Source organism: Schistocerca cancellata, chromosome 4 (assembly GCF_023864275.1).
Source record: "Schistocerca cancellata isolate TAMUIC-IGC-003103 chromosome 4, iqSchCanc2.1, whole genome shotgun sequence".
Lineage (NCBI taxonomy): Eukaryota > Metazoa > Arthropoda > Insecta > Orthoptera > Acrididae > Schistocerca > Schistocerca cancellata.
In genome coordinates, this window is record NC_064629.1 from 873,506,964 (window position 1) to 873,765,256 (window position 258,293).

Consider the following 258,293-nt stretch of genomic DNA (forward strand, 5'->3'; position numbering starts at 1 on the left):
GTTGTTGTTGGTGGTGGTGGTGGTTGTGTTGGTGATGGTGGTGGAGGGGGTGAGACCATTGGTAGTAAAAAAGAGGGGGCATCAGTTTTCAATTCTCCACCCAGCGACGGCCCTGATGGAGCTGATATGTTTGCTGTGAAAACCTAGGCTGTAGGGAAAGGATCATTAAATATGGAAAGGAGTAGCAGCTGTCAAAGTATAGGTACTGTTATTAGGAAGTTTGTCTCCTCTTCAGTTCTGTTCTGGAACCTCGCGGCAGTCAGACACTTACAACTGGAAAAAATGGGATAAGGCACTTCTTTACACTTTCAATGTAAAATTTGAATAGTTTTGATTGAGTGAACCTAAATCTATTTAAAATTTAGATCAACACCATGGCGGAACTGGCGGCTATGTGGTTCCAATATCCTCCTTGATCTCTATGTCTTTGGTTTTGTGTGTCTGTAATCTGTGGATTGCCAAAAAAGAAAATATTGGAATGGTGTAAAAGTAAGCAGCAGGTCTAATAGGGTAGAAGTTCACAGTGTAAAAGTTTATGATATCCAGAAACCATTTAGGAACTTTTACCCCTTAATCTGTACTTTGACATGTGTAGCCCCTCTAGCATATTTATGCATTTTTATTGATGTTTATTTACCTTAGAGAAATAAAATAAAATTTTCTTTTCTGTAGTTTTTCTTTCACTGGGTACTGTCATTTTAGCCAGATGACGAAGTGCAAGAATGGGCATGGTTACGGATCTGTCAGGGGCCAACTTTTACGAAACAGGAATTGATCACCTCTCCTACCGGGATAAATATTTTAACGCATTTGGTGATTACTTTTGAATGGAACCATTCCATAGTGGGTGTTTGGTTTTCATTTGACTGCCCCTTGTAAGACATAATTATAAAATAATTTAGTTCATGTGATATTTTAAAAAATAAAGAGTTCCTAATTTGTTTTTCCATGTATTTATTTGTACTCCTTTATATTTTATTCATCTAGGGTAAAAATATACAAAAAGTACACTTGATCCAGGTCGGCATACTCTTACCCCACAGCATAGGGTAAGAGTATGCAAAATCATTTTTTAGGAAAACTCTATTGCTCCTCCAAAAATAATTGAATGAGAATGAAACTTTTACACATTGTTACCAACATGTCAACTACATATTGCATATATAACTGATATAATATCGCTGCACATTTTTCTTTAAATATTTAGTAAAACCAAAAAACGAAATGTGTACTTTTACCCCCCACCCACCTACCATACCTCCTGAAGGTTGTACTGACAAGCAGTACCATCTCCTAATTTACATACAAAATCTGTTCATAAAATAATGAAAACATTTTTTGAAAGAATTTTCTTTATTTGGCTATATCAATGTTTTTCCCTTCAAAATAGAACCCAGAACACATCAGATAATATTCACACATTTCAGAGCTTTTTCTAGTCCTAGAAACACTTTCGAAATTCTGTCTTTGGGATAGGTGCTAGCTCTCTGTGATTGGTTTTTAATCTTATCTATGCTTCTGAAACAACAACAACTGCCGCTACTACTACTACTACTACTACTACTACTACTACTAAAAAAAGGTAAAGTCACATGGGGTCATTTCTAGCAAATAAAGAGGCTGGGCCATCATCACAGTATTGCCTTTGGCCAAAAATTCATGAAGAAGCAAAGAGTGGCAAGAACTTGGGGCGCACTATGCTGTTAAAATCAAAGAGTGGAGTGAGAATCATCTGAATGTTTGACTGTGTACGTCGAGCTTTTTTCATTCTTGACAATACAGAATGGTTCCAAGGTGACTACTGAGCTTTAGTTTTGATATCATATCCATAAACCAATGTTTCATCACCTGTAGACATATTTCACTGATTTGGTATCATTTCTTAATCCCATATCAATGTTTTTCCCTTCAAAATAGAACCCAGAACACATCAGATAATATTCACACATTTCAGAGCTTTTTCTAGTCCTAGAAACACTTGCGACTGTTTTTGTTTGAAATTCAACAACTTTGCAACAAATTTTGTTGTCACGTGTCTCATAAGCAAACCACCCAAAAAAATTTCTTGGCATGAGCCTACTGATACGTCAGCATCCTCAGTGATGTCTCTAATTACGAATTGGCAATAGTTCATTGTCTTCTCTCTCACTCTTTCCATAACTGCATTGGTTGGTTACATGCCATGGCATCCAGGGCACTCCTCGTCTTCAACATCTGCACGACCTCCTTCAAAATGCTTGTTCACTCGTAAACCCTTGTTTTACTCATAGCAGACTCACCAAAAAAATTATTTAGATTCTGATCAGAGCTGCTGGTGATAGCAGTCGCGTACATGTGATGTGCTTGCTTGTGTGAATGTGTTTTTGTTTTCTTTGCTGAAGGCAGCTTTGGCCAAAAACTATAACACGTAACAGGCTTTTCGTTGTGCCTGTCTGCATCTTAGCAGCTCATCTTTATGATGAGTAGCAGTACATCCTTTTTATCATGTTGTCAAAAGCATTACTTAACATTTACAAAAATTTGCTGCACTCAATTCTGTTCTTATACCAAAATATAATACAAATGTTCTCATCCATTTCTACAGAAAATATATAATCGCTGATACTAACAAGGCACATGTAACCTTTTTGACAGCTAACACCAGGCTAAATATCTGATATTCCTAATATTGTACAGATACTTTTAAGACTAATACAACACACCAAATTACCTTACGTTCACTTCTTGTTCAGTGTTATAGCTTCTCAGGGGATCTTACAAGGCATAGCTTCTCAGACGATCTTGCAAGGCCAGCTAGGCATGGTCTCAGGACTTTCCACTACTGAAAAACCATTAGTGGCGATTACGAATCAAATTTCGCACCTCCATTGCTTACTGTGAGTGATGCTAACCATTGTTCCAAGGGAGTATTAACATATCTATGGAATCATCGAACATTTCCCTGAAATGAATGGAAAAAAATTACATACAATTCAGGGAAGTGTTCAATGATTCTGTAGCTATGTTAGCACTTTCAAGACATAATGGTTAATATTGCTTACAAAAAGCATTGGAGAGGCCATGTGTGATTCATGATGATCACCAACAATTTATCTATGGTGGGAACAAATGACACCATGCCCAGTCTGCCTCGCAAGGTCCCCTGAGAAGCTACATAATAAAGCAAGAGGTGAAACTAAGATGCAAGTTGTGACTTTGCAAGAAGCAAATAACTTAAACTGTTGATCGAGAGGCTTGCACACTGCTAACAGCCACTTGTCACTTACATATTTAGTGGTCTTTTGGAAAATCAGTTAGAGGAAAAACAACTTAAATTTACTTTTAAAAATATTTTATTTTCCTGTGTGGATTAACAAGGAACATTATGTACATGCACTTGTTCATATAAAGTAGAGTAATTTTTTTGCCCTTCTTTCTTCCTTTGCGGTACTATACATGTGAACGTCACAATTATATACATGAAAAAAATTATCTACAGACCAAAATCATATTGTGACTTGTCTAACACTGTAATTTTGCATTCAGTCTTTATGATGTAGTACTTCTCGTTGTATTCTTTAGCCACATGCATTTTTGTGGTGTCTCATGAAAGAAATAACATCCCTTCCATGTTTTGTACTTAATATTATTTAGCATCTGCATGATGAGTTTGTAAAGGGAGCAGTAATGATGTGGTAATTTGCATGAAAATAGCCTGTAGTGTAATGAATGTATGTGTATTACAGACAGATGCTGATGATAAAAGCACATTTATATGAATGTTCTTTCGGATACATTCATGTAACTGATTCGCCTCGATGGACAATGAATCCACAATCTTCAGTGCAGTTGCACATTTCATTCGACCTCTGACACGAATCTAAAATTGGCAAGCATGGAGGACATTGACAGGGACTGTGGATAGGTGCAGCTAGATGGGAATGCGAGTTGGCTGGGGAGTCTGTCAAAACAGTTCACACATTTGGGATAAGCACTGTATCTGGATGGTGCAGTGATTAATGCAACTGCCTAACAAGCAGGAGATTCTGGATTTGAGTCCCAGTCTGGCACACATTTTCAATCATTGCTACTGATTCCACATGAAATCCTGAAGCAGCTTATATCAATAGTTCCTCCCTTTCATTTCCTTCCCCCACCTCCTCACATTAAATTTACATGATAAAAACATGTTTCTCTCCTCTCATGGCACAGGTGCATTGAAAGTGAGCCACACTAAGCAGGAGTATTTATGTCTTTGGCTACATTTTCCATGACGGTTCTGTTTTTATTTATTGCTACGAACTTACCTAGTAGAAAAGACTTGTTGTTGATGGCATCTAAGGACCAAAAGACCTTTTCTGTTTAAATCCTACTACCTAATGCACCTTTCAAACCTTTTCTGCACACACTGTTACTGGCAAAAATTGCTTATGTGAAGTGAGTTATCTCTCAATGTATTTCAGCTACCAATTATAATGTACATGATTGAATTACATTACTATGACCACTTCCTACATTTAATGAAGTAGTGTGCATCTTTAAAAGCATAAGAGTTGAGAGTTAGTGTGGCATTTATATACATTGTATCTTCCCTACATGTTTCCCATTGTTTTGCATATAAAAGGAGCTACCTAAGTTGCGAAGTGGGGTAATTTTCAACATTTTGGGCCAACAGTGATATATTTTTAAAGCAATGCAGTTTGCAAATTGTCACATACTTTTGCAGTGAAAATGTGATTGTTAATGGTCAAACAGCATCTCCATAAATATCTCATGTGGAAACTATGGTCAGGCACGGGCTGTCATTAGAATTATAGCAGAGTTTTTTTCCATGAATATATGTGAGAGATACACAAGAGTCTACCAATAAAGTACTCATTGTCTAAGTAATCAGAAGCTGCCAAATGCATGTCTAAATTGTAGTTCAGTGAACACTGCTGCTTATGTAACTTCAAAGCAAATAGTGGGCATTGTATTTCCACTAAGTGGTTCAGAGTCCACATCGTACCATTATAAATGGGTTTAACTCACTTCAAAGGCTAGAGTGAAGTAAGGGACTACCACCTCCAATAGGACCAAGCCCACTAAAGTAACGCACTGTTAACTGTAAATAGCTTTACCTTATTGGATTTTATTCCTTTTAACGAAATAACTAGTAGTTGGTGAAGTATTATCCTTTTTCATGAATTTCACATTTTACTTTGTCACACACCAATACTGGGAGTGATTTCACACCATTCTACCAAATTATGTATTCACACAGAAAGTACTTTTAACTAATTTAGTAATAAACTAGCAGACAATGTAAACCTATAAATACTGACTTTTCTCCATACAACATCTTGGGGTCTTCCAACAGAATTATGATAATTAAGAATGTCTGGTGGTTACTGGATGCAAACATGTACTCCTTTGCTCACAGAGTTCTAAAAGCTCAGACCTTACTGCATTCTTGAGAAATTGCCGTGGGCACGTTTTGGAACTCAGACTGCCAACAACCACCTTTAAGAGTCTTCCGCCAACTTTAATTTCCATATGAAATGCACATTGTGTTTGTTTTGAATATTAGGTGCTGTTTGTAATAATGCATATTGCAATTTGCAACAGCATGGGGATGCAGTTTCTTAATGATGTGAGTAGTCCAATTTCTTTTATGTGGAGGTAGGGTTTTTGCTAAGTGGACTCCAGGATTGACACAGTATATGAACAGAAATTATTCATAAACAGTACAACACATGGAATACACATGTACAACACATGGAGTACACTCACACTGACAACATTTAACCAACCATCACTCAGTGTGGGCAAAAAAAATTTGACAGCATTTATCATGGCTCACAAACAAATGGAAAAACAAAACATTAGTTATCTACTAAAGAATTATTATACAAATTAAATGAAAGGTCACAAGTTCTTTCATAACTTTTCCTGCAAAGCAAGGCAACATGTATATCCAAAACCTGTTATATCTTTCACAAAATGACAGTAAACAGGAACCACAACATTACTCTGACTAAAACAAAATAGCAGAAAATATTTGCATATAGGACACCACGCACACACTTCTTTCTCATCTGTGAATGAAGTGCCAAACATTCCACTACAACACATGAAGTGTGAAATGTCACTGGTGGCCAAGTCCACATGAACTGTTTAGCATACTATGATGTGATAATATGAGTGCTTGATAAAAAGTGATTCCTCTGAATCATTTGTGAAAATTCTTAAAGCTTTAAAAATGAAACAAACATTATTAAAATTCTACATGTTTATTCTTTATGTTTCTTTGGTGTCTAACTTAACTATGTGGGTACAGGAGAAACAGTGTGCTGTAATCGAGTTTTGAATTCAAAGTGTTCGTCCACACATGGATCACCCTATGTTTCGGCATGACAGTGCCAGATCACACACAATCAATGTGACATCTGCAACAACCTGATGCCTTTGATTCACTGTCATCCATCATTCTCCATAGAGTTCCAGCTTACACCCATCTGATTTTCACCTGTTTTTAAAACTTAAAGGATACCTTCGAGGCCTTCACTTTAATAGTGATGAAGTGCTGCAAGCAGAGGTGAGGTTGCGGCTCCAACAACAAAGTCAAGCATTCTCCAGTGGCGGTATAAACTAACTGGTCTCTCATTGGGAGAAATGTGGTCATTGCCAGGGTGACTATGCTGAGAAATAAATATGTAAACATGAAGAATAAAGGTGTAGAATATCAATAATATTTGTTTTACTAACAAAGCTTTAAGAGTTTTCATATAAAAAAAAAATTGGAGGCATTACTTTTCAGCGCACCCTCGTCCATTTAGACAGTAAAGTTAGCACAGAAATTACACAGTATGTCCATTAGAAAATATACAATCACTGACACAAAAAAGTTAACCACAATAAATGTCAGCAAATACAGGAATATGTAACATCTTTCATTACTGTCAGAATTAAATTATCACATTTTGTTGTGATTACAAAAAAAATTATAACTTATTCTGAACTGAGTATTCTGTTGACCAAAACTGAGTAGAAGTTCTCTGAGGCAAAATTTTTCAACCTATGATACTCGGTGTAAGACTACAAACCATGCTGAGATTGACTATAACAGTTTCATATGTGAATCAACACACAGTTAATGTGTGCTTTGCTTTACTTTGAATGTGAATATCACTTGCAATGATGACCGAAGTCACCTCTCACATTCTGTCAAACCTCCTTCAGAATCATAGTATCTACAAGTAGATAACAACAGATTGACAATATTTTTATACATAACATCTATCCTTTGTATAGTAAATAGTTCATTTCTTTTTATATCGGTAACAAACATTAAACATCATCAAATAATCCTCTTGGAGGAAGACCATGTCTATCTCTTGATGTCTGGTACCCAAAAGCAGGTTCGATAACACTTTCAGAGCCATTCTGATACAGTAACGTGTCATCAGTGTGTGTATGCACACTATTTTCATTTGATTCTAACTCAACATTGGTGTAATACTGATTACGTCCTTGGGTAAATCTTCTTGCTGGCACAGTCTCTACATAATCGACAGGTTCCACATCACGCAGAAGTACCGCACGAGCTGATTCTCCTGAATCTTCTCGATGAAGAGGTTGCACTGAAACAAAGAAATAAATAATTATGTATACTATTTATTTTGATAAAAGAAAGAGCTCCACATATGAATATCCCATGAACTGAAAGCTTCTCCTTGATTTTTTTTAGATACAACACATTTTTAACTTTCATAATGGCCGTGCTTTTTGCACAAAATATGCTAATTTAAGATATAGTACAAGGAGATTACAGCATTCTGTCAAGACCTGTCAGTTACGTTTATAGTTATCATTCTTCACAGTTATATAATAACTAACATCAATCTTTAAATTAACATCCTTTGTTTATGCATACCCATCTTGCTGATCAATGAACACCTAAGTTATTCAGTTTATGTAAATTATTGTACTGTTATTAACCTACAATATCCAACTGTTGGATCATTCTCTCAAATCAGTTTATTCAAAAGTATCTGCCAGCAGTACTGATTGATTGGGAGTTAACGGATTAAACAGTGATGTCATCAGTCCCTTGCTTAAGAGAGAGTTCATCTGGAGTAGTAACATCAGCCAAAAATTTGGTTGAATTATGAAAGTACGTAGGAGTGGTAAAACCAAGGCCTCAAAAGCAGTATATGCCAGAGATGAGAAATAATTTAAAGACAAACAAAAGGATATGGGTCAGACTGGAATGTAGGTCACAGCAGATGAGAGCTCTCCAAGGGCCCAAATGCGGCCAGACAAATTCCACCCACATCCGACCCCCGCCCTACCTGACTAAGGATGAAAGTTACAGAGTAAAGAATTACTTCTAGCTGGGAGATTCATGAAAGTGAGTAGGCTAAAAATGTAAAAGATATCAGCTTGACTGACAATTCAATAAGGAGAGAGAGACAATTAGGCCAGGAGGTGGGTGGGGCCAGGTGAGTGTAACCTGGGGCTCTGCATGTGATGGGGTCTCACCCCTGAATCGTTACAGTTGAAGTGTTAAAGACGGAAGCAGCACCCAAAATCAATCACAGTGCTATCCCTAAAACAAAAAGAGGGGCGTGGCAGAAAAAAGTGGGCAATTGCATCTAAAAGCAATTGAAACAGAGTAAAAGAGGGATGACCAAGACAATTGGCTAAGGAGGTAGTGTCGAGTGTCCTCCAGACCCAGCATGTGGCAGGAGAAACCATAATCCCAACTGCCCTGCCCCTAGCCTGAACATACATTTAAAAACGTTATATCCAAAAATAAAAGCCACTTTCATGATGAAAATTGAGAATAAGTTCAACTGTATGTGAGTCATCCATCAATAATAGAGGCAAAGAATCCATAAGACTGCTCCACATGGAGAGCCACAAGGAGGGGGCATTCCACCTAGATGTGAGCTATTATCTGTAAGGCTCTGCAACCACACTATAGGGCTGGCTCATTACATAAAATAAAATTATGGGTTAATCTGGCATGACCAATGTGGAGTCAATAGTGAATGGTGGATCCATTCTCAGAGGGAGGAAGGAGTGCATTACAGCAGTAGTCTCCTAGATAATGTGGAGTTTATTAGAAGTGGCAATAGACCACCAGATGTTCCATTTCTGAGTGAGGAGAGGTCTTATTTCTACCTGCAAATCTGCAATTGGGATGTCATAGCGAATGTTGGATGAGTAATCGCTTATGTAGCCAAACAGTTAGCCAGCTCATTCGTAGGGATACCCAGATGACTTGGGACCCAGAGAACGACAACTGAGAAGGCAGCACAACTAAGGTAATCTATATCTATCTACATCTACATCATACTCCACGAGCCACCTAATGGTGTGTGGCAGAGGATACTTCTGGTACCACTAACTGATTCCCTCTTCCCTGTTCCACTCGCAAATGGCACATGGGAAGAATGAATGTTATCAGCTATAATTTCTTGAATTTTCTTATTGTGGTCATTTTGTAAGATGTATTTGGGAAGAAGTAATATGTTGTCCAACTCTTCTCAGAAAGTTCTCACTCAAAATTTCAGTAGTAAACCTCTCTCAGATACGCAACACTTCTCTTTTAACACCTGCCACTAGTGCTCCTCTCTCTCTCTCTCTCTCTCTCTCTCTCTCTCTCTCTCTCTCTCTCTCTCTCTCTCTCTCTCTCTCTCCCACCCCCCTCCCTCTTATCAGTCCTAGAGAGTTATGAATAGCACATACACTTTTTTGTACTCGGTAATTATCATTCTAATAGGTCCATAGTGAGGAGATTTTCCAGGATGTAGACCATGTTAGAAAACAAAACTACACAATAAATATTTACAAAGGAAAATAGACTAATGTACCTCACACAGATCTAAAGTGAAATGGTCCTCAAGGATGTGGAATAAGACAAGAAATCTTAAACATATTTTCATTTAACTGATAACATTAACTTCGTCAAAAAACATACAAATCTTCAAACACTGAGGCTGTATGTAGCCATACATCCCCAAATTAAAAAATTGTTTTATGAAATTTGTTTACATTGGTCACATTACTGCACTGAATTTGTACAGAAGTTAGATTGTACTAATGCTTGGATTATTTGATGTTATTAGTAACCTGTACAAATCAGTTGGGTCTACTTAGAAATCCATCAATGGAGTAGGACGAGTTGGCCATCAATGAATCATCTAGGCTCCTCTTCGACTGAACTTCGTTAGTAGTTAAACTTTTTATGGCTGCTGACAAGTTATTGAAAATGTGTGTTCCTGAATAATGGATGCCCTGCTGGGCCAAAGTAACTAACTTTAAATCCTTGTGGAGATTATCATCATTTCTAGTATTTATTTAATGAGCTGACCAGTTGGTTTCAAACACAGATTTTTAATCGCAAATTTCATCAAGGAATTAATATAATGGAAGGGGTGAGGGGTGGGGGTTGGGGGGTGACGGATGGGGGGAGTGTGGGGTGGAGGGTGAGTGGGAGGAGGAGGGGTGGGAGGGTGAGGGGGTGAGGGTGAGGGTGAGGAGGGAGGGTGAGGGTGAGGTGGGGGGGTGAGGGTGAGGTGGGGGGTGAGGATGTGGCGGGGCAGCGAGGGTGAGGTGGGAGGGTGAGGTGGGAGGGTGAGGTGGGAGGGTGAGGGTGAGGTGGGAGGGTGAGGGTGAGGTGGGAGGGTGAGGGGAGGGTGAGGTGGGAGGGTGAGGGTGAGGTGGGAGGGTGAGGGTGAGGTGGGAGTGAGGGGAGGGTGAGGGGGGAGAGGGGGGGTGAGGGGGAGAGGGGGAGAGGGGGGGTGAGGGTGAGGCGTGAGAGTGAGGGTGAGGCGGGAGGGTGAGGGTGGAGGGTGAGGCGGGAGGGTGAGGGTGGAGGGTGAGGTGGGAGGGTGAGGGTGGAGAGTGAGGGTGGAGAGTGAGGGTGGAGGGTGAGGGTGGAGGGTGAGGGTAGAGGGTGAGGGTAGAGGGTGAGGGTAGAGGGTGAGGGTAGAGGGTGAGGGGTGAGGGTGAGGGTGGAGGGTGAGGGTGGAGGGTGAGGTGGGAGGGTGAGGTGGGAGGGTGAGGTGGGAGGGTGAGGTGGGAGGGTGAGGTGGGAGGGTGAGGCGGGAGGGTGAGGCGGGAGGGTGAGGCGGGAGGGTGAGGGTGGAGGGTGAGGCGGGAGGGTGAGGGTGGAGGGTGAGGGTGGAGGGTGAGGGTGGAGGGTGAGGGTGGAGGGTGAGGGTGGAGGATGAGGGTGGAGGGTGAGGGTGGAGGGTGAGGTGGGAGGGTGAGGGTGGAGGGTGAGGTGGGAGGGTGAGGTGGGAGGGTGAGGTGGGAGGGTGAGGGTGGAGGGTGAGGTGGGAGGGTGAGGGTGGAGAGTGAGGGTAGAGGGTGAGGGTGAGGGTGGAGGGTGAGGGTGGAGGGTGAGGGTGGAGGGTGAGGGTAGAGGGTGAGGGTAGAGGGTGAGGGTGGAGGGTGAGGGTGGAGGGTGAGGGTGGAGGGTGAGGGTGGAGGGTGAGGGTGGAGGGTGAGGCAGGAGGGTGAGGCGGGAGGGTGAGGTGGGAGGGTGAGGGTGAGGTGGGAGGGTGAGGGTGAGGTGGGAGGGTGAGGGGAGGGTGAGGGGAGGGTGAGGGGGGGTGAGGGGGAGAGGGGGGGTGAGGGTGAGGCGTGAGAGTGAGGGTGAGGCGGGAGGGTGAGGGTGGAGGGGTGAGGCGGGAGGGTGAGGTGGGAGGGTGAGGGTGGAGGGTGAGGTGGGAGAGTGAGGGTGGAGAGTGAGGGTAGAGGGTGAGGGTGGAGGGTGAGGGTGGAGGGTGAGGGTGGAGGGTGAGGGTAGAGGGTGAGGGTAGAGGGTGAGGGTGGAGGGTGAGGGTGGAGGGTGAGGCGGGAGGGTGAGGTGGGAGGGTGAGGTGGGAGGGTGAGGTGGGAGGGTGAGGCGGGAGAGTGAGGTGGGAGGGTGAGGCGGGAGAGTGAGGGTGGAGGGTGAGGGTGGAGGGTGAGGCGGGAGGGTGAGGGTGGAGGGTGAGGGTGAGGGTGGAGGGTGAGGGTGGAGGGTGAGGCGGGGGGGTGAGGGTGGAGGGTGAGGGTGGAGGGTGAGGGTGGAGGGTGAGGGTGAGGGTGGAGGGTGGAGGGTGAGGGTGGAGGGTGAGGTGGGAGGGTGAGGTGGGAGGGTGAGGTGGGAGGGTGAGGTGGGAGGGTGAGGTGGGAGGGTGAGGTGGGAGGGTGAGGTGGGAGGGTGAGGGTGGAGGGTGAGGTGGGAGGGTGAGGTGGGAGGGTGAGGGGGGAGAGTGAGGGTGAGGGTGAGGCAGGAGGGTGAGGGTGAGGGTGAGGCAGGAGGGTGAGGGGGGAGAGTGAAGGTGAGGGTGAGGGGGGAGAGTGAAGGTGAGGGTGAGGGGGGAGAGTGAGGTTGAGGGGGGAGAGTGAGGGTGAGGGGGGGAGAGTGAGGGTGAGGGGGGAGAGTGAGGGTGAGGGGGGAGAGTGAGGGTGAGGGGGGAGAGTGAGGGTGAGGGGGGAGAGTGAGGATGAGGGGGGAGAGTGAGGATGAGGGGGGAGAGTGAGGATGAGGGGGGAAAGTGAAGGTGAGGGGTGAGGGTGAGGGGGGAGAGTGAGGGGGGAGTGTGAGGGGGGAGTGTGAGGGGGGAGGGTGAGGGGGGAGGGTGAGGGGGGAGGGTGAGGGGGGAGGGTGAGGGGGAGGGTGAGGGGGGACAGGGAGGGGGGACAGGGAGGGGGGACAGGGAGGGGGGACAGGGAGGGGGGACGGGGAGGGGGGACTGGGAGGGGGTGAGGGGGAGGGGGGTGCGGACCAGGGTGAGGGAGGGGGAGGGAGGAGGGGGAGGGAGGAGGGGGAGGGGGTTGAGGGAGGCGAATGGTAGGAGGGGTGGAGGGGGAGGAGGAGGGGGAGGGGGTTGAGGGAGGTGAAGGGTAGGAGGGGTGGAGGGGAGGAGGAGGAGGAGGAGGAGGAGGAGGAGGAGGAGGAGGCAGTCAAGTAGAACCCACCATGCCATTTCAAGGGATTATGAGACCACAGTGAGTAGTCCACAGCAGTAAACAAGACAGGCTGCCTTCTCAGGGGAAACAACAACATCGACACCTGAATCAGAGGCAGGTGTGTGCAGACTGCCAAATTTCAACCTTTCACTTGCATGAGATGTCAACTTAGCACCATCACCATAATGAGAAACGCGGTGAGTGGATCACAACATAATACTGAAATGAGGTCTACAGCTGTGAAAAAGGCTGAAAAACCACCTAATCTGAATATGAAAGGTAGTGAGGTCCCCACACAGCATAATGTCTTACCTGACTCATTTAAGTTAATCTCAAGAGCTTTTGATGGAAATAAAGATGAACTTAGAGAATTTTTAGACAGCTGTGGACATCCAGCACTTGAACTAATGCCAAGTCATAGTTATAGTGTGCTATTAAAATTTTTTTAAAACATCGATTGTGGGGTGCAGCTCAAAGTAAACTACTCGTATGCAATTTGACAACAACTTGGACAGATGTTGAAAGGAATTTTAGTGGAGAACTATCAGTCAAAACAGACTCTAGATTACCATGCATGCTCATTATTCGCTTGTAGACAGAGAAGGGTTGAAAGTATGGCTGAAAGGGCAAGTTGTGTTGACACATTTGCTACACCAATTGTGAGAAGCCCTCCAGGAAGTGATGAGGGCATCAGATGTTCCTGGTAGCCATGCTCTAGTTGGGAAGCTGGCACAATCAGTGTTTATACAGAGCATTAAGACTGATCTGAGAGAGGGAGGAGAGGATGTCACGTTAGCACAAGCAGTAGATCTAGCATTAACACAAGAAGTATCAATCACATCTTATAAAGAAAGGTTCAGTGAATCCAGTTGCCAGAGAGACTACTGTTTTATGTATAAGAGAGAAAGCCATCATTCGAGGGATTGCACTATGGGGAAACATGTCAGGAAAACTGATGCCATGCAGCTGAGTTGTAATGTAGCATAAAAATGGGCACCCCATCCTCACCATCACCAAGAAGGATAGAGGAAACACTATGCAGAGGTCATCACAGGGAAACTGGAAGCCTGTGACTGAAAATGTGTCATCGATGCAATCTTCAAGGTTATCCAGGACTGGGTGATCAGGCATGACTTGTGATATGCTATGTTTGTAAAGAAATAGGACACACATCCTAACAGTGACATGCTGATGCTAGACTAGCGAGTATGACGACTCAGAAACCAGGAAATGAAAGAATGCCATGAGTATACAGTACACCAACACAGTAAAGTTATACTCAGTAGACTGTAAGGACAGGAATAATTTTGTAAATATAAGATGCACCCAGGGAAGTGCTGGAACATCAAGTTTCATAGCAGACAGTGCTGCTCAGGTTAGCATAATAAAGGAATCAGCATTGAATGATACTGTGGCCAGTAATGCCAATGAAAGAATAAAACTTAGAGAGATCATGATGAAAGTAAGAGAGAAGCACGATGGAGCCACAACATTAACGCTGAGGATACATTGTGTGTGTGTGTGTGTGTGTGTGTGTGTGTGTGTGGGTGTGGGAGGGAGGGTGAGTGCACAGGGGAGGGGGGAAGTAACGCAAGTTTCATGTAATGAAGGTAGAGTTAGATGTCCCATATGAAGGAATTTCAGGCAGACTTATGCAAGAGGTGAGTCTTAGCACAGAGAATAATTTGTAATTAGGGAATACTGTGGATATTAATAAGTGACCAAGAAGCAAACTTCCTAAGTGACTTAAAATGATGCATTGAACACTAACAGAATATCTATGCCTTTATGTGAGAATGAAGCAAGAAAACTGGCATAAATGGATGCATTTTACCACTTTCGTTTATAACACCAAACTACATTCATCAACTGGGTTCACTCCATTTGAATTATTTTTCAGGAGAATATGCAACAGTTTTTGTATCCTACGGTGCAATATGGCCTAAGTACAATACAACTACAATGATTATGTAACAGAAATAAAGGAAAGGATACATCAGATGTATCATATGGCATGGAGTTTTAATAAGTAATATAAGATGTATAAGGACTATTATGGTCAAACTCAAAACCAAAAGGAATTCAAGGAAGGAGACAAGGTATTATTAAAAGAGGAAAATGTGAAAACAGGATGGTCAGTACAGTTAGAAAGCCCATGGAGAGGACATTTTCATGTTGTAATGACTAATGGACCAAATGTAGAAGGCCAATTAACAAATAAGATATTCATAACAGTACACGCAAACAGATTAAAGAAGTTTATTTAACTTTAGTCACAAGAGGTTGTGGTAAAACCAAGTTCATTTGCTCTGAAATATAAAGGGAAAGAACAGGTTAAATTTGATCTTAAAACTAAAGGTGATTTTATCAACAGGAATTCAAAAGGTATAGGTGAGGGAGACATTGTGATTGGCCCTTGCGGGCAGACCAACACTCTGGTCACTTTGTATCGATTAACCTAATTGTGGAAACAGTATCGAACAGCAAGAGAGGACACAAGGAAGATATCAATGGAAATGGAAACGTTAGGAGTTTAGGAATTCAGAGATTAAAGCAGGAGGAATAGGGCAGCATATGCACACACCAATTAGAAAATAAGTTAGGGTTACAAAAAAGAGCAGCAGAGACAGAGATCCAAACAGGAAACAGGCATTTCTGTTTGTGTGTTAATGATCACCACCACACTCATAAGTAAAGGAGTGATGTTTGGACATCTTAGATGCACCATTGAGTGCAGAAAGTGGAGAGAAGGGAAGTTATGACCATGTGCATGTGAACTGTGATCCAGCCCATGGAAAAATTTTGTAAGAAGTCTCCTATTATTTCATTAAAATCATCTAATTGTATCAAGCCCTGTTACAGTGCAGTTTGTATTGTGATATTGATAATCATCAATAGATACATTTTTATATGCAAAACAAAATGAAGAGATGTAAGCTCTGGAAGCACATGAACTTAGCTGTCTGCATAAAAGTGGGACTGTCTGCACTTACTATTCAACTGACAACTGTTTTTTTCAGTGAACAAACTGATGGCATATGAGTACAATCGGAGCACTGGGTGTATTTGAGTATCTTCCAGTTAAATCTACACACAGTGCCCTCCTCCAGTTAACTGTGAGTGTTCACCAAGAGGTGAACTCTCTTGTTTTGTATATTTCCAGTGAAGTTGGAGCTATTACATCCTGTGATTTATTTGTACATAATTTTTGTTTAATAAAATCAGTGTTGTTGAAGAAGTGATTTACAACAATTACAATCTCACCTCTCTCATCAGCAGCTTCTCGAGATGACCTGTATCGGGTACTGTCTTGCAGCCTTTCTTCGTAAGCTTTACGACGATTTACTGAGTCTTCGACTCTTTGACGTCTTCTCATTTCTATCACAATAAAAACAAGACAATACATTTAAGATTCTCTTGCAATAAAAACACATAACAGATATTTTATACTAAAGGTAAAGCTGCCCTCAATCTGAAGACTGATTTTTAAAACTGTACTGTTTTAATATGCATGGTCCTATTGGGGTGATAAGCCTTTACCTTCCCCCAACATTCCAGCTGAGTTACCCAGGCAGTTATAGTGGGATGTGGACTCCAAACATGGTAATATCCAGAATTTTTCACATACACAAATAACTGTGAGGGTTGAAAAACCAATAAGGGACCAACTCTTACCTACTAAGCTACAAAGACAAACTAAAAACACAGTGGGTATATAATAGTAGGTGCCTACATTTTCCTGTGAAATACAATTACAATGTGAAATGCTACCTAAATCAGTCTTCTTTTCTTCTGCAGACTGCTAAAACATAGAGGCTACATTTTATAGATATAAACTGATGAAAATACATGTTCACAAAGTATCTTAAACCAGTTATATGTATTATATGCTGGTATCTGGAACTCTCATAACAAATTAATTAATTCACTTCAATTTATGTTAACTTCTGCTTTTAAGAAATTCTGCAAATTTAAACTGCATGTTTTAACCATCATAAACTAGTTTATGGTCAGCTTAGTGGCTAACATGAACTGCAATGGAAAGCACTATACAATAAAAAATTATTGAGGAAAAATTAAGTAGTAAGTGTGTATTATTTACAAATTCTAATATAGTTTCTCCTGTTTGTGAATTATAAGCCTGCATGAAACGGGGAGGCAAAGCAAAAAGAAAGTAAAAATTATTCCTATCAAGAAGGAAAGAAAATGAGGATTCACTGTCCCGCTGATGATATCATTAAAAATGGGACACAAGTTTGGATAGAGGAAAGATAGAGAGGGAAATTGGGCATGTCCTTTGAAAAACACCCATTTCAGCATTTGTCTTATCTGATTTTGGGAAACCACTGCAAATTTTTACCAGGACAATTGGACTCAACTCTGAATCATGCTCAGTCCCTCAGTTCCAAGGTGAGGCCAGTCTACTTACCACTGTGCCATTTCACTCACAAGGGAACGTTCTGAAGCGTAAATAAATGATTTTGATGAAACTTGGTGGGTGTGTAGACAATATAATGTAATATGTATTTTTTTTCTTGAGCCCAATTTCACTTTTAAGCGGTGAAACACGCCCCAAAAGGTAAATTGGCATATTTGGTTTTGAGGCAATATCTTCAAAATGATGATATATAAACTATTGTTTCATATAGAAGTTGATATGTAATTAATGTCCTTGAAAAATGTATACTCAACATTTGTAATAATTTGAAATTTTGCAAACTACCCAACTATCAATTAATTAATTTTAAAAATTGAAATTCTTGTTACAACATAAATTAAGGAAGCTTTCAAGCCACATGCATCCCTGTGTAACAAAGCTGGTTTCTGAAATACCATTTTCAGAAAATAAGCTGCACACAAAGTGCTGTCAGAGTATTTTTAACATACCCAATTAAAATATCTTAACACTCACATTATTATTCTAATTATTTGTTTTAATTGTATTTATTTCATGTACTAATTGTTATTTTATATTTTACATTCATACTTTTTTTTTTTTTGCTGTTTCACATAAGTGTATTCTGTCAAATAATAAGTAACTCATTATTATGATACAAAATCATTACAATAATAATAATAATAATAATAATAATAATAATAATAATAATAATAATAATCTGTACAGAAATGCTTTGACAGAATGTTTTTTTATACCATGCAATTTCTTCAAATAATATACAAGATGGAGAACACATTATAACACAAAATTCAGCAGTATTTAAAACTGTTGCAGGTGATCCTCTAAATATCCTGATTTGTATCAGGCATATTTCAGTACACTGGTAAGCTTTGGCAAAGATAATTGATTATGTACTAGTGGCTGCAGCTTGATTATATTGTTTCTCAAGTGAACATTGACATCATAATTATTCAACAGAACTATATCTGAAAATCTTCTCACCATTTGTACCTGTGGCGAGCACTTTGGGATCACCAGGTGAATAAGTTCCTTATGCTCAGGTAATATTTTAATCGTTTTCTAGCATAGTAATGAGTTACCTATTACTTTAACAACATACCCACATTTACATTATTAAAAAAATAATCATGAATGTAAAGCATAAACTAAAATTTCCCAAAAATGGTATTTCAGAAAGCAGTTTTACTACACAATGTATGTGGCTTGAAAGTTGCTTTAAGTAGTAAGAAAATTTTTCACTTTCGATGATCAATGGTGGTTGGATGATTTGCAGAATTTCATATCACTGCTAAAGTTGACAGTACAGTTTTTGAGTGTGTTAATTACATATAAACTTTTACATGAGAAACACTTTTTATATATAATCGCTTCCAAGCTATCCCCTTGAAACCAAATATACCAAATTAACTTTTAGGGTGTGTTTTATTCCTTAAAAGCAAAATTGGGCAAAAACAAAAACAAAAAATATGTATTGCATTATTTTGTCCACTCTTTACATTTTTCCAGTTTCATCGTGATTGTTTTTTGAACATGAAAATGTTCCCTTGTCTGTAAAAATCTTAGCGCATTCTTGCCCTTACTATCCTAACACTACCCAATGAAAATATATCACTAATTCCTTCACTCAATCTGTTTTCTGTATTTCAGGATCTTACTCCTATTGATCCATATCCACCCAATAGTATGTTGTGCCTACTTTTAGCTATTTTTAACCAGTACCAGCATGTATGCTTGTTGAAATTCCACACAAAAATTGAAGATTAGGCAAAAACATAATTTGTACATTTCCTGACTCTTTAGTATAGTAAGTTTTAATGCATAATTTTGTTTCTATGAGCCTACCTCTTCTTATGTGCGCTCTTCCATCAGCAACCAAGTCTGCAGTTTCTTCATCACCCAAAAACTGGTGAAATCCTATCCATGACACAATACGAGACCCAACATTAAAGTAAGTTGCAAGGCAAAATGCCAGGACGGCTATAGGAAAATATACATTGAAGCCATCCGATATAATGGGCACAACATCCATATGTCCCATTACCTGTTAAAAGAAAAGAAAAAAATATATATATTTTCACAACTATGTATGCCATCATGTCGATGTTTCCATAATACATACAATTCTGCTTTGCTACATAACTAATAAAAAATTTATATTTCAATATGTGTGTGACTACAATTTACAAATATTATGAAAGTAATATACAATAAGAGGTGATTTTTAAATAAATGCATATTTTGTTGTATCAATATCAGAGTATATGTAAGAGATTTACATTATCTTGCAGTCACAAAATGTATGACTTGCAATTAGCTTATGTGATGTAAGATGGCACTCATAATACAACTATTTCTCAATACAAATAAGAATCAGGAAGTAAGTAAACAGTAGAAATTTTTTGACAGTAACAAATATCTCACATTTGAGTGGTTCTTCAATGTCCAGGAAGATAACACCATAAAAATAACAAACTATTTCAGAAACATATCAGCCTGCTATCATCTAGTAACCTAAAGTACTGAAGGTAACCACACACAAGTGATGATTATTTATGTTTGTGTACTGCCCATCCCACTGTTCAGCTATACCCAAAATGAAAAAGTTTATGAATCTGCACTAACAAGACCACTGGTATTAACATCCTTGTGATGAACACTGCCTCCCTCAACCTTTGTTGGCATTTGTTTTTGAGTAGGTCTACAATACATGTTATGTTGCTCGATTGAAATTTGATGTCTCAGTTTAATAAAGTATTGGCAATGCAAATGTCCACTGACACTCTTACAATCATTATCACATTAACTCACTCCATCAGAGTATTAAGCTCAATATGAATATAAGCAGAGGCAGTCACTCATCACTTCTGAATGTCCTAATTTCATGGACAACAGACGGGTCTCTTGGACAGAGGATCCACTGCCTTGCATATAATGTAATACTCTGAGACAACAGATTCACTCTCATTACCATATGGGAACCTGCCTTACACATATAAGAGGTGCAATGTTGAGTGAAGCAATACCTCATGCACAGAGGAGCTGGCACGTAGACATAATATTACAAGATTTTTTTATCACAACCTGGGCACATTTTCAGCTTTGGTATAATTGTGTCACATGGTGGGGGCTATGCAAAAATATATAATCCTCACAAATGTGTGCCCCACTTCAGTGAAACATACCTAAGATTGATTTGCATCAAATAAATAAATTAAATAAGCAAATGATACATGGTCAACATTCTTATTAACAAGAACGTCCTGCAATCATGAACAATGACTGCAATACAATAAGTGAATGTAGCACTAATTTCTCACTGTGTTAAAGTGATTAGACTGCTCAAGGCTTTATCATGACTGACTACAGAAGGGAATTGGAAAAACTGAGGTAAGGAAACACAGATGGTCAAAAGCAGCACCTTTACAGAAAAGGTTTAGCAACAAAACTATGGTGTAGGTTTTGAAAGAGCAGAGAAATGGGGGGTTATCCTGAAATGAGTGCAAATGCCTGGCAGGAGTTAAGTTTTGTGTCCAGACAACTGGTTCTAAACATTTAACATTAAGGTATTGTTATTAAAACTAGGTATCCAAAGTGACCTAATTTTGTGTGAGCAAACAAAACTGTCATCATGTTTGTCACTCAAGGGTAGGAAGCTGATATATCTACAACGTGTAACTCATACTCTCAATTTCACAACAAAATAATGACAGCTAGAACTCAAACAGACCAGGAAAATGATATCCATGGGATATATTAAATACATGGTACTAAATGGAATACAAACTCATTGTCTTTTCAATTTCAGGCTTCATAAAATTCAATAAAAATTACACAATGATGAAAAAATAAATGCTTACAACTAATTACTGTATCCGTGCCACTCAAAAGTAGTATTGTATATATACAACAGCACCTACCTGTGTGTAGTAAGTCTCCATGATGTGTGTTTTTATGACATGGCTATCCATGTGGATCAGTCCCAAAAAATTTAGGCAAATAGGTGGTGTGAGCCTACATAACATCATTCCAGAGAAGATAAGTGAATATTCATCTGTCTGATGATGTGGAGCAAGGTAGTACAGGTTTAAAAATTTAATCTTGAGAACTGTAGAATAGGCGCAATAGCACAAGTATGCAATGACCAATGTTGAAAGAACCTAGTGATTAGAGAAATACATATATTAAAAAATTACATGGCTGAATGAAAAAACACTTCAAAATCTCACCAAAAAGTTTTGCAATAAATCCTTCAAATTAAGAAAGATGTAAGAAAATACCTAATTAAAAAAGTTATGTTTCTTTTCTTTTTCTTCATTTTCTTTATAATTTATTATATTACAATGGATATAAATGAAGCAAAAAACAAAAAACAAAAAAAAAAAACAAAAATATATTTTGAAAAATAGTAAAGTAGTTAAATACTCAGTGCTTTCACTGATACATTAATTCAAAGTCTTCCTTACTTTGGCCAATATTGCTTGTACATGCATTCTAAGGCTTTCCCACTTTTTCAGATTTATTCAGAACAAAGAAAGGAAACTTCTGATTTAATGTCTCAATGCCAACACAGTCATTTGAGATGAAGTATAAACTCAGATTAAATAAATATAGACTTGGAAATCAGCAGTGACCTTGTGTGATGGTTGTGGTGGTGGTGGTTACTAGATGTTTGAAATTGATCATTAGTGCCTGTACTAAAATGCTTGTACCAAGCATGACTACAATTTGTAAGACCACTATTTACGTAAAACTAACACGCTTTCAGAACAGTTATGGAAGTCAGTTTACAAAACATACCACAAAAGAAACAGGCTAACCAAAGTACTTAGAAAAACTAAATCAAATGCATGTGTCAGGCTGAACTAAAAATGGACGATCTTCCACTCTGCAATAAAAAATCTTGATTAGATTACATTATATTTACTTTCATTCCAATTCATCCGTAGTGAGGAGGTCCTCCAGGACATAGAACATGTCAGAAAAATAATAATACATTACACATTACTGCAATGAAATGGTGCAGAAGTTAGATCGTATGTGTCAGTTGGTTCTACTGGGAAATTCATCAATGGAGTAGAAGTAGTTGGCCACCAATAAATTCTTTAGGCTTCTCTTAAACTGAATTTCATTGGTTATTAAGCTTTTTATGGCTGCTGGCAAGTTACTGAAAATGTGTGTTCCTGAACAATGCACATCTTTTTGTACAAGAGTGACTGACTTTAAATCCTTGTGAAGATTTTTCTTATTTTTAGCATTGATTCCATGAACTGAGCTGTTGGTTTGAAAAAGTGATATATATTTTAATGGCAAATTTCATTAAGGAATAAATATATTGGGAAGCAGTAGTTAGTATCCCTAGTTCCTTAAACAGGCCTCTACAGGATGTTCTTGAGTTCACACCACATATAACTCTTATTGCACATTTTTGTGCCCAGAAAACTTTAGCTCGGCTTGATAAATTACCCCAAAAAATAATCCCATATGACATTATGGAGTGAAAGTAGGCATAGTATGCCAGCTTTTTCATTTTTATATCCCCTATGTCTGACAGAATTCGCATTGCAAATAGAGATTTGTTTAGACACTTCAGCAGTTGAATTTATTATCAAGCTGTAATCCCAAGAATTTAACACTGTCCATTTCTTCTATCTGCTTGTCATCATATGTTAGGCATATACTCATGGGACACTCCTTACAAGTTCTGAACTGCATGTAGTGTGTTTTCTCAAAATTTAGTGACAAAGAATTGGCTAGGAACCAGTGATTAATGTCCACAAATATTTTATTAGCCAATCTTTCTAAGACTTCACTTGATTTGCTATTTATTGCAATGTTTGAATCATCGGCTAACAAAACAAACTTGGCATCTGGTAACGTTACTGATGAAAGGTCATTATATACACAAGAAAAGGTAAGGGCCCAAAGATGGAACCTTGTGGGACCCCACATGTAATTAGTTCACAGTTGGATGATGCCTGATAGCTTAATACATGTCTCTTTCCTAATACCACCCTTCGTTTCCTGCCAGAGTTATAAGATTTGAACCATTTTGCAACTTTTCCTGTTACACCATAATATTCTAATTTACTTAAAAGGATATTGTGATTTACACAGTCAAATGCCTTTGACAGATCACAAAATATACCAGTTGCCTGCAATTTTTTGTCTAATGAATTAAGCACATTTTCACTGTACGTGTAGATAGCCTTCTCAATATCAGAACCCATTAGAAATCCGAACTGCGACTTTGACAGTATGTCATTTGTGATAAATGTTGTAAAGCCGATTGTACATTACCTTTCCTAAAATTTTTGAGAATGTTGGAAAAACTGAAATTGGACAGAAATTTGACACTATTTCTTTATTTCCCTTCTTAAACAGTGGCTTAACTTCAGCATATTTCAACCATTCAAGAAATATTCCACTGATAAATGACTAGTTACACAGATAGCTTAATATGTTACTTAACTCAGAATAACATTCTTTAATTAACTTTGTTGATATTTCATCATACCCACTAGATGTGGGGGTCAAATTCATATTATGGAAGTTACTTGAGAAGTCTGGTCTGAGGTATCTCATGGCAGTATCTACAGAACCTGACAATCCCATCTTTTCAGTAACAATTATAAAATGTTTGTTACAAAGTTCTGCAACACTATACACATGTCATCAATGTATCACTTACTCTTAATGCTATTTGCCCCTCTTCACGTCTGGTTCTAACAGTCTCCTCCTTCACTATATCCCATATTGTCTTTATTTTGTTATCTGATATGACTATCTTTCCCTTGTAATATATTTGCTTTGATGTCTGTATTACAATCTTTAATATTTTTCATTATTTCTTGTAATGTGCTGTAGCATCAATTAGAACTGTTTCGAATTGACAGATATAGTTTTCTTTTTGTTTTACACGATACCTCTATCCATTGAGTAATCCATGGCTATTTGTAGACTTTGCTCTAACCTTGGTAAGTTTTTGGGGAAAACAGTGTTCAAATAAGGTAAGCCCTTTATTAGCAAAAGTGTTATATTTTTCATTCATGCCATGAGCACTGTAAACATCATGCCTGTGAATGTCTCTGAAGAGTGTCCTAAAATAATCAATTTTCAGCTTATTGATTACCCTCTTGAGTTCAGATTTAACAGATTTTATATCCTGTTCAGTATTAACATTTAACAAAAGGAAGACACGGTGCAAATATGCTTCTCTGGTTTGCCGCCGAATCATATTGTGTAACTCGCACAATATTTCATCGATGCAACTGCTCGACATGATCAGGTGGTGGTAGCTGCTGCTGTCACTGCTGCAAGACACAACTGATGATAATCACACGGCGACGTCAGAATTTATCATTCCGGGAGCAGGCAATACGCGTGCACGGGAAGACACTCGCAAGTGGTGATCCTGGTGCCCCCTGCTGGGAGCCGCAGAAAGGCCACCCGCACGTGCGCTATGGGCAATGACTGTGCTGCCGGACACTCCTGCGGTTAAAGTCTGAACTAAATCTCAGTTGTGCGTTGTGCCACTTGATGAATCGGAAGTTCTTGTTTTCCCTGTTTTCGATTTAATGGCAGCCAGTGCTGGATTCCAGATGACACTTAGTTGAAAACCTGCATCCCTGTTGATAAGATTGTCCGCCATATGGATATGTATGGGCTCCTTAACAACACAGAAAGATGATGCTGGGGATAAATTTTCCGTCTGTTAGTAAAGCATATGATGTCCTGTGTCCAGGCAATACTCCACTACCGCTGATTTATCAGGTTGCCCCAGGCGTGTATGACGATGGTGTTTGATGCAATGTTCTTGCACAGTTTGGCATGTCTGTCCAATATAAGATTTTCCACACTGGCATGGGATTTTATACACGGCATGTTTGCTAAGGCCATTGCCTTTGATCGAGCACAATAATTCCTCAATTTTGATGGTGGCCTAAAAAACACACCTGATGTCATGCTTTTTTAGGATTCTTTCTATTCTCGAAGACATGCCACCAAAATAGGGCAAGAACACTGTTGCAGTGGGTGCCTCCAAATCTTCATTTACATCCTTGCTTTGAGTTTGCTTAGAACTGAATGAATGGTGTATCTGCCTATCGGAATAGCCATTCTGTTGGAATATCGTTCTCAGGTGTTGTAGCTCACCAGGTAGACTGTCGGCATCTGAGACTACATGTGCTCTATGCACCAAAGAGTGTAGGAGACTACCGCATTGCGCAGGATGATGACAACTTTTGGCCTGCAAATATATCTCCATATGAGTTGATTTGTGATAGACGCTGTGTCCCAGTGTACCATCAGCTTTTATTCTGACTAAGACGCCCAGGAATGGTAAGATGCCATCCTTTTCCACTTCCATTGTGAAATGTATATTGCGATGGAGCGAGTTCAGATGCTGGAGAAACACAGGTAATGTGAGGCTACACCACAAAAGTATCATCTGCATACCGCCAGAAACTTTTTGACTTCAGTGCTTTTCGCTCAGAGTCTTCCATAAAATAGTTGGCCACCATGGGAGACAGAAGACTTCCCATGGCGACACGGTCCACTTGGTCACTGAGTAAGAAATAAGTTGAGGTAAGCACATGTTTAAATAATGCCACAATGTCACTCTCAAACTGGCTGCTGATAAGCTCTAATGATTCCTGCAGAGGTACTTTCGAAAACAAAGATATAACGTCAAAACTAACCAAAATATCCGACACTTGTAGCTTAAGTGTCTTCAGGTGTCCTATGAAGTCCTCTGAATTCCGGATATGGTGATCACACTTGCCTATGAGAGGTCCCAACAGTGTAGTAAGATGTTTGGCCAGAAGAAGTAGGAGCTCCAATCTTGCTCACTAATGGGCGAAGAGGTGTCTCATCCTTGTGTATCTTGGGTAGGCCATACAGTCTTGGGGGAACTGCAGCCTGTTGGCATAGGCTTTTGGTCACTTTAGAAGGAATAGAACTCTTCTTGAGAAGATCTTATTTTTTTCTCTGGATTTTGCCAGTCGCATCCTCTCTTAGCTTGTGATAGGCAGGATCATCGAGCAGCACCTCCATCTTGCTGCTGTATTCAACTCGTGAGACGACGGTGGCATTACCCTTGTTGGCAGGTAAAATGACGAGTTCTTTGTCCGCTTTCAAGTCTTGCAGAGCCTACCTTTCTGCTGACCTGATGCTGAACTTGCTCGGTGGGGCTCCAGTTAAAATTCTGCAGGTGTCTCTCCTAATCTCTTCTGCAACATCACGGGGAAGCTTCAAAATTGACTGTTCTATGCCAACTATGACACCTCGGATTGGTGCTGTCTGTGGTGTTGGTGCATAGTTCAAACCTTTCTCAAGCACTGCAACAGCTGCATTGTCCAGGATTCTATCCATGAGATTAAACATGGTACGCCGACGTGGTGCATTCCCTTCTTGCTGCTGGGCCTCGAGACAAGAATCCTTGGACATTTGGCGGACCTTGTCTTGTTGTTTTGACCACTCAGCTAGCGCCCAGGTAGCACCATCTATCCAATCCCAGAATAACAATGAGAGTTTCGAAAAGCTCTTCAGATGCATTGATAGCAATTTTGTGGACACCATGTGCAGTTCCCGACTTGTATAACGTACCCTCTCTCTCACTAGGGCTGCACTCGCCCGTCGTATAATTTTAACAGCGGCCACAGGTTCAATATGATGTTAAATTTAGCTAATGCTGGGAGAGTTTGCTTGCCACGGCATCTCAATAAAAACGCCAGAGTGCACAGCAGTCTTCCCCTCTTATTACATAACTTGTCAAACTCACGTACGTCGTTGGCCATCTCCTCCCTGTAGAGGTACCAGATATGACTTTTCATGCTTTCTCAGCAGATCTGTTGCAAATACGCTTCTCGGGTTTGCTACCACGATTGTATTGTGTAACTCGCACAATATTTTATAGATGCAACTGCTCGACATCATCAGGTGGTGGTAGATGCTGCTGTCACTGCTGCAAGACACGACTGATGATAATCATGTGGCGGTGGTGGAATTTATCATTCCAGGAGCAGGCAATACGCATGCACAGGAAGACACTCATAGTTGGAGGAAAGCAGTGCTCCTGGCGCCCCCTGCTGGGATCCGCAGAAAGGCCATCCGCACATGCACTATGGGTAATGACAGTGCTGCCGGATACTCCTGCGGTTAAAGTCTGAACTAAATCGCAGATGCGCGTTGTGTCACTTGATGAATCGGAAGTTCTTGTTTTCCCTGTTTTTGATTTAATGGCAGCCAGTGTTGGATCCCAGGCGGCACTTAGTTGAAAACCTGCATCCCTGTTGATAAGATTGTCTCCTATTTTTTTTATAAGTACACAGACCTGTTTATTTCTACAATGGTTTACATCAGTTTACAGCTTGAACATTTAGCTATTTTCAACACAATCACCATTTCTGTCGATGCATTTTTGTAGATGCTGTGACAGTTTTTGTATGACCATGTCATACCAGCTTGCCACCATGCTGTTCAGAAAGTTATGAACCTCTTCTCTCACCTCGGCATCAGAGCTGAATCGCTTTCTGGCCAAATGTTCTTTTAACCTAGGGAACAGGTGTTAGTCACTAGGTGCCAAGTCAGGACTATAAGGTGGGTGGGTGATTATGTTCCACTGAAACTGTTGCAGGAGAGCAATGGTTTGCCGAGCATTGTGTGGACTGGTGTTGTCGTGAAGAATGTGTACGCTCCTGATCAACATTCCTCTTCTCCAGTTCTGAATTGCCCATCTGAGTTTTTTCAGAGTCTCACAGTATCTGTCATCATTACTTGTGGTCCCAGTAGGCATAAAGTCGACCAACAATACCCCTTTCCGATCCCAAAAGAATGGTTGTCATGACTTTACCGGCAGACTGTGTTTGTTTGAATTTCCGTGGCTTTGGCGAAGAAGGATGCTGCCACTGGCATGATTGTTGCTTGGTCTCGTGTGTAAAGTGGTATGACCAGGTTTCGTCAACTGTGACAATTGAGATCAGAAACTTGTCCTGTTCAGCTGCAAGGTGGTGAAGAAATGCGTGGGAAGTATCAACTCGTTGCCGCAAGTGGTCCTCAGTCAGCATGCGTGGCACCCTTCTTGTGCACACCTTCTGGTCGTTCAATGTTTCCATTAAAATTCTGTGAGCGGTGCTTCAGGAAACCTCAGGAACCAATGTGCAGAGATCATCCAGGGTGATCTGCCAATCTTCAGGCATGCTTTGCTCAATCTTCAACACTGTCTCCTCAAATTGACGGTCTCCCACTCCTTTGTTCGTCGTGAATTTTGGACCGACCAGCTGCAAATTCTCTACACCACTTATGAACATTTTTGACATCCATGCACGATTCACCACACACTTCCGTCAATTGGCGATGGATTTCAATCGATGCCCTTTGTGTTCAAAAACCAAATAACTGTGCACAATTTGCACTTGGCAGTAACATCCAACAGGAGATCCATTCTCAATGACCGCCAAGTCAAGACTGAGCACCTCAGCGTGGCATGCGCATGTTTATACATGGTGTGTGAAGCACTCGTCATAACAATGTGACCAACTGCCACACAAACCGAGTTCTGTACTTATAAAAAAATAGGAGATCTTACTTTTGGGATTACCCTCGTATGTATGGCCTCCTTAACAACACAAACCCAGAAAGATGAAGCTGGGGACAACATTTCCATCTGTTCGTAAAGCATACAATTACCCGTGTCCAGGCAATGATCTGCTACCACTGATTTATCAGGTTGCCCCAGGCGTGTATGACGATGGTGTTCGACGCAACATTCTTGCACAGTTCGGCATGTCTGTCCAATATAAGGTTTTCCACATTGGCATGGGATTTTATACACACCACATTTCCTAAGGCCAAGGTCGTCTTTGACCGAGCACAATAAATTACTCAATTTTGCTGGTGCTGTGCGAGTTACACAATACGATCCGGCAGCAAACCCGAGAAGCATATTTGCAACAGATCTGACAGGAAAGCATGAAAAGTAACACAAGGAGACATGGTGTCTTTGGTAGAATACCATAACTTCCAAAACATTGGAAACTGAAGAAAAGAAAAAAAAAAACTCAATTCAAATGACTAACAAACATATTCAATAGCTAGAAGCTCAACATAAGATACAAAAATTTACAGCTCACCTCTATTGTGGCATAATCATAACTTGCTGCTGCTAAATTAATGAACTCTGCAAACAATGACAGAACTGGTTCTTTGTTAAAAAAAGTAACTTCTGACCAAACAACAGCAACGGATAGCAAGCCAGTGACAACTGCCATCAGTTTTAGAATATAGTTCTGAAGCACGCACTTCCAGTACCATTCTGTGGGGGAAAAACACACATTACTAAAACACAAAATTCAATGTCATCAACTTAGATGTGATCATTTTATGTAAAACAAAAAGTTTATATTAGGCTGTTAAAGAGTAGGTGAATTAACTTTCACTGACAAGGTCGAAAACACAAATGGAAGTAAAACTGACTGCAAGGTGAGCACAAAAACTGTCATTTACAACTCAACAAAAAAGAAAAAAAGGCAGAAAATTATTTTAAATAAAGGATGCTATTGTCAGCTGAAGAGCAATCACTGTAACACCTCTACCCCTTTTTTCAATGTGCAATAATAGCAAATAAAATTTAAGATAAATATATTTTTGTGCTGTTGTGTTTTTTATATGTCCTATTCAATGTATACAATACCCATTATGAGCAAACAGTCCAAAACATGTTACATTAATTGCAAAAAAATGTCGTATGTTCAAATTTTAACATAATCAGTGTCCTCTTGTACCCAAACCATTCCATGATACATTTATACAGCAATGGTAGAAAATAAATCAGCCAATATGGCAGTGGTGATTCATATTTGCTACTCATCATTTATGCAAGTTTAAGAATTGGGTGAATAAATCATTAAACACTGAACTATTTTCAAGATACGTATACACTGTATGCACATAATAATATTCCTGCGAACTCCTTAATCTATACATATTACAGTACTAAATTAAAGTTGGGAATTTTGATACAGAGTTCACCAACATATAGACTGAGTCAAAAGGAAGGTTTGTGTATGCAGTTTATTACTGTTACGCCAGCCAAGTCATCCACTTGTAGACACTTAGTGCTAAGAAGGAGCATGTCCCTCACGATACCTAAAAGGATGTCTCAATAACACCCCAATTCCCAATTTAATGTTATGTTTAAACTATCAATATAAGCAACTCTGAATTGCTTTTGTTAATGAAAATTTCTAGGTTTAATACAAATACTGGAAGCAACACAGTTAACAATTCATTTTATAGTTGAGGGACTGAACAGTCAATAGGTACAAACAAGACAGAAAACATTACTAAGCTTTCAGACAATAAATTGGAGGGTGATTCAAAAGTCCATTAACATTTGAAAATTCAATACCTCATGGAATAATGTAGGTAGAGAGGTAAAATTGACACACTGCTCGAAATGACATGGGATTTTATTGAAACAAAAAAAGTGCACAAAATGACCAACAGAAGGTACTTCATATGACACAAATGCAATAATTATTATAATATCTGATTTTTAGCAAACAAAATTCTTTGTAAGAAATGCTCAACAGGTCAACTGTCATTCATCAACAATATCTGTAGTTGAGGGATAATGCTGTGAACAGCACTGTACAGTGTATCATTAGGTATGGTGAGAACCTGCCAATGGATGTTGTCTTTGTATTTTAGCATGCCTAACAAGGTCGGACAATTGCGGTAGACTTGCGACTTCAGGTAACCCCACAACCTATAATCAAAGTGACCGAGGTCTGGAGACCTGGGAGACCAAGCATGACGTGCACAGCAGCTCAGAATATGATCCTCACCAAACAATGTGTATTGAGAGGAAGGAGGGGGGGGGGGGGCAAGGGTGTGGAGTTGAGTATATTGAGCTCATCTGCGTGTTCGGCCACTGGGATGTCGACTCTGGCAATGACGGGACTGGAAAACGGTGTGCTAGGAGATTGCATATGACACGTCTTGCTTTCTGCATCTTCCAGAGGGGTATGACTCATGAGTCAGGAGGTTGAGAATAGGTGTGGCATAAGGATGAATGAGGCTACTTCATGGTCTGGGTGTGCAGCAGACCACCACTTTGGCAGAAGTGGGAAGGTTTTGTAGGGGGGAAGGATGTTTGTCATTTCCTGGCACAACGACAGATAGCAGAAACCCTAGAAAAAGACAGTTTCAGTTTTTTCAGTATGCAGTGATGTTTGGTAATGAGAGGGAGTACTACTATGCAGCTGGTTTGTGGGGGTGTAATAGGGTTAAGGACACATGTGTAAATGGTGCAAGAGATTCATTTGTGGACTAGGGTTTGGAGAGCAGCAACAGCTTGTGAAGACCCTGATGAGAGCACCACCATACTGCACAAGGGATTGCTCATCACTGCAGATGTAATGTCTGTGCATCAGCAGAGTGTATGGGAGGGATCTTACAGCATTTAAGGGATGACAACTATGAAAATGAAAGTACTGTTGGTGGCCAGTAGGCTTCACATGGATGGAGGTTTTTATAGATAGGCTTACCATACATCCAGGATTAGCTTGGACACTCCTGGTTTTTCACTCCTCTCCGGGGTTGCAAAAATGTCTGGGATTTGAGAATTTTATGACTGGTGAGGTTCTTTTTCTTCTTTTTTTTCTCCTCCTTTTTCTTGAAATTTTAGACCAATATGTTCAAAATCACGTTTCTCATATGGCTGTGCCTCTCTCAGCCAACCTTGGAGAAAGTGCTGACATTGATGGGGAAGGCGAAGCTACCAATCCCAACACTTACTGTTAGGAATTTGGTAACACATCAAGCAAAATGAGTGTGTATTGTTTTCATGTGTGAAGTGTTTCAAATATGCATTTTTGACATTTTATCTCTATTTGGTTTTTGTCTCATTCTTTATTTATTTTATTTGCAGGAATTGGTCAATTAAGGACTGTCACAAATTCTATTTCATGTTCATTTTTTTCTTTCACTTTTTTCTTTCTTTCTTCTTGGGCTGTTCTTCTGCCTGCTGCCATTTTTGCCAGATGTTCAGCTGTTAGTTTCCTGTTGGTCTCTGGTTTTGGAGCCTCCTGAAAAACCTCGAATTCAGTTATTGCCTTGCTGTACTTGTCCCTATTCATTGCATACATTTCTGTAAGTCCAAGTACACTGAGGTCTTTCTTTATTCCTTACCAACATTTTCTTCGTTAATCTGTCATTGTCCATTCTCACCAGATGACCAAAAAACATCAGCCTTCTCTTTCTCATTTCCGTTGTGACTCGTTTAATAAATTAGTAGATCTCCTCATTGCTCATCTTTACCCATTTTTCACCAATTTTTTTTGTGTTCACTAAGAATCTTCCTCAGAATTACTCTTTCCTTCTTCTCGAGGTCATCTATTAGTCCTTTGTTCTTGAGGGAGAGTGTCTCTGCTGCAGATTGAACTTCTGTTCTCGTCACTGTATTGTAGTGTAATAACTTTGCATTTCGAGACAGAAATTTTTTATTGTACAGCTTCTGTGTTAAAATGTGTGCCCTCCTAAGTTTAGCTAATGAAAGTTTGACAGCTTCTTTTTCTATGCCAGTATCCGTTATTGTTTCTCCCAAATATTTAAAGTGTTTGACCCTTTCGATACATCCAATAATTGTGTGCAATTCTTTGATTTCTTTATATTTCTTAGACATGAATATAGTTTTTTCCTTGTGATTCCTGTAAACCAAATTTAGCTGCATGCCTTCCTAAGATTTCTATTTGTTTAATTGCATCTGCTATATTTGTAGATAGGAGAGCAATATCATCTGCAAAAGCTAGTGCACGTATCATAAGGCCTTTTCCAAAAGAAATTCCCTTTACTTTTTGTTGTGTGTATTCCTCCAATGTCTCCCTGATGTTGAACAGAATTGGGGAGAGTCCATCCCCTTGTCTCAAACCCATTTGAATTTTAAAAGGTTCAGAAATCTTGCCTCAATATTTGATTTTGGACTTGGTATCTGTCAGTGTTGCTTTACTATATATCTAGTTTTTCTGTCAATTCCAAATTCCTCCAGAGTTCTAATGAGGCTTTCTCTGTCTATAGAGTCATACACTTTTCTAAAATCAATAAATGTCGTAACATGTGGTTGAGCAGCGTGTGTTCTAATTATGTTTTTAAGGTTAATAATTTGCTACAAACAGCTACTCCCTTTTCTAGATCCACCTTGGTATTCTCCTATCTGTGCATGTAGAACTGGTTCAATCCTATTTATTAATATCTTGGAAAGGACCTTTTATGGAATGGATAGAAGGGAAAGCCCCCTGTAATTGTTCACATCTGTTCTGTCACCCTTTTTGTGAAGTGGATGTATAAGTGCCGTCCTCCAATCTTCTGGGATCTTCTCAGTTCTCCAAATTTTCTTAATAATTGTACCGAGGTGTAGTACTACTTTTGCCTCACCTAGTTTCTAAAGTTCAGCTGTGATTCCATCTTCACCAGAAGATTTGTTGTTCTTGAGGGATTTTATAGCTTGCCAGACTTCATTAAGAGTTGGTGGATATGATTCTGCAGGGATTTCTTCTGGAGTTTTGAATTTCGGTTTCTCTGAAGGTGCTTTACAGTTGACAAGGTCTTCGAAATAGTATGCTAAAATGTTGCAGTTTTCTTGGTCATTTGTACCTAATTTCCCTGATTTGTCATGAAAATTTAAACTGGGTGGTTCGTAACCTTTCTGGTGTCTTTTGAAAGATTGGTAATAGTCTCTGTTGTTTTGAGTGAAGTGCACCTGTATTTGTTGAAAGGATAGTCTTTCATACAGTCTCTTTTCGTTTCTGATTGTGTAGGAGGCTAGTTTTCTACCTTCTCTGAACCTTCTCAGGTTGTTTTGTGTCGGATTTGATTTAAATTTTTGTCATAGCTTTTGTCCGTTTTCCAAAGCTTCATTGCACTTTTCATTTCACGAGATATTCTTGTGTTTAGTTTTGATTGGAAGAGATTCTCCTGCAGCTTTCATTATTTGAGACTTCATTTTGTCCCATGTCTCACCTTGCAATTTTGATTTGAAATAATTTTGAGTATCAGCATCAATATTCCTGGTTTCAAAATGCTTTCTCATATGTTTATTATTACTTCTTCCTGAACTTGAGATGAATTTAATTTTAGACTTAACAAGACAGTGATCTGTATCTATTTTGGCTCCTTTCTGTAGCTTAATATTTTGAATTGTCTTAAATTCTCTTCTATAAATGGCCATGTGGTCAATTTGGAACTCTCCAACGAGTTGATTTGGTGCTTTCCACGTCTTCATCTTCTTTGGATGTATCTTGAAGTGTATAGTCATAATTTTGAGGTTGAAGATTTGGCAGAGTTCCACAAGTCTTATTCCATTGTTGTTTGTCCTCTTATGCACCAGGTATTCTCCAATGATGTTTTTTTATTTCTTCTCCTAGTCGCGCTGTGCATTAAAATCCCTGACCAGAATGATGACATTTTCCTTTGGAATCTTCTGGATCGTGAATTTCTAGTTCTTCCCACATAATCTGTACTTTGTTTGGAATTTTTTTTTTTTTGCCAATATTTGTTGGAGCATGAGCACTCACTATTGTATACATTTTGTTTTTACATTTGATTGTCAGTGGTGAGAGCCTGTTGGATGTAGAGCTGAAGTTTGCTATGGACTCCATTATATTTCTTCTAACAATAAAGGGTGTACCTAATAGAGGGCATTTTCCAAAGATATACTCTGCTGGTTTTCCTTTATAAATTCTGTAATTGCCCGTTTCAAAGGAATTTTAATCAGTACAGTGAGTTTCTTGTAGTGCCAGAATTTGGATATTATGGTGTTCAAGTGCTTGAATCAGTTCTTGATGTTTTCCTGTTTTGATCAGTGAGTTAATGTTCAGTGATCCTATATTATATTTCTTCTTGAATTTGAGTTTTTCAGGTCGATAAAACAAGAGCAGAAATTGAATGCTCCCCAGAATATGAAATGCCTGCTTGCAACCTGAGGTCGAGAGATTTTACTCCCTGGGGTAATTTGTTTTCTTTTCCTCTCATAATCCATAAAATTTGTAAGGTTGGAGTGGTGGAGCTCTCCGAAGATTGCTCGAGATACAACTGGAGTGTTAATCCAGAGGATTTGTTTTGGTCCACATGAGCTATTTTATTTCACTCAAGTCCACTGGCAAGCCAGTGAGGACCCCCCCAATCTGCCACCCGGGGACGCGCCACGTCGGAGTAGCACCTCTCTGCCTGTTATGACAGCATAAGAGATTCATTCTTTAGCAATGGAAAAAAGTGTGTCTTTAATGTTAATCTGCAACAGGAATACAAATTATTGAAATTGTGTAATGACAGTAACAATGAATGTGTATATTGCGCACTATGTACTGGATAATTTTCTGTTGCATATAAAGGAAAAGGTAATATTACAAACAATGTGAAAACAGCTAAACATAGAAGTGCTATAAATGCTGCTACTTCACCAAACATATGAGATTCTTTAAATCCAAAGATGGGTATTGTGACCTGCAGTGTGTTGCTAAGGGCTACACTTTCATACCACACTAACATACACAAACTCAGTTTCAAAACATCAGACTGCACACCTAAACTGTTTAAAAACTTATATTACCCAACATTTTCATCTGCTACAATTATATATTATATTTGATAATGTGGTGTGTTCTTTGGAAAACAATCGTATAACAGTAATGATGGATAGCTCAAACTGAAGTGAACTTGTTCCAATCGTTGTAAGATATTTCAGTCTGGAGGATGGAATTCAAATTAAATTTTTAAATTTTGATGAAATATTGGGTGAAACTGCTCAAATTAATACTCAGTGTATTTTTTCACATAGCACAAAAAATAAAGTTGAAGAATATTAGTTTGTTATACTGCTGATGCCTTCAGAAAAGTTCAAAGTTATTTAGACAGACCTGTCTAGTATTTTAGGCATTGGGTTATTCAGGCCCACACTGTACATAAACCATTTCCGAGGAAAGTTTTCTAGTGAAAAATACAACTGTATAGATGAAGTTTAATGTTTCATTAAACACTTAAATCTTTTAAGTAATTTCAAAAATATGTCATGGGTTGGACCCAAAACAATATGGTAAGCCTATTTCCAGAACTATCGAAAAGTGTAGATTAACATCTGAGAAGGTGGCACTCTGGGATGAGGACAGGACTGTACTTACACACAGCCATTTTGTGGGCACAACCACCAACGGGCTGTCGACCACAATAAACAGCCACTGACTAACTGAGACCAAGAGTAGAGCCTACTGCCCAGTACCTGAACATACTACTGTGCACAATACATTTCACTTCAATGTCTCCTGCACATCGGTGCTATCTAGGTCTAAATTACGGAGACAGATATTGTCCTTAAAATGCATCCTTTGGTCCAGCAGTACTACTGGTCTCAATCTCTGCTAGACCCCTGTCCCACACTCACCTCCGTTTTTGTCCCTATGTCCCCTCCCCTCCCCCCAATTCTTCACGCATTCCACAGTCATACTTTCATACCGCAGTCTCTCTCTTCCTCCATTTTATCTTCCCTTTTCAGTCCATTACTTCATGTCAATGTCCATTCACATGCAACTCCCCCTGCCCACACCAGTGTGATCACACTAGTGCCACATGCCTATCCTGCGCACTTGTCGTCTCCCACTCTCAACTGTCAGCCACCCTCCCCTCCAACTCTCCCCTCCAGCCTTCCCTCTCCCACCTTTCTCCTTTCTTGAACTCCTCTCAACACAACCCCTCACACACCAGCCCAGCTGCAGTGCCGATACAATGCAACCAGCCAGGAAATTGTAGCTGTATGTATGACTGTCAGTGCTTCATCTATATGGCGAGAGTTTACTTTCCATCCAGTACTTGAAATGTTTTTGTAGTTTTCAAAGGCATCCCTATGTAAAACCACAGATTAAAATAGTAAATAGCAGATCAGCACAAAGGACAGCACAAACTATTCTTTTTTTTTCTGGAAGCAAGAAATCACAAGTATGCAACATAAACTGTATTCTAAATTGTGTGTCAATATTCATGATAGGTTAATCCTGTGGGAAAGGCCAGCTGTTGAAACCAAACACATGCCTTTTGCAGGCTATGCTTTACCAGTTGAGTCACCCAGACAAATCTATTTGAGCTTCTCATATTAATCTCACAATTAATTCTTTCTTTCCATTCCACATTCCATACATGTTCTCCTGGTAACTCTAAAGGCTAGCACAGCTGGGATACTGATTATGACAGAGAGACTGGCTTTCCCACAACTTCATGGTTCTTAAACTATCATGAGCATTCAGCAGAGTGAATATGTTCATAGCAGTAAAAGATATAAATTGTCTTCACCAATGGTAGGTGTGTATATCAAATTCAGCAATGCAGGTCGCACTGGTCGAAAAGTAGGCCTAAATACATGATCACGATTCTCTTGATTGTATGCAATGTCTTCCAGTTCAAAGATTTTTTCCACAAGAATAGTCCACTGTGTCTCAGTGCGATGATATGTTTGTAAGGTCTTTATAACCTGAAAACAAAGGAATTATTAAATATTAGTGAGCGTTCCATTACTGCGATTCAAATATGGTGCAAACAGTACATTCTCAAACTAATATGTATGTGATGGAGACACTTAACATTTATGTCATCTCTCTTGGATGCCTATGTGCTACTTAGGACAATTTTGTAAGGTCTGCATGTTATAGGGAACTATTAATATCACCATTGTTTGCCTTGATGTTGTAACTTGTATGCGTCCTAAGATCCGATGATGGTGGCTTTAGTTTCGCCAAAACTGGTAATCATGGAATAAAAAGAATTCCTGTGATCTTGGCTACCAGTTTATTGTTTTACAACCATGTACATTGCTCTCACATGAGCACAATGTGCTCCCTACAAAATTCTCAAACTACTTCATTAGATAAGTTTTATAAATGTTATTTAAAGATATCTGCAGTGCTTAATACAGTTTAAGTACATTCACTTAACAACGATTTCCACACAGATTCATCGTATTACACATTTCTATAAAATACATTGAAATTTTTTTTGTGTATGTAGACAGTACATGAGGAAAACTCATTTTTATAACAAAGACGGTAAAGTTACATCACCATCTATAAAGCTTTGTAAGCCATTTTTATAATGAAGATAGTACTGTTTGCATCTCTATTAACTTCTGGGCATCCCTCCAACATCTGAGCATAATTCTGTACTACAGTAATTTTTCTTGTTCCTCACAGATGTTCCTCTGGTTTGTGAAATGTGCCATTCAGATACAGAATGGTTCTTTGGGGCATTATTTGATCTTCATAATACAGCTCATCTTTGGTATCTTTTTCCCTTAGTAATAATTCACTACGCCTGTTTCAAACGATCCTAATGAAACTTGGAAGGTGTGTGGAGGAGCAAAAGAGTGTGATACATACTTTTTGTTTGTGCCCAATTTCATTTTTATGTGGTAAAAAACACCCCTAAAGATAATTTGGCATATTAGGTTTAGAGGGAATATCTTCAAAATGATGACAAATAAAAAAAAATCATATAAAAGTTGACAAGTAATTAATTTTTTTGAATCAACTTCTGAAATAATTTGAAATTTTGCGAAATATCTCACCACCATTAATTAATTTTGAAGATAAAAAGTCTTATTTCAACACAAATTAATAAAGTTTTCAAACTACATACATTCATTTTTGGAAAAATAAGCTGTACAAAATGCATTATGAGTATTTTCAACATATCTATTTCAAATATCTGAACATTCATACCTATTTCAATTATCTATTTTACTTATATTTGTTTAAATTTAAATTGTTATTTTACATTCATTCCTGTTGCTGGAGCTTCAAATTTACCCTGGGTTGCAGGATCCTTATAGGGCTTCATTCGAAGTATGTGGACCGTATCTATGATCTTTCGTCATCTTGTCTCGGGCTCAAAATCTTCAACTTCATAAGTAACATCAGACAACTGTCTTACAACCTTATAAGGCCCAAAGTACCGCCTGAGAAGTTTCTCAGAGAGACCAACCTTCCGAACAGGCATGAAGATCCAGACAATGCCACCAGGCTGGTAGACAACAGGGCGGTGGCTTGCGTCATACCTTTGGCAATTGTTTTCTTGAGCCTGCAGCATGCAGAGTCGAGCTAACTGCTGAGCTTCCTCAGCTCTGATTAACACCTGGCCGATGTAGTTGTCGTCCACATCATCAGGATGTAATGGAAACACAGTGTCCATAATCGTAGTCACCTCACACCCATGCACCAGGAAAAATGGCGTAAATCCTGTGGTTTCATGTTTGGCGGTATTGTACGCAAACGTCACGAAAAGTAGTACTTCATCCCAGTTGCTCTGCTCAACAATGATGAACATTGATAGCATGTCGGCCAAGGTCTTATTAAGGTGTTCAGTAAGCCTGTTAGTCTGTGGATGGTAGGCACTCATCCTGTGATGAGTAATGTTGCACCGGCGGTTTATTTCTGTGCAAAGATTCTAATGTCGCAGAAACTGTGGCGTAGTGGTTATAATACTAGACTTTTGAATGGAGGGTTGTGTGTTCAAAACTCACCTGAACTGTAACATTTTAATTTCTATATTCAGTTCGAGTGCATCCTAGAAGTATCCACAAATATCAAGAATCATTGTACTGGAATGTTCTGTAACTGTATATATATGTATGTGTTCTGGCCGGAGGCAGTTCACTCCGTGCTCTTGTATGTGCGAGTGCTGAATAAACCTTTGTTACGTAAAGTTAGTGTTCATCATTCAGCTAATTACTCCTTCTTTGTGACATTATTCTGGTGGAGACGGTGGGTAGCAATCCCAGTACCTCTCACTTGGCTTGTGGATTTACTGCTTACTGCAAGTGGTCGCCTTACCATTAGGCTATGCAAGCATGACTCAAACCCAGACCCAAACTTCCATATGTCGTCAACTGTGTCTACAACCAGCACTCATACATCAATTATGTATATTTCTGTACAGGGGAGACCTTTTAATTGAAAGTCATTTTCGTGGGGCATGCAAGTCTGACGGAACATTACACCATACTTCTACACAACAGAGACACTGCAATACCGTATTTATCCACAGACACCAGGCAAGTGATTTTCAATTTAAAGGTCTTGCCTGTAAGGAAATATATATAACAAATGTACAATTGAAAGTTGTACATACATGGTTGATGACAAATGGAAGTACATTTATTTTCATCACTCAATTATCTGAAGGAACATTACAACATACTTCAGAACAACACAGGCACTGCAATATTGTAAATACTGTACAGGTCAAAAGATATCTCAAAGGTGTTTTCTTTCCCAGCGATGGAGAAATATCTGTATTATTGTTACAGTCTTGTGGTGGTCAATGTGAAAGAATTGTTTAGAGCTTTGCACCTGAGGACAAGGAACTTGTACTTCTGGTGGTCCCAAAGGGCTCGATGGCACAGGGACAGCTGTGGGAGGTATACAGCTTTCGAAGTTGGAACAACTTTGTGAGAAGATTTTTAGACCTAGTTCTGTTGAATGATTATGTCAAACTCTACTTGAGAAACAATATAATCAAGTTGCAGTCATTAGTACACAATCAATTACTTTTGCCAAGGCTTAGCAATGTATTGAAATATGCCTGATACAAATCAGGATATTCAGATCACCCGTGACAGTTTGAAATGCTGCTGAACTTTGTTTAATATTTCTTCTCCATCGTGTATACTATGCAAAAGATATTTCATTCACTTTATGTCTATTGCGTAAAAAAAAGTTACAGATTATCATTACTGTAATTATTTTCTATTATAATAATGAGTTAATCAAACAATGGAAAATCCAGGATGGAATGTAACAATACGGGAAGGAAAGTGGTAGTTTCAGCTCTCTGAGACTGCAGATGTGTGTGTAAGTTGCACGTGTGTGTGTGTGTGTGTGTGTGTGTGTGTGTGTGTGTGTGTGTGTGTGTGTGTGCTGCTGACAAAGGCCTTAATGGCCGAAAGCTATGATTGTGTGAATCTTTTTATTGTGCCTATCGCGGTTCAGCATCTCTGCTATACGGTGAGTAGCAACTTTCCTTCTCGTATTATAATAATGAGTTAGTTACTATTTTCAATTAACAAAATACACATATGTGAAACAGTAAAATAAATAAATAAATCTAAATGTAAAATATAAAATAACAATTTAAAACATAAAACAAATATAAGTAAAATAGATAATTAGAATAGTAATGAATGTTCTGATATTTTAATTAGGTACGTTGAAAATACTCAGACAGCACATTGTGTACAGCTTATTTTCCAAAGATGGTATTTCAGAAACCAGCTTTGCACAGGGCTTGAAAGCTATATAAATTTATGTTTTAACAAAAGTTTTCATTTTTTTGAAATTAATTAATGGTGGTGGGGTATTTTGCAAAATTCAATTTATTATGAGAGCTGATTATACAGTTTTCAAGAAAAGTAATTATATATCAGCTTTTATAAGAAAAACATCTTTTATACATATCATTGTTTTGACGATATTCCCTCTAAACCTAATGTGCCAATTTACATTTTGGGGTGTGTTTTACCCCTTAAAGGTGAAACTGGGCACAAGAAAAGGTATTTCATTATTTTCCCCCCTCTACACTACCACCAAGTTTCATCAAGATCATTTAATGTCATTTGGGAGTGTCCCCTTGTTAGCAATGACTACAGAAATGTGTTGGATATGAGGAGCTGCTTGACCATTTTACCACATTCTTTTTAGCACCCCAGAAACAGTTACTGTGCTAGCTAAACTGCTCTGAGCACACAAAGTCACAAGTGGTTCCTTCTGCTGATTTCATGCAAATTTTACAACCACTCTGTGCAATGCTCATTTGCCCCTGTCCATCAGTCATGAGATCGGCCTGGTCTTGGCTTAGTTATGGTTGTTTCTTTACGTATTCACTTCACAGTCATGACACCTACTTGGGTAGCTTTAAAAGGGTTGAAATGTGTCTGATGAATTTGTTAGCCAGTTGACGTCCAATGAGTAGTCCACATTTCAAAGTCACTGAGCTCTCCTGACTGCTGTTACTGTTTCTTTACCGACAATACAGTATTCCCTGACTCCTTTTATACTGATGCATCCACATCTCATGATATCTATTGGTCGATTCAATGTTACAAATTGGTGTTCAGATATTTTCAGTCAGAGAGTCTCAGAGAGAGAGAGAGAGAGAGAGAGAGAGAGAGAGAGAGAGAGATGAAGACAGTATGGATTTGGAACAGAAGGGAAAAAGAAAAGAAGCAGGTTGAGATGATGATGATGATTATGATGATCATACTACCAGGAATGAACTAGATTCCCTTGGTGAAGAGAGGTGTTGAACCTTATTAATGAGTGAACACAGCAACCAAGTTTCAAATGACAAAATATTAATCATGTAGTGAAGGAAACTGCAAGTAATTGGTCTAATGTGAAATAATTTATTTTATTATACAATTTACAGGACCAGAAAATTATGTGCAATAAATTTTACGAGACCTATACATTATGTGACTTGAAGTCCTCAGACGACCCCTTGAACAGACAATGTCCAGTGTCATTATGCATCTGAGTGGGTAGGAGTGCATTAACAACTAGTCCACATTATATATACATTTTTTGTCAGAGATGAATGACTGAGAATGGAGCATGACTGTAGGTGTTGACAAGTTTGAGTGTTCTGTCACAAAGGAGTTAAAGGAATTGAGTGTGCTCTGATCTAATATTAGTGATGCTCTGATCTAACATTAGTGATGTTCTTGAGAAATGGGAATGAGAGGGAAGCACTTAAAACAATTCTCTGACAGGACCAAGAAACTGACTGTATGTATCTCCACACCCAAAAGTGTTCTATGCATACCAAACATCAGACATCATTGCCAATTATAGCTGAAGATTTCTGATGCACCACAAGTGCACATGTCAGTAACAGAGGTGACAAGTCTCAGATTTTGTAGTCGTGCTAATGCTTTAATGCCAAAAGATCATGAGAATGAATGTTGGACAACACTGTAGGTGTTAAATTCAGTGCCCTCACTGGTCTTAAGAGTAGTTGAAGGTTATATGTTTCATGAAACACTACCGAGAAAATGTAGGACACAAATATTTGCAGCTGACTGCAGAATGATTCTGTTGCCACCAACATACTTTTTTTGTAAGGACTGCGAAGAGAGGCTAAGAGAAATTAGGATTCATGTGGAGGCATGCAGACAGTTGTTTTTCACTGGTTCCATTTGTTAGTGCAACAGGAATGGCTATGACTCGTAGTGGTACAAGGTACCCTTTGACATGTACCATATGGTGGCTTTTATGCAGATGCAAATGTAGATTTAGATGAGTAATTGTACTTGATGTGGCATTAAATGGTACTACGTGGAAAATGCTCAGCCAATAGATTTACTTGTAGTAACAGTGAAACTTCTGGAAAGGAATGTGATGGCCATGAGCTGTACTTCCAGGTCTGGGATCATTTTGTTGCTGGCCAAAACAATTAATGAACACTGATATTTACAAAAACATTTTAGACAGTAGTACGTTTTCAACTTGTGCCAGAATTTTGGAATCAGGCCTTTTCTGTGTCTGTGCCTGAAGAAAGCAGCATTGATTTGGGCATAAAAGATAACTGATCAGAGTTGATGGAGCACTATACTCTAAGCCCAAAGCTGAATGACAACATGCATCTTTGGGATGAATACAAGATTAAACACTATAAAAGTAGCAAAAGGAAGTTCAACATACTATTAGTTACACTTATGACAGATTTGGAATCAACAGCTGTGAGTGCCCAGAGTATTGGGGCCACATATCATAAGCAGCATTTAAATATTCATTATAGTAACAATATATATTACCTGTCTGTGAAGTCTAACTAATGCTTTTTCAGATGGTGTATCAAGTGGGGCATCATCAGGAAGTTGCCTACGGCACATACGGTCCTGGAGTTCCATTGGAAGCTTTTGGAGAATAGTTTCTACATTTTTATATGATGGATGCCCTGGTGTTACTGACATTTTAACACCCAAAAGTGTCTGTAACACAATCAATTGAATTAATAAATATTTTCATTCATCAGCTGATGATATAAGAAACAAAACTATATTAAAAACAACTGCTCTTTATTTACAGAACTGTAATTCATAACAAACATAAATTAAGTACAACCCAAACCAACTACCATAAATATAGACAGTGGAAGAGATCACTTATATACTAAACAATTATATATACTAAACAATTATAGTCCAAGTGGCAAGATTGGGCCAACAGATCAGTGCAGTGACACTTTGATCTCCACAGAACAACTTCAGTATAATAGTTTAGCATGCAAGGTATGTGGAAACATGCCTTGAAATGTGTATTATGTATGAAGTGTAACTTTTGGTTTCATGAGAAGTGCTTGAAAGTCAACTTAAAATTTTTAAATGATGAGTTTCCTTGGTCATGTCATGTATTTGAGTGTGATGAACATGGTAGAGTTGATGAGCACAGGGAACTCTAAAGACAAAATTATCAATTTGCTGAACAGACACACTAACACTCTTAAAGATGAAATACATTCCTTGAAATAAGAAGATGCAAGACTCAAAAACAAAAGAAAAAAAAAACTCGTATACTGATGAAAATACAAATACAGTGATGAAACATAACTACAAAAACATGTGTATACATAATAAAGCAGACTTCAGTAATATGACAGATCCTCGCTTGAAATGTAAAACTACAAATAGCGAACAGCATAGAAAATGAACAGACAAAAATAAATGCACCAACATAAACTGCAAAAATAGAACACACAGTACTGAACAAAGTGCTGAAAATGAATTTCTAATAATCGGAGATTCTATGCCTAAAACTGTAGTAGTTCCAAGCTGCACAATCCATGTTCACCCAGGGATAAGAACACATCAATTAAATAAGCATCTGAAGAATGTTCTTTAAGCAAAACATAGCTTAATACTAAGTGTTAATTGTAATGCAAATTACAAAGCAGTTTTTATCTGTGTAGGGACAAATTCCCTTCAAGGCTACAGTGAAGAGGACAACATCAATGAAACAAGAAATGAGATCACAACAGCAAAAAAATGTATTTCTAGAATCAACAGTGGCAGTAAATGGCATTATCCATAGAAGATCATTGAGTGACAAATATATAGAAAAAATAAACAGTAGAGTCAGAGAACCGTATAACAGTCTAGGAACAATATTTGTAGATCCAAGTCTGTTTATAATCACAGGGTGGTTAGCCCAGGACGGCCTGCATTTAAACAGGTTAGGATCAGCAAAATTCACAGCAAGTGGTTACTGCTATGTGCAAAATTATAAACTTTAAGAGGAAACTAAATGTGATTGATGGCGTGACAAGCTGCCAAAAGGAATAAAATGTAAAAATCTGTTAAGCATCAAGTGCTAGAAAGAGATGAACTAAAGATTAATACAAATTTAGATTTTATAAACTATGTAAAAATGTATAAAACTGTATATGGATGGGTGGGAAAGGCAGAAAAAGAAATGTCATGCAAAAAATTCATTCTGAACCATACAAATAAATCAAAGGCAGTATGGTTAGTTGTAAAATCTGAATTTGGTGTCATAGCTGGCAGTATACAAGTTTTGAAAATTAAGATAGGTGGCAAATTTATTGTAAATCCTTCAGAAATATCAGAATATTTCAATTAATTTTTTATAAATGTATCAAATGTATCAAAATCAGATGCTGATGCAAGTGAGTCCATAGGTAATGTACACACCCCTTTGGTTTCAATCAAGAAACTGGAAATATACTATAGGACCAAACTGCTGAGGTCATCGGCCCCTAGGCTTACACACTACTTAATCTAACTTAAACTAACTTACACTAAGCATGACACACACACACACACACACACACACACACACACACACACACACACACACACAAAATGCCCAAGGTAGAACTCAGACCTCCGACAGGGAGGAGTTTCAATCATGATAACAGGCAAGTTCTAACTAAATTTGAATGGATTACAACTAAAGATGTAGAAAAAGTAGGAGTCTCCTTTAAAATTAAAAATCTGACTGGGTGTCATGAAATGCCCACTAAAGTAATTAAAATAGTTTCTAGTATATCATCAGGACCCCATCTGCAATAATAAACCAGTCATTTGCAGAAGGATGCTTCCCAGGTGCTCTGCAGTACATAGTTGCAAAGCCATTAGTCAAGAACGGCTTAAAGGATGATGTAGGAAACTACCGACCAGTAAGTCTTCTTCCAAGATTTTAAAAAATATTCGAAAAAGTTGTTGCTATCAAAATTCAAATTTCATGGCAAAATCCAATATCATCACATTAAACCAATTCGGCTTCAAGGAAAGGAAGAGTACAACACATGCCATCGACAAATTTGTTCAGAAAAGTTTCTTATCTCTGCACAAATCCCAAAAAGTCACAGGAATTTTCTGTGACCTTACCAACACAACTGGATAAACCACTCTCTACTGTCACATAAATTAGAAAGATACAGAATAAATGGCAATGCATTGAAATGGTTCAAATCATATTTAACAGACAGAATGCAAAGGGTAGTAGTTGTAATGTCAGGTACAGGAAACTGTTACTCAGAATGGAAAATTATTTCACAGGGAGTCCCAGGAGGTTCCATCTTAGGCCGAGTCCTGTTTTTATTTTATGTAAATGCTTTATCTCTAAGTATAACATCCCACCCAGTTTTACTTGCAGATATCACATCTGTACTTATCAGAGGTGAGACCACAGAACAAATTCCCCAAACTGTCACTGACACCCTAAATAGTTTAGAACAATGGTCTGATGTAAACAGATTAAAAAACAACCAGCTCACACAGTTTAAAACCAAACAATCAGAATCAAGTGAGCTCCAAAATAGCCACAACTTAGGGAAGCAGAATATGTCAAATTCCTGGGAATATTTTTAGAAAAAAATTTTCCTGGTCTTCTCCTATAAGCTACTTGGCAAATAAGCTAAACATTCTCACATTCAAAATGATAATATTGTCCTAGGCAAGTGAAATGGACACTAGGAAAGTATTAAATGAATGTATTGTAAAATGTGGAATAATCTTTTATAGGAATGCAAGTAGTTTAAATGGAATATTATTACTTCAAAAAACTATCATTAGAAATATGTGTAATATTAAGCCTAGAGCGTCATGTTGACCTTTATTCAATGCTCTAAAGATTTTGACTAGTCCATTATTTACAAGCATGAACTTTTTATCTTTGTTTATACCTATTCAGAATTATTTATAAAACATTGTATGACACAGTAAAACAAAGATAATTCCATGTTGTTATCTCATAGACTAAAAGTCTACTCTCAGACTCCTCAATACATAAAACTAAAAAAACTTAACTCCGTCCGAACAGGGCTTGGAAGGCCCAACGATACCGACCGGCTGCCGTGTCATCCTCAGCCCACAGGCGTCACTGGATACGGATATGGAGGGGCATGTAGTCAGCACACCACTCTCCCGGCCATATGTCAGTTTACACCACCAGAGCCACTACTTCTGCATCAAGTAACTCCTCAGTTTGCCTCACAAGGGCTGAGTGCACCCCACTTGCCAACAGCACTCGGCAGACCGGATTGTCATCCATCCAAGTGCTAGCCCAGTCTGACAGCGCTTAACTTCAGTGATCTGATGGGAACCGGTGTTACCACTTTGGAAAGGCCATTGGCATGCCTCGATACAAGGTAATGAAAATTTATAATAAATTAAAAAAATGAAAAACTTTCACAGTATGGAACTAGGTTTACCGAAGATAAAATTATTCGCCATCCTAGTGCAAAAATATTATTCACTCGTGGAATTTTTAAATGACAATGATTTTTTTGCAGAGTAATAAAACAAACTTGTAATGGTTTTTATAAATTAAGATTGTGGTTTTTTTTCCAGTTTGACACATTGTATGTGTATCTGGTACATTATTTATATTGACAATTCTCCTGTACTTAAAATCAGTGATTATATATATATATATATATATATATATAAAGAAAGATGATGAGACTTACCAAACAAAAGCGCTGGCAGGTCGATAGACACACAAACAAACACAAACATACACACAAAATTCTAGCTTTCGCAACCAACGGTTGCCTCGTCAGGAAAGAGGGAAGGAGAGGGAAAGACGAAAGGATTTGGGTTTTAAGGGAGAGGGTAAGGAGTCATTCCAATCCCGGGAGCGGAAAGACTTACCTCAGGGGGAAAAAAGGTAAGTCTTTCCGCTCCCAGGATTGGAATGACTCCTTACCCTCTCCCTTAAAACCCAAATCCTTTCGTCTTTCCCTCTCCTTCCCTCTTTCCTGACGAGGCAACCGTTGGTTGCGAAAGCTAGAATTTTGTGTGTATGTTTGTGTTTGTTTGTGTGTCTATCGACCTGCCAGCGCTTTTGTTTGGTAAGTCTCATCATCTTTCTTTTTAGATATATTTTTCCCACGTGGAATGTTTCCCTCTATTATATATATATGCAATCACCATATATATATATATATATATATATATATATATATATATATATATATATATATATATATGTCACGAGACAATAAAATTCCAATTCTGATTCCTCCTGCATAGGGAACATAATGTGATTGTTAAAAGTAATGAAGTATATTGAGGTATGCAGTTGTCTTGGAAAATCTATTTCTTAAGAAATGCACAATCCTAACAATAAACAAAAGAATAACTTCATTAGCCTTGATGACAGCTTCCACTCTCACAGTCATACGTTCAATCAGGTGCTGGAAGGTTTCTTGGGGAATGGCAGCCCATTCTTCACTGAGTGCTGCACTCAGGAGAGGTATTGATGTCGGCCAATGAGGTCTGGCACAAAATCTGCATTCCAAAACATCCAAAAGGTGTTCTACAGGATTCTCATCAGGACTCTGTGCAGGTCAGTCCATTATAGGAATTTTATTGTTGTGTAACCATTCCGCCACAGGCCATGCATTATGAACAGGTGATCGATCGTGTTGAAAGATGCAATCACCATCCTCGAATTGCTCTTCAACAGTGGGAAGCAAGAAGGTGCTTAAAACATCAACGAAGGTCTGTGCTGTGATAGTGCCATGCAAAACAACAAGGGGTGCAAGCCCCCTCCATGAAGAACACAACCACACCATAACACCACTGCCTCTGAATTTTACTGTTGGCACTACACACGCTGGCAGATGACGTTCACCGGGCATTCACCATACCCACACCCTGTCATCAGATCACCACATTGTAAACAGTGATTTGTCATGCCACACAACGTTTTTTCACTGTTCAGTCATCCAATGTTTATGCTCCTTACACCAAGCAAGACCTCGTTTGGCATTTACCGGTGGGATGTGTAGCTTAAGAGCAGCTGCTTGACCATGAAATCCAAGTTTTCTCACCTCTTGCCTAACTGTCATTGTACTTGCAGTGGATCGTGATGTAGTTTGGAATTACTGTGTCATGGTCTGGATAGATGTCTGCCTGTTACACATTATGACCCACTTCAACTGTCGGCAGTCTGTGCCAGCAAACAGACGAGGTCAGCCTGTACGCTTTTGTGCTGTATTTGTCCCTTCACATTTCCACTTCACTATCACATTGGAAACAGTGGACCTAGGGAGGTTTAGGAGTGTGGACATCCTGCATACAGACATATGACCCAAGTGACACCCAATCACCTGACCACGTTTAAAGTCCGTGAGTTCCACGGAGGTCCCCATTCTGCTCTCTGACAATATCTAATGAATAATGAGGTTGCCGATATGGCGTACCTGGCAGTAGGTGGCAACACAATGCACCTAATATGAAAAACATATATTTTTGAGGATGTCCGGATACTTCTGATCACATAATGTATACTTTCAGCATAACAAACAACTCAAGTTACCTTAGGTACCCCTCAAAAATGACGTATTTCATTTTAAACATCTTGTCATTGCAATCTATCATAAAATTATATTCATTGACTAAAAACATCTACCATTACAAATTTAGCACATGCATGTACAAATGCATAACAATGAAAGGCTGTACGTAATGACAAAAAGGTAAAGTTTATCAGATATTTCACATTACTGGACCATTGTGGGGTTGTAAAATATTGCACTACTAAAAAGTGAACAGAAGATGTGTTCACATATCATTTTTAATTCTGTTTATGAAGCAAAAAGAACCAAAAGAATGAGAAAAATGCCAACCTCAAAGGTGATATCCGTGTACCTTTGAAAGGCAAAGTAAAAGAGTAAGTGGAATTTGCAATGAAAGAACATCAAAATTTGATGTTCCATCACAAGAAGCAGTAGTCAAATGCTTTGATACAAATGTCATCTGTGGAATGAGAATATTCGTGGACACCAGATCTAAAAGCGTACTACTTAGAAGAAATCACATACTTTTCTTCAGCCCAGGCTAGTTGTGTAATGTTTTTTTCTTTCTTATAACAATAAAAAACAGCAACAATGACACTTTGGTGATAATCAGAACTTGTTAGTTAACATGCTAACAAGAAGGAAGTAGATGAATCTTATAAAATGATGATTTTTTAATAGGCACATGGATAACACCAGGCAAATACTTACAAAATATTCTTAAGATTGGCTGGCAGTCTTGGATTTTATAGAACAGTTCTGTTGAAATCTTTAGCACCAAATCACATTAGGATAGATGGGAGCTAAATCATAGCAAATATATTTCAAATATGCTACTTTATGTTACATAGGTCTACGGTACAGATGAGATTTCCATGAACCAACACATAACATTAAACACTAAAATATTGCTGATCCTGAACTACAAAGCTGCACACAAAAAGACAGGATTATGAAAGTTCAACCCATGGATAACTTGTGTGGCTTTTGCAGATGTCCACTATTGTGTATAAGTGTCACATCACCTCATAAATTGATTTCTCAGATCTTAGAAAGTACAAAGATAATACTGGAAAAACCAAAGTAACTTTGGTATAAATATAATGTACCTAACTGGAACTTCAATTCCTCATGGACCATTCTATTCTTACTTCAATTCTGCCTAACAGATGGCAGAAATTGTTGATATCTAATGAGAACTGCTGTTCCCTTAAAAAAAAAAAAAATTACACAGGTTCAGTGTGACTGCTTAGGTGTTGCCTCATCAGTCAGTGCTGAAGTGGTTCCAACAGGTCCAGCACAACTGGCAAGTAGATGCAAATCCACATTCAGTTCAAAAGCAGACAAGAGGAACACAGTAGTACTATTAGATGAAGTACAATACATTAATAAAGCACAAGAATTCATTTCACAAAATAATACAACAAAATTAAATATCTGACCCAACAAACAGATTCCAGACAACCATACGTAACTCACTTGAAAATATAGACAACATACTGGATAACACAGAAAGAAGACAACTGATACAGAATAATCCTGCACCTGTCCTCCGATGGCAACCAAAAAATTCAGATGCCAAACATCCCAGTCAGACCAACAGAAAACTTCTATAAAGCTTCCCACTTACAAGCTTGCAGTTAAAACTGCTGTCTGAAACTTTCAAGTCCAAGAAGACAGAACCTCTAAAGACACTACAAGGTTAATACAACATACAAAATATATAAGAATTCCATACACATTAATATTCCTCTAATTTGATACAGAAAGCATGTATTCCAATATACCAGTAACAGAAACAATAGACTTCACAGGACAAAAAATCTGAAGACATGCAAGCAATTCCCTGATGGACAGATTAGTGAAATACATTAGTACGGCTTGTATAGGAACAGAAGTACTTCCAGTCCAACAATGAGTTTTATTTGCAACATGATGGATTACCAATGGGATCCCCAGTTTCAGAACCCTTAGCAAATATTTTTATACTCACATCAGTACTGTTTATAATGAGGTTAAACTATGCCAAACTAATAATTTATACAAAAGTAGTTGCAAAAGAATACAACATATTATACCGATTAAGATGCGTGGGTGACATTCTCTGCTTTACAGAGGAACCACAAACAAAAGTTATAAGCTACATGCTGACATTAACAAGATACACTAAAAGAAAAAATTCACGACTGAAAAATCAAATTAACTTTCTAGATACAACACTATATATATATATAAAAAAAAGCAAATACGCAAAATTTGTCATAAACCTACAACTGACACAATCATCTACCACACCTCAGACCATTCAAAAACACAAAAACAAGCGGCATTTCTACACATGCTAAATACAGTGTCACTCAACAAAGAAAACTTTCAAAAAGAACTAGGCATCATAATGCAGCAGCCACAAACAATACGTACAATGGTAACAGTCGTAAAGCTAAACCACAAAATTAAAAGAAACAAAGGAACGGAAAAAAAAAAAAAACCATAACAACAACACAGAATAATCCAGAAAATATAACAACCTCACACATAAAAATCAAAATTTTCAAATGATAAGGCATAACATAGCATACACAACATACAATTCTATCCAAATATATATTCCAAAACTGACAAGACACACGGACTTATACCAGAAAGCAGGTATATATCTAGCACAATGTAATACACCTGATGGCAAGTTCATTGTGCAAACAGATCGAATGTTTGATGTCCAATACAAAGAATACACAGAATACACAAGAGAATGGAACTATGGGCAAATCACTCCACATTTTCAGAACATCTCAGATAACATAATACCACATCCACATCTAGAGAAAAGACAAGAAACTAATCAGAATAAACAGTAAAAGACATCATCTATTTTTTCAACACACGGACAGGTGGCAGCTCCTTCAGCAGGGCCCAAGCAAGCACATACAAGGAGGGGTCTACTAGTTCTCAGATGTATTGTGGAGCCCCTTAGGTAAATAGCATCCAGGACTGGAAGGAAAGCCAATGTGCCTTTGGTGTGTCTGCCAGAGGTGGGGTGGGGTGGAGAGGGTGGAGGGTGGGGGAGGGGGGAGACGTCTGAGATGTGGAGGCGGCCCTGCCTGTGGCTATTGAGCGTGCAGGGTGCAGTCTGCAAGTTGTGGTTCACATCAGCATTAATGTCATCAGTAGCTTTGGTTCTAAGGCAATCCACACCTCATACACAAGTGGCTGAAGGGGGTGGTGAAGACTACCGAACTTGTGCATCGAGTGCAAGCAGAGCTCGTATTTTGCAGCATCATTCCTAGAACTGATCGGGGTCCTTTGGTTTAGAGCGGAGTGGAGGGTCTCAACCAAAGATTCTGTAAATTCTATGAAAATCTAGGCTGCAAATTTCTGGACCTGCGTCATAGGGTGAAGAAGTGTAGGACTTCCCTAGATACGTCATGGGTGCACTAGACAAAGGAAGCAGCTACTCTGGTAGCAGAGTAGTTGTGGAAAGCACATGGGGATTTTTAGGCTAGGTGGCAGTTCAAGGTCCTCTGATGAACTTTCACAAGTCAGTACACAAAGAGTTAAACCATAGCGTGTATAACGAAGAGACACTTCGACTATCAAAATATTAACAGTGATTTTCAAAGTATTCCAAACAAAGTTCCTGAACATACTGCCCTCCAGGAAGTTGTCACATTGAAATTATTCTCAGAACCAAGAGCTGGCTGAATCCTGAATGCTATTCCATATGACATTATTGAATGAAAATTCATAAAATTGTGAACTCACCGATTTGTCTCTACCCAAGATTTGCAGTAATTCTAATTTTTAAGTACAACCTACTGCATTTTTTTGGTTAGATATGATCTCCAGTGTTTAGCTGTAACATCAGTTCCATAAAACCTCAGTTTAACTGGGAGAATATTATGGCTTACACACTTACACACCTTAGATAGGTCACAGAAAATACCAACTGGTGCTATTGTTATTTAATGCTTTTAAAATATAGTGAGTGAATGTATAAATGGCACTCACTGTTGACCAGCTTTTCTGAAATACAAACCATGATTTACTGAGGATGATACTGTTGCTCAGGTAGAATATTATTCTAGAATACACGACTGCCTCAAACATTTTGGAAAATGATGTCAGCAATGAAATGGCTCAGAAGTTATTGATGACTCTCCTTCAGTCTCTCTGGAAAAATGACCAGTTAGTGATGCATTACGTATTTCAGAAAAGATAGTGCTTATTATATGGGAACAAGTATTTAGTACTTTGTTGGAAACACTGTCAGATCCAGATCAGCTTTTATTTTTAAGAGAATATATAATTTTCTAATTTTCAGAAGGAGAAGTGGATGAGACATCCATATAATGGAATTTTTTGAGAGTTGCGTTTTCAACATACTGTTCTGATTGTTCTCTTGAACTGCTTGTCCCTACATTTTTGACTACATTTAAGAAATGTTTATTAAACATATCTGCTAACTGCGACTGATGTTATCCTGTTCTGAGGATTGTTACCCTGTCTTTCTTTTCACTACACTCCAAATAGCTTTAAATCTGGTTTTGGAATTAGTGGTTTATAATATAATGTGTATATTCCCTAATTTTTAACAACTTTTCTCAGTAATCTTGAGTTGTTTCTGCAGTGTTCAACTACTACAGGAGCTTTGTTGTTGTCAACAGATACATTATCCTTTTCCTTTCACAATATCCTTTAATTCCTCTAGTGAGCCATGGTTTTTTTAAATGGCTGTACGAGGTGCATTCAAGTTCTAAGGCCTCCGATTTTTTTTCTAATTAACTACTCACCCGAAATCGAGGAAACTGGCGTTACTTCTCGACGTAATCACCCTGCAGACGTACACATTTTTCACAATGCTGACGCTATGATTCCATGGCAGCGGTGAAGGCTTCTTTAGGAGTCTGTTTTGACCACTGGAAAATCGCTGAGGCAATAGCAGCACGGCTGGTGAATGTGCGGCCACGGAGAGTGTCTTTCATTGTTGGAAAAAGCCAGAAGTCACTAGGAGCCAGGTCAGGTGAGTAGAGAGCATGAGGAATCACTTCAAAGTTGTTATCACGAAGAAACTGTTGCGTAACGTTAGCTCGATGTGCGGGTGCGTTGTCTTGGTGAAACAGCACACGCGCAGCCCTTCCCGGACGTTTTTGTTGCAGTGCAGGAAGTGCCCTTTGGAACGCAATGGGTAAGGATTACGCCCTCGCTGTCCCAGAACATGGATACCATCATTTTTTCAGCACTGGCGGTTACCCGAAATTTTTTTGGTGGCGGTGAATCTGTGTGCTTCCATTGAGCTGACTGGCGCTTTGTTTCTGGATTGAAAAATGGCATCCATGTCTCATCCATTGTCACAACCGACAAAAAGAAAGTCCCATTCATGCTTTCGTTGCGCGTCAACATTGCTTGGCAACATGCCACACGGGCAGCCATGTGGTCGTCCGTCAGCATTCGTGGCACCCACCTGGATGACACTTTTCGCATTTTCAGGTCGTCATGCAGGATTGTGTGCACAGAACCCACAGAAATGCCAACTCTGGAGGTGATCTGTTCAACAGTCATTCGGCGATCCCCCAAAACAATTCTCTCCACTTTCTCGATCGTGTCATCAGACCGGCTTGTGCGAGCCCGAGGTTGTTTTGGTTTGTTGTCACACGATGTTCTGCCTTCATTAAACTGTCGCATCCACTAACGCACTTTCGACACATCCATAACTCCATCACCACATGTCTCCTTCAACTGTCGATGAATTTTAATTGGTTTTACACCACGCAAATTCAGAAAACGAATGATTGCACGCTGTTCAAGTAAGGAAAACGTCGCCATTTTAAGTATTTAAAACAGTTCTCATTCTCGCCACTGGCGGTAAAATTCCATCTGCCATATGGTGCTGCCATCTCTGGGACGTATTGACGATGAACACGGCCTCATTTTAAAACAATGCACATGTTTCTATCTCTTTCCAGTCCGGACAAAAAAAAATCGGAGGCCTTAGAACTTGAATGCACCTCGTATAATGCCATTTCTGACTAGCTGAGGCAGAAAGCCGTTTTCAAATAATGAATTGAATTTATCATGGAATAGGTTAAATTTTATGTCAGCATTTGGTTCACCATACATTTCATCCCAAGTCATTTCCTGTAAACTACTCTTAAAAATGCTTGTCTTTGAATCATTAATTATTCTGATTTCTACCAAGAAGTATCTGTACTGGAAGGCACTGTATCCTAAGTAACTGTGCATCATGATCAGAGAGAGCTTGCTGCTGTCTAGCAGACAGTTTAGTAAGGAGTCAAATGGCTCAAAATTACCCAGTTGGAAACTATATACAGTTACAATTATAAGTTAACTATTATTCCATTTTAATTTACATGTGCACACTTCTATGTGCTGATCACTAGAAAATCTATTTGTTCTAATGTCTATGAGTTTGTGTTCTGTCTTAATATATATACCAACTACTCCTTTTTCCATATTAGTTCATTATTGGTAAGGTTCTAGAGTGTAATCTTTCATATTTAACTTCTCTATTCCTATGGTTACCGGGCACTCACATAGGCACTGGGCATCTGTCTTTTCAGAGATCTCTAAATTCTTGAAACAGACAAGAATCTCTACTAGGTTGTTATTAAATCCTCTAAAATTCTGAATAAATAAGCTAACCATACTTTTCTGGGCATTCTTCAGCATTTTGTGGGACTATTATGTTGTTTTAACTTATTTCACAACAGGGTGTATGATTCCTGACTATAATCTAAAAGAAGGCATCTTCTGATGCCAGCAGATAGTTTAAAATATGCCATTGTCAGGTCTCTCTACAAAAAAAAAACAGGACACCACAGATGTCAATAATTACCGGCCAGTAGCCCTGCTGACAGCACTTTCAAAAATTGTCGAGAAAGTAATGTACTCAACAGCGGTTAGCCATTTCAACAGTAATGGGATACTTAGTTAATCACAGTTCAAATTTCAAAAATTCTGTTCCACTGAGGCAGCAATATAGAATTTCACTGCCCACATAACAGAGTCTTGAAATAGTAGAATGCCACCAATAGGAATTTTCTGTGACTTATCCAAAGCATTGGATTGAGTGAACCAAGACGTTATGCTACAGAAATTACAATTCTATGGTGTAAATGGAACAGCATGTGAGTGGTTTAAGTAATATCTACAGAACAGGAAGCAAAAAGTTTCTTGATATGGTTTAAGGGATTTAAGGAAATTCATCTAACTGGGATGAAATAAAATTAGGTGTTCCACAGTGTTCGATCATGGTTCCCCTTCTGTTCTTGATATATTTGAATGACCTCCCTTCTTATGTGAAACAAGAACCTAAACTGACACTGTTTGCTGATGATACAAACATCATTATTAATCCAGTAAAAGAAACTCCAATACACAATGAAACAAATAATGTCTTTAGAAAAGTTATTGGTTGGTTTTCTGTGAATGGACTTTGAAAATACACAGAACATCCAATTTTCTGCTGGCGGGAGTGCAGTTCCTTCAATAAATATAACACATTACCAGAAGTCAGCAGCCACAGTAGAGTATACAAAGTTTTTGGGTGTACATATAAATGAGAATCTTAATTGGAAAATTCACATTCTGGAACTCCTAAAGCGACTAGGTTCAGCAACTTTTGCTACCAGAATAATTGCCAATTTTGAGGACACAGAAATTAGTAAGCTAACATACTTTGCATACTTTCACTCTCTGATGTCATACGGAATAATATTTTGGGGTAACTCAACAAAAAAATGGTTCAAATGGCTCTGAGCACTATGGGGACTTTACATCTGGGGTCATAAGTCCCATAGAACTTAGAACTACTTAAACCTAACTAACCTAAGGACATCACACACATCCATGCCCGACGCAGGATTCGAACTTGCGACAGTAGAGGTCACGCAGTTCCAGAATGAAGCGCCTAGAACCGCTCGGTCACAGCAGTGGCGATAACTCAACACTTAGACAGAAAGTATGCACTACTCAAAAGAAAGTCGTTAGAATAACGTGTGCAGTTCATAGTCGCACAGCTTGTAGGCACCTGTTTAAAAGGTTAGGAAGTCTTACAACAGCCTCACAGGTCATTTCCTCAGTAATGACATTTGTTCTCAACAACATGGGCCAGTTTAAAAGCAACAGTGACATTCATGATAATAATACCAGAAGAAAGAGAGACTTACACTATCCTCTACTTAACCTATCCTTGGCACAGAAAGGGGTAAAATATGCTGCTGTAAAATGTTTCGATAAATTACCAGATGAAATAAAAGTCTGACAGACAGCAGTAATAGTTCCAAAAATAAATTGAAATCCATATCTCCTTGACAACTCCTTCTATACCATAGATGAATTCTTGAATAGGAATAAATAAATATATTGGTATAATATATGCATTTTGTGCCATTTAAGGGAATGGGGCAGGTAATAAAAATTTTAAGCTTTTTTCTTGATTCATGTGTGCATTTCTTATGCACTTGACACATTTCATATCATAACGGTTTACTGCGAGACTGATCAATGGAACATGTAACTAACTAGGCAGAGGGATCTTGCTGTGTGCGACAGTAGCCCCTCATACACTTTCTGCAAGAAGCTCAGCCAATTTATCTCTATCTTCTCGTTAATGTGTGAGCCATGTCTAGTGCATCCCCAGCTCCCAATTGTAGCAATAGGCACTATACTCATATTGAGATTTCATTTCAGTCAGCAGCATCCTGCTCAACTCTGTGTTCACATGGCTCACAGCAGCGTTAACTCAGGACTTGTCATGGTTCTCTAAGAGCTCCACTAAACTCACACTTGTGTGTGAAGTTGCTACTCTTATTCCATCCAGGTCACCTCCAAAGTTGTAATTTTTGTCTTTCGCCAGGCTGTTTCCTGCTCTACCTACTACAATGACTTCTGGTGATGTGTTATATTTATTGAAGGAACTGCACTCCCGGCAGCAGAAAATTGGATGTACTGTGTATTTTCAAAGTCCATTCACAGGAAACCAACCAATAACTTTGAGAGGGGGGCGGGGAGGAGGAGGGAGAGGGGGGGGGGGGAGGAGGGAGGGGGGGGGGGAGAGAGAGAGAGAGAGAGAGAGAGAGAGAGAGAGAGAGAGAGAGAGAGAGATATGAACACTCCACATTAAATCCACCAAAGATACCTTAATTTAAATGGCTAAAAACATCTTGAACATAAATATATATTGCAGCAAGAAAAAGGTATTTGAATTTATAAAATGAATATTAACATATTGGCTCTGTATAATGGCATTGCAGAGAAACTTGTTTTATTAAATCAATTCTTTTCATGTGCTACCCTATTTCAATAACACCATTCTTTCAATAACTAAATAACAAAAAATGTTCCAAAATCTAATGGCAGAAACAAACCTCCAAAACATCGTCAAGTGCTTCTTCAGCTTCCAGCTTCTCTAAACTCAGTTTTCCAGCTTTGAAATATGCATAGTTTAGAGAATAACCTTTCTTACTCGCATTCCATAGTGATCGAGGAACAGCCACAAGAGCATAACCGAGAAGAAGAATTAACAGGAATAATCCCCATGTGTTACTGGCTGATGACGCAATAGTCTTCAGGTTCTGACTGAAAAAAATTATATATAACAGAATTTCATTAACACTGTTCCTTATTGACACACAGTGATAACAGGATGTATGTTTCACAGGTACATTAATTTACAGTCTTATGAGAAAATCAAAGGTTACAAATAATCCTGTATTCAGGAATAATCTGTGTAATCTACAGTTGCCATAGTTGTAGTAGTGGTACGACTACTCTGCATAAATCTGCAACCAACTGAATGGCAATGTCATTTTTATAAGCAAGACCTTTACAAGTTAGTTATTGCCAAATAAGAAAACTGCTTCAATCTGACAATGGTCCTAATGAGATCACAGAACATGTTGATTTACTCTATGGTCTTAGAAACAAGATAATGCCTCTGACTCTGGAAGAAGCATCAAGGACAAAGACACTGATTACTGATATTTCCTTTGTACCTGAGCTAATATCTCATTCTCTAGGCAACAGTATGGAACTGTACTGAACGCCTTCTGCTAGTCAAGGAACCCAGCATCAACTGCCTGAATACTTAAGCAAATTCAATCTATAAGAAAAAATATATATGGCGATGTTTAGAGTACAAATAGAAGTACAAATTAATTTGCAATATGAATGTAAAATGACTTGTTTCATATCATGACAATTTATTGTGCAAAATGATCTATGGAACATGAAAGTAACTAAGTAAGTAAGTAAGTAAGTAAGTAACTAACCAACCAACCAACCAACCAACCAACCAAAGCACAAACACTGCAGTAATTAAAATAAGTGTGTACCTCAAATATGCCACAGAGAACTGTGAGTCTGGCAGTTGGGCCACAGCAACTGGAGACAGTGGCCAGAGTGTGTAAGGCAGAAGTGGGGCTTCAACATATGTACATAGGAAGACACCACTCTCAACTCTTTTCGAGAGCACTGAGTTTGAAAATCTTGGGTGTGCTAATACACTTTGTATGGCCGCCACTATTCGAGTCTGCAGCCAAGTGAGTGAGTGAGTGAGTGAGTGAGTGAGTGAGTATTTAGTTTCTTAAGCATGAGGCCCCTCGATTGAACCTCGCTGCCAGTTTTCTTCAAGAAAAGGTAATACTAACAACAGATTTATCATTACAATGCAAATTGTCAATATTTAATGATTCATTTATTATTTTCATACTATTTATCATGAAAGAAGAGAACACTGGGTAATTTGGATCAAGGGTGAAAAATATCAGTTGATGGTACACACACACAAATACAAAAATACTATGATATTTTCAAAGTCCAACAACTTCAGAACAGCATTATGCAAGAATTTTCTAACTGACAGATTGAAGACATATACAAGAGAAGTAAAATTTCTTTTGCTCCTCGATCTTAGGGGCAGACAAATGGACCTGAGATGCATGACTAAACTTTTCAGGGTGCAGAGGGTCTGCTGAAGTGTGGTATTAAAGTAATTCCACCAAAATGTACTCCGTTGGTGCAACCTAGCTATATTTATTTTTACAGGCAGGTGAACAACCTTATAAAATGACTACAAAATTGTGCTTACATCATCGAACAGAATACAGAGCCGGCTTCTAAAGAAGACTGCATAAAAATTCAATTAATCGTAAACCATCAGTTGTCTGCAGCAATATTCAGTGATATCCTTAAATATGTGGGTACACAGCAATACTGTGCAATGACCAAGAACCATTTAGGACTGTAAACCAAGTTTGTTTTGCAACAGACACATTGAAAAACCATGCACATGCAAAAATTTGGCATTCATTACATGCACTGTATGTAGCACTAATTATTTTTTTCCATGTTTCTATGATCAGTATCATCCTGATTCGTGCATTACTTCATAGATTATAAATTATACTTTACACAAATGTAGATACAATAAAATAAAATAAATATACTGACCAAAGTTCTTATGTACCCTTATTTTATTTCCAATTTCCTTGCAATTTTTTTTCTCCATAAATAAGATGATGAAAATAATAAATGAATCATTAAATACTGATAATTTACAGTCACTATCTGTTGTTAGAATTAAGTGGAAACAAAAAAGCACTGGCAGCGAGGTTTGATCCAGAGACCTTGTGCTTAAGAAATTATGTGGTTACCTGCTTCACAGCAAACTACTTGAATATTAACAACCATACACAGTATATTAGCTTTGCTAATATTTTCAAACTTGATTTTCTCAAAAACAGTTGAGAGAGTTTAATCTTCATATTTACACATGCTGAAGTCTTAGTCATGCCCTACACACAATGTCAATATGAACCAAACCAGTGAGGGCAAGTTTGTAAGTCATCTTGTTAGAATTGTACATTTATTCCTTCATCTGAAAGTATTTACGAGTTTTCATTCTAACAATTATAATAGACCATCACAACATGGGGACCTGTTTTGGATGTGCTTGGTGAAATAGCACGCATGCCTGAAGTCATGCTTTATGCTTGAAAAGAATCTGAAAAGAATGCAGACAATGAGAATTCCAAGAGTTATTTTGAAGCATAAAGCAATATTGCAAAACACTGAGAACTATGAAAATTACAGCAAGTTTGGCATGGATAAACTACTAATTGTACTATATGGCACTGTTGAGCAGAAATCTGTTAAAGGCAGCAGGGAATGGGTTAGCAGCGGTCATGGCCACGCAGTGAAAGGAACAGAATGGGGCAGAGTAGCATACAGAATTTGTGCATTTGGTGGAAAGCAGCAGGCCTCCAACAGGTAAGTACAAATAATGAAAAGAACACTGTCTTGCATGGTGCTGTGTTTTTTAGACTTGTTTTGGTAATTTTAAGTGGAGTATAAAAATGAATTGGTCAGATGTTATTTGTGTTAAAGCCACCTAGGACAGTGAATCTTGAGACAACATCGCCAAAGATACAATGAATAACGGTGAAATGAACGTGGATTTGCTAAGCTAATATTACAAGCTCCAGAGAAAGTGAATAAATAAGTACTTGAAATCAAATGAAGTATTGAGGATCAGGGAGGTAAAACTAAGGATAGTATCCAGTCAAAGGAAAATATGTTATGTAAGGGATTCGACATTATTGTAAATAAGCTAAAGTCAGGAATAGATCGTTACTCAAGTGTTTGCATCTGGTTGAATGGTGAGGTTAGGGATGAGATCGACAGAACAGATCACAAGCTAGAGGGTGTACATACTATAAAAGAAAGTAAAGTGTTTTAATATTGGTAACAGCCAGAAAACGTGGCTAGGTACGAGGGACTGAAAGTTGGAGTGACTAAAGTGGATGTCAATGTTTGTCAAAAATCCTGTGGTTTCACAAGTAAAATATTTTTGATGATACATTCCTGATTTTTATGTTGTTCATGATTTTACAATGCCTGACAAAAACAGTGATTCACCCAGAAAGGAAGGAGGAAACACAATGAAACATCATGAACAGAGAGGGTATATAATGTTATTTTAGTGACTGTAAAACTGTGTCAAATTTACACAGAATATGGCAGTATGACATCATTTATCAGTATAACATTGCATCCCCTCTGCACAGCATACATGTACTGATTCACTTGGGAAGGATGTCAAAGCTGTTGTATCCTCTCCTGAGGCAAGATGGCCCACAACTGTTGCAAATGATTCTTGATATCATGGGTACTGGTGCTAGGATGAAGTTGACATCCAAGTTGGTTCCACACATTCCATCAGGGACAGATCTAGGGATCCGCTAGCTACGGGAGTTCCTCAACATCATAACAGTTCGTGGAAACACATGCCGTGTGTGGACAAGCATTGTTCTGTTCAAAAATGCCACCATGATAATGTCCTAGTCATGAAGCGTAACACATGAGTATGCATGATGTCTACAATGTTTCATGCTGTCAGTCAGATTTCCCTCAATCACTATTAGCACATAACATGACCCAAGGAGTAAAACTGCTGTACCTCTTCAAAACATTGGAGAAATAGGACCTCTAACCAGGTTGCCACCACACTCACCAACTATGGTGATCCAGGGTAGTGCCGAACCACGAGTCATCATTGAAGACAATACAACATCATTCATCAGCTGTCCACACTTCCTAGTCACAGTAACACTCCAAACACAGCTGTTTGTGTCATCGGGTTGCCAGTCCATGCATGAGACAGTAATGATCTCATCCTGCTGCTGCTAGTCTCTGACCAATGGTGCAGGAGGAGAAATAATGTTACAGGTCCACTACCTGCTCTTGGATGGTAGGCACCGATGTGGAGGTGTTCAAGCACACTGTACAGCAATACCCTCTTGTGGTGGTTAGATGTGGTTGACCAGAACCTTGACAATGAGTTTGCTTGCCCTCACATTCCCATGTAGTACAGCACCAGGCCATTGTCACATCACAGTGCCTGACAGATCTGGATATTGCAAGAGTCCACCAGCTGGCCAAATGGAGACCCACAATGAGACTCCTTTCAAGCTCTCCGTGTCTCACAGAAGTATACAGTATTTCCATGTCCTTTGCAGTGATCACTCAACATCTGACACTGTTCACACCACTTATACACTCTACCAGATCTAGTAATAACACTAAAAATGCACAACTGCAACTCTCCTCATTTATATACCCATTAATGGTGTCCACATGTATAAAGTTACATTTATATCTGATCATGTTTCCTGGGTGCTTCACTTTTTTGTATGGAAGTATATTTATTGTAGATGGATTTTTTTTATAACATTGAAAACGTTGAAGCAGAAGTACTTTTACTGTAGGTGAAATAAATGGGAAGTATAATCCGAACCTGGAAAACCAAGGGAATTAAGCCCAAAAATATGTACCTTAGAGACAACTGTTAGAAAATGTCAATTACGCAAGTTTGGTGATGCTGATAATATGTTGGAAATGGGAAATTTATGTGAAGTGATTAAGAAGTTGCAGGATGGAGATGACACCAGAGCTGACAATAATTGGAGTTTCAGCAACAGGCATCCCTACAATGAGAGGAACTGGGAGGAATTGGTCTGTCTGTGCCAATAGACACAAGGAAATTACTGGCAAACCAATTAATTCAAGTTTGTGATCACACAAACAGAAAGAGAAGGAGATGGTTAAGCAGGTCACTGAAAAAAGTCCTCCAAAAAGGAAGGAAATTCATAATGAGATGAAAAGGAGATAAGTTTCACACTGGGGACCTAGTGTTACTGAGGAATAAATGAAGGTCATGAAAAAGGATCGATTGCTACTCACCATAATGATGATATGTTGAGTTGCACACACGTACAACAAAAACTGCTACACATTGAGCTTTTGGGCATAGTTCTTCAGAAAACACACACACATTCACACAAGCAGGCACATCCCATGTACAAATGACCACTATCCCCAGCTGCTGCAGCCAGAATCCTGGCATAAAGAACTCTTTAGAAGTTATCAATGGGCCTTACGAAATAGTGGAGATATCCCACGTCAAATCTATAAACTTATTTATCCTCCAGTTTAAGAAACATTTGTGAGCTGAAGGTACATAAAGTTGACTGTATGATGAAATATTTAAGTAATGATGGTGTGTGTGTGTGTGTGTGTGTGTGTGTGTGTGTGTGTGTGTGTAAATAAGGATTAATAGTGTTTTATCATTTCTAAGTGTTTGCATGATTTTTAGTTTTATTAACTGTTCTGCTCCATTTGTGAATATTTACTGAAGAAATCTGGGCAGTAGCATTTATTGTTTCAATCATTTTATGTATTCATTTATTTTATGTATATTGCAAGGTATAAATAGCATCCTGATAAATGGGGAATGTACGGTTTCTGTGTTACGGCTGATGAAATTTTGAGTACTATTTTCATTGGTCATGTAGATTTAAATTTGTTTATTGCCGTAAAGAATAGGCAATGTTTACCATTTTACCACTGAGAACATTTTCGCTATTTTAATGAATACACTGTGTTTATTTGTAACCACTTTTCTTAAATTACAATTTAATTGTGTATGGTAATTACATGAGATGGATATTTAGATATGCTACCACTTTGAATATTCTGAAAATAAGATCCTGATCTAAAGCAATAAATCAAGTATTCAAAAAGATTTCGGGCTTGCAGCCGGTCAAAGTAAACTTCAATGCACGATATTTTGGTTGGGTAACTGCCATCCCTCTTCAGGTGAGCTGAACGAGGACTGAAGAAGACGTTCTCTGTTCCATCTTATATAGTGTGCTGATAGTACTGCCACACATGCATTGCAGTTGCGGAGACAGAAGGACCACTCCGCAAATTTTGGAGATGACGGGATTCCATGCATTATTCAATTGGTAACCACTGTCACGGTTTATTAGATTTCACACAATGCATATTTCAACGGATTCTTTGACAATGGAGTCCCAAAAAGTTCTTGCTGTGGCCAAAATCGAAGCTTTGTCATACTCCATTGAATGTCCATTAGAAATACAATGTTCTGCAACTGCAGACTTACTGGGTTGCAGGAGGTGAGTGCAATGTTGATGTTCTGTACAACACTCTTCCACTGTATGCGTTGTCTGTCCTATATAGGCCATACCTCATTGACACGGTGTTTTGTAAATTCTCACCTTCCGTAGTAACAAGTCATCCATCACTGATCCCAGCAAATCTGATATCTTAGAAGGTGGATGAAAAACCACTTTTACATGAAAATTATTAAGAATCCTCACTATCTTGAAGGAGATATTTCGAACGAAGGGAAGAAAAGCTACGGTCTTGGCTGGCGCATTCTCCTCTTTATCCACTTCACGATTCCTGGCTCTAGTAGAGAAGGCCCTTTTAATTTGCCGGGTTGAGTATCCATTGTCTCTGAACACCGTCCTTAAATATGCAAGTTCCTTAGGCAAATTCTCTGCATCCAGCACTGTATGTGCCTTGTGCACAAGGGTTTTAAGTACACTCATGGTCTAGGATGGGTGATGGTAACTTGAAGAATGCAAGTACAAATCAGTGTGAGTGGGCTTATAATAGACAGAATGTCCCACCGAGCCGTCACCCTTCCATTTAACCGAAACATCCAGGAATGGAAGGCAGCCATCTTTCTCTAGTTCCATAGTAAATCAAATATTCTCATGGATGGAGTTAAGATGATGAAAAAACTCCATTAACTTTTCTTTTCCATGGAGCCACACTATAAAAGTATCATCGACATATCTCCAAACAACAGTTGGTTTACAAACCCCTGATTCAAGTGATCACTCCTCAAAATCCTCCATAAAAAGGTTAGCCACCAGAGGAGACAGAGGGCTGCCCATGGCAACACCATCAGACTGTTCAAAATATTCCTGGTTAAACATAAAATAAGTTGAGGAAAGAGCATGCCGAAACAAAGCAGTGACGTCCAATTCAAACTGTTGACCAATTAGAATCAAGGAATCTGCAAGAGGTACTTTTGTGAAAAGAGAAACTACATCAAAACTCACCAGAAGATCTGAACTACTTAAGTGGAGAGCCCACAGTCTGTTGATAATATCAGCAGAGTTCTGTATATGATGTGAACACTTGCCAACAAATGGTTTCAATAAAGAAGCTAGATGTTTGGCTAAATGATATATGGGTGCGTCAATATTACTCACTATAGGCTGTAAAGGCAGACCTTCTTTATGCACTTTAGGGAGACCATACAGTCTCGGTGGAACGCTGCCGTGTGGTCTTAACCGCACACCGTGATTGTATGGTCTTCCTAAAGTGCATAAAGAAGGTCTGCCTTTACGGCCTATAGTGAGTAATATTGACGCACCCACATATCATTTAGCCAAACATCTAGCTTTTATATTGAGACCATTTGTTGGCTAATGTTCACATCATATACGGAACTCTGCTGATTTTATCAACAGACTGGGGGCTCTCCACTTAAGTAGTTCAGATCTTCTGGTGAGTTTTGATGTAGTTTCTCTTTTCACAAAAGTACCTGTTGTGGATTCCTTGATTCTAATTGGTCAACAGTTTGAACTGGACGTCACTGATTTGCTTCGACATGCTCTTTCCATAACTTATTTTATGTTTAACCAGGAATATTTTGAACAGTCTGATGGTGTCACCATGGGCAGCCCTCTGTCTCCTTTGGTGGCTAACTTTTTTATGGAGAATTCTGAGGAGCGAGCACTTGAATCACAGGTTGTAAACCAACTGTTTTTTGGAGATACGTTGCTGATACTTTCATAGTGTGGCACCATGGAGAAGAAAAGTTAATGGAGTTTTTTCATCATCTTAACTCCATCTATGAGAATATTTGATTTACTATGGAACTAGAGAAAGATGGCTGCCTTCCATTCCTGGATGTTTCGGTTAAATGGAAGGGTGACGGTTCGATGGGACATTCTGTCTATTGTAAGCCCACTCACACTGATTTGAACTTGCACTCTTCAAGTTGCCATCACCCATCCCAGACCATGAGTGTACTTAAAAACCCTTGTGCACAGTGTACATACGGTGCTGGACACAGAAAATTTGCCTAAGGAACTTGCACATTTAAGGACGGTGTTTAGAGTCAATGGATATTAAAATGTAGACTTTCACGGCCGAAAATGACATGTCCATTATGATTGTCCGGGCTGTTATGCCATGGCCGGTTGATGAATTTTGTATCAATTCCCAACGTTTCGTCCCCGTCAGTAGGAGACATCTTCAAGGGGGCCTGTAGCTCGATGGACGGTCCAACACACCTGCTGGCTCGCTACTGACTGTCAGACTGTGTGTGTGTGTGTGTGTGTGTGTGTGTGTGTGTGTGTGTTTTAATCTGGAAGGGAATCCCTGTTTCTGTAAATATACTTTTGAAGACTAAACAGTATAATTATTTAGTCATCTGTTATAAATGGGTAAACACAAATCTACAGGAAAAATGTGGTTTGCTGTAGAGTTCACAAATACTTTTCTATTTAAAACTGATTTTAGGTGCCATTTTCATTTACCTAGTGTTAATAAATGTTTGTTTTGTTGAACAGCATACCCAGTAAAGGTGGCAGAATACAACTGTTCATATGCATTTCACAATAACCTGATGGACTGACACCATTCAAGAATGATTTGTAGATAGTTATAAAATTAAACTGTACTGTTTGATTTATGTTTTTGCACTGATGTTTTTTACGGAAAGTGCCTTCAGTAAATCTTTATTATATGCTTCCATTTACTTCCTCTCAAAACTTGTTAACATTTTTGCTTTATTTTTAGAGTCATTTATTTTCCTTGTGGGCACCAGTATTTTTTCTTCTTTTCCTTTTGCCTTTCATTTTAGTCATAAGAAAATATGGAGGGAAAATGTGGTGGGGGTATTGTGACAATACAAGGCAAAGGCATTTTGTAAATATAACAAATAATCATGGGCCATTCTTCCACATTTTAGTAAGCTTGTGAACACACACACTCTGTGGTAGACAAATGAGTCATCACATAGATGGTGTGGGAAGGGCACAGCACAGCAAGGAGCAGGCTTATTCTGTTTCGGGTGCTCATGAGGGCAACAGGTATTGTACTTGACTAAAATGCTTTATTTAATAAGTGACTTGACCCAGCCTGCATAGTTGTGATTTGGATGAAAAGGAAATTCCACAAATTATATTAGTATAGCAAGAAAATCTCTGACACTTTAAGAAAGAGATAATTAGAATTGCACAGTAATACATAAAATAAGGGAAAGGCAACCATTCACCTATAGCAGATTAATGCGTGGAACACAGTAACACAATAGAAAACAGCATTCACACTACTTTTGAGCAGTAACTGCTTTTCTAGCAACAGTACACACATTCACACTCATAACCACACAGGCACCCAAATGTGGCCATGAGTGTGTGTGTTTGGGTATCTGCATGGTTGTGTGCTTGAATGTATGTACTGTTGCTATAAAAACAATGCTTGAAAGCTAGTGTGAATACTGCTTTCTGTTATGCACTACTGTGCTCCAGGCATTGATCCCCTACACGTTAGTGGTTCCCTTTACCTTATTTTATGTATTGATCCATCCAGCAATTTCTATTATTATTAAAATCGTATAGTCACATTCTCAGACAGCAAAATAATTCTGTCGTGTCATCTCAATGAAAGTTAAGAATGTTTAGCTGTCTGAAAGCAAAAGTGAACTTCATGAAACTGACATCACAGATTACATGGCACTGGATATAAATGAGCTTAAAAAAGCTGGTGTCTTATATGCCAGAGAAAACATGTCATTGAGTTTTTTCATTTAAGCCATTTTCTTTTGAGATACATTCTAATAACATTAGAGCTCAATTCACTTTGCTTGATAACTGTGAGACTTTTTATAAAGTAAAATTCATAAAACTACCTCATAAGCATATAAGACTACTAATTCCCTTCTACTTGGATAAGGGCATCAGGTAGATCACTAATCACTAAACTGAAACGTATTGAACTAGTAACTGCTACCTAATAAATAACTACTTTTCTTGAGAGACTTTGGAATTCATCATGTTTGAATAACTGTGCAATAATGCTGGTTCATAAGCAGGTCTGTAGCCATTTCAGTGTCTTGCCCTTAATTCCACATAACCTTAGTCTGTCCTACATGTCACACAGTGATGGGTATACTTAACACTTACAGAAACCATCAATGTTGACTCTTTTCTGTCCATTGCATCCTTAACTCTCAGAGTAGATAATAGAATCTCATCGTCTGCAGTGATTCTTCTTGTGCCTTACACAAGATTTCTTCAGTGTCAAAAACTGGAAAGGAAATTTCCATTCCCTGGGGAGGATTACCTGGCATAAGAACTGGGATTATTACAGCCTTTGTTCTTCAGACACGGAATTTCTGTTTCCCAAATTTTATTAAAAATATGGAACCATTTTGATTGATATCTTTCAAAAATGTAACAACAACATTGTTATGAAGACAAGGACTTTTCTCCATGTTTAAGGATTTTTTTGCGCATTAGAATTCAAATGATGGCAACGACAAAGCAAGAACAAAACTTGTTAAATTTTTCTATCAATCACTGTCTTTAGGCCATGTTCCCTCATCTGATTTAAGAAGGTTTTTATGCACTCTGCTCTCTGCAATTATAGCAGAACAAAATTTGAATAGTTTTATATTTTCCATTCCGTAACCTAAATTAACCAGAAACTTTAAAAACACTCTCCTTTACTTTTTGTTGCCGTTTTCTACAAACTGGCCACATTCCCTTCCCAGTCTATAAAAATTGAGAGTTTTTATGGAAGCCAATATTTTTAAACTCTAAATCTGTTTCTATCGATCTCTGGCAAGACTGTCTGTCAGCTTTTTTTTTAAATACCAACTACATTTTGTCTCTCTGATTCTGTTCTCGCATTTCTTGCTTTCTACACACATTCTAGTCATAAAGTAATCCAAGCTGTGATCACTTGCAATTTTTCTTGTTTATTATTTACCAACACACGAAAAAGTCAAATCAGAAATAGTTTTAGCTCAACTACAATGAGAAGATATGATGGAATATGATCTCGATTACATATCAGTTTTATGAAAATATGGAACTTAAGAATTCTTCAACCAGTTTCTGATTCTGCAACATTTGGCATGTCCTTCTATTATGTTTTTAATGGTTTTGGTCCTTTTGCACTGGGACAAGCAATCTGCATTTTAATGGAACACACTATGATGTTCTTCCTTGTGATCCTCTTAAAATTATCCCCAATAGTGTTTCTAAAGAAGGAATTGCTATGTATTCAGAATATTTGTCAATAGAAGCACCAATGTGAGCTCTTTTCTAGGTCATTTCACACCACCAAAGGTGCACTATGCCGAGGTCCCTGCATTTTGAAGTGAAGGTTGTGACGAATGGTATGTCCCTACTTATGAATAATGAGGCAATTTAGCAGTGTTATTTTGTAGAACCACATAAAAAATGAATAAGGAAACAAAAACAGAAAAAAGACCAGTAACTCCGCCATATGACAAAGCTGGAGAAGCCTTACACATTCATTAACTTATCTCACTCTTTATGATAGATTCCCAAGGCTGAATTGAGATCACTTTTTTCTAAAACTAGCTCAATAATTCTACAACAATCTAGATATGAAAAAATGTAGTTTATATGACAAAATAGTAGCAATGTATAATCTGAATGCCAGGTAAAATAATGTAATATATATATATATAAAAAAACAAAGATGATGTGACTTACCAAATGAAAGTGCTGGCAGGTCGACAGACACACAAACGAACACAAACATACACACAAAATTCAAGCTTTCGCAACAAACTGTTGTCTCATCAGGAAAGAGGGAAGGAGAGGGAAAGACGAAAGGATGTGGGTTTTACGGGAGAGGGTAAGGAGTCATTCCAGTCCCGGGAGCGGAAAGACTTACCTTATGGGGAAAAAAGGACGGGTATACCCTCGCGCACACACACATATCCATCCACACATATACAGACACAAGCAAACATATTATATATCCTAAAAGTTAATTTGAGGTAAAGTTCCTTCCTCAGGGAGGAATGAGGCATAGGTTGGAAAAGATTGGAAAGGAGTGACAGACCACTCAGACCCTAGGATGAGAGGAACCCACCTCTTATGAGGGGAAGAGGAGACAAAGAGTAAATACTAAGTGATGTGGATTGCACAGCATCAGATAGTTTATACATCCATAGATGGAAACCACAAGCTTTACAATTCCATTAATGTATTTTAAAGTTCTTGCTACTACTAACACCAAAACATGTACGAGATAAATAAACCTTATTAATTTTAATTCACGTTTATGCTATACATTTTTAATTGACAAAAAGCTATATTTATTTAATCCTTAATAATTTCATAAATATTTGTCTCAACTAAGTGGCCCATTGGAAAAGGACCCATCCCAACAAATTACTGAAATGACAGTATGTATCCTGGCTCCATTTGTGATCAGTTTACACAATATTGTGATTAAATCATTCTTCACAAGGTTGCATGGGAAATTTAGTTTTGCAGCACAATTCCTATGTTCCCACTTAAGTCAACGTAGGAACAATCCAAGTCCGCAGAGCATATTCACATTGTTTGGCACCTAAAAGTGGCTTGTCTTATTTAGCAATGGCTGTGGCATGGCTGTTTTAACAAATGTTTCAGCTAACATAACTAGTGATGTTGGTAACGAACATAAATCCATGAGGAGGAGGAGTCATATTTATGGAAACAAAACAGTAGAAATGCATATATGTTGCAAACTGTAGCTTAATTCAATGTTTTTATGGATACACCTCCAGATGTGCTCATTTTGTTGTCCATAGAACATCTAGGCAATACACAGTTTCTCTCCATGTGTCTGCCAAAATTTCTTTCATCACTGCCTCTAAAGCAGCCCGTACTCAGCCAGTGTTTCAAAGTTGGGGACTGGGGAACTGAACACTTCATCTGTAACATACAACAACAACAAAGGCAAAGGGTTTATGTCTAGTTAATGTGGTGCCCATGATATTGCAGTGCCTCTATTGATCCATCTGTCCAGAAAGGTTTCACCCAAGGACTGGCAAACAAATAACCTGCTGTGTGGGCAGTGCACCATCTTGATGACACATTACCCATGGTTAAAAGTCATGTAACTGAGAAATGAGATGCTAGATACAAAGCACATGCAGAAGGGTACCCATAAAAACTGCATGAGATAAGTTACCATTTGCAACAAACCACATAGCTATATCTATCATAGTTCCTTAGAAATAAATTTTTGTAATCAGAAAAAGACTTTATGCTCATTCTGTATTTCCACTACTAGAAAAAAGATTACTGCACCTAAGCTCATTGACATGAACAATGATTTAAGATGAACAGCAAAAATAAGAATTTCACAATGATGGGGCTATGGCTGCACTTGACTGTGGATGGTCTGTGAAAACGTAATGTATGGTTTTGTGGTCAGTAGTATGTTCCTTTAACATTATGCTACACCAGAAAAATAAAAAACATTAGATGCAGGTAGTTTAGTTACCTGGACATTGGACTGAACTCGGAAAAGCAGAGTAAACAATTCAGAGACACATTAAAATGACAAATGATAATTTCACTAATCTAAATAAAATGTTAACAGGAGGAAATTTATCAGCTGATAAGCAGGAAGTGCACATTACACAGACACTGCAGATTAGACATGAATGTAAAATTTTCTGTGTCTGGCATAGCAACAGAAGAAAAAAATAGTCTGCAAAATTGCAAGGGAAATGCCCAGTGCTGTGTGATGTCAATTTTCTGATAAAATACTCTTACGGAAAGTCAGCACAAAAGTTGAAATTTGATATTATATCCCTCATGAAATTTATACCTTCTGTGCATCAGAAGTTAATAGAAATCTTCTAAATGTAAAACTGGGAATGTTGATTGGGACATGTACCTAGAAACTGATGTTTTAAAATACGCACATGATTTCAGATTTTCATTATTTATACTTACTTGGTTGTGTGTGTCTTCTTTATGAAATGAAAGTAAATTTCTGCTGTCATAAGAAAGAATTTTTAGCTGATGAACCCTCAAATACCATGACTTTTATCCATTTCTGTACTAGAGATTTGAAAGATGACAAATTGTGGATCATTCAAAAATAGATAACATAGCCTCTTGTAAATTTTCAAGTAAAAGGACTGTCAAGTTTTGTACTGCTGTGCTAAAAATAATTCTGAAAGACTTGTGTGTCTGCCAAAAACAAACTTAGGATTTTTTTCTCAAAACTAACTCCAAATGGGATAGATCCTTCCTCCACTGAGCCACCCAATTGTAAAAGCATGCTTTACTCACCCATAAAAATAACGGCTTGGTCTTACTGCAATATATATTATAAGAATGACACATATGAAGAGATATGATCCATAATATATTGCATTATCAATCAAAGCTGATTTAAGTTTACCCCGGATTGTAAAGTCCCCAGCTTTTATATATGACTGCATTAAGGGCAGTACAAGCCTGAAAACAAGAAAACATTTCATAGTGTTTGCATTAAATTGGCTATTAACACAAAAGAAGGATACATGACTAAACCTGGAACATATATGCAATGAAGTAAGGAACTCTACGCTACTCAATGAAATTGCAAATATGATGTCAATAAAGGTGATAGGAGATTGGAGATTTTGATGTTAAACTACATACAGGGTGCATCCATCATGACGATGACGACGACGATGATGATGATGATGATGATGATGATGATGATACAAACTTTCAGGGATGATGGATAAGGTAAATGTATCAATTTCAGTTTGGGGACCCTGGTCTGGAAATGACCGAGTCTAAAGTTATGAGCGAAAATCATTCTGATGCCTGTGACACCAGAATACATGTACTAGTACTGTAGCATAAGCAACCTTCTGAGATGGTAGTACGGAAAAAAGTAGCAACAGTAGTAGTAGTAGTGGGAGTAACAGTAGTAATAATAGTAATAGTAATAATAATAATAAGGCTGAGGAAGTCAAGGACATGTGGCATCAGGATAAAGTTGACATCATACCAATTATACTATCAACTACAGGAATCATACCACACAATATCCACCAGTACATCAACGCAATACAGCTACATCCAGACTATATACAACTACAGAAATCTGTAATTATTGATACATGTTCAATTACCCGAAAGTTCCTAAATGCAATATAACATATACCGTACAGTTAAAAGGAAGTCACGCTTGATCAAGGTCCGCTTCACTTTCCATTTTTAACCAGACCTAAGGTCTGAGAAAGGGAAGAAGATAATAATAATAATTAGTCCTGTAAAGAGAGGCTCTAAAATGCATAACTTTAGAACTACGAGCACTTGTTCATTTTTGATACTGTGAAACATCTCTTCTACTGGAGAAGTGCCCTTAGCTCTTAAGGTATGCATTTTAAAGCTTGCTTGTTTTGGTCCATAATACCACCTCTGAAAGTTGCCCACTCTATAATCTTAACAACAACAGTACTGATACATGTGTTCCACTGTCAGAGGTATTGGAATGATTTTTGTTCATAACGTTCAGCTCTCATTTCCAAAGTAGGGTCCCTTACCTCAAAGCAATACATTTAACCTTCTCAATCATCCTTGAAAGTTTGTAACATCACAGAATCACCCTTCACAAATCTGAAAAACTCAAGTCTTAAAAGCACTCAGACCGTATGTTGGTTATGAAGAAGAGAGAAGACAAAAAATGAAGAAGAAGAAGAAGAAGAAGAAATCAGAGAGAGCAGAAGAGCAAAGATAGTACTTTGGCAGGCACTGTGTTAGCTTCAGTTCAGAGATAACAGAGGGGACAGATTGAGAAGTAAGGATGGATTAAAAGAAAGAGAGAAATGAAAAGGAGAAAGAATAATGAAGTTAAGAACTAGAAAAAAGGGCAAAAGAAAATGGGAAAAATAAAATAGAGAGAAGAAAATTATGTTAAACATAAATCAATAATTGATTTCTAATAAACTGAAAAAGAGGAAGGATTGTTAACCATGTAGGAGGCAATCTGAGGGCATATAATTGATTTCTAATAAACTGAAAAAGAGGAAGGGTTGTTAACCATGCAGGAGGCAATCTGAGGGCATATGTTTTGGAAAGGTACTCTAAGAAATTATTTTAAACTCAACATCTATATTTGGAAAAGAATGTCAATCACAACTGAGATTTCACATCAACAAAAGAAAAAAAAAATTCAAAATAATAACAATTATAGCAACAATGATTTTGGAATCAATAGGTTACATTACGTGCATGTGAAGAAGCCGTCTAATAAAGCAGTACCCCTCAGATACACATCTATTCCTTTTTCCTGATCAAGGAGGATTTTCTCTGAGAACCACAAAATCTCCACAAGTGGCAACAGCCACAAACTATAAGCAAAGTTTTTTTTCACTTCTGTTCTGAATTATAGCAGTTGGATCAGCATAACTGACTTTGTATGGGATGGATCTTCTTGTAGCCTCTGTAGACTGCTGTAGTTGAGTAGGTGTTTAAAAAACTTGTTTTGGAGTTTCATCTGTTCGCTCCAGAACAATGAGGTTTTCAGATTTGGATATGATAGCCTTAAACTTACTTGAGTAAAGCTTAAGAAATGTACATATCTGCAGCAACAGTAGTAATGTGGAAACCTCAAACAGCTCTTTTAACAAATTTCTAATGGAGGTGGTAACTTCAGGAAGGTTGTAATCAAGGTCAGGAAATAGAGATACTTAAAAGGTAGAGCAGAATGAAACAAATCCCAACAATGTCTTGGGAAGAAGTCATTATGTTGAAAGGCTTAACAAGATGAGTGTTGGTGTGAGATACTAGCCACAAACTGGGTACCTTGCGAATGCCTGCAAGATAAAGTAATGAACACAAAAAAAAAAAGAATAAAAGCGATAGAAATGTCAGGAAGAACTTCCCAGACAGTGATCAGCAGACTGTAAATCATCTGACATCAGTGTAGATGTGTGAGCCAAGATAGTGCTGTAGTGTGAGTGGAAATGCAATCTGGTAGAAGTTCAAGAGAAATATCAAGGAACTGACAGGAGTTCTAAACTGAAAATGGTTACAAATGAGCTAATAGAGACATTAATTATATAGTATGGACAAAGTTGTATGTAATGATGAGACTGTACAGTTTCATTACACACTACAGCTTTCATCTGAGATTTGTTACATACTGAGATACAGATGTAAAAAATCTCGTTAGGCAGGCAGATCTCTGGACATACTTAAGTATGTTATTAAGCCTCTTCCAACATTGCAGAAAATCTTGTATTGTGGGCTACCACAGCTGTGTAACTGTACCATGGTGAAAAAGTGACAACTTCAGCTGTATGATAAATATTTATGATCCACTAGTATCAAGGTGTTAGAGCCACATCTTCATAGATAAATATTTATTTTATACCTTGGTTCAAGCAATAACCACTAGATAATCAAACATTCTCTGTCCAATTGTAATACTTCTTTTTAACCATCCAACATGTTGGTAATCCAGTTAACTTGACTAGTTGCCTCTTCAACAGTTAAAACAATTATTACAACTGGACACAGAATGTTTGGTGATCTATTGGTTACCACTTGAACCAAGTTATGAAATAAATACGTATCCCTGAAGATGTATCTCTAATGCTATGAAACTTTGGATCATAAATAAATATTTATCATAGAGCCGAAGTGGTCTTCATCATAATGATGCTCTGCCAAAATGGAATTGGAATAACAGTATGGTACTATTATCCAATTTTGTTGCTTTGAGCATTTTCAAAATTTTCTGAGAATGTGCTGCGAGTTAAATTTACAATTTTTTTTTTTTTTTTTTTTTTTTAGAACAACATCTTCAGATCCTGTGTGTCTTAATTCTTTTGATATTTTGCAAAAGTTCTAAATCCTATGAAAGAGAACACAGCACGTTCACATCACAAATTTAATCTTCACAACAGAAAGCAGTACATCTCAATTCCATAGCCACAATAAGCACTCTGATGTTTTTTCACATACCATGCCAGTAAAAAATAAACAAAAACACTAGACATCTTACCAAAATGGCAGCTAATGAAATATTTAAGAATATCAGTAAATGCTTAAAATGACAGATTGCTATTAGCAATAATGAAAGGAGCAAGAATAGCCATTCTCATGATATAGGTGAGACACTGAGTAATCATTAAGCATATAAATAAGATGAAAATGTTACTGAGATTTTGGGCAATTGCCCCCTACAGAGCAAAATAATGAAAAACAATTTTCAATCTTGTTTGGGCATCTGTTGACCACTCAATGCCTGAATTATATGGAGCATGGTTACCTTCACATCTTAAGTTATTTGTATTCAATGTTTGTATTAATAGGAGAACTCTTCATCCATAATTAGAGTTCAGTTTAGTTCAGTCCTTTTCTGTTCTGTTCTGTTCTGTTCTGGTTGTACATTGGTTTTCATAATAAACATGCTTTCAGTGCTTAGTGTTATGCTTAATTCGTTTAATCTGCTTTTGGACTTGAACTTGATTCTGTTTGGTAGAGACGCTAGGTATTTCAAGACATCTAAATCAACACTGGCTCCAATTAGACAACATAAAACTCAGTTGCCTACATTGGCAGGAACCAGAATACAAGCAATACATTCTTCCCAAATTCAATATATTCAGGATACCATGGATTCCAAAACAGTAACAAACAAGCTGTACATCACGCATCCAATAAGTGTTTCTGGAAGTGTTTCTCAGGATCCAATGAAATGGCTGAAAGGATTTGACTGACAAGGAACCCCTTAAATGTGAGCTCGCGAAAAGCCAATGATGTTTACGGCATTCGATGCCCCAAATATTGTTTACCATGCAACCACACTATTGGCTGCTAATGGCAATGCAGTGGACAGACTGATTGATTGATTGAGGGGGGTTGTGGGACTAAACGGCGAGGTCATCAGTCCCGCAGTTCAAAAGATACCTGCATCAGAGGTGTCAACAAAAAAGAGAGGAAGCTAAAAACACACACAGTAGAAGGCATAAAAGGGAAGGTCAAATTGAAGAACTGGAAAAACAGAGGGATAAAAGAGTGATCCTTGGATGGGGGAGTGGTCATGGGCCCCAGACCCAGAAAACACAAAAAAAGGCCCCAACCACGACCTCTTGTCCCTCCTCCAGGAGGAAAGCAAAACCTTATAACTGAAAATAAAAATCACTTTCATGAAGGAAACTGAGGGCCTGTTCAGCCATTTGTGAATTGTCTGCTAATACTAAAGACAAGAAATTTGGAAGACCATACTTAGTACGAATGGCCAAAAGAAGGGGACATTCCACCAATATATATGATACCGTCAGTCTGGCTCTACAACCATATTGTGGGGGTGGCTTGTTACGCAAGGGGGGGGGGGGATAGGTGAGCCTAGTATGACCGATGCTTACATGGCATAAGACTGTGGACTTCTTTCGAGAGGAGCAGAAGGAAAAACGCCAAATTGCAGTAGTCTCCTTCATTGTGCGGAGTTTATTAGTGAGAGCAATAGCGCACCAGATGTCATCCCACTTTTGGGGAGAAAGAGATTTAATGTGAATCTGCATATTTGCACCTGGAATCATGAAAGGGAATTGGGGTGAGGGGTCAGTATCTGCATCTCTAGCCAAATGGTCAACCAGTTCATTCCCTATGATGCCCACATGACTTGAGACCCAGAGAAAGACAACTGAGCAAGCTGCATGGCAAAGGGCAAAGAGGAGCTTGTGGATAGCAGAGACCAAAGGGCAACGTGAGTAGCATTGGTCTATAGCCTGCAGACTGCTCACTGAGTCGGTACATATTAAGACACTGTGGAGGCCTGAGTAACAAAATGGAGGCCCATGTTAATGGCTAGCAGCTCTGCTGTGAACACACTACATGATCCTGGCAGTAAATGGTGTTCCTTGCCAGTAGAAGACTAAAAGCATTCCCACCCTATCTATCATTTTAGAACCATCAAGGCAGAGATGGTAGCACCCTACCTCCCCAAGGATGGAACATACAAGACGCTGGTATATCACAGGGGCGACAGAGACCTTAGGACCTAGGAATAGGTCAGCCCTAATCCGTTGTCAAGGCATCATCCAAGGGAAAGGGGGGCAGGGGGAGGGGGGGGGTTGCAGGAGGAAATACACAGGGCACATTCCAGCAGTGACTGGAGATGGAGATCCCAACAGAGGGAAGTGAGATGCATTCCAACTGGCAATCCCACTCGAGGGCCGGTATCAGGAGGGAGACATCCCTCATTTGCAAAGAGGATGAGACACGTGGGATGGTGAGGGAATATTCGAATGGCAGCTGCATAAGAAACCAGGAGGTGGCTCCGTCATATTTGTAGAGGGCAAATCCCCATTTCTGTGAGGGGTCTGTCGACAGGACTAGTGCAAAAAGCACCAACATCCAGACACACCCCATAATGATGAACAAGGTCAAGTAGTTTCAGAGTGGAAGGAGCTGCTGAGCAATAAACCTGACAACCATAACCTAGTCAGGACAAAACCAGAGCACGGTATAGATGGTCTGCACCTCAAGATGTGTGGGCCAGGAGGCGGAGAACATTAGGCTTCCACATGCATGTCGTCTTACGGTGACGAATATGGGGCAACCGTGTTAGATTTTGATCAAAATGAAGGCTGAAGAAACAGAACTGCACTACATCATCTAGGTGCTGGTCACTTAAATAAAATTCTGGATCAGGGTGTACTGTAGGTCTATGGCAAAAATGCATAACCCACTTTTCAGAGGGAGAAACCTGGAAGCCATGGGAAAGGACCCACGCAAAGGCCCATCAGATGGCACCTTAGAGCTGGTGTTCAGCAGATGCTGCTACGTGGAAGCTGCATCAGATGAAAAAATAATCGGCATATGATACCGGGGTAACCACAGAGGCCCAACAGAAGGTACAAGCCCACTGACGGCGATGAGGAAGAGTGTGACATTTAACAGAGAACCCTGCGGGATACCGTTCTCCTGGGTCCGAGAGGTGCTGAGTCAAGTGCCAACTCAAACCCAGAAGAGTTAGAGGCAAAAAAAAAACTTATGGATAAAAATCAAAAGGGGGCCATGAAAGCCCCAGTTATGGAGGGTAAGTAAAATGCAATGGTGCCAAGCTGTGTCATATGCCTTATGTAGGTCAAAGAAGACCGCGACAAGGTGTTGGCAGTTAGTAAAAGCCTATCTGATTGCCGATTGCTGTTTCGAATCTGAGTAAATGGTCAGCTGCAGATCATCCTTCGTGGGAGGCACACTCATACGAGGACAAAGGCCCTGAAATTTGAGTACCCAACATAATCGGAAGCTAATCATCCTCTTGAGCAGTTTACAAAGTACATTGTTCAGGCTAATCGCTCAGTAGCAGTTGAGAGACGTTAGGTTTTTCTTGGGCTTAAGGTCAGGGACAGCTATGCTGTCTTGCCATTGCAAGAGGGAAGGCACCTGCGAGCCAAATGTGGTTGAAGACCCTGAGTAGATGTTGCCTCTGGGTAAAGTCCATGTGTTGGATCATCTGGTTGTTGATGGAATCCAGGCCTGGGGCTGGGTCATGTGAAGAGGAAAGAGCCTGCACAAATTCCTATTCAGTGAAGGGTTCATTATAGGCTTCAGTTTGGTGGGAATTGAAACAGGAGACAGGGTTGGGAGGGGGGGGGGGGGGGAGGAGAGGATTCTCCAACTTGTAGTTTCTGCCAGAGAAAAGTAGCAGAATAGGAAGAAGACACCGATGCTGTCATAAAATGTGTTGCGAGGTGTTCTGCAAGGACCTATAGATCGGTACACAAAGCACCCTGTAGGGTAAGAGCCAGGACAGCTGATTGATGCTGGTGCCCCGAAAGGCTAAGAAGCTTGAATAAAACCTGTGATGAAGAGACATACGGCACCAGGGAGGAAACACAGTGCTCCCAGCATTCCTGTTTACTCTGCTTAATAAGGCAGTGGCCCTTAGCACGGAGATGCTTACAAGTGATAAGGTCGATTTATGAAGAGTGTCATTTAAATCATTGCAGCACCCATCGGCGGTCCTGTATAGTGACTGCAACATCCTTGGTCCACCATGGTACTGGCTGACAATGAGGGGGACCTGAGAATAGGGGACAGCAGTGCCAGCGGCACGAAGAATAGTGTCAGAGACATCTTGCATGACCGCATTAATGAAAACCAAGAGAGAGGTGTTGAAGTGCATAGCAGATGTATATAAAGCACAATTAGCTCTGCGGAATGACCAACGTGGGGGCCCGTCTGCCTGGTGGTGGCAGGGGAATGATAGAATCACTGGAAAGTGGTCACTATCACAAAGATCATGGGGTGATCAATGTAGTGAAGCCATGAGAGCAGGGGAGGAGATCATGAGATCAATAGCAGAAAAGCAAAGCCTATAATAAGTTGGCCAATTAGAAGACCCTTACCTGTCAAAGTGGCACTCCCCCACAGGAGGTGGTGTGCATTGAGTCCCCAAGGAGGAAATATGAGGGTGGGAGTTGCTGTATTAAGGTAGGCACTTCAATGTAAGGAAGTGGCCTATCTGGTGGGAGGTAGACATTGCTTGGGTTGTTCGCACTCCTACTGCTATTACTTCCCGGTTAGTACGAAGGGGAATCGAGTCACTAATAACATTGGTGCAAAACAAGGAGCAGACCCCTCCAGATGCAATCCTGGGGCCAGCACGGCTCTGGCAGTATGCCCAATAACCGTGAAACATTGGAGAGTGGTCATCATAGAAACGTATGTCTTTAAGAACAGACAGAATGCAGAATAAGAAGAATCAAGGCATTGTATTTCCGCCATGTGATGATAATATCTGTTGCAATTCCACTGGATTAGTATACAGCGAGAGTCCAAATTAGACATACAGAAACTGAAAGGAATTCCTGTCACTCAGTCAGTGGTCATCACTGCCGAGAATGGCATTACATCCATAAATAAGATGTCAGACGCAGGTTGTGAGGGGGTAAATGACATGTGCGGGGGCACCAGGGAGGCCTCCTCCTCCTCCTCCTCCTCCTCCTCCTACTACTACTACTACTACTACTACGGATGAGGAGGGCAGGTCAGGGCAGAGAGATGCCGAGGGGAGGGGGCCTGGGGGAGGGAGGGGGGGGGGGGGGAAGCGCCATCACTGGTGGGTGCCAAAGAAGGGGCGCACTTCTTTGGCCAGGGAAGGGGAGCAGCACCCAGAGTGGAGGGCGTGGGAGCCCTAGGAGAGGGGGAGGGCGAGGAGGAGGGGGACAGGGTTGAGGTAAGGAAGAGGGAGAAGAGGGAAATGACATAACAGAGGCAAAAGTTGACGAAAGTGACACTGGATGGAGTCAGTCATATTTTTGGCAAGACTCAGCATAAGTTAAGTGATCCGGGGACCTGTACTGTTGGACGTTCTTTCCTCTCTTGTAAGCTAAGCAATCTGACGAGTGTGGAGTGCGGCGTCACGACAATTTATACACACAAGATGTGGAAGACAGGGGCTTCCCTCATGGAGTGGGTGTCCACAGTCACCAAACAGAGGGTCCACCGTACAGTGGGAAGGAATATGCCCATAACGCAAGCACCAAAAGCACCTCATGGGTGGTGGGATGTACGGCTTCATGTCAAATCAGTAACTCATGACCTTGGCCTTCTCTGGGAGGGTATCTCCCTCAAAAGCTAGAATAAAGGTGCCAGTACTAGTGTGGTGGTCTTTAGGACCTTGCTGCATACATCAAACAAAATGGACGAAATGTTGCTCCAGATTAGCCCAGAGTTCCTCATCAGTTTGCAGGATGAGGTCCTAATGAAAAATCACTCCCTGGACCACATTCAGTGACTGGTGAGGGGTAATGGACACCGAGACATCGCCTTCACACGCACGAAGAGCTGCAGATTGGGCAGCAGAAGTAGTTTTGATCAACAGGGAGCCCGATCACATCTTACTGAGAGACTTCACTTTGCCAAACTTGTCCTCAAAATTCACCGCAAAAAACAACGGCTTTGTGGCAATTAAAGTGTTCCCATCCATCCTAGTACAACCCGGTAGTGGTGAAAGTGTTTCATCCTAATATGGTGAGCCTGGCCCTCCTCCCAGGGTGTAGCCAGGGGAGGGAAGGCTGCAGGTTCATACAAAGCAGCATTTAATGAACATTTACCACTTGGAGCGACGGTCTTTCGAGAATGGCCAGATTTTTGCAGCTTGATATGCTTCATGTGCCAAGCATCCGGCCTCATACCACCCACTCCGATCAGGGGCTGTCCCTATGGGCACAACCCAGCAGCCACAGCAACTGGCATGGCAGCCATTGCTAGGTGTTCTGATGCTCCAGCATGACAACCAGCCACTCCTTGGCATACATGGGGAGGCAACAGCTCAGGTATCAGTAGTGTGATCCATGTGTTGTCAGAGGATTCAGCCAGATGGGTACATAACAGCCCCATCACACGGACTGGCTACACGTGCTGGGACTCTAGCAGGGTGGAGGGGCCTACAGTGGGGAAAGAAGTGGGGGAGAGGAATCAACGCCACAGATACTCGGAAAGGAGTTCTTCCCCAAATGGCTCACACTAACAATAGAACATTTAGAAGTGGAGGTCAAATCTCAAGGGTGTGCCAAAACACCAAAAAGGATGAAAGAGAACAGGCAAGAAGGACAAAATTGGAAGGAATACAGAAAACCAGATGGAGAGCCAGTTCAACATAAATCAGAACACCAAGAGCGGGGAAGAAGGGGGCAGCAGGGAAGGAGGAGGTTGGGGAAGGAGGGGCTCGGGGAAGGAAATGCAGCCAGGGAAGGAAGAATGGGCTGCAATAGCTCAGGGCCCCACATGTATTATACATGAACCCACGAAAGAACTGTGAGCCCCCATGGAGGCAGGGCATGGGACTGGAGCTATCCAATGGTGACCACAGCATGAGGTTACAGAGCACAGTTAAACCACTTAGTCGACAAGTAACTCTCACCTTTGCTACACTGCTAGTGGTGTTGATACAAAGGAGAGCAATGGTGATGATAATCAAAGCAAACATTGCATTTAATATACAACAGTTGCTGAAGTTGATATTTCACCAGAAAGGAACCCAAGGAATTTCACAGACTGAAAAAGAAGTGGCAAATGAAATGTTAGCATGTGTGCAAGATGAGTCAGTACAACTCCCCACAGAAGGACAGACATTTGCGGAACAGAGGACAATATGCCGTTGTGTTTCCACTATGAATGTCCTGCACATGTTGTACATCATTGCAGAGAAAGGAGGTGAGTTTTTGATTACTACTATTCTACCAAATTTCAACCATCACAACATTATTATTCATGCTAGTCAGATCTAGATGATTATAGTCGACCTGTGGTATGGAGCTCACTGCCATACTCTGTATGAAGAAGTTGTTTCCCAATACACCGTAGCCATTCCCTGTTGCCATACAGAGGTACCACCAGCCAGACTTACGCCTAGCCACCAAATTTAGGAAAACTAAGCAAGGTAACCATCTATAGAGTTGAAGACACCACAGATAGTGGACAACAGTCTTCAACAAGTCAGGAAATCTGACTGACATCATCATCAATGGCCACCCTGTCTGAGCATTAGTCAACTCAGGAGCTCCCTTTTCTGTAATGCCAAACACTTATTGTAGCCAACTAAAAATAGATGGTTTCATGATATGAAACTGATTGTGCTGAAAGTCACAAATGGGAAATACAGCTGGCTGACAGGAATGGGTATTCGAATAACTATCAATGACAGAATGCATCTCTATGAACTTGTTATTTTAGTAGAATGTAATGCACATTACATTTACTACCAAAAATGTGCACAGTGTGCTCCAGTCCTTGTTTTATTACTGAAATTCATCCTTCTGCCCATTTTTTTTCACAATGTTCACTACACAATTCACACATGCAGTCTCCAATCAGCTGGTGGAATCTAGTTTTGGCAGAACTTGAGGTGAAAACCATATGTTGCCTATCATTTTACTACATGCTGAAGTTTGTAGTTTGCCTGTTATCATTCTTCCATTATTATGGCATCAGTTGAGTAGAAATTGTACCAGGTAGAGCTTTTTTCCTATGAGTATTTTGGTATGTGCTTTTGTAGGCCTTTGTGTTTGGCAGGAGTATCTGCATTCTGACATTGTCTATGAAGGCTTCTTTTGTTAAGATGTCAGCCAGTCTTGGAAGCACTGACCTTCTGATTCCCATGATTTGCTTCATATAGCAGGATTTGCCTTTCTCTAATGTTACAAGGTTGTTCATGTAGTTTGTCCAAGACTGTGTGGGTCCCATAGGTTGTGCCGTTTGTGCTATGGCCATTTTAAATGGTGTTATTGTCAGTTTTACTGAGAGTTATTGAGGCTGTTGGATTTGTAAATTGCTTTTATTACTGCTATTGTTCTTTCTTCCACATGGGTGTTGAATGATGTTTGCAGTGTAATTCCTAGATACCTATATTTTGGAACCACTTCTAGCAGTTTATTTTGGGAGGTCAGAGTATCTTTTGTGTGAGTTTACCAGCTTTTCTGAAAATCATGTGTTAGGTTTTGTTGTGATTTACTTGTAGGTCATTTTCCAAGGTCCAAGATGTGAGACTGTTTAGCACCTTTTGTAGCTCTTCCTTGTCTCTTGAACTTTTATCACATCACCTGCATAAAGTATGAGTGTTGCTGTGCTGTCCATAATTATCTTTGTGATGTTTGCTGTTATGATGCTGAACAGTGTCTGACTGATCTGGTTTTGTTGTAGCACTTCATTTGCTTGTGTTAAATTCTTGGATAGGATGATATCATCAGACATTTGAATGTGGTTCTATCTTAAGATGTCAAAGTACTTTTGTTATTTGGTATGTGTCACCTATTAACAGGTTGAGTTCTCGGATGAGTGTTTTTCTGTTAATAGCATTGATGGCTCAGCAGAATGTTATGATGATGTTATTCTCAGCTGGGACTTCTTGCAGGTATCAAAAGCAGCCACGGACTGTGGAAGATCTGAGCTCCAGACTGGTGAAGCTATTCCAAGAAGTACACATAACAAAGATTTCTCTGGGCAGTTGTTTGCCATTGAAGATGATGTTATCCCACAATCATGAATGAGATGAGTTCCAGTCATCAATTGAGATGCTCAGTTAAATTGTGAAGCTTTTGTCAATTGCTGCTAAGACTCACAAAAGAAATCTATGGGCAGCAATCTTGAAGTGTTTCCATGGCGCTCCTGTGATTCATGAAGATTCTGAACAGAATCATATGCAGCTATCACTGACCATGCATCTACCAATCCACTACACACTATTTAAGCCACTGGAATGCCAGATACATAAGCACATGTTGCAATTACCTTTGGGGCATATGGTACCAATTCAGACTGCAAAAATGCCATTCCACCAAACCAGAATCAACCTCTAGGGGAAGTTCCTGAAGTCAACACAAGGGAACTGATGGGTAATAGTCTGCGCTGACTACCTTACTCACTATGCAGTCAACAAAGCTGAGCCAACTGCAAGGTTTCTTGCAGAAGAATCATTTTGAAGCATGGAGCACTCAATGTGTTGATCTCTGAGCATGGAAAAGTTTTCCAGTCGAGACTGATATAAGAGGTAACTTCAAGTTGTGACATCAAATAGAGGATATCAACTGCCTACCACCTACAGACAAACAGCAACACAGAATGCTTTAATAAGATGTTGGGAGATAGGCTCTTGATGTACAGTCTTAGACATAAAACCTGGCTGCTGGCTGGCTGCCAACGAGACTATATCCAAATCATTCACTTAAGGTGCCAATAAAACCAGCTGCTCCTCAGAATTCCAAGTCCATCCACTAGAATGTGAAAGCATCATCTCCTGCTTGCAATATTACAGTGCTGTATCTGCACGTACACACGAAGCACCGAGTTCAAGTCCACTCTTTCTTTTATCTTTACACTACATTTTGTCAGTCTGCTAAAAGTATCAGTCTGATGGAACTTAAAACACAATTTGCTTCACTTTCTAATCCAACAGTAATAGCAAAACATTTCTGCAAGAGAGCTCATTGTTACATCAAGGTCAGAACAGTTAATGCTTGAGTGTTTCCCCACCTTGCAGCAGCCACCAGCTGCTTGTCACCAGCTGCCGTTGGACCAGCTAATCACAGCGTGCCATAGTGCACCTTGGCACGTTTCTGCTATTGCATTGGTAATCATAAAATTACTTCATATTGTAATTCGATTTTCATGTGAAATAACTTCGATAAACAGAGTGATCACTGTACAGTAATACACTTAGGTTACTACGAGTGTATTTATCAAGTGTCACTTTCTTAGTTTTAAGTTCTAGCATTTGTGTTACACTTAAATACTGGATTTTACATACTTGATCTTGTGGAAGTTGTTAAAGTTTTATAAAATAGGGTTGCAAGTGGAAAAAGGTGTAAGATTTGTGACATATTGTTCCCTTTGGGTTTAATAGAGTAATTCAGGCAGTAGAGGCAGTTTGAAACATTTGTATCATATTTGGGGCAAGTGCTATCAGACAAATTATATCGTAACAGGATTTCCTTGTTTCAAGACATGAATGATTTTCCACATTCAGGAACTCCTGATAATTGACACACAACTACAGTCTGTAAGAAGATGTCACCATTACTTCATTCACCAAACAAATATAAAAAGTATTTCCTCTCAAGCTTAAAAAAGAAACTTCTGGAGTGACTAATCCTCCTGATCCTTGATTATGGCGATCCTATTCCTCAAGGACTTTCAGTGGTAAACCATTCGCTCCAGGATCTTTCCTACACAGCTCGTTTAGGCAGAGCTCCAGTAGCTACTGGGACAAGTTTGGTCCTTTCCTGGTCTGAGGACACATATCAAAACTGACTCTCCCCCAAGTTGAGAAATTAGCTTGTCTGCCATATCAACTTAAAACATTCAAGGAGGATATCCTTTATGCTGTTTTCAAATGTTGAAGCATGCTGTACTGGATTTCATAGTGACCAGGTGCAGTATCGTGCCTCAGACAGTGCCAAATTCAGCTCCCACATGGAGAAAGGGCACTTTTAAAACTCAGAATTGTTGTATCTGAACTCCAACTTTGCCCTTGCAACATTCATGCGGTAGTGGTGGAACGCCAGATCCTGGCTGGCATCGGTAGTAGTTGCTGCAAAATGCTCTGTCATTGTTTGGGCAATGTCTCCTGGCACTGTTTGAAGACACCCCTGTATCAGCACTACTGCTATCAGTAAACAACTGCATTTACCGGAAATCCTCCTAATGGATTCCCACACTTTAGTAGAACAAGATGGTTGGTTGGTTGTTTTGGGGAAGGAGACCAGACAGCGTGGTCATCGGTCTCATCGGATTAGGGAAGGATGGGGAAGGAAGGCGGCCGTGCCCTTTCAGAGGAACCATCCCGGCATTTGCCTGGAGTGATTTAGGGAAATCACGGAAAACCTAAATCAGGATGGCCGGACCCGGGATTGAACCGTCGTCCTCCCGAATGCGAGTCCAGTGTCTAACCACTGCGCCACCTCGCTCGGTAGTAGAACAAGAGTAACAGTTGATAGAGACTAGGAATGCTTGCCAATGATCTTCTTCCCCCCCCCCTCTCCTTAATTATGTGTTGAGTGTTAGCTCTTGCAACTACAAAGGCTGTGAGGTTGTCTGCCAATGGGCAGCATTTGAATTGTCATAGAGCCACATGTCTGACCCAGATTGCTGAACAACTCATCGGTCCGTCAAGGACCAGGCTGCCTTCTAAGGAGACCTGAGGACTTTGGGATAATGGAGAACTCGTGTGACATGATCCACCCTTTCCTGAACACTGCCTTTGTGTTCAAACACAGCCAGCTGGCTGAACAGTGTCCAGTTAATTCTGCTGACCATGCATTTTGGCAGCTTCCTTCCAACTAATGCTTCACCTGCCCACAGTGAGAATCATCTAGTAGCAGCTGAGAAATGAGTGCCATTGACTGTTTTGAGGATCCACATCACCCAAGACATCACTAGGCTCTCCAAAACTTGACATCTTGAGTAAACAGTGTTCGAGCACCATAACATTTGTACACTATGGGCATTGAAGTTGCCCACTAGGATAAATGAGCAGAGGAGTTGTTCTGTAAGTCCTGTGAGAGCCTCACAGTCTGTCACAACCTGTGGAGGTAAATACAGCGAGCACCGTGATCTGCTGTCTCACATGAACTTCAATGGCTAGTGCTTGTAAGTTGATAATCAAGGGGAGAGCAGAGTAGTAGTGTGCATTATTGACAAACACAGCAAGCCCTCCCTTTGCTCTGTCCATAGTCAGGTCACCCTTGTGGTGGAGGGTATAGCCCCGTAGCACAGGGGCATCAGTAGATTTACAATGTGATTCTTGTAAACACAAGCACAGGGGGTGCGCCTGTGCAAGAAGTTTCAGTTCCTCCACATGAGTCCTGAACCCATTCATGTCCCACTGTAGTATGGGAGCTATTTACCATGGAGGTTGTACTGAAGCAAAAGCTGTAGTGAATGGCCTTATAGATCTTTTTGGCCTCCTCATACGGGACGCGCTTCATTGTTTTAATCTCCTCTATCTTCCCCAAAGAGTATGATCCCCACAGCAATTTACACACTCTGGAAAGATGAACAACCAACTCCTTCATGGGCAGCCTTATCACATTTGCCACACATGGCTTCTACCTTACATCCTAGAGTGGTGTGCCCAAAGTGGTGGTATTTAAAACAAAGCATTGGGTTGGGGATGTAGGGTCACACATTTATGCAGAGGAAATCTGCCTTGAGATGCTCTAGGTGTTTTGTGCTACTTAAGGTAAGGATACAGGAGTTGGATTTTACCAGATCCTCATCCAACTTTTCATGATACTTTCCATGACAATGATAAATTCTTGAGCCCATTCCTCTTTCAGTACTTCTTTTGAAATCTTGACAAGATCTCTACAGGACACAACACTTCTCCTGCAGTTTAAGGCACTGTGGCATATTGCCTGATGCAATTAGCTTTCCAGGAGTTCGCCACTTGTTCGGGCAATAGAAGTGGTCCATTTCACTGACTGATATTAAAGTGCCAGACACACCCTCTAGACAACATTTCAACTGGCAGATTTCCCAGAGGTTGCCTGTTAACAACTGTTCCACCTCAACCGCTACACATCTCATCAGACTTTTTTTTACCATCCTCATGATCTGGGTAGCTAAGCCAAGATCTCCAGACCCTGTGACACACAATGTTCCACCACTATGCTGCACAGTAGTTGCTGAAGTGTGCCCAGAGCTTTTGGTTACAGAACACTGGCGGCATTTACCAATCCAAGGATTTTCGGGTAAGAACTCACATTGGTTGGAACTGGTGATAATGCTTGTGTGTGAACATTTGTGGTGTATGCTATTTTGGCCATATCACTCCTGCCTACAATCAATCATCATGACTATGTGCCGATAAGCACAGAGATTATCATACCCTGGGTTTGTGCTATCTTCTTCTCAATTATTGCACTCCCTCTTATTTATCTTCAACCCTTACACTACTATCTGAACAACTGATCAGAAGTATTTGTTCTCAACAATGTAAAATAATCTCTGTACCAGTACACAACACCAACACATCCTCTAAATCATTTTCTGTCCAAAGAACCAGACTTTGGGACAATCTTCTTCAAAATATTAGAGAAATTAAAATATTTTCAAGCTTCAAAAGGCAGTTTCCTTGAACATCATCAGTTTGCTTGCTCAGCATTCCAATGAAACATGAGTTACGATACCTTCGTATTAACTTCTTAAGGTGAAATTAATGGCTGAACCCTTACAAAAGACACCTCCTCAAGCAACGAGCAGTGTGATCAGGTAATATTTTGCATCTGGTGGTACAAGAAGGGTGTTGTGCACTATGAACTACTTCCCAGGTGTCTGTCCATTGCAGCTGGCATTTCTTGCCAACAACTGAGGCGCCTTTCCATCACAGTATAAGAAAAATGACTAACAAAACTGCATCACGTGTTGCTACTACATAATAATGTAATCTGCTAATTTCACAAACAAAACTATCTGGGGACAGTCTTCCCTCACATACTTATTCTACTGATCTTGCGGCCTCAAATATTTACCTTTCCTGCTTCTTATTGAATAACAATTTCTTTTCATATGAAACTACACTTCAAACCTGGCTTGACAGCACTTTTAACTCCAAACAAGTAGGTTTCTACACGTGTGGACATAGTAAACTACATTGTTTAAGATAATGTTGCATAATATATTGTTGATGATTAATTTTGTGACTTATGTTTACCCTGTGTTCAATAAACTAATGGAAAAATGCTGTTAAAATATGCAGTGTACAAGTGAATTATACCTTACTACTATAAGCTTACACTGAAACAGTTTTTCAATAAAACAAAGGGTGGGTAACACGTGCATTCCTAAAATGGCACTAATTAGTAAAATATTATGCACTTTGGACTTGGAAATGATCTGTTTTTAAGTGCTGTCCTGTGTCATACTGAGGTGAAGTCCACGGTTTCCATACTGGTAAAGGTTGCAACACGTATCAATTTGAACTGTCTTAGACCTCAGATTACGTTACAGATCAGTCCATCGCACAACCACTATTTCGAGGGGAGGGTTGGGGGGGGGGGGGGGGGGCAGCAATATCACAGTCTAGTTGAAAGTTTACATATTGTATCTTCTTTCCTTTCCATAATCAACTACTAAATAATACCAAAAGCTAATGCCAAGATAAAACATACTGACAGCATATTTATGCACCTACGACACATTTCCCGACACTTTATCACCACAAGTCATACCATACTTAGCCTTTTCCTTGTTTTCGGTCCTAAACTTGAGACATTTACTACTCTGTGTGTTAAATCTGCAGCATTTACGAGTTTGTGTGACAAGACAGTGAAGTTTCCATAACATCACAGGTCTTGTGCAGTGGTTGTGATTTTTGGATGAATAAGTAAATAATAAATTGGAATAAAATGGGGCAGTGATGTAGAAAACAATCCTCATTGGCCCATATTCTCTAGCATGTTCACACAATGGAACAAACAAAATTACAGTAAATACTTCTGTTAAACTAATATCTGTGTCCCAGAATCTCTTAGAAAATGCAGAGGTGAATAAAAATATTCTGAAAACAGCTGGATGCAAACCTACAAACTGTGACACCATAAGTATGCAGCTACATCCACTACACTACCATAACCTTCTGAACTAATGTTCCTCATATAATATGATCCCCTAAAAGCCAATATGTTGGTAACTGATGATTATAACAAACAGTACTGAGAACAAATGTTTCTGATAAACCTTTAGTGCACCACTGCCTTGAAACGGCGTATTTTCATAACACACAAGGAAAATCTGAAAACAATGAAATGCAATAATTCTTTAATGTCAATATGACTTTTCCAGTCATTTTGTTACATTAAATCATACCAATACTAGTGTATTTTCAAGAGATCTTTGTTGTGTTTGTGCTTTTAGACAGCATTTATTCATAAGGTGTTAGTTATAAAATAAACTCCACCAAATATAGGCTTCAACTGGTTAGGACAAAAACCAATATGGTGTCTCCCAAATTCTGCTTGTGACCTTACTAGCCTCAAAACCATAAACTGATAATCTAGTGTCAAACCTAAAGTGAAAATCACTGAGATTATTCAATGGGAATTACAAGAAAATATCAAGTGAATTTAGCAGGATACTTCTGTTCCGTCCAGGAAGAAACTTGGTGGCCACAGAGTTGCCAAACATACTCGGCCTAGCTGCCAAATATCTGTATACTACTAGTAGGAAGAACTTCTTTCACAAGCTGATGTATTCCTTGAGTGGGCTTGGGAGTGACTTCCAGCTTGCGTCTCAAACACACAACCACTGAGGGAAGTACTACCAAAAGTATATGTCACCGAGTTTCATTCTTTTTCCTGTAACAAGGTTTGGAGATTAGAGCTTAGCAACAAATAATTCTCTGTTGTGCCGATTGAAAAGTAAACACTGTAAATCAATAATTGTCACATCTATTTTTGGCTTTCTGTCTTAAGTATATTGAAAACTGAAATACTCCTCCACCAGACATGATCCACATTTTTGGTGTGTCACCAGTGGTTACACTGTAAACATTACGAGCAGACAAAATGTCTTTTGACCATTACAGACATAGAAAATATTTTCTTAAGAACATTGTCATTAGCACTATCCCCAAAAGACAATAATTCAGCAAGATCCCAAAACATGGACATCTGGAGAGAGACTTCATAAGCTACGAACAACAAAGTTCTAAATCAAGAACATCTACTGTGCAAGAAAACCATTAAAAAAAGCTGAAGAGAAAATGAAACCAGCGGATGTGTCTTACAACTAACATGAAAGGAGAATCAACTATCAGAATGTGTAACAAGGAACACAAAATGCTGACAGTAATGTCTAGAGTAAGTCACCCTTAACTGAAACTGTCATTCAGATTATAAATACTGAAAGAACAACAAGTATCATCTACTCATAATAATTACAGTATAACTGCTGTTGATGCCATGAGAATGACAGCAAAAAGCATCTACATTTAAGAGCTTTTCAACATGCAGTATACTTATGACAGGGAGAACCATAAATAACAATAGGTTCACCAGCCTTAGCTTGAGGCCCATTTTCTATGCAGCACCTCACAGTCAGCACATAGTATTATTAATTTAATCCCTGATGGTGTCATATGAATGACACATCTACGCTACCTCAGTCTCAATATGAGAAATGTCAAAGTATAATGTGACGGTACAGCTGGGAAGACAGTTCTACAATTTTCAGAGACTATCCCTGCTCTCATGATTCCGATGTCAAACTATCACTACTTTCTTTTCGTAGTAGTCTACATCTACATCTACATTTATACTCCGCAAACCACCCAATGGTGTGTGCCGGAGGGCACTTTACGTGCCACTGTCATTACCTCGCTTTTCTGTTCCAGTCGCGTATGGTTCGCAGGAAGAACAACTGCCGAAAAGTCTCTGTGCGTGCTCGAATCTCTCTAATTTTACATTCATGATCTCCTCGGGAGGTATAAGTAGGGGGAAGCAATATATTCGATACCTCATCCAGAAACGCACCCTCTCAAAACCTGGACAGCAAGCTACACCGCGATGCAGACCGCCTCTCTTGCAGAGTCTGCCACTTGAGTTTGCTAAACATCTCTGTAACGCTATCACACTTACCAAATAACCCTGTGACAAAATCCGCCGCTCTTCTTTGGATCTTCTCTACCTTCTCTGTCAACCCGATCTGGTACGGATCTCACACTGATGAGCAATACTCAAGTATAGGTCGAACGAGTGTTTTGTAAGCCACCTCCTTTGTTGATGGACTACATTTTCTAAGGACTCTCCCAATGAATCTCAACCTGGTACCCGCATTGCCAACAATTAATTTTATATGATCATTCCACTTCAAATCGTTCCTCACGCTTACTCCCAGATATTTTACAGAAGTAACTGCTACCAGTGTTTGTTCCGCTAGCATATAATCATACAATAAAAGATCCTTCTCTCTATGTATTCGCAATACATTACATTTGTCTATGTTAAGGCTCAGTTGCCACTCCCTGCACCAAGTGCCTATCCACCGCAGACCTTCCTGCATTTTGCTACAATTTTCTAATGCTGCAACTTCTCTGTATACTACAGCATCATGCGTGAAAAGCCGCATGGAACATCCGACACTATCTACTAGGTCATTTATATATATTGTGAAAAGCAATGGTCCCATAACACTCCCCTGTGGCATGCCAGAGGTTACTTTAATGTCTGTAGACGTCTCTCCATTGATAACAACATGCTGTGTTTTGTTTGCTAAAAACTCTTCAATCCAGCCACACAGCTGGTCTGATATTCCGTAGGCTCTTACTTTGTTTATCAGGCGACAGTGCGGAACTGTATCGAATGCCTTCCGGAAGTCAAGGAAAATAGCATCTACCTGGGAGCCTGTATCTAATATTTTCTGGGTCTCATGAACAAATAAAGCGAGTTGGGCCTCACATGATCACTGTTTCCGGAATCCATGTTGATTCCTACAGAGTAGATTCTGGGTTTACAGAAATGACATAATACGCGAGCAAAAAACGTTCTAAAATTCTACAACAGATCGACGTCAGAGATATAGGTCTATAGTTTTGCGCATCTGCTCGATGACCCTTCTTGAAGACTGGGACTACCTGTGCTCTTTTCCAATCATTTGGAACCTTCCGTTCCTCTAGAGACTTGCGGTACACGGCTGTTAGAAGGGGGGGCAAGTTCTTTCGCGTACTCTGTGTAGAATCGAATTGGTATCCCATCAGGTCCAGTGGACTTTCCTCTGTTGAGTGATTCCAGTTGATTTTCTATTCCTTGGACACTTATTTCGATGTCAGCCATTTTTTCGTTTGTGCGAGGATTTAGAGAAGGAACTGCAGTGTGGTCTTCCTCTGTGAAACAGCTTTGGAAAAAGGTGTTTAGTATTTCAGGTTTACGCGTGTCATCCTCTGTTTCAATGCCATCATCATCCTGGAGTGTCTGGATATGCTGTTGCGAGCCACTTACTGATTTAAGACCAGAACGTCCTAGGATTTTCTGTCAAGTTGGTACATAGAAATTTACTTTCGAATTCACTGAATGCTTCACGCGTAGCCCTCCTTACGCTAACTTTGACATCGTTTAGCTTCTGTTTGTCTGAAGGGTTTTGGCTGCGTTTAAACTTGCAGTGAAGCTCTCTTTGCTTTAACAGAAGTTTCCTAACTTTGTTGTTGAACCACGGTGGGTTTTTCCCATCCCTCACAGTTTTACTCGGCACGTACCTGCCTAAAACGCATTTTACGATTGCCTTGAACTTTTTCCATAAACACTCAACATTGTCAGTGTCGGAACAGAAATTTTCGTTTTGATCTGTTAGGTAATCTGAAATCTGCCTTCTATTACTCTTGCTAAACAGATAAACCTTCCTCCCTTTTTTTATATTCCTATTTACTTCCACATTCAGGGATGCTGCAATGGTCTTATCATCACTGATTCCCTGTTCTGCGCTTACAGAGTCGAAAAGTTCGGGTCTGTTTGTTATCAGTAGGTCCAAGATGTTATCTCCATGAGTCGGTTCTCTGTTTAATTGCTCAAGGTAATTTTCGGATAGTGCACTCGGTATAATGTCACTCGATGCTCTGTCCCTACCACCCATCCTAAACATCTGAGTGTCCCAGTCTATATCTGGTAAATTGAAATCTCCACCTAACACTATAACATGCTGAGAAAATTTATGTGAAATGTATTCCAGATTTTCTCTCAGTTGTTCTGCCACTACTGCTGCTGAGTCAGGAGCTTGGTAAAAGGAGCCAATTATTACCCTAGCTCAGTTGTTGAGTGTAACCTCCACCCATAATAATTCACAGGAACTATCCACTTCTACTTCACTACAGGATAAACTACTACTAACAGCAACAAACATGCCACCACCGGTTGCATGCAATCTATCCTTTCTAAACACCGTCTGCGCCTTTGTAAAAATTTCGGCAGAATTTATCTTTGGCTTCAGCCAGCTTTCAGTACCTATAACAATTTCAGCTTCGGTGTTTTCTATCAGCACTTGAAGTTCCGGTATTTTACCAATGCAGCTTTGACAGTTTACAATTACAACCGATTGCTGCTACGTCCCTGCATGTCCTGACTTTGCCCCGCACGCTTTGAGGCTGTTGCCCTTTCTGTACTTGCCCGAGGCCACCTAACCTAAAAAACCGCCCAGTCCATGCCACACAACCTCTGCTGTTAGCCAGATTATAACCCAGACTTCATTTCTGCCTGTGAAAGAACTGATGAGTGTGTGAACAGAATCAGCACCCCTGCTCCCAACACACAACACAGATTCATTATATGCCAGTTAATCTTTCTACTAACGAGTTAATTTCTTTCACAGCAGACTGTCACATTATTGCAAAGGTGGTAAACAAGTGTTATAGCCCACCACACAATCAGTCACACCCACTGCCTCCCCCTTCCCCCCCACACCATCTTTTGTTTGTTTTTGGTTTTAGGGCGCAAAACTTCTATGGTCATTAGCGCCCAGCCCGTGACTTAAGACAGTAAAAAACCGAAATTGAAAACCAGCAGCAATGGGAACAAAGTCAGAAAATCGAAGAAACTAAAAATAGAAGAATGCTTAAAAATCTGCTACAGAAAGGGGGTGGTTGTCCCCAAAAAAAGCTTCAAATGACTGACGTCATTTCACTGTCACTAATAAACTGGAGAACGCGGTCGGCTGAGCGCGTGTCATCTGCTAAAATCGACGATAAATCAGGCGATAGCTGTAGACGGGAGCATAACGTATTAAAATAGGGGCATTCAATTAAAAGGTGTCTTACCGTCCACAGCTGAGAGCAGTGGGGACAGAGTGGGGGAGGATCGCCGCTTAAAAGATGTCGATGGCTAAAACGACAGTGCCCTATCCGGAGTCTAGCTAAAATTACCTCCTCCCGACGACGCGTTCGGGAGGAAGAGGTCCAAGCGCAAGGAAGGGCTTTCACTTCCCGCAATTTATTACGGGGGAGTGCCGACCAATGCGCATGCCATAAATGAGCAACTTGGCGACATAAACCGCTCCGTATATCGGTGAAGGGAAGCGACTGAATAGCTGGCCGAGGAAGAGAGACTGCAGCCTTGGCCGCTATATCGGCCGCCTCATTCCCACAGATACCAGCGTGTCCCGGGAGCCAGAGGAACGCCACCGAGACGCCCCCCGGGTGGAGCAAGCGCAGACAGTCCTGAATCCGGTGGACCAGAGGGTGCACAGGGTAAAGAGCTTGGAGACTGAGGAGAGAGCTGAGAGAATCTGAGCAGATAACGTACTGTATCCGCTGATGGCAGCGGATGTAGTGGACAGCCTGGAGAACAGCGTAAAGCTCCGCAGTATAAACCGAACATTGGTCGGGAAGCCGAAAGCGATTTGGGGTGTCGCCAACAATATAGGCACTCCCTACACCTACCGATGTTTTCGAGCCGTCGGTGTAAATAAATGTGGCGTCCGTCATTTGTGCACATAGAGCAGCAAATGCCCGACGATAAATAAGTGTAGGGGTACCATCCTTGGGAAATTGACAAAGGTCACGGAGCAGGCAGATCCGGGGACGGAGCCAAGGCGGTGCCGTACCCCAAGTTGTCAAGAAGGTTTTAGGAAAGCGGAAGGAAAGAGAATGGAGCAGTTGACGGAAGCGGACTCCCGGGGGTAGTAGGGAGGAGGAGCGGCCTGCGTACCCTACATCAAAGGAGGCGTCGAAGAAAAGGTCGTGGGCTGGATTAGCAGGCATGGAAGACAGATGGCTAGCATAACGACTCAGGAGGACTGCTCGCCGATTGGACAGCGGAGGTTCAGCAGTCTCAGCATAAAGGCTTTCCACAGGGCTAGTATAAAAAGCTCCAGACACTAAACGTAATCCACGGTGGTGGATAGAATCGAGACGCCGAAGAATAGACGGCCGAGCAGAGGAGTAGACTATGCTTCCATAATCCAATTTCGAGCGCACTAAGGCGCGATAGAGGCGGAGAAGGACCACTCGGTCCGCTCCCCAGGAGGTACCATTCAGGACACGGAGGGTGTTAAGCGATCGCAGACAGCGAGCCGAAAGATAGGAAACGTGGGAGGACCAGCATAGTTTTCTGTCAAACATAAGACCCAAGAATTTAGCGACGTCTGAAAACGGAAGGTTGACAGGACCTAGATGTAAGGAGGGCGGAAGAAACTCCTTACGTCGCCAAAAATTGACACAAACGGTCTTACTGGGTGAGAAACGGAAGCCAGTTTCGATGCTCCACGAGTGGAGGCGATCGAGACATCCTTGAAGACGCCGTTCAAGAAGGCTGGTCCGTTGAGCGCTGTAGTAGATCGCAAAATCGTCCACAAAGAGGGAGCCCGAGACATCATGAGGGAGACAATCCATAATTGGATTTATGGCGATGGCAAACAGTACAACACTCAGCACGGAACCCTGGGGTACCCCGTTTTCTTGGGAGAAAGTATGGGAGAGAGTAGTGTTCACCCGCACCCTAAATGTGCGCTCTGCCATAAATCCGCGAAGAAAAAGGGGCAGCCGGCCTCGAAAGCCCCAAGAGAACAGTGTGCGGAGGATGCCTGTCCTCCAACAGGTATCGTATGCTCTCTCCAGATCGAAAAATATTGCTACCGTTTGGCGTTTCCGGAGAAAATTGTTCATGATGTAAGTGGAGAGAGCAACAAGATGGTCAACTGCAGAACGATGCTTTCGGAATCCGCATTGGGCAGGTGTTAAAAGACTGCGGGATTCCAGCCACCAAGCTAAACGGTAATTCACCATACGCTCCAAAACCTTACAGACACTACTCGTGAGAGAAATGGGACGGTAGCTAGAGGGGAGATGTTTGTCCTTTCCAGGTTTCGGAACGGGAACGACGATAGCTTCCCGCCACCGTCTGGGAAAGGTACTGTCGGTCCAAATTCGATTATAAAGGCGAAGGAGGTAACGCAGACTATGGGTTGATAAATGCAGCAACATCTGGACATGGATTCCATCCGGTCCTGGGGCGGAGGAGCGAGAAGAAGAGAGGGCATGTTGGAGTTCCCGCATGGAGAAAACAGTATTGTAGCTTTCGTGATTGGGAGATGAGAAATCAAGATGTCGCACTTCTGCTGCACGTTTCTTCGGGAGAAACGCTGGCGGGTAATTTGAAGAGCTCGAAATCTCAGCAAAGTGCTGACCCAATGAGTTACAAATTGCGATGGGGTCCACTAAGGTATCATGCGCGACAGTGAGCCCAGAGACCGGGGAGAAACTAGGCGCGCCTGAGAACCGTCGAAGCCGACTCCAAACTTCCGAGGAGGGAGTGAAGGTGTTAAATGAGCTAATAAAGAATTTCCAGCTTGCCTTCTTGCTATCGCGGATGACGCGACGGCATCGCGCACGGAGCTGCTTATAGCGGATACAGTTGGTCAAAGTAGGATGGTGACGGAAATTGCGTAGAGCACGTCGCCGCTCACGTAGTGCGTCACGGCATGCCTCGTTCCACCAAGGAACTGGGGGGCGCCGGGGCAATTCGGAGGTGCGTGGTATTGAACGTTCCGCAGCTGTAAGAATAACGTCGGTAATATGTGTGACCTCATCGTTGACGCTGGGAAAGCGACGGTCATCGAATGTCGCGAGAGACGAAAAAAGTGTCCAATCGGCTTGGGCAAATTTCCAGCGACGCGAGCGCATATATGGCAGTGGAGACTGCAGTCTAAGGACACATGGAAAGTGGTCACTCGAGTGTGTATCATCAAGGGCGAACCATTCGAAGCGCCGAGCTAGTGGAACAGTACCGACCGCAAGGTCCAAATGAGATAAATTTGTCGTGGAGGCAGACAAAAATGTGGGGACCCCAGTGTTGAGGCAAACTAGATCCGCTTGGTGGAAGACGTCTAGCAATAGAGAGCCACGTGGACAAGGATGAGGAGATCCCCAAAGCGGGTGGTGGGCATTGAAGTCCCCAACCAGCAAATAGGGGGGTGGAAGCTGACCAAGAAGATGAAGGAGATCAGCTCGTGCCATTGGGGTGGACGATGGAATGTATACAGTACAAATAGAGAACGTGTATCCGGAAAGGGAAAGACGGACGGCGACAGCTTGGAAGGAACTGTTTAAGGGGATTGGGTGATAATGGAGAGTATCATGGAGAAGAATCATGAGTCCTCCATGGGCTGGAGTGCCTTCAACAGAGGGGAGGTCATAGCGGACGGACTGAAAGTGAGGGAGAACAAAGCGGTCATGGGGACGCAGCTTTGTTTCCTGAAGACAGAAGATGACCGGCGAGTAGGATTGCAAGAGGATCGACAATTTATCCCGATTGGCTCGAATGCCGCGGATATTCCAGTGGATAATGGACATGGGGTGAAAAGAAAATGGAGGAATGTGACAAAAGTTGCTGTCAACTCAAAGACTGCTCGGAGCTAGCAACCGACAGCATGGAATGGCATTCAGCCGAAGGCAGAAGATCCTGATCCATAGGTTGGTCAGGAGCAGTCCCTGCCACCAGCGATCGGCCGGTTGACCGGCCACCAGCAGTGCGCCTCGGCGACACAGAAGATGGCCGAGGGCGATTTCCGCCAGGTGGTGCTGTAGAGGGGGCACGCCTTGGCGGAGAAGGAGAGGAACTGGGTTTCTTTGTAGCCTTCTTGGAAGAATGTTGTTTAGATGAAGGAGGAACCGATGGTTGTGAAATTGCGGTACGTAAAAACTCTTCACGAGTATGCTCTTTTTTCGAAGACTTGGCGTCCAACTTTTGGGCTCGAGATGTAGCAGAACCCGACGAAGGGTGAGCCATAGGGTGGGCAGGCGAAAGTGGTGAGGTTGAACGAGCGATCTTTGCGCTGGCCGATCTGACGACCGTGGCACTAAAGGTGAGGTCGCAAGTCTGCGTGGCCGCCTCCTTTGTTGGCCGAGGAGAAGCAAGGACAGTGCTGTATTTTCCTGTCTGAGGCACGGTGGGCTTGCGACTGGCGAATAATTTTCGAGCAGCAAAGGTCGACACCTTTTCCTTCACCCTTATTTCCTGGATGAGCTTCTCGTCCTTAAAAACGGGGCAATCTCGAGAGGAAGCAGCATGGTCACCCATACAGTTGATGCAGCGAGGGGATGGAGGTGGACAAGCACCCTCATGGGCATCCTTGCCACACGTAACACATTTGGCTGGATTGGAACAGGACTGGCTGGTGTGATTGAACCGCTGACATCGATAGCAACGCGTAGGGTTTGGGACGTAAGGGCGAACGGAAATTATCTCATAGCCTGCTTTGATTTGCGATGGGAGTTGAACTGTGTCAAATGTCAAGAAGACAGTGCGGGTTGGAATGACGTTCGTGTCAACCCGTTTCATTACTCTATGAACTGCCGTTACGCCCTGGTCAGACAGATAGTGCTGAATTTCTTCGTCAGACAATCCATCGAGGGAGCGTGTATAAACGACTCCACGCGAGGAATTTAAGGTACGGTGCGGTTCCACCCGGACAGGGAAGGTGTGGAGCAGAGAAGTACGCAGCAATTTTTGTGCCTGGAGGGCACTGTGTGTTTCTAACAACAGGGTGCCATTCCGTAATCTGGAACAAGACTTTACAGGACCTGCTATTGCGTCGACACCTTTCTGAATAATGAAAAGGTTGACCGTGGAGAAGTCGTGACCTTCATCAGACCGAGAAACAACAAGGAACTGTGGCAACGATGGAAGAATCGTCTGTGGCTGAGACTCAGTATACTTACGTTTGTGAGCAGACTTAGTGGAAGGTGAGGAAACCATTGCGGAAGAATCCCCCATGATTACCGGCGTCTCCGATGGCGCGCTCCTCCCTTGTGGGGGCCCTCTCTGAGGGCACTCCCGCCTTAGGTGATTGTTCACACCTCAGGTCACACCTCCCGACAAACGGACGGAGGGACCAATCGGCATTTTCGGAAGGTATCAGCTCGGGTAATCACCCCTCCCTGGGCCTGGCCGTTACCAGGGGGTACGTACGTGTCCTACCTGTCTACCCGGGGCGGGGAATTACGCGTTACCCCGTCACCGGCTACGCACGAAGGGCGTGGGTCGGCCTTCAGACACGCACAGGGAGGAAGAAAGAGAAAGGGAAAGGAAGGAAGAGAGGTCTCAAACGCCGCAGCGGAGAAAAGGGATAGAGAAGAGGTAAGGAAAAGAGAAGGACAAAGGAAGGAAGAAGACATAAAAGCAAGGAAGGCAAAGAATGCAGGACATTTACGAGCGTCCGTCTCCGGACGTAGGCACAAACCATACTCCCAGATGGGGAGAAAGGGAAGGAAAGAGCCAGAGGTGAGAGGAGGAGGGGCGAAGATAGGGATGGGGAAGGATGCGGAATGGGAAGGTATGCAGCCCGGAAAGGAAGGAAGGCCACATTAGCTCGGGGTCCCGTGCTCGCTACGCACGTATCCACAAAAGAGTTGTGGACTCCCTGGGGGGCCCCACACCATCTGTGTACACCTCTGGACGCAGATTAATATCTACTTTATCAGCTTCATGTTGTCAGCTTTTCTGCTGTTGCTTCAGTGTGGCAATCATCCTATTTTTCTGTTCTTCTAGCTCCATCATTCAAAAACTAGTGAAAATAAGCAACAAAAGTGTCTATCAAATAATAATAAGTAACAATTAGTGAAGTGTCGCAAACTTCAGTAGTCATCTGACCAATAAGAAATATCAAGTTGAAATTTATGTCAAATACTAAGACCTATGGTCCCTGGGCAGTGCAAAAATGTAAGCTTGTAAGTCAATGCACTCAAAAGATACTGCCATTTATGTCACATGCTTGATACTCACAAACTTGCTCATCAACACTTATAGATGAACTACCTATAAGAGGCAGTCAAATGAAAGCAAGAGAGATGGAAAAATGTACATAAACTGTTTATTAATCCAAAAATAATAACCATAACTATTAATATATTTACCCTACTGTGGGACAAGATGGTCAATGCCTTCATGGAAAAATGTTTGTGGTTGCCTACAGAACCACGATTGTACCCAGGCATGCACCTCTTCATCAGAAGCAAATCAATGGTCACAAATGTCTTTCTTCAGGGTTCCAAAAATATGGAAACCGAGAGATGAGGACTGTATGAAAATGTGTAAGGGCAAACTAGCAAAACTCCTGCAGCGAAGTGTAAAACCTTGGCAACATGCAGACGGACCTAGGTACAATCATGTTTCCATAGACAATTGCAAACATTTTTCCATGAGGCATTGACTGCCTTGTCTCTCAGTGGGATACATGCATAAACAGTTATGGTGGTTACTTTTGAAGTAATAAACAGTTTACTTACTTTTTTCCATCCGTCTCTTTTTCATTTGTGTGCCCCTTATACAGGGTGTATGTTTTAACTTGGAACAACTGAAAATATCAAAAAATATTTATCACAAGGAAAAAATGTTTCAGATGGAAAGTTAATATTTTCAGTTGGGACATCTGTCTGCACTAAAAATGGCCACCCCCTGAACCCTCTGACGGGGGGAGCTGACTTCTTATTCTCAAATGCAAACATTCTTTTTTATGGCATATTCAGACTCTATGCCCAAAAAATACCTAGGGTTTGCCAAAAACTATTCTTTTCCATTGTTGCAGGTAGTACTGTAATTGAAAAAAATTAAAGTTTTTTTTGTTTTCCAGTTAAGAACTGACTCATTCGATTCTACATTGCATCTTCATTAAAAGTATGAACTTTTTGTTCTAAACAGTTGATATTATTGTTAAAAAATACATTTAGAATTGCCAAGTAAAACTTTTATGTCCAGTCATTTGAAAGCCTGGAAAACAAGCTACTTTTAATAGTTTTCCGTTGCCTTCGGGGTTGGTTTTGGTGAGACTGCACACCATCAGGATACTTGATTTCAGTGAGTCCCTTTGAATTTCACCATCAGTGAGACTGATTTCAGTGTGTTCTGTCCAACCATTGTAGCACTCATGCCAATTACAGCATCATCTACTATGAACGAAAAAAATTATTTCAGATAAACGCCAGGCATTTTTGGCATAGAATCCAAATCTGCTATAAAAAGGAGGTGGTTCCAGTTCGAAAACAAAAACCTGAACCACATGTGGGGTGGGGGGAGGGGTTCTTGTTAGGGGGTAGAAAGTTTAGCACAGACATGTCTACTTTGAAAATATTAACTTTTCATCTTGAACATTTTTATCCTACAATGCATATTTTTCGAGATTTTGGTTGTTCCACATTAAAACAGCAAAGACATGTCTACTTTGAAAATATTAACTTTTCATCTTGAACATTTTTATCCTACAATGCATATTTTTCGAGATATTGGTTGTTCCACATTAAAACAAACACCCTGTGTACAGACAATTAAAATCTACACAGCACTGCAGTACAAACTCTAGGCTTTCTTAAGGTTCCAGTACTACATTTTGTTGTGGTCATTTTCATTTGCAGCACAGGGAGGAGAGGAGGAGTAGGAGGAGGAGGAAAAACATCAGTGAGGCATCGATAATGTGAACATTCTCTCATTGCTGGCAGACATTTGGAACAGACATTTCTCACAAAGTAAAAGATGAGAAAAACTGTAATTTACTCATAAAATAACCTTCTTGCAGTTGAAAAATAAAAATTTCTAATTCATTGTCACTTATTATACAAGAACCATTCAGACCATTACATCCAAATTACAAGTAAATATCTAGGAAATTAGCAGAATAATTCAGCATAGATCCTGAGAGTCCATCACCTATCACTGAGTTGCCAAACATTTTCCTGATTGCACATTCTAATTGATGATCTACATATTACCTATGTAATGACACATGTAGCTGCAAATGAAATTTCCATAACACCTTAATGATGGAGTAATGTCAGAAAATGAAGTTAAATTTGGCCTGTGTACCTGTAATATGTATTTATACACAGTTTGGTCAAAAGCATACTTTCAGAGCATAGCTGCAATTTTTAATGAAATAAGCAATTACTGTGAATAATACTACTCAACATAGCTTGGTTCACACTATCTTGCCTGTTACTGTATGATTTCTGCACATGTAATTATTCTTTATGCACCTCATTTCATAAACTATACTTTTACATATTATACAACAGGTTAGAAATTGATCACTTCACAGTTAAATCATGCACTGTTGTTTGTAAAATACACCGCAAGGTCAATATGAAAACATCTCTTCTATTTGGCATCAGTTTGAATAATCTGACTTAATGAACATAATCCTCAAGTCATGAGGTTCTAATAATACAATTCTGACAACAGAGTTTACTGTGTTAATTACATTAATTCTGCAAATAACTGCATAGCAAATATTACTGTCTCAACAAAAACAATCAATTTTTGAAAATCTAATGTAATTGGAGAGAGAGGAAAAATCTATTCCCCAAACAGCAGCAGCAGCAGCAGAACACATGTGCAAAGGTATTTACATTTGCAAGCTTTCTGAGCCAGTGGCTCCTTCATCTGACAGAAGGGTTGAATGGGAAGAAAGAGGGGTGAATGCCCTCTTCCTTCTCCTTCAACCCTTCTGCCAGGAGGAGGAGCTAAAGCTCACTAATCCTGCAAACTTAAATAGCTTTATACGTGCTTTCTCCTGCCGCTACTTGGTAAGTAGATTTTTTATCTTTCCAATTGCATTATATTTTCAGATATTACTGTCCGCTATGCTGCCGAAATGACACTCACTACATAGGTTCTATTTGTTACAGTTAGCTAAATAATCTGCTTGCTGCATTACTACTGTTCTGAAATACACTGACCATTAGCTGTTTGAATAAATATCATAATTTATTAGTTCATAGGCACTTTTTGTTGCTATTTTTGTTATTTTTAGAATGGGGGAGTTGGAAGGATGGAATCATTGGATGTTTGCCACACACAATATCTGACAACACAAACCTGGATAACTAGATATCAATCTGCACCCAGTGTCTTAATTTATGAAACATACACAATGTGGGCAGCGGAAAAGGGGGAGGGGTGGAGGGTGAGAGGGAGTGAATGTGAATGATTGTGTGGTTGACTATAACACATTTATTGCCTTCACAATAAAGTGACAGTCTGCTGCAAAAGGAATTAAGTTGCTGGCAGAAAGATGCAAGCATAGGGCACTTTGCTGGGATTAACTGGCATATAATGAGTCTGTGTAGTGAGTGGGGTGCAAGGCTGTTCACAAACTCATCAGTACTTTCACAGGCAGAAATTAAGTCATGGGTACAATGTGGCTAACAATAAATATTGCAGAACTGTCTGCCCAGCTGTACGGGACTTTCAGACATGCCTGAAAGGACACCACACATTCATATAATTAATTCGCCTAGATTGGCAATGGATCCACCTTCTTCAGTGTGTATGCACAAATATGTCTGACCTCCTGTGGGAATCTCAGAGTAGCAAGCATGGAGGAAATGGACAGAGACTGCAGATAGGTGGATCAGCCATGAGGCATGCTGAGATAGTACATGCAGATGTGATAACACAGTGACTAACATGGCTGCCTAGTACGCATGAGATCCCGGGTTCGAATCCCTATCTGGTACAATTTTCACTTGTCGCCACTGATTTTGTGTAATATTCGTAAGCACCTGACATCAGTAAATCCATCCCACCCCACCCCACCACCCATCTCATCACCCCCCCCCACCCCATCCATCCCCCCTCCCCCCCCCCCCCCCACCACCACTTTCAATTTACATATAATTTTATTTTAAGGTTTGACACTGCATTACCAATTCATGGTTTTGAGTCCTGTGAGGTTGTTCCATACAGAAATCATTACTAATCTCATCTTTATCAGTATGATTTATCTGTCCTAGCCAACTATGGGCAAAAGGGAGAGACACATGTTACATCTCTTTGCTAGCTCTGAGGTAACAGGATTACACTGTAAAGTGATTGCTGCATTAACTCTCAGTTCCAGACTCAATGGAGGCCAGTCTTCTATCTATTCTGTGACAGAGCTACAAGCACTCAGATCAAAAATCGATAAGAAAATCTTAAGTAAACTTCTCCATCACAAAGCACATCTCTATCTCCAGTACCTCATAGTGTAAAAGCGAAAAACTTATGATACTCACACCTAATAATGCCTTTATCCGATTCTGGTGACAATTTTTGGTTTTTGTGAACACACAATTTTATACATAAATTGTGCCACTGAATAATTTAGTAAACAGCTTCTTACGCATCTACTCCAACTGCCAAATGTCCATGCTACTTGAGTATGGAACGCAACAGCTTACTAACACAAACCATTTCGAAGTTCAAAGTGTATAATATCTTACTAATTAGTGCCTTTTAGGTACACTTGTGTTACAGATACATCATGTTTTACTAAAAACACTTCCCTTGTAATGCTAGTGTGGTAAATTCTCTTCCATTTGTATTAGTATAATGCATATTTTAACAGTGTTTTTCTGTTCGTTTACTGAATGTATCAGCAAATGTAAGAGAAAAATTAACCCTACACTTTCATCAGATTCAAGTATGCAAAATCAAATACATAACTGCAAGACAAATGCTAGAACTTAAATTAAGAAAATCACATTTGATAAATACACTCATACTAGCCTACGCGTACTGTGTCACTGCGCAGTGTTAATTCAGTGTATCAAAGTTATTTCACAAAGAAATGGGGCTACAGTAAGAAAAAACTTTATGCTTACCAATGTGAGGGCAGAAATGTGCCCAATTTCCACTGCAGCACACTGCAATCACTTGGTCTAATGGAGGCTGGCATCAGGCAGCCAGTGGCCACTGTAGGGCTAGGAAACAGTTGAGCATAACCAGCTCTGATCTTGATGCAGCCATGAGTTCTTTCACGGAAATGTTTTGCTATTACTGATTGGTGAGAAAGTGAAGCAAATTACCTTTAAAATTCCATCACACTGATACTTTTAGCAGACAGCGGGAAGACATGTGCCTGAACTTCCAGCACTTAAAGCACCACATAGGGGGAGGGACGTATGGTTTAACATCACAGTGGTAAACCATCACCTTGACCTTCTCAGGCAATAAATCACCCTCAAAGGCCAAGATGAAGGCACCAGTAGCAACCACATTGTCTTTAGGTCCCCTGTAAATGTGCCGGATGAAATGAACACCCCGCCATTCTAAATTGGAACGGAGCTCTTTGTCAGACTGCAAGAAGAGATCACAAAGGAAAATGAACCCCTGGACCATGTTGAGGCTTTTATAGGGAGTGACAGAAACAGAAATTTCACCCAGCTTGTCACAGGCAAGTAACGTTCGGCATTGGGCTGGAGATACTGTCTGAATCAAGACTGCGCTGTTTCGCATCTTGGACAGCGCTGTTACTTCTCCAACCTTATCCTCAAGGTGTTCAACGAAAAACTGAGGCTTCATAGGAAGAAAGGAGTCCCCATCGGTTCTGCTACAGACTAAAAACCAAGGCAAATATGGCTCTCCCCATTCTGTAGCCCTACGTTCCTCCCATAGTGTAGTGAGGGAGGGAAACAATTACGGTCATACCTGTCGGAATTGTATTCAATCTTGTCCTCCTTAGAGACTGCTTGTGCCGTACAGTCACCAGCAAGAGAGGAGTTAGTCCGCTTCTTTGGGGGTCATCTGCCCTGACGCCACCCACTTCAATCAGGGGCTCTCCCCACAGGCACCAACCAGCCACAGCAAAGGCCAACTGACATGATGGCTGTTGCCAGGAGTCCTGATGCCCCAGGGAGACAGGCATCTACTCCCTGGCATACGTGGGGAGCTTACAGCTCAGGCATCAGCAGTGCGATCCCTGTGTTGTCAGGGGGCTACCACCAAATGGATATATGACAGCTCCACCTCAATGGACTAGCTACCGTGCTGGATATTGGATGCACAGAGAAATCCAATATATTCATGGAGGCAAAAGAGGACAGGAGACAATGGAGGAAGATCATACTCTGGAAAGTGTCCTTGCCCAAATAGTTGAATCACAGATAGAGATGCAAAGCAGTGACAAGAGATTCGGGAGATCGAATCTTAGGGCACTATGGATAACTCGTGCACCACATAAGGCGTCCTTCCCCATATGGCCCACACTTCTGTAAAATTTTGAAAGTGGCTGGTCAAACCATAGAATGGGGCCCGAATTCTTAGGGCTGAAAAGTGAGACTCCTTTTAGTTGCCTCTTACGACAGGCAGGAATACCTCAGGCCTATTCTAACCCTTGGACCCACAGGGAGGGTAGGGGGGGGGGGGGATGCTTGCTAGGGGCCATCAGTTCAAACCCGACCACAAGTAGTTATTTGTTATTTAGTACTTATCATTTCTGGAAGGTTTTCAAAGTTTCTTATGTTTGCGAAAAATGGAATATTCTATGCTTGTATAAATAGCAGCAATCTCCATCCAAGAGACCAGTTCTGTTCAGGCTGTATGTTGGTATTTGTAATAAATGTACTTTCAGGGGTAGGTGGCGTACTTCATTGAAAACCATGCTTTTGGATTTGGGCTTGATTCTGGTTACAATGTGACAATAACTACTACACATCCCCACTTTTACGTTAGTGTATGTCATTTTCTACAAGATGTTCATTGCTATCCATGTCACTGCAGTTACCCACAATCTATCCACAATCATGGTTTTGCAAATTTGAATGTGAATTCTCAGTTTTACCACAGGATGGCACTTACCATGTTAGGCACTGTGATGTCCAATAGACAATATGCCAGAGGTGTAAATACAGATCGTTTCCAACATAGCTCCATGGTTCACGGCAGACTGTAGAAGTAGTATTTTCAGACTCTGTGATATTATTCTTTTTCAAGCATTGTCTGTACACAGTCTGAAATAAAAACAAAAACATCAACCCCTCCAGGAAACATCAACATTTTATGATTACAATGTGGTATTTCTCAAAAAATTCGTGTGTGTGTGTGTGTGTGTGTGTGTGTGTGTGTGTGTGTGTGTGTGTGTGTGTGTGTGTGTGTGTGTGCGCGCGCGCACGCGCGCACAAGCTAAGAGAGAAGAGAAAACACATGCAACAATTAATGAAATGGACTAAACCTCGAAAGCAGTTAAAAATGTGATATTTTATAACCATCACTTTTTTTATTCATGTTTTGATGCCCAGCAATGTATTTAACAGCCTCTTGACAGGTGCTCTTCATCAAGATTCATTCATGTGATGCACAGAGCTGCTGCAATATAGATTTAACATTCAGCTCAAAACAACCTGACATGTTGTGGACTAAATAGAGAAACTGCAAATCAGAGTGGACGTAGTCATAACTGAGCTCAAATTTTTACAGACTAACAGATTTTTGCTATTGGATAGCCTTGCTCTGCTCAACATCTACGAAATTATTCATGTACAGATTGTAAATAATGATCCAGTGACGTAGTAGCTGTAGTTATATTTTTGATTGTCACGCATAGCTCATATTCCTAGGCATTTTAAATACTGCCCAATAGTGGTATCGTGGGCATCAAGTGCTACGTTACCTGTAAGCCAATATTTTACCCAGAAAATTTTCACAATAAGTTTCACAGCAGTCGAGTCAATTTCAAGGGCAGCAGGTTGCATGCTGATAAGATGACATCTTGATTTAAGTTTTTAACAAGTTTCCTAAATCACTTCAGACAAATTCCCTCCCTCATCACTGAGAAAGTTAGTCAGTGTTATATCTTTACTGTGCTCAGTATCAACAAGCTATCAAATTTTCACATTTTCTGTCTATCACAAGCCTGTGGTAGCTGATTATTCCTGAAAAAGTCACATAATTATCCCAGGATATGATCATTAGATGCAGTTCTCTTACTGTCTCAAAGTCCAGATTCAGGGAAAGTGTAAAACTATAAATCCCTTAATACTGTACAATATATTACAGTACTTATATTTTGCTTGAATGGCTCTTGGGCATTTCATCAGATGGTACCGTCTAAACTGCACAATATTTCTATCAGGCAGCTATTTGTCATCTTCACGTGTGACATTGAAGGGTTCTTAGGCAATCCATCAGATGGTACTGTCAAAACTGCATAATATTCCCACTAGGTATCTGCCAGTCATCTTCAGTTATTAAAACAGGGAAGCCTCAAACAGCACAGCATTTATATTTTGTTTAGTACAGAATTTTCCTATGCCAGTTCCTAGTCATCTCCTGTTCTTATTGGGCTGTTGCAGAAAATGGAAATGTTAAACTCTCATTTCCACCACACAATACCATATATTACTCTACATATTGTATAACTACAGGCTTAGTTTGTAGTAAAATTTTGGGCTGACTGGTGATGACAACTCCAGGAAAATTACTACATTGAAACAAATTTAGACAATGTCTCTGAAGCACTTTGTGATGTCCAGTTACAACATTTCCAAGTTTTTGATGGGACCTGGACATACCATGATGAGGCATTAAAGTCACATATATAAGAACACATTACAAGCTAAGCTGATGCATTTCGGAGCTGAAATATTGCCATACCTATCAATGTCATCTTCCATTCTGGTGTGTCACTGACTCTGCACTGTTTTAGTCAATGGAAGTTCTTAAGTTGGTATCTCATGAGGCATGGATTTAATGCAACTAGCGAGCAGTGTATTTCAATAAATTTAGACATTATTGTGTATATTTTTGTTTAAATGATCTTGCTTTTATGCATCCAACACAGAAATGAGTGCATGAAGTGATTAAGTGGCACCGGTTCCAAGAAATTAGCAGAAGAAAAAAAGGTGTAGTGTAGAACAAACTGAAATTCGATAGATATTTGGTTAATGAAATGGGAGAAAATATGGAATCTTTGCCATCTGAAACTTTAAAGGTGACAGGCAGTTCCAATTATGCTGACCCAAGTACAGAGATAATAGCACTTAGTTCACATGATACTGACAAACAGCACATGTATAATTGCTGATATTTGTTTTAGGGGCATAAGGCCATGGTCCAATGCACAATTCTGTGCCTATTGTTTCATCTTTTGATGCTGGAGACATCAGAGGCTTTAAGAAACTCAGAAATCAGTTACATACTCAATGCCTTCAGCATCAGAAGACAAAATGTTGGTGTGATAATTAGCCTTGGACCATGACCTTATGTTTACAAAACAAATATGAGCAATTACACAAATACCAGCCATGACAGCCTGCAGCATATGTAAACTTTCGTAATTAACATATGAAACTTAGTATTGGTCTTTTCCAATTGAATTTACAGTAAGTGAGCACTGATTCACTTCCAAAAGTAATGAAAACAAAGTGTGAAACATGCCAACTAGAGACATCTAGAATAAAATAAAAAAGTAGTTTTGAGAAATTTGAATCATTACAAACAAATATGTATATGACAGGAATCAGTGCAATGACAACATGGTATGAAATTATTATTTTGATGATAAAGCCAATGAAAACCTCATAATTCGATTCTGCTAAATTTTACAGAAGCAAAGACTGTTTCTTGAAAAACAAGTAAAGTGATACAGTTAAAGTTGTTACATGTGCAACTATATAGTAGAAGCCTAGTTATTGACATATTAGAGAAATTCGTGCATTTTCAAATCTCTCTTTGATGAAGGAGTTACTAGTTACTTCCAGGATTTTCACAGACAATGGAGTTAACAGGCTTTCATTACCTACCATTGATTTTATTAATTCTCCATGTGATGCATCACTTTTATGATCAATTTTTAAGTTACTAGGAAGTAACCAGTATCTCATAACACATGAGAAGCACAGTCATGACAGAATAATCTAACAGGAAAGTCTTAGTGCACACTGTATTAAAAAGTTGGGAAAACTAAACTAGATACAACTCACAAATTCCTGGACAGAAACTTGTGTTATTTTTCATGTGATTTTGCACTAGCTTATTTATTTCACCATTGAACAGCTGCACACAGACCTCGTCATTAAAGATACAGCATATACCCAGTTGGCCAAGGGCTTTTAGGGAAAAAGATTGTGTTGAACTAACCACTGACAACAAGGTCTACATCTACAACTATATCTATATCCACACTCTGCAAGTCATTATACAGTGCATGGTGGAAGGTACATTGTACCACTACTAGTCATTTTCCTTTGTTTTCCAATTGCAAACAGAGCAAGGTAAAAATTTCTAATATGTTTGTGGTCCTTACACAAAATGTACATTGGCTGCAGTAGGGTAATTCTGCAGTCAGTTTCAAATGCCAGTTCTCTAAATTTTCTCAAATCATTCCTTGAAAAGAGCATCGCCTTCTCTCCAGGGATTCCCATGTGAATTTACAAAACATCTCCATAATATCTGTGTGTTGATTGCACTGAAGAATGGAATACAATTTGTTGGCTTTGAACAATGATGTCATCTCCAAGCCAAAGATAGCTTTTTTTAATGAAGTGTAAATATAAATGAATGAATTTAGCCTCAAACTGAGGATTTTGTGTTTGTTTTGGATTTTATAGGTCATCACGTGAATTGATAGTGAGTGTTTGCAGTCTGATAAGTTCTCATTTGAAATTTTGTTCTGTATTTTGCATAATTTTAAGATATATTTTATTCATTATTAGGTATGGATTTATCTGTACATATGAATAAGGATGACTTGTCTGCTGTTTTGGGTGCTGACAAGTATGTACAATTAAGTTTCTATAGTTGTCTGGTTTATTTTCCGAGTTTGATTGGTGCCATGAGTGTGGGCAAAATATGAAAACAATGTGTGTGTCATAGCAGCATACTGCTGGTTCATATCTTTGTGGGTGTAGCCATGATAAATTATGGCCCCCAATTGGAAGAGGAACATGGTTCAGAAAGTCTAAGGTGGTCCTGAAAGACATTATGATGATCACATATGGTTGGAGTATGTATTACACTGCGTGATTGTTGTTCATGAGTGTCATGTTAGTGAGTGTACTGTAATAGAATGCAATTTGTCATGAACTCTGTAGGAAGTATTTGAAGTATAGCGAGTCTTTTGGTGGGAGGTTTTGTCCTACAAATTAACAAGCTAGCTTTTGGAAAAACAGGTATAATTGGGGGAAAGGGGGAGGAAGGGGGGGAGGGATGGGAGAGGGGGGAAAGAGGGGGAGAAAGTGTTGGTTAATTTATTTGAGGAACATATTGTTGAGGTCTCTGTTGATCCATCATGGACATGGGACATCAGCTGGTTACATAATTGCCAATATCAATGAAGTTCTCCAACAGCTCTTTAACTGAGGTGTTCATTTGTTTTATTTTGAAGGCTACCAGTTTCGGCGTTCCACTATGCCATCTTCAGGCCCCATATGCATCTCTCCAAATAAACCATAGTGTTATATAGTGCCATAAATCCCTGGACGTTGTGAATTCAATTGTTTCACCAATGCTTCATTCAAAGACTTGAGAGCAACTCTAAGTAGAGTTGCTATCAAGTCTTTGAATGGAGCACTGGTCAAACAAGTGAACTCACGACATCCAGGGATCTCTGGCACTATATGACATTGATGTTTATTTGGAGATATGCATATGCGGCCTGAAGATGGCATTGTGGAATGCTGAAACTGGTAGCCTTCAAAATGAAATAAATGAACACCTCAGTTACACAGCTGCTGGAGAATTTAATTGATTCAGTGATACTGACAATATTGCTGAGGGGTTGACCATAATATCTGAAGAATTTTCGTCACACATGGATTTGGGGAGGTGGGGGTTTCATCATTTGGTAGTGAATCACATGATTAAATTAAAGAATTACCGTACTGGGACGTTTCCCTACACCATGGAGGGGTACTGGAGGGGGTGGGGGAACATCAGATCTGTTGTGGGGAGGGGGAACAACTGTTTTCAATATTGCAGGGGCATTTGGACGAATATTCTTGAGAGGTGCAGTGTAACCAGATATATACTGTCAATTTAATTGTTTTCTTAATGCTGGTGCTGAAATGTATACATCTGAAGTTGTTAGCTAAATTATTGCTAGGTCGGGGACGTGAGAGGCTTCATGGTAATTAGGGAGGGGGAGTGATTTTGTTACTGTCAGTGGTTCGCGACTTCCCAACGCAGTATTACGACATAACTCTGCATCTTTAGCAGATTTTCCTGCAACATCTGATGAAGATGCTGAGTTATGATAACGAAATATTATGTTGGGAAGACGCAGACCACTGGGCAGTGCACCCAATTCCACAAGATGACACTGAATCAGCAGGAAAGTCTAAGAAATTACTTTCAGTTTTTATGATGTTTTTTGTGATATTGGTGTTACATAGTTTTATGTTATTATTGGATTTGTTAGTATTCATTTTTATGCTATAGGTATGTAATTGAATGCCATGTACTGTAGGCACGTATGTTTATTCCTTCATACTCTGGCTCTAATAATTTTGGTTTCCTTTTATTTGTTCATGGTATGTAGTTCAACCAGTGGTGGATATGTTGTTAATTTTGTTCAGTGTGACACTTTTATCATCATTTGACCCATGTAGGCCAACTGAAGAACAAGATACCAATATCTTGCGGAGAGAGAGTGAAAGCAGTAAGTGTCGTGAGAACTGAAAGTAAACAAGCCTCCGAAAAGTTCGTTACACCTAACATACAAGCAACTGTTAACAGAAACCTCGAGCGAAAACTTAACAACTCAGCCCATAATGTGCTCAAAACGTTAAAATCTGTTAATAATATAATACATAGAGACTGTGAAAAGAAAGAAGATTGTATAATAGACTGCAAAACTTCGGAAGACTTGAGCACAACAAATAATGCTTTTAGTGTACAAATACTTGCCGACAGTCTCGGAAAAAGACTGGCAGAAACCCTATATAACTCAGGATGCAGTGTTACTAGCGTAATAAAACCTGATGCTCCACTGAAAGAGATCGTCAACAACTGCGAAAATCTGAGTATCAACATAAAGAAAAATGATTGTGTTCTAATCCTAGGGGGTGGAGTAGATGTCCGCTGCAATGATGTATTATCAGCAAGACGAGCGCTAAGAGAGACGCTCGAAAAGCTCAAAAATGTACATGTGATGGTAACCAGCATTCCATACGATTTTTTTAAGAAATCTCGTGTTAACGAAGAAATAAAAAAAACTAACAGACTGCTTCACAAAATAACAAAGTGCTACCCAAATTCAACATTTGTCCAGCTACATTTCAGAAAACAACATTTCATAAACAGTGGAGATCTCCTAAATAGAGCCGGACAACTGTATGTCTGTGCTCAAATTATGAAAACAATAAATAATTTCAATGATCAACACAAACTGCCTGGTATCCTCACCATAGCAGTAACTGAGCAAATGGAAATTTGCAAGGAAACGTCTAAGATGAGAGAGATACCTAACATACCAGTACCAGTATCTGAAGGAGTGGTAGAATATGGGGTACCAGCAGAAATGTCAGGAACATCTAGCAGAATTGAAGAGGAAACAATTTCTTCAGATGAGAAAGCCTACAAACCTGGTGTAAACTCATGTACACCTGAAACCTCCAAGGATGAAGCTGTCAGCACATTTGACACACTTAATGCTTCATGCTCACTTGTAACTAGGACTGCAACCACACCAACAGCCAAGAACCATTCAATTAGATCCAGAAACTCATCAGCTGCTCTGCAGACATCTCAAAGGAAGAGCCTCAGGATAAGAAGAGCTGCTGTGCGTAGTGACTATTTTTTATGGGATCTTCACAATTTGAAGAAGAAGAAAAGGCAGAATCTTTACAGTGTCAGCAACAAGAAAGTACAAAGGTAAATAGTGCAGCAAATCCACTACATGAAACTTTAACAGTTGTATACCAAAATGTGCAAGGACTAGAAAGTAAATTAGCTGAAATAGAAGTTCTATTAACTGACTATCTAAAAGACATTAACATACTATGCACAAGTGAGCACTGGGTAAAAGAAATGCAAGCGTCTAGCATAATTATTCCAAATTTTGAAGTGATTAGCAAATTTTGTAGAATCAACCATAAAGGGGGTGGGACACGTATTTATGTTAGGACAGGGGTAGAATCAAGAGAAATTAAATGTAAACTAAAACGCATAGAAAAAGATTTTGAATACAGTATATGTGAACTAACCAAATTAAAAATTACTATTGTGTGTTTGTACCGATCACCACTGGGCAACTTTGCCATTTTTATGGAAAACCTTGAGGGACTGCTGAATGACCTTAAACATAATGTAATTGTTCTTGGTGATTTTAATGTTAACTTTACGAATGATTGTAGTAAACAACAGCAACTGTGCAATCTGTTTTTGTGTCATAATATGATGGCAACTGTAAATGAAGTTACCAGATGCGGAAATATGTCTGAAACTATAATAGATCAAGTATTTATAAACAAGGACAAGTGTGAATATAACACTGAAGTAATTGACACTGGTTTCTCGGATCACAAGGGTATCAAATTGAGTTTAAATGTCACATCTTACAAGGACCCTGTTATCAATAATAATTACAGGGAAAGGAGATTTATAAATGATGACAGCATAAGAATTTTTAATTACATTCTGGAAAATAACAACTGGGGGACTGAATCAAGTGGTGATGTCAACACTATGTTTGACTCATTCCTTGAAAGCTACAAACACTGCTTCGATGTTGCCTTTCCTATAAAAAGAGTCAAAAATAAACATAAAACCAAAACATGGGTTACACAGGGGATTAGAAAATCATCAGACACTCTCAGAAAGTTAAATAAATCAGCCAGGAAGAATGTAGTACTGAAAGCACATGTGAAATGTTATAGAAGCCTGTACAAGAAAGTAATAATTGCAGCTAAGAAGCTTGATAATGATACCTATATTGAGAAAGGTAAGAACAAAATGAAGTCAACTTGGGAGGTAATAAATAAAAATATAGGTAGACACAAAAGAAAAGATAACAGCTTTGTCATTAAAAGTGGGGGTAAAACTGTTAAGGACCCACTTCAGATTGCCAACATATTTAATGAACATTTCACAAATATAGCCATAAATTTAATTAAAAGTAAATGCAATTCCAATAGCAAGGTAAAAATCCCCATGAATGACATGACAATGTTCCTTTATCCAGTAACTGATTCAGAGGTACTAAATGCTATAAATAAGTTAAAAAATAAAATGTCATGTGGGTGTGATGAGATTCCTGACAAAGTCATTAAGCAAAGTGCAAGAAACATAGCCTCGCATCTCACTGAAATTATAAATGAATCTTTTAAGACAGGGGTGTTTCCATCAAAATTTAAAATGTCTACTATAAAGCCACTTTACAAGAATGGTGATAAATATGATGTTAGTAACTTTAGGCCTTTATCAATGTTGTCAGGTTTCTCAAAAATAATAGAAAGGATAATGTATCAGAGACTATACAAATTTCTTATTAAGAATAGAATATTGGTTAATGCGCAAAATGGTTTCCGTAAAAATAAATCAACTGAAACAGCTATCCTCAATTTTTTGCAACTTGTTCTAAATTCCATAATCAGAAAGGAATTAAATTGTGGATTGTTTTTAGACTTATCAAAGGCCTTTGATGTCATCGACCATAAGTTACTGCCTAGGAAGTTATATGCCTATGGGATATGTGGAGTTGCCCACAAATGGTTTGAATCATATCTGTCAGACAGGTATCAGAAGGTGGATATAAGCCAGGCAGATAGGACATATTCATCAAGATTCGAGAGAGTTTTGTATGGAGTACCCCAGGGATCTGTATTAGGGCCATTACTGTTTTTAATATTTATCAATGACCTACTAAGTCAACTATCTGAAGCAGAGGCAGTACTGTTCGCTGATGATACAAGTTTGTTTGTTAAAGCAAATAGTGAAGCTGACTTACAGGAAAAAGTCACATTAGCAACAGATGAAGCAGACAGATGGTTTAATGAAAACAGACTCATTGTGAATGCCAAAAAAACAACGTGGATCAACTTCAGACATATTACAAATAAAATAAAAACTAACCTTACAGTAGAACTGGGTAAGTGTAAGATTGAACAAGCATCATACACTAAATTCTTGGGAGTATGGTTTGATGAACACTTAAGATGGGAAAAGCATGTAATATCATTGAACAAAAAATTAAGTCAAACATGTTATATACTTAGAATGCTTAAAAGCTCATGTAATATTAAAACAGTGTTATGTGTTTATTTCTCATTCATGCACAGTTTATTAAGATACAGCGTACAGTTTTGGGGGAACATCAGTCTAACAAAACACTCATTTAGACTACAAAAGAAGGCAGTCAGAATAATAAAAGGTATAGGATATAGAGACTCTTGTAGGCAAGCTTTCAAAGAATTAAAAATCATGACACTACCATCTTTATACATATATGAAAGCATATGTTTCTTAAAAGAACACGAGGAATTTTCTACATTAAACAGAGAATTTCACAACTATGAAACAAGGAATAGGAATGATTTCCACAGAGAAATTCATAAAACAGCTATGTATCACAAAAGTGTACTATACCAACCCAAAATCCTCTACAGTGCTCTCCCCAAAGAACTAGAAATAATACCAAAACTGTACATATTTAAAAGAGAATTAAAAAACATGTTATTGAGCAATAGTTTTTACAGTATTGAAGAGTTTATGAATCGTTGACAATAAAAGCGCAGTTAATATTTCCCTGACATAATAAATATGTGTAATTGCTCACATTTAAATATTTGCTGTTTCTATGAAATTGTGAAACGGTGTTAATGTAAGAATGTAAATAATCTTTGATGTGAGAATCACTAGCCTTTTTTTTTTTTTTTTTTTTTTTTTTTTGTTATCCTACTTGTATATTTTTATGTTAATGTTCTAAAAGTTCTATTAAAATTGTAATGCCTAAGTGACAAGTAAATTCAATTACAAATTTTCATGCATATGTATTTCAAATTGTAATGTTTATTGACAAGTCCTATGTCATTTCAATGATGTACTACAAGGACGCTAATAAATTGAATTGAATTGGTTTTTCAGCCATGAGTGATTCTGGTATCAACTGAAGAACGGGATACTAATACTCTACAGAAGAGCTGATAACTGGGTGGTAGTCTTTCCGATGTAAAAGGCTGAACAGTGTTCACATAACAGCTGGCATGTGATGTGTTGTTTCACAGGTGGATCTCCCTTTGATACTATTTATTTTGCCAGTTACAGGGCTGGTATAGGTGGTGATAGGGGAGGGGGGTGCATATGACAAGTCTTGTAGTGGGTACGGTCACAGACGTAAAAGCCTTAGAGTACGGAGAAGGATGCAGAAGGAGCGTAGTGTCTGACAAAGATATCGCAGAGATTGGAGGGGGGGGGGGGGGGGGGGGACAAAAAGGTATTCTATGTGTGGCGGGCAAAATCTCAGATTGAATGGATCTCATTTCAGGGCATGATTTTAGCATGTCATGGGCTTATCGCGGTAGCTGATTAATACAGTGAAGGCTAGAACAATACTGAGTGACAAGTAGTGTGCTCTGAAGTTGTTTTTTGGAGGGATCAGCAGTACCAGGATTGAATGTGATGGCCCAGGAAATATGCTTTTGAACTAGGCTGGTGGGTTAATTATGTCCAGTGAAAGCTAAAGTGACAATGGTGGTGTATTACTGTAAAGAGCCAGCATCAAAACAAATACATTTGTCTCAAATGCCAAGGCTGTATGGGAGGGAAAGTCTGAAATGCAAAGGATGGTAACTGTCAAAACCTAACTACTGTTGTCTGTTAGTAGGTTTAATGTGAACAGAAGTGTTTTGCTGGCCTTCGGTGAGGATGAGATCAACATCAAGAAAAGTGGCATGGGATTTGGAACAGGACCATGTGAAATTTAATTGGGAGAAAGTATTTAGAGATTCCAGAAATTTTAACAGGTCAGTGTTTCCTTCTCATCTCATCCGGTAAGTCTCCACTGACACGAGATTGTGGATGACTTTTCTGATCTGTATCCCTTTTCCCAAGCATCTCCAGTACTTTTCATTCCCCTTCAACTCTTCTCTGAAGGAGCCACTGGTTTTGAAAGCTTGTATAAGTTAAACCTTTGTGTGTGTTTTTCTCCTGCTGCCGCTTGATGAGTAAATTTTTTTATCCATCAAATTACATTATATTGTCGAAAACTGATTATTTTCATTGTTATATTAGCCATCATAAAGTTCGTGGTAAATAAACCATTACAGTTCAAATTGATCAATGATGTACATAATTATAAAGGAAAAAATGACATTCATTACTCCCCATTCAGGTTGTCATTAGCATAACAAGTGGTGCACAATGCTGCAACAAAAAGTTTTGGTCATTTACTCAGTGACATAAAAGGTCTGACTGACAGCAAAGTAAAATTTAAGAGCAAACTGAGAAAGTTTCTCTTTGACAACTACTCCTATTCCGTAGAAGAATTTCTGTTACCGCAACATGTAGAAGGTGGCGGGTAGGAATTACTAACTCACACACCAAACTTAGGAATGTTCAGTATCTAACCATAACTTATATACAAATTAATTTGTGATGTGAATGTAAAATGACTCACTCCACATCATTACAATCTATAATGCAAAATGATCCATGAAACGTGTAACTAACTTCACATGGAAGCCATATTGTTATGCTCACCTATTCAAAGTTTATTTACCAGGATCCCTTGATAGCAGTTACTTTACAACCACAGCATTGCCCTCCACCAACAAATTTGAAACAGATTAGCTAGTTTAGATCGCATAACATTCCTTTCTCAATATCACAAAGTTCAATTATTTGTGATTGTTTTTAATTTACTAACTAGTGTTTTTGGAATTAAGGACTAGTCATCCTGATCAGAGTTCTCAGTGGCTCTCAAAAATCATCTCAGGTGAATGCTGAGATGGTTCCAAAACACTGCACAACAATTGTACTCCCATTCTGTGTCCATTATTGAATTAATATTATTATTATTATTATTTCTTTCTATTCTCAGACGTTATGTCTGGTCAAAAATGGACAGTGACACGGACCTTAATCAAGCGTCACTTCCTTTTAACTGTACGGTATATGTTATATTGCATTTAGGAACTTTCGGGTCATTGAACATGTATCAATAATTACAGATTTTTGTAGTTGTATATATATGTTTGGATGTAGCTGTATTGCATTGATGTACTGGTGGATATTGTGAGGTATGACTCCTGTAGTTGATAGTATAATTGGTATAATGTCAACTTTATCCTGATGCCACATGTCCTTGACTTCCTCAGCCAGTTGGATGTATTTTTCAATTTTTTCTCCTGTTTTTTTCTGTATATTTGTTGTGTTGGGTATGGATATTTCAATTAGTTGTGTTAATTTCTTCTTTTTATTGGTGAGTATGATGTCAGGTTTGTTATGTGGTGTTGTTTTATCTGTTATAAACGTTCTGTTCCAGTATAATTTGTATTCATCATTCTCCGGTACATTTTGTGGTGTGTACTTGTATGTAGGAACGTGTTGTTTTATTAGTTTAAGTTTTGTGGCAAGTTGTTGATGTATTATTTTTGCTACATTGTCATGTCTTCTAGGGTATTCTGTATTTGCTAGTATTGTACATCCGCTTGTGTAGTGATCTACTGTTTCTATTTGTTGTTTGCAAAGTCTGCATTTATCTGTTGTGGTATTGGGATCTTTAATAATATGCTTGCTGTAATATCTGGTATTTATTGTTTGATCCTGTATTGCAATCATGAATCCTTCCGTCTCACTGTATATATTGCCTTTTCTTAGCCATGTGTTGGATGCGTCTTGATCTATGTGTGGCTGTGTTAGATGATACGGGTGCTTGCCATGTAGTGTTTTCTTTTTCCAATTTACTTTCTTTGTATCTGTTGATGTTATGTGATCTAAAGGGTTGTAGAAGTGGTTATGAAATTGCAATGGTGTAGCTGATGTATTTATATGAGTGATTGCTTTGTGTATTTTGCTAGTTTCTGCTCGTTCCAGAAAGAATTTTCTTAAATTGTTTACCTGTCCATAATGTAGGTTTTTTATATCTATAAATCCCCTTCCACCTTCCTTTCTGCTTAATGTGAATCTTTCTGTTGCTGAATGTATGTGATGTATTCTATATTTGTGGCATTGCGATCGTGTAAGTGTATTGAGTGCTTCTAGGTCTGTGTCACTCCATTTCACTACTCCAAATGAGTAGGTCAATACTGGTATAGCATAAGTATTTATAGCTTTTGTCTTGTTTCTTGTTGTCAATTCTGTTTTCAGTATTTTTGTTAGTCTTTGTCTATATTTTTCTTTTAGTTCTTCTTTAATATTTGTATTATCTATTCCTATTTTTTGTCTGTATCCTAGATATTTATAGGCATCTGTTTTTTCCATCGCTTCTATGCAGTCGCTGTGGTCATCCAATATGTAATCTTCTTGTTTAGTGTGTTTTCCCTTGACTATGCTATTTTTCTTACATTTGTCTGTTCCAAAAGCCATATTTATATCATTGCTGAATACTTCTGTTATCTTTAGTAATTGGTTGAGTTGTTGATTTGTTGCTGCCAGTAGTTTTAGATCATCCATGTATAGCAAATGTGTGATTTTGTGTGGGTATGTTCCAGTAATATTGTATCCATAATTTGTATTATTTAGCATGTTGGATAGTGGGTTCAGAGCAAGACAGAACCAAAAAGGACTTAATGAGTCTCCTTGGTATATTCCACGCTTAATCTATATTGGCTGTGATGTGATGTTATCTGAATTTGTTTGGATATTAAGTGTGGTTTTCCAGTTTTTCATTACTATCTTTAGAAACTGTATCAATTTAGGATCTACTTTGTATATTTCCAATATCTGTAGTAACCATGAGTGGGGTACACTATCAAAGTCTTTTTGGTAATCAATGTATGCATAGTGTAGGGACCTTTGTTTAGTTTTAGCTTGATATGTCACCTCTGTATCTATTATCAGTTGCTCTTTACATCCTCGTGCTCCTTTGCAGCAGCCTTTTTGTTCTTCATTTATAATTTTGTTCTGTGTTGTATGTGTCATTAATTTCTGTGTAATGACTGAAGTTAATATTTTGTAGATTGTTGGTAGGCATGTTATGGGGCGATATTTAGCTGGGTTTGCTGTGTCTGCTTGATCTTTAGGTTTCAGATAGGTTATTCCATGTGCAAGTGTATCAGGGAATGTGTATGGGTCTGCTATGTAACTGTTAAATAATTTAGTTAGATGTGAATGTGTTGAGGTGAACTTCTTTAGCCAGTAATTTGCTATTTTATCATTTCCAGGGGCTTTCCAATTGTGTATAGAATTAATTGCTCGGGTGACTTCATGTTGCAAAATTATCACTTCAGGCATCTTGTATCTGTCTGTTTCTGCTTGTATCCACTGTGCATGCCTGTTATGTTGTACCGGGTTTGACCATATGTTGCTCCAGAAGTGTTCCATGTCTGTTATGTTTGGTGGATTGTCTATTTTAATGTGTGTGTTATTTATTGTCTGGTAAAATTTCTTTTGGTTTGTGTTGAATGTTTGGTTCTGTTTCCTTCTATTTTCACTTTTTTTGTATCTTCTAAGTCGTTTGGCCAATGCTTGTAATTTCTGCTTTTTTTCATCTAATTGCTCTATTGCTTTTTGTTGTGAGATTTTACCTAACCTTTTTCGTTTTTTGTCTGATATTTCATTTCTTATAAATTGTGTTAGCTGTCCGATGTCTTTTCTCAGTTTTTCTATTCTGATCTGTAGCCTGTGTTGCCGTGCTGGTTTTGTGGGTTTCTTCTGTGTGTTGGTTTGTTCTGATCTCTGCCTAGTGTGTATATTTAGTGTAGTGAGTGCTCCTATATAAACCAGTAGCTGTAACTCTTCCATAGTTGTATTTTCATTTATTTTGTTGTGTATGATTGTGTTGATAGTTTTTATTGTTGTTTCGACTTGTGGGTTATTTGGCGGTCTATGCAAGAATGGTCTAATGTCTGTATTTGTGTCTTTGTAATCTATATATATCAGCTGAAATTTCTCTTCTATATCTAACACGTGTGTCTCTTCGTGTTCTATTTGTGCTTGTTCTGGTGGCTGTCTTAAGATTTCGTTTTCCTCTGATTGTTTAATTGATGCGTGTTGGTCTTTGTTTGTTTGCTCTGGGATGTTTGAGTCCATTACTGTATTTTCTTCTTCTTCTGATTGCACATTATTTTCTTCCAGTATTTGTTGTACTTGTTGTTTGATGTTTTCTAATTCTGACTGGGGTATCTTGTTATTTTTTATTATTACACGGATCTGATCAGCTAGTCGTTGTTCTGTTAAAAATTTTAATTCTGGGTATCTGGTAATAAATGTTGTGTATACTTGTGATCTGTATCCAGTTGTGTTGGTTCCTAGGTTTGTTGCTTGGTAATAACAGAACATGAGGTGTCGATTAACTTCATCTGACCATCTCATCCTCTGTCTTTGTTTTCCTTCTAGGGTGGTCGCAGGAAGCATATCCTGCAAAACACCTCTATTTGGATTTAAATCATTTTCCAGTTGGCTAGCAGTGTCGTTACCATTGTGGGCGGGCACAGGGTTCAAGCGTCGTCCCCGACCATGACGGCGCTTGTCCGAGGCTTCTTTAGTTCTGTCCTGAACCAAGTAATCACACTAAAAGGGAGGTTAGCCCTATTAGTGGTTTGTTCTTTTCGTCGCCTTTTACGACTGGCAGAACATACCGGAGGCCTATTCTTTTCCCAGGCCTCCACGGGGTCTATTATTACTATTATTATTATTATTGTTTCAAACAAATTTTTTGCAGGCCCATTGCTATTATAATCATTCAGTCAGTTCATTAATGTAATGAAACATTCCACGTCTTGTGACATTGTTACAGAAGTGCTATAGAATTAAAAAAAAATAACACTGAAAATAGGAAAGTCAACATGTCACTTCCTGTGTCATCCCATTCCTATTTCATGACATAGATTTATTAACAAATATATTAATCTGTCTTGAAAGTAACCAGCCACTAGTTACACATATCTGACTGTTCCTCATCATTGTGTGATTTATGAAACACTGTGTGTCAATGAATGGAAACATGGGATAAATGAGTTAGTGTCATGCATTTACATGGTGCAGTAATCTCTGTGAGTCTACTTAGCAGTGCGTCATACTCGTGTGAGCCATTACTCTGTTCTTTGTACACTCCTCCAGCAGTTTATTCTCAAGCCAATAAACAAACATATATTCATACAGTCTCCTTTCTTCACCATTCCAGACTTACAATGCACTGACATGCCCAATACCGCCATTCTCCTTTGACAAGCAGTCATGTCACCATCAACACTACATGGAGGCAATGGTGACACACTGATCTGTAACAAAGCTTAAGGTTTAGGTTATATTGGTAGGTGCAAATTTGATTGTGATCTGCCAAAGCCAATGAATGTCTCAATACGGTACTCTGTAGCTATATTTATGATTCTTGGTGTAAACACCCATTTTTCCCACTGCCATCTGATTCATGTTTTTAATAGGCCTCTATTTAATTCTGTTAATAAAAAGAAAATCCCCACCTAAAACCCCTATGAACCTGATACTTTGAGAATTTAAATGTTAGTAAATATGATTGTATGAAATGATAGTGGCCATTCATGTTGACATCATTGAACAAAGCTGATAGATCGTATCGTATCCAACAAATCAACATAGCCTTACCAGGTTTTAGATCAAGTGTTAATTGTCTGGTTTACTCATCTGCTATCAAATTATGCAAAAGGTATGGGTAATTCAGACATAAAAAGGTTAACAGCTAGTCTTCACTGAAAAACATTATCTTGAGTCTCACATGCACAGAACTGACAGTGTGCATTAAAAACAATAAAATGCAGACATGTTTCTTTTTCTCGAGACAATACCATTTCAATTGGCATATTTTAGAAATAATTTCCCACAAAATGTTAACGGTACATGTATTCCCATAGGCTTTTAATACAGCACTTACATTGCATGTATATATTTTACCAAACCCTTGATTAACTCTATGTTACGTTATCTCATCTAACTTACAACGAATTTCCCTAAAAGAAAATTCTGTATTGGGTAATTACATAATTACTTACAGATGATACATCCAGTGGAAGAACGAAGATTATGAGGAACGAAAAGTACCATCCTGTTAGCACTGCGAACTTTACGATAACGTGATGTCGTCTCCAATTAATATATCTGTATATGATGCTAAAAGCTAGGAAAAAAGTCACAACGACATCAACAACTAATGGTCCAACAGTCATTTCTGTCAGGCACGTCAGCTACGTAAAATACCATCAAACGTCTTTCGCCGTTTTGGATTTCAAGTTTTTGGCCTCGTTATCTGATGCCTTATTCATACTTTCTAACTTCTGAGTAGTCAGGGATTTCAGAGGCATAAGTTTCGGCCTACAAAGAATATTCTGCGGCAAGTCTTCTTTATGTAATATTCCTCGTTGTGGCACAAAATCATTCGGCACGAACTTTTGACTATCTGACATTGCAACAAAAATCCTTCTTCACATCTGAAATCAAGACATCTGTAAAAGTGGTGCAATTACATCACAGATGCCAAACGGATATTTACTGCAACGTATACTTAAAAATGATGCTGATTGAGGGCCCGTACAACTTCGAAAACAAACGACACATACATCACAACCTTCAGCTGATTGTCCCTAGAAATGTCATCAAGTTAAAAAACCAGTGTAAAAACGAAAACAAAACCTATTTACACCGACAATATCATAACTGTCATCACGCTACATAGCAGACACTCCTGAATTCTCAAAGATGTACAGAACTGTCACAATCCAAAGATGCATACCAGCTGTATGGGCGAACCCAATGATGTTACATTGTTGGCTCAAGTCCCACATAAGTGTCTAGAAACAGCAAATATTGGTGCCGGGGTCAGCCAATCGGTTTCTCTTTGATGGCCTCGGTCTGTAGCTCGTTGCGCTTCTGATGGCAGACAGTGAAAGCATACATTCTCCTTTTACGACAAGGTTTGGTTCATTCATTCCGCACGAAATTCAAAATTGTGTGCTAAACTACCTAGGTCGCTTAGATTAGATTAGTACTTGTTCCATAGACCATGAATACGACACTTCGTAATGATGTGGGACGTGTCAGGTTAATAAAAGGTGTCTATACAAGGTATTGCATTACACAAAATGTTACATGACACTTAATATTTTTAATTTTTTTGGGGTGGGGGTGGCGAAATTACCCACTTACTGTATCCAAAAATACATTTAATGAGTAGAAGGAGTTGCCATTCAGAAATTCTTTTAATTTCCTTTTAAATGCTATATGGCTGTCTGTCAGACTTCTGATGACCAAAGACTTTTGTGGCAGCATAATTTGACCCTTTCTGAGCCAAAGTTATGCAGTTTTCAGCATGTACAGTTTACGATAGTGAAGGATTTTACAAAAAAAAATTGCTTGATAGTATATCCCACAACTAAAAACATAGCTAAGGTCTCCCGAAACTAAGAGTAAATTTTCACAAGAAAATGTTTCAGTTCTTAAGACTACAGCTGAGTCAATTTGGATTTGCAAAATGCGAAACAATTTCCAAATATTTTGAAGATAGGGCAGCTGTTTTATAGTGCATAGCGTCGGTAGTAGCGGCCTCGCAAACTTTCTTGTTAAAGATGTTTTGGGAGAAGAAATTGTCATTAAAGTGACTACTGCATCGGAGGAATTCAAGGTTATTGTTTGTTAAGACTACTTTAGCACTGTACAATCGTACTTCCACTTTCCAAAATATAAAATGCAGGAACACATTTCTCAATCTCCTTGTATAATGCATGAAATTACCCTTCTGTACCACGTAATGACATTTTCTTCAGACCCATGCACTTTCTTTGTGTTGTTTGCACTTCTGTCTCCTTCTCTAATACACTAGCTATCCCTGCAAGCTAGAAACCATTTGAGTCCAATGAATGCCATTTTCGTAAAAATGTGAACTCCACCATCCACGCATACAAGCTGCCAGGCTGTGTATGTGCACTTTGCACGTATAAACAGCTGAGAATCATCTTGTGAAGATCGCAATTCTCACGAAAAGAATAGTTGAACACAGCAATGTGAGCTGACATCACATGACTTGAACTGACTTGATGTGCCATGATGTGATGGACAATATGAATGCACCTTGATGTGAGGGTGTCTTGAAGTGATGGTACTGTGACGGACAGTGTGAATTGGCCTAGGCATCCACTTGTGATAAGCGGGAAATCTGTATTCGAGGTTGGTCTGGCACAAATCTTCATCTGTCACAAACAGCTGAGTTAATCTGGATTTACAAAATGTGAAACAACTTCCAAATATTTTGAAAATAGGGCAGCTGTTTTATAGTGCATAGTCTTGGTAGTAGTGGCCTAGCAAACTTTCTTGCTAAGGATGTTTTGGGTGAAGAAATTGCCATTAAGGTGCATACTACATTGAAGGAATTCAAGGTTATTGTTTATTAAGACTAATTCAGCACTGTACAATCGTGCTTCCACTTTCCAAAATATAAAATGGAGAAACACCTTCCTCAAGCTCCTTGTATAATGTGTGAAATTACCCTTCTGTACCACGTAATGACATTTTCTTCAGACCCATGCACTTTCTTTGTGTTGTTTGCACTTCTGTCTCCTTCTCTAATACACTAGCTATCCCTGCAAGCTAGAAACCATTTGAGTCCAATGAATGCCATTTTCGTAAAAATGTGAACTCCACCATCCACGCATACAAGCTGCCAGGCTGTGTATGTGCACTTTGCACGTATAAACAGCTGAGAATCATCTTGTGAAGATCGCAATTCTCACGAAAAGAATAGTTGAACACAGCAATGTGAGCTGACATCACATGACTTGAACTGACTTGATGTGCCAGGATGTGATGGACAATATGAATGCACCTTGATGTGAGGGTGTCTTGAAGTGATGGTACTGTGACGGACAGTGTGAATTGGCCTAGGCATCCACTTGTGATAAGCGGGAAATCTGTATTCGAGGTTGGTCTGGCACAAATCTTCATCTGTCACAAACAGCTGAGTTAATCTGGATTTACAAAATGTGAAACAACTTTCAAATATTTTGAAAATAGGGCAGCTGTTTTATAGTGCATAGTCTTGGTAGTAGTGGCCTAGCAAACTTTCTTGCTAAGGATGTTTTGGGTGAAGAAATTGCCATTAAGGTGCATACTGCATTGAAGGAATTCAAGGTTATTGTTTATTAAGACTAATTCAGCACTGTACAATCGTGCTTCCACTTTCCAAAATATAAAATGGAGAAACACCTTCCTCAAGCTCCTTGTATAATGTGTGAAATTACCCTTCTGTACCACGTAATGACATTTTCTTCAGACCCATGCACGTTCTTTGTGTTGGACATCTGCCTGTGCTGTCTGACTGTCATTAGAGTTTTTTTCTGATAAATAGGAAGCAAATGAAAATTGTCATTGCTATGAATATGAAATAGAAAAAGTAAAGCGAATTGTCAAAGCAAATCGTTTTGGTGAGAACCATAACAAATTACATGACAGCATGTGTCCTTGATACGGTTTTTAAACTTATAAAGGCCAATTCGTACTATCCGTCACAGCTCTGCCAGGTCATGGCACTGTCACGTCAAGGTGTATTCATACAATCCGTCATGCCATAGCATGTCAAGTCAGTTCAAGTTTCTTGATCTCAACTCGCATGGCTACCCTCTAATTTTTTTTCGCGTGGATTGCTATCTTTGCAAGACGATTTTCAACTGTTTTTATGCACAAAGGTCATATACGCAGTGTGGTAGCTTAAATACATGGATGCTATAGTCAACATTTATACTAAAATGACATTTATTCGACTCAGACAGTTTGTAGCTTCCAGGGACTGAAATGAAATGAAATGATCATATGGCATTTATTTGATGGGACATCCTCTTTTTGCAAGTCTTTTTAGTTGACGCCACTTCGGTGACTTGTGTGTCAATGATGAAAATGGTGATGAAGGACACACAACATCCAGTCCCCTGCGGGGAATCGAAGCCGGGCCCCCTTCTGTGGTTCGCGGTAACGCTACCTCTGCCCTACGGAGGCGGACTTGGAGGGACTGTTTGTATATTAGAGAAAGCAGTAGTGCAAAACAACACAAAAAAGAGGACAGGTCCACAAAATATCGCTATGTGGTACAGAAAGGGAATTTCAAACACTCTAAAAGGAGCTCAAGGAAGAGCAATCTTCATTTCATATTTTAAAAAGTCGAAGCATTAGTTTTTTTTATTTGTTACATCAAACTGAACACAGAATTAGTAAAATAAATGAAGTGTTACGAGCTGCCATCACATTCCATGAAAAACTGCCTTGTTTAAGATTAAGTTTCGTTGGTAATTCTGTGAAAATTTTTGTGCAATAGTCATAGCTCCCTCAATATCTTTCCCTTCGAGATTCATAGGTTTTCTTTATGTCTTGTATTTGGCATTTAATAGTTCAAGTGCCTTACTTGTACTAGGGTTATCTAGTGAAACCACATAAATATTGACCACTGATGCTTGCAAAACTGTTTCACACACTGTCCAGAGAGCTTCTTAACAATAAACAAAACTGCCACAAACACATATTTAAACAAACAACTTTCAGTTTCTGGAAGTTTCAGGCCATTTCTTTATGACATGCTACAAAAGCCTGATAACATACAAATAAATTCCACCTAATAATCAGTGTTATTCTACCCAAGGTACTTTTATCACTACAAGTTGCAGCCATACTACATGCATTTCATTGTGAAATATTAAATGCCATACCAGTATGCATAATAATTAGCTTTATAAACGTAGTAGAGGGCAAGTAGTTTACTAGGTTTATGTCATACAATTCAGACTGCTGACTGACTGACTTAATTAATCTTTCATCTCTTATTATAAATATTAACAAAATAAATAACGAAACAAACAATTTTATACCAAAGAATGAACAAATAACAAATGATATTTACCACTAAAACCACAACCAAACGAAATTCAGAGATCTGTACATGGCTGTACATCAGGAGGAAATGAGCTTGGGGGTCATGTGATCAACAACAGATGGATGGCGTTAGCCATCAAAACTTTCTTGCCGAGAAACCTTGATGGTGCTTTGACGTGATGTGACAGGATCGTGGATGCCACCGTAAGAAGTGCATTGCAGAATATTGCAGGACATGACGAGATGTGACGGCCAATGTAAATGTCTCAGAAATGAGATAATTAAATTGCACATACATAAAATGAGACATTCTGTATCAGATAGTTCGAATAAATAAATTTTTTATTTTATCAGTTTCGATTTTGATGAAATTTGCTATGATATCTACAAATGAGAAGCCTAAAACCTGGTATGACACTATAAAAACGTCGTGGAAACATCGTCCTCTCTATAATTTTCTGGGATAGCAAGGTCTGAGAATTTGCGTATTAAAAGTCATGGAGACTGATCTTGAAATGTAAGCTGTAATAAGGATCTGTAGATTAAATAGAAAGCTGCATTCCTTAGCATCTCAGCTGATTTTCGGTCTTCTAAGGAAAAGAAAACAGTTATGGTGATATGTAGGTGCTGTTAATTTTTACGAAAATTCTGATTATCATTCCTTGGACACTTTGGCGATGACAAACTGCAAAAAATGACAGCCGTACAAACATAAACAAACGCATAATAACCAAAACGCATGGACAGTACGCAAAAAACTACTGTAAGCTTTCGATTTCTACCACCAAAACCTGCTACGAGCAGCCATACTAACATAAACAAACGCGTGATAACCAAAACGCATGAACAGTACGCAAAAAACTACTGTAAGCTTTCGATTTCTACCACCAAAACCTGCTACGTGCAGCAGATCTGAGAGCAGCCTGGCACACCTAATTGGCACCAAGATTTGCTGCCCATAGACACAAGTGTTGAGCACATAATCAGTAAAGACATCAGTAAACAAAGCCAAACATGTGTTAGTAAGCATGTCACAAAATGTTCTGTACACTATCATGGGACAAGAGCCATTTTGGGCTTATATTTACCAAGAAAAACAAGGATTACAACTGCTCAATAATTTAACTCAGGAGATGAAACGGATAACTAAAATACATTTGTTTAGAAATGTCCTCAAAGCATAAAATCGTGTTTCCACAGGAAACGAAAGCGTGCACATGCACATGCAGCCTACACCATCACCTTAGTAGGTCAGTCAGTGTCAAGATGTGTAAGTGTTTTCACATGTGCGATTTGATTTTCTACAGCCCACGACACGTAGGATGGGGCTTCCATGCATTGAGGGGATGAGGTCTGCGCATGCATAGTCACAGAGAGTGGGCAAACGAAAGTCCATGTTGCTGAACTTTGTTTCTGTGGACAACCATCAGGTTCATTTGCCTTTGGTACATCATATTATATGCTCAAATATATGAGAGGGATAATATATTTTAATACCAATTTCGACCAATCGTCTATGTGAGAGAAACCGTACTTCACATCTCGACGCTGCGTTTGCTGCTCCACAGCGACTGTTTTACATCGCAAGGCGAGAACAGCTGACGAAGTTTTGTGAAGATGTCAGTTACAATTTTTCTCTAAATGACGGTTGTCTAACGACAAGATCATCGAAAAAAGTTGCAATAATTGCCATTTACTGCGATTTGGACTATAAGTAAAAATGTAATACATAGCAAAATTAACCAAACTCAAACCGAAGTCATTACATTTACTTGGCAGCTGCTTCTACATCACGTAATTTCTTTAAATTTGTGTAACGCCTGTATGCGTGTGTGTTTGACTGTAATTCAGTGTAAATCACTGTGCATAAAAGGAAATTACAGGTAGCAAAGGCTGGTGTAAAAGACTATGGTAAAAATTATTGGTATGTTATAATATTTTTCGATGTCAACAGAATTACCCCAGAATCTTTTTCTATTGGAACTTTAAAACTGCCAGTACCATAATTACTTTTCCAGCAGGTATTCATTTAATGATTCTGATCCACCCAGGTTTCATCAGTGTAATACACTGCCGGACTACCTCCTCCTCTTCTCTTATAAGGGATTTGGTTCGTGCTGCACTAATGTCACTTCCTTCAATTAAAATCTATCTTCTAACATATTATGTCTTTTAAAATTCTTCGCATTGACGAAGCGCTGTCTCTGAGGCCAGTTCGTTTATCTATTACTGTAATTAGTTTTTGTGATATTCCCTACTTATGTATATTTCAAACAGGGAGCAATTTAAAATATTGTTTTCAAAATCATCCATTTGTGTTACAGGTTTCTAGCGATTTCAAGGCGATAGGAAAACGAATTTCCCCGAGGTTTCTACAGGTCTGACACTTTCTTTTACTACTCTTTGTACTGTTCTCTTCCCGACACATACTTTGCAGTTTGTCCTTGAGTCTTCAAAATGTCCAAAATAGCAGTTTCGGTTTCAGGTTCACATTTAAAAAAGTTGTAAATGCGGTAAGTAAACCTCCTCACTTGCTTGTGAGGCATCTACATCTGCACTATTACTCTGTAGTTCCATTTAAGTTCGTGGTGGAGGGTTCATCGAACCACTTTCAAGCTACCATTCCACTTTCGAAGAGCGCATGGCGAAAACGAACACTTAAATCTTTCCTTGCGAGTTCTGATTTCTGTTATTTTATTATAATGATCGTTCCTACCTATGTAGGTGGGCGTCAACAAAATATTTTCACACTCTGTGGGGAAAGCTGGTGTTGAGATTTAATGAGGAGAGCATGCCACAACGAAAAACGACTTTTTTGTAATGTTTGCCACCCCAATCCGCGTATCATATCTGTGGCACTGTCTCCCCTATTTCGTGATAACACAAAAGAGCTGCCCCTTTTTGAACATTTTCGATGTCCTCCGTCAATCCCACACCAGACACCAATATTCTGAAGAGGATGGACGAGCGTAGTGTAAGTAATCTCCTTATCACACCTGTTGCTTTTTCTAAGTGTTGTGAAGATAAATCGCAGCCTTTGGCTTGTTTTCCTCACAACATTGTCTATGTGGTCCTTCTAATTTAAGTTATTCATAATTGTAGCCCCTCAGTATTTAGTTTAATTTACAGCCTTTAGAGTTGTGTGTTTTATCCTGTAATCGACGTTTAACGGATTCCTTTTAGTACTCACGTGAATGACCTCACATGGTTTATTATTTACAGTCAATTTCCACTTTTCGCACCAAATAGATATCTTGTCTAAAACGTTTTGCAATTTGTTTTCATAATCAGATGACTTTATAAGACGGTAAATCACAGCATCGTTGCAAACAACCTAAGAGGGGGCTTTTCAGATTGTCTCCCAAATCTTTTGTGTACATCAGAAACAGCACAGGGCCTATACCACTTCCTTGGGGAACGCCAGTTATCACTTCTGTTTTACTCGATGATATTCCATCAATTGCTACATACTGTAACCTTTCTGAAAGGAGATCACGAATCTAGTTGCACAACTGAAAAGACACTCCATAGGTACACAATTTGATTAGAAGTCGGTTAACCAAGGCACTTCATTAATTTTAAGCAGAGAATTTTGTATTTAAGGTTGTGATCTATCTGTTGCCCTAAAAATAAATACTTTCTATTTCTTGTTTTTAATTAATTGAAAAACTTTTTTGTAGCTTGTGCAGTTCTATGAAAAATACTGAACTCTATATACTAAGTCTTGCCATACAAGTAATTCCATGTGTTGAACTGTCAGTTTATTTCATGGCCACACACCCCAAGGCTTAGCTTCCTGATCTATTGATTTTAGTGTATTATGTGTCAAGATGAATACAGCATGTTCAATTGTCAGTTTTTTAAATCTAAACAATTTGGAGATATTTTTATCTCCTAGCTGTTTATAAAGTCTGTTGTACACGATGTACTGTAAAATTCTGGAAAATATTGGCAGTAATTATTTCCTAAAATTTTGTCTCCTTGTGGCTTTATAATAGCATGTTTCTATCTCTCTGTGAAAGAACTAATGTGAAAGGATTCATTATCTAAGTAACGTAATATATTCTAGAAACATAATATATTGCTAAATTCAGCTGAACAACATTTGATTATTGTAGTATTGGTATCAGTATAATTACTTTAACATTTATTTGTAAGAGTTATGATAACCTCTCTTCGATAAGCAGTATGAAGTTAAATTTATCAAATGGAATACTTTTGTTCGAAACTGTAGGCTATCCACCAAGGAAGTACTCAAACTTAAATAATCTCCTAGTAACAGAAAAAAGGTAACAAAAGTTTCTTCAACCTTTGATCACATTGTTATCTACCTCAAAAGGAATTTCTTTGTTTACCTTGTTCGTTTTTCCTATCACATAATTTACTATGTTCCCAGTTGTTATTTTCATGTTGCCAGAGGAACTTATTTATTTTCTTGGAAGTATATAAATTCTCATGCTCTGATAACTTTGCTTAGAATTGTATAATACATTTTAACCTTAACCATCACACATGTCCCTTGATGAGAAGTAGACCCTCCTCTGAATTTTCTGATTCCATTTGTAAATCAGGGCTTAGGTTCATTTAATCAGTTTTCGCTGGTTATTTTCCTAGGAAAACAGTTTTCAGAGTACTCTATTATTATTTTACAATACATATTACAATTTTCATCAACACTAGGGATTTTGTTTGCATCTTTCCAGCCCGTGTTTCAAAAATTCTTCTTGAATTTCTCTATTACTCTCTTATGTATTATACTTGCAGTTTTCCATTATTTTTATTAGTGCCATAAACACTGATATTAAACATGAGCAGTTGCACGTTCTGGGCTGAAAGGCCATTAACAATGGGAATTACAGTATAACTTCCTAGTTTCAGTGCATCTTTGATAAAAATGTTGTCAATAGCAATGTTACTGGTTTCCATAACTGTTGTTATAATTTGTATTTGGGGAGCTAGATTACATAAAATGGTGAGGAACTCAAGTATAATTCTAGAATAGGCTGCTTTATAAATAATTAAGAAATACCATATGAAGTTCTTTCTATTGTGACCATTATTAACAACGTTCTACTTCTGTAGTGCATGCTTAAAATGCTGATCATTGCAAAATCTGTCTTAACATGTTTATATTTTTATTTCTTTGTAATGTAAATGGAAACTCCGTCTTTCTCTAGACTTGAAGTGCAGTAACTAAATGCTAGGTTATATCCACCCATCTACATCTACATGGATGCACTACAAATTACACTTTAGTGGCTGGCAGTGGGTTCATCAAACTACCTTCACAATAACTCTCTATTAATTCACTTTCAAACAGCGCACATAAAAAACGAATACCTATATATCTCTGTGTGGACTCTGATTTCCCTTAGTTTATTATGATGATCGTTTCTCCCTATGTAGCTCAACATCAACAAAAATTTTTGCATTGAGAGGAGGAACTTGGTGATTGAAACTTCTTGAGAAGATCCCACTTCAGTGAGAAATGCCTGTGTTTTAATGGTGTCCACCACAAATATTGAATCAGGTCTGTGGCTCTCTCTCCCCTATTTTATGATAACACAAAACGTGCTGCCATTTCTTGAACCATCTCAGTGTACTCTGTTAACCTTATCTGGTAAGGATCCCACACTGCGCAGCAGCACTCCAAAATGTGACAGACAAGCATAGTGTAGGCAGTCTCTTTAGTAGATCTTTTGCATCTTCTACGTGTTATGCCAATAAAATGGAGAGTTTTTTTTGTTCAAAAATGTTCAAACGTGTGTGAAATCTTATGGAACGTAACTGCTAAGGTCATCAGTCCCTAACCTAAATTATCGTAAGGACAAAAACATACATCCATGAACCTCCGCCAGGACCAGCTGCACAGTCCATGACTGCAGCGCCTTAGACTGCTTGGCTAATCCCGCGCGACGTTTCGTTTGTCTTCACCACAACATTTTCTATGTGTTCTCTCCAGTTCAAGCTGTTCGTAATTTATGGCCTTTAGATTTGATTGATTAATCATGTTAACGAAGTTTAGAGGGTACCTTTTAACACTCATGGAAATGACTTCACACTTTTCATTATTTTGGATCAATTCCCAATTTTTGCACGTTAGAGATATCCTTTCTAAATCATTTTGCGATTTTTTTGATCTCCTGATGACTTTACTAGGCAGTAAACGACAGCATCATCTGTACACAACCTGAGACTGCTGCTCAGATTGTCTCCTAAATCGTTTATATAGAAAAGGAATAATGTTGCTATATTAGTCGTCAAAATATGTTCAGGTACATATTACATCTATATGAAGTACTGGCTGCTGTCCACCTAAACGTATCAGAAGTTCATAGTTTCGTATTTTCACAATGTAATAATCTGATGCAATAATATTTGTTTCTGGATAAAATTCACTCTTCAGTTTCAAATAAAATTTATTTTGCTTTACCTGTACAGCATAAGAAAATTTATTTGCAACTAATGACTGAATTTTATCCATGAAAAATAATACTACAGTTGCTAAAAATTAAAGACACAAATAAAATAATAAAGCAGTAATATTTCTTTAATCTCTTTTTCATCTTAAGACATCTTAGGTTCAAACTCTTTTACTTATTTTAGTACTAATAGCCTAAAATCTTTAGTCTACTCTGAAACAGACACCACCTGACACCAGAGGCTACAAGAATACACTCATGAATGTCCGCCTCCCAGAGATTCTACTGCGGATCTCACCTATTCCTGCTCCCCGTTTCTTCCAATAAGCTCTACCTAGAGTGCCCTATTACTATATCTTATGTACAGACGTTACAATACCGTGGAAGAATCTTAGTTGGCAACACTGCGCCGACGCGGACCCTTCGAGTATTCGCTGCACTAAATAATTATAAATAGCGTTGTTATTAAGCTATTTTTAAACGTCTACAGGTGTTATAAATATAATATAAGTGTTGTTAAATTAGTGGAAGTGTTAGTGAAGTATAAAATAAGATTAAACGGTGTAAGAAGCGCATTTTTCTTCTCGCGCCTGTAGCACGAATCCTAGGCCTAATTTCACGCGCGCGAATCATAAGTAAACAGTGAATTAAACTTATAGGTAAACGTTTCCAGTTGGTATAAATATATTATAAGTGTTGTTACATTAGTGGAAGAGTTAGTGAAGTGTTAAGTAAGATTAAACGGGGTAAGAAGTTTATTTTCCTTCTCGCGCCTATAGCACAGATTTTAGGCTTAATTTCACGCGCGCGTATCGTAAGTAAACAGTGACTTATATGTAATCACCAGTTTTTTATTCATTACTCTTTCAATTTATTTATATCTGCCTGAATATTTTCTAGGGTCTTTTGTTTACGTATTAGTCAGTACTTAAATCAGTTTATACGATTTCTGTTTTTGCCATGAGTGAGAAAAAACTGCCATAAATTCAAGAACATTGACATTAATAAATTCTGTTTAGAGCAGCATGAAGCATCTAGAAGCATGTGTAACAGAAGTAGAGTTCCATAACAGATCCTATTTACCGAGCACCTGCAGGAAATTATAATCTATTCATAAATCATCTAGAAGCTCTTTTGGGTTATTTAATAGGAAGAAACAAAGAAATTTTGATTACTGGTGACTTTAATACAGATTTTCTAATTCAATCCTCCAGTAAATATTTACTGCAGTTAGTAATGTTGTCTTTCAATCTAACTCACACTGTAAACTTTCCAACTAGGATCACTAAATCCTCAAGGATAGCCATTGATAACATTTTTATTGACAAATCAAAGGAACAAAATCATATCATAAAACCTGTAATAAATGGACTATCAGATCATGACATGCAGCTCCCTGTTTTAGATGTAAATTCTAAGCAGATTATCAAGACTGCTAAATCTGAGTACAGGAGAGTATTCAATCAACCAAAAATTGAGTGTTTTAGAAAACTGCTCAAAGATATGAACTGGAAAGATGTTTATGTGCTCATGACATAAATGAAAAATATAACACATTCATGAACAATGTCTGTACCAGTTTGAAAACTGTTTTCCTCTAAAAGTTACACAAATTAAACAGAAGTCTATACTAAAATCATAGATCACACAAGGAATAAAGATTTCCTGTAAGACAAAAAGGAAAATGTATTTGTTGACCAAGAATAGCTCCAATGCTGATGATTTAGCTAAATACAAGGAATACTGTAAAATATTAAGAAAAGTAATTCAGACATCTAAGCAAATGCACTACGAGAAGAAGATAGCAATGTCAGGGAACAAAATAAACACAATCTTTGAAAACAAAGCATTCTAGTGGTTACAATGAAATATCAACAAAGTTAATGTTCTTGTGAGTTTAGTACAATTTTAAATTACTTGTGTAACCAGTCAATTATAACTGGGACATTTCCTGACTGGCTGAAATATGCAGATGTTAAGCCTCTATTCAAGAAAGGGGAACCAGCATTCTCAAAAATTTTAGAAAAACTCATGTGCAGGCTTCTCAACCATCTGATCACAAATAACATATTATAAAGAATACAGTTTTGATTTCTGAAGGGTTCTGATATCGAAAAGGCTATTTACACCTACAGTGAAAATGTACTTAATTCATTAAATAACAAGTTACAAGCAGCAGGCATTTTCTGTGATTTGTCAAAGACATTCGATTGTGTAAACCATAACATCCTTTTAAATGAATTAGAATTGTATGGTGTCATGGACAGTGCTGCAAAATGGTTCAAGTCATACCTAGCTAACAGGAAACAAAGGGTGTCAGTGCAAGGGACTAGTGAATTAAGTCATCTGTCATCATCAGAATGGGAAGAAATTACATGTGGTCTCCCACAAGGATCCATCTTAGGGCCATTGCTTTTTCTTGTGTACATTAATGATCTCTCATCAGTTACACTGCCAGAAGCAGAGTTCGTTTTGTTTGCATATGACACAAGTATTGCAATAAATAGTATGTCGAGTGTAGTTCTAGAAAGATCTGCTAATGATATTTTCATGGATATTAATAAATGGTTTAAAGCCAACTCACTGACATTAAACTTTGACAAGACTCACTATATGCAATTCAGAACCTGTAAGAGGTTTCCACCCAGCATATGCATAAAGAACGAAGAAGAGCAGATAGAAGAGGTTGACAGTCTTAAATTCCTGGGATTACAACTTGATAATAAATTCAGTTGGGCACACCACAGAACTGCACAAACGCCTTAACAAATTTATATTTGCAATTCGAGTGTTAGCAGACATAGGCGACATAAAAGTGAAAAAGCTTGCATACTTTGCCTACTTTCATTCCATAATGTCATATGGTATAATATTTTTTGAAGTAACTCTTCAAGTCAAACAAAAGTTTTCAGAGTCCAAAATCGTGTAATACATATTATTTGTGGAGTAAACTCACAGCCGTCTTGTAGTAACCTCTTCAAAGAACTGGGTATACTAACTACTGCCTCTCAGTATATTTACTCCTTAATGAAATTTGTCCTAAATAATATATCTCTTTTTCCAACAAACAGCTCAGTTCATACATACAATACCAGGAACAAAAATGATCTGCACAGGGACTTAAAAGCACTTACTTTAGTTCAAAAAGGGGTCCACTACTCAGGAACACACATCTTCAATAATTTGCCAGCAAACATAAAAAATTTAGTTACAAATGAAGATGAGTTTAAAAGGAGCCTGAAAGACTTACTCCTTCTACTCCATTGACGATTTTTTTAATAGAAACAAATGATGTATTGTATATATTCATACTAATAGTATTGTTATTTCAGCTTTAAAAAAAAGTGACAAGTTTCACATCCACGAGTATCTCGTCAGCACGGATCTATGGAACGAAAAACTAATCTAATCTGTTTACACCATCATTTCCCAAGCCTCTATACTGTCCTCAGTGAAGCCAATTATCATAATATCTTTACTGTAGTCAAGGACTAACTTTCCTATGGCAGTTAAAACACTTCACCCTCATTTTTGTTTAAAAACATTGAGGGAACCTGGGCTAACTAACAAAAGTAAATTCTTATACAGTACAGTCAACATTTTAAGTTATCTAGCATGTTGTGTATGTAGTTAGGAAGTCACAAACCAAATGAGATGGAACTGTAAGGAAATTTATTGACATATGGAAAGCAAATACGTAAGCCTAGAGAGGCATACATGTAATATGATACTCAAACATTATTGTGAGAAATACAAGTCAGAAAAACAAGTCTTTAGTGGTTAAATTAGACAGGTTAGTAATGCATGTATAAGGGAACAAAATTTTTAAATATTACACTTCATATTATTGACTCTAATGGAATCATAGTACAGTCACTCTGACAGAGATGTTACTTTATAATATATGTTATTTTCTTAAAGTCATTCTTCCATTGTTGTGGGCTCACCATAGTAGTGCAGCTATGTTTGAATGATAATAAGATTACTTTATGATATATCAGAGTGGACAGAACCTACACCTTATTTTTATGCTTACTTTAAGAAGTAGAAACATGCTACACAAAACGTTCAGATTGCCAAAAAAACTGTAAATTACAGTCTCGGGAAATTTTTATGGAAGAAACAAGAAACACATGTACCGAGCACAACAAAACAAACTGGGTAGACGCCCAAAGAATAGACCCATAAAAGCACGTTCGAAGACAGAGCTCTCGTGAAAGATAAGTAATTTAGATTGTAAAAAGTTGTAGCTGAACACTTTTAACTAATTAAATACATTCTTTAGTGTACTCTTCAAGCTCACCATTAAAAGTTTGTCTTTTATTTGCGTAATGTTTCCAGTAATCCCGAAAAGTTCGTTTTGCTTACATTTCGCGGCTTTGCCTTACTTTCCGAGTGTGTATACTCTGCGTTATACAGCAATCTTAAGTGCATTTGCTATAGATTAACTGAATAAATATGTTCATTAGTGAGCTATTCAAGCTTGCCATTAAATGTTTTTCTTTTTTTGCGTATTCTTCCAGTAATCGCAAAAATTTCGTTTTGGTTTCATTCGGCTGTTTAGAGCTAATTTTTGAACGTGCATATTTAGCGTTATACCACAAATTTAAGTGCATTTGCTAATGGTTTACTTAAATATTAGTTTCCAAAAGATATTTAGTGTCCTTTTCAATCTGTATTTAATATATTGTCGTTATCACTTAGTAAATCACTAAACTAATTTCCAAATTACCATAGATACTAAGTGTGTGAGCTGCAGTAGGAAAGTTATTTCAGGGGATTTTGTGAAGCTATTGTGACAGGTAGTATCATTGCAGAAATTGTAGTGGCGTGGGAATTGGGGAAGCAAACGAGATTCTTCGATTTTTTTGCAGGGTTTCCTCAAGAGATAGGATTATAGCTGAACAGGAGGAGAAAATTAGAGCCCTTCAGGCTGATTTGGACAGAGCGAGGGAGGAACTGAAGAGATTAAGGGGGAGGAGGGTAAACAGCGGTGGGAAGTGGTAGCTGGGAACAGGGGCCACAGAAAGGGAACAGTGTCTGACAGTTTCCCAATTGGCACTACCAAGGCTCCAGTACAAGTAAATGTAGTTAAGATGCAACAGAATCTCACTAGGAAACCAATTTTTTCAAAAAAAGTAGAAAGTAAGAGGAAAGTTCTTTTGCTAGGTAGCAGCAATGGAAGAAGTGTGGGCCAGATTTTGCAGGAAAAATTAGGTGACAGGTACCAGGTCACAACCTTTTTCAAGCCAAGCGCATGTCTTAGCCAGGTGGTATAGGATATAGGTTACTTGGGCAAGGGTTCTGAAAGCAGGATCATGTGATGATAGTGAGTGGAGTGGGAAATAGTATTGATAGGGATCAGGGCTACAGTATTGAGTGTGACCTGGTGAAAATAGCCTCTGTAATGACCCATACCAATGTTGAGGTGGTGCCTGCTTTCGTGCGGCATGATCAGCCCCAGTTGAACCGCTCTGTCAGGAGGGTAAATATGGAGTTGGATCAGTTGTGTACAGCTGCCTCTCTGTAAGACATTGCATTGGTTCCTGTTGAGGCTATTGATAGGGGGCATTTCACAAGGCATGGCCTCCACCTCAATATGAAAGGGAAGGGTAAACTGGCAGGGTTGTTAGCGAAATCCATAGGGTGGGGGGACACTAGTACTCATGGATGTACCTTTTTTTTAGACTAATATCAGTGTCCAATGAGAAGTTCAGGCAGGCAGGTGGTAAAGAGGTCCAAAACTAGCAAGATTCTCACAACAGTAAAGTAAATAATAATGTTACCATATTTAACCAAAATATTGGAGGACTAAAGAAAGAAGTAGATTCTCACAAAAGTAAAGTAAAAATAATGCTACCACTTTTCACCAAAATGTTCCGGGATTGAAGTAGATGAGCTCCTGGTTTGTTTAGATGACATTGAATCTGATAACGTAATAGATATACTATGGCTGTCTGAGCATCGTATTCTGTCTGACAAGGAAAAGGTAAATATCAGTGGTTATAATCTAGCTGCACATATGAGTAGGGAGAATAAAGTGAGAGGAGGATTTGCCATATATGTCAAAAGTTATCACCGTGTAAAGCACTTGGATACAAAAAAGTTTTGTCTCGAGCAACATATAGAAGCATGTGCCTATCAACTTAATCTGAAGGAGGGCTGTTTTATAATTGTAACAGTATATAGGTCCCATTCAGGAAACTTTCATTTATTCCTGGAAAACTTGGATGCCTTGTTGGGATATCTGTCAGATAGGGGAAAGCAAATTCTTATTTGTGGGGACTTCAATGTTGATTCACTGAAAGAGTGTAATAGGAAGAATGACCTGGAAGTCTTGCTTGGTTCTTTCAATTTGACATCTGTCATTGATTTTCCTACTCAGGTAGTAAAGGACAGCAGCACACTGATAGATAACACTTTTATAGACCAAGATAAGTTGAAAAACATAAATTCTTGTCTTGTTGAGAATGACCTTTCTGATCATGGTGCTCAGCTAGTTGCAGTATATGACATAGCTCCATTCAGTAATTCAAAAATACCCTCAAAACTTGTGTGTTCAATTAATGACTCAACAATTACAAATTTCAGGGAAATCTTCAGCAGTTAGACTGGGATGAGGTGTACAAGGAACCAGATGCTAATTTAAAATATAACTTGTTTCATGATACACTTGTAAGGGAATTTGAAAACTGTTTCTCCAAGAAAGTAGTTAAATCTAATTATAAGAAACCATGCAAAAATCCTTGGCTTACTGAAGGAATAAAAATATCTTGTAACCAGAAAAGGGAACTTTATCTAACAACAAGAAAAAGTAATGACCCAGAAACAGCCAAATATTGTACAAACTACTGTGCTACATTAAGAAAGGTTATTAAAAAGTCCAGAAGCATGTGCATCATGTCTGAGATTAATACCTCTGTTAACAAAATCAAAACAATTTGGAATATTATTACAAGGGTGACAGGGCAACCAAGAGTACAGGATGATGGCATTACCATCAAAGCAAATGGAAACTTGATAAACAACAAGCTGGAAGTCGAAAACATTTTGAATAATCATTTTTAAATGTTGTAGAGAAAATAGGATCTAAATGTTCAGTAGAAGAAGCAAGACAGTTAATGGAAGAGGCCTTACCCACACAATTTGATGTAACTGAAATTACACCCACCTCTCCTTCTGAAATTAGGAAGATAATAAACTCTCTCAGAAACAAACGCTCACATGGAATTGATGACATTTCCAACAGGATAATAAAAGCTTGCTCCCAAGAGACAAGTGGGATTCTTAGCCACATATGTAATAGCTCTCTGAAGCAGGGTATTTTATCAGATAGACCAAAGTATGCCATTATTAGGCCACTGCATAAAAAAGGGGATACGTCTGATGTCAACAATTACAGCCCAATCTCCCTTCTGACTGGCTTATCCAAAATTCTTGAAAAAGTAATGTATTGTACAGCAGCTTCACACCTTTGTAGAAATAAAGTTTTAACAAAATGTCAGTTTGGTTTCCAGAAAATTTTTTCAACAGAAAATGCTATATATACTTTCACTAATGAAATATTAAATGTTCTGAGTAACCAGACGTCCAACATGGGGATTTTTTGTGATCTCTCAAAGACTTTTGAGTGCGTAAATCATGTAACACTTCTAGATAAGCTCAAGTACTGTGGTATGAATGGGACAGAGCTCAAATGGTTAAAATCATACCTAACTAGAAGAGTGTAGAAAGTTGAAATAAGAAGTTCACATAATATGCAAGAAACCTCGTGATTTCTCAAACTGGGGAACAATAAAGACTGGGGTGATGCAAGGTTCAGTCTTGGGTCCTCTGCTGTTCTTAATATATTTCAATGACTTGCCATTCTACACTCCTGGAAATTGAAATAAGAACACCGTGAATTCATTGTCCCAGGAAGGGGAAACTTTATTGACACATTCCTGGGGTCAGATACATCACATGATCACACTGACAGAACCACAGGCACATAGACACAGGCAACAGAGCATGCACAATGTCGGCACTAGTACAGTGTATATCCACCTTTTGCAGCAATGCAGGCTGCTATTCTCCCATGGAGACGATCGTAGAGATGCTGGATGTAGTCCTGTGGAACGGCTTGCCATGCCATTTCCACCTGGCGCCTCAGTTGGACCAGCGTTCGTGCTGGACGTGCAGACCGCGTGAGACGACGCTTCATCCAGTCCCAAACATGCTCAATGGGGGACAGATCCAGAGATCTTGCTGGCCAGGGTAGTTGACTTACACCTTCTAGAGCACGTTGGGTGGCACGGGATACATGCGGACGTGCATTGTCCTGTTGGAACAGCAAGTTCCCTTGCCGGTCTAGGAATGGTAGAACGATGGGTTCGATGACGGTTTGGATGTACCGTGCACTATTCAGTGTCCCCTTGATGATCACCAGTGGTGTACGGCCAGTGTAGGAGATCGCTCCCCACACCATGATGCCAGGTGTTGGCCCTGTGTGCCTCGGTCGTATGCAGTCCTGATTGTGGCGCTCACCTGCACGGCGCCAAACACGCATACGACCATCATTGGCACCAAGGCAGAAGCGACTCTCATCGCTGAAGACGACACGTCTCCATTCGTCCCTCCATTCACGCCTGTCGCGACACCACTGGAGGCGGGCTGCACGATGTTGGGGCGTGAGCGGAAGACGGCCTAATGGTGTGCGGGACCGTAGTCCAGCTTCATGGAGACGGTTGCGAATGGTCCTCGCCGATACCCCAGGAGCAACAGTGTCCCAAATTTGCTGGGAAGTGGCGGTGCGGTCCCCTACTGCACTGCGTAGGATCCTATGGTCTTGGCGTGCATCCGTGCGTCGCTGCGGTCCGGTCCCAGGTCGACGGGCACGTGCACCTTCCGCCGACCACTGGCGACAACATCGATGTACTGTGGAGACCTCACGCCCCACGTGATGAGCAATTCGGCGGTACGTCCACCCGGCCTCCCGCATGCCCACTATATGCCCTCGCTCAAAGTCCGTCAACTGCACATACGGTTCACGTCCACGCTGTCGCGGCATGCTACCAGTGTTAAAGACTGCGATGGAGCTCCGTATGCCACGGTCAACTGGCTGACACTGACGGCGGCGGTGCACAAATGCTGCGCAGCTATCGCCATTCGACGGCCAACACCGCGGTTCCTGGTGTGTCCGCTGTGCCGTGCGTATGATCATAGCTTGTACAGCCCTCTTGCAGTGTCCGGAGCAAGTATGGTGGGTCTGACACACCGGTATCAATGTGTTCTTTTTTCCATTTCCAGGAGTGTATATTCAAGAAGATGCAAAGCTGGTACTTTTTGCCGATGATACAAGTATAGCTATCACACCCAATAGACAAGAATTAACTGATGAAATATTCAGAAAATCCTTAAGTGGTTCTCTGCAAATGGGCGCTCATTAAACTTGGACAAAACACAGTGTATATAGTTCCACACAGTAAATGGAATGACACCATTAATAAATATAGACTTTGATCAGAAATCGGTAGCTAAGGTAGAATATTCAAAATTTTTAGATGTATGCATTGACGAGGGGTTGAATTGGAAAAAACACACTGAAGATCTGCTGAAACGTTCAAGTTCAGCTACTTATGCTATTAGGGTCATTGCAAATTTTGTCGATATACATCTCAGTAAATTAGCTTACCACAACTATTTTCATTATCTGCCTTCATATGGCATCATATTCTGGGGTAACTCATCACTGAGTAAAAGAGTGTTCATTGCACAAAAGCGTGTAATCGGAATAATTGCTGGAGCTCATCCAGGATCATCCTGCAGACACTTATTTAAAGAGCTAGGGATTTTCACTGTAGCCTCAAAATATATACAGGGTAGTCAGAAAATGTGTGAAATGCTTGTAGGGATGTTACAGGGCAGGTTGTACTGAGACATAAATGTTAAGAAAGAAATTCGATACGTTGCTCCGTTTCCGAGCTATTTAGCATATAATTTAGCCAATTGGGGCGTCGCGCGCTCGCATACAAGTGGCCTGGCAGGGGCGGTGTTGCCCAATGAGTGCTTTCTCTCGTTAGCTGAAACTTGAATTACGCACACGACGATCTGATTGGCTAACTTCAATGCTAAATAACTCGGAAACAGCGCAACGTATCGAATTTCTTTCTTAAGATCCCTGCAAGCATTTCACACATTTTCTGACCACCCTGTATACTCACTTATGAAATTTGTTATTAACAATCCGAATGAATTCAAAAGTAATAGCAGTGTACATGGCTAAAACATTAGGGTAAAGGTTGATCTTCACTACTCAAGGTTTAATCTAACTTTGTCTCAGAAAGGGGTAAATTATACTGCCACAAAATTCTTTGGTCACTTACCTAATAACATCAAAAGTCTGACAGATAGCCATATAGGATTTAAAAGGAAATTAAAAGATTGTCTGAATGGAAACTCCTTCTACTCATTAGATGAATTTTTGGATGTAGTAAGTGGGTAATTTCCCCACTCCCCACAAAAAAAGAAATTAAATTAAAAATATTGAGTGTCATGTAATATTTTGTGTAATGTAATATCTTGTATAGACACCTTTTTTTAACCTGACACGTTGCACATCATTATGAAGTGTTGTATTCATGATCTATGGAACAAGTACGAATCTAATCTAACAAATGAATTATTACCATTTCACAGGAGGAAAACTGCATCACCAAAAGTCAGATTAGAGCAAGTAGGAATTAATGGAAATGAAAGTACCCCTTTTGGATGCAACAAAAGAGAAAAAGGCTATAAAAGCTCTCAGTGAACTAAAATGAAAGTTCTCACCTGCAAGTGAAAACATTACTGATTTTATTGTAAAGAAGTGTGCAGCAGAATTAGTTAAAGTGATGTCAGTGCTCAAGAACTAAGACGAAATACTCATATTGTAATCCGACTTCCCTAAAATTTTATGGAAATATTCCACAGATACTTGTACACAGAAGAATAATTTTTCTCTAGTACACTGTATGAGTTTCAGAAACCTATTTTTTTATTTTATCAGTGAGGCTTTCAATTCATTAAATCATGAATAACATACAACAACTATATTATTGACGTATACAGTGGCTATTCATCTATTAAACTTTTACTTTTAGGTGTATGGGAAATGGTATAAATGGGTACAGTCATACCCTCAAAACAGTCAACAAACAGTTGAAGTTAATACACAAAAAGGACGTAGCATATATGTATGCCACTTAGAAAGACAAAAGATAAGTACGTTGTACCCCATGGCTCAATTTTGGGCTCAATTCAATTCTTATTTTTCGCAAATCATTTAGAATCACATACACCACTCCAAAAATTTACAGCAGCTAAATTCGACAAATCAACTTTATCACTTCAGTCATCTCAGAAATAGGTACTGCAAACAGTGAAACATCGTCAGTATTTCTGTTATACATAATGCCGCTAGAGGGTAGTTGTGACTTTGTGAAAATAGAGAGCCTGTTCCCTGTAGGCGTATATGGGCTTGTAACATGCGCGCGGGGCATACGATACTCATTAAAGCCTGTACTATGGTAAGTTGACGGGCTTCACCTTATGAGAAAGGATTTTCGTATAGATATTGACCATGTGTACCTGAATGGAGGCAAATCAGACTTACACCCACTCTGTAATAACAATAATACGTCAAGTAAGTCCGAAATGCAACTAAATGTCAGGACGGACAAGAAACATACCCAGAAGAAGCTACCAATTTGTTAATAATACGGTCGCCAGCCTAATTAGGCATTAACTGAGTTTCTTTCCTGTACAAGTTGATGTACATTCATGCAAAACAACACGTAGTAACACTGCGTAATATAGTGAATTTTAGAACCAGAAAATCTATTGAATTGATAAGTTCACTTTCTGTACTAATATGGATAAACCATAAATACATAACACTACACTATAAAGTTTACTACAAAACTTCATATTGTCTATTGATCTGATTAAAATCGGGCATAGGTTACCCTAGAAATAGCACTTTCGAACCACAAACAAAATGTCAATTTTGATAAAGATAAAACACTGATAAAATTTGGTTTTTATATTGACTTTAACTTTGCTGGTCAAATCAGTTTAGAACACTTCAGAATTCAAATGAATAAAAAAGGGGGGCGGAACCTGAAATTGTTATGATCACTGTATTAAAAATTTTGATTACTGAAATCAATATACGCTCTAGATTTCCAAAATATGAGTTACTACTCTTTTCATCTTATTTCCTGCTCATTTAAATACCATTATATCTGTCTCGAAATAATTAAACTTCATTACTAAATCAGTATCAAAATTATCTTCCAACTTTGTCAGACCTTCGTTATTCTTCTATTGGTTCATTAACAAAACAGTTCTTTAAACATCAATCTAACGTAGCTAGGTCTGCAGGTAATTATTATTAACACAAACTTTAATTCTTCATTTCGGGACACTCGGATTGCACAACATTTGGAAAGGACCCTGTCTAGGTTAGTTGTGAGGATAATTAAATGATAGGACAGTTCTGGTAAAATTTAAGTTGTTATTGAATAGTATGGAACAAAAGTAACACTGGTCCACACGAATACAGTACTGAAAATTTCAACCTGTTCGTATCGATGCGGCGGTTGGCAGGCGGCGAGATGGCGAGGCACAGAGCACACATACAACAACAGCTATGGCCCTTGATGTATCAACACTTTACTTCTTCTTAGCGTCGCAATACTTTTCCATTTAGTGCCTATGGAGTTTTTCCATGCTGTATGGGCGGTGGAATGGTATATCCGAGGCTCAATGAAACCACGTCTTCCAAGAGAGCCTCCTCGATCCAGAACGTGTTGCTCAGACCAATGCAAAACTCCGACTACTACTGCTGAGCCCGATATGCCGTGCAGTGCCTGTGTGCATTTTCCCACGCTCGCCTGCCATCCACCTTTTACCTCTCCCTTACAGACAGGGAAATCACCCGGGGTTTTGCATTCTACATATCCTAATACATTGCCTTTGTATGGACCAGACGCACAGTTACAATTTTAACATCTTACAACAGTCTCAACATTTGTTACACTTCAATTCTATTACAATATTGCTTGAAATTTGACATAAACATTAATATTCACATCGAAATTTGTTTACAGTTTTCCTAACACAATGACATGAAACAAAAAGGAAATGAAATCAGAACATCGATTACTCAAGTTTAACGAAAAATGAGAAGAAAATATTATTTCTATGTACAATAGTACAGGGTTGTTGTTGTTACAGGCTGTCTATGTGAAAATATTGATCGTTGTGACTTAGGTTGGAAAGAACGTCGCCATAATGTTGAGTTACATTTCTTAATTTGGTGAGTAATGTAACATACCCAGTGAAACAACGACACAGGTGTTGAGTAGCGTGTATTGAGGATCATTTCAACTAAGACGACGTAAGTGTACATTGTGTCACTGTTTACCAAACGTATGAGTGACTTCAATCTCATAATCTTTCAAGCTTTTTTGTTTTCTCACAGTTTAAGGAACTTTTGTGTCACAACTGTTCTTAGTGTCATTGGTGATATCAGAAAAACTACTTGAATACATTTAAGTCAATTCCATTTCTGTTTTACAGGTGCAAATATGAGTGACCGGGCAAAGAAGATTATGCAACTGGCTCCTGAAAGACTAATGGAAGATAACAAATGGACAAGGGAGGTAAATTGTTCCATGGTAACTTAATCACAAACACAGGTCATCAGTACAAAGGAACAACCAACAATCTGGCAGTGTGATATAACAGAAAAACAAGTCAGCAAGATGGAGCCACAAACATCACCTTCAAAACTTAAGTAGAATGTGAGACAAATCATGGAAGATTCAAATGTGTATGTGGTTGAAAGGGTAAGCGCGACAAAATCAGTTTTGATAAGAGTGCCAGTAACATTCGCTTTGCCGAGCAGCAGTTCTCAAAACAGTTCACATTTGTTCTCTGCTTCAAGTGACGATTATCAACCATCAATCAACGATAAATCATCAAATTCAAATGAAAGATCATTCACCAACAAAGAAAAATCTCCTACTAAAAACCTATAAAAAGAATTTGGAATGTAAGCAAACAGAGTATAAGGTAAAACGTTGAGAAACAGTGGAAAAAATTATATGTCATGAATGGCTAAATTTGTCAAGGTTCCAAAAATGGGTGCTGCATTTACTGATAAATGTATCCCCTCTTGTACAACGCCACTATCACAGGGCTATAAACGTCAGTTGTTCACGAATTCTTGGGCACTGGGATCGTTAAAAAACAAATGAAATTTTTCTGAATTCATCCACTGCAACGCTCGTTCTCAAATATCGTGGAATTGCTGTCAGAGAACCCAGAAAACTGATTAACGCTTTCTGCTTAATTGTAGATGAGGGGAACATTGTTGTGTGCAAAACGTTTCTGATAAACATTTTGGGAATAACCGAAAGACAAATTCGTACTGTTATCGAAACGAAAATTCCTGGGCCAAGAATGGCATGTGTAGACAAAAGGAGGCAAGATGGAAAACATCCTAAGACCGTTACAGGAATCTTGGAGTCAATTAAGAAACCACATAAACTCAAATCCCCTTATTTAGAGTCACTGTGTAAGGAGTGACAGAGCAAGACAGTTCATCGATGGTTAGTAATCCATCGCAGAAATGAGCAAAAATTACTGTTAAGAGCGATCTTCCACTAGCCTGCCAGCTGCAAATAATGGCGCTGTAGATGATCAGAAGGCAAAGCTAGAAGATGCATTTCAAGAACATCAGGAAGGAAAAGAACTGAGTCATATAGACAAAAACATGGATAAAGAGTTGGCTCAAAATAAGGAGACACAACAAACGATTTATGATTTACCAGTGTCAACAGGACAAACATCTGTCTTTTCCTACAAATAGAGACTCTGTTGCTACGGTTTCATAGTAAGTGCCCATAAGTATATTGTTTTCACAATATGTTCTCACTCTTGAAGTTTGTTATACACATTTTGTTGTTTGTTGCAATTGACCATGATTGGAAACAACGAAAGCATCAGTCTTTTTTTTTTTAGCATGAAGGAATTGGAAACAGAGGCAGAGTAGAAATAGAAAACTGTGTCTTACAATACCTTGAAGAGTTATCCAGGAACGTTACTCAGCTGAATGTCGTATTTTACTCTGAAAGTTGTGAAGGACGACACAAGAACAACTAAGTAGCCAAAACTCTGGACTGTGATTCTCAGAAATCATGTAACAAAATATTTTTGTTCTAAAAATCACAGTGATTAAAATTTTCATTTTCTATTACAGATATGTGATTGCAATGTGTCTGTACACAGTATAACAGCTGGATACGGTCCATTATGAACAAGAATTTGGTTCGTCGTTACACTCCTGAATGAGGGCAATGCAGGTCACTGCATCATGAGAGATCAGTTAAGAGAACTAAGAAGACAGGAAGGAACAATTCATTTACCTGATCAATATATATCAGACATCCAAAATTCAAAGAAGAAGAGAAATCCTCTACATCTCAGAGAAATGGGTTTTATAGATTTCAAATACGTTAAAGCTTTGTATGTTGAGATGGATCCTTACATGGCCAAGGACATGACAGAAGCATCTGAAATTAAATTATTTCTATGTGAAAGAAGAAGTCATGTGCTTCAGTATACGAACAGCTACAAACAGTCTGAGTGGGGACAAGTTCAGTTTAAAGTTAGAAAGAGACATTTAACAGAGAATTTAGATGCAAGTAATTTGGATTTCAGATATGCTTATACTATGAAAATGACCCTCTCAGAAAACAAAATTTGAGATTCAAATAATTTGGTTAAAAGTAACACAATCCTAAATATTACAAGGTTTCCTATGATTCTCTTTCCACATAAATGTAATGTACTGCTTTCACGTTATTTGTTTGGAAGCTCTTTCTTTCACTTAGTGTATTATTTTATTTCATTTATAAGATGCAAATAATATCAGTATAGTAAAAAATGAAACTCTGTACGAATGACAAAAAATAGTGATTTAGAGATACATTTAAGTTTTTTGCATGTATTTGTTATTTTGGTTAATAATGTCAGAGGAATATTGACTTTGTCAAAAGGGTTGCAAGGGGGTGAATAAGGTCCAATTTAGCAGAAATAATTTATGTATTTTATAAAGAACACTTAGTGTCAAAATTCATTTCCATGGATAATTTTGCTGTTGTCTAATGATGTTTTAAATAATGTCGTTTGGTTTTCATGTCTCCTGTAAACTTTTCATTTTGGGTGTTATAATATTGTTCTTCAGGAAAGGCTATACAACCCAAATAATGATATGGAAATCTGTGCAGCACAGATTGGAGAGCTGTTCTCCGAGAATAGCCTTATAATAAAAGTAGAAAAGACATTTACATGTCTCCTAAACCCAGAAATAAACTAGGAACTGTGAATACCACTAAATACTTTGGGCTGTGGATACAAGATAAATTAAATGGGATGAATGTGTGGGATACAAGAAAACAGGTCGTGCACCAAGTGTTATTACATAAAAATTCTTACTTTATGCATAACTCAGTCAGTTATAGTACTGCACATTTCACTAAAGCAGAAAAGCTGAGATTCACATCTTCCCTAGCTGCAACAACATTTCATAACATCCAAAGTACAGGACGATAGTTTGTGGCCATCTGCATTTCTCACAAGGGTCCCAATCTATTGTTGTCCTTTTGCATAAATCAAACCTTTTTTCAGATTCAATAGTGTAGTATATTAAGAAAAGTGAACTCTATGTTCCTATCATTTGTTAGCGCCATGGTAAAAGTAAAGCAAAATCATATAGCATTGTTGACTGTTGGTTAATTACTTTCATGTGCTGTAGATCATATTAATATATATATGCAGACAGACAGGCACACACACACACACACACACACACACACACACACACACACACACACACAAAAGTGGCATGTATGGAGCTTACACACTTCATGAGTATCAGTACTGTGGCTTTTATAAACTCCTAGTTCCAACTGGGGCGGAGATATGAAAGTGCATTTCTGCAGCCCCTGCTGTATAGGCTGCCCTACATGACAAGTTTGTTTTGTGGAAATAGCATTGGGCTTCAGTACTCATCTGCCTTGCAGACCACCCTATACTTAAGGACAGAAAATGGTTTCCCATGTAGGTAGGAGAATATGCTAGATTATACATGAACATAGATGTATACCAGCACTCGGACATTTTTGTGCAGCTCCAGAGTGTATCCCTGAGCACGTACTGTCTTGTCGTTATATCTGGAACACCACTTGGGAGCAAAGTCACTACATAAACCTCCAGCACTGTCTCAGGTTGGCTATGAAACTTGTTAGTATCACCTGTGGAATCTCCCTTGAACAGCATCCTTGGCGGAAGGAGTACATTGATTCAAACACTGAACAGAGGACTCTTGTAACATGTGATTTCAAAAAAAGTCTTTTGAAAATTAATGAATAATTTATTTTTCGGAAAAACCATTGAAATTGTTAGAGAATACCATGAAGATCATTTAGTTTACCTGTGAGATGTGCGTTATGGCGCAAGCAATTACGTCGCCATGCCAACCGCTTGTTCCGGACTTCTTCAAACTTCACATGTACCCCTTTCACTATGATTTTGCTAAGTGAAAATTCTCTGATCCCAAGTTACTTTACATGGCTACAGATAGTTTGATCTACAGGCTGAAAGGCTGTAATCCCTATGAAGTAATTAGGTAAAATCACGAACAATTCGACACTTCTAGATAAGCGGAATTTCTGAATAAGAGCTCAGAACAAAATGGTTATCGCCATGATGTAAAATGAGGCAGTTGGTTCAAACATTTTAGAGTTTTTGAGTTCAGACATTAGATGTACTCTCACTGTACAGATACTGGCGCCAGCCAGAGCGGGGCTAAGTGTAGTATGTGTATCATGTTGCCTCAAAAACTCCCATGATCGTAAATTACAAGAGGTTTCCTCCTCAACGACATTGGAGCAGCTCCACATATGGTGTGCCTTGGAATCATTGTATTGAAAGCCTTGAGGTACATACAGCACTGCAACAGAAACTAGGGCTCTCATAGCATGACAAAAATTGGTTCAAGTATGGGGCTTGGATGGGCACCCTTCCACAATCACATTATTCACTGAAGTGAATGAGTATGTCACTGTATATTTATTTGTAAATAGTTGATGTTTGTAAGTGTGAGTGTGTACAGAATATTCTGAGGAACCTTTTGTTATAAATTTCTGTGTGTGTGAGAGTGTGTGAATGTCTCATTCCACCTATGTGTGTATATATTGTCTTCACACTATTAGTGTTTGATAAATATTATGTGTATTTGTGTGTTTGTATGTGGTTTCTTCTTCACTTGCTGCTGCTAGTCCCTGTTTTCTTTATGTATAGAGGATTAAAGGATCAGAAAGAAATGATTGATTAAATGTAAATAGAATTATCAGAATGAAAAAAGTCTATATTAAATGACAATGGAACCAGTTTGAATGAAATGTAAATATTATATAGAAGAATATATAGAAACAAAATGGAAAAAATAGTATTTAAGTTCTTCTAGTTTCAGTACCTGAGATTCAGTACCTGAGATAATTAGTTTTAAGGAAGTAAAAGTAGATACTGTGTACAGAAAAGAAATGATCAGTGCAAATATAGTAAAACAAACGTAAATTTCAAAGCAAATCAAGGCACTAATCAAAGTACTGATTATATGTGAAATGTAGTATTTAAGCTCATCAAGGTTAATATATCAGATTATTAGTTTAATAGAAAAATGTATATATAAAAATTATATAAAATTGTGATGGACAGATCTTGAATGAAGAAGACTACACACATGTGATCTACACTCCTGGAAATGGAAAAAAGAACACACTGACACCCGTGTGTCAGACCCACCATACTTGCTCCGGACACTGCGACAGGGCTGTACAAGCAATGATCACACGCACAGCACAGCGGACACACCAGGAACCGCGGTGTTGGCCGTCGAATGGCGCTAGCTGCGCAGCATTTGTGCACCGCCGCAGTCAGTGTCAGCCAGTTTGCCGTGGCATACGGAGCTCCATCGCAGTCTTTAACACTGGTAGCATGCCGCGACAGCCTGGACGTGAACCGTATGTGCAGCTGACGGACTTTGAGCGAGGGCGTATAGTGGGCATGCGGGAGGCCGGGTGCACGTACCGCCGAATTGCTCAACACGTGGGGCGTGAGGTCTCCACAGTACATCGATGTTGTCGCCAGTGGTCGGCGGAAGGTGCACGTGCCCGTCGACCTGGGACCGGGCCGCAGCGACGCACAGATGCACGCCAAGACCGTAGGATCCTACGCAGTGCCGTAGGGGACCACACCGCCACTTCCCAGCAAATTAGGGACACTGTTGCTCCTGGGGTATCGGCGAGGACCATTCGCAACCGTCTCCATGAAGCTGGACTACGGTCCCGCACACCATTAGGCCGTCTTCCGCTCACGCCCCAACATCGTGCAGCCCGCCTCCAGTGGTGTCGCGACAGGCGTGAATGGAGGGACGAATGGAGACGTGTCGTCTTCAGCGATGAGAGTCGCTTCTGCCTTGGTGCCAATGATGGTCGTATGCGTGTTTGGCGCCGTGCAGGTGAGCGCCACAATCAGGACTGCATACGACCGAGGCACACAGGGCCAACACCTGGCATCATGGTGTGGGGAGCGATCTCCTACACTGGCTGTACACCACTGGTGATCGTCGAGGGGACACTGAATAGTGCACGGTACATCCAAACCGTCATCGAACCCATCGTTCTACCATTCCTAGACCGGCAAGGGAACTTGCTGTTCCAACAGGACAATGCACGTCCGCATGTATCCCGTGCCACCCAACGTGCTCTAGAAGGTGTAAGTCAACTACCCTGGCCAGCAAGATCTCCGGATCTGTCCCCCATTGAGCATGTTTGGGACTGGATGAAGCGTCGTCTCACGCGGTCTGCACGTCCAGCACGAACGCTGGTCCAACTGAGGCGCCAGGTGGAAATGGCATGGCAAGCCGTTCCACAGGACTACATCCAGCATCTCTACGATCGTCTCCATGGGAGAATAGCAGCCTGCATTGCTGCGAAAGGTGGATATACACTGTACTAGTGCCGACATTGTGCATGCTCTGTTGCCTGTGTCTATGTGCCTGTGGTTCTGTCAGTGTGATCATGTGATGTATCAGACCCCAGGAATGTGTCAATAAAGTTTCCCCTTCCTGGGACAATGAATTCACGGTGTTCTTATTTCAATTTCCAGGAGTGTAGTTATAAAAGATGAAAAGGGGAGGAAGATGGGAGCTCGAATTTTATTGGTCCATTGGGTTTTATTGTGTTCCCTCTGGATAAGAGGGGTTTCCCGCTATTTTTGTGTCACGTGATGAGTATTGAGTCCATCTGCATAAGGCGTGTGGGTAGCATCAAGTGACCACTATTGAGTTATGTCATGACTTTGAATATAACTAACACAGTTGCCTGGAGGAATTCCTCTGGGTAACCTTGTTCAATTCAAGATGAATCCGGGGGGGAGTGGAGGTGATCATGGGGTACAAGTCAGGCAAGTGGGTAACATTATATTGGATGTGATAAGATCGTTATCTGGGCTGTAAAGAACCCTGCTGTACTACCACTTATCAGCTGTGATGTATCATATCTCAAGCCTGTATTTACAAAGGTGTGTCCACACTAATTGTGCTCTCCAGACTTGTGCTCATCATACTCGTCTGTCAGGAGGCTTGTCAAACTTGTCTGACTTGCACTCGTGCTGCTTCTGTCTTCGTCCACACTACTCCAATTGTTTGCCAGGCTTTGGCTCGTGAGGATCTCCACCGTACTCGCAGTCGTGACCAGTGCCAGTGCCAGCTTCCTTGTGATACGCCTTTTAGCTGAGGAAGAAGATAGAAGAAGACCCTACAAAAACCCAAGAAAACTCAGGTGGTGGATGACCACAGTTTGTAGAAGCAGAAAAAGATATAGTGGGAGTGATCTGATGGATGACTTGGATGTTGAAAACATACATGTCCACATCAGATTTTGAATATCTGTTAAATCTAATTGTACTGAAAATATCCAAGTTTGACAGCAAATTTCGGAAAGCTATACCAGTTACTGAGCGATTGGCACCTATGCTCAATTTCCTAGCAACTGGCGATTCCTAACCAGCCTCTGAGTTTTTTATGTAACGTCTCCAAGCAGGTGATATCAAACATTGTTCTTGAAGTATGTGCAGCTCTTACTGGCAGTTTGAAGGAGTTTGTAAAGGTAAGTTAGTAAATTACACAGATTATGTTATTAATGCACTTTTAATCATCAGTTAATAAGATCTAAAGAATGAGAAACAATTAAACACGAAGAGTATTACTTATAATTATTATAAATCAAGCAGGCCCAGAAATTGTGGAGAGCATTGTTTGGTGTTGTCAGAAGTAGAAGTAGAAGTAGATGTTTGCTGGAAGTTGCTTTGCATCTGCTCATGGCATGAACATGTTGAGTTGAAGGAATCGGTAAATGCGACAAGCAACTGTAGTCGCTGTTGATTGAACTTGGGCTAGAAAGTTCGAAACACCCACTTCCTGCTCTGAAAATCGTGTCGGAAAATTCTTTTTTAGCAAAAGCACGTGTTCTTCTGTCCATGGACCGTAGAACGTTCGCTATGTACTCTCCATAGGCGTCAAACTCGTCTCTAGTTTTAGATAAAGCAGTTTGTAGTGAATTATATGCCTCTCTAATAGGAGGATCTTTGGCCCTTTTCCTCTGATTTTTCTAGGTGAAGCAAATACTTTCGTGCATTTGTTTGGTGTGGGTGGTAGTTTGTTGCCTTGCATTGTTTGTTGATCGACATCTTGACTACTAATTTCTTCGCAGGTGCTCCCTGTACCTTCGTTTGCATCCATGCCTACAACCCTCTGTTCTTCCAAATTCTCCTTATATTCCTCCTAAAACAAAGCTATGACAATGGAGTGATACAAACAATAACAAAGCAAGTAAAATAAAAAATTAAAGAATGGATGGAAAAACAGGGGGATATAGGATAATAATCGTAAAAAATTGGGTACAATGTCAAGTTGATAAGTGAAATGCAGAATATTTATTATACTGATTACCTACATATTATTACACAATATTATTGATTTTAATTATTATTAATGTTCATAATTATTAGGATGTTCATAATTGTCAATGCTGTTAATAATTATTTATATTAGTAGGAATTATTAGTTTCTATTTACTTTCTTTCAGATGCCACAGGTACAACAAGAGTGGTTGCTTGCAGCAGAGGAATATGAGAAAAAATGGAACTTTCCTCGTTGCCATGGTGCAATTGATGGCAAACATTGCTCAGAATAAAGCCCAGTTAATTCTGGAATCGATTTTTTCAATTATAAGACATTTTCAGTATTATTCTAGTGGATTCTGACTGTTATTTTTTGTATGCTGATGTCGGCTGCCAAGGTCGAATTTCAGACGGTGTTTTTCGAAATACATCTTTCTTTTAAGAATGTGAGTAATGGTACCGTCATTTTTCCGGACGATTGTACCCTCTCACGTAGACGGAAAAAAATACCCTTTGTTATTGTTTCAGATGACGCATTTCCCCTCAACAATCATATCATGTAACCGTATAGTGGACAACAACCTTGGAGTTCAATGAAAAGAATTTTTAATTACAGACTTTCAAGAGCACAGCGGATTGTGGAAAATGTGTTCAGAATACTTTCTTTCGTATTTCGGATATTAAGAAAGCCTATATTACTACAGCCTGAGAAAGTCCAAACTGTTATTATGACTTGTATATACTCCCATAATTTCTTGCGAGAAAGTTCTGCTTCAGACAAATATATAAGCCTGTAGGAGCCGTGGATCATGAGGAGAATGGGCATTTAAAGCCAGGAACTTGGGGAAATTATATCACTCCTGTTACAACATTTACACGATTAGCAAACATTCCATGATGTTCAACGATGACTGCTCAAGATATTAGAGATGAATACACTGCTTATTTCATTTCCCAAGAGGAAAGATTGCCATGGCAAGATCATTACCAACAACTTATTAAAGAATTTTTTTCAGTTACTAGCTATGTACATACCAGTGACTGCCTGACTGGACACATTTCAACTACCTATATATGTAAAGTTTTGCCTTCATTAATTACTATTTTGTTATTTTTATCTCCTCAAGTAACATAATATACAAATAAAATAAATAAAAATGTACATGTGCTAAAATATATTGTGTTAGAAAAATAAATGTTATTCATTATTATTTATTTTTTACTACCTGGGTACCTAGTGTTCCCCCTGTATGTATTCCAATCGTCATCAGGTTACCCTCCATTCAGAGGCTGTTGCACACAGCGACCATTATTTTGATTTGTAAATAATACTGTAGATATCAGCTATCAGTCGTCCTTTGGAATTTTTATTAGCAGATCTAGATTTCAGCTGGAAACTAGCCATACTCAATGCACCATCAATTTTGGTCAATGCATGTAATGCCTGTTGGTCGGGCTTTGTCCATGAATGAATGAACTGTGAACAAAGCCCGACCAACAGGCATTACATGCATTGAGCAAAAATGATAGTGCATTGAGAATGGCTAGTTTCTAGCTGAAATCTAGATCTGCCAATAAAAATTCCAAAGGACGACTGATAGCTGAAATGTATTATTTACAAATATTCCAGTCATGTTAGTACATTTCCTCCTTTACCATCTATGAGGTTCAGAACACATTTTGCCGTAAATCTTATAATTTTATCACAATTAGAACTTCTTTAATTTTTAAATTTTAAAACTATAAGCAATTACTAGGTATATTCCTAATAGAAATGGTAGTAAACTAAAATAAATATGAAAAAAATTTAAAATAAGATATGATTAATAGCATATAAGGGAGTAACACCAGAAAGCTTAAAAATAACAAATGAGCTGCGACCGAAATGTAAGCTGAGAAAGACAAAAAGTTACGTAGCTGTAGAGACAGATCCCAAAAGGGACGGAACCCCATTAAGTTTGTTAATAGGTTTTTTATCCATTTCCAAAAATAAATATTTTTTACTTACATCTGTGTTGAATGTCTTCTTTGGCTGATATTTGCAGTGCAGAAATTCCAACGCTCTGAAAGTGAAACAGGTTGGAGCATTCACTTGGAAGCTTGCTACTCTCTTTTAAAATCTGGACTTTAATAAAAATGGCAAGGTAATGTTAATCATAACACAGGGAGAAGTTGTGATCTATATGAGAATAGATTTATTCATGCTTAACATCACAAGACAACAAAAATGACTAAAGCAACGTCACACAAACATTTTTGTTTGACAAACGCTTTCACTAACATGTGGTCTATGGTGGAAAAAGTGATCAGCTGGAGATCGAAACAAGACACTAACCGGAACACTAAACGCTTTATCTGACTTCATACACGTGAATCCAGGTTATGGCACAAAAACTATGCCACCATCAAGCATCTATACTCTACTATACCAAAAAAGAAAAATATGATTCGAAAGAACAGGATACTGAGTAACATATATTGGAGCCCTACTCTGTAGCAGAGAATACTTTACCCTTCTGCTGGTCAGGGCACCACAACACGATGTGTTCAGTGACTGAAGTCATGGATGGCCGCAATCTGTTATTAATGGTGCACACCCGAAAAATGCAAGTACTCGGGTAATTCGGAATGCAAGTACTTCCTTATGAGCCTCTGGAACCCCAGTAGAGTTGAGTGTGCAGGTGGACCCGTTTGATGGTCTGCCAAACCAATCTGACTCCGTGCCATGACTATGCGTGACGGACAATGTCATGTGTTTAGACGGCTTACTCAAGACAAGTAAGTACACCCACGCAGCACTCGTAGTATGCATGATACTAGAAGTAGTACCTCTGACAGTTCAGAAGGTGACTGGCACAGGCTCTAAGCGGCAAAGGATACAAGTTTCACCGTTTAGGTAGAGACCTGCAGTTCTTTACTAGCAAAGCGGCAGTACAAGAGCGATCTTCTCTTTCTGTCTGCTTTCCTCCTCAGCTCGGTAGCAAAACCCCATTTACATCTTAGCCTTCCCCCACTTTAGCACAAGCCAATCACGAGCTGGAGCATGGCATTCGAAGCTTGGAGAGCGCCCCTTGCTCTGCATACACCGATTTGACCAATCTGAGACTTTACAATTAATTGTGAGAAAAGGAAGAAAGATTCAGCTTCGCGGCCTCTTTCCCATGCGTTTACGCCGTGTCTTTTGCTAACAACATGACCAGGATGGAACCACACCTCTCCATAAAAAGCTTATTGTCTCCCCTGTTGCGTCCGTTTCGAAGTTTCCAAAGAACAGCTATAAACTCGCTAAAAGCCTTGTGCTTACACAAATATGTTTTGTAACAGAGTCTGGACGTCTGGGCGCCAGTGACCTGTCTTCCAAAAATTCGCAGAACACTCACAGTTGTGTTGGCGGCTTCGTGCCTAACAAGGGCCCATCCTCTGCTTTATTGCCGGTCTACAATGCACTGGCCATTGCAGTGGCGACTTCTCGGCGCTAGTCAGTTTACTTGGACGCGGATGCCGACCGACAGGTGCCAACCAACATGTCTGCACAATGAGACCGAGTAACTCGGCCATACGGAAATGTTTCCACCCAGGTTCTGCAGAAAAAACGCGCTTCCATCGGCCCATCGTTGCCGTGCTTGTACTGCAGTCATTTAAATCGGTACCATATTCCTTTGAAAGCAGGTAAAGCTTACTGTAATCCCTTGCCTAGAGCGCACAAGTAAGAGCATTTCATCATGATGTATGACGTCAAATTGCAATACAGATCATATCCCCTAAGAACATGAAGTGGTATAACACCGAATCAGAAGTGAGAGTTCCCTGCAATCTCTCACACTTCCTCAACCCCAGCGCCAGATTTCCCAGGCTCATTTTTCTTCTGGCAATGTTTCCTATAAGTGGCTAGTAAGCTGGTCATTTTTCTTTTAATTCGGCCACAACCATGCGGAGTTCTGTCACGATGGCATCCCACACTTTACTTTTTTTAAATTTTATTTTGTTTTCGGAGTTTGTTGCATCCCACAGCACAGGATATTGTTCGTAAGTATTTATGAATTTAATGGAAAAATCGTCGGTCCACTCCATTTTAAAAGAAAACCCGATGTCCACAACACACAAAAAGAACGATATCAAGATCAAAGTGTACGAGTGCAGCAAGCCAACTGGTCAATGCTTGTTGCCGTCTACACCACTCACGCAGCTGGATGCACATCCCTTTCATGTACCGACAACAGCTGGAGCCAGACAAACCATATGCTCAGGTGGCTTGCAAGCCTGTTTCGTGGCTAGCCCTTGGAGCCTACCTCCATCCACATTACTCATAAGGCTTGCAGGTCTCAGAAGTACATGAGACACACGAGTAGTGTGGATGCACCTTAAGGCTAGGCGCAAATTGAGACGCGTATAGCACTTGTGACGTGACACGACGATGCAGCGCGACACGCACGTGCCGCACGGGTCGCCCGGGTGCAGCGCATATTGCGACGCGTACGCCATACTCCGCACGCGTCGACTGGCGACGCTCTGCGCTGACAGAACCGAAACGCGTACAACATGTTATCTTTCTCAAACGATTTTATAGAAACTATTCTCTGAAAATATTTGATTTTTGCCTTACTTGTAGCGTTATATGTCAGCTTCGTGGCGAAGTTACCATCACCTCGCTAATGACCATTCTTATTGTGATGTACACATTTTAGTAAGACACTACGCAAAACTCAAAAAGTTTGCAACGAAAATTAGGGGTCGCTATGATTTTGCGTATGGTGCGTATTACGCCTTATGTTGCTGGATATGAAATTTAGCTAACATCCTGAATTTTTGTTTAGACTTGGGAGGAGATCTCTATCTGCCTCCAACCTCGAGAAAATGGATCCCATGTAGCGCGCTCACTTCCGATCTCACGCCCGCGAGAATGAAATACTCGCAACATCTCTCATATCTCCGAAACCGCTCGAGACATCGAAACGAAAGTTTGGCGAATGATAGCACACAAGAAGGAGAGTGCTTTGCCAATTATTAAACACACGGAACTTTTTTATCTATAGCGATAATCACTACTTATACTTGCTTTTTTATTTATTTCACTCCAGTGACTGTAATTTTTTAAGAGTTATCGACAGCTAGCGAAACAAGAGGTTCCTAGTATGAAAACAAACATGAAATTTCTTTTTTTCTGTAACGGCAAACCGTTACTATGAGGTTTCTCGTAAGCTATTGACCTCTCTGATTGCCAATTACTTGTTTAATGAGACCCTCCGTTTCGGAATTCTGTCTCAGCAGGTGCTGTGAGATGAGTTTGGCAAATTACATTGTGTCAAAGGAAGTACAATTAAACCAGTCACCAAGAGAAATGTGGCCTTTACTCATAAATGATGATGCTTCTTCGAATGAGAAAAGGTTAACAACTCACACAAAAACAGATTGCCAAGTCTGTTGGAATTTTGGTGGAATCCCCGTAACCCATCGTATTTTTAACACTGAGCGACTGGAATGGAAACTTACTAAAGGATTTTACTCCTTCTCTTGATCTGAGCAGTATTAAAATAATGACGAGCGTTCCTTCAGGCGGAATGTTGGGCACATGCGAGATACTCACCTATGGCTTGCCAAACTGACAATGTGTGATCGCGAATAAAATAGTTGTTATTGAGAAAAATAAACAATTGATCTGTCGCACAACACAATTGTCAGTGTATTGTCAGCAGCGAAGAATAAAGAGCGCGACAGGAATGCACAAGCTAGCCATGTGTGCCTTGAGAGTTGGAGTTCGAAAAACATTGTCATGAAAGTAGATCTGCCTTTGTCAGCAGTACCTTTCAACAAATTAAATATATCTAATCATAACACTCTTTTAGGATATTCCTACTTTCGTAATAATACTGGCCATTTCCTTCATTTGTGTAGCCTGTTGTATAATTAGTTTATTAATGCTGATAATGTCCATGCAACAATTGAAATGCTTTTTCTCATCACGGCGAACCAATTAAAAAATTGTTATTTGTTACTGCTTTTCGCCTGTTTCTAGTTTGCAGTGGAAATATGATGTTCACATGCATGTAGCACAGTGTGCGGTATTACATTATTACATCCATATCAGAGTAATCACAGTTAGACTTCTATACTTCAGATCTTGGACGCTTTTAACCACAAGCACAAAGGGATCACACCTGTGGAGATTATCCCTTTCTAAATTTTTGTAACAGATCGTACAGATACGCCAGCATACTAGGCAGGGAGAAGATAACCTTGTTTTACTTTCTTGCCTTGATTCTTAATCACATTATTTTATAATATTCCTTGCTTCCTTATTCACTACCCTCTGTCCCTTCTTGTGATCTGAAAACTTCGCGGAGGCATATGATGCAATTCCAGCGGCCAATGGCTCATCAATTATTGAAGTATGCATTTTTCTTGGCAGAACAAAAACAAAACAAAACTATACAGATATAAATAACAGAAAAGTATAACGTACTAACGTAGAAAGCTGGAGCGTTTAGATGGCGAAAAACGAAACACTACCCAAAGGTAATGAAATTTAGTACACAGTAAGGCAAAATCTATCGTGTGGGCAATACTACCACTCCACATATGCGCCGTTCCGATCTGAGTATATGGCTGGGCTACTTTTCCCCTCCCCGCCTCAAATTTCCCACACTGCTAACGAGGCACGCGCGGCGCGAGAAACTGTGCCTCACCCACAACGCCGCGCGACCTGGCGCAGGCGTGTGTCGCGTCCCAGTCGCGTCGCGTCGCAATTTGCGCGGTCCCATTTGAACCTGTGATGTTACAAAAACGCGCGCTGCACTGCGTCGCGCCACACGCGCTATACGCGTCTCAGTTTGCGCCTAGCCTAACATGGTTGCAATCTTCTGAGATACTGCAACTTTTCAATGTCTGTCAGTGTGTTTTGAAAAGGCTGCTCTTTGGACGTTATGTGATGTACTATAAGTTATGCATGGAACCGGCAGCAGGAAAGGTGCAGTTCGACACAGGAGTGAAGCAGAGGGAAGACACAGTAGTAGAGGGAGGCTGTGTTGATGTGAGCGGCTCTGCACAGAGGCAGCATATGGTAATCCATGCACAAGCCAATTTAGCAGAGACGGTAGCAATGCGGGAGCATAACTCTGTGTTATGAATGCATAGCCCATCGATCTGCTTGGAGACATCCAATATCTCAGAGAGGTGAGCCGTAATATCTTCGCGTAAAGTGCATGTGAAGAGCATGGCCAAGGACATACAGAGTGGAGACGTGCTGCACCCGTTCTAGCACAGAATGGTAGACCCAGACGTGTGGCGGAGCGTAGCAGCCTGTAGGTATGGCGAAAGCTCGTAATGGTGTAGAAAGTCCAACCAGATCACAGGTTCATTCACATCGGCGACATTGAAGGTCCAAGGAAATGTCGCGCCCGGAGACAGACGAAACGACATCTTGATGCAGCCGAGGACTGCAATATGACAGTGATTCGCAGCAATCAGTGCAAGGTTAGCAGGAGAGAGTGTGTTCCCCGAATGCTTGGCCGGGATGACGCTGACATCAGCGCTGGTGTCAACGAGAAAGCACATGGCTGACGACAAGTCCATGACATAGAGGCGTCGCGCCATTGGTTCAAGCAGTGCGGCGACAGAAGGTAGGCCCTGTTGATGACTGTGGCGGGACGTGGCGCCAAAATGTGCCCACCGAAGTTGGGTATGCACAAGGCTCGCGGCAGTTGCGAGCGGCGTCCCTGTAGGTTGCATGGTACCAGCAGAGCGGGTAAGCTTGCCGGCGAAGAGTTGTGGGACAAACGGGGGACGCAGGTGGCTGCACCATAGCTCGAGAACGCTTGGGCTGCTGTTCGGGCTAGGCCGGCTGCTGTCGGGAGGACACAGGTAGTACCTACTGTAGGGCATCAGGAGGCAGTTCCTGGCAGGTCACTGAGCTGCTGAGGTGTGCGCATTGGCCTCTACTGGTGGCCTATGGAACTGGCAAAGCAGGGGTGCCAACTCAAGGCGAAGGCGATGTCGTCCATGGCAGGCGATGTCAATGACGAAAGATTGCATAGACCCGATCGGCCATGTGTAAATGGACCTTGAAAGGGTTGGCGAAGTGCGATAGCTGGTGAAGCTGTAGGTCTGACGGTAGTTTGATCATCCACAGCGTGGTGTCGGGTAGTGCTTGGTCATCAATCAATGTAAGAAGGCACTGCCAGAGCTGCGAAGCTGTGCGGTCGTTGAGGTGCTTGTCACGGATGATAAGGCGTTCGATAAGCAAAGTTTTCGCTGTCATATACTTGGGTTAAGCAGGCTGCGACAGTAACAGATCACTGATTAGGTCAGGATGTTCATGGAGGTGGCTCACGAGGCAGACGAAACGTGCGTTGTTGTCCGAGATCCTGTGCATGTCCAGTAGACATGTGTTGGGGTTGTCCTTGTGCAATGCCGGGTAACACATGTTGATGTAGCACAGGCAGGCGAAATCGGTGTCGGTGGTTGAAAGAGCACTCGACGCTGGGAGTGCAGTAGCGGTCTGCGTGAGGGGGCGGCCGCAAGCAGCACATGAAGAGCAGTGGGCCAGCGCAACCAATGGCACAATGTGTCCCAACTGCAGGCCCAGAGGCAGGCACAGTGCAGGTGTAATGGCTGGTGCCGTTGCAACAGCGGGCAGAAGGCGGTCGCGATACAGCCGAGGGGGGGCTGATCTCGACACCGGCGCAGAAGAATCGACCAGTGTCGTTACGAGAGTGGGCGGAAAGCAATTTTGATGTGACCACAGAGTGATGGTCGCAGCAACTGGCGCAGCTGAGGCGACCGGTGTCACTGAGACGGCATGTGGGGAGGAGGGGTGGGTGCAATGATGTCAGGCAAGTAAGAATGTGCGACCTCACACGTATGAGTACAGTTCACGAACTGCATCTGCACATCAAAACAAACGGAACGCGACTTCTTAACCGAAGGGTGAAACACAATGTCCTTCACATGATTATCGTTCACAATGTCGGTGAGCGGCGTGCACTGTCCAGGCGGTAGGGCCATGATGAGATAGCTTTTCGTTAATGTTCAAATATACACTCCTGGAAATGGAAAAAAGAACACATTGACACCGGTGTGTCAGACCCACCATACTTGCTCCGGACACTGCGAGAGGGCTGTACAAGCAATGATCACACGCACGGCACAGGGGACACACCAGGAACCGCGGTGTTGGCCGTCGAATGGTGCTAGCTGCGCAGCATTTGTGCACCGCCGCCGTCAGTGTCAGCCAGTTTGCCGTGGCATACGGAGCTCCATCGCAGTCTTTAACACTGGTAGCATGCCGCGACAGCGTGGACGTGAACCGTATGTGCAGTTGACGGACTTTGAGCGAGGGCGTATAGTGGGCATGCGGGAGGCCGGGTGGACGTACCGCCGAATTGCTCAACACGTGGGGCGTGAGGTCTCCACAGTACATCGATGTTGTCGCCAGTGGTCGGCGGAAGGTGCACGTGCCCGTCGACCTGGGACCGGACCGCAGCGACGCACGGATGTACGCCAAGACCGTAGGATCCTACGCAGTGCCGTAGGGGACCGCACCGCCACTTCCCAGCAAATTAGGGACACTGTTGCTCCTGGGGTATCGGCGAGGACCATTCGCAACCGTCTCCATGAAGCTGGGCTACGGTCCCGCACACCGTTAGGCCGTCTTCCGCTCACGCCCCAACATCGTGCAGCCCGCCTCCAGTGCTGTCGCGACAGGCGTGAATGGAGGGACGAATGGAGACGTGTCGTCTTCAGCGATGAGAGTCGCTTCTGCCTTGGTGCCAATGATGGTCGTATGCGTGTTTGGCGCCGTGCAGGTGAGCGCCACAATCAGGACTGCATACGACCGAGGCACACAGGGCCAACACCCGGCATCATGGTGTGGGGAGCGATCTCCTACACTGGCCGTACACCACTGGTGATCGTCGAGGGGACACTGAATAGTGCACGGTACATCCAAACCGTCATCGAACCCATCGTTCTACCATTCCTAGACCGGCAAGGGAACTTGCTGTTCCAACAGGACAATGCACGTCCGCATGTATCCCGTGCCACCCAACGTGCTCTAGAAGGTGTAAGTCAACTACCCTGGCCAGCAAGATCTCCGGATCTGTCCCCCATTGAGCATGTTTGGGACTGGATGAAGCGTCGTCTCACGCGGTCTGCACGTCCAGCACGAACGCTGGTCCAACTGAGGCGCCAGGTGGAAATGGCATGGCAAGCCGTTCCACAGGACTACATCCAGCATCTCTACGATCGTCTCCATGGGAGAATAGCAGCCTGCATTGCTGCGAAAGGTGGATATACACTGTACTAGTGCCGACATTGTGCATGCTCTGTTGCCTGTGTCTATGTGCCTGTGGTTCTGTCAGTGTGATCATGTGATGTATCTGACCCCAGGAATGTGTCAATAAAGTTTCCCCTTCCTGGGACAATGAATTCACGGTGTTCTTATTTCAATTTCCAGGAGTGTATGTATAATGTGAGCCTACAGTACAGATAAATCATAAGATAAACAGCTGTCAAAAGCACAAAAAAGTGCTATAGTCTCACAATCGACCATGATGTGCTTTATGGTTCTCAGCGCCTCAAATGGATTACTCCGTGATAAAATCCCAAACTTTGTTTGCGTTATCTCATTCAAAATCCCACAAAATAGGTTTTCTCTCAGTATAACTATAACATATGTTGATGTTCGATCTAATTTTAGTATATAGTATGTGAATTCCCATATCTTGGAGTGTACTACCACCTCGCGGGATTTATGGCGAACATAGATAAAAGTCTGCTGCAATGTGCTATCACCTGGAGGCCCTAACGTAAATTAGTAGTTGAGTGGTGAGGGATAGCAAAGCACGCCATGAACTGAACACATTGTTTGTTAAATCCATATGTATTTGTCCCGTAAGGCAATTACGCTACATCAGTTGTGCATGTGCAGAAGCTCATTAGAATGTGCACAAGTGAAGTTGTGTTCACGACCCTGATACCAAGGATCACCGAGTCGAGTGGAGCAATGTGTAGCACAGCCCAGTAGACTTCGTGCTGCGTATTTCAGATTACCGCATCTACATAACATTTAACAGCTTCCAAAGAAAAATAACCAATAAATCCGCAATGCGTCAAAAATTAGGATGTTCACATGCTCTTGTGGTTTTATACAACAGCCACTACTGTTTACGTACTAATTAGACAGTTCTTATCTATAATGTTCAATTGTCCTGGCCCTGATATTACTGCCTGTGCCCTTTGCTCTGACTTGCAAGGCACCACCAAGCCGAGACGCCAAACTTTAAGTGGGCCTCCACAGCAGGTGGAGACATGCACTTGCTGTCGAGCCTTGTCGATATTCTGAGCTGACTCCTTTTACACTAAATCTGCACGTTTGTCAACACAAAGCGGGATGTTCCACACTCAACTACCTAAACAATGTTTCTGGTTTCTATGAACATCTTTCCTCGGCTCAAGATGTTATAAATGGAACATTTTACTCCACAGATTCGACAAGTTACACCACAAGATGTAAGTACTATAAAAGAATACGTGTAATTCAAAGTGAGGAAATTACTCTGTGAAGCAGATAAAAAAGATATATGATTAATTGTCCACATAGAAAAAACGTATTTGATGACTGATGATGTACTGAAAAAGTGAATATGTATAAATGAAGAAAGAGAACTGCTTGTAATGGAGAAATGTATAGAAAAAATGTAAATAAAGGAACATATTCATGAGGCATGCATTAACAATTTTGTGCTCTCTGAAGTCACAAACTACAAAACTTTCCCTCAGGGAGGGAGCTGTCGCAAATGAGTTGCATGACATACCAAGAGTGAGTAAAAAATGGTTCAAATGGCTCTGAGCACTATGGGACTTAACTTCTAATCATCAGTCCCCTAGAACTTAGAACTACTTAAACCTAACTAACCTAATGACATCACACACATCCATGCCCGAGGCAGGATTCGAACCTGCGACCGTAGCGGTCACGCGGTTCCAGACTGTAGCGCCTTTAACTGCTTGGCAACTCCGGCCGGCAAGAGTGAGTAGTGAGAGTTGTCATGTTGCACAAGGTATGTGTCTGTGGTGCGTACTCAAGTCTTCATGGAAAAAGATGAGTCTTACACTATGCATTATAGGGATTTTTGGTGCCACACGGTACATATGTGTCTAGGTTGCGCAAAAATTCTACATACTCACCAATTTGCATACTAGATTGGGAGTGAGGGCAAGAAGAAAATACAAGGTACCTTCAAAGGTTCACCACACAAACGCTGCTTGGAACAACAACCCATGTCCTCTTTTAGAAATGTGTGCAATCCCAGTAAAAGTAATGGTAGTGCAGAAGACCATGATTCTGCACTGCAAGCTAACACCATCTTTAATGTTCACTGCATAGCTTCCACCATCCCATTACTGGCAGGATGGTAGCTCATAGTGTGGATGTGTTTACATCCACATAATTGCTACAACTCTGTAAATAATTGGCACTCAAATTGTTCTGTCTGAAGTTATTATCTGTAGGGCGCCAAAGAGCGAGAGCTAATTAGAAACCAAAACACAGGCCACTGAAATTGCCAGAATATGTTGTACAGACACTGCCTCTGGCCATTAAGTAAAATGGTCTATCATGGTAACCAAGAAATGACATCCATCAGATGGAGGGAGAGGGCCTATGATATCCACATGCAAATGAGAAAATATCCCAGAAGGAGAGGGAAAATCACAAGTAGGAACCATGTCTATTAATATTGTACTTTTGACACTGTGGGCATTACTTCTTCTGGTATCAACTGAGCTGCTGCCCTAACTCTTGGGTGTGCCAAGGTGTGAAAAGATTAAAAAATATGACATCGCCACTTCACAGGAACGAAAGGATATGCCTCTTTTTCAGTTATCGAATTTAATCTTCATACCAATGAGAAGATGAATGAAATAAATATTATTGCCAGTAATGTTGAGAAACAGCTGAAATCGTTAAAATTGAACAAAGCTCCAGGGCACGATGGAATCTCTATCAGATTCTATACCGACTTTGCGGCTCAGTTAGCCCCTCTTTTAGTTATGATCTATTGTAGATACCTCAAACAAAAAACCGTGTCCAATTCTTGGAAAAAAAGCACAAGTCACACCCATTTACAAGAATTGTAGTAGAAGTTATCCACAAAATTGTCATCCAATATCCTTGACACAGATATGTTTTAGAGTCTTAGGACATATTCTGAGCTCAAACATAATGAGGTATCTTAAACAAAATGACATCTTCTATGCCAACAAACATGGACTGCGAAAACATCGATTATGTGAAACCAATCTCGCACTTTTCTCACATGGCATACTGAAAGCTTTGGATCAAGGCAGTCAGGTAGATGCAGTATTTCCTGATTTCCGAAAAACATTTGGCTCAGTACCACACCTACACTTATTGTCAAACGTTCGATCATTTGAGGGGGTATCAAGTGAAATTTTGTGACTGGATTGAGGAATTTTTAATAGAGAAAACGCAGTATGTTATCTTGGATGAAGAATCCTTGTCTGATGTAGAAGTAGCTTCAGGTGTGCCCCAGGGAACTGTGTTGGGAGCCTTGCTGTTCATGTTGTATACTAATGACCTTGCAGTCAATTAATAGTAAGCTCAAACTTTTACAGAAGATGCAGTTATCTATGATGAAGTGCTGTGTGAAAGAAGCTGCATAAGATTTCAGAGTGATGCAAGGATTGCCAACTTGTTTTAAATGTTCAGAAATGTAAAATTGTGTGCTTCACAAAACGAAAACACGTAGTACTCTATGACTATAATATCAAAGAGTTACTCCTAGAATCGGCCAACTCATACAAACTCCTCAGTGTAACAGTTTGTAGGGATATGAAATGGAATGATTACACAGGCTCAGTTGTAGGTAAGCCAGATGGTAGACTTTGGTTTATTGGTAGATTACTGGGGAAGCTCAATCAGTCTACAAAGGAGAGTGCTTACAAATCACTTGTCCAACTGGTTCTAGAATACTGTTCCAGTGAGTGGGACCTGTACCAAATAGGACTAAGAGGGGATGTTGAACGTATACAGAGAAGGGTATCATGAAAGGTCACAGGTTTGTTTGATCTGTGGGAGATTGTCACAGAGATAATGAAGGAACTGAACTGGAAGATTCTTGAAGATAGATGTTAACTGTCCCGAGAAAGGCTATCAACAAAGTTTCAAGAACCAGCTTTAAATGGGTTTGAACGTGGGGTTATAGACGGTGCATGAACGATGGGACACAGCATCTCTGAGGTAGCAATGAAGTGGGGATATCCCTAACGACCATTTCACGAGTGTACCTGGAATATCAGGAATCCACTAAAACATCAGATCTCCGACATTGCTGTGGCCGAAAAAGATCCTGCAAGAACAGGGCTAATGACAACTAAAGAGAATCATTCAACGTGACAGAAGTGCAATTCTTCCGCATATTGCTACAAATTTCAGTGCTGGGCCATCAAAAAGTGTCAGCAAGCGAACCATTCAACAAAACATCATCGATATGGGCTTTCGGAGCCGGATGCCCACTCATGTACCCTTGATGACTGCATGACACAAAGCTTTAAGCCGCACCTGGACCTTTCATCACCGACATTGGACTGTTGATGACTGGAAACATGTTGCCTGGTCAGACGACAAGTCTCATTTCAAATTGTATCGAGTGGATGTACATGTACGCATATGGAGACAACCTCATGACTCCACAGACCCTGAATGTCAGCAGGAGACTATTTAAGCTGGTGGAGGCTCTGTAATGGTGTGGGGTGTATGCAGTAGGAGTGATGTGGGGCCCCTGATACATCTAGATGTGACTGACAGGTGACACGTACGTAAGCATCCTGTCTGATCACCTGCTCCATTCATGTTCATTCTGGATTCTGACGGACTTGGGCAATTCAAAAAGGACAATGCTACACCCCACACACCCAGAATTGCTACAGAGTGGCTCCAGGAACACTTTTCTGAATTTAAACGCATCCACTGGCCACCAAACTTCCAAGACATGAACAATATTGAGCATATCCGTCATGTCTTGCAACATGCTGTTCAGAAGAGATCTCCACGCCCTCATACTCTTACGGATTTATGGACAACCCTGTAGGATTTATGGTGTCAGTTCCCTCCAGCACTACTTCAGACATTAGTCCATGCCATATCATATTGCAACACTTCTGCATGCTCATTGGGGCCCTAGACAATATTAGGCAGGTGTACCAGTTTCTTTGGCTCTTCAATGTAGTTGTGTCATGGACACAGACAAGATTCGAGAATTAGTAGATGTTATTTGATTGCTGATAACCACAGAACTTGAAACTGGACATTATTGAAGTTAAGTACTCATTTAGTTCCTGCAATAAAGTCTATTTTAACCACCTGTACATTTTGTGTTGTAGTGGGAGGCACCAGCCACCCATCTATCATACCATCCTCTCCTCATCCATACAGGAATCACAAAACGTTACAAGAGGACAAAGATACAACAATGTTCTCTAAATGTTATCATGAAAGAGACCCTTTAAGGATGTGTAATGAATGAAGTTACCCTTTGACAGGCAGAAGAAGCCACTGGTGGATGTTGTGGTGAACTTATGATATCATTTTGAAGCAGGAGCACAACACTTTTACGAATACAGATCTTCTTTCTTTAATATCTCAAAGATGACTATTAGCAACAACAAAAACTTCTAAGAGTAAAAACACGGAAAACAAAAGAAACTCTTAGGAGCAAAGAAATTCATAACACAGAACCAATCACCATCGCAGAGAGGAGAGGAAACACAGTTCTGATTTATTTACTTTAACACTTCCCCACAAATCAAACTGTGGTGCACTGAACAACTTTAAAAAAAAATAAGAGGTCAAAGCACATTAGTTACGAAGTCCTATCTTGATACACGTTACTTTAAATTTGTTTGATTTTAAACATATCACGAAGCTGATTTTCTGTACACACATATTCTACATTGATATCCCCATTTTGATAGAGTTCATGCACAAAATAATGCCGTACTTCGATGTGCTTAGAAAGTTTGTGGAACTCTGCATTTTTCACTAATTTAATGGCACTTGCATTGTCCATGACCAATATGGGTGTGTTTTACTTCCCACTGATCTCCAGCTGTAGTCTGGTGAGCCATAATAACCCATTGGCTCCTTCACTTGCAGCAACGAACTCCGCCTCAGTGGTGGATAGTGCAACTGATTTTTGCAGTTCAGATGTCCACGTTACAGCCGAATCACCAATCATTGAAGCAAAACCATTTGGTGATCATCTTGTTTTAGTGTTGCCACCCAAGTCAGCATCAGCATAGGCACAAAGTTTACCGCTAGATTAAGTATAGAAGAGACCTAAGTCTGAAGTACCACAAAAATATCTGAAAATACGTTTTAAATCGTTTGAATCAGAAGAAGTGGGTTTAGCCATAGATCGAGCAACTTTTGAAACAGCATACTCGAGATCTGGACGAGTAGAGCATGCCAGATACGTTAATGATCCCACAGCCGAAAAATAAGCAACGTTGTTGTCAAGAGTATTGCTATATTTACTGTCTAATTGTTCATTATCACATGGAGTTTTTAATGGTTTTGAATCAGCCATGTTAAAACGATGTAGAATCTTCTCTGTGTATGCTCGCTGTGAAATAAATAAGCCAGACTCTCGTTGCTCTATCTGCAGACCTAAAAATGAGTCTAAGGTTCCCACCGTTGTTTTGAATTCAGACTTTAACATATCTAAAAATGAATTCACCACATTTTCAGTTGTCCCTGCGATAAGACCATCATCGACATAAATAGCAATCATCAATTTTTCTGTTTTGCTTTGTCGAATGTAAATGCAAGGATCTGCTGTTGAACTAATAAAGCCAATTTTTGTCATGTGGTTGCTTAAGTCCATACAATGATTTCTTCAGTCGACAAACACGACCTGACCCGTCATCGAAACCTTCTGGTTGAGTCATGTATATTTCTGTATCCAAGTCACCATATAAAAATGCAGTTCTAACGTCGAACTGAATAAGTTTCAAATTTTCTTCAGCTGCAATCGCTATTACAACACGAATAGCGTCATAACGAGCAACTGGACTAAACGTTTCATTATAATCAAGTCCGGCACGTTGAAACACACTGCGCACAACCAAGGGTGCACGGTATAGACGCAGTCTAATATATAGACTGTGATGTTAATCAATGGATCCGTCAGGCTTATATCAGAGTCTAACAGTTGACCGTGCTTATATTTAATACAAAGCACCCATCGATTATCGATAACACGTTTCTCTTTAGGCAGTTCTACCAAGTCCCAGGTATGATTTTCTTCAAATGCCTTCATTTCTTCTTTCATCGCATTAAACCATTCATTGTGATTACTGTTTTCCATAGCTTCGTTGAAGTTTGCTGGTGCAAGCTCTTCGTGGATAGCTTTTGTCACGCAAACTAATGCTTTTGCTTCTTGAGAGGGGTGAGGCTGGTATCATAATTCATAGTCACTAAATGCTACTGGGGGACGTATTTCGCGAACTGGACGATTTTGTAACTCACTCTTTATTACTATATCTTCGTCGTTTACCAGCCATGGCTAGATAGACTGCGTCAAAAATACAATGTTTATCAACTAACATTTATACAACACCATATAAAAAATTTATATTACAAATAAAAGAAAATATTTATGCAGTGCACAAAAAACACATAGAACATAGAGAAAAGGAAATATAATTGAACAGGAAAGTGAAACATCATAGCAGCGAATGAAAATACCATAAAGCAAAGTGTTTACAAAACCATGTAGATCACACACATAAAATTTCGTTTTGGCAAAATATGTACTTTAAGTAAAACACAAAATTAAATGTGCAGTTAACTGAGAACATAAAAGGAAGATTAAATTTAGGCAAAATTATATATAAAACATAACAATATTTATTATTTTGTCCATTCACTAGAACCACTGTTGAAAAACTCTTCCAAGGAATAGCCTATAGTGGATGTCATTTCAAGTCCTGAGCAATTTTTTTCGAAATAATTCAGGCGGCAGGGAGATCACAATTCTGGAGGCAGTTGATTGTACATTTATAGGGCGACTGCTGGAAAGCTGTCTTGTGTACCTTATAGGTGACACCTTGGCACTTCAATGTTCCTCTTACAGCGAGTGTCATGATTATGAATTTCTTGTCTTATGCTAAAATTCCTTTGATTTTCTTTTATATAAATGAGACAAAAAAACACATACTGGCTAAAAACAGTCATTATGCCTAGCCTGGTGAAAATAGGCTTACAGTGGTCCAGTCTTTTGCTAGAAGATATGATCCTGATGGCTTTTTTTTGTAATAGCAACACATATTTGCAGCCTGAGGAGTGTCCCCACAACAACAGTCCATAGCTAATGTAGCTGTGGAAGAGTGCATGGTAGACTATTGTGAGAAACTGGTCAGTTATTACCCTCTTCAGCTTCCTCAGGAGGTATATCACACGAGAAAGTTTGGTGCATACAAATGCAGTGTGATCATTAATGGAGAGTTTGCTGTCAATCTTGAAGCCCAGTAGTCTGACAGTCTCCATGTTTTCTTGCCCTTCAATGTTGGTTAGACTGCATATTAAATGTTGGGTTTTTTCTTCATTGATCTTCATTTTATTTATGATGAGCCATTCCTTTATTTCTTCAAACATCAAATTTGATGCACCAAGAGCTTCTGCGGCTGTATGTCCTTTGGCAATAAGGGTAGTGTCATCTGCAAATTGCAACATTTGACTATCACAGTTCGTATCATTGACATACACTCCTGGAAATGGAAAACAGAACACATTGACACCGGTGTGTCAGACCCACCATACTTGCTCCGGACACTGCGAGAGGGCTGTACAAGCAATGATCATACGCACGGCACAGCGGACACACCAGGAACCGCGGTGTTGGATGTCGAATGGCGCTAGCTGCGCAGCATTTGTGCACCGCCGCCGTCAGTGTCAGCCAGTTTGCCGTGGCATACGGAGCTCCATCGCAGTCTTTAACACTGGTAGCATGCCGCGACAGCGTGGACGTGAACCGTATGTGCAGTTGACGGACTTTGAGCGAGGGCGTATAGTGGGCATGCGGGAGGCCGGGTGGACGTACCGCCGAATTGCTCAACACGTGGGGCGTGAGGTCTCCACAGTACATCGATGTTGTCGCCAGTGGTCGGCGGAAGGTGCACGTGCCCGTCGACCTGGGACCGGGCCGCAGCGACGCACAGATGCACGCCAAGACCGTAGGATCCTACGCAGTGCCGTAGGGGACCACACCGCCACTTCCCAGCAAATTAGGGACACTGTTGCTCCTGGGGTATCGGCGAGGACCATTCGCAACCGTCTCCATGAAGCTGGGCTACGGTCCCGCACACCGTTAGGCCGTCTTCCGCTCACGCCCCAACATCGTGCAGCCCGCCTCCAGTGGTGTCGCGACAGGCGTGAATGGAGGGACGAATGGAGACGTGTCGTCTTCAGCGATGAGAGTCGCTTCTGCCTTGATGCCAATGATGGTCATATGCGTGTTTGGCGCCGTGCAGGTGAGCGCCACAATCAGGACTGCATACGACCGAGGCACACAGGGCCAACACCCGGCATCATGGTGTGGGGAGCAATCTCCTACACTGGCCGTACACCACTGGTGATCGTCGAGGGGACACTGAATAGTGCACGGTACATCCAAACCGTCATCGAACCCATCGTTCCACCATTCCTAGACCGGCAAGGGAACTTGCTGTTCCAACAGGACAATGCACATCCGCATGTATCCCGTGCCACCCAACGTGCTCTAGAAGGTGTAAGTCAACTACCCTGGCCAGCAAGATCTCCGGATCTGTCCCCCATTGAGCATGTTTGGGACTGGATGAAGCATCGTCTCACGCGGTCTGCACGTCCAGCACGAACGCTGGTCCAACTGAGGCGCCAGGTGGAAATGGCATGGCAAGCCGTTCCACAGGACTACATCCAGCATCTCTACGATCGTCTCCATGGGAGAATAGCAGCCTGCATTGCTGCGAAAGGTGGATATACACTGTAATAGTGCCGACATTGTGCATGCTCTGTTGCCTGTGTCTATGTGCCTGTGGTTCTGTCAGTGTGATCATGTGATGTATCTGACCCCAGGAATGTGTCAATAAAGTTTCCCCTTCCTGGGACAATGAATTCACGATGTTCTTATTTCAATTTCCAGGAGTGTATATGAGGAATAGGAGAGGTCCTAAGACTGATCCTTGGGGCACTCCATGTTCCAGTTTTTGTTCAAGAGAAGTTGCTCCATGCACTGATATTACCTGCTTTCTGTTTTCCAAATAAGATTGGAGTGTTGATAGAAGAACACCTCCAACACCATAGCATCTTAACTTGGCTATTAGTGTTGTGTGTGAGATGCCGTCAGAGACTTTGCTGAGGACACAGAGTGCCACTCTCTCTCTCTCTCTTCAAAACTCTGTCGAATCATTTTTAATAAGTCCAGTGTGGCTGTCACTGTTGATCTCCCTTTGCAGAATCCGTGCTGTGTGTTTTGGAATAAGTTGTTTTCCTCAAAGTAATTCAGTACCTGGCAGTGCATCACAGACTCAGTAACTTTGGCTAGTACTGGAACCACTGAGATTGGTCTGAAGCTGGACACCTCGCATGGATCCCTCTTCTTATATTTTGGTACTGTACGCGCCAGTTTAAGGAAGTCTGGGAAGACACAAGAAGACAGACATTTGTTTATTGCTGTGGCTAGTGGCTGAGCTAAATCTGCAATAATTTTTTTAGCAGTGTGCAGGACGTGCCATAGATGTCTACACTTTCTGAGTGTGTGTAGGAGTTCACAATTTTTATCATGTCTTCAGCGTGTACTTCCTTCCAGTTATGAATACTGCAACTGTCTGCATTTCTTGTTTGCAGTCGGATCTAGGTCAGAGTGTGGAATTTCACTCACTGTCTTTTCCACTATTCTGACAAAATATTCATTGAAGTCATCAGGGTTACATGAATTTAAGCAGGAGGTAGTCCTCTTTCTGTTCTCATTTCTTGGTCACTAGTTTCAATCTGATCAACAGTAGATTCACTTTTCTCTCCTGTTTCTTCAGGCATGGAATAAAATTCCAATTCAATCGAATTTCCAGTTGTATGTAGCTTTTCTGGTTGAAAATCAACATTGTGTGTTTTCATCATACAATGTTTTAATGGAGTACACACTTTGTAAGCATCTTTGTCATTCACGTAGCCAATGAAGTGACCAGGTGTTGCCTTTTCATCGAACTTAGAACGAAATTTCTTTGGCAAATAAACATAGCATTTTGATACAAATATTCGTAGATAGTTAAAAGTGTTTTACTTTCAACACTTGACTTCCCAGTGCGTTTGAGTAGAAAAACGGCTGTGTCACAAGTATGAGCCCAAAATGATTTAAGTAACTTGCTAGGCGTTAACATTGAGAGAGCTAATTCAACTATACATCTATCTAGTTGTTCAGTAACACCATTTTTCTCAGGAGTGTCTGGACACGGTCGCAGGTTCGAATCCTGCCTCGGGCATGGATGTGTGTGATGTCCTTAGGTTAGTTAGGTTTAAGTAGTTCTAAGTTGTAGGGGACTGATGACCTCAGAAGTCAAGTCACATAGTGCTCAGAGCCATTTGAACCATTTTTTGGCCAAACTCGCATGTTCATAATGTATACTGTTGCGACTTCCTGTTGCGACTATTTCACCACGTCGCCGAATGATAACACCTTTGTTATCATAAGTCACATTATATCCTGTCAACCTGGAATATATTTAAAGAGGTTAAGGTTATGACACTTTCTAACTTACGTATTTATGAATGTATGCACTTTCTGAAAACTCACCACAAATTTTCAGTGTTGAACAATCAGGTTCATAACTACAAAACAAGAAACAGAAATAAATTTTCACAGAGATAATGACAAAAAAGACCCTTTATCAAAAAGTGTACAGTAGACTCAAAATTTATTTAGTGCATTGCCTGCTGCAATAAAGAAAATAAAAGAATTTCATAAATCCAGAATAGACCTAAATCAATTTTAATAACACATTTTATAACATTGATTCTAAATATGGAAAGTAAAATTATTTTCATATACTGACATAAGATTATTGTATTTACTTCTAAGTTTGTAAACAACTTAAATATAAGAAACTGTTGTAATTAGCCCTGGTTATGAATCAACTACATCCATGCAATGTATATTGTTAATAAATGGATAAAGAGATTGAATGGAACTACAAAAAACAGCTCCATATTCATATTATTGCATGCTGATACTTCCCTTTCTTGTTCTTATTGCACACTTATAGTAATTGTAAATGGGAAGAATTGTATCTTCACAGCAATTTTTGGTAACTTTGTCAACAGGAAATCATTTATTTTGCATGCATGACCAATAACCAGCTTTCCCTACATCTGTATAGGGGTCTCATAAACAACACTCTTCCAGTAAGAACAAAGGGAAAAGTCCAAAGATGTTGTTGGAATTACGATATTGCAGTGTCTGTGTTACTCCAAATTATGATGCAATGTTCCTTTTGAGATGTGTGCATGTCCAAAGTAACAGGCACTGCGTTAACTACAGCCATTATGAAATACATTAAATGTGTTTGCAATTGCAGATATGGATAACCATCAGCTGTGGCATAGAATGATGACAACAAAAATTTGTAATGGACCAGTACTTGAACCCAAAATTCCCATTCATCATGAGTGATCACCTTCCTATTACACTATCTGTGCGCAATGCAAAGTCAGACCCAAACTTCTGTATGTCACCAACCATGAGTCTACAACATCATAGTCCATCCCAATGCCACTCCCACCCCCAATATCCTGCCACAGGGACAATACCACGATGGTCATCATTCTGCAGCTGATGGTCATCTGTATTCGCAATTGCAAATACATTTAGTGTATCATGGGAATTAGTTTCTCCTCACTTGTATTATTAATGACTATCATATAAGCTGACTGCTAAGGGTTAGGCACGTTGAGTATGGAAGGGGAGAAAATAATTTAAATGTATTGACATACAAATGATCCATTTATTGGAAAGTAATTTTCTTATTGTAAGGAAGTTATACAGCAAATTAATGCACAAAATGCCAATGGAAATATATTGGTGGGGTATATACAAATATGCAGAGGTGGACAACTGTACACTATGGTCCAGCTATCATGTCCAGACCAGGTACATCTCACTACTAATGCAGTTGAAATGGGCATACATAAAAAGTTCACTCTCTGAGGTTAGGGAAATAAAACCCATATGTTACATGGGACATATACACATAACTTACATTTGTATGTGGAGAACATCAAGTACAATATCTTAATTCCAGCATTATTAGATGTAACTCACATTTAGATACAATTTACATCTATACAAAGAAAACAGTCTACAATATTTTGATCCTAGCAACAGAAAATAGTTGATAGTATAGGTGTCCATCTACCATAGTGCACTAGACACACAAGGTCCTCAATGTTTAGTCACGGTTAAAGGAAGGGTGCAATAGTCATCTCTATGCACACAAAAGGGGTGCAGAGTTTGCACACTAAAGTAGTGTACACATTAAATCTAAACAAACATAAGAAATCACAGGCTACTACGAATCTCTTATTGCGTGAGCCTACATCCTCATGTGAAGATGAGAGGTTTATAATGGAATAGATATGTGGTGGAGGCATCAAACCATCAGTTCACACAAAGTGGCACTAGTACAGGCAATGTTATTTCACGTACGTAGGTAGGCTACGTGTTAATAGTTATATAAGGACTTATGAGCACGCTCACATGGGTATGCATACTGCACCATTTAGCAGGCTCTGGACTGCCATCCTGGCTAGTATTAATGTTGGTGCTGATCAAGAAGCGATGCCCAATGTTGCATCTGGAATAACTATCTGGTTGTGCTATTTGAGGCTTTCCTGGCACTGCATCTGCTTGATAGGTTCCTGGGAATTACGCCAGATAATATTGTAAAAACTGCACAATATTTCATTGAGACAACTGCCTGCTATCTTCAGGTGCTACTGTCACGTTGCTGAGAAGCTCGCCAATTTATATGCTGGCTTTCTAGAACAGTGCAGGCACCAGTGGGGCATAACATCGTCGAAGAGCAATCATAGACACCGTCGAATACCAGAGCCCTCTGCTGGAGAAACAGGTCACAGTCTGCAGAAGCGTGCCACGGTACGGGAAACTGCGGCTGGGAGCGATGGACCCCTTTTTTGCGCGCGAGGTGTTGGTGTGCGAATTATGCATCTGCGTGAAGGCTTCCCATCTGTGTTGACTCAGTGTGGTTGCTAATTTGTGGCTGACAATTCCTTAGTGCCACCAAGGCTGGCTCCCAGGCTTTGCTCAGGTGAAACCCTGTGTCTCTGTTTATTAGGTCACTGCTTATACGTATTTCGACCACCTCTTTGATGATGGAGTCCCAGTATGTGGAAGCATGCAAGAGGATCTTGGTTTCTTCATAATTCATGCCATGTCCCGTGTCAAGGCAGTGTTCAGGAACCGAAGATTTCTCTGGATGACCCAACCTCATGTGACATTGATGTTCGTCGCATATGTCTTTGACCGTATGACACGTCTGGCCAATATAAGACTTTCCACATTGGCATGGGATATTATATATTCCTGGTCTCCTCAGGCCGAGGTTGTCTTTAACACAGCCCAGCATTGATTGCACTCATGCTGGAGGACGGAAAACACATTTAATCAGATATTTTTTGAAAATTCTGCCCATCTTAAAAGACACTCCACCAACATACGGTAGAAAAACCAACCCTGTGGTGTTCTCTGATTCTTCAGGCTGTTCTTGATGTTTGGAGCATGCTAGTCAAAATGCGTTCCGGATCTTTATTTGGCTGGAAGAACTTTATTTGGCTGGAATAAAGGAACAAATAAAAAGAAAAATTAATTGAAACTTTTAAGGGTAAAGATAAGTATTTTATTTTTGGTGTAGCACAAAGCGTGAGTTTCCATGCTTTCATCTAACATGCAAGAAATAATAGGAACAGAGTTCAGGAACAACTAAGAACAAAACTCACAAAGAATTTGGTATTTTACATACAATCAGAAGGGAAAGATTTGCTGTCTGTAACTATGCATGTTAAATTCATATTTGTACACATAATATAGAATTATCTTCAGTCACTATCAATATTTCTTTCATTAAAATCACTAGTTGTATGATGACTTTTGATTATACCTTTATTTGTAGGCACTGTGATAAAATACAAGCAAGATAACAGCATGTGAGATAGTGCAGAACTCACTGGGTAGTTAATACCAAATAAGTAGTGTTTTTAAGCCAAATGTAGGACTCAGTGATGTCATGTATGGTTTGGCATTACTGTGGAGATATCTCAGTAGAGATCATGTAGTGATTACTGAGGAGGGCAGGGGGCAGGGAAAAGTTTGGACTGTTATCTCAGCATCACAGTTAACACATTACTGGGAATGCACCTCACACCAGTGTGATTGTTTTGTCACAACAAACCCCAGTTTTGACAGCACAAAAAGTTATGATCATTGTACATTTGGACTTGACCATCAAAACATAACAAACCTTTTATATGCAGAAGCTATGCTCTCATTTCACCATGTTGTTGTTGTTGAGGTCTTCAGTCCTGAGACTGGTTTGATGCAGCTCTCCATGCTACCCTATCCTGTGCAAATTTCTTCATCTCCCAGTACCTACTGCAACCTACATCCTTCTGAATCTGCTTAGTGTATTCTTCTCTTCATCTCCCTCTACGATTTTTACACTCCACGCTGCCCTCCAGTGCTAAATTTGTGATCCCTTGATGCCTCAGAACATGTCCTACCAACCGGTCCCTTCTTCTCGTCAAGTTGTGCCACAAACTCCTCTTCTCCCCAATTCTATTCAATACCTCCTCATTAGTTATGTGATCTACCCATCTAATCTTCAGCATTCTTCTGCAGCACCACATTTTGAAAGCTTCTATTCTCTTCCCGTCCAAACTATTTATTGTCCATGTTCCACTTCCATACATGGCTACAGTCCATACAAATACTTTCAGAAATGACTTCCTGACACTTAAATCTATACTCGATATTAACAAATTTCTCTTCTTCAGAAACGCTTTCCTTGCCAATGCCAGTCTACATTTTATATCTTCACTGCTTCGACCATCATCAGTTATTTTGCTTCCCAAATAGCAAACCTCCTTTACTACTTTAAGTGTCTCATTTCCTAATCTAATTCCCTCAGCATCACCCGACTTAATTCGACTACATTCCATTATCCTCGTTTTGCTTTTGTTGATGTTCATCTTATATCCTCCTTTCAAGACACTGTCCATTCCGTTCAACTGCTCTTGTATTTGTATTTGTATTTGTATTTTTATTGATCCAGGCAATCATAGTATTGTACAGCTGTACATATGATATTGGATAGGTCAAGAGAGCTATTTACAAGTAATTTTTACAAATTGATTTTTACATTATTTTGTAGCAAGGAAATTGTCTATCTTAAACAAAACAGTTAATACAAATTTTTACAAATTGATGTTTACATTATTTTGTAGCAAGGAAATTATCTATCTTAAACAAAGCAGTTAATACAAATCATAGAACTGTAAGGTTGTACATATGATACTGGACACGTCAAGGGAACATCTTTACAAGTAATATTTAATAAAATGATTTTACATTATTTTGCAATGAGGAAGTTAGCTATCTTTAACAAAACAGTAAATACAAATGTTGTATGGTAAAATACAAACAGCCAATACAAATGTAATAGTAAAGTAGTCTAGTGTATTTCATAGACATGCACAGTATATAGTAATCCAGTATATTTTATAGACATGCACAGTATATAATTTTCAGACCTAATTGAACATTTCTCATATTGTTTACATTTTTAACCCCTTTCAAAAAAATGATCAACTCTTCCAAGTCCTTTGCTGTCTCTGACAGAATTACAAAGTCATCGGCGAACCTCAAAGTTTTTATTTCTTCTCCCTGGATTTTAATACCTACTCTGAATTTTTCTTTTGTTTCCTTTACTGCTTGCTCAATATACAGATTGAATAACATTGGGAGAGGCTACAACCCTGTCTCACTCCCTTCCCAACCGCTGCTTCCCTTTCATGCCTCTCGATTCTTATAACTGCCATCTGGTTTCTGTACAAATTGTAAATAGCCTTTCGCTCCCTATATTTTACCCCTGCCACCTTTAGAATTTGAAAGAGAGTATTCCAGTCAACATTGTCAAAAGCTTTCTCTAAGTCTACAAACGCTAGAAACGTAGGTTTGCCTTTCCTTAATCTTTCTTCTAAGATAAGTCATAAGGTCAGTATAGCCTCACGTGTTCCAATATTTCTACGGAATCCAAACTGATCTTCCCCGAGGTTGGCTTCTACCAATTTTTCCATTCGTCTGTAAGGAATTCGCGTTAGTATTTTGCAGCTGTGACTTATTAAACTGATAGTTTGGTAATTTTCACATCTGTCAACACCTGCTTTCTTTGGGATTGGAATTATTATATTCTTCTTGAAGTCTGAGGGTACTTCGCCTGTCTCATACATCTTGCTAACCAGATGGTAGAATTTTGTCAGGACTGGCTCTCCCAAGGCCGTCAGTAGTTCTAATGGAATGTTGTCTACTCCCGGGGCCTTGTTTCAGCTCAGGTCTTTGAGTGCTCTGTCAAAATCTTCACGCAGTATCGTATCTCCCATTTCAACCTCATCTACATTCTCTTCCATTTCTATAATATTGTCCTCAAGTACATCACCCTCGTATAGACCCTCTATATACTCCTTCCACCTTTCTGCTTTCCCTTCTTTGGTTAGGACTGGGTTTCCATCTGAGCTCTTGATATTCATACAAGTGGTTCTCTTTTCTCCAAAGGTCTCTTTAATTTTCCCGTAGGCGGTATCTATCTTACCCCTAGTGAGATAAGCCTCTACATCCTTACATTTGTCCTCTAGCCATCCCTGCTTAGCCATTTTGCACTTCCTGTCAATCTCATTTTTGAGACGTTTGTATTGCCTGCTTCATTTACTGTGTTTTTATGTTTCCTCCATTCATCAATTAAATTCAATATTTCTTCTGTTACCCAAGGATTTCTACTAGCCCTCATCTTTTTACCTACTTGATCCTCTGCTGCCTTCACTACTTCATCCCTCAGAGCTACCCATTCTTCTTCTACTGTACTTCTTTCCCCCACTGCTGTCAATTCTTCCCTTATGCTCTCCCTGAAACGCTGCACAACCTCTGGTTTAGTCAGTTTATCCAGGTCCCATCTCCTTAAATTCCCACCTTTTTGCAGTTTCTTCAATTTTAACCTGCAGTTCATGACTAATAGATTGTGGTCAGAGTCCACATCTGCCCCTGGAAATGTCTTACAATTTAAAACCTGGTTCCTAAATCTCTGTCTTACCATTATATAATCTATCTGATACCTTTTAGTATCTCCGGGGTTCTTCCATGTATAAAACCTTCTTTTATGATTCTTGAACCAAGTGTTAGCTATGATTAAGTTATGCTCTGTGCAAAATTCTACCAGACGGCTTCCTCTTTCATTTCTTACCCCGAATCGATATTCACCTACTATGTTTCCTTCTCTCCCTTTTCCTACACGCCGGCCGCGGTGGTCTAGCAGTTCAGGCGCTCAGTCCGGAACCGTGCGACTACTACGGTCGCAGGTTCGAATCCTGCCTCGGGCATGGATGTGTGTGATGTCCTTAGGTTAGTTAGGTTTAAGTAGTTCTAAGTTCTAGGGGACTGATGACCACAGATGTTAAGTCCCATAGTGTTCAGTGCCATTTGAACCATTTTTTTTTCCTACACTCGAATTCCAGTCACCCATGACTATTAAATTTTCGTCTCCCTTCACTATCTGAATAATTTCTTTTATCTCATCGTACATTTCATCAATTTCTTCATCATCTGCAGAGCTAGTTGGCATATAAACTTGTACTACTGAAGTAGGTGTGGGCTTCATATCTATCTTGGCCACAATAATGTGTTCACTATGCTGTTTGTAGTAGCTTACCCGCACTCCTATTTTTTTATTCATTATTAAACTTACTCCTGCATTTCCCCTATTTGATTTTGTATTTATAACCCTGTATTCACCTGACCAAAAAGTCTTGTTCTTCCTGCCACCGAACTTCACTAATTCCCACTATATCTAACTTTAACCTATCCATTTCCCTTTTTAAATTTTCTAACCTACCTGCTCGATTAAGGGATCTTACATTCCATGCTCCGATCCGTAGAACGCCAGTTTTCTTTCTCTTGATAATAACGTCCTCTTGAGTAGTCCTCGCCCGGAGATCCAAATGGGGGACTATTTTACCTCCGGAATATTTTACCCAAGAGGACGCCATCATCATTTAACCATACAGTAAAGCTGCATGCCCTCGGGAAAAATTACGGCCGTAGTTTCCCCTTGCTTTCAGCCATTTGCAGTACCAGCACAGCAAGGCCGTTTTGCTTATTGTTACAAGGCCAGATCAGTCAATCATCCAGACTGGTGCTCCTGCAGCTACTGAAAAGGCTGCTGCCCCTCTTCAGGAACCACTCGTTTGTCTGGCCTCTCAACAAATACCCCTCCGTTGTGGTTGCACCTACGGTACAGCCATCTGTATCACTGAGGCACACAAGCCTCCCCACCAGCGGCAAGGGCCATGGTTCATGGGGGGAAGCATTTCACCATAGTCATCTGAAAAATTTAAAGAAATTTCTGTGCATGTGAAGAGGAGGAGATTACTGTTTAACATCCCATTGACAATGAGATCATTAGAGATGAATCACAAGCTCGGGTTAGGGAAGGATAGAGAAAGAAAACAGCTGTGCCTGTTCAAAGGAAGCATCCCTGCATATGCCTAATGTGATTCAGGGAAATCACAGAAAACCTAAGTCAGGATGGGCAGATGTGGATTGGAACCATCATCCTCCTGAATGCGAGTTCAGTGTGCTAACCACTGTGCTACCTCGCTCGGACTACACATGTGATATTGTTTGGAAGTCACAGAAATGGAACAAATGCAGCCAGATGAATACAATTTAGTGTACCATAACTTTGGCATCGTATAAGAAACGAGGGAATGACTATAAACACAAAATGTAGAATAAAATGGCAGATGATAGATCTCAATGATTATTGCATTGAACAACTCAGTGCTGTAGTTCAGTCATAGACTTATTAATGTACAAACAACAGTTCCAACAGGGTAGAGGGTATTAACAGGAAATTTTTAAACTTTAAAAAGCAAACGTGTTTTATGAAGACTTATACATTGTTCAGCCACATTAATGTGACCACCTGTCAAAAACCTGAATGATCACCTCCTGCAATGCAGACTGCTAGGAGTTGTGCAAGAAGAGAGGCTGTGAGGTGCTAGAAGACACTGACAAGGATGTGGAGCCATGATGACTCCAGTGCTATGGTCAGCTGTGCTAGATTTCTCAGTTGAGAATCCATGGTGGGAATAGACCAATAAAGATGGTCCTACAGATTCTCAACTGGGTTTAAATCCAGAGATTTTGGTGGCCAGAGGAGTAAAGTAAACACATCCCGGTTCTCTTTAAACAATGCACATACACTGTGAGCCGTGTGACATGTTGCACTGTCCTGCTGATAGATGCCATCATGCCAAGAAAAAACAAATTGCATGTATGGGGAACATGATCCCTAAGGATAGATACATACTTATGTTGATCTGTTGTGCCTTTCAGAATGACAAGATCACCCAGGGAATTTCATTAAATCATTCCCCAGGTCATAATGCTCCCTCCTGGTCACAGGGTGTTTGCTTTTAGACATTTCATGCCATACACGCCAGTGGTAATCTATTCAATGAAGCATAAAATGTGATTCCTCTGAAAAGGCCACCTGTTGTCACTCAATGGATGTCCAGTCACAGTACTGTCATACAAGTTCCACCCCTCTTTGTCAATGAACAGCATTCAGCATAAGTGCATGACCTAGGGGCTTGCTGTGGAGGCCTATATGCAGCAACTTTCATTGAATGATCATTGAGGAGACACTGTTGGTAGTCTCTTTGTTCATCTGGGCAGTCAGTTGCTCAGCAGTTGCACATCTAGTTGCCCATACACCTCCGCAGCTGTTATTCAGCCCCATCATCTACGGCCTCTTATGCACCACAGTTGCCTTGACACTGGTTTTGGATAGCACCATTTTTCCATGCTCGGTATATTTTTACCCCAGCAACATGTGAACAGTTTACAAACTTAGAGCCATTTTGGAAGTGCTTTCACCCTTGGCCTGAGAACCAATGAGAATACCCTTTTGAGTTCAGATAAATCACTCTGTTTCTACATTGCAACAAGAACTGTGCTTTTCTCCATGTCCCCCGGCCATGCTTTATATACCCTCCACTGCTAGTGTTGCACCTTCTGCGTATGAGTGGTTATTGCATGCTGGTGTGAAAAATACTAAGCGGTCACATTAATGTGACTGGACCCTGTAAATACTTGGGAAGTCGTTGCATGTGATGATTTCAATACTTACTCCATCATAGGTAGTACTAATTGAGGGCATTTACAGTAACTGATGTACAGATTTGGTTTGCTCTCCACACTAACATTCCCAACAAGAATAGAAGGATGTAGAGCAAGAGCAACTGATAATTTATTCCTAAATCCAACTGTCTTTCATGAAGCAGATGGCTTCATCTGGCGATGATGACACCAATAAAGCATTTTTATGAATCAAGTTTAACTCTAGTAAGAAGGGAAAAGTACAATTACACAGAACTATAAATCATTACTCAGTCTGTTTATTCTGAGAGGCTTTACTGGAAAAACAGTACAAAATAAATTTACCAAGACCTCACCGTAGATGAGAAATTTAGTTCTTTGGTAAAAATATTCATACAACACTATGAATCCAGTTTTTCTGTAAGTGGGTTAGGGCAATTATGATGGAAGTCAAGAGATAGGGTACCAAACATCTGGGATCAAAAGATCTTGTGTCAGAAAGAGAGAGCCCTATTTAATGCAGTTCTCTAACTTCAAATTTCACCACAAGCACTATTGTAAAATTGTTCACCTTGCAGTAAAAGGGTATTGTGAAGATGATAACAGCACATCTTGCAGAAGCATCTCCATGCTCCTAGAAATGCTTATACTTATGTGTTAATACATTTACTCCATAAACATGTTTGTTGTGAATTTAGAATTAATTTAGGATGAACACTGAAATACATAAATGTATGAGTAGAAATAAAAATACACTGCAGTGACACACATGCATACTTTCAAAAGGCCTCGCATGTGACAGTTCTATGTCATCTGCAGAAGACACCTCAGACATATGTGTATGTGTGTGTGTGTGTGTGTGTGTGTGTGTGTGTGTGAGTGAGAGAGAGAGAGAGAGAGAGAGAGAGAGAGAGAGAGAGAGAGAGAGAGAGAGGTCACTATCAGAACCTGTCATGGGCCCCAGTATATATAAGGCAAGCCAAGCTACTCTTCGCCTCAGTTCTCTATGTGTATTGATACAGCTCTTTGTGGGCGTAACTGGTTCCTACTGAATGTTACCTGAATACTGTGTTCAAGTTGTTAATGCTTCCACAGAACAAAGTTTTATTCAGTCTACTCATCATGTTGTATTTGTACCCAATTACAGCACAATTGGCGACAAGGGTGTTCCTGATCTCCACACAGATTTCTACTTTTATTCATCGACCATTTATTCTATTGATGGCTGATGGTGTTACATAGGACATTTTATGTTGGTTGGTCAAACAGCAAGAATCATTCACCACAGTATTGCATCGCCAATCACAGGTGCTGAACAATCAAATTCAGGTATTTCTATCATTGGCTTCTGTTTTGTCTGGTCAGCATGCTCCTCCATCCATGTTGCCTGCTGTTTTGCCCTCTGTGAGCCCCATGGTTTATCTACCTCCATTTTATACATATGATGAGGCTGTTGAGGAATGAGATGCATATAAGAAATATTGGTGACAACAGTTTCAAGCTTATGGGATTACTGATGTGGCTTGTTCCTTTCATGGATATCAGCAAGAATGTATCAGGTCCTGTGCAAACTTGCCCCTTTGCAGGTTCAATCTTCTTTAATGTTGGACCAAATGTGTGAACTTCTTTCAAGATACTACTGTAAGCAGACCCATGATATTGTATCCCATGTTGAATTTTACCACTGTAGGAAGCAACCACATAGTGAAAGATTATATCACTCATTTAGCTTCTGATCGTGGGGTGTGGGAGCATGCCGTCCATTGTGAATATCCACCCCTCTCCTAGGTTTTAGCTATTGCACAGTTGATTGAAGTGTTGTGAGCAGGGGCTCATCAAATTGAGTCATGGTGTGAGGTATCATCAATCCAACCCTCTCCTCCACACCAAGCTTCAGATAGTTCCCAGGGGAAGAAACAGTCATCGTGCTTCGCACATGATGACAGCATCAAGGTGGCTGATGTTGCACCCAGCAGCAGCCACATCAACAAAGTAAACAGTCCAGTAAACAGTAATGTGTTCCGTGTTCCTGTCCTGCCCTTATTGTTTCTTTAACTGTGAGCACCCAGACTACCCAACACGCTGGGTTATCTATCATAACTGCAACGAAAAAGATCACATTGCTTCTGTTTGTAATGCCAAAATTCAGCAAAGTGATCCTGATGTGGATATGGATGTAAACATAGGATCAGCTATTTCTGTTGTGCCAAACAAGCTTTTCAGGGATGACATGGTTTTTTGTAAAGTTCTGCATGTGCACGTGTATACAGGAGCTGTGGTAACCTTGTTAAACTCACAAATTTATATGAACTTGGGCAGCCCTCTGTTTTTCCCTGTGTCACGAAAGTTAGTAAATTACAATAAACAGGGTATTACTATTCTCAGCCAGTTCTCTGCCCCAGTGACCTACAGGTCAGTAGTCAGGTCACATACATTTCTTGTTATAGATAACACAGGTAGGAGAATCTCTTTGGATTAGATGCTTTTAAGTTGTTTGGGCTTTCCATTTAAGATTTAGCGAATGTAGTGTCTGACCATGTGCCGTGTACACAGTTAGATGGATTAAGTTCTGAGTTTTCCTCTTTGTTCTCTCTGAACTAGATCACCTCATGGAATCCAGTGTTGTTCTGCTCATTGCATCAAGTATTTACTTACCCCCTGAGTTTTAGTAAAGAAATCCTTGGGCTGGTTAAGCCTCTGCAGCAATTTTAAAGTTTCTGTGAATGCACAATCTATAATGGATATGTACCTGATACTGCACCCCAACAAACTCTTTATAAAGTTATTAGGTAGTCAATATTTCTCAAAAATTGACTTGTTGGACGCCTATTTACAACTATCTTTAGATACAGAGTCACAATGTATGCTACTTGCCAATACCCCTTTTGGAGTGCACCAATATTTGTGGTTTCCTTTTGGAGTCACCAGAACTCCCACTATGTTTCAACATTTTTTGGAACAACTTAGATTGCTTGTGCCAACTATTTTGATGACATTGTAATTTCTGGTGCCTCCACTGAGGAACATTTACAAAATCTCTGTACCCTTTTTTTTCTGTCCTCCAAGCAGATGGGTTGAAATGTAATTTAGAAACATGTCAATTTTTTCAACCTTCTATCAGGTTTCTCATGAGGGTCTCAAACCCCAGTATCAACATATTTCTGCCATTATGTCTCTTTCATGTCCAATGCCAGTCAAAGAGCTTCAAGTTTTCTGGGCAAAGTAACCTACTACCATAAATTTTTGCTGGGGCAGTGACAATTACACAGCTATTACATGTGCTGATGTACAAAGGGACTCAGTTTCACTGATTGCTAGCTTGTGAAACTGCATTTTCCAACCTTAAGTCTATGTTACAGTCTGCACCCTGCCTAGTGATGTACCAACTGGGCCTCCACTTGGTCCTTGTGACAGACACTTCACAGTACAGTTTGGGGGCAGTACTGGCTCATAGATATCCCGATAGCTCCAAGTGGCCTATTGCTTATGCCTCAAAAACTCTGACTCCTGCTCAAACTAGGTACTCTCAGATAAACAAGGAAACTTTGGCCACTGTATATGCTATGAAGAAATTCCATTTTTTTCTATGGTACCAAATTCCAATCACAAACTATTGGTTTCCTTATTCAGTCCTTCTGGTTCATTACCAGCTAAAGCAGCACATTGCAGTCAATATTGGGCTCTTTTCCCTTTGCATTACAACTACTAGATTCATTTCCACCCTACAAATCAACATGTAAATGCCAGTGCTTTGTCCTTCCTGCCAGTCGCTCCAGGCCCAGGATTTGATCAGGAGGAATTGCTTTGTTTCCACATTGATGTCACTGCACAGCAGATGCTTCATGATTTTCCTGTAACTAGTACATGCATTGCAAAGACTGTAGGTTCAGATCCTGTTGCAAAGACTGTAGGTTCAGATCCTGTTTTACAGTAGGTAATAGCATTTGTACAACATAACTAGCCACATTCACCACTTTCTCATGTATCCAATGCCCTCCATTATTATTACATCTTTTGCCACTGATTTGCTGTTGTGGATGGTGTTCTGCTCTTAGACATGGATCATGTGGTCACTTGGGTGTTGATCCCCTCAGTGCTTTGTTTGGAGTTTCTCCATTTATTACATGCAGATCATTGAGGTTTATAATGCATAAAGGCAATGGCCCATGGAGACGTTTAGGTTCATCTTGGACAGAGATGTTACCAACTTGATTGCCTCCTGTTCATGGTGAATGATGCACCAAGCAGCTCCCCGGGTGTCATCGTCTCCTTGGCTGATGCCGTTGCACGCCTGGGACTGTATACACGTTGATTTTACTGGCCCCTTTCTCAATCAATATTGGCTGTAGATCATTGACACATTTTCATTTTCAGTGCATTGCTTGTAGTGTTTTCACATCCACAACTGGTATCAGTGTGGCCTAGTCCAAAATTTTTTCAGTCGAAAGCTTCCCCATAATGTCAGTGTCCAAAACAGTCCACAATTTTCATCCAAAAAGTTTGTGGCATTTTGCAATTCCTGTGGTATCTCTCACATCCTCAGCCCACCATTCCATCCACAATCTAAAAGTGAAGAGGAATGCCTTGTGCAAACGTTCAGAACTCAGATGAGAAAGTATGTTATCAACTCTTCATCCAATGTTGCCTTAGATGAGTTTCTCTCCTCATATCATTCCACTCTGCTTGGGGAGAAGAGCCCGGCAGTGCTACTCCATGGACGCCAGCCAATGATACTGCTACAGCTACTGTGTCCTCTACCTGGACATCAAACCATGCAGCTGCCACACCTTTTCGAGAAAGGCATGGCTGTGCAGTTTTGGATGTCGGCCTAAATGGATTCCAGCTGTCATTGCCAGATGCCAAGGGCAATGACATCCACACAGAGGATGACCTCTGCTCAAGGCACTATCATCAGTTTCATCTTTGCATGGACAACTGGGCACCCCTGATGTCACCTCTGCCTGCTACTACTGGTTCTCTACTCTTGCATGGGTGAAGGCATCCATCCTCGGTGGTCAAACCAGCAGTTCCTCTATTGCTTCTGACTCCATCATTAGGTATTCCATCACCCATTCCTGAGCAACCACTGATACCAACATCATCAGCACTGTAAGCACTGTCACCAGAGCCAATGCCCAAGGCCAACATGGAAACAGCACTGGCATCACCAGGGTTGGTGTATGGTTTGACACGGGAAGGTGGACACAGAATATGTCAGTGCCTCAAGCATTTCAGATTGTACGCTCCTGTTGCATTATGCCACTTTAACCAGAGCCCATTGGATGAGGAGGACAGCATGGCCATCTCAAGAAACCATGGTCTCTCTAAGAGAGGAGGAATGCAGTGATGCATGTGCTTACTTTGGAAGCTCTTCCCCTTTAGATGATTTTTCTTTTATTAATATTTTCAACAATATATTTATCTCTGTTCTCCATAAGACCCTCAGATATTAATTATGCAGCAAACGCCCTATTTAAGTTATAAATATTGCCTCTGGAAGACAAATGGTGGATTAGTTAATTATCAAAGAACATTGCACAATAGGGGCCAACTGAATGATGCAGTTCAGTATTTAAGATGGTGATCTCATCAATGGCAACTGGTGAAATCTGAAGTTGCGTGTTGCACTGAAGTTTCAATGTTTCATTGTTATATGATATGCTTACAAGAGAGAAAATGCATTATCTTGCTGCCTGGCTTCCAGACATTCATTATGGTGTAAACACCCTTGAATTCATGGTATATGAATGTCACAAATATCAGTTTTTTAAATCCAATTTATGAGCCTGCAAAAAGCTAGAGATATATTGACAAGGGGCCGTAAAATGAAAATGAGACAGATGGAAAAGATTAAGTAAACTGTTTATTATTTCAAAAGTAATCACCATTACTGTTAATACTTTTACCCCATTGTGAAACAATATGGTCAATGTCTTCATGGAAAAATGTTTGCTGTTCCCTATGGAACCACAGTTGTACCCAGGTGTGTGCTTCGTCATCCAAGGCAAATCAATGGCCACAAATGTCTTCTTCAGGGCTCCATAAATATGGAAATCTCATGGAGAGAGATCAGGGCAATATGGAGGATGTGTAAGCGCTTCCCAGAAAAACGTTTTCAGCATAACCAAAACAACCATGATAATGTGTGAGCAAACCCTCTATTCATTTTCAGTCTCATTCCACAGCCTAGAAACTATGTGATGAGCTAGATCTCACTGTACAGAATGTATCATGTACAGCATCACAGAGAAAATAGCTCTATCAAGAACCAAAACACTCAGTTACCTTGAGACAGCACAACATCTACACATTAGGTTCTTAGAAATAATATAATATATGTGACAAATATAAGCATTGTGGCTACAGTAACACCAACAATTTTAACAATATCTATCCACTTTCCCAAACATCACAATGTTGGTATTAAAACTAAGCCCTGTTTATGATCAAAAACCACATAAATGCAGTTCAGCTAATGAGAAAACATTTCCCCTGAATTTCTACTCTCAAAACAAAATTATTATAATTGCTGTTGAAATATCAATACTGGTAATACTGTTGGTGGCAGATTGGCATGCCCTAATTGCTCGGATAACAAGTTAACATTACAGTGTGAGAGAAAGCTGGGAAAAGTATTCTCCATTGAGTGGTGCTGCCAAATGGGATGTTTGGAACTGCTTCTAGTCAGTGAGTTTGTATGTCAACTGTAACACCCTGCGATGTGAGCATGCTAGCTGGTATTATGGACAGGCTTCATCCTGCCTCTTTTCAAAGTGCATTCGGATGTGCTGTCCAAGAGGGAGTTTGCTGTAGGAGTACCAACCCCCTGAGTGTACTTCTAGCATGATGAAGTTTTTAGGTTTCTTGTGAGTCAATAGGATGTTGGATGACTAAAGGTAGCTGAATGTAACATTTTTTGTGGGAGAAAAGAGGGGGCATAAGAAGTATAAAATTATTGGGAGTTGTGGAATGATGCAACAATACCGTACACTGCCACAGAACCACATATTAGGGAATATGGAGTTTGTTCTGTCAATCCAGTCTGATTCCATGGGTTTCCTAAATCATTTCAGGCAAACACTGGGATGGTTCCTTCATCAAGGCCATGGCCAACCTCCTGTTCTAACCTCATAAAATCATACTTGTATTTTCTGTGAATATGAATATTTTTGAGCTATTTATTTTCATTATCCTATAATGACAAATCCTATATCATATAAGATAATCCCTACGATGAACAAATAAATAAATAAAATATTGTCAACAGAAGGTCCCAAATGGATCTCCTTGCAGTTCTTGTATTATGAACTCTCTCTAAATGTACTTACAAAATTACTTCTCCTATTTTAATACTGTTTTTGGCAGCTGTACACATATTATCACATTTTACTATAAAACCTTCAACACCAATAGGAGAAAAATCACTCATCAACTCTTCAGAATTTGAATCATAGTATTCTGTTAGTCCTACGAACAGAACACAACTGTGCATCACACAACATCCATGCAACCTTTTTTAGGCTGTCATTCTCTTGTTACTCATTGTCCCTAATGACATGTACTCTATACAGAAATTAGAGCACTGAAAGATTTTGTGGAATTTGAAAATGTGCAAAATGAGAAGAATATCAAAATATTGCTGACTGCTAATGACTCTTTACAAAATTAAAACTATTTCAGATTATTCTTCATGATTTCTGGAAAAGCTGTTAACATATGAGTGTGTGTTAAAAAGTAATGCCTCCATATTTTTTATGAGAAAACTCTAAAAGGTTTTCAAATAAAACAAAAATGTTTTTTACATTCTTCATCTTTGTTCATTATGTATACATATTTGCAGCCCTTTGCTGCTGGAGGGCTCCAAATTGTAACACATAACATGGTGGTGTATAACATAACTACATTGGTGCATGAGAAACAGCACGTTGTAATCAAGTTTTGAATTTGAAAAGCTCATCCACATGTCGAGAATCCTGTCCTTCAGCATAACAGTGTCAAACCACATATGAGTACTGTAATATCTGCAAAAATCCAACACCTTGGGTTCACTGTCATTGATCATTCTCCAAATGGTCCCGACTTGGCTCCATCCAATTTTCATCTGTTTCCAAAACTTGAAGAACACCATGAAGGACTTAATTTTCATAGTGATGCAGCTGTGTGAGCAGAGGTGAGTTTGCAGCTTCATCAACAAAGTCTGACATTCTACAGTGACAGTATCAATAAATTTGTCTCTTGTTGGGAGAAATGCATTTATTGCCAGGGTGACTATGCTGAGAATTTTCACATAAAAATTCAGAGGCATTACTTTTCAACACGCCCTTGTATAATGTGTACAGGAAGAAATAGTGACTGACAGAATGTATGACAAATACATTGTCTGACATAAAAAGTGAAGCACCCAGAAGGGGAGGGGGAAATAAAATGAAACTTTACCAGTTGAGAAGGTATGTGACATTATTTAGGTGATTACAGAATAGAGTCAAATTTACAAAGAACTTGCCAGTATAAACCCACTTATCAGTATGACACTGCATCCCCTCTGGCCTGGATGCATGCACCAATCCAGTTACGAAGAGTGGCATAAAGCCAATCTGTCCTCACCAGAGGCAGACTAGTCCTTGATATCCTAGATACTGACACTTGGATGTAGTTGATATCCATGCAGGTCCTGTATGTGTTCTATCGGGAACAGATCTGGGGATCTTGCTGGCCACAGAAGTAACTCAGCATCAGACATACATTTCACAGAGTCATGTGCCATGTGTGGAATAGTGTTTTCCTGCTGAAAAAAGGCACCACAATACTGTCACTTGAAAGATAATATACAAGGATGCAGAATACATATCGTTGTGCTGTCAGAGTTCTCTCAAGCATTATCAGCCATGGCTGGAAGTCACACCTGATGGATCCCCACATAATGACACCAGCAGCAATACCACTATGCCTCTCCAAAATGATGGAAGAATGGGGTCTCTCCACAGGTTGCCACCATTCCTGCCAACCGTGGTCACTGGGGCATGATTCATCACTGGACACGATTTGATGCCATGCATCAGCAATCCATGCCACACCATGAGCAATACTGCTGTGCCTCTCTAAATCATTGGAAGAATGGTACTTCTACCCAGGTTGCCACTGTACTTGCCAACCATGGTCATCTGGGATAGTGCACAACACCCTGATTCATCACTGTACAAAATCTGATGTCATGCATCAGCCATCCATGCTTTCTGGTGACAGTACCACTTCAAATGCTAATGTTTGTGTTCTGATGTTGACGGAAATGAATGCTTGGGAAGGTAAGTCCCTTGTCTGGCTGCTGCCCAGTGCAAATCTTTTTATTTGACAACATTTCGGAGACTTTTGTGTTGATGATAATAAGTTGATGATGAGGACAACACAGCACCAAATCCATATGTGGATTAAATCTCTGACCTGACCAGGAATCATACCTAGGCCTCACTGCATGGCAAGCAGCAATGCTGACCACTCAGCTACAGAGGCAGACTTCTGACCAATGGTAGAGGATGACATAGAACATCACAGGGAGTCCATTACTTGGTTTCAGATGAAAAGCACTGTTATGAAAGGATTATGATATGGCTCAGTGTACAGTATGGTGATCCTCACTTGTGTTAGTCAGATGTGGTTAACTGGAACCATGACGGTGAGTATGCCTGTCCTCACATTCCCATGCAGTCCAGTGTTGGGCCATTGTCATATCTGAATGACCCACAAATCTGGATGTGGCATGATTTGAGCAGCCAGATAAATGGAGAGCCACAATAAGGTCCCTTTCAAACTCTATCAGTTGCTGATAATACTGTCTTACAGAAGTAAGTGGCATCTCAGTATACTTCACAGTGATCACTCAACATCTGATGCTGTTCATTCCCCTTGTATACCCTACCAGGCCTGGTAGAAAAACTAAACATGAACAATACTACTGCACTCTGGTGGTCACTCTGCCTGTTATAGAGCATTGCATACCTAATCATTTATACACCCACCGATGGCGTGCATGTGCATGAAATTACAGTCATGTCCAACTGTGTCTCATGGGTGTTTCAGCTTTTTTGTCAGGCAGTGTATAATACATCTTGGACATAATGAGGTAGGAACAATGTAATGCATTTGTCTGCATGACAAACAATAAAATAATTTATCAATATCACTCAGGTGTCCCTACATAGTTTAAAGAAAAACGTACAGTCTCGAGGTAATGCAATGATAACATTATCGTATTTTAATATGTAAGTATAACTTTTTACTCATTTGTTGCTAATAAGTTTTAGGAAGCAAAATTCTAAAATATTCAGGAACTGTTATAAATAACGTTGTTTACATATCAGTGTTCTTTATACTTACAAAATTAAAGAATAGAATGGCTACAATGTCAGTTCTATTAGCAGAGGATGGGCATTATGGCTCAATTCTAGTTATGTACTTTCTAAGAAAAATAGAAAAATGGCCTTAGCTTTAATTTCAAATTTGGCTAACTTCTGTCCTTTTCTTTTTGATACTGCCACAGTGGGACTAGCAACATTTATGTAGAGGCATCTGTAGCTGGCCAAGTTGTGTGATTCTGAAATGGTGTTCTGAAATGCAGTTAAATTATTACCAAAAGATAAACTCTGTGGCACAAGTCCTGACTGCAGGCAGAGTACAACTTTTCTTCACTGTGGCAATAGTAAGGGATGGTAATAGGCAGATTTCCCTGGTTAGCTGTTACTTCCCAGAAAGATTAGATAGCATGCTGAGTGGACCTGGGGTTATACTAGAGAGACTGGGGTTGGGATACCACCATGGCCACTGAACAACAACAACTACTACTACTAACACCTGTTCTTCTTCTTCTTCTTCTTCTTCTCCTTCTCCTCCTCCTCCTCCTGCTCCTCCCTCTATCCATTTGTTAACAGCTCTTTCACTTTTTTAATGGCAAAAGCTGGTCTTCTTGAACCTCTCTTCAGTGTATGTAAATTATGTAGACGATGACCACACAGGAACTGTGGTTCCAGCAGCATACTATAATACTTAAACATAAGGTATAAAACCCATAAGTGGAACATTTGGTATGATAGACAAAGAAACAACAACATGGAAACAACAAGTAATTAGGGTATAACAAGCTCTTATTCATGCAAAAACAGCAATTTTAAAGGTTCTTGAATGCATATTCTTGAACTATACCAAGAGTTTCATAGAGTATAGGTACTTTCTCTGCTCAAGATTCCAAATTCTGATTTGTATTTCTCACACTTGTTGGTAAACTTCTAAACTACATTCGTATTTGTGATAAGCTGTTCTTATATTTTTTGGTAAAAGTCTGCACTACATTCTTCCAATATGAAATATCTATCCATTTTTCACTATGCCTGTGTTTGCTACAAATTCTACTTATTATTTATTCTCCTACATCCAACTAGTGTTCATCCATCTGCTTGTCCATTATTTTTCTATGTGTGAATTTGTTATTGCAATCTTCTAACAATGCAACAATAGTGATTATAGATTTAAAATCCCAGACCTCCTGAAAATACACTGATGGAAAAAAAGTCATGACACCAAGGAGGAGTTGTGAGACAAACAAAAGTTGGTAGGCCTGTTTCTCTATCTGAAAGATAAAGTCTATTCAACTTTCACGCCAGTTGCATAAGAATGGTGTTAGTAGTGCCACTATGAGGATGCAAATCAGGTTTGCTTTAAATGCATGCTATAACAGTCCTGAATGGTAGTTACCTTTGAGGTTGGAAGTGCTGAGATGATGTTAGTGAAGAATGCCTTTAAGGTGACAAAAACACCATTGTAAACACCTCATTGAGTTTGAATGAGGTCATGTAATAGGGCTATGAGAAGCTGGATGTTTCTTCTGTGATACTGCAGAAAGACTGGAAAGGAATATGGCCACTGCACATCATTGCTGGCAGCTGTGATCATGAGAATGTATTGTTGCAAGACGACCAGGCTCCAGGTGGTCAAGTGGCACTATCATGAGGGAAGGCAGTCATGTTTGGTGTATGGCTCTGGCATGTTGTACTGCATCTGCAGCAGCAATTTGAGCAGCAGTTGGCACCATAGTGACACAACAAGCTGTTGCAAATTGGTTACTTCAAGGACACCTCCAAACCAGACACCCTATAGCATGCATTCTGCTGACCCAAAATCACTTTGTGTCTTCATTGGTGTCAAGCAAGAGCTCATTGAAGGGCAGGATGGAAGTCTATTGTATTTTCTGATGAAAGCTGGTCCTGCTTTGGTGCCAGTGATGGCCATGTGTTGGTTAGAAGGAGGCCAGTTGGGGGCCTGCAACCATCCTGTCTGTGTGCTACGCACACTGGACGTACAAATGGGATTATAGGCTGGAGCGCAATTAAGATGGCAGCAGGAGCAGTCTGGTGGTTATCCCATGCACCCTAACTGCAAATTTGTACACCAGTCTGGTGATTCAACCTGTTGTGGTGTCATTCATGAACAACTTTCCAGTAAGTGTTTTCCAACAGAATAATGCCCACCCACATTCTGCCGTTGTAATCCAACATGCTCTACAGAGTGCTGACATGTTGCCAGATATGTCTCCAATCAGCCACATATGGGATATTGTTGGACAATAACTTCCACTTCATCCACAACCAGCATTATCTGTCCCTATACTGACCACCAAGTGCAACATGCATGGAACTCCATCTCATAAACTGACATCCGGCACCTGTACAACACAATGCAGGCACATTTGCATGCTTGCATTCAACATTGTGATGGTTACACTTGTTATTAATGTACCAACATTTCACATTTGCAGTGGCTTACCTCATGCTGAAATTAACCTGTGATCTATAATGTTAATGACTAGATATGTTACCTAGACAAAAGTATTCCCAAAATTTCATTACTCTACATTAATTATTTTTTGGTGTTGCAATTTTTTTCTGTCAGTATATGAAGTGTGCTTATAATCTGCAGTTGGTTTGTAAGCATATAGACTTCCAATGGATGAATTATCCCAAATTTTTATTGTTAGAGAGTAATGATATAACCACAAGAAAATATCCAGCAATCATCTCACATTTTTGTCAGGTGGTAATAAGGAAGTCAAATAAAAAATAATTTTAATTCCTTACAGATCTCAGTCTCAGTCCTTATGTATTTAGATTCTGATACCTGATGTACTTACATATAAGCCTGAATGTGCTTAAGAATTGAAATAATTTCTGTCCCTCTATGAAAAAGGTTTCCATTAAGTGAGGAATAGATAGAGTATGTTGTATATGCCTCCTATTTGTACTGTTAGATCACTTTCAAGTATTATGATCACTCAAATATTTCACACATCTTTTGAATCCCTTCTGTAGGAATGGTGATGTTCTTTCACATAAGTATGTTAATCAAAATGCCAATGTTCAGTTAAATACAACATCTGCTACATATTAACTGATTATTTAGCAAAAAAATTAGCTTTTATGAACTGCAGCAGACTGACTTAGAGAATAATGGCAAACTGAAAGACTATGAAGAGTTGCTATTGAAAGAGAATTAAAGCAAATGCTTTATTTAAATGAAAACAGAATTTCAGTTTACATGATAATACAGAGTCACACTATGACTTTTATCATCTGTTACAAATGTTGCTACTGACAGTATAGAAGAAGAATTACAATTCTGTGTGTTGCTTAGTTTGAAATTTTCTGAGAATGGCATAATACAAGTTTGCAAAGGCATAAACACTGACACAAATAATCATAACAAGCACCACTGCAAAAACTACACTGAGGAAGCTCCCATCAATAATAGAATCTCTTGCTGATCTCCGTTTTTTACTTCTCTTCTGAGTGTTATTCTCCATTAGTCTCTTGACGATGTTCAGCCTGCTCCGAAGCTGTTCTACGGATTCTGAGAAGTCATCACTGCTGTCTGAACCTGAAAAAGTTATATATATTGAAATGCTTCAGCTGCAGTACAGTCCACCGTCAGACAATTTTCTGAAAGAACTGGCCTACTGAACACCAGCAAGCACTGCCCCACCTCCATGTACACAGCTTACACACATACTCAAGATTAGAAAGCCACTGTGTCACAGTAATGGACACCATTATTCCTCTGTGTTTATAATACACAGACTTATGTATCATTAACAATGCCATATGAATACTTAGTTTTTATTTCACTGGAGTGGTGACCCCTGCTGTAGGCATTACTGAAGTGCTCTTCCCCTTTAGACAGTTTCCTTACAGCTGTTGTTAACATTTCCATTGTCATGAAAAGGCTTCAGTTCACTTAAAATTTTTGTTCTGAGTTGGTTTTTAAGTTTTTGTAATGTGTGCATATGATATCTAGATTAGGACATAAGTGATTTTGTATTTCGCCTGAGAAATTTATTCACAATGTTTGAACACCATCACTCATTACATGGTAATGAAAGTAAATGAAACTTAAACACAGTAATATTGTAGAAATGATCAGAAAACCAAGAGGAAAACTGTATCATGTTCATGGAAATTGTCTTAAAAGTGTGAGTGTGTAAATGCAAAGGATACAGATTTTCAGCATTGCTTGTAATTTTGTTCAGTGCTGGCTAGTACGTATGACGATGTAAAGCCACACATGAAAACAAGAAAGTTTTGATGTCACAGGCTACAATGTATGTTAACATTCTGCCTCACTGCATAATGAGATAGAGTTACTGTTTGTTGCTCTCTCAGCCAAAAGCAAACAAAGAAACACTATTATTACAGTATAATAATGGCTGTGTTAGACATTTTATGCACTCAAAATTTCTGTGATCCAAGGGTTGATGCTAATTATATTAAAACAAACTGTTTCATCTGTCAACTTTTGCCAATCATTGTTTCTGTACATCAGTTACTCTAATGACGAAACAATAAAATATTCCATATCAGAGTCTGTATAATCATCATTTAGTTCTCAAGTTCTAACAGCATGCATATTTGCAGATTAAAATATATATAAATTCAGTCCTGTGCGTTATATGAACAACTGTTCTTAACTAAAAGAACAATTTTTTGTGTAACAGGTGGTCTGAAGTTTCATAATTCAGATTTTTTGTTAACTGGTTTTCAGTGAGATAAAAATATTTTTCATACTTCAAAAATATAGGGGTGTCCCAAAAAACCACCAATAAACTTTATGGACATGTTCCTTATACAGAAATAAATAAAAAAGTCAAGTAAACATGGGCCCTATGCATACCATAAGAGATATGAGCACTTGTTCATCTTCCATAGTATGAAACAGATTATTTCTACTGCGGGGTCTTTGCTTTCCATATTTTGGAAGGAGGAAGTATTGACAAAACAAGAGAAAATATCTAGTAAACGCAGGCTCTAAAATGCATACTTTAAAAGCTATGAACAGTTGTTAATCTTCGCTAGTGTGAAACATATCTCTTTTATTGAACAAGTACTCATAGCGCTTAAGTTTACTAGATATTTTTTTCTTGTTTTGGTCCATACTACCTCCCCCAAAATATGAAAAGCAAAGAGCTTGCAGTGAAAGATATGTGTTTCATAGTATCGGAGATGAACAGGTGCTCATATCTCTTAAGGTATATGCTTTAGAGTCTCTATTTACTAGACATTTTTTCTTTTTTTGTTGTAAGGAACCTGGCCCTAAAGTTTGTTTTTGTGATGTTGTAGCCACATAACCAAAACTATGATACAGCTCACATCAGTAGTGTAAAACAACAACAGAAGATGTTTTATGTATGTGGAACTGTTGATGGATAGTTGTACTGTTTAAAAATATATATCTGTGAAGTCCATAAAGAAACTATTGTTGTGTGATATAAATAACTATGCTAATCGAAAAAATGAATAATTTTTGAAACTAAACCCCTTTAACCACTATTAGTAATGAATGAAACAATCTTCTCTGTCTGATTTGTTATCAAAGCTAGTATTTCTTTACATATATTCTTACTGTATATAAGTGGCCTAAATATATCATGCAAATGTACAAGATCAAAACTATTTTTGGAGACAACATGAAACAACTATAATCTATTAAATATGCATAAAACATTATATCATAGGATTTCTGCTATACACTTTTCTAAAAAGTTAACTTGTATGACTGATCACACTATTTGTTCTATGAATAAAAAGCTCAGTTTGTTTACACACATATCTATAACCATAATCATAGGAACAAGAAAACAAAAAAAAGTAAATTCTACTAGCATTAATAATAACAGTGATAAGCATATTAAGATGAGAAACATAAATAACTCCATCTGAATGGGCCTTAAAGGCCCAACGGTATCAACTGACTGCCTCACCATCCTCAGTCCAACAGGCACCACTGGGTGTGGAGATGGAGGGGCTTGGGGTCAGCACACTGCTCTCCCAGTCATTGTCAGTTTTCATCACCAGAGTTGCTATTTTGCTGTCAAGTAGCTCCTCAATTAGCACCACACTTGCCAACAGCATACAGAAGACCCAGAAAATGACCCATCCAATTGCTAATCAAGCCCAACAGCACTTAACTTCAGTGATCTTAAGGGAACTGGTGTGACCATTGGGGCAAGGCCATTGGCAGGATGAGAAACATGTCACACTAAGTATCAAGTATCTCAGGCTTGTGACATTTGAATCTTCTAGTAATTTTACTGTATAGTGGCAGAATACACAAGTCTGGTCTAGAGTCCTTCTAAACATGCCAAATGAATAGGCATAGCACTTCATATCCACTGAGCAAGGTGGCGCAGTGGTTAGACACTGGACTCGCATTCGGGAGGATGATGATTCAATCCTGTGTCCAGCCATTCTGATTTAGGTTTTCCATGATTTCCCTAAAATCGCTCCAGGCAAATGCTGGGATGGTTCCTTTCAAAGGGCATGGACAACTTCCTTCCTGTCCTTCCCTAACATGATGAGACCGATGACCTCGCTGTCTGGTCTCCTTCCTCAAACAACCCAACCCAACCTAACTGCATACCACCTGCCACAATGTTATAAACTTCCTGTGTCCCTATTCAAAAGACAGCTTATACATACTAGCTGGAATACATAACCAGAAATCCACAAAGAGATCACAGCAAGTGTGGAATATACAAAAGCATGACTCAACTGAAATCATTTGCTGTATGGGAAACAACCATAAGATAGAAACTTAAATCTCAAAGCTTTTTGTAAGCATTGTGAGTAAAATCACCAACACATACAAACAGCAAGGGAGCAAAAATTAACTGCATATTTGGACAACACCATGGATTGATGCAGCCTAAAGAAAACACACAAGGCAGTACTGTGAAGGGATAGAAGACAGAAATTTATGAACTGAATCAGACTGGGATTGGCAAGAAACAAAGAGAACTGAATAAAATGGGGTTTCCTTCCAAGTGGCAACAGCAATGAGTAAGTGTGTGGAAATATACAAACTACGGGTCCATTGTGTTCAACTATTGACATAATAACAGGAAATATAAATCTATATATTGTGCCCCTGGTTGATATGAGGTGTGATAGGAAAGTTTTAAGAATGGGCTTGTAATTGTACAATGGTGGTACTTACATGCTACTGTGATGCATCTCCTTCAAAATAGTCCCCTTCTGGCTGAACACACCAACTCCAATGGTGTTTCCACTTTTGGAAACATTTTTGGAAATTTTTTTCCTGAAGTGTGTTAAGGACGCTCTCTGTATTTGCCTGGATGTCTTCAATTGAATCAAATCACTTCCCTTTCAGTGAAAATTTCAGTTTAGGAAACAGCTAGAAGTCCACAGGGGCCAAATTGGGGGAATATGGCAGTCATGGAAGCACAGGAATTTTGAATTTGGACAAAAATTCAACGGTGGGCCAGACCATTGTCATGGTGTAGCACCCAACTTCTGTCTTTCCACAATGCAGGCCTTTTCACGTAAATGCTCAAGGACACGTTTGTAGTATTCCTGATTAATTTTCTGTTCTGCAGGGGTAAATTCATGATGCACAATACTGGCATAATTGAAAAAAATCACTGACTTTGCCATGCTTTTTTTGTTCATGGTGACCTGAAGCCTTCTGCTGCAAAGACTGCACTTTGGTTTCAGGATCATTTCCATATATCCACAATTCATCTCTTGTAATTACCCTATTTAAAAAATCTGGGTCATTTTTAGTCTGTAACATCTATTCTTGGCACACTTCAAGTCTTCAAGTCGGTATTGTCTCTGGTCACTTGACAACAGTTTTGGAATGAATTTTGCGGAGACTCGACACATATTCAGATCTTCAGTTAAAATTGACCAAACTGCATAGAAACTTCAATTAAGTTCATCAGCCATCTCCCTAATTGTAAGTCTACAATCAGAGCACACTAAGTTGTGAACTTTCACCACATTTTCATTTGTTTTTGAGGTGGAAGGACAGCCGGACCGTGGTTCATCTTCAAATGATTCACAGGCCTTTTTAAATCTGTTGAACCATACAAATATGTTTGACTGGCTCATAAAATTATCTCCAAAGGCTGTTTTTAATAGTTGGTAAGTCTCAGAATATGATTTCCTGGTTTTAAAACAAAATTTGACACAAACTCGTTGCTCCGTTTTTACGTCCATTTTCACGCAGACAGAATCCGGCAACAAGCCCTAACAGACCCGCAGTCAACAAACTGCCACAATGAACTGAATGAAGGAAATGCAGTTTCCTGTCAGAGGGCATTCAAGGACAAGGCAATGGCTCACTCCCCACCCTCCATGTGCCTACCCACCAAACCAGTAAGTAGTAGCGGTTCCATTCTTAAAACTTTCCAGTCACACCTCATATTGTTTAATTCTTTGTGTTTTATGTGTGTGTATGTGTGTAAATGTATGTAGTGCCAGTATATAGGTATATAATAAATGTTTTTTATATTATGTGCTACATCTCAAATCTCAGTTAAAAATGTGAAAACTACAAAACAAATTGAAAAATACAATACATCTATAATACAAATTGAAAAATACAATATATCTATTATCTACTACAAAATGGAACCTGTTTCAAGGACTAAGGCCTCAAGTTCAACATCAAAATAAAATGTGGACTTATAATATGTGTACATGCAATAACATCAGCTGTTCTCACATGGCTGCCCCTCCCCTCACTGTCTGACCATCCCCTTATACTCTGCAACTGCCTCCAATGCACAATAATGCAGCACGCACACTGTCGAGTGGTGCATGTGGAGGGATGTGGGCAGGATTATGCATCCATGTATAATGCTATTCAAGTAGCTATTCATCATAAAACTTGTATGTTATACAACAAAATTTAACAATTTTTAACGTGGTTTATGTTCAGTGGAGTAAAAAAAAGATGTTCCATTCCCTACTACCCCCTCCTAGGAGCCAATATTCTTTTAATTTCCAAAGGAACCTACGTTCTTTCTCAGGGCTCAAGCTATCTCCATACCAAATTTCATCAAAATCAGTTCAGTGGTTTAGTTGTGAAAATGTGGCAGAGTTACCTTCACATTTACAATATAAATATGTATATGGATTTTAGTGTTTTTGTTGCCTGTATATTTTACATTGATCTGTATCTTATCAATGTAACTATATTAGCATACAGATTGTGCTTTTATGTGTTTATGGCATTAAATAAATAGACTATACTATGTAGGCATGTATGTGCTGCCACACAGTTAATGTAAGTTAGCATGTAGGTACCCATCAACAGAACAAATGACATGTTATACATATTTACATCTACATCTACATATATACTCCCTAAGCCACTGTAGAGTGCATGGTGGAGGGTACATTGTACCAATTTTATTGATTTTCTTTCCAATTCCATTTGCTTACTGAGCAAGGGAAAAATGATATCTATATCCCTCTGTATGCAATCTGTAATCTCTTTTCCCTCATGCTTGTGTTCCCTCCACAAGATGTACAATGGTGGCAGCACAATGGTTTCATTGTCTTCTTCAAATACAGGTCCTCTAAATTTACCCAAGAAGTTTTCATGAGAACTGTCAACTTTCTTCCAAGGATTCCCATTTAATTCCCCTGAATACTTCTGTTACACACAATTGTTTTTGTTGTACGCTCACAGTCTTATGTGATTTTTAAATGACTTCACGTTTGCCACTGACTGTACATTTATTACAATATCCAGTATTGCAATTTCAGTCTTTTGGTCATTTTGAAGTGGTAGCAGCTGCTGGGAAAACAAGCAGTAGTTTGCACAATAATAATAATAATAATAATAATAATAAACTCTTGTATTTTTATTAATGCTGACTACTGCAGTTTTCATCACATGTAACCACTTGCATATGACCAATAGGTTGAAATTGCAATGTGGATATTGTAATAAATATACAGTCAATGGCGACTATGTAAGTCATTAAAAAATTTCTCTTATACTTTCAGTTCACACACCTGTTATGCCCCTATGATCCTAGCAGTGAATATCTGCGTTTAATTTAATATCTGTGTTGTCATGCCTAAGGACTCAAAACACTGTGACAGTTCTGTCTGAGGTGTAGCAAACACATGGTTAAGTCTTAGAGGCAATTTTGTGCATGTGGAGATGCTTCATAGAGTCCCAGGGGAGAGGCTCATATAATGTGCAATGCGTCATCTGGCATGCTGCCACATGAGAGGATGTAGTGAGATTTTAAAGTATATGCCAATTTGTGACTCCACTTTTATCCATTTCTATGAACCAATGTTCACATTTTTCCTAAGTTGGTTCATTTATTCATTTTAGACTGTGGGTCTCAGTGGCTGTTAGCGAAAGCCAGACTATAACTCCAAAGATAAGAGATTTGATCTGTAGCTATCCCTAGCATTTTTTCTACCACTTATGTCTCATTGACTTCTGGGAACGATTTAATAATGTAAAAAATGCCTAGTTTCACTTTGGTTCGGAGTCATTATTAAACTGAAGCCTCCTGCCCCCCTGTAGTTGCCTGGCTCTTGACTAACATCAAATAATGCTACCTCTAATAATGGCAGCTGGGAGAAAGTAAGAATGCTGAAATCTCTTACAATGGACAAATATAAGTTACAATGGTACACTGTCTTCATAAACATAAAATTAAAATAGGCTTCCAAGTTTCAAACACACTATGAAACCAATTAACGCATAATATAACTTCTTCTTTTTCTTGTGGCCTTGTCCGACATCAGCACAGAGGTGGCATGGTTAATAACACATTTGGCATGGTTAGTTTTAAGGGATGACCAGATGCTCGCCTGTCATGATCCCACTACCCTCAGGGATGGAATATGTGTACACCAGGAGCCTGTGTGTAATGTCATTCCTATGAAAGTGAGTGAAGTTTTCAAAATGTTTGTGAATCATGTAACTGAAGTGGGGCTAGGGTACCAGCCCAGTTTTCACTTAGTGTGATTTGAGAAACACCTAAAAACCACTTCCAGGCTGTCTGGCATGCCAACCTGCATCATTAATCCACCAGGCAGATTTGATCCGGGGCTGGTGCAACCCCCCGCCTCCTCTCCAACCCCCCCTCCCCTCCGTACCAGAAGCAAAGTGGCGCATTTACATGCACAGCTATCCAGGTAGGTAAAGCATAATATAACAAGAACAAATTTTTGAGCTCAGAAGTGTATAAACTAAGGGTGGAAGGTGTGATACAGATTACATCAGCCAAATCGGCAGAAACTTTTTCCAATATAAAGAAAACGTAAACAGAGTAACAAAACAGCATATGGTAAAAACATTAACACCACTGGCTGCACTATGAATGACATCCTATCTGATTTAAAAATTCTACATCAAGAACAAAAAGGTGCTCTGACACATAAAACTAAAATCTGCGCTACTGGAAAAATGGACCAATGAACAATGTGGGTTCCAAAACAGCACATAGTTTGGCATTTTTAGAGACCTGCTGTGGCAGAGAACTTCTGGAAGCTGTCTAGGTACATGATACCTCATTGTAACTGCCATCTTTATTATGGCAACTGTGCTTCACACTAATAGCATCCTCATGGCCCACTGACATCAACTCTGCCTGGTCTGCTACTACTGTCTCTGGTGGTCAGCCTGATCTCATTCAGGTGGTGATGTCCCCTAGACTCCTTCAACTACTTCTGCATTCAGAGTTCTTGAACTTTAGTTCCATCTTTTTACGACTATCTGCCTTCTTAATATTTTTAATTCAAGTTACATTATAGTTATACCTGATGATGTCAAGCATATTTAAAATCATATTTACTTACAATATAACATTCTGGATTATGCGTTATCACATTTAAAGTTGTGTAGCACTTGGGATGCAATGTACTGCTTTTCATGTCATGCATTTGTGACCTAGCTATATAGATAACGCTTTCACGCAGGTTTTAAATTCTTTTTATGATTTTAACTTTATGTTGCATTACACATTAATGTTTTCATGACATGCAAAATAACTCCATTAATAGTTTTTACATATATTTTATTTATTATATATTTTTTAAAATATAGATAATGTCATATTTTAGAAACATATAAAAGTTACTCCACTCTACATCTTTTAATATACACATAGTGTTGTCTGTAACTCATATTCTACTAGATCCACTAGCACTGCGTATTGTAAACTTTATCTATAAATATACATTCCCTGCCCTTATTTATTTATTTATTTATTTATTTACACCTGAAGTTCCATAGGACCAAATTGAGGAGCAAATCTCCAAGGTCATGGAACGTGTCAGTACATGAAATTACAACATAAAAGTAATAACAGATAAAAATAAATGTTTATGAACCCAAAAACAGTCAGTCCATAAGTTTAAGTAAACGCAATCAACAATACAATAAGAATCAAATTAATTTTTCAAAGAACTCCTCGACAGAATAGAAGGCGTGACCCATGAGGAAACTCTTGAGTTTCAATTTGAAAGCACGTGGATTACTGCTAAGATTTTTGAATTCAAGTGGTAGCTTATTGAAAATGGATGCAACAGTATACTGCACACCTTATTGCACAAGAGTTAAGGAAGTCCGATCCAGATGCAGGTTTGATTTCTGCCGAGTATCAACCAAGTGAAAGCTGCTTATTCTTGGGAATAAGCTAATATTCTTAACAAGAAATGACAGTAAGGAATACATATATTCAATGTCAAAATACCCGGACTTGTGAACAGGGGTCGACAAGAGGTTCGTGAACTTACACCACTTATTGCCCGAACTGTCTGTTTCTGAGCCAAAAATATCCTTTTAGAATGGGAAGAGTTACCCCAAAATATAATACCATATGACATAAGCGAATGAAAATAAGCAATGTAGACTAATTTTTGTGTCGAATGATCACTCACTTCTGATACTGTTCGAATAGTAAAAATTGCAGTATTAAGTCTTTGAACAAGATCCTGAACATGGGCTTTCCACGACAGCTTACTACATATCTGAACACCTAGAAATTTGAACTGTTCAGTTTCACTAATCATATGCCCTTTCTGTGAAATTAAAAGTCAGGTTTTGTTGAACTGTGTGTTAGAAACTGGAAAAACTGAGTCTTACTGTGACTTAGTGTTACTTTATTTTCTACAAGCCATGAACATAGGTCATTCACTGCACTATTTGAATCTGAGCCAATGTTGCACGCATCATCCTTTACTACCATCAGCAAATGGAAATATTTTAGAGTTACCTGTAATACGAGAGGGCATATCATTTATATAAATAAAGAACAGGAGTGGCCCCAACACTGATCTCTGGGGCACCCCCAACTTGACAGTAACCCACTCAGACCCCACATCACAGCCGTTATCAGCATTGTGAATAATGAGCTTTTGCTGCCTGTTGCTAAAGTAAGAGGTGAACCAATTGTGAGCTGCTTCCCATATTCCATAATGGTCCAACTTCTGGAGCAATATTTTGTGATCGACACAATCAAATGCCTTAGTTAAATCAAAAAATATGCCAAGCATTGGAAACCTTTTGTTTAGCCCAGCCAGTACCGCAAAGAGAAAAGAGAATGTGGAATTTTCAGTTGTTAAATGACTTATAAAGCCAAACTGTACATTTCATAGCAAATTGTGTGACATAAAATGATCCTTACATACACAGCCTTTTCAATAACTTTTGCAAACACTGATGGCATAGAAATAGTTCTAAAATTATCTACATTATCCCTTTCTCCATTTTTATAAAGCGGCTTTACCACTGAGTACTTTAATCAGGAAACTGACCATTCCTAGAGGAAAAATTACAAATATGGCTAAATACAGGGCTAACATGTGCAGCACAGTACTTAAATATTCTGCTAGACACTCCATCATAACCATGAGAGTTCTTAGTCTTCAGTGATTTAATTATTGACTCAATCTCCCTCTTGTCTGTATCACAGAGGAGTATTTCAGACATCAATCTCGAAAAAGCATTTTCGAAGAAAGTTATATGATTTCCTGTAGAAACTAATTTTTTATTTAATTCACCAGCAATGCTCAGAAAATGATTGTTAAATACTGTACATATATCTGATTTATCAGTAACAGAAATATTTGTACTATGAACTGTATTTATATCATCACCCTTGTGCTGCTGACCAGACACTTCCTTCACAACTGACCTTACGGTTTAATTTTATCCTATGAATTAGCTATTCTATTTGCATAGCATATACTCTTTGCCTTCCTAATAACATTTTTAAGCACCTTAAAATACTGTTTGTAATGAGCTACTCTAACTTGATTGTGACTGCTTCTAACATTTTGATATAATTCCCGCTTTGTTCTACAAGATATCCTTATGCCACTAGTCATCCACCTGGGCTCCCCATTACTGCTAGTACTCTGTTCAGAATGTTCAAATGGAAAGCAACTCTCAAAGAGCATGACAAATGTGTTAAGGAATCCATTTATCATCTATGTTATTGGCACTATAAACATCCTGCCACTTTTGTTCCTTGACAAGGTTTAAAAAACTCTCTGTTGCTGTTGGCTTAACTTTCCTACATAGTTAGTAATTAAATGTGACATTGGTTTGAGTACAAAAGCATTTTAGTGTTAAAATTTGTGCATCATGGTCTGAAAGGCCATTCACGCGTTTACTAACAGAATGCCCATCTAGTAATGAAGAAAAATATTTTTATGGCTGTGCTACTGTTCCCCTGCACCCTAGTTGGAAAAAACACAGTCTGCATCAGATCATATGAATTTAGGAGATCCACCAACGTCCTTTTTCTTGCACCATCATTTACAAAATTGATACTGAAGTCACCACATATAACTAATTTTTGGTACTTCCTACAAAGTGAATCAAGAACCCTTTCCAGCTTGAGCAGAAATGCTCTGAAGTCAGAGTTAGGGGACCTATAAACAACAACAATTAGAAGTTTAGTTTCACTAAATTCAACTGCCCCTGCACCACATTCATATATCTGTTCAGTGCAGTGTCATGATACGTCTGTGGATTCAAATGGAATACTCTTTTTTTATGTACATAGCCACTCCCCCACCACACAAGGAACTCCTTGAGAAACAGCCAGCTAATCTGTATGCTGGCAAAGGAAGCCTCTGAACTGTCAAATTATTTAAGTGGTGCTTTGATATACCAATAATTTCAGAGTCAACATATATAAGCAGTTCACTAACTTCATCTCTAATACCTCTTGTATTTTGATGAAATATGCTAATTCCTTCTCTACTTGGAAACATTACATCCTCCAAAGGTGAGCCCTTAGTTAGAGGAACTTCCTTTAAGCAAGTGTACCTATCAGCTGACTTCAATCTAAAAAAGGTGCAGCTCTAACACCAACTACTACAGGAATTTTTCCATGAGAGACCCCACCACAACCACCACCATCACCACCAACTGCACTGTCACCTATAAGCTTAACCAGCATCCCCTTCCTATGCCTACTGAGGTGCAGGCCATGCCTAGTGAAACCCACTCTACTGATAGACCCAACTAGCACCACTGAGATGTGACACATGTCCTCTGTCATCAGTGCCCTCCCCAGCCCCATGTTAATGTGCCTAACAGCCACATTAAGGTGAGGCCGATCATGATGCTGAAACAGTTGCAAGAAATGCACTTTAGTGCCACCAGTTTGAGTAGCTATCTTTACCAGGTCACCACCTACATCATATTCCCTGTCCCTATCAAGACTGTTCCCTGCTCCACCCATTATCACTACCTGATCCTCCTTCATAAAATTGCTACATGACTCCCCTATGCTGTCAGGCACTTAAGCCAACCCTGCACTAGGCTTCACAATGCTGGTGACCTGGTACAACACTTCCTGCAACACTTCCTGCAACTGCTGGCCCACACCTCTACCATGAGAACTACCTAGCAGCTGAACCTTCTTCTTTCTGTTAGACTTTGCAACTAACCTAGGCCTCCTAACTGCTGAGGACTGCCGCATGTTCCCTACATCTAGAGCTACACAAGGCTCCTCTCCACTCAACTCTGACAGTTGGTCAAATCTATTGCATATACACAAAGTAAAACTGTCTGAATACCTCCTCTTCCTAGCTGCCTTCTTGCCAACAGCCAGTTCCCATTCCCCACCACCCTTCACCCTCCTCCTACACCGTAATCCACTACACACAACCCTACAACAGAGCCCATACTTCTCACTCATGGTAAAATTTTACAGTTACTAAAAAAACTATACGTCTACATTACCAAAATTCCATTACACCAGTAGAACTATTTATAGAACTAACAATAGTGGTCTTGAAGTTCTCTGCCTACTAAGAAAGCAACTACTTGTATTAATATTACTACACCACAGCTAATACCAATACCAACAAAACTTCACAAAATTATTAGCTAAAACCAAAAAATTTAAATGCCCACTGGAACACTAAACAAAGTTAAAACACCAAATGAAAATTTTAATGAAATATTTCACTAGAAACAATAAGAAACATCAGTTGAAAACTAAAGCATGAAATTTACTAAATGACTTTAACACACCGAAAACTCTAAAAAACACAGTGAGTGAACATTGTTCTTCTATGTGCTGCCTACAAACCTACTTGTTGCTGCTGTACCTTTTACGTAACTTGTTAACTTTATTCACACATTTAATGAGTTTGTTTTCTTGTTTTATAAATCTACTGACATTTTCTGTTTATATTTTCTCATTTTTAGATTTGACGATGAATGCAAAGCTGAGACTGGTAATCAGTTTTTTTAATGAAGTAGCACATGACCAGGACATTGGTAGTGGAAGAAAGTGTGGGCAGAAAAAAAAAAATCATTCAGGGCGTCTCAGGTTAGATTGCAATAGGCAGGTTCAAGTGGATGTAGGTGGAATAGTTATGCAGAGATGAAGAGGCTTGCACAGGACAGACCAGCATGGAAGGGACATAAAACCACCCTTAGGACAGTAGATCAGTTTTAGGGCTGTAGGGCTGAGGTCCACCACCAGCACCAGCACCACCTCAACAACAGCAACAACAACAGTAACAAGTCAGTGCAAAGATAAAAAGAAGGCAAAGGAAAAACTACCTACAGTAGGACACACCTAGAAATGCACGGATACATTCAAGCCAACCTTCAGATTGAGGACACAGTTGTGTTACTTGCATGAGAATTGTTTGTTGTAAAACAGGCTGCCTACATTTGCCACTGCTTCACACCTTCTGATCAATCTTTGATTTGATCAGTATATATTTTTGTTTATATTGTGTTGGTGAAGATGGATAAGAAAAAGTGATTCTCTGCAAATTATAAGTGCAGGAAACATACAATACATTTTCCTCTTCAAGTGTAAGTTTAATGGTTAATGTTAGTGGCATTGTTTTCATACTTGTTAAGATCCTTTCACTTAATTAGGAAAATGTTACTGTGTGTTCAGGCCAGAAAAGTAATTACATGCAGTGACTAAATTTACAAGACCACAATAACCTCCTTTCATAGTTTTAATGTCACATGATTGTCTGAATTCATAGCTGAGACAGCTAAATTTTCTGAATTCATAGCTGAGACAGCTAAATTTTCAGCAGTTATAAAGTGACAACATTATTTGTTTCTAGATAAACAGAATATACAGTAGAATCAATCTATAAGTGACAGATGAGATTATAGACTGTCTATGAAACAAAAATATCCATGAATGCATAAGATAAAATGTGCTGAGTATGATTACAGAACTAGTGTTACTACAGCATGCTTCTAAAGAGCCAGCAACTACTGTGCAACAGGTGGAAAACAAAACATATGGCTATAATAAGAGACATGGTGAATGAAACACATTCCGTTGTCAAAAGGGTAATATGTGAAGTATTCAGTGACTGCCATAGAGGACCTCATCAAAAGATCTCCCACAAAACGCAAAGAAATTTGGTCTATCAGTGTCACCAACGTTAGTATCCAGACACTCTTTGCTATCACAGGAATCAGAATAGAGGCTAGAAAAGCAAAAGCAGAAATGCTGAAGCCTGTTTCCAAAATTTCTTTTACTAATGACGATATAGGAGCACTGTCCCAGTTTAAGTCTCACAGTGTTTGATACTGGTTAACAATCTATAATGAAGCTCAGCGTAAAACTATGTGCTACCAAAACTGTTTCATATGTACTGAAGCTCTTCATGTTGCTTTAGGCACCTGTGAGTATTGTAATGTAGCGATTTCTCAAATGTTCTTGTCTCATAACAACAGATACATTTACTAATATAACTCTCTGTAAGGTTATAATGTAAGTTACGTGCACATGTGCAATGAAACTTAAAGGGCACCAGAAGTGGCAATTACGGCATGTCTTAGCAGCAGCTGGGGTGGTGGTTTTTCATGTACTACCTTAAAGCACTAACAACTGAGACAGTACAACATACTGCATTGTGCTTTAGTTTCATATCCACAGAAGTTTTTCTCATAAAGTTTGTCCTTTTCCACTGTATTTAATTGTTATAGCCTCCATGTTAGAAAGTGGTTTCTGAATGGATAGAACATGTCTGTCACTTAATATGCTACTGTTGCTAGAAAACCAATGAATGAAATGTTTGGCAATACACCTAATACAATACTGAAATAACTTTCATCTATTGAAATAAGTAATATATCCATGTTCCTCAGTCCAGTGGGCCCAGCTGAATTTCTAAACACCATTAATTCACTGGAGAGTAATTATTCAGCTAGTATTGATGATATTCTGGATTATGTTATAAACATAATGGCAAGACAAATAGTCTCTCCTTTATTTGACATATGCAATTCATCATTATCAAGTTGTGTCTTTGAAAAGCACCTGGAAATGGCAAACCCCTATTTCACAACCAATTACATTCTTCAACAAGAATAATGTTATAACTGGATGTTATAACTGAAACAGCCACTTTCAACCTGATAAACCCTGTCTTAAATGCAGTGGACAACCACAGAAAAATCTCAGGTTTATTCTTCACTCTGACAAACATTTGTCGTATGACTGATCATTCCATGCTCCTGAGAAAGCTTGAACAGTATGCTGTAAGAGGCATGCAAAAGAAGTGGATTAAATCATATTTGGAATATTGCTCTCAGGTAACTGAAATTAAGTAGGAAGGAAATGAACTCCAGGTACACCTTTAAGAACCATGTGGACTAAGTCATGATTTTCCACAGGGCTCTATTCTATGTCCATTTCTTTTTTTGTTGTACAGTATTGACTTCTCATTACACATTAGGGATTCAGAACCAGTACTGTTTGCAGATGACATTTGTCTTTTGACTGAAAGAAATAAAGAAAAAGATCTTTCTGCATCTACAAAATGTATTATGAAAGAAGTGTCTGAATGGTTTACCAGAAACAGGTTAATAGTCAATCCCCCCAAGAAAGTACTCCTGAATTTCCACATGATCGAAATAAAAATGCAGCACAGCCAATAGCATGTGTAGGTAACCAAAACATTTGTGCTGATTTAAAACTTAATTTCTTGGGGTTCACATGCAGGAAAACTTTAAATGGAGCTCTCATATCACATTGCTAAATTCAAAACTAGCAAGAAATGAGCTATTTAGTAAGAATTCTTTGCAATAATACAAGTGCACAAACTGTTAGGACTGTATACTTGCTCATGAACATTAAATGGTAAAGTACAGTGTCATTATCTGGTGAAATGTACACCAGACCAAAACATTTTTCAGAAAACAAAAGGTAATTACAAGAACAATGAAACAAGCAAGCAGGAGAAAACCATGCTAATGTTTCTTTAAAGATCTAAAGATCTTACCCTTTCACTAAATCTGTATATTGGAAGTAATTGTGTATATCAAAAAATGTATACTGAGAAAATAAAACCTTTTTCTTCAAAACAAAAGCGTCCATGATTACAGTACCAGGTCACAGAGAGACATACATGTTAATCATTGGAACACCACATTATGCCAAAAAGGTGTACATTATGCAGGAACAAAACCATAAAACAGATTACCAAGATGTATAAAATCTCTTCCTCAACTACAAAGCTTTAAAAGGTCTGTGACAGACTACCTATTACAAAACTGCTAATATTCAGTCTCGCAGTATCTTATGCAAGAAAAAATATAACTTATACTTTTACTTGTAGAAATAAGTTATAAATGTACGGCATTCAATCAAATTTGTAATTATTAAATGTATAAGTCCAATTTGTTATAAAAAATTTAAATGCTGTAGGTTTGATGGTTGTAAAACCAAAAGCTAAAAAGGTTTTCTGTCCTGTGTCTTGTGCATGATGAATGTACTAATAAAGAGGTTTATATGGATAAATAAGCAAATAGATAAATAAAGTGTGTATGAGCAAGCAAAATAGCAACCTGCTAGTTATACCAGTAGTCTGTTATTCTATTACCAATATGGCAGTAATACAAAACATAAAAATCGTGAGCTCTGCAAAAAACATGGGAGGTGCTTTTAGAAAATTGAAAAAAAAGGCGCATTGATAAGTAATAAAAAATAAGAAGTCACAGTGTAGAGCCTTGTGGAGCTCCACAACTAATCAAAGATTTGCCTCGGCAAGCCCTTCTTGTGCCAGGATTCATGGTTTCAATGACTTACTTCCAGCTGGTAAAATAAAAAAACACTAACTCACAGTGTTCATGATGCTATAATGATGTGATGTGTCAAGTGGATTATACCAAAACAGATTACATCTTGTGGAGTAACTTACTTCTTCACCTGCACATTTGTACAATGGTTCATAAGGCCATTTCTTTCATCCTGCATAGCCCTTGGCCCAGAAGTAACACACACTTGTTTGCATTGTGGGCGTACAGAGTAAGGGGCATTGGCGTGGGGTGGAGAATGTGTGTGTGTGTGTGTGTGTGTGCGAGTGAGGGAGGGAGGGGAAGGAAGAGAGAGAATTAATTGCAGTAGACCAAACAATTAAAGCACATATGGTCATCCATTGTAGAAAGATATTATTCTTGCCGTGCGTTAAGATCCGTACGAATATTCGCTTAGAATAATTTAGGGACCATATGAAAAGTAAAGTTAATTATGGGTGGAGCAAGAGTTTCGCAAAAGAAAGTCCTACAAGTATTATTTATATTTATTTCGTTCACAATGTGAATTGTTAAGTATGGGGTCTTTAAAGTGCTTCCGATACTGCAAGAATGGAAATGTAATTATCAGTGCACTGGACGTAATAGAAACCATCATGGTCTTTGTAGTGAAACACAATGTAGCTCAAAACATGTGGCGCTATTCTTGTACACGATATCTCAAGGAGCCTCTTTCAGATGGCGGGTTTACAAACTAGTGCACATGAATCAATTTAATACTGGTAAGTAACTAGGCCTACATTGGTAGTAATATCCACTGACTTAATACTTTATTCAGTCACCAGTTTCAGACTAGCGTATGAGGGTTCGTTCGATATCATTTATTCGCTACTCTTCCGGTGCACTGCTGAGAAAGTCATGATCAAGAACTACAAATATTTTCCATTCAGTGCAGCCGCACCAATTACGTCCAATTTCTACTTCGAGCTTGCATTTTTTACCGACTACTACACGGAAAGAGTTTTCAAATAATAATTATAAATACCGAGAGAATATAGCAATTCATGCCGTATTTTAAGGTCCTCCTGACATCAAAACACAATTTCTGTACCATTCCTGCAAAATATTTCTAGCGACACACCGCTACAACGTATGTGTAGAGTGCTAAGAAAGAAAGCGGAATCTCGATTTGCAATTTACCTTCAAAATCCATGTCTGTAACATTACTATGCACCGCCACGCAGTTGATGGTTTGTTTACAGCGACACTACGCTGTAATTTGTATTAAGGTAGCGTGACATAAACAAGTAAACGTGCGACTCGCGCACCGCTCCTTCAGCTCAGCCCGGGTTATTGATCCAGCAGAGATAACACCGCATAGCCGCGGTGCGCTCAACACCCAGACTCAACTGTCTGAAAAGATGCGACCAAACAGTTTGAATTAGAATACCGTGGTACACTTTAAATTTAGCAAGTAGTGGTCTTTCGAAAGAGTTCCTAATACTAAAAACGATCACACTATAAAGGAGATTGGTCAGTAGTCGACACACGGAATGTAGCCTATAAGACATCGTTATAAACTGTACATAGGCCTACGTACAAATTGCTTCTGAATATTGACACGTAGACCAAAATCTATGCATAATACCATACACGAATAACGTAGCGTACTGGTCACATTATGCATAATGATTTACAGTTAGACCATGTACTGTTTTCATTATTATACCCAACTCTACAAATACCAGTGCCGCAGTCTTGCTCATGGTCAAATTTACATTACAAGAGCATTCATACTACTGTTTCGGAAACCACCAACATTAAAAAATATGACCTTGTCTGGGACCAGACGATGTAGTCATTTTTAATATTTTATACAGCAATGTCTTTGTGGTTTGTAGTACCCTACTGAAAGACACTTTGAGAGTGAGTGTGAATTAGAGATCGTGGACTTCGCATATACAGACCAAAACCACATATCCAAGTGCTCCCTGTTACGAATACAATGCAGTGTACGATACTACGTGTGTTCTTGTCACATTTTAATGAAATCACTGGAGGAATGAGCACTTAAATATAAGTTTCAGTACAGATGATGGTGATTAGCTCGCGAAACAAGTGCAGTTGCGAAAAAAACAAAGATGAAATATTTCGTGAAATAGTTACAAAAGAAAAAAATCCTCATTAAGATTTCAGGTGACGATATAGTAAAGTAGAAGTCATGTTAAAGGTGAAAATGAGTCGCAAAATACATCAAACTTAAGTTATCACAAGACTGGTAGTTATATACCAGATCCCTTTTGCTAAACAAAGAAACAACGTGTTGTTGTTGTGGTCTTCAGTCCTGAGACTGTTTGATGCAGCTCTCCATGCTACTGTATCCTGTACAAGATTCTTCATCTTCCAGTACCTACTGCAACCTACATCTCTCTGAATCTGCTTAGTGTATTCATCTCTTGGTCTCCCTCTACGATTTTTACCCTCCAAACTACCCTCCAATACTAAATTGGTGATCCCTTGATGCCTCAGAACATGTCCTACCAACCGATCCCTTCTTCTAGTCAAGTTGTGCCACAAACTTCTCTTCTCCCCGATCCTATTCAATACCTCCTCATTGGTTATGTGATCTACCCATCTAATCTTCAGCATTCTTCTGTTGCACCACATTTCGAAAGCTTCTATTCTCTTCTTGTCTAAACTATTTATCGTCCATGTTTCACTTCCATACATGGCTACACTCCATACAAATACTTTCAGAAATGACTTCCTGACACTTAAATCTATACTCAATGTTAACAAATTTCTCTTATTCAGAAACGCTTTCCTTGTCATTACCAGTCTACATTTTATATCCTCTCTACTTCGACCATCATAAGTTATTTTGCTTCCCAAACAGCAAAACTCCTTTACTACTTTAAGTGTCTCATTTCCTAATATAATTCCCTCAGCATCACGCGACTAATTCGACTACATTCCATTATCCTCGTTTTGCTTTTGTTGATGTTCATCTTATATCCTCCTTTCAAGACACTGTCCATTCCGTTCAACTGCTCTTCCAGGTCCTTTGCTGTCTCTGACAGAATTACAATGTCATCGGCAAACCTCAAAGTTTTTATTTCTTCTCCATGGATTTTAATACCTACTCCGAATTTTTCTTTTGTTTCCCTTACTGCTTGCTCAATATACAGATTGAATAACATCGGGGAGAGGCTACAACCCTGTCTCACTCCCTTCCCAACCACTGCTTCCCTTTCATGTCCCTCGACTCTTATAACTGCCATCTGGTTTCTGTACAAATTGTAAATAGCCTTTTGCTCCCTGTATTTTAGCCCTGCCACCTTTAGAATTTGAAAGAGAGTATTCCAGTCAACATTGTCAAAAGCTTTCTCTAAGTCTACAAATGCTAGAAACGTAGGTTTGCCTTTCCTTAATCTTTCTTCTAAGATAAGTCGTAAGGTCAGTATTGCCTCACGTGTTCCAGTATTTCTACGGAATCCAAACTGATCTTCCCCGAGGTCGGCTTCTACTAGTTTTTCCATTCGTCTGTAAAGAATTCGCGTTAGTATTTTGCAGCCGTGACTTATTAAACTGATAGTTCAGTAATTTTCACATCTGTCAACACCTACTTTCTTTGGGATTGGAATTATTATATTCTTCTTGAAGTCTGAGGGTATTTCGCCTGTCTCATACATCTTGCTCACCAGATGTTAGAGTTTCATCAGGACTGGCTCTCCCAAGGCTGTCAGTAGCTCTAATGGAATGTTGTCTACTCCTGGGGCCTTGTTTCGACTCAGGTCTTTCAGTGCTCTGTCAAACTCCTCACGCAGTATCATATCTCCCATTTCATCTTCATCTATATCCTCTTCCATTTCCATAATATTGTCCTCAAGTACATCGCCCTTGTATAGACCCTCTATATACTCCTTCCACCTTTCTGCTTTCCCTTCTTTGCTTAGAACTGGGTTTCAATCAAAGCTCTTGATATTCATGCAAGTGGTTCTCCTTTCTCCAAAGGTCTCTTTAATTTTTCTATCGGCAGTATCTATCCTACCCCTAGTGAGATAAGCCTCTACATCCTTACATTTGTCCTCTAGCCATCCTTGCTTAGCCATTTTGCACTTCCTGTTGATCTCATTTTTGAGACGTTTGTATTTCTTTTTGCCTGCTTCATTTACTGCATTTTTATATTTTCTCCTTTCATCAATTAAATTCAGTATTTATTCTGTTACCCAAGGGTTTCTATTAGCCCTCGTCTTTTTACCTATTTGATCCTCTGTTGCCTTCACTATTTCATCCCTCAAAGCTACCCATTCTTCTTCTACTGTATTTCCTTCCCCCATTCCTGTCAATTGTTCCCTTATGCTCTCACTGAAACTCTGTAAACCTCTGGTTTAGTCAGTTTATCCAGGTCCCATCTCCTTAAATTCCCACCTTTTTGCAGTTTCTTCAGTTTTAATCCACAGTTCATAACCAAAAGATTGTGGTCAGAGTCCACATCTGCCCCTGGGAATGTCTTACAATTTACAACCTGGTTCCTAAATCTCTGTCTTACCATTATATGATCTATCTGAAACCTGTCAGTATCTCCAGGCTTCTTCCATGTATACAACCTTCTTTTATGATTCTTGAACCAAGTGTTAGCTATGATTAAGTTGTATTCTGTGCAAAATTCTACCATGCATTTCTTACCCCCAATCCATATTCACCTACCACGTTTCCTTTTCTCCCTTTTCCTATTGCCGAATTCCAGTCACCCATGACTATTAAATTTTCGTCTCCCTTCACTATCCGAATAATTTCTTTTATCTGATCATACATTTCTTCAATTTCTTCATCATCTGCAGAGCTATTCGGCACATAAACTAGTACTACTCTAGTAGGCGTGGGCTTCGTGTCTATATTGGCCACAATAATGCGTTCACTATGTTGTTTGTAGTAGCTTACCCGCACTCCTATTTTTTTATTCATTATTAAACCTACTCCTGCATTACCCCTATTTGATTTTGTATTTATAACCCTGTATTCACCTGACCAAAAGTCTTGTTCCTCCTGCCACCGAACTTCACTAATTCCCACTATATATAACTTTAACCTACCCATTTCCCTTTTTAAATTTTCTAACCTACCTGCCCGACTAAGGGATCTGACATTCCACACTCCGATCCGTAGAATACCAATTGTCTTTCTCCTGATAACGACATCCTCTTAAGTAGTCCCTGCCCGGAGATCCGAATGGGGTACTATTTTACCTCTGGAATATTTTACCCAAGAGGACGCCATCATCATTTAACCATACAGTAAAGTTGCATGTGGTTGCACCTACTGCACGGCTATCTGTATCGCTGAGGCACCCAAGCCTCCCCACCAAAGGCAAGGTCCATGGTTCATGGGGACCATTCATAAATCGTTTCAGCAAAGTAAAAGGAAAGAAGAAAGGGTAGAAATAACACGTACAATCTAAAAGACAAGCTAAACTGCATCAATAAATACGATGAGATACATACGAAGGAAAACTTTAAATGTAACACCAGAGAAAAAATTAATCATACTCCGCTTCAAAGTCGAAAGGGGGCAGGGAGGTGAGACACGTTTCTCCCCCCTCCCAAATTCACTTAGAGCTGTACATGATCTAAAGGGTCAGACAGCAATAAAATTTTTGCTATTATCCAGCAAATACGCGGTTAGTATTTTGGTTGACAGTGAATTTTGATCGTAACTGAATCAAACTGTCACGCATTTGAAGCTACTGACATCCAATGTTAAAATTCTTATAACTCCAACTACATTCTGTCCAATCCTGCTATGTTTCTATGAAGGAATAGAAGATCTTTAAATCGGATTAATTTGTATCTTATTCATGGCTACAGTACGAATAAAACGGTGACGGTGTTCTATGCTGTGGCTGTATTAGGTCTACCCATGTAGTGAGAAATAGAAAACAATGGAAAGTAACGGCTTTCTTACGCAAGTCTGTTGTATCTGTAAAAAAGCAACAGACATATTAAAATTTGTGAGAAGAGTTCTTTTAATCAAGAGTGTGTGGTAGTTATTCAGCAACGTGAAAACAGCACATGTGTGCTCAAGGATCACGCACGGCGTCTGCTAATCAGGAGAAAGCTAGGCCCGCTTTACTAGTAATTATCAGTTCCTTCATGTTCCTAGACAGAACAGGAAATGCACTGAGAAATCATGGAGCGGCCACTGGAAACCTCATGACACTTCTCCATGAGAGGAAAAACGCAGTTCATGAACTGAAGACCAGGCCGAAGTACCACGACACTTAGTTGGTGCCAGTGATACAAAGCGAAATACTGGATATTATGGCTCACATGATCCAGTGCGAGACTGTGCAGCGGATTAAAAAATATCTCCATTTCAGAGAAGTATGGCAGATCCAGTGATGGACGTAGCTAATCAGAAACAGTTCACTCGTTGTACATAACGTGGACTCTGAGAGTTATAGAACTTTTCTAGGTTTATACACTCTGGCCAACTACAGAGCACGAACGCTAGCAGCTACCATAACATACATCCTTCTTAGTGCCTCACTAGGAATTGAGTTTCTTCACTCCAATTGTTGCGATGGTGCAACTTGCGCCAGCACACCTGAATTGATTGACACAGGGCTCGTATACCACGTGGCCTAAATGAAAAGAGTTTGCCCCTTTAGCGACGGAGTTAAATACTGATAGACCATCGGGATATCAGATTTATATTCTCTCCAGTATCAGACTGTATCAGACTGTATCAGACTATATCCATACTTGCAGGGAGCCACTGATTTGTATGGATACTGGGGAAAGGTGGCAGAAATAGCAATAGTACTTAAAAATGAAACATTTAAAAAAGTATATAAAGAAATGCATTTTGAAATCAGAACAGAACAAGACACTCTTAACAAAGGGTGGCTTCCACTGACGAAGACGTTCCCAAATCGACGTACAGGGTGTTAGGAAATTCCCATTACAAACTTCTTGGACTTGTAGAGGGGAGCGAGGACGTAATATTTTGGATAGGATCTCACGCCCGGAAACGAACTGTTTCTGTGTCACAGCTGTTTGAAAACATGTTTGCTAGATAGGTTTGCGACAGGGTAGTCATGTTGTGGGGTGCTTACGTCGGAAGGGCTGACGTCATTTGAGGTCTATGCTACCTCGTTGACCTGGTTCGAGCCTTATTCACATTTCTGTGAGTACCCATTTGCAGAATACGCCGACATGATCCTTCTGTATGGCGAAGATCATGGTAAAGGAAGAGCTGCCCGTCGCCTTTACCAAGACTGTTATGCACAACATCCAACTCCACTGAATAACCTTTTCGCCATGTTATGCAACGGCTTCGAGAGAGGGGTCCGTTCGCTATCAGCAGGTGTGACTGTGATGCTGCTCTAAGGAAGCAACGCACACTCGAATTGGGAAAGGCCATACTGCAGCATGTTGAAAAGAACTCATCGGCGAGTAGACGAACAAAGGCGTGTACCATGGGTGTTGCTCCTACCACTGTCTGGTATGTTGTGGATGACCAACAACTACATCCATACTACCTCCAACACTCCATACCACATACAACACTCATACACAAGTGGATAAAATTTGAACGAGGTGAGAGAGGTAAGATAAAGTCGAATCATATCAGTCAGTCCGACGTAAGCGCCCCTCACCGTGACTACCCTGTTGCAAACCTACCTAGCAAACATGTTTTCAAACAGCTGTACCAAAGAAACGGTACGTTGGCTGACATGAGCTCCAGTTCAAAATATTATGTACTCACTCCCCTTAAAAAGTGCCGGCCGCGGTGGTCTCGCGGTTCTAGGCGCTCAGTCCGGAACCGCGCGACTGCTGCGGTCGCAGGTTCGAATCCCTGCCTCGGGCATGGATGTGTGTGATGTCCTTAGGTCAGTTAGGTTTAAGTAGTTCTAAGTTCTAGGGGACTGATGACCACAGATGTTAAGTCCCATAGTACTCAGAGCCATTTGAACCTTAACAAGTCCTAGACATTTGTAATGGGAATTTCCGAACCACCCTGTATAGAATAAGCCTTGAACTAGAACTACACAAACCTAACTGAGAACACAACGGAGAGAGAATGCTGACCCATGAGAACTGAAACAAAATGGGGGTGGCAGACTTCGACGAATCTGGCCACAGGCATGGCGCTGTTGTTCTCCCATTGTATCGCGAAATACTCGCGATCGTCAAACGACCGAAACGGTGACTAAATCCGAGCGCCATTACTACACTGAGCCCAAAATAACTGACATTTTAACTTAAATGCAGCGTGGCGGGCGAGTGCTTATAACTAAGACGCGGCTGCGGACAGGACGGCAGTTGCTGGTCCTTCCAAGACGTTGCAGATGGCCTGGTGCGGCGCGGCCGAGGGTCTTGTTAGCTGAAAAATGTGGTTCTGGTGTCAACTTGTTGGGTGGTCTATCGGCTTGTTCTCGATTGGCCACTTCCTTTTATACTTATAGGGTCAATCCATTTAAAATCATCCAATATGAATAAAATTTGTTGCTCAACATTTTTGATTTTTTTATCATGAGTTCCCTATAGAAGGCATTCACAAAACACTGTTTTAAAAATATTTATAAGTCATAGTTTTTTTCTGGCAGCAATTTTTACAATGGCGGTTGGGCAAATTTTAGTGGAAATCGACGTTTGCGGAAAGTTTAATTGCCATGTTATTTTAAAAGATATCAGAATAATTCAGAAACCAGTTTGCTCAGCATGAAATGAACTTCAGGCATATTTTTTTTTTTTTTAATTTTTCTGTCATGCAAGAGAGTCCTCTTTCTGTAAAGACTCTGAAAAAATGTATCAATCTTCACTTTTTAAGGCCTTCAGTTTTCATGAAGGAAGAGAGACTCACCAATAACATGTTATCTCTGTGTTGTGTACGTACATAACTACCTGCAGTAAAAGTTGCAGTCCTGAGAATGCACTCCTTTTTTTCTAGAGCTTTTCAAAAATGGCCAAAACCCTGGGCAACATCGCCTGGGTGATTTGAAATGGATTGACCCTATATGGATTTGGTGTCTGTTCTTTCGAACTCTTACGGGACTTGGTAAGAATGTCTTCCACGAGTAATGAGTGTGTTGCGGTGGGACACTACGAATGTAGTGTGTGGACATACAAGGTGAGAATGTGGGTCTCGCGGGAGGCGTGCGCGAGATGGTCCCTGCAGTCGCACTATCTGCTATGCCCTCGGTGGCTCAGATGGATACGGTCAGAGAGCTGGTTGGACTCTGTAATAAAAAAAACTGAGTGAAAATAAAAAAACTGAGTGAAAATATCAACAACGAAGTTGAACGGATGTCATGTGACGTCCGCAACGAAAAAAAAAAAAGATGGATAGAGCGCACATGCCATGTAAGCAGGAAATCCCGGCTCCGAGTCCCGGTCGGGGCACACATTTTCACCTGTCCCCGTTGAGATATATCAACGCCCGTCGGCAGCTGAAGGTATTAATATAATCCTAATTATTTCCTTTTATGTCTAGGTGTTTCCTAACCCGGCGCTACATGTAACCTACAGTTCACAAGAGTTCAAGCAAACGTGACGCCATTTTGACGTGACACGCTGTATCGAACTCGAAAAGAGCTGTCTGTCGACTTTCGTGATCGTTCCGCTCACAACACACGAGGCGTACACGATGTTCAGAACGAAACAGTCACCTGAAGCAGAGAGAACCGGAGGTTAGACGTTTTCTTTATTGCAGGCACGTTGACCTCCAAGTTACATCGTTTATAAATATGTAATGTTCGGGAGTCACGTGGACTGGGCTGTGGATAAGGGAGAAATGAAAGTGTTGGCAAGAATTAACTCCAAAACTTACTGAAAAAGAGACGAACTACATATTTACAAGAAAAAATAAGCTGAAGCCTGCAACCACTGCATCGAATAACGTACATATTTTACAGTGTTCATGAAGGTGTCTCAACACAATAAGCTTACTTTCAGAAACTCTGAAAACTAGTTTCAGGAGTTGGTCTGTAATGGGTATGTCCAATAAATAAATGCAGTCTCAAAACTTTGAGGATCTCTCGGAAACGCGTCGGTATTGGTAAAATTTGTTGTAACAAAATTACGAGAAACGTCATTTTGATGGTTAAAGATGTACTGTACTTTAATTGAAGAAATTTTTGTTTGGCATAGGTGTGTCCCAAAATAACTGGCCCGTAAATGTTTATTTATGCTCTGTAGATGGCTAGGACTGAGTTACCTTAATTGTTTTGCAAATGCGTCAGTCTTTTCTATCCATTTTATTTTGAGTGGTAGTTTGTTTTACCTGATGATCAATGTATTTTGAATAATTTGTGCATATATGATGCTTCATTGGCAATTCACTCCTGAGAGAAAGAGGGAGGGAGAGAGACAGAGACACACACACACACACACAGAGAGAGAGAGAGAGAGAGAGAGAACTCTTACATTTACATAATATCGAGTATTACGGAAAATACTTCTGTTAACTTAATAAGTTTGTCCCAGAATAATTCAGAAACATGAAAGTGAAAAAGAAACAAATACGGTATGACCTGCATTTATAGTTACATTTCATTCCATAACTCAACGTTTCTGACCACTACATCACGACGAACTAGCAGAAGTGTCTATTGTACGAGGTGCATTCAAGTTCTAAGGCCTCCGATTTTTTTTCTAATTAACTACTCACCCGAAATCGATGAAACTGGCGTTACTTCTCGACGTAATCGCCCTGCAGACGTACACATTTTTCACAACGCTGACGCCATGATTCCATGGCAGCGGCGAAGGCTTCTTTAGGAGTCCGTTTTGACCACTGGAAAATCGCTGAGGCAATAGCAGTACGGCTGGTGAATGTGCGGCCACGGAGAGTGTCTTTCATTGTTGGAAAGCCAAAAGTGACTAGGAGCCAGCTCAGGTGAGTAGGGAGCATGAGGAATCACTTCAAAGTTGTTATCACGAAGAAACTGTTGCGTAACGTTAGCTCGATGTGCGGGTGCATTGTCTTGGTGGAACAGCACACGCGCAGCCCTTCCCGGACGTTTTCGTTGCAGTGCAGGAAGGAATTTGTTCTTCAAAACATTTTCGTAGGATGCACCAGTTACCGTAGTGCCTTTTGGAACGAAATGGGTAAGGATTACGCCCTCGCTGTCCCAGAACATGGACACCATCATTTTTTCAGCACTGGCGGTTACCCGAAATTTTTTTGGTGGCGGTGAATCTGTGTGCTTCCATTGAGCTGACTGGCGCTTTGTTTCTGGATTGAAAAATGGCATCCACGTCTGATCCATTGTCACAACCGACGAAAAGAAAGTCCCATTCATGCTGTCGTTGTGCGTCAACATTGCTTGGCAACATGCCATACGGGCAGCCATTTGGTCGTCCGTCAGCATTCGTGGCACCCACCTGGATGACACTTTTCGCATTTTCAGGTCGTCATGCAGGATTGTGTGCACAGAACCCACAGAAATGCCAACTCTGGAGGTGATCTGTTCAACAGTCATTCGGCGATCCCCCAAAACAATTCTCTCCACTTTCTCGATCATGTCGTCAGACCGGCTTGTGTGAGCCCGAGGTTGTTTCGGTTTGTTGTCACATGATGTTGTGCCTTCATTAAACTGTCGCGCCCACGAACGCACTTTCGACACATCCATAACTCCATCACCACATGTCTCCTTCAACTGTCGATGAATTTCAATTGGTTTCACACCACGCAAAGTCAGAAAACGAATGATTGCACGCTGTTCAAGTAAGGAAAAGTCGCCATTTTAAGTATTTAAAACAGTTCTCATTCTCGCCGCTGGCGGTAAAATTCCATCTGCCGTATGGTGCTGCCATCTCTGGGACGTATTGACAATGAACGCGGCCTCATTTTAAAACAATGCGCATGTTTCTATCTCTTTCCAGTCCAGAGAAAAAAAATCGGAGGCCTTAGAACTTGAATGCACCTCGTACTGCAACTTACATCTCATAAAGACTTTAGCCGCCAATACGTCATTATGTGACGTTTAATTATAACAAACTGTATGAAGAAGACGCGTTTTAATAAATCTTCAACGAGCTGATGCCTTGAAGCAGCATACTTTTGTAACACAAGTTACGATACGAAATTACGAAATTCCAATATCATCTTCCGGAAGATGAAAACTGAATTTCGGAAACAGTTTTTCGCTGTCACGTTTACACGTTAAAGCCTGGAATGGGTTTCCTAGCCCAGTTAAATGTGGCGCCTGGAAAACAGCTGTTACAGGCTATAAATTAGTAATCACAATCGCTATTTCTCTTGAATTAGTCGAGGTGAAACGTGTTCAGTCTATTATACTTCTCCTTCAGAGTACAAAAAGCCATTCCGTCCAAATTAGTCGAAAATTTGCGAAAACAAGACTAACCCTGTCAGCTCAAGCATGTTTCAAAACCTCTTGCGTTTGCATGGGGGCGAAAATCGATTTTGGAATTTGAAAACCGGCAACCAGAAGCGGATTTCCAGAATCGGCTTTGAAGTGTTTACATGCCCACCCAGAAGCGGTATTGGGAAATCGGTTTACGATATCCAGTTTTGGGAGCCCCCATGTAAACGGGGTGTATGGTGCTTCCCAAGCAGCCAGCGTCTAATATTAATGAAAATCGATGTCAGTTCCTACGCTCTTCGACAAGAGCATGTGACGTCAAAAGGACGTCATATTTGCACAAAGTCTTCTGAACTGTAGGTTAGCCTGGTGCAACCTCAGTCGTTGGAACAATGGGCTTTTCTATATTCATGCGCGTCGCAAGACCGAGAAGATTCTCCTTTAGATCTTTAATCTTTTTAATATCCGCGGCCATATTGAACAAATCATTAATTTCTCTTATAATGACGGCAGCCGAAGTTTGTGTACAGATATCGGTTCCTCTATATACAGAGAATTACTATTGTAAATTTTTCCTTGGTGTAATTATTTTGATGCTTTAATTCGCAGCATACGGTAATTTTTTAGATACTTCAAAATAAAATTTACACACGAATTATGGATAAGTAGCAGTTTGTTCCTCATCAAAACGTACCAAATTAATAATTAATATTCATTGATTATTTCTCGACTCATCCTTTGTTTCCAGGCTTCCACAGCCACCCAGGCACTTACCACAGCGCCGGCCAGGTGGCCGAGCGGTTCTAGGCGCTACAGTCTGGAACCGCGCGACCGCTATGGTCGCAGGTGCGAATCCTGCCTCGGGCATGGATGTTTGTGATGTCCTTTGGTTAGTTAGGTTTAAGTAGTTCTAAGTTCTAGGGGACTGATGACCTCAGAAGTTAAGTCCCATAGTGCTCAGAGCCATTTTTGAACTCAACACAGCACGCGGCGTTCTTGGGAGGTTTTGTGACACAATGTGTTACAAACTTCTTCAAAACCAGCCAAAGAACTGTTACATCCACTGCAGTAGCCACTGTTTGGATCTTGCACTACAGGAAGTTTTAAGAAACTGTGATCTTTTGTGCGATGTCACGGTAACTGTGAAAGACGTCTCAAATGTAATACGCGAATCAGTAAAAAGGAAAAAGGTGTACACAGATGACCTTCACCACTTTGTGTCGATAAGGGTATCCAAAGAGAAAGTTCAACGGCTGATACCAGCGTGTCCGATCTGATGAGTTGTAAGGGTAAAGTCTTTAAAACATTTCAGAGAAAACTATGACTGATTCTAGAATAGAAAGACCGAAGTTACTTTAAGAACAGCAGAGGGTAATTCTCCGCAATATTGAGAGTGGTAGTGATGTTCAGTCCCAATGGGGCACTGTTAAGTGGGGCGTTCCCCAAGGGTCGGTGCTGGGGCCACTGCTGTTTCTTATTTATATAAATGATATGCCTTCTAGTATTACAGGTGATTCAAAAATATTTCTGTTTGCTGATGACACCAGCTTGATAGTGAAGGATCTTGTGTGTAATATTGAAACAGTAACAAATAATGTAGTTCATGAAATAAGTTCATGGCTTGTGGAAAATAATTTGATGCTAAATCACAGTGAGACTCAGTTTTTACAGTTTCTAACTCACAATTCAACAAGAACCGATATTTTGATTAGACAGAATAGGCATATTATAAGCGAGACGGAACAGTTCAAGTTCCTAGGCGTTCGGATAGATAGTAAGCTGTTGTGGAAAGCCCATGTCCAGGATCTTGTTCAGAAGCTAAATGCTGCTTTATTTACCATTAGAACAGTATCTGAAATAAGTGACACTTCAACGCGAAAAGTAGTCTACTTCGCATATTTTCATACGCTTATGTCATATGGTATTATTTTTTGGGGTAATTCTTCTGATTCAAAAAGGGTATTTTTGGCTCAAAAACGGGCTGTTCGAGCTATATGTGGTGTAAGTTCGAGAACCTCTTGTCGACCCCTATTCAATAGTCTGGGAATTCTGACATTGCCCTCACAGTATATATTTTCTTTAATGTCGTTTGTTGTTAGCAATATTAGCCTATTCCCAAGAGTTAGCAGCTTTCACTCAGTTAATACTAGGCAGAAATCAAATCTGCATGTAGAATGCACTTCCTTGACTCTTGTGCAGAAAGGAGTGCAGTATTCTGCTGCATCCATTTTCAATAAGCTACCACAAGAACTCAAAAATCTTAGCAGTAGCCCAAACTCTTTTAAGTCTAAACTGAAGAGTTTCCTCATGGCTCACTCCTTCTATTCTGTCGAGGAGCTCCTGGAAGAGCTAAAAAATTAAGCAAATTCCAGTGTTACATTGTTGATTTCTTCATTTAAACTTATGACTTGTCACCTGAATATGTTTTTTTTATATTTCATTTTATCTGTTTCTAATATCGTGTTATAATTTCATGTATTGACTCGTTCCATGACCATGGAGACTTCTCCTTAATTTGGTCCCACGGAACAATAAATAAATAAATAAAAACAAAAGTATTGAATGCACAAAGCTCAATGAAAGACAATCAGTCCTGTGGGGCTTCGCATAGCGGTTCGAAAAGTAGGAGATTATTTTTTTTGTGTGACAGTCGCTACTGAAGTGCTTGGACTACGCAAAGAACTGCTCAGATCTCTACAGAATTCAAATTTTAATATAAAAATATGGCTCTGAGCACTATGGGACTTAACATCTATGGTCATCAGTCTCCTAGAACTTAGAACTACTTAAACCTAACTAACCTAAGGACATCACACAACACCCAGTCATCACGAGGCAGAGAAAATCCCTGACCCCGCCGTCAAATTTTAATCAAACCTGTGTGAAACTTCCTGTAGACGTTGTAAAAGCAGTTATTGAACGTCTTAGGACTATGTAAGCATCTGATATACTGTTAGAGAAAGCCAAAGATTATTCCAAGAACCTAAATCCGAAAGCCCCAAATATCTCACGGCTAAGAAAAAACCAACGAGAGTGAAACACTCAAACTTCTGTTCCTGATGAATTGCTTCAAGAACGAAGATTTAAGAAAGGCTTCTTTCAAATTATTTATCTCGTTCTGAATGGGATTGATAGAAGGTTCAACCAAGAGAATCTAAAGTGACTATCTCGCCTTGAAGAGATACTTGTCACGCCCTCCCAAACAAACCTTCCGTATACACGACGTCTGCAACAGTTACTTGCAGTACACACAGCACACTTTAATCTGGACAGGCTTTTGCTATGCAGGATGCTGAGAACCATTACGAACTGCGTACAACCATGTAACGTAATCCTCCATTCAAAGGCAACTTCCTGCTGAACGTGGTAGGATTTAAGAACCATTTCAAGACGTTATTCCCCAAGTATTCTGATTATGACAGCATCCTCTCTTAGAGAACATTTAGAGCTTTGAGAAGACCCAAAACTTGCGTCAAATCACCAGTGAGGTCTACTCCTCCTCCATATTTATCAAGACAAGGCTGGGAAAATTAATTTTATGGATGTAATAAATAAATCTGATTCCCGAACTGTGGAAAGGAAAACTACATTCGGAAGCTGTAAGTAAAAGATTTGGAGGCTAAAAAGAAACATAATAAATGTCTTCTGCTTTTTGAAAGAAATCATGATTTTCCCCTTTCCATAAGATGCAATACACAATGTTTCTAAAATAATAATAACTGTCGTGTACTGAGATAACACACAATATGAGTTTGTGACAGTTGGTAGCAGAAGTACAGTGGATGTCCTTTCGCAGCAGGAACTGGCTGGGACACCCCTGAAGCGGCATCGCCACCAGGGAGAGAGACGCTCGCTTAAGTAACAGTGGACGAGCAGAAGTTATCAGTTGTAAGATGTTAAGTCAATAAGAGTGTTGTTAGGGAGTTCCTGCAGAACGCTCATCGTGTCTTCAGCTCGTCGAGTGAGATAGAAACAGTGGCCGACAGATAGACAGTGGTTGGTCTTCAGTAAAAGTAGAACAGTGAATATAATTATCATATACGGACGGAGACCTCCTGCGTAGAGATTTTAGTACTGTCAGTTAGAAGCTGTTCTTCGAACAGTACATCAAAATTGAAGATTAGTTTTCTTCCGACTTTAGATCAGAGAACGTTATTTAGTTTTTGTTCACGGAACTGTAATCAAAGCAGGACAGATAGGCTAAACCTACATTCCACAACTGCTGTAACCAGCGTTAGCAATGTTGAGTAATATATTTTACTATTCAATGTTCTGTGTTACTTGAATTGTATATGCACTGCCCTAACACACACGCATCCGTTCTACCAGGACACCTTTATTGGTCTTTTTCAGCGGCAGTTTGATTTTCATCAAAGTGGAACTACATCCTCCATATTTTCCATAACTTGGCTGTACAGGGAGTACTGAAATGTTTAGCATACAGGTCACAACATATTTTCTGTGTACCATTTTCACTGTAACGATAACCACTTGTGGTAGCGATTACGAAGGTTGGGAGGTGGATGCACATGTGTTCTGTGTTTTCCAGCAAGTCCAGTTGGTGCACCGTCCTACTGACCACAGTCAGCAGAAAGGTTCATGTGCAGCTGAGAACCCTGCCTGGCGTGTTAACGGAAGATGATGCAATCCAACTGGTGGTGGCCTTGAAAGGTGCCACACCACCAGTCTTGACTACACAAGCAGCCAGTACACTGCTGATTACTCCTTCAGCTGTAACCAATGAAGACGGTGCTGCTTGGTTCTGCTCCACCTAGTGTGACGACTGAAAACTCACTGCTCAGCCGGAAGCATGATCATTGTATGCAGCACAAGAGGCCACTGAGATTGTAGAAGCATATCTTGGAGGCCTTCTATGATAGCAAGAGATGATGGACACCTTTCTGCCCTTCCAAAAGAGGCAACCCATGATGGAAGATATCGATTCCATCTCACGCTTTGGTTCTGTTTCCAGGCAGTGCCAGAAGAAGAAGAGGACTGTAACCAGTGCTGCAACCGAGGCCCAGGCTGCAGAGCAGAGTCGGGATGGCGAGTTCGTCATCCCTGAGCGGAGGCATACTGTTCAATCAAGACAGTTTCAGCAAGTGCAACGCCTTCCATTGATGAACGCCTTTACTGATGTCCCGAAAGAAATGGAAGCCATGGAGACAGTACCTGCTCTGAACAAGTGGATGCTGGCCCCTCCTCCCATCAACATCTTTTGGAAAGACATATTCAAGTCTTTCTTGTAGAAGTTCTCCTAGGGGATATCCTCCCACCCAAAGGTCGAATCGGTTGTGTGTGAACTCTACAGAATCACACTTGCCAACATGGAGGATTACTGAGCCACAATAAAGTGGATACGAGAGGTGGGGCTTTTCTGCTATACCCATGACACAGAGCCCCTCCCCCTTTTGAAGGTGGTGTTCTACCACCTTCTCATGAGGATGGAGCCAGGTGCTGAGGCACCTCAATATGGCGCTGGGTTACGGCGTCTGCTCTGTGAGCCTCATGAAGTCGCCTAGAACAAAAAGGAACATGCACTTGTTCCTTGTTGTCTTGCTCAACAACATGGAGGCTCACAAAATCTTGAACTTTAAATGCTAGCACACATTTGTGTGGAAGTTGAGCCACTCAGGGCCAGGGGAAAGAGAGCTCAGTGCTTTTCTTGCCAGGGCCTTGATCACATAGCACACTTTTGCACAATGCTGGCCCACTGCATCAGATTCGCAGGCATGCACCAGACCAAGGACTGCACCAAGGAATGAGAGGAACTCGCAAAGTGCTGCAGCTGTAACAAGCCCCATGTGGCTAGCTACAGGGGCTGCACTATCTTCAAGGGAGCAACAGGCAGCAAGGACGAGTGGCATCCTCTTGTGTAACCTGGAACCAGCTTTGCTGCAGCCACCAAGGGGCCAGTCGCTGACCCCCAGCGAAGGCACCATGTGTACCCTCCGTCACACGCACGGCAGGCTGCGGTGGTGAACCTGTCAGCTGTTGCAGCTGCTGGTTCACCAGCTGCCTCACAGGCGGCTCTTGAAGGGGGTTGTCGGCACTCTGAGCATCCTTCCCCCCTCTACCTCACAGCTTCCTCAAGTGGGTGCTCCAGTTGTAGACCCTGTGGCCTCAATTGCCCAGCAGCAACCTGTTGTGACAGCTTCAACATCCACCACCTCCAGCTCGGACACAACAGAGTTGATATTACTTCTGAGATCGCTCAACACTCTGCTGCAACAACTGCCCAACTGCCTGTACTTGTTACAGCTGTCACAGTGGCCCTCCAGGCCAGTACTGTCACCACCATGAAACACAATGGATGATCTGCACTTCCTTTCAGTTTGTGGCTTTAATGCAAATGGTCTGGTTAGGCAGCAGGATGAGTTTCATCACTTTCCACAAGATGGAGTGATTAATATTTGCCTTGTCTGCGAAACTCACCTGAAGCCTGGCATCAATATTCATGTAACAAACTGTGCAGCCTGTTACCGTTACGACAGACCAAATGCTGGTGGAGGGAAGGCAGTCTATATCAATTGCTCCCTGAGACATCACTCAGTTCAACTACCACACCTTGTCACCTTGGAAGCTACTGGGGTCAACGTCGCTACTGCCATCAGGTTGGTCACTTTGTTTTTGTTCTGAAGTAGGCACGGTTACCCACGCTGAAACCTAGATAAACGCCAGGTAGTTTGTGCAATCGAGGCGGATTTTTCATAATTATTTCGATACTTACGATTACTGACGTGCTGCAATGCTGAAAGTTCTTAAAACCTTTGTGGCTGCCTATAGGTCACCCCAAGGCAGTCTACATGAGGTTGACTTTGATGCACTGCTGGTAGTTTTGGGGACTGGGTATTCATTGTGGGTGACTTCAGCGTGAAGCACTTGGAACAGAACTCCCGCCTCACAAACGGGCCCATTGACTACTCTTTGCTGTCCAGAGAAATGGCACCTTGATGCTTGGTCCTTAGGACCACACCATTTTTCCTGGACGCTGAAGCGTTATGTGCTTGACATTACCCTCAACAATGGCATTGAGCAGCACATGACCGCCACCACTCGATATGTGACGTCGTCTGACCACTTTGCTGTGGTCCACAACATAGACAACATTGGCACTGCACTATCACTGCTTTGCCACAACTACCAGTGAATGGATCACCAGGAGGAGGTGGTCTCCCTTCTGATGGATGCTTCTGGCCCTGCTACTGTGGGTGCTGACACTACCTTGCGGTTCCTTGACCGTCAGCTGCTCTGGGCTGCTGAGGCAGCTATCCAGCCTGCCCCTCAACATTCATCAGACTGCTCCCATTGTCTTCTGCCTGATATCTGGGGTGTAGTTAGGGAGAAGAACCATATCTTTTGTGAGTGGTAACTCAAGTGCCATCTGGCCATGAAATCCCACCTAAACCAAATGTCCTGCAATATCAAGGCGGCGGTTGAGGCCCATAGGAACCAGGAATGGGTGGATCTGGTGGCCACGCTGGAACCCCAAGGTGACAACGCATGGCGTGTTGCCAAGTCATTCCTGCGACGTAGGCGGCGTGTTCTGCCACTTCATCTGGGCCCAAAAGTCTTCAGCAGCCCAGACAAGAAGGCCAGTGTGCTCGTGGGCCACTTCACAGTGCATTTTGTTTTGAGGAAAAAGGTTTTATTTTCTCAGTACACATTGTTTGACATATACAACTACTTCCAATATACAGATGTAGGGAAAGGGTAAGATCTTTAGATCTTTAAAGAAACATTTGCATGGTTTTCTCCTGCTTGCTTGTTTCATTGTTCTTATAATTACCTTTTGTTTCCTAAAAACTGTGCCGGCTGGGGTGGCCGAGCGGTTCTAGGCCCTACGGTCTGGAACCGCGCGACCGCTGCGGTCGCAGGTTCGAATCCTGCCTCGGGCATGGATGTGTATGACGTCGTTAAGTTAGTTAGGTTTAAGTAGTTCTAAGTCCTAGGGGACTGATGACCTCAGCAGTTACGTCCCATAGTGCTCAAAGCCATTTTAACCAACCAAAACTGTTTTGGCCTGCTGTACTTCAGCATTGAATGTTCATGAGCAAGTATACAGTCCTAATTGTTTCTGCACTTGTATTATTGCAAAGAGTGCATTCACTCCAATGGAAGATGTGGCGGATGTAGACTACTTCTGCCTCATGGAAGAAAAACTCTCCATCTTCCTGGCTGCCAGGGGAGATGGGGATGAAATTGAACCCATCTCAAAGGAGGAGGTTCTTACAAACCATTTTGTAGAAGTTAAAGAGGACCCAATACGTGATGCTTTGGACAGATGCAAGTCTGAAGGCCTACTCAGTAAACTGACATTCACAAGCTTAGTTTTAAAGTTGGTGTTGATGTGTGATGCACTTCAAGAACGTTCAGAAGGAACCAAAACATCGAGATGTAGACCTATTTTGTGCTAATAAAAAACTTTAGATATTGGTTATCAGATTGATTGCTGGGAAATGTAGTCCAGCAACTTTTTCTGAGCACATTGTGACATCTGTCAACAATAAAAGATTTGTGGGAATCAAACTGTATGAAAAACTAAAGAACTGCCCATTAATCCTGTTGACTCTTATGACAGACTTTCACAAGCGACTGAAAAGAGAATGCTGTGTGGGAAAGGTGCAACTCTCCCAATTCAACGTGTATAGTTGACACAAGCACTTGCATGGAGACGTTAAAGACTAGTTTTGGAGAGAAGATGATGATTCACTTGCAGTACGCTATCTGTTGAACAAAAAAGATATGAGTAGAGCATTTCTGAATACTTTTTGGCCATTGTGGGAACTTTTCTGAAATTGTGAAAGCAAAGGAAAGTATCCCACAATTTGCTTCCATTGATAAGTACCATCAAGACAATTTCAGTGTCATCTAGTGAATGCAAAAGTGGGTTCCTGTTTTCAGTATCTTATAGTTCAAATTTACTTGTATTCACCTTACTGTAATTCCAGTTTTGTAACAAATCGTGAAATGAGAAATAATGTTTAACTTAATTAATAAAACATGTACGTTTTCAGAAATTCCTTCCTCAAAGTAGTGCTGATATTTTATACTAGTACACTTCTTTTGGCCTGGAATGCCCGCTTTTCTTATGCCAGTTGCTTTTTATGTTGGTGCCATGGGTGTTTTATTTTTTACCAGTACTAGTGTTGTATTCATCCATTTAAAATGCTCAGAAAAGCGTTATTATAATCAGTTTAAAGGTCACAGTACCAGAGCCTCTGTTTTTTTTTCTTTTACAAATACGAGGTGCATTCAAGTTCTAAGGCCTCCGATTTTTTTTTTCTAATTAACTACTCACCTGAAATCGATGAAACTGGCGTTACTTCTCGACGTAATCGCCCTGTAGACGTACACATTTTTCACAACGCTGACGCCATGATTCCATGGCAGCGGCGAAGGCTTCTTTAGGAGTCCGTTTTGACCACTGGAAAATCGCTGAGGCAATAGCAGTACGGCTGGTGAATGTGCGGCCACGGAGAGTGTCTTTCATTGTTGGAAAGCCAAAAGTGACTAGGAGCCAGCTCAGGTGAGTAGGGAGCATGAGGAATCACTTCAAAGTTGTTATCACGAAGAAACTGTTGCGTAACGTTAGCTCGATGTGCGGGTGCATTGTCTTGGTGGAACAGCACACGCGCAGCCCTTCCCGGACGTTTTTGTTGCAGTGCAGGAAGGAATTTGTTCTTCAAAACATTTTCGTAGGATGCACCTGTTACCGTAGTGCCTTTTGGAACGAAATGGGTAAGGATTACGCCCTCGCTGTCCCAGAACATGGACACCATCATTTTTTCAGCACTGGCGGTTACCCGAAATTTTTTTGGTGGCGGTGAATCTGTGAGCTTCCATTGAGCTGACTGGCGCTTTGTTTCTGGATTGAAAAATGGCATCCACGTCTGATCCATTGTCACAACCGACGAAAAGAAAGTCCCATTCATGCTGTTGTTGCGCGTCAACATTGCTTGGCAACATGCCACACGGGCAGCCATGTGGTCGTCCGTCAGCATTCGTGGCACCCACCTGGATGACACTTTTCGCATTTTCAGGTCGTCATGCAGGATTGTGTGCACAGAACCCACAGAAATGCCAACTCTAGAGGCGATCTGTTCAACAGTTATTCGGCGATCCCCCAAAACAATTCTCTCCACTTTCTCGATCATGTAGTCAGACCGGCTTGTGCGAGCCCGAGGTTGTTTCGGTTTGTTGTCACATGATGTTGTGCCTTCATTAAACTGTCGCACCCATGAACGCACTTTCGACACATCCATAACTCCATCACCACATGTCTCCTTCAACTGTCGATGAATTTCAATTGGTTTCACACCACTCAAATTCAGAAAACGAATGATTGCACGCTGTTCAAGTAAGGAAAACGTCGCCATTTTAAGTACTCAAAACAGTTCTCATTCTCGCCGCTGGCAGTAAAATTCCATCTGCCATATGGTGCTGCCATCTCTGGGACGTATTGACAACGAACGCAGCCTCATTTTAAAACAATGCGCATGTTTCTATCTCTTTCCAGTCTGGAGAAAAAAAATCGGAGGCCTTAGAACTTGAATCCACCTTGTAAAGACCTACCTGTCTTGCACCAAATCGTTCATCATTGGGCAGCACTTGCACTCTACATCCACAATTACTTGTTAGATGTATTCTAATTTTTATCCTCCACAGTTCCCTCTAGTGCCATGTGAGATATTCTGTGATATCTTAACACGTGTCCCGTCATACTGGCCCTTATTTTTGTCACTGTTTTCCATATGTTGCTTACTTCGTCGATCATGGGGAGAACTTCCTTGTGCCTTTATGAGAAGGCTGCCTGATTTTCACATCCTTCTATATCACTACATCTGAAATGCTTCAATTCTTTTCTTTTCCTGTTTTTCCACAGCTCATGATTTACTGCCATACAATGCTGTACTTCAAATGTACATTTTCAGAAATTCCTTCCTTAAAGTAAGGCCAATATTTGATAGTAGTACACTCCTTTTAGCATGGGATGCCCACTTTTCTCGTGCCAGTTTGCTTTTTATATGCACCTTACTTTGTCTCTCTTGTGTTATTATCCTTCCAAAGTAGAAGAATTCCTTAACCTTGTCGATTCCATGGTCCCCAGTTCTGATGTTAAGTTTATTGGTAATCTCATTTCTGTTACTTCCTATAACTTTCGTACTTTTTCCGATTACTCTTAATCCATATTATGTACTCATTTAAGTTTTCATTCCATTCAGTATGTCTTGTAATTCTTCGTTGATTTCAATGAGGGTAGCTTAATTTTCAGCAGATCTTATTGTTAATATGCTTTCACTCTGAATTTTGATATCACATCTAAACCTTTCTTTTGTTTCCATGATTCCTTCTTTGGTATACAGACTGAACAGCATAGGAGAGGGATTACATCCTTCTCTTTCAGCCATTTTTCACGAGCTACTGTCTGGCCAAAATCGACTACTCAATGTATGTTTGTCGCTTATGTCTGCATGTAAATAAGGAGCAACTAACCAAAATGTATAATGGCTGTTGATCCAGATTTTTCAGAAAAAGAAAGAAACTGATATCGACTGAACTACTCACTGGAATATAATGCTGTTTTCACAATTAATTCCATGTTGGGATATTGATTCGATCCCACTTTGCAACAGATCAAAATTTGATCAGGATGGGTATAAAATCAATTTATGTTTTGGACAATTTATGTTTTGATCGGTCACTTAGGACATTACATATTTTGATGGGCTTTCAGTATTAAATCTTCATTAATTCAACGAACTTCAATAACTGAAAATAATTATTGACTTACTGTAATTTTCAATTGCTTTACATTAATTATAGAACTTAGAACAATGTAACATTAATATTTACTTGAAGGAATGCTACAAAGCCTTAAACTACATAAAAACTGTTCAACACAATAATTTGTTACAAGATAATTAACTAAATTTGGGCCATTCCTGCTTCTTCTTGTAAACAATCACACTTGATATCTCCTGGAGTGAAGCTGCTGTATGCACCATCTAAAGTCTGTGAAAAAGAAATTAAGTTTTTCTTCTTCTTTCCATTGCGTGCTGAATCTTAAAGTGAGCAGTTTGTTCACATCTTCGCTTTTCTCTTCCTTTATCATGTTTGACGACTCTAGTATAGGTCTTTCAGTAGTAGAGAATGGATTATGCCCATGTTTTGCCAATGTTCTGAATGCTTTAGAAGCGTCATCGAAGTAATAATGAATTTCTGTTTTAAATTTTGTATCCTGATCACTGACACCGTTCAGTTTTGACTTTTTCAAAACTATTCTTCTTACTTCACCGGTATCATGTATCTTCTCCCATTCCTTTGAGTGTTCTTTATAGTTCTTAAGCTCCCAGTCTTTTCTAATTACCCATGTTTCCCCAACTTCATTATAGCTCTGTACATTCTTCTCTGGATTCAAAATTTCTGGAATTTGGTGCAGGATTCTCTCAACTCGTCCAAAGATCCTATCTGCAGGTAAAAAGGAATGCTCTCGAACTGGAAAATATAGATACAGATCCCTTACACGTAATGGAGAACTTTTCAGTAGCCATGATGCTATAGTATGAATCAGATGTCGATTTTCATTGTGGCCACCATACCCATCAGCAAAGAGTCTGAGAGATATGGTAGTCTGATCAAAGGATGGTTTAAAAAGAAAATCTGTGATGGCTAATGCAATTTCTTGTGTCCCTCTTCCAGCTTGAGCTTCATTCCATACACAGGAAACAGGGTGTGTGGTTTCTATATTTGTTAGACAGAAGCAATAAAATGCAATTTGTCTGGCGTAATATGCCTTTCCAAAATTCAATTTTAGCAGAGGATGGACCTGCTGCAAGTTAAATGCAAAGGTTTTACTTCCATGTGCCGACTGTTTCATTAATTTATGAAAAGCTCGAGCTTTCAGCCCACGAACATGAAGTCCAGTAATTTACTTCTTCTTTTGATTTATATCTACAGCACTTTGAATTTCATGCTGTGTTCTAAGGCAATAACTGCATCTATCACTGACAGGGGAGCCAAAATCCAAATTGAATCTGGAGTTGAAAATTATGGTGAAGAATGATTTTTTAACATTGCGATCAGTTGCTGCTGAGCTGTTGCATAATTTTAAAAGCTTGTTTTATTTTAATTCACACGAGAGATGCAGTCTTTGGCTTTTGTCCTATTGTAACGACTTTACATAGCTTCCAGATTTGACAAGAATTCTACCACATCCTTTCTTTTTGTTTTATACTTTGCGATCTTATGATCACCCCTCTTTTATCTGTTAGTCCTCTCCCAGATGCACTTCCTTTCACAATGGTAGTTAATCTTGTTTTTCCAATACCAAAGAATTTTTGAAAAAAAATGCAGCACTTACAGGAATTTTACCACCCCCTGATTACACCTGCAGTTTACAAAAACCCATGTTAGCATGTGATAGTTACTTACTTAACTGTGTGAAATAGTAATGTTTTTATTTAGATTAGCGCGTTGGGACATTAACTGAAAGTTTTCCAGAGTCTGTTTGATCATTTCCTGTTTAGTATCAATACAAAGATACACTTCATTAAGAAAAAAAATTAAAATGAAAAATAGTGCGAAATTCTATTAAATACCCAACTTACGTGATATTTCACTGTGAGAGCTGTTTGTTTTACTTTGGCACATTCCCCCACAAATATTCCGACACTTTGGACTGCTTTCATCCAGAAGATACGAGATTTTTTTATCTTAGTGGTTTTTATTTAGTATAGAAAACACATTTCTTTTCGTTCTACATAGAATGTTTACTGGGATAAAGCAGCAATTAAAACGACCATCTCTATGTTGGCAGGGAGGATCAAAATTCATTACATGTGGATCTTTATCACGATATCTAGGACGAGAAGAATAAGCAAGTGCTATTTATCATTTCGTTATTTACTAATGATGTAATGAGAAGGTATAAACGGAAGATTTACTTGATTTTAGTTTCCACTTTTTAATTTCTTCTTCGGTTTTTTTTCTTGTTCCACGATCTTTACGCTCCTCCTCTACAGTCACACTTTCCTCTTCTAAGTTCATTGTACGCAGTACATGCAAAACACAACAGAATACTACTGCTATGCTATACTAACAATAAAGATTTTGGTAAAACGATATCAAAAAATACCAGAAGGCAACAATGCCGACTAAAGCTTTGAACAGCCGCAAGCATTGACAAAACTTAAACTCGACAGTACTGCGAAAGTAGATGAAACAAAGGAAACTGAAACGTAAATGGAGGACATTATACATTCTTATTCATTCATGTGGACAATATACGATTTGTTTTAACTGCTCATTTTCAAGATACTTTTTCGGTGTTACAGTATACAGATATACGCAATCTGATTGGTGGGCCATCTAGAGCACATAACATTCCACTGCATCAAACTCAGTTTTTTCCACAGGTGGACAACATCCATTTTGATTGATTGTTCCTCAAATCAGCACCCAACCACAACGTGAGTGTGTCTATGATGTGAATGATCTCTAGACTGCTCTGAGTGTTGAGTACTAAATTTCTGAGTATGCTGCACACTGCTCATGCTCAGAAGGGGGGGACTGTGGCGGCGTCTGCTGACATCGGAAGTTAGCCTCTTCTGGCTGAGCTAACTCGTTTTATGGAAATGGATTTTGTGCTTACGTGTTTCTTAATCTTTATTGCATTGTTTGCTATTTTTTCGTGAAACACTGAAAAGCTACACGAGGTCGTGGTATTTATGTTACTAGTGTCATTATACAAGAGAGATGAAATATGTGAAACAAGACGGTATTTATGTTTTACAGAGCAAAGCCTACACTATGCGTAAATAAGAATTTAAATAGATAGATTTGTTTTAATGGTAGCTATTTCACCAGTGATTAAGTCAGAATGATTTCACGAGGAAAATAATTTTTGATTTTATTTGACACTTAGCAAGAAAACGATTCAAAGGGCAAAGCAAAAGGGTGCTATTTTCTTCGTTCTAGATAGTCGTTGATGTGTTTAGAAGTATACAGGGTGACTGAGCTGCCCCTACCACTGTCGTTTTATGCCTGCCACAATGTTATACCTGGCCTTCATAAACCACGCACCAGATTTTCATATTCTCTCACTCGCTACACAAGAACTTTTAGCACTAGAGAAATAAGAATCAGGACCTTATTATTGAAAATTTGATGTATTTATATTTTGTACTGGGATACGCTTTCGCTGGAGGCCACAGTTTACTATTTATTCAAGAAAAACGTACAGAAGTAACCTCCAAACGCACCTCCACCCCACCCTCTTCCCTCACCAGCCAAGATTTCTAGTATGTTCCTCATGGCACTCATCTTACCACTGTACAAGAATTTCCGCCTACACTAAATATTCCCGATTTGCAAGACAAGAACCATCTGCACGAACAGTTCGACGACGTATGCAGCAGCATGGACTATCAGTTCGGAGACCATGGCTGCGGTTACCCTTGACGTTGCATCACAGACAGGAGCGCCTGTGATGGTGTACTGAACGACGAACCTGGGCGCACGAATGGCAAATCGTCATTTTTTCGGATTAATCCAGGTTCTGTTTACAGCGTCATGATGGTCGCATCCGTGTTTGGCGACATCGCGGTGAACGCACATTGGAAGCGTGTATTCGTCGTCGCCATACTGGCGTATCACCCGGCGTGATGGTATGGGGTGCCATTAATTACACGTCTCGGTCACCTCTTGTTCGCATTGACGGCACTTTGAACAGTGGACCTTATATTTCAGATGTGTTACGACCCTACGACCCGTGGCTCTACCCTTCATTCGATCCCTGCGAAACCCTACATTTCAGCAGGATAATGCATGACAGCATTTTGCAGGTCCTGTACGGGCCTTTCTGGATGCAGAAAATGTTCGACTGCTGCCCTGGTCAGCACATTCTCCAGATCTCTCACCAATTGAAAACGTCTGGTCAATGATGGCCGAGCAACTGGCTCGTCACAATACGCCAGTCACTACTCTTGATGAACTGTGGTATCTTATTGAAGCTGTATGGGCAGCTGCAACTGTACACGCCATCCAAGCTCTGTTGACTCAATGCCAAGGCGTATCAAGGCCGTTATTACGGCCAGAGGTGGTTGTTCTGGGTACTGATTTCTCAGGATCTATGCACCCAAATTGCGTGAAAATGTAATCACATGTCAATTCTAGTATAATATATTTGTCCAATGAATACCCGTTTATCATCTGCATTTCTTCTTGGTGTAGCAACTTTAATGGCCAGTAGTGTATTTTGAGGAGTAAAAAGACCAGAACAGGACAAGGTACCAAGAAGAACGCTACAAACTGGTAGTGGGCCCAGCACATGGAAACTTTGCGGCAGTTTTTGCTTTTACCAATGTTTTATGGAATATTGAGGATGAAGACAATAACCATAATGACCATGAACATTCACTGGACACACATTTTAATGAAGAGGGTCAACATGTAAAACAATCGCCTCAAGAAAAAATGGCTCTGAGCATTATGGGACTTATTATCTGAGGTCAACAGTCCCTTAGATCTTAGTACTACTTAAACCTAACTAACCTAAGGACACCACACACCTCCATGCCCGAGGCAGGATTCGAAACTGCGACCGTAGCGACCGCGCGGTTCCAGACTGAAGCGCGTAGAACCGCTCTACCACTCGCCTGAAGATGTAGCTTCGCAACCTCAAAGTGTAAATACTGAATTTGAAGAAATATTAGGCCTACCAAAAAATAATATGAAGAGGCAAAAGCGTAAAGCAAAACAGCTCGCACCAGAAGAAAGTCTTCGGTTAACGCTGTTCTTGTCTACCTAAAAAATAAAAGAACAGCGTCAAATATGGACGCCACTGATATTATTTTTCAAGTCTACTCCCAGATCCTGAAACAGTTGTTCCTCAAGATGCAGGCGAACATTAAAATGAAAATAGACACAATGATGGCTGAAGAAGAAATGATGCACCAGCATGAACAAATAGTCTCTTCTGAGTATTAGCACTCATCTTTTCGCAGTTCCTCGAGTTCTTCACATGCCGCTCGATCCATAGCATCTCCTGAAGCAGTTTACACTGAACTAACAACACAGTATAATGAACCATCAGAAGTGAGATCATTTTTAGATAATTGCAACCCATTTAGCATGTAAATTTTTACATTGTGATGATAAATTTTCTTTAATAAAATAAATTTTCGCAAGTCGTTCTTCAGGGCACAGTGGTTCACGATAGTTGGTATGTTGCTCTTTAATGTTATCCTTAATTAAATTACAAATTACATCAAAACAGTCAAGTGTCATTCTGAAGTAAATGTAATATCTTTTAATGTCTCTATGGACCTCAGACATTAAGATGTGGTATGCAACATAAGCTGTTCGTTTTGTGTTAATTTCATGAATCCATATTCTTCGTTTCCTGGAAAGCTGTGATTTATAAGAGACATTGCATAGCCTGGTAATTAATTGTTTTGTTGCTTATTATCCTAATAACTTACTTAGCACAATGATCCTCTTCGGCTAGAGCTAATAACAAGAGAGCCTAGTCTTTATCTGAAGACGTTACATGAAGCACAATCTTATTTCGTATGAAAAACACATAATTTTTTAAAGTGAAACTCTGTGTAGGGAGAGTTCCCGGCTGTGTACGCAGGGAGAAGCCTAGAAAATGAAATCCCTTTGCAGCTGCGGTGTGGAGGTCTCTGCAGTAATCTGTCCTGCACCCGAAGCGGGATTTCGCTCCCGCTCCCGGCGTCCCTCATTGGTGTGAGCGAGCCCGAACAAAGGAAAATGACCCCACGAAACAGACGAAACTCATTTCGAGAACAAAGTTCCAAGGGCGCTGCAGTAGACTAACTCGTCTCGAGAAGTCAATTGAGACACGAAAGTCGATCGTGTAAAATGGGATATCACACCCTCTTTAATCCTAGCACTTTGATCTTGCTGTTTAATTCTTATTGTTCCTTCTTGGTTCTTATGCACATTGTATATTGTCTGTCCTTCCTTAGAGCTTACTCCTATTTTAACTATTTTTTAAGCCATAACTAAAACAAATTTCCTTTACTTTACGTCTATGGTCACAATTTTTTTTGTCATCAGACTACCGATTTCGGGCTATAATGACCACCTTCAGATCTGTTTTATAAAAACATGTCCAAATATACTGTACCCATAGTGGCATTAGGACATGTTTCTATAAAACAGATCTGAAGATGGTCATTATAGACGGGAACCGGTAGGCTGATGACAAGAAAATTGTGACTATAGACGTAAAGTAAAGGATATTTATTCTATATTCAGGTCACTGTTCAATTCGCAGCTATGTCGCAGCTTGTGATAACTAGAACAATAGCGATCTTGTCATTTAAAAAAAAATCTGTCTAGATTACAAATTTTATCTATTTTTCTGGTGACTACTTTTAATCATAGATAGACCACCTTCAGACAAGCATGTAAATCTGAAACTAATAAAATAGGCCAGGAATAATGGGCCTATAGCTATTCACCTTACAGAAAACTAAATAAGCAACAGTTACAAAATAAAAATTCGTCGTTTATACAGGGTGGTCCATTGATCGTGACCGGGCCATTATCTCACGGCATAAGCGTCAAACGAAAAAACTACACAGAACGAAACTTGTCTAACTTGAAGGGGGAAACCAGATGGCACTATGGTTGGCCCGCTAGATGGCGCTGCCATACGTCAAACGGATATCAACTGCGTTTTTTTTCTAAATAGGAACCCCCATTTTTTGTTACATAATCGTGTAGTACGCAAAGAAATATGAATGTTTTAGTTGGACCACTTTTTTCGCTTTGTGACAGATGGCGCTGTAATAGTCACAAACATACGTCTCACAATTTTAGACTAACAATTGGTAACAGGTACGTTTTTTAAATTAAAATACAGAATGTAGGTACGTTTGAACATTTTATTTCGGTTGTTCCAATGTGGTACATGTACCTCTGTGAACTTATCATTTCTGAGAACGCATGCTGTTACAGCGTGATTACTTGTAAATACCACAGTAATGCAATAAATGCTCAAAATCATGTCCGTCAACCTCAATACATTTGGCAATACGTGTAACGACATTCCTCTCAACAGCGAGTAGTTCGCCTCCCGTAATATTCGCACATGCACTGACAATGCGCTGACGCATGTTGTCAGGCGTTGTCGGTGGATCACGATAGCAAATATCCTTCAACTTTCCCCACAGAAAGCAATCCGGGGATGTCAGATCCGGTGAACGTGCGGGCCATGGTATGGTGCTTCGACGACCAATCCACCTGTCATGAAATATGCTATTCAATACCGCTTCAACCGCACGCGAGCTATATGCCGGACATCCATCATGTTGGAAGTACATCACCATTCTGTCATGCATTGAAACATCTTGTAGTAACATCGGTAGAACATTACGTAGGAAATCAGCATACATTGCACTATGTAGACTGCCATCCAATTATCCTTCCTCCCATAATGCCGCACCATACATTAATTCTCCAAGGTCGCTGATGTTCCACTTGTCGCACCCATCGTGGATTTTCCGTTGCCCAATAGTGCATATTATGCCGGTTTAAGTTACCGCTGTTGGTGAATGAGGCTTCGTCGCTAAATAGAACGCTGCAAAAAATCTGTCATCGTCCCGTAATTTCTCCTGTGCCCAGTGGCAGAACTGTACACGACGTTCAAAGTCGTCGTCATGCAATTCCTGGTGCATAGAAATATGGTACTGGTGCAATCGATGTTGATGTAGCATTCTCAACACCGACGTTTTTGAGATTCCCGATTCTCGCTCAGTTTGTCTGCTACTGATGTGCGGATTAGCAGCGACAGCAGCTAAAACACCTACTTCGGCGTCATCATTTGTTGCAAGGTGTGGTTGGCTTTTCACATGTGGCTGAACACTTCCTGTTTCCTTAAATAACGTAACTATCCGGCGAACGGTCCGGAGACTTGGATGATGTCGTCCAGGATACCGAGCAGCATACATAGCACACGCCCGTTGGGCATTTTGATCACAATAGCCACACATCAACACGATATCGACCTTTTCCGCAATTGGTAAACGGTCAATTTTAACACGGGTAATGTGTCACGAAGCAAATACCGTCCTCCCTGGCGGAATGTTACGTGATACCACGTACTTATACGTTTGTGACTATTTCATCGCCATCTTTCACAAAGCGAAAAAAGTGGTCCAACTAAAAATTCATATTTCTTTACGTAGTACACGAATATGTAATAAAACATTGGGGTTCCTATTTTAAAAAAACGCAGTTGATCTCCGTTTGACCTATGGCAGCGCCATCTAGCGGGTCAACCAAAGCGCCATCTGCTTTCCCCGTTCAAGCTAGACGAGTTTCGTTCTTTGTAGTTTTTTCGTTTGATGCTTATTTCGTGAGATATTTGGCCCGGTCACTATCAATGGACCACCCTGTATACCTATTAGTGACGTGCAGAACTGTTGTACGCTTTAAGAGGTATCTGTGGTCTGACTCTGGCTAGCACCATCAAAACTTCCCTTCTGATGCCTTTAGTTTTCCGAAAGCCAAACTGCACGTCACCTAACAGTTCCTCAATTTCCTTTTCCATTATTATGTATATCATTCATGTCAGCAACTTGGATGTATGTGCTATTAAGCTAATTGTGCGATGGATCCTGCACTTACCTGTCCTGTTATCTTCGAATTTGTGTGGATGATATTTTTTTGAAGGTGCGACGGTATGTCTCCATTCTCATAGATCCTACACACCAATCCGAATGGTCGTTTGGCTGCCACTTCTCTCAATTATTTTAGAAATTTCGATGCAATGTTATCTACCATTTCTCACATATTTGCTTCAAAGTCTTCCAGAGCGCTGTTAAACTCTAACCCAAATGTCTTTCATATAAACTCCCATTTCCTCTTTTATCACGTAATCAGTCAAGTTCTCCCCCTCTTAGAGGCCTTCAATGTACTTTTTCCATCGGTACACTGGCCTTCAGTGTACTCTTTCCAGTCTCTCCTCTGCGTTTATCAGTGATATTCTACTGCCTTATTAATCCTGCCGCCCTTGCTTTTAATTTCATCAAAGATTGCTTTGAATTTCCTATTATCTGAATCAATCCTTCTGACGACCATTTATTTTTTGTTTCTTCACATCTTTGCTGCAGCCATTTTGCCTTGGCCTTCCGGTACTTCAAATGTATTTGGTTTCTAAGTGACTTTAACTGCTGTATTCTTGTATGTTCCTGAAAATATTTCTCATTTCTTTTTTCGTCGACCAGTTTTTTTCTATTCTCCAAGGTCTCCTCATAGTTACCTTCCTTGTACCTATATTTTTCTGTCCAACGTCTGTGTCTGCCATTTTCAGAGATGTCCATTCCACTTCTAACCACCACCTATTGTGATATTCATCATCGCAGTATCTACAACCTAATAAAACTTCAGACACATCTTACCATTTTTCAATACTTCTGTATCCCACTTCTCTCCGTACTGATTCTTCCCAACGAGTCTCTTAAATTTCAGTTTACTCTTCATCAAAACTAAATTGTGATCTGAGTCTATATCTCCTTCTGTGTATGCCGTTCAGTTGATTATCTAATTTCGGAATCTCTGCTTGACGATGACGTATTCGAGCTGAAATGTTTTTGTGTCTTTGGACTTTTTGCAACGATACGTTTCTCTCTTGTGGTTTTTGAAGTTGTATTCCCTATTGCTAGCTGAGATTCATTTCAGAACTCAGTTTGCCTTTCTCCTGTCTAATTACTACTATCAAGTCCATATTCTCCCATAACTCTTTCTACTATTCTTTCCACTACTACTGCCTTCC

At 39.8% G+C, this 258,293-nt stretch overlaps 2 protein-coding genes across 2 annotated transcripts; both read right to left on the reverse strand.

The window, feature by feature from the left end:
- Positions 1-3,314: 3,314 nt before the first annotated feature.
- LOC126185024 (LMBR1 domain-containing protein 2 homolog) lies at positions 3,315-128,790 on the reverse strand. Its single transcript, XM_049927753.1, has 11 exons — positions 128,474-128,790; positions 111,210-111,361; positions 74,458-74,625; positions 59,599-59,809; positions 44,199-44,375; positions 37,688-37,865; positions 29,482-29,663; positions 21,271-21,510; positions 19,196-19,394; positions 16,198-16,311; positions 3,315-7,601 (listed from the first exon to the last, which is right to left on the reverse strand). The coding sequence occupies exons 1-11, from the start codon at positions 128,645-128,647 to the stop codon at positions 7,309-7,311; spliced, it is 2,088 nt and encodes a 695-aa protein (XP_049783710.1). The 5' UTR covers positions 128,648-128,790; the 3' UTR covers positions 3,315-7,308.
- A 78,024-nt stretch (positions 128,791-206,814) lies between these two features.
- LOC126184221 (uncharacterized) lies at positions 206,815-225,504 on the reverse strand. The gene is made up of 2 exons (XM_049926588.1): positions 225,355-225,504; positions 206,815-207,213 (listed from the first exon to the last, which is right to left on the reverse strand). Exons 1-2 carry the CDS (start codon positions 225,365-225,367, stop codon positions 206,948-206,950), a joined length of 279 nt encoding a protein of 92 aa, XP_049782545.1. The 5' UTR covers positions 225,368-225,504; the 3' UTR covers positions 206,815-206,947.
- Positions 225,505-258,293: the final 32,789 nt, after the last annotated feature.

Bases quoted from the DNA above. Each gene is read 5' to 3' on its own strand.
- LOC126185024 (XM_049927753.1), bottom strand. From the start codon at position 128,647: ATGACTGTTGGACCATTAGTTGTTGATGTCGTTGTGACTTTTTTCCTA. The intron at 59,810-74,457 runs GTGAGTAAAGCA...AATTTTTTTCAG, and splicing joins CCAAGCCGTTATTTTTATGG to TCAGAACCTGAAGACTATTG. The intron at 29,664-37,687 runs GTGAAGACAATT...TTTCCCCCACAG, and splicing joins GATATACACACCTACCATTG to AATGGTACTGGAAGTGCGTG.